Source organism: Ochotona curzoniae, unplaced genomic scaffold (genome assembly GCF_017591425.1).
Source record: "Ochotona curzoniae isolate NIBS_2020 unplaced genomic scaffold, NIBS_Ocur_1.0 contig_908, whole genome shotgun sequence".
NCBI lineage: Eukaryota > Metazoa > Chordata > Mammalia > Lagomorpha > Ochotonidae > Ochotona > Ochotona curzoniae.
Genome location: NW_024466607.1, coordinates 3,910,325 through 4,186,835, shown reverse-complemented (window position 1 = coordinate 4,186,835; position 276,511 = coordinate 3,910,325). Strand labels below are relative to the sequence as shown.

Genomic DNA, 276,511 nt, shown 5'->3' with positions numbered 1-276,511 from the left:
CTGGTTGTTTGTTTGTTGTTTTGTTTTAAGTATTGGGAAGGCGGATATACAGAGAGGAGGAGAGGCAGAGAGGAAGATCTTCCGAGTGATGATTCACTCCCCAAGTGAGTGACCACAACGGCCGGTACTGCACCGAACTAAAGCCAGGAGCCAGGAACCTCCTCCAGGTCTCCCACACGGGTGCAGGGTCCCAAGGCTTTGGGCCGTCCTCGACTACTTTCCCAGGCCACAAGCAGGGAGCTGGATGGGAAGCAGGGCTGCTGAGATTAGAACCGGTACCCATATGGGATCCGGGGCGCTTTCAAGGTGAGGACCGTAACTGCTAGGCCACCGCGCCAGGCCTTGGTTTTCTGTTTTTAAAGGTTTGTATGAAGGAGTTGGAGAGAGGGGTCTTTCATCTGCTGACTCGCCCCTCAGATGGCCACATTGATTAGGGCTGAGCCAGGCCCAGAGCCAGCAGCAGTGCAGGGACTCCACCACTTGGGCCGTCCTGTGCTTCCCCAGGCCATGCAACGGGGAGGGGGCGGGGCAGAATTGGAAGTGAAGCTGCTGGAATACCAACCAGCACCCATATGGCATATTGGCACGGCAGGCAGTGGCTTTTCTTGTTACACTACAACGCAGGCCCCTTCAATTCATTTTAAAAGTTTGTGTGTGTGTGGCCAGTGTTGTGCAGCTAGTTAAACCAGCCTCCTGCTAATGTGCAGACGATGCTTCAGTAATTTAGGTCCTCAACTCCCACGTGAACTGTAAGATGGAGCTTCTTGCCTCTGGCATCAGCATGCACACCCAGCAGTCGCAGCCTTTCAAAAAAATACATAAACAAAACAAATCCTTCGTTTCAGGGTCCAATGCCATCGGAACAACAGCCAGGAGCCCTGAGCGGTCTGTAGAAACAGAAGAACAGTAAACTCCCTTCGGGACTAGGGAGAGGAGCTTTCTCTGGTCCTTACTTAGTCCCAACTTTGGATTCCTACCCTCTCCTGCAATGACCATCAGGGTCACCCCGGAGCCCTCCCCCCAAAAGCAAAACAACAACAACAACAACAAAATTAGAATAGATAGAGAACAACAAGGAAAGCTTAGAACCAGACAGGAAACGGTCAGTGTGGACTCACATACCTTATTGGGTAGGACACGAAAATAAGTTACTCCTCACTGAGTATTGAAGATTTCTCTGCACACCCCTCCTAAAACTGCTCTGTGCCTCAACTGTTGACATATGCCTTTTTTAAAGTTATAAGCCAGTTTGGACTATCCTAAAAGCTGCCAAGTTCAGTAAAAATCATGCTTCAAAACAATAAACTGCTAAATACTAAAATGAAAATAAACACAAGACAGCTGAATAATGTCCTATAGCTATTTTAAGGTGGCTAGAAGCCGGTTGTATATAAACTAAAAATGAAATGTCAATGAAGTAGTCACAGGATGTGGTTAAGAACTTGCATTTTCTAACAAATCAGTCACTCAATACCATGTCAATTAACTCCATAATGTTTAAACTGTTGCTGATGTTATGTTATGGCTTTTAATTAGTAGGAACAATATTCTGCCAGCTCTGCTTTAGACCAGAGATGGTCTCCCCAAAAAACTGTTGAATTTATCTGGATAATAAGATGCTGGACTCTATGCATGGTACATGCTTACAATGTAAGAAGCATGACTGGATTTGAACTGGAATACTGCAATAAGGTGGAGTAATCCGTCAAGGAAGGAGGGTACAGGGAGGGGTTGGGGGAACCTCAGAGCCTATGAAACGATGTCATAAATGAAATGCAATTTTAAAAATTTAAAAAATCAAAAAACAAAGAAAAAAAGATTTTTTAATTTATGTTGGAGTGGTAGATTTACAACAAGAAGGGGAGACAAAGAGCTCTTCTAGCTGCTGGTTCACCCCTCAAGTGACCACAGGGGCCGAAGCTGAGCTGATCCAAAGCCAGGAGACTATTCCAGGTCTCCCACGTGGGTGCAGGGGCCCAAAGACTTGGGCTGTCTGCTACAGCTTTTAAAGGCCATAAGTGGGGTCTGGCGCGGTGGCCTAGCAACTGAAAGTCCTCGCATTGAAAATGCCAGGATCCCATATGGGCTCCAGTTCTAATCCCAGCAGCCCTGCTTCCCATCCAGCTCCCTGCTTGTGGCCTGGAAAAGCAGTCGAGGGCAGCCCAAAGCCTTAGGACCCTGCACCCACACAGAAGACCAAGAAGAAGCTCCTGGTTTCTGGCTACCTGTGTGGGACGCCAGGATGGAGTGTCCGGCTCCTGGCTTTGCCTTGGCCCAAGCCCAGTTGTTGGAAGCATTTTGAAGAGTGAATCAGTAGATGGAAGAACTCTGCTTTATTTTGTGTCACTTCCCTTGTCTGTTACCCTGCCTTTCAAACTCGTGAATAAATAAATACGTCTTTCAAAAAGTGACTGAAATAACACCAAAAGAAAATGATTACATCCTGTCAGATGCTGCTACCTCCAAAAGGCTTGCTAGGCTTGTTTGTTTGAGAGGGTTTAGAGTTCACATCCATTGACTTCGCCGTCAAGTGCTTACCATGGCCAAGGTTGGAAAGAGGAGCTGAGAAGGCTGTGCAGGTCTCCCAGATGGATAGCAGGAACCCAGTTACCCCAGCCCTAACTACTGCCTCGTAGGGACTGTCTTAGGCAAAGCAAACTAAGAATTAAACCCTGATGTGGGGTGTGGCCATTTTCACTGGTCCCTTCATGGCTAGAACTAGTAATGGCCTCTCATTATCCATTCATTAGTGATAAATTCTCAGGTGTTAGGGACAAGCTAGTGCTAAAGGAGATCTTAGCATTACAAGAAGGGCTGAGACATTCAAAGCGTTCTCTGGATCAGGTTCAGTGTTATGTAATGCATGCCTTCATGCTGTGTTCATGCAGGACATGATAGGCTTTATGATACAGCGAGAGGAGTCACCACGTGGGTCATCCACTTGTCGTGTCAGTGGCTGGGAAGCAGTGCTGCCTCTGCTTGCCGTGCAGCTCCCCTGGGAGGTAGCGGACAGCAGCTCAAGGGCTTAGGTCTCTGCCACATCTCTGGGAGATCCAGATGGAGCTCCTGGCTCCTGGCTCTACCTGAGCCACCCTAGGCTGTTGTGGGAACTTTGGGAGTAAGCCAATGGTTGGAAGACCTTTCTCTGCCTTTTTAAATAAAAGTAAACTTTAAAAAAAAAATCTGTATTGGGGGGCCCGGCGGTGTGGCCTAGCAGCTAATGTCCTCGCCTTGAGCGTGCACCGGCCATTGTGGTCACTTGAGGAGTGAATCATCAGACGGAAGATCTTCCTCTCCGTCTCTCCTCCTCTCTGTATATCTGACTTTCCAATACAGATTTTTAAAAAAGGTTTATTAAAAAAAAAAAGTAAACTTTTAAGTCATGTGTGATAAGCAGAGCTCACACTGGGGAAAGTGCTGCCCTGAGTAAGCAGAGGGGTGGTGTGGGCTCCTGGTGTGCCCTGTAGCTCAGCCTGCTCTGCCCAAGTACCCAGCTCAGGTGCGTTGCTTTGCATATCATTTGGCTTCTGTATTCTTGCTGTCGTTTAATTCCCAGAATCATGTTAGTACTGAGTAGGTAGAAATTCAGTTATGATATTTGGGTAGGGGGCCTTGATCGCTGAGAACACAGCCTTGGGAGGTGCTTCTGACCAGGTGCTTGGGTCTGAATGCTTGCCTGAGAGTTGGGCCTGACTTTTCCCTCCGTGTTTCCTGGCTCATCATTGTCCCTTCCTCCCTTGCACTCTCTGCTCTCGCCGTGTGATGCGCTGTGCTGTCCAAGACTCCAGAAGCAAGAGTGTCACTGTGGGGGCCATCACCGATTGTGGCCTGAATCTCCCAAACCGTGAGTGGAAATACGCTTTTCCTTCCTAAGTGCCTTCCCCGGAGGGCTGCCACAGCAGGCCAGGTGTCCGGGAAGGAGGGAGTAAAGAGGGGAGATGAGGTGGGGGAACGCACCGATAAACCCCAGTTCTCCAGAGAAGGGTCACTCAGAAGCTGCCTGCAGAGTGTGAAGAGGCAGGGACAGAGCAGTTCTACAGCCGTGTGCATTGTCCTGCTGAGAGTGGTACTGGATGTAGACACGGAGGTGGATGGCACAGGAATGAGAACTGTACAGTTCTGCAGTCTTCTGAGCAACAAGCTGTCTGTTCTGACTAGGTGGGAAAGAATCTGACTTTTGAGGGAGAGACCTGGCAGAATTGCTGGTCCAGCCTGTGCTCTGCCGCTGGATGAGCACAAGCTGGGCTGAAATGCCACAGGGAGGCAAACCTGGACACATCTGATCTTTGGGGTTTTGGCAGATTTAAAAAAATAATGTGGATAGCTATAGATATAAAACCAATGGTAAATTATAGTTGACATCAGAAAGATGACTAAAATGGGCTCTGGCTGGCACTTTGCGTGGAAGCTCAGGCCTGGGTCCTTTCTCAGCAGCAGCGACACAGTGAGGAAATGCAGTGGCCCTTGCACTTGGCAACCCAGACAACTGTTCTGCCCTCTGGCCTGTCTCACAGCCAGGGCGTGGCTGGGATGGCACACACCACGGCCACTCCCCTGCCCAACCCTTTGCTCTGCTCTTCCACCCACACAGGACTGTGTCACTTCTCCTTTTACTTTTTTCCTTCTTTTTTTTTTTTTTTTTTTAAACAAGGTATGCTTTCAGTACTTTTTTTTTAAAAGATTTATTTTTATTTGGAAAGTAGCGTTACAGAGAAAGCAGACAGAGAGGGGTATGTTCCATCTGCTGGTTCATTCCCCAAATGGCCATAGTAGCTGAAGCTGAGCTGACCTGAAACCAAGGAGCCAGGAGTTTCTTCTGAGTCTCCCATACAGGAGCAGGGGCCCACGGACGTGGGCCGTCCGTCGCTGTGTTCTCGTGTGCATTAGTAGGAAGCTGTGTCAGAGGTGGAGCAGCTGGGACTTGAACAGAAACTCCCGTGTGGATTGTGGGCAATTGCTTAAGCTGCAGCCCATAGAATCATGTTCTTCAAGGCCCAAGTCGTGTATGAGGCAAGTTGGAGAGCGCAGCGAGCATGTGCCTGCCTTTGAGGGGGACCCAGATGTGAATCCCAGCTTCGCCATATCCCATGTAGGGTCCCTTTGCTCTCTGCAGGGAACCAGGAGCCACCACGTCGTCTGTGTCTCCCGTGGTGGTAGCTGGGACCCATGTACCTGGGCCATTTTCTGCTGTCTTCCTGCGTGCATCAGAAATGAAGCAGCCAGGACTCCAAGTTGCATTCCAATATGAAATGCCTGTACCCTAAGCTACAGCTTAACTTGCTATGGGCCAGCCCAAGCTCAGCTCCTTTACTCCCGTTTCCACTTCTCCTGCTGGTACAGTTACAGCTCTTCACAGTTTGTGTCTCAACAGGTGATATATCATCAGCCTTGTGCTGTCTGTGTATACCAGCCTTTATCCCACACGCTGTGCAGTGAGGGTCTCTTTAGCACACGGCCTTCCCTGTTTCTGCCCTTCATTTGCTGCACCTCCTAGTCAGTTTTGTTTCAAGAGGATGCTACGTGCAGTTTTTTACTCAGTAACCTGCTGAAATTACATCTCCCCAAAGAACATTTTCTTTGGGGAGCTGGTGGGCAGAGGTGCCTGTAATCCTGGTACTGAGATGATAGCCTGTAACCTGTAACCCGTAGGACCTTTGTCCTGCTGGGCGTTCAGAACCCCAGCCCTCCCTAAACAAGCAGGGTTCTGTTTACTTTTCCCAGGCACTTGCCAGCTAGAGACTATGAAACTTTCTCAGTAACTGAAAACCCCATCTCACTCCAGGTGGAATTAGTGACATCACGGTGAGTCTTTAAGACACTATGAACTTGATTGTCCTCTTGGCTTACCTACTGATAAGAAAAGTGGTTTAAAAGCCTTGGAAAAGCACAAGTGTCTTTGTTGTAATGGAGATGGGAGGACAGGAAGAAGGTCATTAGCCTGATGGTGAGACACCCCTGCCACCTAGCGGTCATGCGGTGACACTAAAGCGCCTGTGGAGAACAGGACCTGAGTCTGAGAATCTCGCCATTTTCTCTCCCTGCTGTGTCATCAGAACTAAAGGAGCACCCACAAGGGGAGAGTATTGTGGGTGAGCACGGGGACTCAGGCAGGAAGTCAACACTCCAAGGCTGGGACAGCAGCCCTGCCCTGCCCAGGTGAAGCCGACTCCATGAGCCCCACAGCCTGGAGACTGGCTGCAGCAGCTGGATACTTAGTACAGCAGTACAGAGCTTACCTCCACGGAGCGTACCAAAATCCACACACACTGCCGTCCCTCACACAAACAGTGGCTTAGTATTTGCATGTCCTCTAGGCTCAGCGCCTGGTAGATGCCTTTGACTCTCACCTCTCAGTGACTTTTTAGAGAGCTGATATGATGTGGCGGCCTTGTAAAGGTTGCTGTGCCCTGTTGTTTGAGGAGTGATGACGAGAAGTCTGCACATGTTCAGGAGAGATGCGGGTGTTTTGTTCGTTTGCGTTGTTTTCTGTCAGCGGTTCCTTGCATTGCCAGCGTGGAGCCTTCCCATACAGAGGCCAGCGGTACTAGGCCCAGGGATCCGGGGCGAGGGGAACCCCATTATACACGTGATGAAGCTGATAGTATTGTCCCAGCCCTGCTGATATAATGGGTACTAGTCAGGGATTCGGTTAAGCAGCTGATTCACTTTTTTTCCCCAGTTTTTTTCCCCCCTTTTCTTTCACTGGAAGAGGCTGGGAGAAGAAGCAAGAGTCAGGTGTCGATATGAGCAGAGGTTATTCCAAGTCTGTCTTATTTCCTTATTTATTTATTTGGAAGGCAGAGTGGCAGACAGGGAGAACTAGAGAAGAAGCTGTCTTCTACTTTCCATCCACTGGCCGCAGCAGTTAGGGCCTTGCATTATGTCCTGGCCTCCCATGTGGAGTGAGAGCCCCAACGCCTTGGCCATCTTGTGTGCTGCTTTCCCAAGCGCGTTAGCAGGGAGCTGGATCAGAAGCAGAGTGAGCAGGACTTGAACCAGCACTGCAATGTGGCATTCGGCCTTGCAGCTTAACCCACTGTGCTGTAGTGCTGGCCCTTATCTCTTTATGGAAGTAGCAAATGGCATGGTCCGCCTCTGACTGGCTCCCTCTACTTGAGGTACCCTGGAAGGTTACTTTGTTAAACTATACTGGAGTCAGGCTGCTCACTAAGTCTGGGCCCCCTGAGCTAGGCAGGCGCAGCTCATTCTTTCAACCTAGCATCTCAAGACCCTGGGCTCACTGTGCCTTACCCCAGCCTTCCTTTCTTCTCTGCCCTTCCCTAAAGCCTCGATAGCCTCTCATATCCTTTCCCTTCCCTCCTTGCCTCTCTTCTCTCTTTAATGTGATGATTCAACAAGGTCTTCCCAGGGCCAATGCTGTGGCACAGCAGGTTAAGCCTGTGCAGGTCCCATTTTGAGTACCAGCTGTTCTACCTCCATCCAGATCCCTGCTAATGTGCCTGAGAAAGCGGCGGAAGATGGCCCTGCTGCCACACGTGACACCCAGAGCAAGCTCTTGGTGTCGATCTGACCCTGCTCTGGAATTTGTGGCCTTCTGGGGAGTGAACCAGTGAATGAAAGATCTCTGTCTCTCTTTCCCTCTCTCTCTCTTACAATTCTGCCTTTCAAATGAATAAATAAATCTGTAAAGCAAATAAATAAATGAGTAAGACTCTCCCAGCTGACAAGTAAGCTGTAATGAGGGAGTGCTGTTGGTTCAGGAAAGAAGGTATACAGTGTGTGTGTGCAGTGTGTGTGTGTGTGTGCAGTGTGTGTGTGTGCAGTGTGTGTGCAGTGTATTGTGCAGTGTGTGTGTGTGCAGTGTGTGTGTGCAGTGTGTGTGTGTGCAGTGTGTGTGTGTGCAGTGTGTGTGTGCAGTGAGTAAATGAAATGAGGTTTACAGAGCACTTTGCAATGTCCAGCATTTACCAGACGATGCTCAACAGACACAAGCCGTGCCAGCAGGGTCCGTGCCAGGCAGCACTGTTCACGTGTTGCTGGTAAAGTGTTTGATTGCTCTGTCTCTGTCCCTTTGCTTCCCCTTTGTCCCTCTGATCTTGTTCTTCCTTTGTCATCCCATGTTTTATTCCACCCTTCCTGTGGTCTGCCCGGCCAGGGAGCCTCATGGCTGTTATGGAGGACATGTAGAGAGAAGTCTTGGGTGGAATGGAGTTGTGTGTGATTCATAACCAACTTGGGAACTGCACGCAGGATCCTGGTGTGGATGGGAATACGATGCTGGTGCCCTGAAGGATTTCCCCGGGAGCCCGGATGAGTAAAAACGACAAGCTTGTTGGATTATGGCCCAGCATTGCCTGACCAGACATGTCTGTGAGTGTGGAGTGTGCCAGGCTGCTCCCGGCAGTAGATGTGTGAGCAGAGCCAGGTAGGGCAGACCTGGGCTGCGTGTTCTCTCCTGTTCTCAGCACCAAGGTGTGGGACCATCCCGTGACACAGCAGCCGTCCTTTCTCAGGCTGGCAAGTTACCGAATCCTTGCAGAAATGCAAGCTAAGTTGCTGGAAGACCCTCCGTGATTTACTGGGAGTAAATCCCTTGCTTTTCAGAAAGCGCAGCTTCCCAGAGCTGGCTGGGAAAACAAGCTGCTGCAAGCTGTCCCCAGAACCAGTCGGACAGCTGGCTCTGTTTCTGCGGCAGACGCTGGCGTGGGAAGCCCAGTCTCTTCTTTCCGGGGTGTCGCTCACATTCAGATGGGGCGTGCTGTGTTCTGCTGGCAGGCTGGTGGCTTGGTGCCTCGGCCCGGGCACAGCGGCGTCATTGCGCTCCTCTGCGTGGCCTTGCGTGGGCTTGGTTTCGGTTCACAGGCAGCTCGGGCCTTTTGGCCCTGTCGCTGTGTAGCCCAGTCCTGCCTCTGGCTGCACATGAGCCCTGCGTTTTAAGTGGGTGTTGGGAGGAGGAAGGCCCCTGGCCTCCCTGTCATTTTCCCTCGAGATTGTTCCTCTCTCTATAGTGTTCTCATTCCTTCCTTCACACATCTCATTCGCTTGTGGGTAATAATTTTCCAGCCTGGGGCCCAGCACGATAGCATAGTGGTTAAAGTCCTCGCCTTGCATGCGCCAGGATCCCATATGGGTGAGTGCCAGTTCTAATCCCGGTGGCCCCACTTCCCATCCAGCTTCCTGCTTGTGGTCTGGGAAAGCAGTCAAAGACGGCCCAAAGCCTTGGGATCCTGCACCCACGTGGGAGACCTGGAAGAAGCTCAGGGCTCCTGGCTTCAATTCGGCTCAGCTGCAGCCATTGCGGCCACTTGGAGAGTGAACCATTGGACAGAAGATCTTCCTTTCTGTCTCTCCTCTCTGTATATCCACCTTTCCAATAAAAATAAATAAATCTTTAAAAAAAGTTATTCCAGCCTGAAAGAGTAAATCTTCCTGTGTGAGACCCTGTGCTCACTCCAGATGTGATTCTGAGACACCCGCGCCATTCACGGGTTCGTTCTTCTTTAGAGATTTGTTTGCGTATGTGCAAGGTACGGTGACCCAGAGAGACAGAGACGCACAGAGAGACAGGGAGAGACAGAGACGCACAGAGAGACAGGGAGAGACAGAGATGCACAGAGACGGGGAGAGACAGAGACGCACAGAGAGACGGGGAGAGACAGAGACGCACAGAGGCGGGGAGAGACAGAGACGCACAGAGACGGGGAGAGACAGAGACGCACAGAGAGACGGGAGAGACAGAGACTCTGCGTTCACTGGTTCTCTTTCCAAATGCCTGTGCCATCTAGGCCAGGCTGAGTCCAGGGCCAGGGCTCCCCCGGGGCCTCTCCTGTGGGTGGCAGAGCCCAGGCACCCGGCTGATCCGGTGCTGCCCCCAGGCGCATCAGCAGAGAGCTGGACCGGGAGCACAACACAGCCCCAGCCTGAACTTGCCCTCTCGGCGGAATGCAGCAGCTTGGTGCCGACGCCAGACCATTCGCTCTTGAACCTTGTTCATTCACTAGGCCAGAAGCCCCCAAGAAACTACCGCGTTCATTCTACTTCCAACGGGGAAAATATGGTGATAATGAAGGTGAAAGCAGGTGAATGGAGCCAAACAGCAACCCAGCAACACCGTGGTGCTCAGGCCTCAGTGAACTGATGCAACAGAGACATACCCTGTTGTGTGGCACTTGAAGTGCCACATATGGCAAGGGCTAGAAATGAGGCTGAAAACACCATGAAGCATTAAAAAAAAAAAAAAAAAAAAAAACAAAACCTACCTGGAAGCTGTGGAAACTAGCCGCCTCTCCTCTCAAGTTGCACAGCAGGAAATGCACACCTATGCCAGAGTTTCTGTGGAAGCCGAAACTATTGGTAATTGGTAGTGCTGCAGTGTTTTGTTTGGTGAATAGAAAATTGTAATTATGGTTACTATTGAACGGAGGAAGCTATTAAATCCTTAGTAAAAACTAAAGTCCCTGACCTTTCAAGGCTTAGACATTTTCTCTAAGTCTTGAAGAAAGAACTGGCATTTCTGTGTGTTGTTTTAAAATATTTGATATAATTTGTTTGAAACGCAGAGGGAGAGACAGAGATCTCCCATCTCCTGGTTAACCCAACAATGCCTATGGGTAGGACCGGACCAGATCCACGCCTGGAGGCAGAAACTCAGCTTGATTATCTCCCACAGGAGTGGTGGTGACATCTGCTGTGTCTCTGTAGGAGTCCGGATGATAGCTGAGCTGGGCCTAGACTCAGGTACTTTGAAAGTGGATGTGGCCTTCCTAGGCAGTGTCATGGCCACTACACCAGACACTCGCCACAGGACTTTCAGGTCTGGGCCTGGCACAGTAGCCTAAGGGCTAATCCTCGCCTTCCACTGGGATCTCTTAGGGGCACTAGTTTGTACCCCAGCTACTCTACTTCCTTTGCTTGCTTGTGGCCTGGGAAAGCAGTAGAGAATGGCCCAAAGCCTTGGGACCCTGGACCTGCATAGGAGACCTGAAAGAAGCTCCTGGCTCCTGGCTTTGGATCAGCTCAACTCCAGCTGTTATGACCACCTGGGGAGTAAATGAGTGGACAGATCTTCCTCCTGTATCTCATTCTTTCTTTGTATATCTGCCTTTCCAATAAAAAAGTAAAATAAATCTTTAACTGTCCCCCTGTCATGTGATTTGTGCTTGTAAATGATCCCTCCACTGGCAGGAGTGTGATTGTTGATAAAGTCTTCTGGGGCAGTATTTGGTAACAGGATTCCAGTTTTAACAATGGATGTCCTTAGCAGCCTGGAAATTCCACTTCTAAAGGAAAAGCTACATATGTGCACAGAAAATGTGTGAACAAAGATATTCACTATAGTATGTATTTTTTGAAAATTAGCAAATATGAAAAGAAATCTAGGATCCCAATAATTGGTGATTGTTTCCCACAAATCATGGCATTTCCACCCAGACATTGTCTTCCACATCAGTCATGTTAACAAAGGGACTATTGACATAGAAAACTCATTCCTAGCGCGGATGTTTGAGAGTAGAATGAATGAGAGAAGTCCTGACAGGAGTCTTGGCATCTGCAGGTGTGTGCGCAGAGTGTGGCTGGAGAACATGCGAAGTCACAGTTGCAGTCTTCTCCACATTCAACACACGTGTACTGCTGCTGTGGAAACAAGAGGGTTTACACATGCTTGAGACCAGAGGTCTCTTTGGTGCAGTCAGAAAAAGAGGAATGAGCAAGAGATTTATGTCAGGGGTTCAGGCAAAGGATGTTGCAGGCGAGAGTTGAGGTCCTGGGGGCAAGGAGTGGTGGAGGAAGGACAAGGGGCAGCTCCTTTCCAGTGTGGCTGCAGTCCCAGAGGGCTGACACCTCACCTCACATCTTCTGTGCAGAAACGGACTTGCAAGGTGCTGTGACTCATCCATGCCATTGGAGGCCCATCCCAGACGCCCCTACAGGAGCTCTGAGCCAACTCTGATGATAGGATTAGGGCTTCAGTCTGGTCTAGCTGAGATAGTGGAGGTGTGGTTAACTGAGAAAGAGAGTGCAAGAGGAAGGAGGTCCTGGGCCCCGTGTTAGATGCTGCAGGCAGAGGAGCGTGTGGGGGCTGTACTAAGCTGTGATATGTGCTCTAGGCACAGATTGCATAGGAAGTCATCAGTAGGCTTGGAAGCTTTAAAAAGGGTGCATAGCAGTTAGACTGCCACTCCGGTGCTGGCTTTGCACATGGGCACTGGTTCAAGTCCTGGTTGCTCTACTTCCACTCCAGCTCCCTGATAATGTGCTTGGGAAAGCAGTGGAGAATGACTTAACTGGACATCCAGCCTCGCGTAGGAGACCTGGAAGAGGCTGCTAGCTCCTGGCCCAGCTGGCCCAGCCAGAACTGTCGCAGCACTTTGGAAAGTGAACCAGAAGATGGAAGAGCACTGTTTCTGTCTTTCCGTCTCTGTAACTCTGCCTGTCGAAAACAAACAAACAACAAAAAACTTTAAATAAAACAAACAAAAAAAGGGCATACAAAACTCTTGTCATCTTTTGGTTATGTGTTCCATGAGCTTTTTGAAGGCCCTGCTTGTAGGTGATTGTGTGTGTGTTTTAAGGTTTACGTATTTTTATTGCAAAATCAGAGGAGGAGAGACAGAGAGGAAAATCTTCTGTCCATTGATTCACTCCCCAAGTGACCACAATGGCCAGAGCTGCGCCAATCCGAAGCCAGGAGCCAGGAACTTCCTCCAGGTCTCCTATGCAGGTGCAGGATCCAGGCCACAAGCAGGAAGCTGGATGGGAAGCGGGGCTGTTGGGATTAGAACCAGTGCCCATATGGGATCCCAGCGCGTTCAAGGCGAGGACTTTAGTTGCTAGGCCACCGTGCTGGGCCCTGTAGGTAATTGTTAAGGCTGCCAAAGCGGGTGTGTAGGGAGATGGAGTGGGAGCGAGGCTGCAGCCAGAGATGGAAGGCAGAAGAGGAGGCGGCCTTGGCAGCCTGGGAGGAGCGGTGAGCTAGGCCAGCCTGGCAGGACTGACGAGCTGAGCAAGTTCATGGTTGTTTTCATTTCAGTCTCCTACGGATCTGCAGGCGAGCAATGAGAATGAAAGTGAATGAGTAGGCTCCAGAAGTTTCTCCAGCCTCTCTTGGAGTTGGCGTGAATTCCAGGGGTCCAGAGAGCCCCTCTCGGGTCTGCTCCTCAGTTCACTGAGCTTCACGTTGGGGATGTGGCATTTGGGAAGTTCTGCCACATTAGGCAATTCCCTGCCACCCGTCCACCCTCCCATGTCAGGTGCAGCCTCAGCCTGTCCAGAGTGGCCAGAAAGGGGCAGAGCAAAAGGGCAAACCAGGGAGGAATGTTAGAGAAGAAACAGTCAACAACATGGAACACATATGTGTCATTGACAGCTGCACCTCTATCCACAGTGAGCAGAAAGTCCAGCCCTTCTCTTGGGGGCTCTTTTCGCATCACTCCCCTAGGCACGATGGAGGAGAGGCATGGGAGGAGCTCAGATGAACCTTGGGCAGTAGCCAGCCTCAGGGACCATCTAAGTCATGGAATCCTCACTCACTCCCAAGCAGCATAATGAAAGAAACACTTTGAAGGGAGGACTGTGGGTCTGAAGCTCAGAATTTCGGGTCCTGGGTTTTACCAAGCAAGGGGTGGTGGTGGGCAGGGTGGATGTCAGAGTGAGCAAAGCCCATTTGTCCTGGAGAGGATACAGCAGCTCCATTCTTGTCTGTTAGGATAGCCTTATTCGGAGTACCAAACAGAAGGAATACGCCTATCTCATTTTTTCTTTTTGCATCTGTCACTGTTCATTATTGTTGAGTTTCCATCTGCACTGCTCCAAATCAGGAGGGGGAAGAGAGGGCAGGAGGTGTCACGAGCTCCTTAGAGGAATAGTGCTAGAGAGGAAATCCATCCGCAAAATAGACCGGAGGGGAAGGAGTGAGGCAGAGATGAAGGAAGCGAGCAAGTCTCAGGTTGGGAGATTGGTGGAAAGTGTCGAGCTGCGCTCTCCAGTCGGTGCTCAGTGCCACCCAGTCCCACTGGCATGAGCCAGTTACAGACCTGTGTGTTGTGTGTGCCCTACTGCTCTCCATTGAGTCCTGTTTTGTCTATTTATGTCTGGCCTGAGCCATCATTTACACAGAGCTGATGACCCGGGCTGGAATTTTTCTTTCCTCGTGGGGTGATGATCCTGTGGCTACAAGGTCCTGTCTGCAGTGGCATGTGGCAAGCATTAGGCTGACTGAGACAAACAAGGGACAGATGAGATGAGACTTGTCCTCCAGGGCCCCTCTGTCTCATTGCACCATGTCCCAGACAGGACAGAAGCTAGGGGTCGTCTGAAGGACCCATCTTCTCAGGGTCAGCTTGAAACAGAGGATGCAACCTATCAACCCATCCAGGGATCGAAAGCAATTGCCAAAATTTAAATATAGGAATATTTCCTGCTCCTCTCTTTGTGTTTGAAAGTCATGTTTATTTGAATGACCGAGTAACAGAGCAGGCACAAAGAGAGGGAGAGATTTCATCTGCTAGTATCTTCCAAATGGCTATAACAGGGTTGGACCAGGCCAAGGCCAGAGACTGAAACTCCATCTGGGTATCTCACATAGTTGGCAGAGGGTCCAGGTACCTGGACCATCAACCACTGCCTTCACAGATGTGTTTGCAGGAAGTTGGACTGGAAACCAAGCAAATAGTCCTCGAACCGGCACTGCCATATGGGATGCCAGCGTCCCATATGGTGGCTTAATTTGCTATTCTAGGTTAAGAAAGTGGAGAACACGGAGTCTGTGTCCAGGCTGGAGTCACTGGTGGGTGCTGTGAGGGTTTCTGCCCTTTGGTGAGCATGGGAATTCCTTAGGTAAGATTGCTGGGAGCTGGAGCTTCTTTAAGATCTCCCACATGATGCAGGAGCTCAGGGGCTTGATCCATCTTGCATTGCCTTCCCAGGTTATCACAGAGAGCTGGACCGGAAGTGGAGCAGTTGAGACTGAAACCAATGCCCATAGGGATATTGACATTGCAGGTAGTGGTTAGCCCCCCAGTTGTATTGATCTATATATACGTATTTATTTTTTGGAAAGGCAGAGTTACAGACTGAGAGAGGGAGAGATAGAGAGATCTTCCAGCTTCTGGTTCACTCCCCAAATGGCTGCAAGGGCCTAAACTCCCTCTGAGCTTCCCGTGTGTGGGCATGGCCCAGGTGCTTGAGTCATCATGCAGGTGCTTTCCAGGCACATCAAAAGGGAGCTGGATTAGAGGTGGAGCAGCTGGGACTTGAACCAGCGATCATGTAGGAAGCTGGCATTGCCTGTGGAGGGAGGCTGTGTCACGGTGCTGGTCTCTATCTCTTCAGAGACCTCTGTGGTTTTTCTTTCCTACTTTGTGCCAAGGCCTAAATAAACACCCACTTCTGCAAGGCAGTGACTCGCAGAGCACACAGCAATCCCAAAGGCCTCCAGGGCCACCTCAGCGACAGCTTCTGGGGCACCTATGGTTCTGGGGCTCAGCTGATACTGGGAGCCGGCGTGGGCTTTTCGTGGGTCCCAGACCCCACCTCCTGGAGCCTGCATCTGTAGAGCAAGGCTGGGGCCCAAGAACGTGCGTTTCTGACACATTCTCAGGTGGTACTGATGCTGCCTTCTTTGGCACCCCAGTTTCAGAAGCACAGGGACTCGGAGGAGATCCCAGTCGAGTCTGAAGGAAGGGACACAGAAATGAGGGCCAGCCAAGGGCAGTATTGCACTTGGAGGTTGCTAATTCATGGTCCAAACTCCAAAAATACAGTCCACAGATGTATTCTTAGGGTCCCTCAATGTTTTCATGAAAATTGAAGTTAGTAAACATGGGGCCAGCGCAATGGCTCAATGGGCTAATCTTCCTTTTGCAAATGTCAGAATCCCATATGGGGGGTCTATTCATGCCCCAGCTGTTCTGCTTCCCATTTAGCTTCCTGCTTATAGCCTGGGAAAGCAGAGGAGGATGGGCCAAAGCCTGGGGACCCTTGGAATGTGTGGCTCCTGGTTTTGGATTGGCTCAACACTGGTTGTTGTAGCCATTTGCGGAGTGAACCAGTAGATGAAAGATCTTTTGGTCTCTCCTTCTCTCTGTAAATCTCTGTAAATTTGCTTTTCAAATAAAAATAATGCTAAAATACAAGTAAACATTTAAAGATTAAACAGCTTCTCTCTGTGTGTCACACAATGCAGACACAGACACATCCCTTTTGAGTTTTAGCAGAAAGAGGCCCAGTTTCCTACATGGCAGCAGTTAGCATTAATCACCCAGCATTAGCTGTCCTCGCATTGCAAATGAGCCCAGATCCTAGCAGGCCCCTTCCAAAGAATGTAGCCACGTGAGTGAGAACCACCACTTCACAAACAGTGCAAAGCAATATACTGGGACTGGTGCTGGCGCTGCCACCTGCAGTGCCAGCATCCCATGTGGGCACTGCTTTGAGTTCCAGCAGCTGCACTTCTGATCCAGCTTCTTGGTAATGTGCCTGGGAAAGTAGTGGAGGATGGCCTAAGTGCTTGGAGCCGTCACCGGTGTGGGAGACCCAGAAAAAATTCGTGGTTTTGGCCTGGCCCAGCCTTGGCCATTGCAACCATTTGAGGATGAGAGACCTCTTTGTCTCTCCCTTTCTCTCTCACTGTGTAATTCTGTCTTTCCAATAAATAAAAATAGATCTTAAAAAAAGAGGAACAGCAGTAATAACTTTGCTAATTCGAGCCAATCATCATGGGGTGTGTTCTTTTGTGGTAGTTGCTAACTGCTAGGATGGCTGGTGTCTTCCTTAGCCTGCCTTGTGTCATCAGCCTTGTGTGATCAGCCTTGCCCTCTGCCGGTAGGTGAGTCTCCACCTGCGCTCTCCTGTGAGAGCCTCTGAAGCCACGTCTGCACTCATTGCCCCGTCAGCCTGGCAAGGTCAGACGGTAGCAAAGCTCCGTTGTGCAGATGACTGGCCCCAGGACCAGAAAGCCAGGGAGCCTCTGGAGTCACGTGGTCACAGAGCAGGGACAGAGCTGTCACTTCTCCCTTCTGGCTCAGGATACCTCCTCTCCCATCAACGCTCAGCCTCCCCAGGCTGGACTCTGTAAATGGGGCTGAAGGATGAGACCTGTCCGTCAAACGCCCCCCGCAGTGACTGGTGCACAGAGGGCCTTCAGGAGAGAGTGACTCCTGTTCCTGTCTGCTCTGTTCTTGAGGCACCCTGGATGCCCCTGCTGTGCCCCGGGCTGCTCTTGTCTCAGATACGGCGCAGCACGCATCACAGTGTGTGACATTCTCCACACATCTCTCTGCTCCCTCCAACCCACAGGGCTTCTGTTCCAGGATCACGGGTTTCTCACCTCTCTGGCCAGGACCCAGTAGTCACTGACCAAATGGAATAGAACTGCAATTGCTGCAGGGGCCGAAGCTGTGGTGCAGCATTAAATGTAAGTTCTAGCTGTTGGACTTCCGACTCAGCTCCCAGCTAATGGCCTGGGAAAGCACTGGCCTGTGCTTGGGCTGCTGGACCCACGTGGGAGACACAGGAGAAGCTCCTGGCCTTTGCTTGGCATGGCCCTGGCTATTGCACCCCTTTGAGGACTGAATCAGCAGATGGAAGATCTCTCTTTCTTCTTTTTTTTAATTTTTAGATTGATTTTATTTATTTTTATTGGAAAGGCCGATATACAGAGAGGAGAGACAGAGAGGAAGATCTTCCGTCCCAAGTGAGCACAATGGCCGATGCTATGCCGATCCAAAGCCAGGAGCCTCTTCTGGGTCTCCCACGCGGGTGCAGGGTCCCAAAGCTTTGGGCCGTCCTCGACTGCTTTCCCGGGCCACAGGCAGGGAGCTGGATGGGAAGCGGGGCTGCCATGATTAGAACTGGCGCCCATGTGGGATCCCGGGCATTCAAGGCGAGGACCTTAACCACTGCGCCATCGCGCCGGGCCCAAGATCTCTCTTTCGGGCCCGGCGCGGTGGCGCAAGTGGTTAAAAGGTCCTCGCCTTGCACGCCCGGGATCCCATATGGGTGCCAGTTCTAATCCTGCCAGCCCCGCTTCCCTTCCAGCTCCCTGCCTGTGGCCTGGGAAAGCAGTCGAGGACGGCCCAAAGCTTTGGGACCCTGCACCCGCGTGGGAGACCCAGAAGAGGCTCCTGGCTTCGGATCGGCATAGTATCGGCCCGTTGCGCTCACTTGGGGAGTGAATCATCGGACGGAAGATCTTCCTCTCTGTCTCTCCTCTCTGTATATCCGCCTTTCCAATGAAAAAATAATAAAAATAAATCTTAAAAAAAAAAAGATCTCTCTTTCTCCTCCTCTCTTTGCCTTCCAAATAAATAAATTCTGCAAAAAAAAAATATATATATATATCTCCATGCTGTTTTGAAAAAAAGTCCAATATAATCACATTGTAATGCTATGTTTAATTACATTACAATGGAAAAAAGCCCTGACTTTGAAATAATTGTAGATTGACAGGAAGTTGCAACAATAAAGGCTCAGTGACTTGAGAATGTCCTTACTGTTGGTGAGCCGTGGCTGCCCAGCTTCCCGTACAAAGGCTGCTTGCCATTCTCAGCCCTTCCGTATTCTTCCGACATGCTCTTCCTCTCCCTTCTCCCTGGAGGACTGGAGCCCTTCAGTTGAGCTCCCTCCCCAGCAAGAGGTATGGCAGCAGTGGACGCTCCCTAATGGCTGATCTGAATGTCTTTTCTGCTTACACATGATAGGGCTGTGGCTGGTGCCACAAATGCCAAGTTGCCTGTGATTAATTCTACATTTCTTTCTTGAAGTTAGCCTAAAGTACCCTCCCTCTTTTATCACAGAAAAGATTCTTGCTGGGGGAAGGGAGAGAGAGAGGGGTCTGAGGAAAAGGCCTGGGAAGTTGCTGAAATAACTGAAGCCCAGCTGAGACAGAACGCTTTTTTTGTGCCACTCCCAGGGAGACGCAGAGCAGGTGTGTGAGGGGCTGTCGGGTGTTCTGGGCGTCAGGTAAGGCAGAAGAGGAGAGTACTGAGGTTCAAGGCGAGGAGGAGTTGACCAGTGGCCAGGCGATGGAATTCAGCCAAGGGAACCAGCCAAGAAATATGAGAACCAGGGAGGAAGGTGAGGCTGATGTGGTGGTGTGGACAGCGGGTGAAACCTGATGTGGACTCGTGTCCCTGTGAGACTCCTGCCCTCCAGGGTGGTCATTGTCCCAGATGTTGAGGCCCAGTGGTGCCTGTCGTTGTCAGGAGCTGCGTGACTTCATGTCAGTGCTTCTGAGAGCTTTGTTGCTGCTGGGGTTCCATTACAGTGCAGTGGGCTAAGTTGTGGACAGCCTGCAAGGCCAGAATCCCATAAAGGTGCTGGATTGAGACCTGGGCATTCCACTTCTGATCCAACTCTCAGATTGTGGCCTGGAAAAGCAACAGGGGGAGGCTCAGGTCCTTGGGCCCCTGTGCCCATGTGGGAGACCTGGAAGAGGTGCCTTGTTCCTGGATTTGCTTCAGCTCAGCTCTGACCTTTGCAGCTACTTGGAGAGTGAACCAGTGGCTGGAAGATCTCTGTTTCCTTGCCTAACTATATCTTTTGAGTAGATAAAAATAAATCTTTAAGACAGGGAAAAAAACATTTAACAAAGTAGATAAAAAAAATGTAAGGATCTGACAACAATCTGGTAGTTTAAGAAACTCAACAATTCTGTCACTCCACAGGGCAGTGAGGGTGTTCCCTGCAGCCCCCTTCATGGTAGCTGATTTTGGTAGGGGAGCACCCACATGCAGGAGGTATCTCCTGCTCTTAGCGCCAGGTTTCGCATCATGTTTTGAGCTGAAATGCTCTTCTGGTCTGGAACCATTTGTATCTGAATAACGATGACAGCTCTGGTTACAATTTGTCACATTCCCAGTGCAGCAAGTTCCTGTGGCTGATGAGTCTGTGATTCCTGAAACTGTGCTAGCGCTTACTTATAGGTAAACGACCCTTGCCATCTGTCTTCGTTGGAACCCAGCCTGCCACAGTTAATATGTTTTATGAGTCAGTACATCTTGGAGGGGGGGGGGAAAACCAACTTAATGTGCTATGAAAGCCAAGGAACAAAATTTAATTGGTTTCAGCACACGTTCCCTTCTGCAAACAACTGCTTGTTTTCATGTACAAAGAACTCTCCTGACATTCCTTCTTGCATAATCTTCTGTGCTTTCTCACCACTATCTCTCGGTGGCAGACAACTTTTTTTGAGAAGAAGAAAGTTTCTGTTTGCTTGGAAGGGGGTGTAAGGTTAGAACCCCCTCTCTGAGCCGGCCCACTCTATGCTATCTCATGTAAGGGACTGTCTCATTGTGGGACCCGTGAGCCGTCCGTGGATCCTGAGTGACCCCCGTGTGCTGCGCTTGTGCTTCTGTGCGGACAGGCCTCCCGCTCTCCCTCTCAGAGGTCAAGGCAAGGTGCCATGGAATGAGACTTGGATTCAGGCTCATGGATTCCAAACCTGACACAACGTGACTTTAGGCAAGGCCATTTTCTTCTTCTCTTTCTGCACCCCAATGTTTCATCTATAAAATGGAAAGAAAAATATTTACTCTATGGGATTGCCTTGAAGATTAAGCAAAACACAAGTGTTCTAAGATAATAACTCAAAGATGCTAATGTATGTCTGTGTTTAAAATAAATGCATTTTATTCCCCTCTGAGCACCCCGCCCTCCTGTTTTGTGACTCCCCAGTTCATGTTGGGTGGCCATGCTGACTCGGAATGGAATGTCCCCACCAAAGAAACAAAGGGAGATCCCTGTGGCTCTGGGGTTGGGGTGAAGCATGAACAGCCCCAGGACAGGGCTGGGCAGGAAGACAGCAGACTGTGGGGGCCGGGGCCAGGGATGTGTCAGTGAGGAGTGAATACTGCCAGGGTGATGGTAGCAGGGACTAGGATGCGCACTTCTCCTCCCCCGCCCCTGCCGCCATTGGTCCTCCATGGACCCGGAAACTAGAGCCGTTTTTCTGAAAGCTGGAAGAAGACTTTGAACTGGCCAAGGGTGATGTTTTTCCACCCTGGTCAGATACAGTCTAGAAATGAAGCTGAGTGACAGCAGCAGGGTATCTTGTGCCCCGTTGTTGGGTAGATTGGGCCCCCTAACCAGTTCCCATAGAAAGCCTGCAGCTGGGGCTCTATGGCATGGCTCCCGCCACATGGCGTTTCCTGCACCTCAGTCGGGAAGGGGTTGAGCCTGGGAATTAAGTCTTATTTGATGTCAGGGACATTTACAGTTCTCCAGCGGTTCTCAAAGTGTGGCCTGTGGACCAGTGACACCAGCGTCCCTGGGCACCTCACTAGGAGTGCACACGCCGAGGCCCCAGTCCAGCACCGCTGAGCTGCGTCTCCTCAGCTGCTCTGAGAGCCACTGCTGCGCGTTTTCCTTCTCACCCTCCACTGCTGAGCGCAGACACAAGCGGTCAGGGCTGCTGCTTGACCGTTTTTTCCAGCTTTGCACAGCTGAGCTTGTCACAGGAAGAAAGGAGTACTCCTCCCGCCTCCACCTGCCCTGAGCTGTCCTCCTAAGCTAGGTTCGTGGAGGATCCAGTTTCCCGCAGGAAAAAGGGGGGTGGAGAGAAGAACCTTTGGTAAATAAATGGTGAGAAGGAATTGCAGGCAAACCTGATCTCAGACCTTTGCCAAGTCTCCAAGGAGCTGGCAAGCCTCGGAGGAATGATGCCGGGGCAGGCTGGCTCTGAGGGAAAGCTATGGATGGCTGCGCGGTTTCCCCGTTTCTGGGTCAGGAAGTGATAGCACACAGATGGAATTTACAATGGGCGCGTGAATGGGGTCGGCGCCATCCGCACAGAGTGAGCGCTCCCCAGGCGCTCGGAAGGACGTGGCTGCTGGCTGGCCCCGTCTCTTTTTCCTCGACTGCTTTGACTGCTTTCTCTTTCGCACCGAGGACCACCGCCCCCTTTGCGGTCCACTTGGGATTGGTGTGAGTCTTGATTTGGCAGGAGAAAGGAGGAGTACACGGTGGCCTACAAAACTGAATCGCTCTGCCTCCCTGGCCCCTGGCTTGAATAATAGGGCTTTGTGCCTTGAAAGGCAAGGGAGTTCCAATTTCTCAGGCTTAAAAAAAAAAAAAAAATCCTTCCTCTAACTGCCGCTAACTGCCTTAAGATGCTTAGCAGGGCGTACTGAGGGGGCAGAAGCACAACCCGATCAAATTTTTAATAATGATTCTGGAGATTGCCCGGGTAGCTAACTTCTAAGCAACTAGTTCTGATGGCATGTCTGCAGAAGAGCAAAAATACTGGTTCATCTGAAAATTCACTTTTTCAAAAGTCATACAGGACCCACTGCTCTATAAAATGATGATAGTGACAATAAAATCCCAACAGTTTCTGTCTCTGGCCTGTGACCCACTTGCAGGAAGTACTGGGTGGAGCAAAACTAAGGCACCGAAGGCGAATCCAAGCTGGGAGTTTGGGGACGTGGGTTTGGGGGAACAGACAAAAGTGAAGTCGTCTTGTGCCCCCCTTTCCCTAATTCTGCCCAGCTTCTTCTGTCATCTGAAGGCGGACAAGGACTCACTCTCTTCTCATTTCACTTTCCTGTGACTGGCTTGAAGCATCTCATAGGTTAACAGGATAGCTTTTTATTGCTTAACCTGGAAAGCAAATTATGTTGAAAAATTATTACTATTTTTTAAGTTCCAATCGTTTTCATTGGCTTTTGTATATATATTTTCTTTTGTTCTTGATTTTCATTTTACCACGAAAGCCAGGAAGTCACTCTTTGTTTTTGAATTTTGTCTTAAGATGAGCGTTCTTTGGTCAAGGACATTTTGATTATCTTCTGGGCTGAGTTGCTGCGGCTTGGGCTCTGGAAGCAGACACTTCCTGCCAGGGGCTGTGCTTGCCCTGCTCCTGGTGGCCATTCCTGTTTCTTCCAGCCTCAACACACACTTACACTGTCTTCTCTCAGCTCATGTGGCCTGTGTGCCTGAAACATGTGACCCTTACCGGTCACATATACCCAACACCCAACGCATGGGAAGACCACAGCGTTTGGCTTGGGCAATGGGCATATGACTCGGCTAGAGCCAATGAAAAAGCAGCAAGACTTCTTGGCTCAGAGAAGCAGATGTGCTTTGTCCTGCTCCCACCCTGCCCCTGGTGCTTCAGTGTAGGAAATGGTGGTATTGGTAGAATAGCAGCCCTCTTGCTACTCTGAGGTGAAGGCCTGGCATTACCAGATGACCAAAACTGAGAGCTGAGATGACTGTGTCGTGAGTGTACTGCACAGGAATCACTCACTCCCGCCATATTGGCATCAGCCAGTTCCAGGGGCAGTGCCAGTCATGACGGCAGTCAAACTGGCACATGTGTTTTGCAGGGGACATTCACGGCCTCTGTGTTCTCTTTTGAAGGCCTGAGAATGCACTTGCTCAGTGAGCCGTCTCCCTTGATGGATGGTTGTGCTCACACCTGCTTCCGGTGATCTGCTGGAGTTTGGCTCATGAAAGTTTGTTGAGTCAGGGTCAGAGTGCCTGGCTTGATCCAGAGACAGTCAGTGTCATGGCGTGACAGGTGTCAACAATCTAGTCCCTGGGAGCTGTCAGATTTTCAGGGTGGTGGAGGAGAGCTGTGGCTCCCAAGATCCATGTGTGCAGCCACACATATCATCATGGTCCTGGATTTTCAGTCCTGGGCCAGTCAAACTCTGTGTAGAAGGGGATGCATTAGCATGCCAAACATTTTAGAAGCAACAGAGAAGGTTGCAGCCACTCTCTGCTCCATGTGATGGTTGACACACAGAACAAGTTCCTGGCATTGCAGCCGGGGCGGGGGTGGGCTACGGCTGGACCGCGTGCTCCTCCTCTTCCCTCTATCTTCCCACCAAACCCAGCGTCATTCACTTCAGAAACACGGAGACCTGCAGGCCAGATCCAGCCTGTGGCCTGCTTTTTTACACGCTGCAGGCACAGAATGGTATTTACATTCATTCTTATTGGAAAAGCAGATCAGATTTTTGGAGAGAAGGAGAGACAGAGAGAAAGATCTTCCATCTGCTGCTTCACCCCCCAAATGGCTGCAATAGCCAGAACTGAGCCTACCCAAAGTCAGGAGCCAGGAGCTTCTTCCAGGTCTCCCATCTGGGTGGCCTGGTCCCAAGGCTTTGGGCCGTCCTTTACTGCCTTTCCAGGCCACAGGCAGGGAGCTGCATGGGAGGTGGAGCAGCCAGAACATGAACTGGTATACATATGGGATCCTGGCACTTGCAAAGTGAGGATTTAGCCATTGAAGCATTGTGCCAGGCCCAGCTTTTACATTCTTAAATTTGCTGTATAAAGGTCCAAGGAAGCATAATTTGTGTCTTGATAAAGCTATATAGAATCCAAACTTTAGTGTCTGTGAATAGTTTTGCTGGAACCTAACCACCCCCATTTGCTTCCATACAATAAGGTCACTTTGGTGCTTTACAGAGATGGCTAGTGGACTCCGCTGAGACAGTCAGGTTTCTTTGCTAGGTTGTCCTCAATGGCCTGCACTTTCGTGTGGACTGCTTTGCGCTTTCCACCGATTCAGGTTGACAGCCCCTTTCTCTCCACTTTACTAGGCACACAAGCTTTTGGGTGAGACGTTCTCACCTCTTTACTAGGCACGCCCTGACCACAAGCTTTGGGAAGTCCAGGCCCCTTTATCAACTCACAGGCGTCCCTGTTTGTGTCATCTTATTAGTTGCCAGTCACAGCAAGCCTGTTCAAGCAGATGAAATAATCCAAGGAATTGAAATCCCTGTGTTTAGAACTGAGAAACTCCGAGTTAGGGCTGTTATACCATGGGGGGAGGTGGAGTATGGACTTGCCTAATTCCCCCAAAAATGACAGCACACAAGTGGTGCTGGCTCTCCTGGGGTTTCAGGTCCGCCTCTGAGCCAATCAGTGGTCCAGCGTGAAACTTACTGTCTAGCTTAGGCCAACCAGGATTCACTTCTGCAGCTGGAGGCGGGTCTTGCCTCTGAGAAGACAAGAATGAAGGACACTGAGCCGGAGAGTGCAGGGATGGATGCTGGGGAAGAAGGCAATGCCTGGCACCAGCTTGGACCTTCTCTCTCTGCCTGGATGTTTACCCGTCTTCCCCAGACGGGCCTGTTTCTCTTCTGCCTGTTCTCTCCAATGAACAGGAAACCTGCTCCTGATTTGGCTTTGCTGCTAATTAGCTTAAAGAAACAACATTTCTGTTGCTCAGAAATGCAACAGTACAGAGAATTCTACCAGTTTGTGAACTGACACTCCACAGGGCGGCTCTCAGCACCTTCCACAGAGTGTCCTTGATGACTGCCCTGTGCGTGTGCTCGGAACAGAGTAGGTACTGAGCAAATGTTTGTTGCCCGAATGCACCTTCAGATGCCGACTCACTGCCGGTTCCTTATACTTTTATCTTCACTCTTTTCAAATGTAGGACAGGCATGGCCTCTCGTTTTGGAGGCTTGGTCTTTAGGGCAAGGCGACTTGCCGTGGCAGGTCATTGAGCAGGAAGGGGCATTGTTCTTCTGGCATCTGTAGTGTGTGGAGCAGAGGCTGACTTGGACACAGGACTCAGGGGGCTGTATCTGTATTTCCTGCTGCAGGTGTTCAGTAGCATAGCAAAAACTGGGAGCGTGAAACCATTTGCCACTTGTCACACTTCTTTGATATGGCCAAGCAGTTCTGCTTGTCTTCCCTGAGTCCCTGATGGAGCTATTCAGCCAGGGCCTAGAACCTTGTTTTTGTTGTTGCTAAAGATTAATTAATTTATTTAAAAGAGATAGAGAGATTGAGAAAGGTCTTATACTTGCTGGTTTATCCTCCAGATGGCTGCAATGCCTGGAACTGGGCCAGGCTGGAGCCAGGAGGCGGGAATTTCTTTTAAGTCTCCCACATGGGCCTAAGGATGTTGGTCCATCCTCTGCTGCTTTCCCAGGCCATTATCAGGGAGCTTGGTGGGAAGTGGGGCAGCTGGGACTCGAACTGTTGCCCATAAGGGTTGCTGGCGTCACGTGCCACGCCCCAAGGCTGGCCTCCAGGACCTGATTTCTTGAACTGTGACTTGGTATCTTCCTCTGTGTGCATTATCAGGAAGTCGGAATGGGGATCTGAGCTGGGACTTGAACCCCAGTTTTCTGATGCAGGACACAGGCATCCCAGATGGCGGCTTACCCCTCGGCCCAGTTCTCACTCCTATATGCTTTTTTTCTGGATTTTATTGATGACACGTGCCTGTCCCAGAACTTCCATATCATATAGACAAGTGTAGAGACAGAATTCCACCATCCAGAGGGAACCCTATTAAGATGGTAGGGAGCGTGCTTCCGTGAGTGTGTGAGCGGACTTCAAAAGGTCTGCGGCAAAGTGGACTTAAAATGTAAGTTTATTTTGGTGCAATTTAAAAAGTCCATGACTATTTTTTTTTCATAATATGCATGTTCTGTGAACATTTCTTGACTCCTTTTATGTGTCTGATTTTGCTGTGTTTTTTTTTAAGATTTATTATATTTATTGTTATTGCCAAGTCAGATATATAGATAGGAAGGGAGACAGAGAGGAACATCTTCCGTTTGATAATTCATTCCCCAAGCGGCCACAACAGCTGGTGCTGAGCCAATCCAATGCCAGGAGCCAGGAGTCTCTTCCGTGTCTCCCATGGGTGCAGGGTCCCAAGGCTTTGGGCCGTCCTTGACTGCTTTCCCAGACCACAAGCAGGGAGCTGGATGGGAAGTGGGGCTGCGGGAACACAAACCAGTGCCCATATAGGATCCTGGTGTGTGCAAGGCAAGGACTTCAGCCGCTAGGCTACCGTGCTGGGCCTGCGTGTTCTAATTTTTAAATTAACATCTTTAAACACTTATCTGAGAAGCAGATAGGTAGCTAGATGTTCCATTTACTGGTTCACCCCCCCAAACGCCCATCCCGGCCAGCAGGGAATTGGAACCAGCACCTCACTCCAGATCTGGAATGTGAGTGGCAGGGACTCAGTTACTGGGGCTATCACCACTGCCTCCCAGGGTTCTCATTGGTGAGAAACGAGGCAGAAGCCGGATCCTGGAGTCAGCCCAGGTGGTGTGTGTGGCAGGTGGCATCTTTCCTCTGGGCCAGAGGCCCACCATGAGCCTCATTTCATAAGTCCGTTCTGTGAATGTATACATTTGTTCATTCCCCTTTTGACAGATCCTTGGGTTACTTCTCACTTTGTGACTATGATTGTGTAATTTAAAACAATTCTTAATTTCAAGTGTTTTCTTGATGTTTTCCTGTTCTGGGTCCCATTTTTTTTTTCTGTGTAATTCACGTAGGCCCTCTTCTTTTGGGCTATTTTGATCAGAGTTGCACGTAAGAGGTGCTTATGAATTACTCTTAATCAATGTGTGATGGATAAAAGGCTCCTTTTAGTCCCTTCCTTCAGCCTGTATTTGGTTGACTTAGCCAAATGATCAGCTGTGGGGTGGGTTTCTGGGCCATATGGTGTGCAAACATTGTTACCAGGTTTTCTTCCTGTTCCCTGCCCAACACAAGGCTTGTGCCACACCATCAGCATTTCCCTGTGATCCCGGAGGGGCTGTGTGGCCAGGGGTTAAGCTCCCTCCCGAAGCTGGATGCTGTGGCTGGGGTGACAGGGCTCAGCTGGGCAGTGACAGCTTCTGACCCACTTCTTGGCACTCCTTGCACTGGGCATTTAATTTTGGACACTTACCATGCTGCGTGCCTGAGAGGCCCTTGCTTTTTTTTTTTTTCCTTTAAATATTTATTTATTTGAAAGCGAGAGGGTGAGAGAGAAAGAATATCTTCCACTGGCTGATGGAGGATGATAAAAAAGTAAGGTCTGCTCCCCAAATGGCTCCCCTAGCAGCGGCTAGGTCTGGGCCAGGCTGAAGCCAGAACTCAGGAACTGGTCTCCCACGTGGCTGGCAGGGGCTCAGCGACTTGGCTCATCTTGCACTTCCTTTCCAAGTGCATTAGCAGGAAGTTGAATGAGAAGCAAAGGAACGACTTAAATTGGTGCCCAACATGGGACTCCAGTGTCACAAGCAGTAAACAAGCCAGCCCAGGGAGGGCCATTTCTGACTGGTCTGTGTTCTTCAGGTGTATCTGGGACATGGTGAGGCAGCTATGATTTGTAGGGTGAAGGAGTGAATGAATGAAGGAGGGAGTGAATCCGTAGGAGATAGGGCCGTGATGTAATAGCCAGGCAGTGCTTGGGGGCTCAGTGGAGGGCAGGGGCGAGGCACAGGGCTTAGTGCATGGGCCTTGGAAGAGAACTGGGGTTCTAGGCCTGATGACTGTTTCCCAGCTGTACAGACTCAGGCCAGGTCCCGCATCTGCCTGTGTGAAACCCCTCCTGTCCGTCCAGGGGGACTGACGGCCACAGCTGATTGGTATGTTTGTCTTGGAGCGTGTGCTGTGGGCTGGGTCCTCTGGGGAGTCCTTTGTGGCCACCATGGGATGACCCTGCTCAGGTGGACTTGGGAGGGAGCCTCCTGTTAAAGGGGACGGTGAACTTCACTGCCTGCTGCTGTGCCGGCTGTGGTGCTGCTGCCACTTGTCACCAGTGACCATTCAGAGCATAGACCTCCCGAGCTGGCCCACTCCTCTGCCAATCAAAGTTAGCGAACATTCTGACCTCCTGTACTTGCCTCAGATGGCTATGGGTTAATGCAGAGCTCTGATTATTACTGTATTATTATTACTGTAATTCACGTACTATACACCCAAAAAATGTGAGCCAAGTCCATGCCTCATATTTCAGTTGTGCAAGAGGAATACATTCCAGAGATTCTGTTTGTAGTTAGCACTGTTATACTGTGTGCTTAAAAAACCTTGTAAGTGCGCAGGTCTGACTTGAGGTGTTCTTGGCGCAGCTGAACACAAACAAATGGGAGGAAAAAAAATATGGAGAACAGAGGCTTCGTTACCATTTATCTGCACCTGGAACCAGGGCTGCACCACTCCTAAAATGTATCCCTTACGTGGCTTTATCACCCGCTACTATTTCAAAATGAAATGGTAAGAAAATATGGGGGAGAAAGCCTTTGCTGCCTTTAGTATCACAGAGGGCCGCAGGGCTGCAGCAGCACTGGGAACCGGGTCATTGTGGGAACTGTTCACCAGGTGGCGCTCTTGCCCCGGCTTAGGCTCTGATCAAGTCCCGCCCAAGAGGCCACTCGAAGCTAGAACTGGCCAGGGTGTCATCTCGGGGGCAGAGAAGTAAGGCTACCAGCCGGTGCGTCTCTGAGCCTGGTGTCACCTGTGGACGCCAGGTGGTGCTGGGGCGGAGTTGCAGCGTACCCAACGTCACATCCCATTTATCTTCTGTGTGGCATCAGTTTTAAATATTTATTTATTCAAAGGAAAGTTGAGGAGAGGAGGAGGAGGAAGAGGAGGAGAGAGAGATTTTCAAACCAGTGTGCCTTCAAGAGGTAGCTGGGCTGTGCCAAAGCCAGGAGCCAAGAGCTCCACCCCAGTATCCCCTAAGGGGTAGCAGGCTCCTGGCTACTGGAGTCACCACGTTTGCAGGAGCTGGCAGTGGGGATGGGGTGGCTCTCTGGGAAGCAGAGGATGGAGAGAATCCATCTACTGGCTCACTGCCCAGATGGACACTCAGGGCTGAGCTAGGCTGAAGCCCACACTTCGCCTATCTTCCCTGTGTGAGGCACAGGCCCACGCAGGTGGGTCATCACCCACTGCCTCCCAGGATGCTTCAGTGTGAACCCACATCCAGAACTGGGGTGCCAGTACTTGAGTTGGTGGTCCGGGCTGTGCTGCGGGTGTCCCAGACGGCCATCCCAGCTGAGCACCATAGCGCCTGCCCCTTGGAGCTTTGCAGTTTTGTATGAATGATTTTGTTGTTGTTTTGACGTCTGTCCTTTTCCTCTCGTGTTTGAAGCTTCATGGCCGTTTTCCTCATTCAGTGGTGTACATGACACTGGCTGGACATTTTCCTCCGTGACGTCCTTCGCTTCAGTGTGGACTGAGTTTTCCTCCCCGCCACCTGCTACTCTGAGAGTGCACGCCCGTCGCTTGGCCCGTCGCTTGGCCCGTCGCTTGGCCCGTCGCTTGGCGTCGGTGTTACAGGACTTGCTTCCTGGCTCCCAGGTCTTGTCAGATTGGGGCGTGTCCGGCTGTGGTTGGCTGCAGAAGGAATGGGGGTAGCGTGATTTCGAGTCCTTGTCTTCCCCCGGCTCTCTCTGCGTCTGCGGTTTGGCTCTCCCATTCTAGATGTACAGGCTGCAGATTGTTGTCCCTCAAAGACATTGTCTGACTGTTTTTTAGCTTTCAGTGTCAGTTCTGAGCAGTCTGATGACCACGTTCTCATTCCTTTACACGTGACCTGTCTGTGTGGAAACTCGTGGCTTTCCTTCTCTCTGCCGGGTGTGCCAGTGCACGCTCCTTCACGTGCACTTCAGAGCGTCGTGCTTGCTAAGCTGCACACCAGTCTCCTTTCATCCGCTGCACTTTCAGAGACTCGCGTCCGTCTGTTTGGGACGCTCACCTTGATGTGCTTGGTCGTTTCCTGTTTGCTTAGTCGGACGTGGCGTTCTCTGGCTGTCTGAAGCCTCTCAATGCTCTGTTCCCTCCACTATTTCCCCATCATTTGGCCTTTTGATTACTTGGAACCTATCTATATATTTGTTACTTCTCTATTGTCCGTTCTTGAGGCCTCTTCTGATTCATAGCGTTCTGCTTTGTCTGATTCTTAACCAACGGACACAGCGCCTCGCTTAGCTAGCTGGGCTGTTCTGCAGTTCTTGTGTGAAGCGTCCTTCGGCTCCATCAGCCCCGGTCAGTTCTGTGTGCCCAGAAGGGGTTGTCTCTCTCGCTCTCTGTTTTATGATGGCGAGTTTCTCAAATGTGTGGTAATCCTTATTTACCTCTTTTGAATATTTAAAAATATTATCTAAGCAATGTATTTGTACTACAGCTAGTTCTGCTATCACTTAGGACACTGGCATTCCGTTTTGAGTGACTGCTTAAATGCCAGCTGCTGTACTTCTGCTGCTCCCTATTGATGCCTTCAGGAGGGCAGTGGAGGACGGGAGCCCTGACACCACGTGAGACCCAGGTGAAGTTCCAGACTCCTGGTTTAAGCCTGGCCCAACCTGGCTCTTGCCCCTTGGGAAGTGAATCAGTGGATAGAAGGTCTCTTTTCTCCATTTGTGTCACTCTGCCTTTCAGGCAAATGAATAAATTATTTAAAAAAATTTTTATTTGAGGGCCCGGTGCAGTAACCTAGTGGGTAAAGTCCTTGCCTTGCATGCACTGGAATCCCATATGGGCACCTGCTCTAATCCTGGTTGCCCCACTTCCCATCCAGCTCCCTGCTTGTGGCTGGGAAAGCAGTCAAGGATAGCCCAAAGCCTTGGAAACCCTGCACCCACATGGGAGACCTGGAGGAAGTTCCTGGCTCCCAGCTTCAGATCAGCTCAGCACTAGATGTTGTGGCCGCTTGGGGAATGAATCAACGGATGGAAGATTTTCCTCTCTGTCTCTCCTGCTCTCTGCATATCTGTCTTCCAATAAAAATGAATAAATACTTTTAAAAATTTAGTTTGAAAGATAAACAGAGAAGCAGATTGAGACAGAGATTTCCCACCCACTAGTTTATTTCCCTCATGCCTGTGATAACAGGGCTGGGCCAGCCAAAGCCGAGAGCTGGGGACTCGGTTCAGGTGTCTGACGCGGGTGACAGGGGCCCAATTCCTTGGGCCATCACCTGCTGCCTCCCCGGGGGGGCATTAGCAGGAGGCTTGGATCAGAAGCAGAGCTGGGACTGGAACCCCAGCACGCTGGTACGGAATGTGAGCGTCCCAAGCGATGTCTTAAATGCTGCGCCAAACGCCTGTACCGCCATTTCGTGCTCTCAGTAAGAGGTAGATCCTGATTGGAAACGCTGTGCGCATAGGCAGGGCTCATGGGACACAGCTCCCCCTGCTGGCCTGTCGGGGGAGCTCCAAGCGCCCCTATCTGGTTTCCTTCCACCCAGGACATTCCATGTCTCGCGGCGAGAACTCCCTGATTTCCTGCCAGCGAGTAACCCACGGTGGCCAGTGTCAGACTAAAGTTAGCGGCCTGGGGGCCCTACTGCTCCATGGGTGCCCCTCGTATTCCTCATTTCTGCTGGTCTTTGTGCTGCGGCACTGGCACACGGGGGCCTTGCTGGCTCGGATTGCCCGGTCAGACTCCTCTCCTGCCTGGGTGAGTAACAGCTTCTTGGCTGTGGGCATGGAAGATGTTCTTGGCCTTCCCCTCCCCTGTTCATCCTCTCACAGAAACCCGAGTCTTCGAGGGCTTTGTGGGGCACATCGGTCTCCTCGCCGTTTGTACCCACCCTGCTCCCATCCCTCTGTCTGCTTTCCATCTGAAACAAAACAAAACAAAACAAAAACAAATAAAAAAAAAAACCCGAAAAGCACATGGAATAAGTGTAGAGTGATCACAGGAAAAGGGGTCAACACCGCTAATCACTGGGGAGAGACAGACGGGAACCATCGTGTAATAGCGCGTTGCAGGGACTAGAGGCTAGGTGGTTGCAATGAGGACAAGCTTCCAAAGCAGTAACAGTGGTGTGGATGCGGTGAAATCGGAACCCTTGTGTGTTGCTGCAGGGAATGGAAAAGACACATCTACTGCAGAACACGACGTGGTGGCTCCTTAGGAAATTAAACGTGGAGTCATCGTTTTCACTGCTGGGTGCGTACAAGAAAGAACCGAAGCAAGGACTTGAACAAATATATAGAGATTTAAAAAAATTTATTTGAAAGACAGAATGACAGGAGAAACACAGAGAGAGACCTCCTATCTCCTAGTTTACTCCAGATGATTGCAGTAGCCACATCTTAGGCCAGAGCCAGGAGCCTAGAACAGATGGGAGGGTCTCTCATGTGGGTGGCAGGGGCCAAGTGTACGGGCTACCTTCTGCTTCTTTGCCATAACTAGGTGGGATCTAGATCAGAAGTGGAGCAGCTGGGACTCAAACCAGACTCCAGTATGAAATGCTAGCATTGCGAGTAGTAACTTACCCCACTGCACCAGCACGGCAGCCCCTTGGACAGATATGGAGGCGCTCATGTTCGCAGAAGCGTTATCACAAGGGCCCGAGGAGACACTGCCCACATGTCCGTTAGTAGATGGACGGAGAAGCAGAAGGCACCCAGCCTTGCTAGGGAGTGAAATTCTGAGCGCAGTACCACACTCCTGAGCCTCAAGGATGCTCTGCGGAAGGAAACAAACCAGGTGGACAGACAGATGGACCATGACTCCACTTCCCTGAGGCTCCTGGAGTGACCGAGTCGAGTCCATAGCAGAGAGCATGACGGTGGTTACATGGGCTGCGCAAGAGGAGGCGTGAAGGAGTGTTTCATGGGTACAGACTTTCAATTCCGGAAGCAAAAAAGTTCTAGAGAGAGAGGCTGGCAAGGGTTGTACTGCTCTCTGAATGAACTTCATGCCTTAGAATTATGCACCTTAAAATGGAAAAAGAGGGGGCAGATTTTATGTTTATACAACAAAAAAGAGCTCACGGAGAATACATGTCTCTTGGAGACAGGATTTCCCATTTTCCTTGTCTCTGTAAACATACTCCTTGTATGTGTCTTTGCCCGTCACTTTGGTGGGTGGAGTCTCAGGGGGCAGAATATATCAGATATGTGGGACCAGTCTGTGAGTTGCAGGAGCTTCCTCTAACATACATCTCTGGAGGCCTCTTACGGAGTTGACATCACGTTGGTGGTCATCTGTATGATCAGTTTCCATCCAGAAGCACCGTGCAATCACATGGCACTCAGCACTTCTCCGGCCTCCTGTGCTGTAAAACAGCACCTCCTCTGAGGTCACTCAAGCAGGCAGACACCGACCTTACGGGCGGATTGGATACATGTGCTGTCCTCTTGGGCTGGAGCCCTAAGTTGCCGTAGCAACAGAGCAGAGCGGGAACTTCCTGCAAGAGCTCCTTGGGTTTCTTTGTGTTATTCAGTCAGCCGTTGAATGATGGAGTTGGACCGTCGTGGGGCACCCAGACAGGGCTCTGCCCCGATTAGCTGTAGCATTAGCTCCCTCGTGCCCTTCTCTCGTGGCTTTTCCAGCACATCTGCAGCCACTCAGAGAAGTGTTCACGGTAGTATCAGAGCCACTCACCACTGAGAGCCGGGAAGGAGTGCCCCAGGTGCATGCGGCCTCACGGTTTACTTTGGTGTCTGCCTCTTGTGAGATGGTGCCTGGCTTAAGTGCATCACCAGCGAGGCTCATTACCCCATGACAATGAAGTTCTAGGTCTTGGTCACAAGTGGGTGGGAGAGGGATTCTTAGACACACACACGCACACCTGAAAATGCTTCAGGAGCAACCTGGATGCGCCACGCACTGTGTGCATTTTGCTAAGGAGATTTAGCAAAAGAATCTCTCTGGAATCCTCAGCCCAGGGCTGGCTCCACACGGATGCTGTGATTGGGTGATTCTGCCCCAGCTACAGCCTAGGAGAGTCAGACATGTAATTGAAGCACACAGGTTTTTTGCCTTTCCTTTTTTAGTTCTTTTCCCCCAGCAGTTGTGAAATCCAAAGCCTTGAGCAGGTACTGCGTGGTTTACAAAGAAGGGTCACGTGGTGCAGCCCCTTTGTGCTCTTTGGGGGAAGGACACGGGGGAGAGATGACCCAAAGAGAATGATGTACACCAGGTGGTCCCCACCTGCACTTTGCAGGCCCCGGGGGTCTCAGGGAGCAATGCTGGGAAGGCAGGCAGGGCCGTGGGCTGTTCTCACCACTTCACAAAAGACCAATCCCGAGAGCTGCCATTTATCAGAGGTTGGATGTACAGGCTAATTAAACGGACACATCAAGTCTTTGCTCAGGGCTAGAATTAGATCAACCCTCTATAGGAGCACCAGCTAACCCCACGCAGACCACAAGTTCTGATTGGCAGTTGCGCTGGCCTTTGATTAATAAAACATGAGAAAGTGAATTCATTATTGTTTGATATATGTGTTTTGTCTGAGAAACAAAAAGAGTCTCAAAGCCTGGGGCTTGTGAAGGGGGATAAGAGAATGTTTGGTTTGGGTAACAAGGTCGGGGAGTGTTCCTGAGATAGGCTAGAAGTCAGCAGGGTCAGAGTTCAGAGCGGATGGAGAGAGCAGAGCAGGCTATGAAGCCCTCACGGAGCGAAGGGTGCCAGAAAGTTCCTGGAAAATGCATCCCTTGTGGGAGAAAGGTGCATGGGTTTCAGGATTTTTTTTTGGTATTAAACTAGACCTATGTTTTAATTTCATTTCCCACCCCTTGGTTACCACTGCAGTGGTTCCCCAAGTGTCAGCATGACGTGGGAACGTGTTAGAAACCCAAACTCTGAGCTTGGCCCGCTCAGTTTGCCACCGAGAACGAGGTCCGAGCCTGGGGTTTCTGACAATGCCCAGGGCCCAGTCCCCGGCCACAAAACTAGGCCCATGTCTCCCAGAGTGGGAGGTGCTTGTGAGGCGCCAGCAGGCCCCGGTGCAGGAATCCCTTTCTGGGTCAATTCCTCCTCTCCCGTCCCTTGTGCCTTCTGACAGCATCATGGAGACTCAGCCCAGTCTACCGACAGGCCTTTAATAACAAGTAATCAACGCTCGCCCCCAACCAGAACAGGCAGCATAGGTTTCTGTGCCTTGGCAGGCAGCTGAAGCTGCCGGGAACGCGCGGGGTATCCTGGTTCTCCACCCTCCCTTCCTTTTCTACAGTTCTTTTTTGGTGAGCGATCCTCGCTTCCACTCACAATAGCATTATAAAATATTCATTATGAAAATTTTACTTCAGGGCTCGGTGCTGTGGCCTAGCGGCTAAAGTCCTCACCTTGCATGTGCCAGGATCCCATATGGGCGCTGGTTCTAATGCCAGTTGCTCCGCTTCCCATCCAGCTCCCTACTTATGGTCTAGGGAAGCATTCCAGATTGGCCCAAAGCCTTGGGACCCTGCACCCGCGTGGGAGACCCAGAAGAAACTCCTGGCTCTGGCTTTGGATCGGTGTAGCATGGGCCATTGCGGTCACTTGGGGAGTGAATCATCAGATGGAAGGTGTTTCTCTCTGTCTCTCCTCCTCCTCCTCTCTCTCTCTCTATATATATATCTGACTTTACAATAAAAATAAATCTTTAAAAAAATTTTACTTCAATGAAAATTTGTAACTGAACTGAAACAAGATAATAGTGCAAGTATGTGGGAATAGAAAACATATAAGAATAGAAGTTAGTAGAAAATGTAATTAAAATGTAAGCACAGGTTGGTGCAAAAATGCTTTTGAAATCCATGCATGTCTTTTTTAATTTCATAATAAACATTTGCCATGAACTTTTTGAAGAATATTATAGGTGTTACCTGCATGTTTGAAATGAGCAGTGTATTTAATACAGCACGTGTGTGTGTGCCCGTGTGTGTGTGTGGTGTTGACACATGAACTGATACACTTGAATTTATCTCTGCTTATCTGTTTTTCAACAGACGCATGCTTCATTACTCCAAGTTCAAGTGCAAAATGAAAATAGAATCCAAATAGCCAAAGATGTTCTGGGCTGGCCTGTGATGGGCCATGAGGGAGCCACAGGTGCTTGGGTGAGTTGTGCTGGGATTGTGTGCCCCATCATCCTCTTAAATGCAGAGCTGCCATGAGGAAATGAGACCTGGACACAGGTGTGGAAATGTCTGGAGGAAAATAAACAAGTAGTCCTTGAGGGGACGGCAGTCAGCAGTATAATAAACAAGTAGTCCTTGAGGGGGCGGCAGTCAGCAGTATAATAAACAAGTAGTCCTTGAGGGGACGGCAGTCAGCAGTATAATAAACAAGTAGTCCTTGGGGGGGCGGCAGTCAGCAGTATAATAAACAAGTAGTCCTTGGGGGGGCGGCAGTCAGCAGTATAATAAACAAGTAGTCCTTGAGGGGACGGCAGTCAGCAGTATAATAAACAAGTAGTCCTTGGGGGGGCGGCAGTCAGCAGTATAATAAACAAGTAGTCCTTGGGGGGGCGGCAGTCAGCAGTATAATAAACAAGTAGTCCTTGAGGGGACGGCAGTCAGCAGTATAATAAACAAGTAGTCCTTGAGGGGGCGGCAGTCAGCAGTATAATAAACAAGTAGTCCTTGAGGGGACGGCAGTCAGCAGTATAATAAACAAGTAGTCCTTGGGGGGCGGCAGTCAGCAGTATAATAAACAAGTAGTCCTTGAGGGGACGGCAGTCAGCAGTATAATAAACAAGAAGTCCTTGAGGGGGCGGCAGTCAGCAGTATAATAAACAAGTAGTCCTTGGGGGGGCGGCAGTCAGCAGTATAATAAACAAGTAGTCCTTGGGGGGCGGCAGTCAGCAGTATAATAAACAAGTAGTCCTTGGGGGGGCGGCAGTCAGCAGTATAATAAACAAGTAGTCCTTGAGGGGGCGGCAGTCAGCAGTATATTGTCTACAGTGGTGCTTTTGTCGCTTAGTTTTGAGCCAAGCAGTGCCCAAATCAATAATGTAGGCACACACAAGATATATGCATGTATGCCATGAGCAGAGTGCTTTCATGGGGGAACTTGAACTGTATTTGTATTCCTATCAACATTTTAATTATAAGGAAAGTCTGATGAAGAATAATAGAAAAGGGACTAGGATTGTGGCATAGCACGCAAAGCCATTGTCTGCAATGCCAGCATCTCACAGGGTGGCCAGTTTGCATCTTGGCTGCTCCACTTCTGATCTAGTTCTCAACTAACGCACTTGGGAAAGAAGCAGAGTATGACCCAAGTGCTTGGGCTTCTGCCCTCCATAGGAGAGACCCATATGGAGCTCTTGGCTCCTGGCTTCAGTCTGGGCCAGCCCTGGCATTTGATGCCAGGAGACAGGAGAGTAAACCAGCAGATGGAAGATCTCTCCCTCTCTAACTCTGCCTTTCAAATAAATCAATACATATTTTTAAAGTGGTAAGAGAAAGGGCATCCTTAAGGGCAGTACTGTTCTCTCTCTCTCTTTTTTAACTCACCTATGAAACATGTTCAGTGGCTTAGCACAGCACATCAGACATGGTCACACACTTTAACAGCAGGATACAGGTTTCAGTCAGTTATGCTCTGAGAGTTTTTATTCTAGTTCATTAAAAATCCAAATTTCCCAGTCTATTCCTGGCTGGCCAGTGGTCTGGATAGCACTGCTGTGGGTCTCACCTCTTAAACTCAGTGTACATGAGGTTCACCTGCAAGCTTATTGAAATTCTGATGCCCCCATTTTGGGAACATCTGCTTCTCGACCTTCCTCCCTTGGGGCTGCTGACTCAGAGGGGTATGGGCTCTAGCTTGGACCTTCAGAAAAGATGAAAGGGTCTTCCATCCCCTGATCCACTCCCCAGATGGCTACAATGGCCGGAACTGAGCTGATCTGAAGCCAGGAGCTTCTTTCCAGGTCTCCCACATGGGTGCAGGCGCCCAAGGGCTTGAGCCATCCTCTGCTGCCTTTCCAGGTCAAATAGGGAGCTGTATCAAAAGTGGAACAGCTGGGACCAGAGTCAGCTCCCATATGGGATGCCAGCATCGCAGGTGGAGGATTAGCTTGCTAGGCCATTGTGCCAGCCCTGGATGTGCAGGTTTTGATAAGCACTCTAGGAGCTTGTGATGTAGACCACATGTTTGAGAAACACTGCTTTAAATGGAAACAAGAATAGAATCCTAAATGTTGGTGTTTGAGAAACTTTGTGAATCTTGTGGCTCAAGTTCATCAGAAGTCCTTCCATTGCCAGCTGGCTAAAGTTCAAGTGCAGGATGGCACTCATGGACTTGCTTTGCAGGTGCAGCCTCTGACTCAGGCCTACTGTTTCCCTTCACTTCCAATCTATGAAACAGAACCACAGCCTCAGTCTGACATTCCTCTCTTGCCGTGCAGCCCAAGAGGCAAATCGACTAGTCTGTTGATCCCAGTTGCTGGGTGACCCAAAACGGCCATCAGCCAACAAGTTATTAAAAAAAGAAACCCCAGAAGCTGACAGTTAACACAGGTATGCCAAGTCTGCAGCTGGCATTTGCCTCACAAACACTTGCTGAACCAGGTGATTTTTGAGCTTTGGCTTTTCACAGTCTCGGTCACTGGGGAATGGGAGGTGAAACCAGAACCTGTTTAAGGTTAGGGTCTAGTAGGGCCCCTCCTGTGGAGGTCGGACTCAAACAGCCATCCTTCAGTGTGAAAGGGACATCATGTAATGGGGATCTGGAAGTAACCTCAACGGGGGGCGGGGCTCTGGCAAAGAGGCAAATCGGAGTCTGAGTTTAGCCACCTGCTCAGGCAGAGCCCGGCAGGCAGAGCCCGGCAGGCAGAGGTGACAGAGGTTGAGTTTTGGGTTCCTGCCTTCGATGGGCCTGCTTTGGCTGTTTAGGGAATTATGGGAATGAACCAGTGGGTGAAAGGTATCTCTGTCTTTATGCTTTTCAAATACATTTAAAAAGAAAAGAAATCTGGGGGATGGAAACCTTGACATCTGTGGTCTTGCACCCTGGGGCTGGGTGGATGGCCCATCTTCCTTGCGAAGCTGCGACCACAAGCAAACCTGTGAGGATTTGTAACATGATTTTTACAGCCCAGGTGCTGCTAGGCTAGCAGTGTTTCCAAGGAGCCTTGCAGAACCAAGGCTACGTCTTCCCCCTAGTCTCCAGGGATTCTTTGTGCTCAAGCTGTGAGAAATTTCAGCTTCTGCTCAAACTTAGTGCAGGGAAGCAAGGCAACAGAAGTACTGAGGCAACAGAAATAACGGACGACAGAATCAGACCCAAGGAAGTTGTAGAGAGTGGAATAACGTCCCAGGGGATGGGAGGTGAGGGATTTCAATGAACCTAAAGCAATGAATCAAATTATGAATGAACAGACTCTAAACATGGCAAAGTAGGATTCAGAAAGTAACATTTACAGGTGACAAATTACGGATTTAACAGTTAATTAGACATAACCAGGGAGAGAACTAGTGACCCAAGGGAGGATTGTGAAACAACGCAGAGGGTCGAAGAGGAAATGGGAAAGGAGAGTTAAGGGAGCTGGAAGGCGAGACAGCCTAACGGGTGTGTCCTAGCGTTCTGGAAGAGGAGAGAAGGAATGCCGTAGAAGCAACATTGGAACAGGGAGTGGTGGGAAATCTTGCATATTCAGGAAGCCACCCTAAATCAGAAGGGAACCCACAGCTGCACCCCCCACAGATACTGCTACAGAAGGTAAAGGCAAGGCCCGACGGCCAGAGGAGAGATGGGTGGCCCTGGAGAAGGAGAGTTGTCCTGGGCAGCTGTCTTCTCAACGGTAGTAGCAGAAACCTTCAGAATATCTCACATTGGCTTAGAGGGCTATGAGCCGAGGATTAGAAATTTATTTTGGAAGTTACAGGAAAATAGAAGACACTTCCAGGCAAAATCTGAGAGCATTCCGAGGTGGGCTGTGGACACAAGGAGGGTCTGCCGTGCAGACAGTCATGAGCATCCTGGGCAGTGCTAGGAGGTGGTCACAGCACACAGACATCACTTCTGCAAAGCAACACTGATGACTTGATTAAAAAATAGATAATGACAATAGTTCAGAATTGGGGAGGGGGAGTAAATGCAGTTAAGGGGGGCTTCACGCACTGCTTTGCTCCCTAAGTAGCTACAATGGCGATGGCAAAGAGCCCCAAGTTCCACGCGTCACCCATGTGTGTGGCAGGAATCCTTGGACCACTGTCTGCTACTTCCCAGGCTCATAACCCACGTAGGAAGCCCAGCAACAGGGTCTCAGACTGGCATATATGGGGTGCTGGCATCCAGAGCTACAACCGTGCCACAGGTGCCCACTCCTCTGCCTCTCAGAGAAAAAATAAAAGGAAAATGCAAGAACACAAGTCAACTTGCCAATTTTCATGCGTCCATTTAATGGAAATAACACAGTTGTAGAAAAAAATAACAAAATGTGGTATACCAGGTGAAGTTGCCGCCCATGGTGCTGGCATACCTTGTGAGTGTTGGTGCATGTCCTGACTGCTTCACTTCTGATTCAATTTCCTGTCTAGGAAGACAGTGGAGGAAGACAGTGGGGCCCAAGTGCCCATTGCCCGCGAGTGCCCTTACCACTGACTCAGGAGACCTGGATGAAGCTCTTGGCTCCTGGCTTCAGCCTGGCGCAGTCCTGGCTGATGTGGCCATTTTGGGGAGGAGCCAGCAATTGGGAGATCTCTCTCTTCCTCTCCCTCTGAGACTCTGGCTTTCAAATAGATACAAAAATCCTCTCCTTTTTAAAAAGGTGTTATCCAAGGGTAATACCCTGGGAGACCTTAGCAAGGCCTGTTTGTTCAGCTGCTTCTCTGGGTGGTCCTGTGACTTCAAGGATAAGGCCATTGTTTGGAAAGGGCTCCTCCCCAGCAAGGGTCTCTTCTGAGGTCAGGAGGGAATCTTCCTGCCACCTGAGGCAGGATTGCAATAAACTCTGAGAGCCTTCGACTTTTGCTGGTTTCTCAAAGACAGTGAGTTGCAGCCCACCAGTTGGAGCCCCATCTTTGTGGCTGAGTGAATACAGGGCTGTGCCCTGGAGGAGGAGGTCTGCCCACAATCTGGGGTGTGGGAGGACTTAGCACTGGCATTGCCTGGCTATGGCTCAAGGGTGCCGTTGGCTGACTCTGGCTCCTTGGGAATCGTTTCATGGCTCTGTGAACCTGATCTGCAGTGACAGCAGGCCCAGCCAGTCCTGCCCACAGACCTGCGGGTGATGCTGCCTGGCGGGGGACTTCCTCTTCCTACCAGTTCTGTGGTTCCAATCTGCTCTTATTCCTTGGGGATGTGTACTTCTTTGGCTTCTCTTGGAGTCAGTTAAAATGTCTGCCTGGTGTGCCCCTGGTGAGTTTAAAACACACATGCATACACATACATGTGTGCACACACACCCCATACCACACTAAACTTTAACATGTTCATTTCATGCCAGGATGAGTCATGATTTTTACCTTTGGAAGAATGTTATCCTGTTAACCGAGATTGTTGTTACTCTGGCTTGGGTAGAGAGTGTCTCAGAAGCCACTGAAATGGCTCACGAAGGAAAAGCATTGATAGCAAATGTGTTACTGAAGGTTACATTCAAGCTTCTGAGGGGCAGATCTCCTGTGTGAGTCTGGCAGGGTCCCACCCTTGCAGAGGGGTTCCCCGAAACCAGTGATGTGGTAGCAGTGTGAGAGTGGACGTGAGAGGTGACAGTGTTGGGACTGCTTTCTAGATGACCCAGGTATGATGTCACCAAACTATGCACAAGGGTAAGATCCACTCCAGGTGTGTGATGGGCCAGGGCGCAGTGCTGGGGCGTGGGGAGCTCTGGATACGCTTCCAGATTCCACATGTCAACTTGGCCAAGCTGTTCCCTGCCGAGTGTGGATGGCGCACCAAAGAAGAAAAGTCACAGTTATCTGAAAAGATTGTTGAAGCATCCCCTCCCCCTTGGGATGCCAAGTCTGTGTGAGTTCACACTTTCTTTGCTTTAATCAAATGACAGAGCAGAACAGCACAGATACAGAAGCAGGGGAGGAGTTCTGCTGCTTCTGTGAAGCCAGCTAATAAGGAAAATTGCATAAAACAGGGCTACTCTTCCCACTGAATACATCTCTTTTTTGTTGTTGTTGTTTTGGAAAGTAGTTACATTTTGTAAAAATATTTCATTGTTATTTACATGTAATAACTGCCTCATTTCAAAAACAAATCATTGAAGAGAGGGTAGGCATTTGGTGCAGCAGTTAAAGACCACTTGGGGCCTGATGTGCTGAATCAGGTGAAGCCATTGCCTGTGATGCCGACTTCCTATGTGGGCTCCAGTTTGTATCCCGGCTGCTCCACTGCTCTGTCTGCTTTATTTATTTATTTATTTTAAATATTTATATATTTTTATTGGGAAGGCAGATTTACAGAAAAGAGAGACAAAGATCTTCCATCCATTGATTCACTTCTCTAATAGCCACAATGGGCACAGCTACATTAAGCCAAAGCCAGGAGCCAGAAGCTTCTTCCAGGTCTCCCACATGGGAATAAGGGCCCAAGGACTTGAACCATCCTCCACTGATTTCCCAGTTAAGAAGCAGGGAGCTGGATTGGAAGTAGCCAGCTGGTCCATTTCTAATCCAGCTCCCTGCTAATGACCTGGAAAAAGCAGCAGAAGATGGTCCAAGTGCTTGGGTCCCTGGCACCCTTGCGGGAGACCTAGGGTGAGTTTCTAGGTCCTGGCTTCGGCCTGACCTCATCCTGGCTGTTGTGGTCATCTGAAGAGTAAACTAGAAGATGGAAGATTATTGCTGTCTCTGCTTTCAAATAAAATGAAAATAAATAAATAAATAAAAATTTTAAAAATGCAAGCTGTCCCAATGATTATATTTGGGAAGTAGGATGGTATGGAGACGTCTAGGGCTGTAGATGAAGATGGACTTGAATTCTGTCCTGCTCTGTGTAGGAGTCTTCCAGAAATTCAGAAGGTATTGCTTTGCCATTAGTCTACTATTATGTATTTAATACAATGTGGTTTACTCCACTTACCCTATAACAGCCTTTTATAATAGTGAAATTAAGAAAGTAAAGCTAAGAAATGAAATAATATGATGATTGACAATGATCAGTTTTAAATAATATATAATTATTAATATAGTGATAGATATTACTAATATAGAACTATTAATGTAAACATTGAACACTGTTATATAATCATGAGTATTAATAATAATAATTTGGGCTAGTATGTTGCGATATAAGGCTAAGCACCCCACTGTGGTACCAGCATCTCATATGGGCACCAGTTCTGGTCTTGGCTGCTTCACCTCTGGTCCAGCTCCCTGCCAATGGTCTGGGAAAGCAGCAGAGGACGGTCCAAGTGCTTGGGTCACTATGTCCAGAAGAATCTCCTGGTTTCCAGCTCCAGCCAGCTCAGCTCTGGCCATTGTAGTCATTTGGGGAGTGAACCAGCAGATGGAGGATCTTTCTGTCTCTTCTTCTAACTCTGTACATCTAAATAAATAAGTCTTAAAAATGATAATATTATCATCTCCAGTAAGCCCAGGTTCTAAGGGGCTGGTGTGCCTAGGGTCTAATGGCTGGGAGGCAAACCTTTCCTGTCCAGCTGCACAGTCAGAGCTGGAAGGCCCTGGTAATTGCTGATTCTTTTTTTTTTTTTTTTTTTTAAGATTTATTTTATTTTTATTGGAAAGGCGGATATACAGAGAGGAGAGACAGAGAGGAAAATCTTCCGTCCGATGATTCACTCCCCAGGCGGCCGCAACGGCTGGAGCTGAGCCAATCCGAAGCCAGGAGCCTCTTACAGGTCTTCCACGAGGGTGCAGGGTCCCAAAACTTTGGGCCGTCCTCGACTGCTTTCCCGGGCCACAGGCAGGGAGCTGGATGGGAAGCGGGGCTGCTGGGATTAGAACCGGCGCCCATATAGGATCCTGGGCGTGCAAGGTGAGGCCTTAACCACTGAGCCATCGCGCCGGGCCCTAATTGCTGATTCTGAGTGGCTGTGGCCCAGGGTCTTCATTTTCCTGGACCTCGGCTTCCTTATCTGTCAAGCTAATGGGCCAGGTCCTCAGTCCTGACTCCAGCCCAGAGCTGGCTCACTATCTGAGGGAGCAGAGGGTGACTTCGTGTCTCCAGGAGTCTCCTGTCTGCTGCTCCCTGCAGCCTGGCCAAACTACTGGAGTCTGGAGTCTTCATGACTCATGCTTTGTTTTGCAAAACTCCTGTTTATTGATTTGATTTTGAGCGAGAGGGGGAGTGAGCAGAGTGTGGGAGTGAGCAGAGAGGGGGAGTTTTCCTCCCTCTCTGGATTGCTCCCCCAAAATGTTGAGAGTGGCCGGTCCTGGGATTGTGGTCTCACAGGCACGGCAGGAACCCATCACTTGAGCCCTCCCGCTGCCTCTCAGGGTCTGAGCCATCAGGGAGTTGGAGTCACGAGGTGAACCTGGGAATCAAACCCGGGCACTCTGAGGTGCCTCCAGCCAGCATCTTAACACCCAGGTCAAACCCCACAACCCACCATGTGTTTTTGCTGTTTTAGTGGGGGTTGGGGTGGGTGAGATTGATTGATTCGAAAGGCAGAGAGACGGAGAGATCTGCATGTTGCTTCATTCCATGATGCCCACAGGTCTGCCCTCTGGACGAGACAGGAGCCCAGGTTCCTGAACCATCCTGCTGCCTCCGAGTCTCCTCAGCAGGAAGATGGTTGGAAGTGCAGTCGCAGGAACTGACCCAGATCAGGTACAGGATGTGGCTGCTGCAGGCAGCACCTCAGCTAGCGGGACCACAGTGCCTGCCCCGTCCCCTCGTTGGTCTTGCTGGGATTTGAATGGCTTTGTGTTGGGAGCCCTGCAGAATTGAAGTGGGGTGCTGGCTTCCTGGGGTGGGAGGAGGGGGCCACCGTGCAGCAGCTAATCTGCCTTGCCAGAGCCTGGAACTTCCCCTGGCCTCAATCCCTCACTTTCTCTGCTTTGTGAGCACCAGCCTGGCCAACGGCCGGAAATAATCTGTGCTCGTCTTCTTGGAGTGGCTTGCGTTGCCATAGTTACGCTTTGGGTTCCATGCACCTAACATTTCCAGTATTTTATCAGGCAGAAAGAGTTTACTGATTTTTCTTTTCTTGCCTCTGGAAAAAATCAGATTGGAGAGAGTGCCTTGGATTTTCTGTCCTATTGCGTGTGTGATTTGAGTGGACGCTGTCACGCCCAGCGTTGCAGAGCAACAGTTAATGCTCCAGCAGTGAAAGGCAGGCAGGCCCGTGGCCTTGAGAAATGGAGTTCTCAGCATCCTGCTGGGGACCCACAATCGCTGGCCCGTGATGGATGGGAGCACGATTGTGCAGCTCAGGAAATTGCGTTGGGCAGCTGGTTATTTACGATGGAGCAACCTGGGGCTGGGCAGCAGGTTTTCCAGTTGCTACTCTGTGCACGCGGTAACTCGCTCCCCCGCCAGCAGCCCCCCGAGTGCTGAGGACTAAGGAGATGGGACTGGAGGGTGGGAATGGGGGGTGAGTCTGCCTGGTGCGGCAGCACAGCAACAAAGGGAGTTGGCACTCCGTGCTTGTGAGCCCCCCAAGTGCAGCCCACGACGAGCCTGCCTTTGCAGCCATCACGTCTGTTTGTACTGCCTGTTTGTCTGTCTGGCTCTCACATATGAGACAGTGCATAGCAGTGGCCAGAAATAGTTCCCTTCGCCTGGTCGCCATGAGCCAGACTGGTCTTTATGTGGCTGTCTCCTAGGAGCCCGAAGCTATGCCACATGGCTGGAAGCTGTGTGTACAGGCGTTTCATCTGTCTTCCTTAACTTGTGGTTGCTATGGTTTCCTCAGCCTGCGGGGCTTGGCAGTCAAAGGGGGACAAGCTGGCCACTCAACCCAAAGCTGCTGGAGGCACACTGTCTCCCCCAGCAGCAGCCTTTTAGCCACAGCCTCCGCCATGCCCGAGGTACTGCCCTGATTTCATCCCTGCAGAGACTGCCCTTGAACTTGGCCCCACTGTGAGTCCAGGGCAGGGTTCTCACCTCTGATACCTGCTGCATTCGCCTTGGTCTGAGCCCCTTCTGCACCCCATTGCTCTGGTCATTTGTTAGCTGGGGACTGGTGCTGGGGTGGCCTCTGTCCTCAGATGGCACTGCCTTCAGCTGCCTTTGCTTGGGCTCCTTGCGCCTGAAGTGGTCGGCCTGTTCCTTGACGCTCTGTCCTGGCCCAGCCTCCACCCGCCTCCCTTTTAGGAAATCACACTTTTGATTTTGGGGATCCACTCCCCTCACCCCATTCTCAACATGTATGTTTCTGGCTATTCATCTTATCCCTCTTGTCTCAAGGTCCAGCCACTCAGAATATGACCTGTCATTAAAAAAAAAAGATTTAATGATTCATTTGAAAAGTGAAATTAGAAAGAGGGAGCGACAGAGAGAGAAGGATCTTCCATGTGCTGACTCACTCCCCAAATGGCCATGGTTGTACCAAGCCTAAGCCAGGCACCTGGAGCTTCCTCTAGGTCTCCCACATGGGTACAAGGGCTCTAGTACTTGGGCCATCTTCTGCTGCTTTTCCTGGCATGTTGGCAGGAGCCAGACGGGAAGTCGGCATCAGGACGGGAACCTGCGCCGTATGGTATGTGCAGGACTGCAGGAAGCAGCATCTTAGCCCTCTACGCCACAGGGCCAGCCCTGATCTCCCCATTTTAGATTTTATTTATTTATTTGATTTTTAAAGTTTCTTTTGGGAAGAGCGTATATACACAGAGACGGAAATACACAGAGAAAGATCTCCCGTCCATTGGTTCACTCCTCAAGGACCTGCAACAGCTGGAGCTGAGCTGATCTGAAGTCAGGAGCCATGAGCTTCTTCCAGGTCTCCCACACAGGTGTGGGGTCCCAAGGCTTTGGACCGTCCTTCACTGCCTTCCCAGGCCACAAGCAGGGAACTGGAAGGGAAGTGGAGCAGCTGGGATATGAACCAGTGCCTATATGGGATCTTGGTGCATGCAAGGTGAGGATTTAGCCACTAGGCTGTTGTGCCAGGTCCCCGATCTCCCAGTTTTAATGATTAGTTCAGGCACAGGCACACAGGCCAAGCCAAATCGGTGAGCAATAGTTCTGGAACTCGCATCACAAAGTTTTGCTCCTCAGACACGTATGCTCTGTGGCTGTTTAGGTGGTTGATGTACTCTTCAGGTAGGAGGGCAACCATCTAAAAGAGAACAGAGCTAATAGACCAAGAGAGCCAATGGGCTGGCGTTGCCTGGGTGCCTCCACGGCAGCTGGGAAAGCCGAGTCAGAAGACTTTCTGCTTTTCTGCAGATGCCTGTCTGCATGGACTGGGGTCTCCAAGGCTTGCAGTGAGAGGGGACCACCTGTGGTAGGGGGAGGGGTGCAAAGCTGGCAGTTGCGGTTTAAGCCCATTTCTCTTGATTTCGATGACCACGCTGCTGACTTTAGGACACATTTTGTAGCACAGCATGCACCGCTGCCCGAGGGCCCTCCCCGTGCAGGGCTGTTCTCATGACCATTAGCACTGCGTCCCAGTTCCTGTTTCCCAGGTGAGGTCATCCTGGACCGACCGCCCAGGGACTCAGTGAGGTGGGGCTGTGTTCTGCAAGCCTGGTTGAACAGTCACTCCGTCTCCCTACATTACCTTCTGGGTATGCCACACAGGGTCACTGCCCTAGCTGGTGGCTTCTGTGTGTTGCCTCCCCCCTGGGGAGTTGGGAACTGCATACCTGGGAAGTAACTGCCTCTGGAGGAGGTCTGGCGCACGGGGTCTGGGGATTCAGCAAGCCTGTGTTTAAATCTTGCTTCCACCACTTAGTGGCTCTGTGACTATCCTGGTCCATGCAGGATGGGGCTGGTGATGTGGCACAGCAGCTTAAGCTTCTGCTGGTGACAGCCTCCCACATGGGAGCACCGATCGAAATCTCAGTTGGTCTGTTTCCCACTTAGCTCCCTTATGAGGCACCTGGCCAGGCAGCTGAGGATGGCTCAAGCACTTGACTCCCTGCCACTCGTGTGGTTGGAGTTTCTGGGTCCTGGCTCCAGCCTGGCCCTGCCCTACCATTCATTGGGGAATGAACCAGCAGGTGGAAGACCTTTCTTTTGCATCTTCCTCTCTGTTGTTTTGCCTTTCAAACAACAAATAAACAAGTAAATATTTTAGTGTATTTCAGCCTGCTGTAGCAAATATTGAAGAGAAGGTCCCCTCTTTGGGTGCCTTACAGCCATCGAAACTTATTTTATTGAAAAGCAGAATTATAGAGAAACAGACAGGTCTTCCTTCTGCTAGTTTACTCCCCATGTGGTTGCAATGTCCAGGGCTGGGCCAGATAGAAGCCAAGAGCTTCTTATGGGTCTCCCCAGTAGGTGCAGGGGCCCAAGCACTTGGGGATCCTCTGCTGCTTTCCCAAGCACATTGGCAAAGAACTGGATCAGAAGAGGAACAGCCAGCATTAGGGGATCTTGCATCACAGGTGGCAGTTTTATCCGTGGTGCCATAGCACCGGATCCCACAAACAGAAACGCATCACCAGAGTTCTGGGGGCTGGAAATCTTAGATCAAGGTGCCTGCTTCCTGTTGCATGGGTTGTCTTTCCTAACCATATTTGTGTTTTGTTTTTTTTAAGATTTATTTTATTTTTATTGAAAAGTCAGATATACAGAGAGGAGAGACAGAGAAGAAGATCTTCTGTCTGATGATTCACTCCCCAAATGGCCTCTATGGCTGGAACTGAGCCAATCTGAAGCCAGGAGCCAGGAGCTCTTCCGGGTCTCCCACACAGGCGTGGGTGCAGGGTCCCAAAGCTTTGGGCTGTCTTCAACTGCTTTCCCAGGCCACAAGCAGGGAGCTGGATGGAAAGTGAAACAGCTGCTGGGATTAGAACTGGCATCCTTAAGTGATCCTGGTGTTCAAGGCGAGGACTTTAGCTGCTAGGCCACCGCATCGGACCCTAGAGTTCGTACATTTAGAGACAAGACAGAGGGGAAAAGAAGAGGAAAAATGAAGTGGCCAACAGTGGGTAAAGGACTTTGGAGCACAGATATTTGAGGACATGAGATGAGGTTTTGTTCTCTAGTGTGCAGGTGCAAGCTTCCCTTCCTGGCTCCCAAGTGTTCTTTGGTGGACAGGACAGTGTCGAGTTGTCCAAACAGGGCCTCGCCACTGCTGGGTCTCAGGGACACTGGGTCACGTTGGGCCAGCACTGGGGTCACGTTGGTAGCCAAGACGTGGTCTCTGTTCTCAAGCACCGAGCAGGAAACAGATTGGAGTATAACACCTGTGACCTTGGAGGGTGACCAGCAGAGTTCCTCTCAATGCCATTGCAACTCGCCACTCACATAGAGACACGTACAAGCCAGTGGTCCAAAGACTTAACTATAAAACCTAAAACTATAGAAGTCTTAGGAAAAAAACCAAACAAACCAGGGAGGGGTGGGAAAAGCTTCATGACACTTGATTTAACAATATTTCTTGAGTGTGATACTAAAAAACAACAAAGGACTACATGGATAAGCTGGACTACATAAAATTTGGAGGCTTTTGTGCATGAAGGAACACAATCACTAGAATGAAAAGGCAACTCATGAAATGGGAGAAAATATTTGTAAGTCATTGTTTGATAGTAGGTTAATATCCAGAATATATGAAAAACTCCTAGAATTTGACAGTAATGAACAAACAAAACTTAACCCAATTAAAAAGGTGATAAGATACTTGAATTGGGACCCTGCACGGTAGCCTAGCGGCTAAAGTCCTCGCCTTGCACGCACTGGGATCCCATGTAGGTGCCGGTTCTAATGCTGGTGGCCCCACTTCCCATCCAGCTCCGTTCTTGTGACCTGGGAAAGCAATGGAGGACAGCCCAAAGCCTTGGGACCCTGCACCCGTGTGGGAGACCCAGAAGAAGTTCCTGGCTCCTGGTGCCGGCTGTTGTGCTCACTTGGGGGGTGAATCATCAGACAGAAGATCTTCCTCTCTGTCTTTTCTTCTGTCTGTATATTTGACTTTCCAATGGAAATAAAATAAATCTTTAAAAAATTCTTGGATGGGTTTTTTTTTCAAAGAAGACCTTTGAAAGATAATCAGCATCAGAATCAATAGGGAAATGCCAACCCAAAGCACTGTGGGGTACCATTCACATCCATCAGGATGGCTGCTGTGAAGAAAGAACCCTACGACAGCAGGTGTCTGCAACGATGAGGAGAAACTGGAGCCTCCACATGAAGTTAGTGAAATGTAACTGGAATTAACAGTGTAGGAAAAGCAGTGTGGCAGGTCCTCAGGAAAAGGAAGCTTGAGATTATCATATGATCCAGCAATTTCATTTCTGAGTTTATACACAGAATAATTGAGAGCAGGAGCTCTGTCGGGTGTTCATACGTCAGAGCTCACAGCAGCATTGCTCACGGGAGCTAAGGTGAAAGCCCCTCCGGTGTCCACCAGCCACCGCTGGCCACAGCACATGGGGCACAGGCTGCAGAGTTTTCCTGGTTTGGAGTATTAATGGGAACTTTGTTGCAACTCCTGGTTCCTAAATCCCAAATCCCACAGTTGGGAGTTTCTGAGCACCTTATGATCCCACACATGAAATTTTGGAGTTTGGAATATTTCACATTTTACATTTTCAGGTTAGAGCTGTCCAATCTGCACACCAGAGTCTGTCTGTAACAGGATATTATTGAGACTTAGAGAGGAATGAAAATGCTTATCCAGACTACGTCCTGGATGAACCGCGAGACACTGAAATGCATTGGCAAGCAAAGGACAGATGCTGTGTAGTTCCTCTTGGGACAGACCGAGGACAGTCAGATTTGTAGAGTAAAATAGAGGGTACTAGGCCCTGAAGAGAATAGGAAGTTTCACAGTTTTTCCTTTATTTATTGTAGAGACTGAGACACACTCACACACGCACACAGCACACACACACATACACAGCACAGCACAAAGCACAGACACATGTACACAGCACACACACATGCACATACACATAACACACAATACATACACACAGCACACACACAACACAAACACATAGTGCACACACACATACACATACACAGCACACACAGCACACACACACTCCAGTCTGCTAGTTCACTCTCCAAATGCACAGCACTGGGCTAAACTGAAAGTGGGAGCTAGGAATTGAGTCCAGCATGGAGCAGCTATTGCTACTGCAGCCACCACCTGCTGCTTTGTAGAGTCCACACTGGCAAGAATTTAGAACATGAACTGGAGCCAGGAACTGAATCTAGGCAATCTGATCCAGGATGCTGGAGTTCCAGTCAGTGAGTTAACCATTAGTACTGAATACCCACCCTAGGATGGGAAGTTTTCATGAGTGGAGAGTCTGAGTGGGATAATGATGAAATAACTCCTGGAATGGATGGTGTTATTGATGGGTGCACAAAATATTTTGAGTGTATTTATGACACCCAACTATATGTTTAAAAATGATTAAGGTGGTCCCTTCCATAGATATTCTACTGTCATTTAAAAATATCTTTACAACAATTTAAAAGGTGTTCATTTACTCGAAAGTTCTACCACTCTAATAATGCCAAGCACTTGTTAATATTTTGCATTACAGTGCTGTGACCCAGTAACAGTTGGGTGAGTCGTGGCTGTCCAGTGAGGGCACACTGCAGTGGACAGTGGCCATGGTGACGCAGTGGACTTGTGGCAGCAGAAACTGGGACCAATGGTGGACATTGTCTGTATTGGCAGATCCTGATGACTTCAGTTTCATCTTTGACATTAAGTTTTCTGAACTCCAAAAAGACTATTCCAGCATGTAGCAGGTTTCAGATTGCCCATGCAAATAATCAGGCAGAGGTAAGTGTTGCTGGAGATAGCTGGGTGGAGTATACCTATTTACGTATTCATTCTTGAGATATCTTGTTTCTTTGGTTTAGTTTTTAGATTTATTTATTCGTTTGGAAGGCAGAGTTACAGAGGGAAAAGGGAGGGGATGAGAGGGAGGGAAGGGAAGGGAGCTCTTCCATCTGCTGGTTGATTCCCTAGTGGCTGGGCAGGATCAGTACACGCCAGGAGCCTAGAATGCCATGTGAGTCTCTCACATAGGTGGAAGGGGCCCAAGTGCTTGGAAAATGTTCAGCTGCTTTCCCAGGCACATTAGCAGGGATCTGGATTGGAATGGAGCAGCTCGTTCTTGAACCTGTGCACTGGAGGCATTTTCTATGGGGTTAATTTATTGCGGGATACGAGACAGAGAGGTAGGCTGAGTACTGGCTCTGCCTTGCTGCTCTGCCCTGCTGCTCTGCCCCGTGAGTTCTTTTGTGGCTGTCCTGCTCCGGCCGAGTGTGCCACTGACATAAAGCAAGAGCAGCCCTACTTCTGGGGGGCGTCATCTGGCAAGGGTTGGGTTCCCCTGGCAGTGGAGGATGGGGAGCAGCTTCAGCTCAGAGGTCTGTGTTGCAGGTCCATGGGACTGCTCTCGGCAGCAACACGCATGGTAGGGTGGGGACTCCGGAAGGTCCTGACTTTGGGGTGGTCCTCTCAGTCATCCAAAGTGAGTTAGGGAGTGGGTATTGGATGGCACAGTCAGCACTCAGGGTGAGGGGGGCCGTGGGCCAGAGGCACAGGTCACAGAAGAGCAGAGTGGAGGACCCCAGCAGGTGCATGTTGGGTCTCCTGCTTAGGACGTTTCCTGGGAAGGAAGCAGAGCTCCATCATCCTCAGCAACACCGGAGGCAGGTGAGGGTTTCTTGTGGCTTTTTGTGGGTTGGTTATCTCTTTCTCAAATAGTTTTCTAACAGCAGAAGTGGAAATCCAATGTTCCTGGGCTCTCTCCTCCCTTGCTGTGTCTTTGTGGGGAGCTTCCTCATGGCACTCCAGGCTGACAGTGGTTGTGATGATGGGCCTTGTTGGCTGTGTGGTGGCAGTATCTGCATTCTATGTAAGTATATGTAAATGAGCTGCTATTGATGATGACAGTGGATTTGTCAAGCTGAATTTCATACAGGGAAATGTACAGGACTCCAATGGGAGATCCCTTTCGTCCTAGTAAAAATGTGCTTCCGGGTGATCACCCCAGTCAAGGGAAACATTTTGGATGCCCCAAATATTTCTTTTGTGAGCCCTGCTAGCAACCCCATTCCCAGTAGACACTCACTCACCCAGAGCTCGGTTGCATCTGTTCTTGGAGTTTGTAGGAGAGAAGGCAGAGAGGACTGACTCATTATACATGGGTACTTGAGTACTTTTCTTCCTGTAACCTGAATTGTCTACCTTTCTAACTATAAAATGTTGACACATTTATGACTTCCACGCAGTAATACAGAATATCATACAGCATTGCCAAGAATTACCCCTAGACCTGCTGCCTAGAGTTAACCACTGAATCTTCTTGTTTCTCTTTCTAAAGATTCATGTATCATTTTGAAAGTCAGAGTTACAGAGAAAGAGAGAGAAAGAGATCTTGCACGTACTGGTTCACTCCCCAGATGGCTGCAGTAACCAGGGCTGGACCAGGCTGAAGCCAGGAGTTTAATTTGGCTCTCCCGGGTAGGGGTAGAAGCCCATGCACTTGGGCCACCTTGTTTGCTTTCCCATTGACCTGGTTTCTTACTGTGGTTCTCTAAGTCTGGTTCCCCACCCAGCTAGCGCAGCAGGAGCTGCAGCTGCACTCTTCTGCTGCATCTCACACGCAGAGTCAGAAACACACAGCATGTTTAAAGTCACCCAGGCATTTCTCAAAATTTGAGAACCATTTCCTTATGAAGTTTTTTCCCCCCTAGGGATTTGTTTTATTTATTTGGAAGACAAAGTTATATAGAGAGAGGAGAGACAGACTGAGAGTGAGAGAGCGATCTTCCATCTGTTGGTGATTTCCCCAAATGTCCACAAGGACTGGGGCTGAGGCAAGTCAAAGCCAGGGACTTCATCTGGAGTTCCTAAATGAGTGCAGAGGCCCAAGGACTTGAATTATCATCCTCTGCTGACTTCCCAGGCACATTAGCAGAAAGCTGGGTCAGAAATGGAACAGCCAGAATTTGAACCGCTTAATCAGCTGGGCTACAATGCTGGTTCCACATTGTAAGATTTTTCTTTCCTTCCCTGTCCCTCTCTCCTTGCCACCACCTTCCTGCTTTCCTAAAAACACAAACAGATAAGAGGTTGACTTTTGACACACTACTTGGGATGCCTACATATCCTTAGCAGCATGCGTGGGTTCAAGTCCCTACTCTCCTCCCTTCCTGTTGGTAGACACCCTGGAAGGCAAAAAATGGCTCTACCCATGTAGGAGACCTGGATTAAGTTCCCCGCTCCAGGCTTCAGTCTGGCCCACTCCTGGCTATTGCAGACATTTGGGGGGAGACTTGTCTATGTGTCTCAAATAAAATAAAAATTTAAAAAGATGAGGTCATAGAATAGCTGCATTTAAGCACTCAGCTTTTTCATGTGGACATTGTATCATCAGAAATGTTTCAGTGTCTTGACAGATAATTAATGAATTTCCCTGGATGAGATAAGTGGCTACCAGAAGTGAGTGCAGCTGAGAGGCACCACGTAGGCAGTTTGACTCCTTCCCTACCACACTTGGTGTGGCACGATGCTGCTGCCATCAAGCGTGCTTGGGAGGACTTGCAAATAGGCATCACGTCACGTGGGGTGAGTGAGTGGCACTTTACCCCAGCGTAGGGCACTGAGGGTTGACACACATGGTTTAGAAGTAAGGACCGGTCTCCAAGAAGTCTAGGCAGTGGTGCCAATGGCAAAGGAGGTGCCAAGGCAAGGTGGCTATGTGGTTCCCCTGACGCACGGTCTAGGCCCTTGGTTCTACTGAACCACACCCTTTCCTTTGGCTGCTGGGGAACATAGAGTGCATCAGTGGACTCTAGCTTGGCAGGCCTGGCCTTTCTCAACTTGGAAAATGCCCATGGTTTCTTCCTGCCTTGAGGTGCAGCTATGGAGGCTGCAGCTGGGAGGGCGAGGCTATCTCCTCATCTCATGAGATAGGGTCTTTCAGGAGATGACATGGCTGAGGCTCAGCTTCAATCCTGGGACTTGGACCGAGACTCTGCCTCCAGACTCCGCCCTCTGCCTGCTCCTTGGCATTTCCTCCTGGCTGGTGTGTGCTTGGTCCTGTCCCCAGCCCTGGCAGACTGGGCAGGGTCACACAGTCTAGGAGAGTAATAGATGTAGCTGACCAGACGCCAGAGATCTGGGGAAGGAGATGGAAGCCGACAGGAGCATGTTGTAACTCTGGGGCCAGGGCAACCTGAGGCCCTCCAGGCTTGTGGGTCTGTGCTAGTTACAAGGTGTGCCACAGTGAATGGCTCCAGATGGCTGGCTCTCACAAATCACGTGCGTGCTGTATCGGAGATCCTGTGGGCCAGGGGTCCAGGGCTCTCCCACTGTGTCCTCTGCCTCTGGGTCAATCAGGAGGCTGCTGTCAGTAGGTGGGGCTGAGGCCTCAGAGGAAGACTCAACCCGGCTGGGCTCCCCAGGCTGTTTTGTAAATACCAACGTTTGGGAGGGGGACAAGGTTGAAAGAGCAGACTGCGTTTGCTCACTGTTGTGAAGTGGCTGAGTTCTGGGGTGGTGAGAACAGGGTGCTGGTGAGAATGCTGTCTCTCTCTCTCTCTCTCTCTCTTTCCCCTGGCTTTCAAGTACTTGGTCTCCCACAGTTTCCTAACTGCTCCCACACCCACCAACACCTTCAGAACACTGACCCCATGACAAGGCATCACCCTTATGACCTTGGCTCACCTGGTCACTTCCTGAAGACTCGTCTCCATCCTCTAGGGGTTAGAGCTGCTGTTTGGGTGGGAGCTGTAGGGAATGGAATTCTGTCCACGGCAGACCTGACTGCCAGCAGGATCCAGTTCCTACTGGCTTATTGGTCTTGGGTCTTCCCATTCTGTTGGTCAGAGTCATCTTCAGCCTAGTGACTTAACCCCTTCCAGGTATCCATCCCTCGATTTTCATGAATTTTTAAAATTTGCTTTTCTTTTGCGTAAAGATTTATTTATTTGAAAGGCAGAATAACACACAGAGATGTTCCAAATACTGGCATCTTCCCAAATGACCACAGTCCCAGTCAGGAGTCTGGAACTTCATCCCATGTGGGTGGCAGGGGCCCAAGCACTTGGGTTATCTTCCACTATTTTCCCAGGCACATTAGAAGGGAGCTGATGGGAAGTAGAGCCATTGGGATTTGAACCGTCATACTGATATGGGATGCCAGTGCTTTGCATGCACTGCTTAACATGCTGCATCTCAACATGGGTCCCTCCTCTCTGCATTCACCCATAGGAAGTGGCGCCTGAACACCTATATCAATAGTTGTGGGAGCTCCCGCAGGTCAGCTAGAAAGTGGCTATGCATAGGAAACAGCACCTTGTGAGGCTCCCCAAGTGGCAGTGGTCACTGATTCTCCAGACAGTGTGTGGGTTCGTGTCCTTGTCTCCTGTGTTACCCAAGGTCAAGGACAGTTTCTAAGCAGGAGAAAAGGCAGAGTGCTTGCTGAAGTAGCTCAGACCCTGTGAGTGACTGATAGCTCTGGGCATTGCACCCTGGCTCTTGCTCACAGGCCTGCCTGGTAAGATCCTCACCAAGTCCCACGGAGCCTGCATCCCTGGAGCGCATCACCTTATGGCACCATTGTCGGTGACACGGATTCTCAAATAGATGGAGTCCCTTTGGTGTGGTCGCTGTCCATTGGTTCCCTCCCCAAAGTCGTCATCGCTGTCCTTATTCATGTGTGAGTCTCATGTTCTCCTGGTCTACTCCTTTCCCACTCAGTCCCGGGCATGATCAAAAAGGCTCCTGGAGGTCCTGGCAGCTTTGCCCACTTCAGCCAGCTGCATGAGGGCACAGCCTTGTCTTCCTGCCACGGGACAATGCAGGTGCCTGATCTTCGCTGGGCAGAAGTTAGACCGGATGGAACGTTCTTTCTCTGCGTCAGCACAGCCCAGGAAGTCTTCCTGATTTGAAAAAAAAAATACATTATTCAGCCATGGTGCTGATTTCATTTCCTATAAAGAGCCTGGGTCCAAATCGCACTGTAATTGGATTCAGGCTCTTGACCCAACACTGACTCGATTCTCTCTCCCTCCCTTTGTCCCCCACACATTAGACAGGAGGGGGAGGAGAAGAAATGGGAAAATGAAGCGATTCTCTTGGATTTATGGGCTGGGCCTCTTCCACGTTTCATGAAGCCCAGATACCCATTCAGGAAACAGCTGGAGTATTTATAAGGGCCCTGGTGAGGCCTCATTACCACAGCCACTGCCAGTGGGGCCCGATAGCCAAGTGCAGTGGAGGGCGTGATTGACTGCCCTTGCTGACACCTGGTTCCTGACAAATGGCCCAGGTCAGCACGGCTGGCCAGGAGGGGGGCCAGCAAGGGCAGAGAGCAGGGCTGAGAGGGGACACTGAAGGAGCCCAAGAGATGCTCATGAGAGTCTCTTGTGTGCCAGGCGCTGTGCTGTGGTTGCTGGTCTCTGCAGCCTCTGTGCGAACCTTCCTCCCACGTGTGGCCATTTAACCTGCAACTCCTTCCACGGAGTCCAGTTAGAACTTCATTCTTCAGCCATGCCTGCCACTGCCATGGGCTCGATGCACGTGTTGGGGTGGCATGGTGTGTGCCTGCAGTGTCTCCACCAGCACCCAAAGACTCAGCCACGCTGGTCCCATGGGGGTGGGATGTGTGGGGTTTGCCACCCTGGCTGCCGGCTCTTTGCTCCAGGTCTCCCGCATGGGTTGCAGAGGCCCAAGCACTGGGGCCATCCTCCACTGCTTTCCCAGCCCTTTAGCAGAGAGCTGGATTGGAAGTGGAGCAGCTGGGACATGAGGCAGTGCCCATGTGGGGTGCAGGCACTAGCTACTGTGGCATAGCACTGGCCCCCCTAGGAGGAATCCTGACTGTTGTGCCATGCACCTGCCCTGGCATGATGCCCTTGTATATAGCTCACTTACGCATGCTCTGACATGTGTCAGTACATCATCCCTTTATGATGGCCGAGTCATATTCCACTGTAAGCTGAGAACACATCTTTATCCATTTGTACGTTGGTGGGCATCTGGGACATTTCCAACTGTCAACACTGCAAACCCGTTTGACAGGTCGTGGTTTGAACTGTGTATTAGAGGAAGTAGTCCTTATTTATCTTTGTGCCCATGGAGCTTTTTTTGCCAGGCAGATTTGCAAAAAGAATTGTCATGTAGTTGACTTGTCAGGTGTTTCTAGCTTCTGTGACCCAAATAGAGAGGCCAGGCATAGGGTTTAGGTGGTAAAGTTTCTATTCCCTAGCTCATCTCCTTATCAGTAGAACAGGGATTAAAAGATGGTATGGTCCACCTCACCCCTCGCCACCTCCCTGGCATCATTTGTGGGCACCTAAGAAGGTGAAAAACTTGGAAGGGTGCTTGCAAGATGCATGTCTCAGTAGGTGCTCTGCTTGCTGGTGATGGCACTGCCAACTGAGTTCCATGCCTTCTTCCCCAGGCAGAGCTAAGAGGAGACAGAATGACAGGGTTGTTCATAGCGCCAACCAAGGATGCCATCGTGGGTAGCCGTCTGTGGAGGATGTTGCCCAATTAGTCATGGTGGGTTGGGGGAGGAGACAGAGATGCTTGAACTGAAAGCTCCTCTGGTTCTGGTCACTCTTGCTTCAAGTGAAGCTTTTTTTTTTCTTTCTTTCTTTTTCTTTTTTTTTTTTTTTTTTGCATTGTACCAGGAACGAAACTGGTTCAGTGAGTTTTCTATTATTTAGCTCTGTTTCTCGTGGAAGCCTCACCCCCAGTCATTTGCTACTTGTTTTTGTGATATTTTTAACTCCACATTCTCTGTTTTCAATGGAAAACTCCTGAGTTGAAGAGTGTTTTGAAACAAATTCAGAGAGTGACAAAATTAGGTTAATTCTGGGCAGGAATTCCTCCTCCGATGTCCCCCTGGGAATAAAGTCACTGCCTGAGTCCCTGGACCCTGTGCTTGGTCACAGCTCAGCCTCCAGCTTGCTGTGTGACCTGGGTGAGTGGTCTCAGCACCCCGGCCTTCTATCCCTCTAGGGGTGATGATGGCCCTTGGCCCCTGGCAATGGAGCAGGTAGGCAGGTGGCAGCTTGTGTGGGGGTCTTGGGGATTATACTTGGTACCGGGCATGGTGAACCTGTGGTCATGCAAGTTCTAGTGCAGCCGCTGAGGGTGTCATCACTAGACAGATCAGAAAACTGAGCCCCAGAGAGCCCTCGGAGTCTCTGTTCATGCCTTGCAGAGCCAGAGCACCCACCCAGCTCCCACTCGCCCTTGGTGGGTGCGGGCCTCTATACCAGGATCTGCTTCCATTCCTACGGCTCTTCTGAGATGTTTCTGTGGCTCAGTGCCCACCCTGTGAATCCCCCAAAAATGTCTGAACTTGAAAGTTTGGTTGTGGAGAAGAGAGCTGATGTCTGCAAAGCTCCTGCATTCTGGTGGGGTCACCTGCTTGAGAGCTCCCCAGTCCGAGGCCTGTGGTGCAGCCAGAAGAAGAATCCACACGGTTACGCCCCATGGTGCCCTCGGTCCACAGCCCACTTTCTGTGAAACCACAGGCTTAGCACCCTGCTACCAATCCCAGGGGATTCGTATGGCTTTGGCTGTTCTTGGCTTATCCAAGGGGAATGGCAGAGGCCCCTTGAGCAGGCCCTGGGAGTCTGCAGGGCCATGGCTTCAGGTTGTAAACCCTGTGACCTCCTGTGTTCCATGTAGACTTACCAGCTGGACTTCTAGCTCTGAACGCACCCTGCACTCTTGTGTCTGGGGGCCTTGGCCACATGCTCCATTGTCTAACCCAACCCCTTCTCATCCCTGCCTGGCGTGGCTGAGGACACCCCAGCAGCTGGCACTCCTCTTAGAACCCAGTAGCGACTGGCCTGGGTATCGGATTCATCTCCAAACCCAAGCAAATTCATGTGTTAACAGGAGTCCACACCTGTTTTGGGAAGTTTGTGACCATTTCTATCAGGGGGCTGTCAAGTGTTGCTGACCATCTAAATGGGTGACACTGCATGGTTGGCCACCCTCTGGTGCTTCACCCCAGTTTTGCAGCCTTGCTCTCTCCTGACAGGTGGGAGATTGGTGGCAATGCTGCTGGCTGTGGGCATGTCACGTGCTGGATCCAAGTCTCCAGTCCACCTGTAAAAGACCAGTACATACGCCCACAGTGGACTGTTCCACCTGACTTGTCTCCTAGGGGATGGGGATGACACAGCTGGAGACTCATAATTGCTGTCATTTGTTGAGTGCTTTCTCTGTGCTGGCTACTATGGGAAGCTTAGCTTTTCAGTCTTGCTTTTTAAAAAAATTTTTTTTGCAGTCTTGCTTTTTGTTGTTGTTGTTTTATTATTATTTTTATTGGAAAGGCGGATATACAGAGGGGAGAGACAGAGAGGAAGATCTTCCGTCCGATGATTCACTCCCCAGGTGGCCGCAACGGCTGGAGCTGAGCCAGTCTGAAGCCAGGAGCCTCTTACAGGTCTCCCATATGGGTGCAGGGTCCCAAAACTTTGGGCCATCCTCGACTGCTTTCCCGGGCCACAGGCAGGGAGCTGGATGGGAAGTGGAGCTGCTGGAATTAGAACTGGTGCCCATATGGGATCCTGGGCATGCAAGGTGAGGCCTTAACCACTGAGCCATCACGCCGGGCTCTTTGCAGTCTTGCTTTTAAAAAATTATTCATTTATATATTTAGGGGAGAGAGAGAGAGAGACAGACAGACAGGAGATATCTTCTACCTGCTGGTTTCCTTTCCAAATGGCTGCCGTAGCCAGGGCAGGATGAGGGTAAAGCCAAGAGCCAGGAACCCAGCCTGGTCTCCCACGTGGTGCCAGGGTTAGCACTGCTTTCCTGAGAGCCTCAGCAGGAGGTCATGTGAAGCACAGGAACCGGGCCTCGAACCCGTGCTGTGCCATGGGATGCTGATACTGCAGGCGGCAGCTTGGCTTTCTTCCTCCATCGTCCCAAGAGCGTCCCTCCTTCTGGACGGCCCCCACCCTGCAGTATTCTTTCCTCACTGCCCTTAGCTTTCCCTGCCCTGTTATATAATTGACCCATTATGTTGGTTTCTCGTCTTCTCTTCCCAGGGCCTCTTGCTTGGTTCAACTCCAGGAGCACCATTCAAACTGTGCTATGCTCAGGGCTGCTTTGCCGAGGACAGTCTGTGAATGGTGGTGGCCTTCCCGATCTGTGTGATATGCAGGCACAGGCCCTGGAGTCCAGGCGTTTTGTGTGTGTGTATGTACATATGTATGTGTGTCATTTTCTCGTTCCTGTGTGCACAATGGTGCCAAACCTAGACTCAGCTTTTAGTAAACATTTACTGCAATAATGAGTGGAAGAGCCCCTCCTCCTCTCTCCTCAAGGAGGAAAATGGGGCACAGTGAGTTCTGAGTTTGCCCAGAACCCCACAAGCCGCTGGCTTAGGTCCTCTTTGCAGAGCTGGTCTCAAAGACTTTGTGAAACTGTGAAACTCCAAATGCTGGCCATTGTCCCTGCACCAAGAGCTGGCTCAACGAATCACAGGGCTCTTCCCCGCATGGGTCAGGCCCTGCCCTGGACTCCGAGCCTGGGGCACGCCCTCCACGTACAGGCTGAATTGAATTGCACCTGGCCAAGAAAAGGGGGGTCTTTGGTGTTTGACAGAAAAATCCCCGCAGCGGCTCATGGCTGGAGTCAGCAGGAGCCTCCCGGGCCTTGCCAACCCAGTTCTTTCTGCTACTGCCTTTCCCTTTGTGAGCCTTGCAGTGATTGCTGCTGCTCTCCTGCAGGCTACAATGTGTCAGTTGTTATAAAATCCGGGAGGCGGAGCCTGGTGACGAGGCGAGGCGGTGGGGGAGAGCTCGGCTGCCGCCAGCCCTGTAGGGCGAGCAGCGAGCAGTCGGCCAGGTTCACGGAAGACGAGAGCGTTGCAGCGTGAAAACTTGCAGCTTGCTCTGCTGGCTTGGATCCTCGCTCGGCTGTCAGACCTGAGGCAACGGAGGGAGAGGGAGAATGCGAGATGACCGTCCCTTTGGCAACCTGACCATCTCCTTCACTGAGCCTTGGAGAGCGAGCCAGGAGCTGCCTGCAAGACCCAGGAGGCACCGCGCCTCTCTGTGGATGTGTGTGTGTGCGTGTGAGCGAGTAAGTGTGTTGTGTGCATGTGAGGGTGCGTGTGTGTGAGTGTAGATGTGTGTACACATGACTGTGTGTACGTGTGTCTGGGTGAGTGTGCATGCGTGAATGTGTGTGTGTGTGTGTGTGTGTGTGTGTGCCTGAGTGCTCTCAGCTATTATTTTTTTGGAAGAAAATTCTTGAAAATCTGGGGCAGGTTACCATGCTGCTAGGGTGGGTCTTCTTTTGCGAGAGGAGCTGACCAGAGCAGGCTCACTCCAGCTGTTTCCCTGTGAATAAGGAACATTTCCTCCCTGAAGGAGGTTGGGGCCCCTGCTTCGCAGCCCCAGGGCTGGGGAAAGAGGTTAGCTCCCCAAACCCCGGGGAAGCAGAGCCGTGTGATTATCGTTGCTCAAGAGAGAGGATACAAGAAGAAAAGGAGAAAGAAACCCAACAGCTTGTCGGTGCCTTCGGCCGCTTTGGAAGATGTCATCTCAAACTAAGTTCAAGAAAGACAAAGAGATCATCGCGGAGTACGAAGCTCAAATCAAAGGTGAGGCATGGGCTGGGGGTTTTGCCTCCTCCCCCTTTACTTGGCCCCAGCTCTGTCCCTGCCCGGCTTCCCTCCCTGCCATCGCCCAGTGCCGCTGTGCGTCTGTAATCACATTGTGGAGGGGCCCAGCTGCGGCAGCACAGGTCGGGCCCGCTTCAGCCGTGGGGAGCTCTGGGGCTGGTGTGCAGATCAGAACCCTGGGCATGCATTCTCTGCATTGCAGGTGCAAGGAGGGTCCTACGCCCGACTTTGGGAGTGTCGCGGCTACTCCATCATCTTAGCGCTGACATGTCACTCTCAGGCCATTTTGACAGTCACCATCATGGCAGAGGCCCCTCAAGGCTGATGCGTGTTCTTCCCACCCTGTGGCAGCTGCTGCCTGTGCCCCGTTTGATTTTTGTCTGTCGTGGTGGTTTTAGGTTTGCCTCTCCCTCTGGCTGGCATTCACATGGTGTGTGCACAGGCGCCGGCAGCATCGTTGGGTGGCACTTCTTTGTCGGCGCCTCTTGCTGGCCTGGGTGGCCATGGATTAACGGTTATGGGGTATATTGATCCAGGCTAATGCAGGCATTTAGGCGTAAGGAGGGAGCTTGGCTCGCACGGTGTGCTGCCCCGTGGCTGCCTGCACCAGCGTGCGGGGTCAGCAGCTCTCATTCAAAGCACCTCTGCGTGTGGCTTGGGGTTGGCAGGCGCCGCCCGGCTTTCTGGCTCCTCCACCCTGGAGAAGCCTGCCAGGAGGGTGGGATGCCCTCCGGGTGCCAGTTTCAGCTCCCCAAATCCATGTGAAGCAGGAGGAAGCAGGAGGGAAGGGTGCAGCTGCAGAGCTGCAGGCATGGTGTGTGTGTGTGAGTGTGTGTGGTGTCTTCTCCCGTTCACCAGGGCCTCGGGTCAGCTGGGGGGCTGTCCACCCTGCCCTCTGATAACCCTTTCCCCGAGGACGTGCTGCAAGCACAGCCTTGGCCCTTGCCCCACCATGTCTTTCTGTTTTCTGGCTGTGGCAATGCTTGGTGGGGCACAAGGGCGTGTCGTGGGCTCCGAGGGAAAGAGGGCATGCAGGACACCTCCTCTGTGGCTGTCAGGGCCCAGGCCTGCAGTAACCGGTGGACACCTGGGGCTCCGGTGAGCTGAGGTGGCCACGCCTGCTTTCAGGTGCTGCAGCCACTGGTCGGTTGCTCAGTGCCCCAGGCCTTAGCAGTGATGATGCCCTGCTCACTTTACCTGCTGGCATTCTTGGTGAGGGCAGTGGTCACCGGATGCGGGGCTCCTCAGCCCCCAGGTTTTGCCCACAGTCTTTGGCCGGTCAGTCTGGTGGAGACCAGCATGCTGGGGCTTAAGGAGCTGAGCACCCTCCTCTTCCCAGCCCCCCTCCTCCTTGGCTCGCAATGTGTTGGTGACTGACTAGTTCTCAGCCTTGCTGATGAGTGACCAAGAAACAAGCCCTTGACCAAGCAGCGTGCATGGCCCTAAAGCCAGTCCCCCGCCCCTGCCTCAGAAAATGCCCTTGGGGGCAAGTTAGTGTCGCTTCATACTCCTCTGGGGGTGATGCTGTGTGCAAGCAGAGGCTGGGGGAGGAATTGCAGCATTTGGGCCAGCCTGGGGTTTGGGGGTCGGGTTCATCTGGTTTCTTAAGGGGTCACGGCTGCCAGAGGCCCAGGGAACTCTACCTGGGGGCCAACCTCAGCATGGATGCCTCCGGCACATTCTTTGACTTCATGCCTTTCATCTTTATTTATGTTTATTTATTTTAAAACAACCTATCAACGTGCATTACCAGGTAAGGAATTTGGTCAGGAAATGGGTTGATCTGACCTCAACTTTTTCCCTGGACTTGGCATTTCTCAGTGTTCTGTTCCAGGGAGTTAGATTTCATGTCTGTGGAGTTGGCATGCGCTAGATGCGGCCCAGGCTACTGCTGCACCAGAAGCCCTCTGGGGCCTGGTGGCTTCCCGCTGTGCACCCAGCTCACTCCCATAGTACCCTCCACAGTGGACAGAGAAATTAATTCTTGAGGTGGGGAAACTGAGGCCAGTGTGAGTGAGCACCCCATCGAAGGTCATAAGGCCAGGCTTCTCCCAGGCCGGCCACTCCTGCATGCATTGTTGGCCCATGCTGCCCCTTGCAGAATTGATGGCTGGGGCAGATGGTGGTTCTGTGGCAACGACTGTGGTCTCCCGGTCGGGCCCATTGTTCGCCCTGTGAGCTCTGTCTTTGCCTTTGTTGCTCTGGTCTCTGAAGCCCATGGGGCCAAAAACCAGGAATAATGCCTAGTGCTTGGGACTTTCCTCCCTGGGCGCTGCCAGGTTGGGTGGGAGCAAATGACCCACCTCACCAGACGGATTTTTGCACCCTGTGGAGTCTGGTGGGAACTTAGATTTTAAATTTAACAACAGAACTGTGTGCTTTGTTGATTCAATTTCTTTGTATTTCTCTGTGAAGAATTTTCTGATCCAACAAAGGGAGTGTCTCCACAGGGTTCTTTTCTGTTGTGGAAATATTTAGACGCATGTCTTGTCTTGCATGATCAGACATGCAAGAGCCCCCTGATCATGCACCTGCTGGGTGGTCGTGAGCCATGCAGTGGCGCATTTCCAGTGATTGGAGCTCACCCAGCCAAGTCCTGTGTGTTCTGTCTTTGCACTGTCCTGACCTGTGCAAGCCTGTTTTTCATATGTTGCCCTGTTTGTCTTGCCCACCCATTGCCTGAATGGTTCCTACCTTTTGGGACTTCATGGATGGTGGCGCGCCTTCTTCCACAACCGCCCCATGGGTGCTTGGATCCCTCAGTGTCAGCCCCTGACTCCGATGAGCCTCGTTTGCTGATGTAAGCTGGTCCTCTCAGACACGGACTATCTCCAAAGTCCTTGGGGGCAGGTACATACTGGCATGCAGACTTCAGGGTCTTGGGGTACTTGGCAGAGAACCCTGCTTGGTGGGGGCGGTGGAGAGAGGGGAGGATGGTAGTGATCCCAGGAGACCTGCAAGCCCGCGTCCTGAATCAAGGGCAGCCCTAACCTAGGCTCCACCACGTGAAACCACTTAGGAATGGGGGCCAGCTGGCTCCTGCTTTCCAGTAGGTGCCAGGATTCTGGGTCAGAGCTTCCTGTCTTTGAAGAGGTCTTGCCAGAAGATCTTCTCAAAGGTGGTACCACTAGCACCCGGCCTGGAAAAAAGTGCTAAATTCTGAGTGTGAGTACTCGACAGGGTCGGGGAACGGGAACAGCCATCACCTCCTTTGTGCCATCTGTGCTTCTACCCTTAACCTTACCTCGGGGTCAGATTGGCCTCTTTGGCTGGTCCCTCTGGCTCCTTGCACTGCGTGTGTTCTGTCAGCTGTAGTCCTGCAGTCTCCTGGGCTAGGAGCCTTGTCATTGGGAGGGAATGGAGCAGGGCGTGCTGCCGTGGACACAGGTTCCTGCCCTGAGTGCACCTGAGTGGTTCTGCACCCTCTGTTTGGGAACCTTTCTCCAAACTGGAAGTGGCTAGCTTTGTCTCCTTTGAAATTCAGAGCATATGTTTCCTGGCTCTCACCCTGTCCTCAGAGAGCTCCAATAGCATTTGTGAGCCCTGGGTCTCCTAGGCTCCAGTATTTCCTGCCACCAGCCAAAGTGGTGGTTTGCATTTGTACAGAGTTCCTGGTTCCATCTTATCTTAGGAGAATATTGTAACAGGAACGCACAAGTGGACTTGAGTGCTTTATTTTTATTTTTATATTAGTAAGATCTACTTGATTTGTTTGAAAGGCAAAGTGACAGAAAGGGGGGGAGAAAGAGAGAGAGAGAGAGATATCTTCCGTCTGAGGTTCATTTTCTAGCTGGCTGCAGTACCCAAGCCAGGGCCGCATTGAAGCCAGGAGCAGGGATCTCCATCTGGGCCGTTCACGTTCACCTGGGGCGGGCAGTGGTTCTCTGCTTTCCCAGGTATGTCAACAGAGAGTTAGAACAAACTGGAGCAACCAGGGCTTGAATCAGCGTTCCACTTCAGGATGTGTGTGAGGTGGGCGGTGGCTTAATCCGCTGTGCCACTGTGTTTGACCTCTTGTTATATATCCATATTCAGTTCAGGCTGTCTTCGGAATAGCGCAAGGCTTGAGCTGAGGGAGGAAGGGGCAGAGGGCCATCCTGGAGGACCGTGTACTTACTCATCCACTCACACATTCACTCATGCGTTCATTTGGCAAACACTGATGACCTACTTTGTATTTGGTGCTGGGCCTTAGGGGAGATGCAAAGGGAAAGATACAGTTTCTTTGTTTTGCTTTTTAGGAGTTTTCTGGGAATATAATGATAAACAAAGAGAAGGAAATCAAGCATGTGCAACCTCCAGCTGGGTACCGGGCTGACCCAAGTCTGAAAGTGTGTGTGGCATTCGGTGGTTGAAACCTACTTAGGGCTCAGGACGATGGGAGAAGAGCTGGCCAAGCACAGAAGGCAGGTCAGGGAAGCAGAGTGGAGGGGACCGTGGTCCACTGTGGGGCCCACCTGGGGTATAGCTGCTGTGTGGCTCTGGCCTATCACTGCCTGTCAGGGTCATCCCTGGATGGTCAGTGCTTGAAGTGCTTTGGGGACATCTGGGCTTCTAAACCATCTCCTGGTTTTTAGATGCTGGCTCTATTTTTACAACACACTGTGTCACCCAGACTAGCCCATCGATGGGATAGGGTGGTGTGAGCCTGTTGGGTCCTCAGTTTGTAACACTTTGAATTCAAGCTGAGGCCCTTAAAAAGCCTGCGTGATGGGGCCGGGACTCCTGCCTTGGGTTCGATCATTGTCTCCATCAGGGACCCGTGCTCTTAGAGTCACACTGGGCCCTTCCATGCGATCCTCTGTATCCTCTTCCCATCTCACATTGTCCCCACCACTTGTGCCTGTGTTGGGCTTCCAATGCACAGCCAAGACCTGTCTTTGGGCCTGATGGCCCTTGAGCCAGCTGCAGCGAGGCCACCCCTGCTGGGTATAGTGACTGCAGATCCTTGGCTGCCCTTGTCCTCCAGAGTCCATCCTTTGTTGCACTGATGTGTGTCAGCTGTGGGCACTCGAAGGCAGACATGCTGGTGGAGGTCTGGCATGTGACCAGTTGAGAGAGTGGCTGGCAAGGTACTAAGTTTACTCTGGTGATTTCATTGGCTGAGCCCCTGGTTTCTTGCCACGCACCTTAGTTGGTTTGGGCTGCTGTAACAATGCCACGGACAGGGCACTTTCCAGTTGTTTCTCACAGCCTTGGAGGCCTGGCCGTTGAGGATCAAGGTGTTGGCAGTTTCAGCTCCCGGCATGGGCTGCTTCCGCTACGGGATAAGCTGCCTCTCTCGAAGTGTGCTTGTGACCTTCCAGAGTTCGTGTGTGTGTCTGAGAGAGAGAGAGAGAGAGAGAGAGAGAGAGAGAGAGAGCGAGAGAGCGAGAGAGCACTCTGTCTTCTTTTAAGGTCTGATTTGTTTTTAGTTTTTTTTTGAAAGGTGGTGAGACAGAGGCAGATCCTCCATCCTCTGCGACAGCTGGAGTCTGGATCCCAGGCCGGGTCTCCTGCTTGCATGGTGGGGCCTGGGCCATCACTGCTGTCTCCCAGGGTGCTCATGAGCTGGAAGCCAGCATTGGGTGCAGAACCGGCAGTCTGTCCCAGGCACTCTCACACACTTCCTCAACCTTTCCTCTTTGCTTCTGCCGATATGGAACTTGCAATTCCAGGGTCAGATTATTTTGGTGCAAAAGCATAAAACTGAAATCCCTGCTTAGGAGAGGGCTTCATAAATTTTACAGAAAATACACAACAGGGGGCCTGGCGGCGAGTCCTAGTGGTTAAAGTCCTCACCTCGAACGCGCCAGGATCCCATATGGGCACCAGTTCTAGTCCTGGCAGCTCTACTTCTCATTCAGCTCCCTGCTTGTGGCCTGGGAAAGCAGTTGAGGACGGCCCAATGCTTTGGGACCCTGCACCTGCATGGGAGACTCGGCAGAGGTTCCTGGTTCCCGGCTTCGGATCAGCACAGTACCGGCCGTTGCACTCATTTGGGGAGTGGATCATCAGATGAAAGATCTTCCTCTCTGTCTCTCCTCCTCTCTGGATATCTGACTTTGTAATAAAAATAAATAAATCTTAAAAAAAAAAAAAGAAAATACACAACAGGGAAAAATTTTAGGTGTGGATTTTGGAATTTGGGGGCACAAAAATGAATCTCTTTCAATTTCATTTTTTTCTTTTAAAGATTTATTTTTATTATTTTTTTATTGGAAAGGCGGATATACAGAGAGGAGAGACAGAGAGGAAGATCTTCCGTCCGATGATTCACTCCCCGAGTGAGCGTAACGGCCGATGCTGTGCCGGTCCGAAGCCAGGAGCCTCTTCCGGGTCTCCCACGTGGGTGCAGGATCCCAAAGCTTTGGGCCGTCCTCGACTGCTTTCCCGGGCCACAGGCAGGGAGCTGGAAGGGAAGCAGGGCTGCCGGGATAGAACCGGCGTCCATATGGGATCCCGGGCGTGCAAGGTGCACTTGCGCCACTGCGCCGGGCCCTAATTTCATTTTTTTCTAAAAAAGATTTATCTATTTTATTTGAAAGTCAGAATTTTACACACACATACAGATAGAGAGAGAGAGACGGTCTTCCATCCTCTGGTTTACTCCCTAAATGGCTGTTACCAGTAGAACTGGGCTGATGTGAAGCCAAGAGACAGGAGTTTCTTCCAGGTCTTCCATTTGAGTACAGAGTTCCAAGACTTTGGGCAATCCTCCACTGTTTTCCCAGGCCACAAGCAGGGAGCTGGATGGGAAGTGGAGCAGCTGGGACATGAACCTGTGCCCCTGTGGGGTGCTAATACCACAGTTGGAAGATTAGCCTGCATACCATCGTGCTGGGGGTGGGAACCCCCCAAACATTTTGAAGTCCATTCATAAGGTCACTAGTCCCAGCCAAAGAGCCTGCCCTCACGATCTTGTCTTGTCCCAGTCACCCCCACAGGCCCCCCGCTCCTGACCCCATCACACCAGGGGGAGTGGGTGGGTGACTGGGCGGGGGTGGGCACATACTCAGTACATGATGTCTTCCCTTATCTCTTTCATGGGAATGCAGATTTTTTTTGAAAGATGTGTTCTTTGTTGTGTGCTGAGTCTCCCCATCTGTCCTAGCTGGAGGAGATGCTTGCTGGGAGAGTTGGACCCTGTAGAGCCAGAAGCCCATGGTCACTCATGATGGGGAGGGAGTAGGCAAGTTGGGCCTACCATACCAGACCAGGGCATTTGAACACATCCCTGGAGTTTTAAACATTTTAATTTAATTTAAGATGAAGATTTATTTATTTATTTATTTGAAAGAGAGAGATAAAGGCAGAGAGATGGAGAGAGATCTTCCACCTGTTGTTTCACTCCCCAAGACGGCTGCAATGGCCAGTGCTGGGCCAGGCTAAAGCTTCCATGTCTTCCATGTGGGCGCAGGGACTCAAGCACTTGGGTCATCTTCCATTGCTTTTCCCAGGCATATTAGCAGGGAGCTGAATCAGAAGGGGAGCAGCTGGGACACAAACCAGCACCCATACGAGATGCTGCACTGCTGGCAGAGGCTTTACTTGTTGTGCCGAACACTGACCCCGGGAAGGTTATTAGTATTGTTATTTTTTAAACCACCAAAAATATGTGAGGACAGTCTTCCCTTTCCAGAAACTTCTACTTGTTCTTCACTCAGGGGCTGGGCTTCAGGCGGCCACTTCGTTTGGCTCCTGCAGGAGGTAATTAAGTTCCCTTTGGCTGCTGCAATCCTGGTAGTGTGTTCAAGCACTCGTTTTGTGACCCCTGGAGCTTTGGGCAGTAGTCGTTATTCTCATCTCACAGATTAAAAGCTGATGTCCATAGAAATCAAATCAGTGGCACTGCTGTGTGCTGCGAGGGGAGGCTGGGTGCAGATGCAGCAGTGGCCCAGGCTAAGGGGTGCATGAGGGCTGGGCGTTGGCCTAACCTTTGACACCTGCCCTTCCCCAGACCTCTGTCTCCTGCTGAGGCAGCCCTCCTCCTCCTCATCGGATGTCCCCTGGGCATGGCACAACCATGCACTGTCCTTTCATAGGTGCCCCCTGAACCTTCTGGTGTGGTTGCCTCACACCAGCCTGCAATGCGACTGCCCATAGGCATGGAGATGGATGCCAGAGAACCCCTCTGGCTTCCCAGTGCTTCCAGGCTCTGTCTGGCTCCAGGAGGATGGCGGGTGGTCTGCGTGGTGCCGCACCGGAGTCCAGAGCTTGCTATCCAGTCGGTGATCAATAAACATGACAGAATGGAGTCTGTGCCCAGTGCTGATGGCCTGGGAGGTGGTGCTGAGTGGTACCTTGGCTTGGAAGATGAGTAGTGGTGTCTAGCAGGGCAGGAGGCCTGTGTGCATGGGAGAAGAGGCCAGGCTGCTGCTTTTTAACGTTTTAAAAATTTATTTGAATAACAGAGTGAGAGAGAGAGATCTCTTATCTGTAATTTTATTCCTTTATGCCTGACCAGCCTCAGCCTGGGGCTCATTTGGGTCTCCTGTGTGGGTAACAGGGACCCCAGGACCTGAGGCATTACCTGCGGCCTCCTAGGATATTCCTCTGCAGGGAGCTGGAGTTGTAAGTGGAGTCAGAACTCAACCAGGCCTTCTGGCTTGGGGTACATGTGTCCCAAGTGATGTTTTAACAGCTGTGCCAAATGTGACCCCCATCCCAGGCTTGTTCTTGTAGCCCACTGTCTCTCTAGGTAAGGGAATAGGGCTACCTCTTTGAGGGGTGGGGCTTGTGACTGCCTCAGGAAGCAGGGTCTTGGGGCTCAGTCTCCCCAGGAAGTGATTCACGGCTAACTGCTTGTCAATGCTTATGAAATACCTGGGCTGGTAGGCGGGGTCCCTTGGCACCGTCCCCCAGTCGATCTCTGTGCCAGCCTGTGTGTGGGGTGGTGCTAGCCTGTGTGTGTTCTGTGAAATTAGAGATAGAGATGTGCTGGGTGGAAAAAACAGGTGTGCATTCTGATAGGCCTGTTCTAGGAGAAACCAAGGCCTGCTCCGCCAGGTCTGTTGTGGTCCACATCGGGCTACACCAGCTCCTTCCCTTGCCTCTCTTGCTAGTCCCCCTCAGCTTTTGCCTCTTTCTAGAGGGTACTTTGAGCAGGGAAGGGACCGAGTGACTGCAGGTCAGGGTCAGTTCAGCAGTGCCGCTGGCCTGGTGCTTTGTATGGGTCTCGGCCTGTCCAGTTCTGGAGAGCTCAGCTGTCCGTCTTGCTGTTGCTGGGAGATAGCACAGTCCTGAATGACATGTGCCTAGATGGGACTTCCAGGGTTGGGATCTCCCTCACCTCGTCCCTGTCTGACCACAGCCCTTTGTCGTCTTCGCTCCATATTGTCCCCTGCTGACCCCTTGTATTCTCCGGGTCTGTACCCACTTTGGGCCTTCACACTTGGCTTGTCCCACTGTTTGGAATGTTCCTTCCATAGAAGGCCATTCAGCTGACTCCTTGTTGGTGTCCAACTCTCAGCTGTTTTATCCCCTCTGCCCCTGCAGCCTCAGAAGCTGTGTGATTGCACTCTGTGGTAGACCAGCCAACTTGAATTCTCAGTGGCCTGCCTGTGGCTGCAGACCAGGGAGAAAGATGTAGAAAAACAGGCCTTTGGTTTGCTTATGCATTTGTGTTTTGCTAGCATCTGGGACAGGTCTAGGGTGTGATGGGTGCTCACAGTGTTTGCCAAACTTGAAATAGAGTTGGCATGTGTGAACAGGTGCAAAAGGAGGCAGATCTGGGCTTCCCCTGATCCCAGCTGGGGGCTCACTCAGGAAGATGAGGAATCCAGCAGAACCACCTGCTGGATGGCTGAGAAGGAAGTGACAAGGACAGGCAGGAATGCCGCAGGGAATCCAGAGGGGTCTGTTTACAGTGTTCCTAGTGTACATTTGAGACAGGAACACCAAAAAGGACAAAAAGAAGTCTTTCCCCTGTCCTTGAGGGACTCGAGGGTTCCCAGAATGACAGTTAAGTTACACAGCAGGCCAGTCAGTTATGGTACAGTGCGATAGATGCCAGAACAACGCCGGAAGCAGGAGGAATTTTTACAGAGAAAGGGTTTCTGAGTAGGGTTTGGAAGGGTGAGTAGAAGCTCACCGTATGGTGAAAGCCATTTCATGAAGAGAGAACAGCAGGCCCAGAAGAGCAGGAATAGGGGTGTGGGACATGGTGAGAGGTTTGATGTGGCCAAAACAGTGTGTCCCCCGTGGTGGGGGACAGGGACCCGAGTATTGGAGCCATCACTTGTACCTTCCAGAGCTCACAGTTAGCAGAGTGGCTGGAATGGGAACTGTAAGATGCTTTCCAGCAAGCTGGTGGCCGTCCTGAGGGGACCACTTGAGATGTGGGTCTCCTGAGTGGCAACAAAACTGCTGTGCCAAATGCCTGCTTCTATATTTCTGCAAATGTAAGCACAGCGTGAAACTTGCCAGTGTACCCATTTTTGGAGTGTGGAGTTCAGGCATGCTGACTCTGGTCATGTTGACCAGGTGTAGTGACCTTGTTCTTATCAAGCTGAGCCACTGTCCCCATGCTTTCTGCCTCCTTCCCTGGCAGCCACCACTCCGTGGTCTGTCTCTCTGGCTTTCCCTCTCAGCTCCTCACCTTAGTGGGATCGCACAGGGTCTGATTTTCTGTGCTGGCTCGTATCCCTCCCTGCAGTGGCCTCAGGGTTCATCCCTGTTGCCATGTGTGTCCGAACCTGCATTCCATCACATGGCTAGACCATAGTCCACCTATCATCCACCCGTCAGCAGTGGACACTTGGGCAGCAGCCCTGTTTGACCACTGGGAGCAGTGCTGCTGTGGACAGGAAACATGAGTCTCATCTTATAAAACCCTCTTTGATTGTGGGTGTGATGTTTACTCCTTAAACGGCTTAGAAAATTCAGGAAAATAAGAACATAGAAAGACTATTAAAGAATTGAGCCGTCACCACCTGAGATAACTACTGGAATAGGGTATTTCCTCCCAGACTTCCCCACTCCAGCAGGTGGAAGTGGAGTTCTATGCAGCATCTCTTTTATGCCTGCATACAACAAAAACAGGTGCTCATGACTTTGATGCAGCTATAGGAAGATAAAACTGACTGGTGAATACTTGGAGGTGCAGGGCTTAACATGGCCACGGTGGGGCTTGGAACCAAGCTTGCTGGGGCAGCAGGTCAGCAGGCATGACCCGTTGTCTGTTGTGACACTGGCCCCCTTCAGATGACCACGGCCATCGGCTTATTGGAAAGCATTCCACTGTAGCGGTTGGTGTGCACTGGTCCCCAGGACCCAGTTTTGCTGTAGATATGCATAAAAGTGTAGAACTCGACTCACCTCCAGCGACTTCCTCTGCCCCACATCCCCCCGGTTCTGCCAAACTTCCGCTTCCCTGTCGAGGCACATGTGGGAAGTGTTCAAGGGAGAGTTTTGTTTGGGGCAGAGAATTGAGTCCCAACAAAAGGTCCCCTCCCAGGGGCAGCTGCTTTTTTGTTCAGGGCCCACTGAAGGTGGCAGCTTGACCTCCCATTTCTGACAGCCAGGGAGGGTGCCTTCAATATGCTGTCCAGGGCAGATGAGCAAGGTTTCCAACTGCCCCCTGTACAGAAAGGCCTGGCTTGCTGCAGCTTGGGTTCTGTTCTCCCTGACAGATTTGACTGCAGCGGAATGAGGCAGCTGCATGCAGGCAGGGGGACCTGTATGCTTCACAGTGCCTTAGGGGAGAGAAAGAGAAAGACAGAAAGAGATGGACAGATGGGTGATGTAGGAGTAGAGGACTCTTTAAAGATTTATTTATGTATTTGAAAGGCAGAGTTACAGATTGAAAGAAAGGGAGAGTAAGAGAGATCTTGCATTTGCTGGTTCACTCCCCAAATGGCTGCAATGGTCAGAGCTGGGTCAGTCCAAAGCCAGGAGCCAGGAACTTCTTCTGGGTCGCCTACCCTAGTACAGGGACCCAAGCATTTGGTGCATCCAAGGTATGTTAACAGGGAGCCGGATCAGAAGTGGAGCAACTGGGACTTGAACAGGCATCCATATGGGATGTAGTGCTGTAGGTCGCAGCTTTACTTACCACTTTATGGTTCTGGTCTCAAGAAGAGGACTCAACTGATGTGATACCTAGCCACCTTTAAGGACACGAAGGAGCAGATGTGTTTTCATTTCTGTTAAAGAGTATGGCTGGGGCCCGGCGCGGTGGCGCAAGTGGTTAAGTCCTTGCCTTGCACGCCCAGGATCCCATATGGGCGCCGGTTCTAATCCCGGCAGCCCCGCTTCCCTTCCAGCTCCCTGCCTGTGGCCTGGGAAAGCAGTCGAGGATGGCCCAAAGCTTTGGGATCCTGCACCCGCGTGGGAGACCCGGAAGAGGCTCCTGGCTTCGGTTCGGCATAGCATCAACCATTGCGGCTCACTTGGGGAGTGAATCATCGGACGGAAGATCTTCCTCTCTGTCTCTCCTCTGTATATCCGCCTTTCCAATAAAAAATAATAAAAATAAATCTTTAAAAAAAAAAAGAGTATGGCTGAGAAGCAGGTTCTGCACCTGCTGTCTCATGGGATATTCACAATAGACTTGGCCAGTAAAATATCTTTGATCAGGGCTTCTCTGGATCGAAGCTCTTCTACAGGTGTATCACTTTGGGGAAATGGAGGCAGAACTGTGGTCACTCCCTGGCCCTTGACTTCTGAAAATGGATGCTTCTTTTGACTTCTGGCCCTGGCCTCCTGACACACCTTTTTTCTGGTTGTTGTATTTTGAGTTCATTTATGTCTTGACCCTCAACTAACATGGAACTCTGTCCTTGGCCCCATCTGCCCAGGTCAGGCCTCCCTCTTCTCTATGAGCAGCTTTACACCGCTTAACTTTGTCGCTGCATGGCCGTTGACGGTGTGCTTCGAAAATGGCCGAGGCCTGACTATTCTCTGCCAAAAGAATGGGATTACGTCACCTGGAATAATTTGGAAGAAATGCTAAGAATGTGCTGCTCCAGTTTGCTTAGATTGAGTTTGGCACATGTGAGTTCCTACTGTGTTCCTTGCAGAATGTGTAAATGTGTGGGAAGTCACTGTACAGCTCGTAGTTACAGAAGCGTCAGGTGTTGCGTAAGGACTGGTGCAGGGTGCCCAGAGAGCCTGAGGCAGATGGTCTGGGTGGCTGGAGAGACTGTCGGTGTCTCTGTGACATTGATCCGCAAAGCTGAGTCATGCTGGCAGCATTTATCTCACCGTTTTTGCTTCCTGTGCTCTTTAGCGCTGTCTGTCCACCGGTCAGAATAGGTTAGGAAGGTCAGTGCTGCTAAGAGTAAAAGATAAGCTTTGTTCTAGAGAAGGGAATTGCTGATAGTTATGCTCAAGATGCTTCATCTAGTTGCGGGATATGTTGCTTTTAAAGTTGGGGATCAACGGGAGGGTGTGAAAATCCAACTTGGTTGGATAGAATGAAGCTGAAGTCAGGGGCAGGTGTTTGGGACAGGGGTTAAGTGACACTGGGGACACCCACATCCCATTTTGGAATGTCTGGTTTGAGTCCCAGCACCACTTCTGACTGCAGCTTCCTGCTAATGTGTACTCTGGGAGGCGGCAGATGCTGGCTGAAATATTGAGTGCCTGCCGCCCACACAGTACACCTGGATTGAGATATAGGCTCCTGATTTTGGCCTGGCACAACCCTGGCTGTTGCAAGTATCTGGGAGAAATCAGCAAATGGAATTTGGATACCTTTTCCCCTGCTTCTCTGCTTTTTAAGTGAAAACAAACAAGCCTCCCACCCCCTAAACTAAGCCAAACCAAACAAAAACAAAATCATAAATGTAGATGGGCGGGGAGAAGGCCCTAAGGTGGACACCCTGCTGTGGAATCATGCAAACTTGGGTTTATGTAGCTCTTGGCCAATGACCTTGGCCAAGATAAGTCATTTAATGTGCTTGCCTTTGTAAAAAGGGTAATTATACTCTGTGTGTTTGTATGTGTGCGTGCTATAGCACAGGTTGGCTTGCCCAGCATAGTACTTGGCAAATAGTGGCACAGTCACTCCACAGTTAGGGGCCTTCAGGCTGCAGTGGTGACTCAGCCTCCAGGTGAGGCTGTTTGGAGAGGGCAGTAGGATGGAGGCAGTGGGAGTAGTTAGGCAGAGACCGTTCTAGTAAGTAGTGGGTAGGCTTCTTTGCTCATGGCAACCTGTCTCCCTGGATGGTTCCTGGACCACTGGCCTCAGCTTCACCTGGGAGGAGGGTGTAAGAACTTGGAGTCTGGGCTGTCCTGGATTCACCAAACCTGGGAGTTCTGGGAACCTGCACTGTAGAGGTGCCTGGGTTTCGTGAACTTGAGATATTTGTCCCTGGATGATTAGAACTACCGATTTTGTGTATCTTTCTTGAGGGCAAAAGAACAAGGAATGATTGGGCACGCTGCCACAGAGTGAGGGAAGAAGGGAACCCCTCAAGGTATATGTGTGCACATGTGTGTGTGTGTGCACATTACAGGGACATTCAATGGGAGGAAGCCTTGTGGTTGGTTGGCCTCTAGGATGAGCATGCACTGCTTTTCCAATTGAAGAACTTCCCAAGCTGATGGTGGGGTGGGGTTTTGGTGATATTCCTGTTGGGGGTATAGCTCAAACACCAGACACCTGAGGAAGAGAGTTGTGCTTCACTCATGTAGTGACATGGCATGCTGTGGGAGTAACTGCTGAGACAAAATATCCTCGTGTACCGGATTGTCTCGCATGTAGCCAGGACAGTGGTTTTCCATTTTCTTTAGAGATTTTAAATGATGGGACAGAGATGGAGATCAGGCCCAGTCATCTGCTGTCTGGGTGTGGATCCGTCCTGGTGCTCTGGCTGTAGCCTGGGAGCTGTCCCTTTGAGCAAGCCTCACACACGGGTTCTGCTCACCCTGCCTTCAGGGCTGGCTGCCGGAAGGATTGAGGGGGGTAGTGTGGGCGAGAGCGAGGACATGTGTTATCACCGTTGCTGTGTGCTTGTCTTGCCTCTGCCACTCCGAGAGCTCATTCCCAGGCTCTTGGGCTGGTTGCTTACCACACTGGAGGGGCTCCAAGCAAGTTCTGGAATAGCCATCACAGATAGGAAAATATGCACACCGTTTAGTCGAGGCCTAGGACAGCAGTGGCTGGCCTTCCTGACAGTCGGCCACAGTGAACAGAGAAGCTGCCTCCAGGCCCACAACCAAAGTGCTGGGAGCAGACTTGGAGCTTCGTTCAGGAACATTTCACTGCCCCGTTTTGAGGAAGCCGAGCCATGTTTTGTCCCCTCGTTACTGCCCAGCAAGTGACACGCATTTCCAAGGTGGGCAAGAGGAGTGCCAGGAGCTGGGGAGACAGACCCCAGCACTCCCAGTGCACGTCTCCAGGCAGCCAGAGTGCTGCCTGCTCTCTATTCCTCCCTCAAAGGCCCCTCGGTCTGCACTCCAGACCTTGGCCTGCAGCCCACCAACTCCTTTATTTCCCCTGAAAATAGCAAAACATTTCTTTCCAAACTGGAAAGATGATGTGGAACCCATTTGAGGGGTTTTGGGATGCCCAAAGCCCAGATGGTGGCCATTTCATTGGGTGGCCACGGGTGACCGGAGCCAAGTCTGGTGACAGAGCCTGGAGTTAGCCCAGCTGTGTGCAAAGAGCTACCAGTCTCAGCCTGGGCCTCTGTTCTATGCATGGCAGCGAACCTGTGTATTTCCCACTCTCCAGCTCCATCTCCCTAAGCACGGGCCAGCGCCCACTGACCGGGGCTGTTGCTTGAGCAATTGTCACTTCCTTCTCTTAGCTGGCATTGTCTGGGAGAAGTTCCCAGTGGCTGGCCAGGTGGATCTGCCCCGTTCAGCATTCTGAGTGCTTGGATAAGGACTCAAGCCAGCCTGTCCGGTGGGAGGATGGCAGGACACTTGCAAGGCAGTCGAGTGTAGGTGTTTGTCAGCTTGGAGCCCTGTTGAACCCATCCTGGTCACAGATATGTGAGCAGAAAATGCATTTAACATTCCCAGCCTACTAACATGCTTGCTTCATTGGTCCTACTGTGAATGGGATCATAACACTTAGGTTTGCCCAAAGGTAGGCAGCATCATCTCACACAAATCTTATGTGGTATAAGGAGAACCTTGGTCCAAACACATTGCAGGGCATCTGTGGTGTGCTGTGAAGTGTTCCTGTGTTCTCTTGTTGACCAGGAGGCTGCTATGGTCTCTTCCATTGCATCTCCAGGACCTCCACAGCCAGTGTGTGAGCTACTCTGGGGGAGGCAGAGGATGGGGAATCACTGGGATCCCGTCTGTGGCTCTGTGCTGCTCCCTGATGGGCCTACCTCATGGCCAGGAGCTGCAATACAAGGCTGCCTCTCTAATGTCTGCCCCTTTTTCTGGGTGCTGAAGACCTTTCAAACCAACTTCTCATCAAGTGGGTGACCTGGCTGTCCTGGGCACCTTCTTTCAGCATGTGATGCATCAGCCACCATCTGCAGATGAGGCAGAGAATGGGGCAAAGACTTGCCTATGGACTAGGAACAGTTGGGTTCTCCCTGGCCTCCCTCAGACCTCTCCTGTACTCAGCCTGCCTGCCAGTGTCTGCAGACCTTGGGCTTGCTGCTTTTGGAGTAGGCCAGGAACTTGGACTGTGTCTCAGCGTGGGATCCTCCTACTGGGTTGTCCAAAGACAGTGCCCTGGCAGCGTCACACATGCCTGTGATAAGAACAAACCTGACCCTATGAGAGAGACTTCCTGTCACTTTAGTTTTTACATTGTTTTATTTAAAAGAGAGAGAAGGAAAGACTAAGGGAAAGATCTTCCACCTGCTGATTCTCTTCCCAGATGGCCGCAACAGCCAGGGCTGAGCCTGGCTGAAACCAGGAGCTTCATCTGGGTCTCCTTTATGGGTGTAGAGGTACAAGCCCTTGAGCCATCTTCCGCTGCTTTCCCAAGTGCATTAACAGGGAGCTGGACGGGAAGTGCGGCTGCCGGGACTCGGACCGGCACCCATGTGGGATGCTAGTGCAGGCAGGCAGTAGCTTAATCCACTATGCCATGATGCCAGAAGGGAAGCAGAGCTTTCTTCCCTTCTCATGAAGGGATGGCCTTGAAGTTGGAGTTTAGGCCAGGATACCCAGCAAGAAGCAGTGTTGTGGGGTTTGTCTGACACCACTCTCCATGGCTATAGGGAGAAGCCCTCAAGCTGCTAGAGGCTGTGAAGGAATGGGGGTCATGGTGGGTCTGCCCGGTCTCTCTTCCTTTGGTTGTCACCGCAGTGCATCTGTAGCAGCTGAAAGCCTTGGGGCCAGCAGCTGGCCAGCAACCATCCTGTGCGGCATGTCTGAGGACGGGGTTCTGAGCTGTGAAGTCAGACCCAGGACTGCATAGCAGCTTCAGTTCCTGCAGAGTGTTTGGCCGTGGACAGACCGTGTCCCCTCTCCAAATCCTGACTTCTTCCTCCTGAGAGTGAGCTGCTGTGTCTCCCTCCCTGGCTTCTCCCCCAGCCCGGGGTGTGGGCTGCCCTCAGTCAGTGCACCCTGCTGTTATTCTTACCCAGCTTTGCAAGGGCTCAGTTCTGTCCAAGAGTGAAATTTAGAACATCCCCAGCAGGCCTGGCAGCTTGCAGAGTCAGGCCTGCTGGTGTGTGTCTGTGTGATTTGACCTTTGCAACTTTCACAAAGAACAATTCTGCAATTCTGATGTTTAAGAAAATTGGGAGGTTTTTTTTTTTTTCTTAAAAAGAAAAAAAAAAAAATTGAAGACTTCCACAAACCTGCAGACTTCTTGCAAAGGAGTAGGATCTGGGAGCATCCGACCTGCCTCCTCAGAGGCAGAGGTTAACATTTGGCTTCCAACTGAGGCTCTGTGTCCATGCTTGCTGGGTCTGTTGCTGCATGGTGCCTTTGGGTCCTGGGGGTTTTTGAGCTGGAGGAATGGCTTATCCTTGACACCTCCCTGTGCTTGTAGGCTGAGCTGTAGGTGGGCTTGGAAAGGGTGAGGGTCACTCAGGATGATTGTAGTAACGAAGGCCATTGGCTTCTGTAACTAGGGGGCGGGGACGGCAGGGATGGCCTCTTCGAAGAGTCAGGATGCTCTCGAAGATCCACGCCTATGAGCTGCTGGCCACCTCGTCACTGCCTGCAGGTGGGCTACAGCTTGACAAGGCAGAAGTGTGAAGACTTGCGCTTACGTTTGGAGCACCAGCTGGCTGAGTACAGGCCGGGGAGAGGCGTGCTTCTCACCACACTGGAAGAAGCACGTCTGGTCCTCGTTGACAGTGAATTCTGCAGTCAGTCCATGCGAGGCAGCTGCCAGTCCCGCTCAGACTGTGGGGCCATGTTTGGAGAGGATCATCTTGCTGCTGATTCATGATGTCCTGGAGGGACAGGCAGGCAGCCTTGGGCAGGCTCAGGGTCCCTGGCACTGGAGGGGTTTGAGGTTATCAGAGAGGGCGTTTAGGCACCAGAGGAAAGTCTGTTCTGGGGTTCTTACACATGGTTGTGGACATTGGAGTTAGATGAAGTTTAGGAGCAGATATTGAGTGGTTTTGATGCCTATTTCTCATGTTGAAAGTCTGGGGTGAAGTCCCACTTCCTTCTCCAGACTCTGGCTTCCTACTGGGACAAATCCTGGAGAGCAAACGTGATGGCTCAAGTAACTGGGTTCCTGCTTCCTATGTGGGAGACCTGGATTGAGTTCCTGGCTCCCAGTCCCAGCCATTGTGGATGCTTGGGGGACATGAACCAACAGGAGCTGTCTCTGCCTCTACCTTTCAAATTAAAAAAAAAAAAGTTTATTTTGGTACAAAGAATTTTTGAAATCCACATATAGTTCCTGCATAGCATGCACTTTCTTTGGGCTCTGTCGAAGCCCCCTCGCATCAGTCCTCTGCCAACCCTCAGCTTCTTTGCTTCCTGTAATTCAGGAGAAAATTTCCAGAGCAGAGTGGGATCCTGGCCTGTAGAGAGAGGAGGAAGGCAGATGCACTGACCAGGACGGTGCCACGGGAAGCAGTGGCCCATGCCCCTGCTCTCCTCAGCCCCCACCTTATTTCTCAGGGCTGGAGAGGGTCTGTTTTGCACATTACTGGTGATGTGTTTTTGAAGCTGAACTTGGATGCACAGTTCATGCAGACAACACTTGGGCCAAACCTGATTCTCAGATGTGCTTTGCTTGGCAGACACTGGGCCTTTTAAAAATGTGACTCGGAGGCCAACATGTGAAAAGGAGGCGACTTCCCCTCTGAGCTGGCCTCTGCAGCACTTTTCATAAAAGGCGGGTGTGGCATGCTGACTGTGGGCTTTTGCATGGTGGCGGCGCCAGCCTGGTGTGTTGATGGGGCCTAAGCACTTTCTTGGCACTGCCCTCGGTGCCCTCATGTCACCGGCTGGCCTGGGGGTAATCTGGTGATGCCCGTGGTCTGATGGTTTGTAGGAAGGACGTCTTCTGGATGCCCTGCTGGGCTCTGCTAGTTCTTCTCCCCAGCCTGACCTGGGCAGGGCAGCTGGGTGTGGGCACAAAGGGAGGGACACGTGCGTCTATTGCTGTTCTGCGGCTCCCTGTGGCTTTGCCTCCAGCCAGCCCCGCCTCTGTCATGCCTGTAGTCACACCCAGCTGTCATTTTGCATGATTCCCTGTAGCTTTCCTTAGGTGGACCCAGGTCCTCTTTGTCATTTGTGTGCTTTGGGTCCTGTTCCAGAGTTGTGTGGAGTTGTGGTTTCTGTCTCCAGAGAGGAGCCCTCCAGAGTCCTGCAGGAGGTCCCAGGACTGCTGGCCCACTGTGGACTGCTGGGAGTGGAAGGGAGCAGCACCCTCTGCAGGCCTGGGGCTGGCTTCTCCACTTTGGGACAGGTGTGGTTGAACTGCTACCCCACGTGCATCTGTCTGCTCTTAGGTCTTCAGGCTAAAATGGTCCAGTGCCTGCCTTCAAAGCCTTTGGCTCAAGCTCCACACACAGTTGGCCCCGTCCTGTGTGGGTTCCCCCATTTGTCACCTGGGAGGCACCTTTCTCACCCAGCTTTCTCCTGGCTACTCTTTGGCCTTTCCTTCCTCCTTAACCTTTCCCCAGTCCCCCTTACACATGCTGAAAAAGAAGAAGAAAAAAGAAAGTGTGTTTCTTGCCAGGGTCTTTCTTCCCCAGAGGTGGTGGAGGGTAGCTACTTAGTGGCAGTTTCTGGAAGGTCTGACTTTGGGATGCTCATGCTTGTCTGCTTCTCAGAGGCAGGAGGTGTAGCCTGACCTACTTGGAGGGTCCAGCTTGCAGGTGCAGCCATGAATGCTGTCTCCACGGGGCCACCTCCTTCCCTCTTTGTCCCACACTCCCTACTTGCTTTTTGAAGGAGGAAGTGGCAGGATTCCATCTGTGAAGGGATCTCCTCAGCTGACTTGCTTAGCCAGCCCTGAGGATCTCTTTGGGGCCAGGTCAGAAATGGAGATGTCTTGTATGGACTCGTTCTCCGTGAGAAGTGACCCTTGGGGACACAGCTCAGTAGCTGTAGGAGGGGCTGAGGATGGGGTGAGACAAGTGTGGGGCAGGAGGAGGAGTCTGGTGCAGGGCTGGGTGGGGAGGGGTTGGGGGCATCTGCTCCTTTAGAGAACAGGGCCCTGAGCCCACGCCACCCCCGCGTATGCTGGGGAACTGATGGCACTGGGGCAAGGTGGGAGGGTTCTCGAATGGAAGCAGCTGGTCTCAGCTCAGGCTGGCCCAGGAAGCACATGTGTGACTTCCTGCAAAGGCCGAGGCAGCCTCAGACTGCAGGTTCTTGGAAACAGTCCCCACTGGAAACCGTTCATGTCCATCCTAAGAGAGGCTTGGGGGCACAGAGAAATGAGGCCTTCGGGTGTCTAATGAGGGGCTGGGATGCAGGGGGGATTCTGGCTGGGATGTGAGATTCCACAGCATGCTTCCTCCCACCCCCAGTTGTTTGTGGTCACTATCACCTGCACTTTACAGGGGAGAGGGTCCTGTAGGTTACGACCCTCCCCTCCTCAACACTCCCTGAGAGATGAGGCTTGAGGTTCAGATTGGTGCAGAAGACACTGCTGCAGGTTCCCTCCTTAGGGTGTCACGGCTGCTCTGTGCATGTTTGGGCTCTGCAGAGTCACAGAGCAGGAATCAGCTGCTCATAGTTTGATGAGCTTTCTGGGCTGTGCCATAAGCCGTATCCTCTTGCAGATTTGCTCTTGGTATTCTGGACGCAGGACTTGTGCAGAGGGCTGCAGGGGAAGTGTCCTGGGCTTTGTGGGCCAGATGGTCATGGACCATGACCATGGTGTTGGTTCCACTGTCTGCAGCTGTGGAAAATAAAAGACATGAATGGTTAGTGCTTTGTTTACACATCCGAACTAGTGGGCCGGCTTTGACTTGGGTGCTGTGCTCTACCTATCCTTGTTCTGGAACAATCCTTCTCCAGTGCCTCCTTTGGGAAATGCAACTTTTAGTGTTTGGAGCATCACTGTCAGAGCTGACAGTGCTCAGAGGCGGGACACTTTGCTGAGGGAGGGTGTGTGACCGCTGAGACCTGTCCCAGAGGTGTCCCCTCTGGAGCACATGACCCAGGAGAGGGCCTGCTGTGTGCACTCAGGGTGACGTGCACGCAGGTGGGGCGTTTGTGTGTGTCTTGTGCTCAGTGTCGGGGTGACGTATGTGTCATTCAGCTTGAGTACAGCTGAGAGGCAAGTTACTCAGACAGAGGTGTTGGTTTCAGTCAAGCCAAGTGGAAGATTCCCTAGTGCCAAGGGGACCGCGGTTGGTGGTGGTGAATTAGAAGCAGATTTGGTCGGTGTGCAAGGAGTTACCGACCTCGTAGATGTGCCTTCACTGTCACCGAGGCCTTGGACTGCAGACGATGGAAGCCAGCTAGGCGGGCGGCAGCAAGAGTGGAACTTCTTGCATAGACGCATGGATGATCTGTACCACCCAGGTGGGAAACGCTCTTCGCCCCAGGGTGGCCTGAAGCTGGGAGCGGGAGGGTGAGGGGGTCTTGCTTCATTCTCTGCTTGGTGTCTGCCATCAGCTTCCTCCTCAGCACTCGGCTGTTTTGGTACTCGGACTGCATAACATTGGTTACTCATGGCTCCCTAGTTTCTCAGTAGTAGGCAAAAATAGAGAAAGGTCTGTCTCTTTTCTTCTCCCTTCTCCTTTTCTGCTGTCTGCACTTACCCATGGTGGGAGGAGAACTTGGTTGGCTCTGCCTCAGTTGCCCCTGTGTCATGTGACCCAAAGTTTGGGCTCACCTGTGCAGGTGGGACAGGAAGTTTTCAGGGGAAAGGGACTACCATAGTCCTGCCACGCCCAGTAGGTGCCAGTGGGCAAGGTGGAGGGGAAGCCTCCTAACACCTAATGCTGATAGACTTACTGGGAAGTCAGACATGTGGCCGTCAGTGGTAACAGTGTGAGATGGCCAGGTGACTTCATTCAACGGTGATCAGAAGGGTGCTAAGATGGGGACAGCTGGGCAGTGTAGACCTGCAGGCAGGAGGAGATGTGGCTGTGTGTGCTGATGTCATCAGGGAGGGCTTTTGTTTTTCATTTTCCTCTTACAATTTATCTTCCTCACAGCTGACAAATAGCAATTCATGCTTCTGGGCTGCCACATGATGTTTTGATGCATATGTGTGACGTGTGAGGCTTGGATCAGAGCAGTTTGCACAGCCTCCATCACCTCCAACAACTTCCACTTTTCAGAAATGCTCTGCCAGCTGTTTTGACACGCAGGCTGTGGTGGCAGACGTCTTGGGCACCCTGCATAGCAGAACACCGGATCCTGCTTTTCCTGCCTGGCTCACTCCTTGTGCCTGTGGGCCAGTCTCGCCCTGCTCCACCCTCCCCTCCGCTACCAGCCTTTTACTCTGTACTTCAGTGAGAAGGAGTTTTGAGGGGTGATTGTGTGGTCTTTGTGCCCGCTTTATTTCACTTAGCACAAGGTCCTCCAGGTTTTGATGATTGTGTGGTACTCCACTGTGTGCGCAGGTCACATGTTCTTCATCTGTCATTCCCTGAGGGACCTTGAGTTGATTCCGTATCTTGGCTACAGTGAGTGGGTGGGTGCAGATGCCTGGGCTGGGCTGACCGCCTTTCCCGGATAAATGCTGAGGGAAAGGCTTTCCGTGGCAAGTGCTTCTTCCCTTTGGGGGAGGTGGTGGTCGGGGAGAGTAGGAGCTTTAACCCTCGGGTGTGACACCAGAGTGGGCACGTTCACCTGCAGGGTTCCTCAGGGGGAGTGGAGCTCCAGGACCCTGTCCACAGCGGCAGGCTGGCAACCAAAAGTGCTCCCTGAGCAGGAGCAGTGAAGAGGGAGATCCCAGCTCTGTGGCAGAAAAGGAAGCCCAGGAGGCCTGGCCATGGCACTGAGGATAGAATCAACCTCTGTCACCAGCAGGCGAGGCGAGGCGAGGCAGCCGCAGCGCTGGCAGAGGGTATGGGGTCACCCCGTCTACTTTCCGTCCACACCTTTGCCCCACCCATACCATACCCTGTTTGCTGTGGATCCCACAGCCACCTGTGAGCCAGTGATGGGTGCAGTCACAAGTGCCACCCCTTTTTGTGTCGGTGTTGGAGTAGGAGCTTTCAGAGCAGAGTGGGTTTCTGGACACAGACGCCCAGTCCGCATGGCAGATGCTGCCTGTGCCCCTGAGTGGAGAATATCTGCGTTTGGGGCTGGCACCTGCACAAGATACCTACTGCCTGCCTGCAAGGGAGCTTGGGTGTAGCACTGCAGCTTGCTTTTGGCAGCAACTGCCAGATTATGCCTGGCATCATTGTCGTGGATCCTAGGCTCTGTGTGATGACCCGTGACCTTCAGAGAGGCCACGTCTGGCAGTTTGTGGCCCCTTGGAGAGGCAGGTAGAGGACCTGCAGGACAAAGTGGCGTAGTCTGGCTGTGAATTCTGATCCTCCGCTTCCTCACTGTGCCTGTGAATGGGGGTCGTGGCACCCCTGTGGTGACCCATGTGCTACTCCCTGCCACACGGAAGTGCTCCAGGCTTTGTGTTCTGCCTGTCCCTTAAGGCCACCTCCAAATCATGTTGCCCTTGTGTCCACCAACTGCTAGAATCCCTGGGAGCCCTGCGGCTTCCAAGAGAGCTGGGGGACACCTCCTTCTATGGGAGCCAGCTGGGAATCCCCCTAGCTGCTGACCTCTTGTTTGAGGACAGTATTCACACACTCCTAAGATAGAGCAGAATGTCGACTGTTGATGTGGAGGACTCTGTTGAGAAGGATGCTGAGGCTGAGTCTGGGTTGGCAGGAAAGTGGGTGCTGTCCTCCTTTGCCTCTGAATGATGCATGTATGTGAGCATTTGCATTCTCTGCTGATCATTCCCAGGCTTGGATCTGTCCATTGCACTCTGGGCAATTTCTTCTCTCCCTATCTCATGTCCTCTGACACTTCATTCATCAGGTGCACCCCGACCCCACATCATTCACTTCCAGGGTGTTTGACCAGTCTGGAGGACTGTTTGCTGGGAATCCTGCCATATAGAGGAGGACCCTCTGGGGTTTGCCATCTGCTGATAAGCTCTCTCCATAATCAGTGCCTCCTAAGTCTGGAGTGCCCTCTAAGCATTGTTGTGCCATGGTACCCAGGGAAGAGCCAGCGATACTTAGGACTCAGCCTGACTGCCACATGTGGTGCTATGCTGATCTCCCCTGGACTCTCCATGAGGGGATGATGCCCAGGCCACCTCCTTGCACCGTGACCAATCCCTCCTTGCCTCCCCTCTGTGGGAAAAAGGACAGACTTCAGCAGGGTCGGGCCCGCCCCACATCCTGCTTTCTGCTGCAGCGCTTTTTGCTTCCTGTCCCCTCCCTGCCTCCATGACTCAGTCTGGGGTTTGGCTCTAGCTCACATGGGGCCCCACAGTTGGTCTGCCCTGAAGGTGCCTGGTAGTGGGTCCCTGAGCGTTCCCCAGCTAGGAGCAACAGGAAAATGAGAGGACAGTGTAGGGATTCTCCCTTGGCTGGGTCCTTTGTCCCACACTGTGTTCTTCCCTCCCTGTGTGAGTATGCACATATGTTCAGTGTCCTTTCTTGTACTTTTATTTAAAAACATTTTATTAATATGAAAAGATTCCATGTATTCTTTAAGAACAATCCTAAGAAGATAGCCATGCTTCCTCCTTCCTTCCCTCTTTAAATTTAATTTTTGCAAATGCATAATTTCAGTCTGTTTCATAATCATAGGCTTAATGCATCACTAACTATAATATTCAACAAGTCGAAAAAATAGAAAGACCAGAGTTCCGCAGGAGTGTAAACAACAATAGAGTATAAACAAGCAGCTGAAACAACAAGCAGATGTCAGCATGCCCAGTTCACTCTGGTGCTTTTTTTTTTTTTAAAGTAATCTATAGTAACTACTATATATAGCAGAGAAAGCATATGACATTTTTCTTTTGGAGTCTGGCTTTGTTCACTAAGCACAATGGTTTCTAGTTGCATCCATTTTGTTGCAAAAGACAGTTTTTTTTAAGACACTCATTTTTATTGGAAAAGCAGATCAAATTTATGGAGAGGAGAGATGGACAGATCATCCATCCACTGGTTCACATCCCAAATGGCTGCAATGGCCAGAGCTGAGCTGATCTGAAGCCAGGAGCTGGGAACTTCCTCTAGGTCTCCCATGCATGTGTTGGGTATCCCTCACTGCTTTTCCAGGCCACAGTCAGGGAACTGGATGGGAAGTGCTGCAGCTGGGACAGGAAGTGAGGCCGTAAGAGATCCTGGCAAGATGAAGATCTATAGCCATTGAGTTATTGTGCTTTGCCCAGGATTTCATTCTTTTTTTTTTTTAATGGCTGAGTAGCATTCTATCATGTATTTATATCATGTTTTCTTTTTTCTAACTTCTTTAAATTTTTTTTTTTACTTTTGATGATATTTACATAGTTGAGAAGGATACATTCCAAAGTGGACCACCAATTAGAGTGGGGTAGAAATAGTTAACACCATTGTTTCCAATTTTCTTTTTCTTCTTCCTGTATCTGCAGGAAGGGGGAGAGAAGGGGAGAAGCTGCACCCTAACTGCATCAGCACCTGAGGATGAGGAATGGATAACTGATGTCATCCCAGGTCCCCGATCTGGAGCATGCTCCAAGGGTACTGCTCAGGTGGTTTCTATAGCTCTGAAATGCTGTTGATTTTATTGCTCCGAGGATGAGGAAATCCTTCCAAGGTTCATTGGCTGATATAGTCCACCTTAGAGCTCCCACTTGCGCAGACACTTGCTCTCAAAGCTTAGCTGGAAGGGTTGTTCAATTTGTTCTGCCTTCCACAATACAAGAAGTCTTCTGCAGGCCCCAGGGAACTGCCATATCCCCCCCACCCCGTGTGCATCTGGGCGTGCTGTCCTCTGTACTGTTTTCAGCAACTGAGGAGGCCTAGTTCTGACACATGCACTCCATGGTCAGACCACAGATCCTGTGATTTTTCTCATGGTTGGAATTTTGAAACCAGCGATCCAGTTGTGGGGGGTCTCCAAAGAAACTTCGCCAGAGATTACCTCAGACCTGTTTATGTATCAGCCAGTATGGAGTCTGGCTCAGTCCATCACCCACAGCAGCCTACACACACCTGTGGGTGCAGTCACCAGGTCAGTTCTGTCAACAGTTTCATCTTACACAAACCAATGGGGGCTGCAGCCCAGCCCAACCTGTCCACCACACACTCAGCCCCCTCATGTACACCAACAGGAATTGTAGCCTAGTCAGAGTGACCTCCAGCAACCCTCAGCATGTCTACCTCCAACCCTGGTTCTCATGCTCATTGGTGGGAGTTGCAGCCTATCAGAGGGGTGCCCACAGTTTCCCTACGAGGCCCACACCCAGCCCTGGATCTTGCACTTCTCAGGTGGTTCTGTAGTCTAGCTTGACAGGACTTGCCTTCATTCCTAGAACTTGCCAGCTGATGCTGTGGCAAAGTCCTACAGCCTGCCCTTGCTCTGGCTCATGCCTGCACCAGTGGATGCCTGCACCAGTCGGTTTAGTTCAGCCTGGCTCTTCCCAACCCAGTTCACATGCAGGTCAGCAAGTTTTGTAGCCCTGCCCAGCCTGTTCTGCCAAGGTCACCAGTGAGAGCAGTGGCCTAGCAGGAGAGCCCGCTGCTACTCCTATTACTAGACTTGCCCCTTCCTCCCACCCCCTGGTTTTATGGCCCAGTCTGGCATGGCCCACCTCACATCGGCATTTGCCAGTGGATGCTGCAGCCTGACTTGGCTTAGCCTGTTCTCAGTTCCAGCTCATGCTGGTAGGTGCTACAGCCTAGCCCAGCCTGGACTGCCCCCAGTCCTGACCCTAATGTGAATTGGCTGCTGTTGTGGCTCAATCTGGCCTGTCATGCACCCAGTCCTGGTTCTCATCTGCCAGTGGGTGCTAAGAACTGACCCAGGCTCGCCTGCTCCCAGACCTGAGCCACAAGTATGCTGGCAGGTATTGTAACCTGACCTGTTGCATTTTATCAAATACATTCTCTGTGTCTATTGAGATAATAAAATAGTTTTCCTTCTTCAACTTATTGATATAAGGTAGGACATTTATTGATTTGTATATGCTGAGCCAATCCTGGAATAAATCCCGCTTGATCTTGGTGAAGGATCTTCCTGAAATATTGTTGGTGTGATTTGTTGGGTTATTTATTTATTTTAGGATTTTTTGCGTCTGTGTCTGTTGGGGATAATGATGTAGTTCTTTTTGTTTTCTGGTCTTGGAGTTGAGAAGACACTGGTTTCATAGAAGGAGTGTGAGAGGATTCCCTCCTTTTCAATGGTTTTGAATGGTTTTAGAAGCATGGGAATTAGTTCTTGAAATGTTTGACAGAATTCATCAGTGAAGCCCTCTGGCTTCTGTTTGTCCCTTTGTGTCTGATTTCTCTTAGCCCAGTGTGTCCTGGTTCAGCCATGGGAAGATGTGTGTCAGAGTCTCCCTGGTGTGGTAGCATTGTGATGGATACTTGGATTGCATCCAGATTTTGGCTTTAATGAATAATGAAACTGCAGTAACTCAAAAAAGTTTGTGGCTAAAGGGAATCAAGAGTAGGTTTATTTTGATGTGAAAGTTGAGTTGATGCTAAAGTTTTTTTTTTTTTGAGAGATAATGCATGTTCTAAAAAGACTGCATGGAGTTAAAAATTGCTTTTGCACATAAGTAAACTCATGCCTTTGATTCTATTATTTCCATAAACTTTTGGAAATACTCCTATTCTGTGGGTTGGTGAAGTTTTAACCTAGGTTGGCTGTTTTAGTTTCCCCATTCATTCCATTAGAACACCTTTGCTTCCTAGCGCTCTTGTGAGAGTTTCTGGTAGGGACAGTGGATGACCCCCAAGGCTGCTGCGTGTTGCTCTTACCTGTCCATTTTCTGTTAATGACTCTGCTTTGTGTGCCAGGGCATTTCTTCTGCAGATGTGAGCTTTGCTGGCCTGTAGTAGGGTGGGGAATATAAGGGTTTCCAGCAGCCCCCAGTGGGGATGCATGGGGGGCATCCTGTGAGGTGTTGTGGGTGGGGTGGTTCTTCACCACTGGGACTGTTCTAGGTTGGCAGTCTTAGGCTCCCTAACCCCTGCCCACTCTCTCCAACTATTGTGATGACTAAAAGTACAGCCCACACACATCTCTCAGCCCCTTGGTGGGTGGTCCTGCCTCCCCTATGAGTGGGGGCTGTTCCTGCAGTACTGGGTTCTGGGAAGTCCCACTTCCACATGCTGGAGAATGGAGGAGCTAGCAGTGTTGCTCTGTCCAAGTTCGAAGGCTTGGGGAGTCACTGAAAGGGAGTCACTGGTGCAAGTGCCAGAGGTCTGTGGCTGCAGAAGCCAGAGTTCTGGGGTCCGGGGAGGAGGAGAAGGTGTGCCAGTCCTGGTGTGGGCAGATGAGGGGAAGGGGAGCTTGCCATTTCTGAACCTTCTTGTTCTGCCCTGTCCAGTCCTCAGATGTGGGCTGATGTCAGCCCACACTGAGTGGTGAGATGGGTCCTCCTCACAAAGGTCCACTGATTGGCATGCCGGCCTCTTCTGGTGACAGATATACTAGGGTATTGCTGAGCCCCATCAAGCTGACAGCCCCTGTTGTGGGGCCGCAAGGGGAAGACTCTCAGTTCTCTAGGTCCATGCAAGATGGGACTCACTCAGCCCAAAGCTCCAGGGTCTGAAGGCCAAGGGCTGGGCTCTCTCTTCATGGGCATAGGCACCCATGAAGAATGACCACATGGCTCTGGGCTGGGATGACCGGGCAGCCTGAACTGGCTCCCTATACCCCCTCACTCTTTGGTGGTTGGCTCCAGTTCAGTGCATCCTTGGACACATGGTGCTACTAAAGAGCCCAGAAAGCCCTGAAGATGCAGAGTGAGGAGGTAGTTCCCTTGTCCTGTCCTGTAACCCTCCCAGAAGTAGCTGACGCCTGCTGTGTCTGCATTTGGATAGAGAAACTAGCCTGGGCGTAAGGTCTCAAGGGTGAGAAATCTGATCTTCTTGCAGCATGCGTTGCTTTCCTACGATGCACTTTCTTCCTTAGTCACGATTTGTTTTTGCAGTTTTTCGATAAGAATGCTACAGTTTCCCCTCCTTTCCCCACCCCCAGAGTCCCTGTCATCCTGCATTTGAATTGGGCAATCCCGGAGCACAGACTGGAGAGGGGACTGGACCATGGTATGCCCCATAGCTTCTCCAGTGGAGGTCTGTCCGGGGCTTGTCTGTGTAACCGCCTATGTTGGCAGTTTTTCTTTTGGCTCCACAGTTTTGGGTTTTCTGCCACCTTTGGGCTTGATCTTGCTAGTGACTCCTCTGCTCCTCCCACAGTGTTGTGACATTTTTGCCCTCTGTTGGATACAAACAGCAAGAGAGGAACTGTGAGCTCAGTGGAAGTAAGCCTGAGTTTTCTCTCTTTCTCTGCCATCCTGCCTTTCAAGTAAATAAATAATAATTAAGAAATAGTGAGGCTAACTAATGCACAGGCTAAATTCAGATCATGGTAATCATTCCAAAGAATGGGGAGATAGAGGGTGAGTGTGGCCAGGGTGGCTTTTGACCAGACGCCAGGAAAAGCGGCTCCAGGCTGACACCAGACATCCGTCAGTGAAACGCTGGGTGTGAGTCCAGGATTGAGATGGAGCAGGTACGGGAACCCTGGGATAGGATCACCAAGCCTGGAGAATTAAAAACAAACAACAAAAAATGTAGAGGGGAGGCAGGAACCACAAGTACATAAGTGTGTCAGATGTGGCATGAGTCAGGGACAGGAGCCTGGAGGGGCTCATGGCTCTGGGGGGCTCACGTGTGCACTGTGCACAGCAGAGTGGTGATTTAGTCTGTTCCCTGCTTTGGAGAGACTCTTCATCTGGACGTGGTTGGTGGGCAAGGGGTAGCAATGAGGCCAGTGTGGGGCCCTGGGTGGTCACAGGGGCAGATGAATCTGGCACAATCAAAGCTGTCATGTTGGAAGGGGCTCCTCCGGCTCCTTCTTCCCATCATCCAGTTTGCTCTCTCAGGAGTGGAGGGAGTTGGAGGGAGCAGGGGAAGTCTGATGCCAGGTGTGGGGCTGTGTGCTCCTACAGTTGGTAAGTGAGTATTTTATGGACCCTAGGGGAGATTTCCCAGGACTTGGGTTTCTACTTGGGATCCTCCCTGCCTCGGGGGTGGGTCTGGCAGGGAAAGGCACCACAACTTGTCTTTCTTGTGGTGCCACACAGGGGCTCCTGGGTGGGGGTGGGCTGGCCTGCTTACCAGGGAGCCATGGGGGCAGGAGAAGTGTTGGTCTTTTCCTGTTTGGCCGTGGGAGCTGCTGGGGTCTGCAGCAGCCCTCCCCCCACCCTGGTTTCCCTTCTCTGTTGTGATGGCACACTGTTTATCTTAACTGGGGTTCATGAAGCCTGGGCTTCGAAGCCAGCACTGGGTCTGTGTGGATGGACAGATCTGCCCGTGCACTGCTGGCCCCATGGTCTAGAGGGATCACTCCATCTGTCCTTCCTTAGGGCCACAGGGAGCTGATGGCAGCCTTTGCTCTGTGAGCTGGGAGATGTTGCTCCTGATCGCAGGAGGAAGCCATGAACTTCACCTACAACACACACACACACACACATGCTCACACATGTGCATACACAATCATGCATATGCATAAGCACATACTCATGAACACACAGTGCACATACATGTATACACACAAATACATGCACAGAGCACACATGTATATTCACACATACACAATATATACACACATGTATACACAAACATGCATGAGTAGACACACATCTACATATACAAATAAACACATACACATGCATATATAAGCATACATACAAATACTTACACAGTATACTCACACACACACATACACTGATCCAGATTTTAGGAGGTGGGACTGGCACGGATTTTGGACTATTATTAGCTGAAGTCCTTACTTCACTTCTGCTTTGAGGAGAAAAATGCACACATATGTAAAAGTAGCACTGTGGTTTCCAGAAAAGAGCAATATTTGTCTCTAGGATGTAGAGCCTTTGTACAAATGCAATTGAAGACAGGTGTAGTGTTTGATGGGCCTCTGGTGCTTCCATACAAGGGCAAGCCAAGGCTACTTGCTAGGCACTATTAGGTTCTGAGCCCAGAGGACTCAAGGCAGGGAGGTGGGCTGGGCAGGCCATCAGCTGTCCTGGTGGGGTCCTCTGTGCCTTGGTTGAATGATCAGATGGTGTGCCAGCCTTTGAGGAAATGTCTATAAGACATAGCATTATAAAACTGGGATTTCCCTAGGCTGGTCAACACAGGGGCAGCCCACCACTGTCAGCTGCAAGGTGGCTGGGAGTTGGTCATTGTTTGTTTGGGGAGCTTGGAGTGCAAGGAAGATGCAGCTGGGCCTGGTGCCTTCTAGTCCCTGCTCCTGGCTGCAATGGAGCTGGAGTTGGGTCCCCACATCCGGTGTCCAGATGTGGGGTCTGTATCGGGCCCTGGGCAGTGTCAGCACAGCACCCAGCCCCAGCTGCTCCCATTCTTTCTTCTCCTTGCTTTAATGTTGGTTTACAGGGTGTTTGTACATATATTACAGGCGTCATATCCAAATATAGGATGATACCTAATTTTTAAAAATTAGAAAAAAAACACAAAAGAAGTGATAGGTCTCTTGACCCTACCTCCCCAGAGTATGTTTCTAATGTACCTACTGTTAGGGATGCTATAGCCACTAGGTAATATGTTATTTTTTGCTTCTTTAAAAAAAACTGTAATTGTAACTCATACACCATTATATGGAAGGGTTGATTGATTTACTTCATTCTGTTTTCAGGAACAAGTCTACCAAAGTGAATGAAGTGTGTGCTATAAAATGCACCTGTGCTAAGTGTACCAGTCAATGCCCATCCTGTAGCCCAACTTGAGATCATTCCCAAAGCCCCTGAAGACCCTCTGTGGCCTTCGGTGGCCTGGGTGTTGCTGGGAACCCTCTGGTTTTGGCTCCCTCTGAGTTTGCTTTTGGGAAGCAGGGCATGGACAGGGCTGTGTGTGTTGCAAATTCTTCTGTTGAAGCTTTCTCACGTGAGTGCGACATCCCCAAGGGTCATCCTCATCGTAGCCTGTGCCGGCCGCTGCTTCCTTTTCCTGGCTGTGTCTCATCTCCTTTAGGTTGAACCATTGCCTCAGTTAGCACATGGCAGGGCTGTTGCCATGGGGGGCTTTGTACTTGGACACCTCTTTGTGGGAATGTGGCTGCTGTTCTCTCCCAGAGCTTGAGTAAACCTGAACATTGAGGCCATACCATGGTACACTTGGCCAAACCTCACAGTGGTCAGTTACTTGGTTTTTTTGGCTGTACTAATAACATGAGTAACCCTATATCAGGCATCCTTGGGCATATGTCATTAGGGCTGTAAAATCATGCCTCTCCGTGTGTTCACATGCATACTTAGAGGAGGGGACGTTCTGAATCGACAGATCTAGGCCTTAGAAATTTCAGGAGCTGGGCTCAAGTTGTCATCCACCAGAAGTGGTCTCCGGTTTGTACCTACCAGCCATGGCTGCACACGAGAGTGGCTGTCCTTGCAAATCTGCCATTGCGGGCCCAAATGAATAGTAATGTTTTCTAAGTGGAAAAATCTTTCACTGTGACTTCTCCCATCGAGTTAGAGAGGCTGCTGGCTGTTTGTATGCTGCCGCCCTCTTCCTTTTCTATTTTCTTATGATTCTGTTGTTCTGTTTCTCTTCTCCCATGGCTTTGAAATAGCTGCGTGCTAGGAAGTTGGCTCTGAGCTTGTGAAATATGCTGTAAATATCTTCCTCCCCAGTTGCCGTTTCCCCCGCTCCACCCCCATCAAGCTCTGTGCACTAGACAGCTGTTTTACATTTTGGGGCAGTCCTATCTGTTAGGATGCATCATTATCCCTCGGCTGTGTATGATATCCCCAGAAGGAGGCGAGGAAGGTAGCGTGTTGTTGGGGAAGAGAGCTGAGCGTTCCATTCACACACACCTGGAGGAAGAGGCTCTTCCACTGCTCATTTAGCTGTTTTGTTGTCACTTCTGCCATGGTTGGGGTGAGGGTGTGAGGCCCGAATCCAGATGTATTTTGCCTCCTAGTCCCTTGCCAGTAGTCAGTCTGTTAGCTCACATTAATTGAATGCACATTTGGTTCAGACCTGGTTCTGTGAGATAGGGTCAGTCATTTCCCTGTGCAAAACACACACTGGGATTAGGAAGTGACTTGTATAAAACCTCCTAGCCTGTGAGGACTGTGGAGAGGTTCCAGCCCAGCCAGGCTTTCCTCCAGCTCTGCTTCATGGCCCCACACTGGCCAATTGAGGGACAATTCAACAGAGCCCCAGAATGGGATGAAGAACCTCAGGAGGCTGGCATGGGCTGAAACACAAATATTAGCCAGACTGGACATGGTCTGCAGGGTCTTCCAAATAGGACTGGGGATATAAGAAGCCTAGAAAGGATTTGGCCCAAATCTTTCATTCCTTGGAATTTGTGGTGTGGATGGGAGGACGCTTATATTTCCCTGCTTCATTGGCCACTCAAAGGGCCTGTAGTGCCAAGGTCCACCATGGGAGGGGCCGCCAAGGCACCAAATGGGGAGGGAAGGGGGTCTACAGTCAGACATGGCTGGGACTAAAGTTGCGGAAGAGAGTGAAGGGTGCCAATGATGTGTGAGACAGGGCAGCAGGAACCCAGACCCTGTGGCAGACTGTGAACCTGACCTGGAGTGATGTGCTCATGCAATAGCAGCAGCAGTGTTGCTGAGCACTTGTGGTGCATACACATGGTTGCTGTGGCTCACCCAGAATCACTACATGGCAGGCCAGGGGTTCAGCCTGAGCCAAGCTGTGCCCCAGCCCTGCCTTTCTGTGTTGCTGGGTATGCACTGCACAGTGGGCTGTAAAGTCCGGTGGTTCAACCCGATCCTGAATCTGTATGCAGAGGAGTGAAGTCTCCACCTTCAGGCACCTGCACACCATGTTTGCTGCCTCACTGTTCACAGCAGCCAAGATACAAAGTGCCGGTCTATTGGTTGAGGGGTTACCAGGGCCGATGTATGTGCAGCTGGAGTATGTGGCCTGGGATTGGGAGTATTTTTTAAAATTTTGTCTGTTCTGAACATGTATGAATTTCTGTCATGCTACTATTCCCTAGATGATACAGAATGCCAGCTATTCATACCATGTTGCTGCTATGTTAGATGCTACAAGTGATCTATGCATGGTTTAGTTTTTATATTTAAAATTTATTTGAAAATAAGAAGCTGACATTTATGGAAATGGAGAGAAGGACAAAGATCTCATCTGCTGATTTGCTTGCCAAATGTCTGCAACAATTAGGAATGGGTCAGGTGAAACCCAAGAGCCCAGGACTCAGCCCAGGTTTCCCACATCGATGGTACCTTTGTACTTGAATCTTTTAGCCATGTTAGCAGGTGGCTGGAACGAATGTGGGCTCGAACCTGGACCAGGAGTGTGGGCATCCCGAGGTGTCTTGGCTGCTGTGTCAAGGCCCTGCTCCCAGAGAGAATCTGACGTGTTTGGGAGAATGTGCACAGGTTATCTGTGCTACAAGGGACCTGCCTCTCTGGGGGTTTCAGTACCCACAGGGAGGTAGTCCTAGAATCGGCTCCTGTGGAGGATTGGGAACAACGGTGCGTATGAAGGACCAGTGACCACAGAGTGCTGGAATCCTGCCACCTGCCACAATGTGGGCGGCAAAGGACATTGGGAGAAGTGCCAGGCATGCAAGGACAAATATTAGATGATGTCAGGTCTGTGTATGTCTGAAACAGTCCCCTTTCCCTGCTAAGTTACAGCAGAGTAGGAGCATCAAGCCATGGTCTGGAGGAGCGGGAGTGGGGAGCAGGGTCTCATGGGCCAGCTGAGGACTCGAGCGAGTTGCATCGTGTTAGGGTTCTTTGTTGGGTGGAGCTTAGCTGCTCTTGTCACCACAGATTGACTGTGTTCACCTACCTTGCCACAGTAGCCAGTTTACTCTGGGTCCCTCACCTGTATCCCACAACCTTAGCTCCTCACATTCAAGTTCAATTTATTAGAGGGGAAAGAATGGTCTTGGCAGAAGCCAAGACTGTGGGCTCATGACTGCCACTCCTGTGCCTGGCACTGTGGTGGAAGTGCACTGAATACTGATGACACTCGTGAGTGACGCCAGCCAGCTCCAGTCAGGATTGCTGCTTTAGTGAGGGTGGCGCTGTGCTGTGCCAGGGATTCATGGTGAACAGCAAATGAATTTGTGGAAAAGAGCTCAGCTTGCTTGAAGAAGCCTTGGAGTTCTTTTGCTGATAGAGCCTCTCCCTTTGTTCCTGGAACTGAAGTGGGCACAGGAGTGCCACCCCACAGGTGGTCCTGGTCAGCTGGGCCTTTTTATGTCCAGCCCTGAGCTCCTCAGGTCTAAGAAGCTGCCTCTCACTCCCAACCAGAGCAGTGACAGTCGGCCTTCTTTGTGAGGATCAACTAAAGCAGTGGCTGGGGTCAGATGGGATCAGCCCATCAACAGGTGCTTGTTGACTGTCTCCTATGTGGGAGGTTCCGTTTTAGCACCAAGGGAACCAACAGTGAAAGTCCCTGCTATCTGGGAACTTCTGTTAGTGGGGTTTTGTCAGACAGTCACGGTGCCAGGCGAGGGTGGGTGTCAGGAAGGCAAACGAAGAGGACAAAGGACAGAGGGCCTGAGGAGCACCCTGTCCCAGAGAGTGAACAGGGAGGGCTTGAGTGTGGGCAGACGCTGGGGTGAGAAGAAGAGCGTGTGCCACAGGCCTGTATGTTCTTGGCAGGTTAAAGAAGGATGCAGGAGGCTGGCAAGGCAGGAGCGCTGTGAGCCACAGGGAGAAACGGAAGGGTGGGAATGGACCCCTTAAGACGCCCTGGTCACTTTCCCTGTGGAACACAGCCGATGGCAGGAGGCCCACCGCGAGAGTATGGTGCGGCTGTGCACACGGTGTAGCTCACGGCCAGCCATTACTTCCTGCAGCTGATTTTATCGTATTTTCTTGAGGTCATATTCACAATAAGATGGATTGTTCTCACCATCTTTAGGTGTTTAGCTCAATGGGAGTAAGTGTGCTTGCCTGGTTGTGCAGCCGTCATCAGCATTACTTCCTTTGTCTTCTAGAATCCAGACTACTCAATTTTTAAAAAGACACATTGAGACACTACACACACACATTTACTTACTTATTTATTGAGACTTTTTGGAGAAAATAACGAGTGAGGCAGCTCTCTGACCTGAAGCGGTTGGGGGTGGGACAGGACAGGACAGGCCAAGGGGCATTCTCAGGACGAATGGCAGAAGTAGAGTGAAGTAAGTGTTTGATTGGCTCTTCCCCAGTTGCTGGGCTTGATCTACACTGTTGGAAAAGCCCTGGTTACATAAGTGTGTTGGGTGCTTCTGGTTGGGTTGAACCCAAGTTGCAAAAGTTTGTCCTTAAGGTAGGTATCTGTAAGAAGGAGCTCAGTTGGGCTTTGCTTGTGTTTGCAGACCAACGGAGATCTAGGTCACTTGTGAGGGAAGCCTCCCTGGCTTTGCCTGCTTGGGGCTTCCCAGAGCCTGGTCTCTGTTCACATTTACTTGAACCCTGAACCCTGAGTCATGCTTCCTTCCAGTTCCCTGCCCCACGGGCCCTGGCAGCCAGCACTCCCTGCCTGTCTTGGAGCCTCATGTAGGGGTCGGGTCACACGCAGGACCTGGATTGGCTTTTGTGACTGACTGAACTCAGCACCTGTGCCCTGGAGGTCCCCACATGAGGTTGGGTGCATCAGAATGCATTTCCTTCTGAAGGCCGAGTCTGGTTCTACTGTGAGGAGGGACCCCACTTGCTTCTCTGTCCATCTGTTGCTGGACATGTGAGCTGTCCTCACCTCTTGGCTGTAGTGAACAGTGCGGCTCAGGGTGTGGGTTTGTGTCATGTTTACCCCGGTTTGTGTGAGTGTAGGGTACATGAGAGACTCCCAGCACTGGGCAATAGAGATCAGGTCTGGGTGGGGACACCTCACTTACTCCAGGCCAGCCTTAGCTCCTGAAGACCACAGTGCAAGATGTGGCTAGTGTCCCCTCAGACATGTTTAGCTGACCCAGCAGCCAGTTCAGCACAGCAGCCGCTGCTGCCTGTGGCCATTGCACATTTGAAATGTGGCTGTCCAACACAGGCCACGCCGAAGCTGTGGACATACTTCCAGAGTCTGAGACCCTCCATGCAGGGGCAAAATGAAGGCCAACTATCTCATGGGTAATTTTTTTTTAATATTGAGTGTATATTAAAGTAGTAGATTTGGATATGGTGGGTTACAGAAAATATAACATTCATGTTAATTTCAACTACTTTTAATGTGGACATCTAAAATTCCCCAGGTGACTTGCTACAACAGGGGGCCTTGAAAAATGTGTGGAATGTAAAGTTGTGCATGGAATTTAAAAAATATTTTTGGGGTCTGGTTTTCCTATGAGCTCCCTCATGTATATCACCCAAGTGGAGTGGGGCTGGGTCCCCACAGATCCTCATGTGGTTCTGTGACCCCCCTCATTCTGGCTGTGCTCTGCAAGGAGCCCACTCAAGATTCGCAGGGCAGGGCTGTTGCTGTCAGTGGGGCCCAGTGCTTGCGGTCAGAAGGAGCGTGGCGTGTGGGAGAGGGGTGCAGCTTCCTACAAAGGCGTTGCCAGTGGCACAGCATGGCTTGGCTGGAATTAGTGATTTACTGTCTGCTCCGCAGACATAATAGACTTCTTCGTATCAAAGCATGGCTCCAGGGAGGCCAGGGGTGGGTGCTGGGCGCTGGGCAGGCTGATGGTTCCCAGCTTCAGCCTCCGTGCCTTGTTGATTGTGTTATCCCAGTTTCCTTGTGGGAGAAGGGTACATTCATTTAGGACTTTAAAAAGGCACAGTGACCTTGGGGACAGGTAGAGCCCTGCAGCGCTTCCTGCTGGGGCTGGGGAGAGGGGAGTTGCCATGTTGCTGCTGCAGGAGAGATTTTGTGATCACGCCCCTCTCCTCCTCCCATTTTATCTCCCAGACAAGAGGACATTCAGGACACTGAGGCCTCCAGCGCAGAAGCGATAAAGCTAAGGGCTATGGCTGGTGGAAGCCAAGGCACATCTCATTCAGGTCCGAGTGTGAGCTGGGCAATGGGGGAAGCAGGTATGGGGTATGGGATGTGGCGGGTTGACCTCCAGGCTCCCAGCTCCCTGCCATTCTTGCCCCCAAGTGCCGCCAGCGTCCTGGCACCTGGTTTCCAGTGCTTTGGCCTCCCCCAGCTGTTCTGAGTGTCCCATAAGGCCCTGCTCCTTGGGGTTTGTGCCATGTAGGTGCTCTGACCTGGGGTCTAAGCCACTATCGGGAAGGGGCCTGATGCTTCCTGGCTGAGGATGAGGGATGGCCAGAGGGCAAGAGGGGCGATGTCTCCCTCATGCTGGAGAGGAGGTAGCCTGTAAGGGGTTGGTGGCTCAATCTGTAGGGGCATCTGGCTGTGGCACAGCCTGGTCTTGACATCACTGTTTTGTAGAGTCTATTGGGAAGAGGGAGAGTAGGTGCTGGCCTGCCTCCCATGCCAGTCACTGTGAGGGTCAAGTGACAGCCAGCTCTCTGAGGTTTTGGAACAGTGTAAACTGGAAACACAGGGTGTAGTCTTTGAAATGCTCACAGCACCTGGTTTCATTCCCTAATTTGTTGGTCTCTGTTAACTGTGTGAGCTTGTCCCATGGGTGAACAGCATGGGGAGAATGCAGGAAGTCCTGGGTCTGTGTTGGCACCACCATTGAGGAAGGTAGTGGTGAAGGTGAAGGGCCCCTTCTCAGGACAGGGGTGGGGTGTTTTTGCCCCCTCCTGGGGCTGGGGGCTCATGAGGGAATGAAGCAAGCAAGTGACCGGAGCAACTGTGACTTTACATGGTGCAGGCTGGGGGCCTGGCAAGGCGGAGAGGCTGCCCAGGGACATGAAGCCTCCAGGGTTCCCAGCCCAGCCTCCCTCTAGGACAAGGGCGGGTGAGCTCATGTGGCTGCCCCGCCCTCCCTTGCTGTTTCCATGGATACAGTCAGGCCTCCGTCTGGTCATCTTCAAAAGCATCAAAGGCAGCAGACCGTATCCGTGCATAATCTTTTGTGATGGACCCACAAATAGCTTTTGTCCTAGCCCTTCTTCCCCCTGCCCCACGCCATCCCGCTCCCATTCTCCAAAGCAAAAACTGGCGTCATCTGGCAGAACCCACTGTGCACACTTCTGGTGAGAGCTCGAAGCCCAGCCTGGTGCAGGGTGAAATGCAAAGAAGTCTGAGTTGGGGGGACAGAGGCAGCTTGGCCCAGGGTATCTATGGATGCCTTGTTCCTTTTCTCTTTGCTGATCAGCAGCTCACTTAGGAGTTGCCCCCCCTGGTGGCACCCCAGTCCTTGTACCTACACCTGGCATGCCTGCATTTTTCATGGTGAGGGATCCCTGCCCGATCTTCTTGATGCTCCCCAATGGCAGGACCTGGCAGGCAAGTGACCAGGCTCCCACTGGGCATGTATGGCATAGCTCCACCCTGAGCAGCCCACTCAGGAGGCTGAATGGACACCTGTCCAGTTTGGCTGGACATCTGCCTCACAGATGCCACTGGAGTTTAAACTTGAGGATGTGACACGGTGACCCGAGATGTCTGGCTGGCTGCAGACAGTTGACCCTCTGCCCTGAGGACTCAGTAGATTCATGCAGGAATGCAGGAGTCTGTATCTGGAGTGAGCAGGGCCGCGGTGATGCAGCCGTCCACTTGGAGCCCTGTCGTCCCAGGGTCTGGGAACAACAGCTCCTGCGAATGTGGCAACAAACAAGTACATGTACTCACATACCATGGATGAGGAATCTCAGGTACAGGGAAGCCTCAGCTGGGGGGGCCTATCTTGCTGCAGTCCAACTGGGAGAAGAAAGGCATTGTCTTCAGCTAGTCATGGCTCCGTGACGTGCCTATGGGCCTGGGGAAAGATTGGCATGGCTCAGATTCACCCAGGGCCCCGCGTGCTTCCCATGAATCATGTAATCTGGAAGGTGCTAGAAGAGGTGCAACCCTGCCACAGGAAGGCTTCATGGGATGGCATGGGAGTGAGGATCTGTCCTGATCCCCAGGCCACCCGAAAAGCATCTCAACACAAGTATACTGTTGAACGTGGTGGCAATATCAGAATAAGACCACTCTCACTAATTATAAACATATTCGTAAAGTGAAGTCACAACACAACCAAAACAGAAATTAACAATACATAACCCAACAACCCACACAATATTTACCAAAAACACCCCACAAAGTTGGGGACAATCGCATTTATATCAAATCCCTAATAGCATAGGGAGGGGGGTCCAGGGACCCGGGGGGGCGCATAGGGAAAGGGGGTGACCATGGGAGGGTTGGGGGACAGGCGGTTTGCTTGGGAAACATTCACCATTAACATATTTAATCTATTTCCAATTGACATACTACTCACTGGGCCCATGGTTTGTGGGCCCTACACATCCCATTACCCCTTGGCCAGTTGGTAGTATCTTTGCTGCTGTCCATCACAGCTACGGGCCTCCCATGAGGGCACCAGTACATAATTAGTCCTCCCGTTGGCGATCCCACTACAAAACAATGCCAGCAGCGCTCCACTAAATGGCACAGGACCGCCAGAGGAAGGTGGCAAGAGCATGGGGGTCCCAGCACACCTCAACACGGAAATACAAGACACGATCGGAGAGTAAGACTTTCCTGAGTTGGGCTTGCATTTTCTCTCCAAGTCCCAGAGGCATTACTCTAGCCAGTTGATGAATGAGCCAGCATTCGGCGAGTCATTTAGCACTCTTTCTTGTCAATATCACTCATACGCTAACATACTATCTCTCATCAACTCTTCTATAGTCCAATATCAAATAAACATCATAATGCATCATCTAATACCTTAAATAGGGCTGATACCTTTCTCGACAAAGTTCACCATCCCATGCTCTTCTGATCGGAGGCACACAGAAGATCACTGCAATAGCAGCTGCTAGTATTAGATATGCCTTGTCTTGTGGTTTTCATGTATTGGAAGTCTTTTCCGCTTGCGTGGGCTGCCCATAGGTCCGGCCTGCTAATTCTGGATAACTTGCATGATTCATAATCCTGAAGAGAAACTAGCACTTTGAAAGACTTGATCCTTTTTCTATGTAAACATGTGTAGCCCTTAATTAACTCCACGAGACTCAGCCTCTCATTTACTTTCCATTTCATTATGCTGTTTACGTTTGTTTTAAAGTAGCTGAGGGCGGGGGGGGGGGGGGATGAAAAATGGGGGGAGAGGCTTTGGAGAGGCTTTGCCTTCTGGCCGGGCTTCCAACAGACAGGAATCAGGTGTTTGTGTTTCCTTCTCTGGGTTTGGCACATGTGGTGGTCATTAGCCTGGGTGGTGTGCCTACCTTGTTGGCAAAGCAGCTGCCTGCCTGGAGCTGGGAGGGTCTCAGCCATTTGTTGACAGCACTCCTATGTGGGAACCTATGAAAGGATCTTAAAAAGCCTGAAGAAAAATGAAATCAAAAGTTAAGTTTATTTTGGCAGCATCAGTTTTGAAATCTGTGTATAGATTTTTTCCCGTAATGTGCATCTTTCATGACCCTTTCAGAGAGTGCTTTTGTGCTCATGTCCAATAGCAGGAGGGCAGCTCAGGCTGGAATGGCCAAGGCCATCTTATGGACTTGAAGGCAGCTGGAGGAATGTTAAGTCTCATGGCCGTGGAATAAATCAAACACAGAAGGGAACTAGAGACTTTGAGAACTGATGGGCAGTGGAGGAGGGGTGTGAAATAGCATTTCTCTCTCTTTTGTTTTTTTGTTTTTTTTTTTTTAAGATTTATTTTTTATTATTTTTTCATTGGAAAGGCAGATATACAGAGAGGAGAGACAGAGAGGAAGATCTTCCGTCCGATGATTCACTCCCCAAGTGAGCGCAACGGGCCGATACTTATGCTGATCCAAAGCCAGGAGCCTCTTCCGGGTCTCCCACACGGGTGCAGGGTCCCAAAGCTTTGGGCCGTCCTCGACTGCTTTCCCGGGCCACAGGCAGGGAGCTGGAAGGGAAGCGGGGCTGCCGGGATTAGAACCGGCGCCCATATGGGATCCCGGGCGTGCAAGGCGAGGACCTTTAACCACTTGCGCCACCGCGCCGGGCCCGTCTCTCTCTTTTGTTAATTGCCACCCCTGCTGCTTGGATATTTGAGTTATTGAAACACAAGAACTTCATGCTGGAACCCCCTCCCCCACTGCCCCACTGGTACATGCAGGCACTCCTGGGGGCTGGGAAGGTAAGAGGGCCCCTGGGCCCCCAGATGGCAGCCCTGTGAGTGAGGGGCTGTGGTGTGATGTAGAGGATTACCAGGCTGTAGGTGTTGGACATCCTTCCTGGAAATTATAAACTATTGTTTTTCTTCTTTTTTTTAAATTGATTACATTGCATTATGTGACACAGTTTTATAGGCACTGGGATTCCCCCCTCCCCTCCCTAACCTCGCCCCCCAATTATAAACTTTTGAGGCATCTGCAGCTGAGAGGTGCTGGACACGGAGCTAGAAAGAATAGGCAGGTGCAGGGTGGGGCCAGGAAGTGTGGCCAAGGTGCTCCCTCTGAGGAAGTTAATCCACACACCTTCCCATGTCACACAGGGACATCAGGTCTGAAGCATCATCTTGGCTAGTGCTCCTGCAGTGTGTTCAGCGGCTGCTGGAGATGCTGCTGACAGAGCCGGGAGCAGTGCTCTAGTGAGTGGTCCACCCTGGAGAGTGGGCCCACTAAGGCCGGGGGAGATGCAGGAGAGGGAGACCGGAGTCCCTCACCCAGGTAGTGGCAAAGGATGAGGTCTGGCCAGCTCAGTGTGTGCAGTCGCTTGCAGAACAGGGGACCTGGGACAGGCACGTCCTGCACAGCAGCCAGAGGTGGACACTGGCATCAAAACACCAGCTCAGCCTTCCTGTCCAGCGCTGACATCTAATGTCAGCAGGGTGATGAATCCAGAAGTGACAGCTATCTCCAGGATTGGGGTCCCTTCCAAATACCCTCCCCGAGGTGGACTTTAAAGAGAAGGTGGCCTTTTCTTGTCAAGAGCAGAAAGCAATCTGGCAGAGTCCCTGTTTGGGGTCCCCTGGGGGGACACAAGTTTGGGAGACTCAGTGTTCTGGGAAGAGGATGCATTGTTTTTCTCTTGCTTCCTTGAGGAGGAAGCTCACCAGAGTGGAAGACACATGAGGGCCAGAAGGCCTGGATTCTGATCCCACTTCTGCGAGTCACCAACCATGTCACCTCTAGGGCCTTCCTGTCTGTGTGAAGATTGGAACCCGGGCCGATGTCCTGTGTCACCTCAGGGCGCCCGCAGTCTACAGTGGTTTACAGACCCCCGAGGTTTCCCAAGGCAGAGGACGAATGTCTTGGCAGGTAGAGATGCTGCTTGCCCTGCTGTTCCTTCCGCATTCTGTCACATGCCAGCTGCATTGTTGTGATATGCTCTGTAAATAAGAGGTATCCCAGGAAGTTTGGGAAAGTGGATTTAGGAGTTGAACTTGGTCCCCCCAAATTAAAATCTGTGCATAGTATTTCTTTTTTTTTCAGACAATGCATTTTCCACAAGCTTTCTGAAGATCTATAGTGTGTGGGTTGCAGATTTTTTTATGCCGAAGTATGTTTATCTTTTACTTCTATTTTCCATGAACTTGTGAAGTTCATGTGCACAAACATCTGTCAATTTTAGAAAATTAAAAATGAGAGCATTGGCCTAGTTTGCAAACTTAAGAGTTTTTGTGTCCCACCCTTGTTATTTTTCATCATCTGTATCACATTCATAATTTTCTGCATATTTCCCCGAGTTTAAAGTAATCCATTCTGTACAAATTTATTTTGCTTTAAGTTTCTTTTTTGGGGGGGAACAAGATTTATTAATTATTTGAAAGAGTGACAGAGAGGGAGAGGAGGAGACAAAGACCCCTCCCTCTGCAGGTTCACGCCCCAGGTGCCTGCAAAAACCAGGCTTGGCTAGGCTGAAGCCAGGAGCTCCATGCTGGCCCCCCATGTGGGGCAGGACCCAAGCACTGGGACCGTCCTCTGATGCTTTCCCAGGTGCATTACTGGACAGCTGGATCAGAAGCACAGCTCCTGGGACTCAACGTGGCACTTTACTAAAGGATCCTGGTCCGCAAGCAATGTCTTAACCCATTGTGCCATAACGCCAGCCTCAACACAAGTAATTTTAAAGGGGAACGTTACAGATTTCAAAAATGAAGTGAGCAATTTATTATATATTAGAGATAATTTTAGAAACCAAAGAAAGACCAGGCCTGTTTTACCACAATTAAAAATACATAGCGTTGTGGCATAGTTGGTTAAGCCACCGCTTAATGGTGCTGGCATCCTATATCGGAGTGCCTAGTTTGAGTGCTGGCGGCTCCACTTCTAATCTATTTCCCTGTTAAGTCTGTCTTGGAAAGCAGTAGGAGATGGCTCAAGTAGAAGCTGTTGGCTTCGGCTGGCCTTGCACTGGCCTGAGGCCATTTAAGGAGTGAACCAGAGGATGAATCAGACATACACACACTCTCTCTCTCTCTCTCTCTTTCTTTCTTTGTCTGTCCACCCTCCCCCCACTTCTCTCTGTTGTTCTGCCTTCCAAGTGGATAAGTAAAACAAAGAAAAATGTAAAACCACCACCACCATCAACAACAAAAACAGAAGCAGTGATGATGTGTCTGTTAGAATGAACACGATGTCACTGGAGAGAGCCTGGAGCTGTCATCCCTGTGACGGCAGGTCAGCGGGATAGGACCCTTGGCTTCAGGGACCAGGGACCCTCGGTGTCTGTCATGCGAACAAGGATGCCTTCTGTCTCGATGGACCAGCACTTAGCTCTGTCCATTCCTCTGCAGCCATGGAAACACTCCCTCCTCCTTGGGCAGCCACTTGGTAGTTCCAGGACCTGTGCCTTGTAGGGAAGGACCTTCCGAGCCAGGAGGGGATGTTATCAGATGCGGTTGTTGGCTTCACCTGAACTCAGTACCCCTCTGTCTGGAGTGGATTCTTGCTTTTCTTTCTCAAACCTAAGTCCCACCCCTCCTCTGGTCGCCTTCCACCCATGTAGGAGACTTGGGATGAAGTTCCTGGTTCTGGGTTTTGGTCTGTCATTTAGAGAATAAAAGAAGAATAGAAGATCGACCAATCATGGATTGACATATCTGCTTGCCTGCCTAGCCATCTAGCTAATGCTTTGCCTTTCAAATAAATGAAAATAAATAAATCAAAGTTACAAGAGAGGCATATGAATACAATAGCACTCGCTGTATTTTAGACCTTGCTTTGCCTGATTGATATTCAGACACTTCAAAAAGTTTGTTAGGAAAATGGAATGAAAAGGTCCATTTATTTTGGCTCAAGAGCCAAGGAAATCTGCGTAGTTTGTTTTTAATCTTAATATACTTTCTCCATGAACTTCTGGAAGGTCCCTGTGTGTCAACCTATTGAAGTTGGGGTTCAAGTATTTATTCCTGTTTTACTGAGGAGATCGTCAAAAACAGCAAGTGCCTTGCCCACTGCTGTGCAGCAGGATGGGGCTTCCAGGCCCAGAGCCTCTTCACCGCTCCCCTCACTTTCCTGCATAGTCATTCTTAGGAGGTTCTCGCTCTGGGGGCAAGGGTTCCCCATTTGGAATCTCTGGACTTGCTGTCCCCTGGGCCGCTTAGTCCTTGGTCACTGTTGGGGAAGCCCATGAAGGAGGAGGCTGGCTGTGTCATCCAGCCTGAGCAGAGGTGAGAGGGGCGGTGAGGAAGGCTGGTGATGAACATGTCCAGTGATGGTGATGCCTCCCTCCACTGCTGCAGCTGTAGGAATTGTATTGTCCCCAGGGTGTTGCGGCCACCTTGGCATAGCCTACTGGCTTAGGGCTCACCTGGAGTCTCCTCCTGCCCTTGAACTTGGCTATTCTGGGCTGACTGTTGCAGCCTCACTCCAGCCACAGGAGCTGTGCAGGCCCAGGAGCAGCACTTCTACCCCCTGGATGGCTGACATCTGCTCACGCATCCATGCATGTTAGCAGGAGGCTGTATCCAAAGCAGGTGGGACTCAAGCCCAAGCGGTCTAGAACGGGATGCTTCACAGACACTGTACCAGGGGTGTGCCCGCCAAACTTACTGCACAGCCCAGCCAGCCCCTGGAGTGGGCATCCCCCTGCCTCTGTGCTTGTGTGGGCTGTTCCTTCTCCCTGGACCCCTCCCTAGCACCCCAGCCCCTGCCCTTGCCCTGATCCACCAGAAAAGCTCTCACTTGGCCCCTGGTTCCTCAGCGTCCATGCCTCCTGCAGCCCGTGGTTCTGTCAGCATTCAGTGGGTGTGTTGTGTTGTCAGGAATGCGCTGCATGTTGAACATGCCATTAAATGATGCTTGTGCTTTGAGAAGATGAAATCCATGCTCAGAGGAGTTGGGGCGGCGCACTCCTGTCCAGCAGTGGTTTTCCGGGTTTTCTATGAGCTGGGCCTGATGAGTTGGCATTTGGGAGGCTGAAGCCTCCTGTCGCCCAACTCCTCCCAAGGCTGTGAGACAGCCTGGCTCTGCACTTGTGCTTGTTCATGTGCTCCAGGGTTGTGTGACAGCAAGGAGGGCAGGGGCAAAGCCAGGAAAGACCTCTCTACAAAAGGCAACATCTGGGCGGTCTGCTTCAGGTGGTGGTGGGTGAATGGAAAGATAACACTTACCAGGCCATGGTCATGGCAGGAACCTGACGCGTGGGCACCCTGCCCCCAGGGCTCCTAGCCTGCAGATCCCCAGCAAGGCTGTCCCCAGGGGGCTACCTCCCCCGATAGCCACGAGGCATGCCTTGGCTTGGCTTGTGAGGCTTCTTTGGCTTGTGTTTCTTGTCACTTGGCTCTGGCTACATGAGAAACCCTTATTCAGATTTTAAGCAGCTGGCTGATGGAAAGCCAGCACAACTGAAGATGGGGGAGATGTGCATTAAACATAAAACACCTGGGAGCATTGGTGCGTACCAGCTCCAGGCCTGAAACACACAAGCAGGAGCCTCTGTCCCTTCTGGAACGGCAGGCCCTGGGGATTGGTGCAAGCCACGGCCACTGCTTTGCACCAAGCTTGCAGAATTTGAGGGGGTCATTGGAGCTAAGGGGCCCTGTAGGGAGCCAGCCCAGCACACTTGGCATTGTGGCATTTGTGCCGAGATTGCAGGGCCCTGCCAGAGTGGTGAAGTGTCACTCACTCGTGGTTGCCTGCTGTGGAAGTCCATGTGTCCTCCCAGTCTCCCCACATCCCATCGCTCTGTTACATTATGCCTCCTGGTAGTGGGGAGCAATGCCAGGCCCCAAGTCGGGGAGGAGCTGTTTCCAGCACGAGCTGCCTTTGTCTGAGGCACCTTGCCAGGGTTCATGGAAGGTGCAATAGAGAGCACATTTATTTGGGTGCAAAGTTTTGAAATCGTATATGTGAGGGATCTTCACAGAGTTCAAGGAAGTTTATGTTATGGAACAACAGTGCATTTTTTGGGAAAGATTTATTTTCATTGGAAAGGCAGATTTACAGAAAGATCTTCCATCCATTCGTTCACTTCCCAAGCAGCAACAGCTGGGGCTAAGCTGATTTGAAGCCAGGAGTCAGGAGGTGCTTCCGGCTCTCCCATGTGGATGCAGGGTCCCAAGGCTTTGGTTGTTCTCCACTGCCTTCCCAGGTGCATTAACAGGGAACTGGGTCAGAAGTGGAGCCACTTGGAATTGAACCAGGGATGCTGGCATTGCAGGTGGCAACTCATCCTGATAAGCCACAGCACTGGCATCAAATTAATGCATTTGAAAACACTTTGGGAATATATGGCAAATAGAATTAATAGATGAGTTTGTATTGGTGCAACAAATTGTTAAAATAACCTCATGCTTTGCCTTCACTTTTCCATGAACTCATATTCTCATAGGTCTTGGTTCAGGCAGGTATGGCTGGACTTGCTGACTGCCCTGGAGTAGTTTGTGATTTTGAAGGGAAGTTAGGCTGAGGCACAGAGACCAGTGAGAGACCACTCCCAGGCTACACATATGGGTGCCTTAGAGTTTGCGGAAGAGGAGGTTTCCAAGACACCATGCATTTTTGCTGTGTCCTGGCACCATCAGAGCTGAGGCTCAGGTGGGAACCCCTTGCCACCTTGTTTAGTTTCTGTTTAACGTTTTTGGTGGCAGACATAACTAATCAATCATGGCAGTGTTCACTAGGAAGCTCAGCTGCTGTCTGACAGCCCTCACTGGCAGCCACTGCCACAGGTCAGAGTCAGCACCTGAGGGAACCCATATGGTGTCCTGCATTGGTTACAATATGTGCAGTGGCGGCTGTGCCGAATCTCAAATTCCCAGCACAGCAGGACCTCACGTCAAGCTCTGTTTAAATTGGCAGGTTTTCTCCACATAGCCATCCAGGGACCCAAGCTTTTTCCATCAGGAGCTTGGCCCTTCCTCAGAGCCTGTCACATCTCTCCCATTCAGAGAGAGGAAGGCTGGTCCCATAGGAGGTACTATGGTGAAGTAGCTGGGACAGGTGTCTGGTTCTGGTTTCCCTGGAGAAGTCCCTAGGTGCCACTGAGGGCATCACATGGCAAAACATAGTGTGTGTGTGTGTGTGTGTGTGTGTGTGTGTGTGTGTGTGTGTGTGTACGCTTGCACCTGCACTCTCTCTGCTCTCACCTGCACTCTCTCTGCTCTAACCTCCACCATGAGCCCCTGCCCACGGCTGATCAAGCTGCTACCCTCCTGCTTTCTCACAGTGGGGCTGAATTTTAGCACTCAAGCCCTTTGGGGACTCCTACACCATAGCCAGCCACAGCAATGCCTGTGCACCAGGTGGGGGTCCCTGCCCACCGTATTCATCTAATATTGGGCAGAACTCAGGCACAGGGAGAGCTGGGAAATGTAGTTCAGGGGTGCCCTTCTGGAAAGAGGGGAGATGCGCATCTGTTGGCAGGTGCTCATGGCTTCTGCCATGTGCCCGGAAAATGGTCAGACATCCCCCAGAAGGGCAAAGGCTGAGAGCAGGCTTGGGGGGGGGGGGGCTCTGAAAGGCTGATGGGATTTGACCTCACCAAGGGTGAGTATGGTGTGGTGGGGCAGCAGCGGGAAAGCTGAAAGTGCAGAAAACAGAAAAGGCTGGCTAAACACAACTGAGGGTATGCGTGGAGAACATTCTGGGACCTTCCAGACTGTGACATGTCTGTCCCTGAGTTGCAGAATTCCCAACAAGCGCTCCTGTTTCCTGCAGAACTGTGCAGAGAGAAGCAGAGCCGCAGCACTCACCCAGTTGCTGGCTCTTGGTCCTCTCAGCCAGCAGAGGGAGGTGGGATGTGGGGGGCAGGGAGCCCCAGTGACTGGGCCAGTAACTGTCTGGACTAATTATTCCTAGAGTTCCCTGCCCTTTGTGAGTGTGCACTGATTCAGACTGCTGAAAGCAATCAAGCAGGGAATTGAGGCATCATTCATCAAAGGCAGAAAAGGCAGGCACCAACGAGGCACCAGGTGCTTCATGGTACCTAGTAGGGCATGCGTTGGTGAGTTTCCCCCTACCCAGGAAGTGACAGAAGACCCAGACGGGCTCTTCTAACCCTTTGGAGGGTTTGATCCACTCACTCGAGTCCTTATCTCGGTGGGCAAGAAGGTGAAGAATGTCCAGGTGGCAGATATCTGCCGGCCAGAGATGGAGTCTTCCCCGTTCTCAGCCTCGGCTTCCTTGTCCAGGAACCAGACAGGTGGAGGAGATGACCCCTCTAGGTCTGCCACTCTATCGAGTGTTTTGGGAAACTTCTCCCTGGTGGTGTCACAGAGTGGCCCCGAAACCCCTACTCAGTCTTCTCCCAGCGACTGTCAGCAGCATAAAGGGAGTAATATTTCTCTATCTTGCTCTGATCTCTGATTCTCCAGGGCACTTAATCTACTTGCGTCTTTCCCAGATGTTCAGCATTTGTTTGATTTGGGGTCTAGGCACAATACACTCAGAAAGGTTCATGCCTGGTAGGTGTGCAGCTTGGCTCTTATTTTTAATACATTTTTAAAAACCATTTATTTGTATTTGAAAGGCAGAGATACAGCAACACAGAGATCTTCCCTCCACTGGTTCGCATCCCACTTGTCCCCAAAAGCCAGCTCTGGGCCAGGAGCTCCATCTGGGTCTATCGTGTAGGTGGAAGGCACCTGCTACCTAGGTTGATGCTGCTGACTTCCAGCAGAAAGCTAGATTGGAAGTGGAGTGGGGACTCAAACCAGGCACTCTGATCTTGGGTTTGTGGTTAGGAGGCTGGCGAACACTCTGCTGCTTGGGAGGGGTGATGGGGAGGTGACACGAAGGGGGATGGTGGGAGGCCCTAAACACAAAGCTTGTGCACCAGCTGGTGTGCCTCCCCACTAATCACTGTCCCTCTGCCCTCAGTAACTGGGGAACAGTGATGAAGTCCCGCCCCTCTGCGACTGAGTGAATGCCCACCACAGTAGTCCTTACTCCTGAGGGACAAGGTGGCACCTGCTGGCTGCTCAAAGTGCCAGCCAGGCTGGTTGGGCTCAGGGCTGTCAGAGTAAGGCACTGCTACTCTGTCAGAGGGCAGTATCCAGGCTCTGGTTTCTGCTCCAGGACAGGGCTTCCTGTGGACAGACAGGCTCCGTCTGACCTGGGTCTCAGGAGCCGGAGGTGAACACCTACCCCAAGGAGCCCACATGATTAGTGCCGGGCATAGACGTGCTTGCTTGGCAAGAACTGGAGTTGAACTGTCCTGGCCGGTTCCTTCTTTGATCTCCTTGAGATTCTCTGACTGTGGATATTTCACCTGTCACCTGGCGAGTTATGGATGATGAAGTGGGATTTTTACAAAATCTGAAATCCTGAGCATTGTTAATACTCCCAGTCAGCATTTACGGAGGGTCCCAGGTGCTGTTCCAGGCTGAGCAATAATAGAACCCTAGTAATTAAGGAGTAGGCAGTGTGGCCGCAGGGATTCCTAATAGGAATCCATCATAAGACAGCATAGTAAATATTGTAATAGACAGGCACTCCAGCAGCTGTGGGAGCACAAAGCAAGTTTTGTCAGAGGTGGAGGCTTCCAAGTCAGACTTTGAAGACCAAGGACCAAAGCCCTGCCTGCTTTGGAGGCTGCAAGTACAGGAGCGGATGAGGAGGTTGGGGATGGAGGCGGCACTGTGGTGCCCTGGGAGATGTGTCAGTGGTGTTGTATGGCCCGAGTGGAGCCAGACCGGTGATTGCCTGTAAGTGTCCAGGCGTTCGAAGTGGGTGACAGGGTGGGGTTCCCCAACAATGTGCCCACCCCCTTCTCCATCAAATCCTTGCTTAAGTGTTTGGGGGTGAGGTCAAACTTAATACCTAGGACTCTAGTCTCCCCCTCAACATTTCCTTCCACAGTCATGTGCTCAGCAGCCACCCTGGCTAATAGGTGCCTGTGTGCCTGCTCTGCCTGTGGCTGGCCCAGGCAGCAGGGAACTGCCACTTCCTCTGCCCTCACTTGCACCATAGTGGGACTGGAATCTCCTCCAGGCCAGGTAGGCAGGAGAAGGAGAGGCTTAATGGAGAAGGTGCCTGGTGTCTTGTGCTCCGCTGGGCCAGGGGAGGCACAGGTGCAGTGGGGTGGAGTGCGGGGAGCCGCTCAGGACTCCACAGATATTCAGCAGGTGGGTGGGATACTGCCAAGGGAGAGGAGAGGAAGAGCAAGGGGCCCAGGCAGTTTGGCGATCCTGCTCCAGGGCTTGGAGACCAGGTGCGGTTTTGGCTGTGAGTCTGTGGAAGCTGCAGGGACGGTTCGGAAGCTGGAGAGAGGCTCCTAGGAGAATAGGTTCAAGTGTAGGGAGCTGGGAGGCCCCTCTTCCGGTAGCTCCCAGATAGAGTGACTTGTGAGCTTTTGGTTTTTGGTGGGACCGTTTGCCTCCAAAGGCCTTTTCTTCTCTTTTTAAGAATATGACAGAAGAACAGAGAGAGAGAAAGAGAGAGAATCTTCCATCCTCTAGTTTATTCCCTAAATGCCCAGGACCCAGGACCCAGGAGCCTCTTCTGGGTCTCCCATGTGGGTGACAGGGACCCAAGCACTTGGGCTATCCTCTGCTACTTTCCCAGCTGTGTTATCAGGGAGCCAAATTGAAAGTAGAACAGCTAGGACTTGAACTGGTGACAATCTGATATGGGATACCACTGTCATAAGTAGTAGCCTGACCTAAAACCTCATGCCTAGCCCCTGTGGCTAACAATTTAAATCCAGTATCCAGCCAGGGCTGTGCTGGCAAGCCCTGCATCTGCTTGGCAGCCGCGTTTCTGCTCCTTGGGCAGGTGTAGTACCTTTCCAGGCCCCTTACACTAAATTCACTGATGGACTGACTTGGGAGAGGTTGTAGGTAGGGGTCACCCTGGGACACCTGGCTTGGTACCCTCTGATTCTCTAAGCCCCTCTGGGGAGGGGACCACCGCGAGCAGATGGAAATGTGTACAGAGAGTGCTTTTCAAGCTGCCCCCTGAAAGCATTGTGCCTGGCAACAAAGAAGCTTTGGGAATGCAGCTCCCAGGGGAGGCTGAGAGTTGCTACCGCTGCTACATCTGGCTCCACAAAGCAGGCAAGACAAGGGGAGCAGGGTTCAGCTGGAAGGGCTGGGGGACGGGGTGGGGTGGGCACAGAAGAAGAGCGGGCAGTGTGAGAAGCCAATGTGCATCTTAACCTCATTCACACAGCCCTGCATAAGTATGTGTTAGTAAGTTTAACTGATTTTTCGGGAAGAAGTGCGGTTTTAATCCAGGGTGGCTTTACATAATGAAAGTGATGCATGCTTGTTCTAAAAACTCAACTCTTCCTGAGGCATGTTGGGTCCAGGTGGAAAACCCTTGGCCTCTGCTCTGGGGAGTCACTGCATGGACTGTGGGTGTCTTTGTGTGCACGTTTGGCACGGGTACCAGTGATTATAATCACAGATACCTGTGATTATAGCTGGGGTGTCAAGAAGATGAAACGTATGCCATGCTTGCTGCTAAGCGCCAACTAGGCTTTGCTTTCTGGACCCTGTTGAGTTCTTCCCTCTCTCTCTGCAGTCTTTTGGGGGGAGAGGATGAGTTGGGCAGGCACAGCTGTACCAGTGGGCATCAGGGCCAGTGCCCAAGCATTGGCCTCCTCCTTGGCTTCGCCTACAACTCGGTTTTTGCTCCTGCTCTGTCCCCTCTCCCTGGTTCCCAGGGTTGCTGTTCCCACAGGCTCCATGTGCACCATGAGTCTCCATACCAGCAGAGATTTAGCGAGGCATGTTTCTGGGCCAGAAGTCAGGAATCCAGGTGTGGGTGGGATGTGTTCTCTCATGGAGAAGCCCTCCTGGCTGCCTCCAGCCGCTGGTGTAAGAAGCCAGCCTTGGGCATTCCTCAGCTTGTGGCCACCTCCCTCCTGTCCCATGGCCACTCCTTCCCCTCATCTCCATGTTATCTGTCTTCTCTGTGGGGACGGTGTCCAGATAATTCCCTTTTTCTGGATGAATGCCAGTGCCGTTGGTTCATGATCCAGCCGATGTCGTGCACAGCACAGCCTGAGTCAGGCCAGGCTGAAGCCAGGAGCTCCATCTGGATCTGCCTCAGGCGTGGTGGGAACCTAAGCACTTGGGTCCTTATGTGCTGCTTCCTTGGCCCTAGCAGGAAGCTGGGTTGGCAGCAGAGGAGGTGGTGGCTTAATCACAGTACCTGTGCTTTGTTTTAAACGTCTTACCTCCAAAAGACCTTCACAGTTGGTTAAGTCACTCTCTGATTAAGGTCACACTTTCTGAGGGTTCAGACTTCAGTCTCTAGTTTTAAGCGAGGAAGCACAAATCAACACACACCAGTCCTGACACACAGGGGTGAGCCTCTCTGCCTCCTGTTGGACCACGTGAATCCTGAAAAGCCAAGGCGCTTTGGCTAGCTGGCAGTGGCAGAGTGGAGCAGGCGGGGAGTTGGGGAAAACAGTGGGCTGTGGCACAGAACAGCACTCTGCATCATCCCTGGGGTATTGGGGTGCTTTTGCGAAAGACGGGGAGAGGCCTGAGAAACTGAGGGTCAGGAACGGGGGGGAGAACCTGACAGGAGACTTAATTTGGGCACCTCTGCAATGGTCCCAGAATCTTCTGTTGAGGGCTCAGCCTGCCTGCTGGCTCCTGGGTTCCAGTCTTGGAAAACCTCAGCAGGGGAAGAACTGCCTGAATCAGCCCAGCTGCTGAGTCCAGCATGGTGAGATGGCCAGTTTACTGCAGGAAGTTGCTAAATCTGTGGAGACTGGTCCCAGCAGGAAGAGGAAATGCAAACAATTTCCTTCCCATTCAGCTATTTGTTTAAAGATTTGTTTGAAAAGCAGAATTACAGAGAGAAAGAGGGAGAGGCCTTCCATCTGCTGGTTCACTCCCCAGATGGCCATGACAGAGCCAGGACATTGGCCTATGTCCAGCTCTGTGAGGGACAGAGCCTGTCTCATGTGGGCGCAGGGGTCCAATCCCTGGGGGACATCTACCATTGCTTTTCCCAGGTCGTTGGTAGGGACCTGAATTGAAAATGGAGCATCCGAGCCTCAAATGGGAGCCCATATGGGATGCTGCCATCACAGACAGCAGCTTTACTTGCTAAACCACAGTGCCAGCTCCTTTGCTTCCCTTTCAGCAGCCTCTTCAAATCCCAAGTCAGAGACACAGCCAGTGCCAGGCATTTCCCGAGGCACAAGCCCACCGTGGCTACCTCCAGTGCTCTCTGGAGCCAAGCTGAGTGATGCTCCTGGTTCAAAGGGGAGGAGGCTGGGCCATCAGGCAGCAAGATGTTGGAGGCCTCACAGACCTGGACGTAGGCCAGTATCCTGCTTGCTGGCAGTGAGCTTTCTGCCACTTGCTTGTTCCCCACCCATTTCTCTTTGAGGAACAGTTGTGGCTGGACCTGGCTCTGTGGGGTCCCAGAGCACCTGTGACTGGCCGAAGCTCCTGTCCATGATCTCAGTGTTGCAGACAGATGAGAACCAGCTGGCTGGGCTGCCCTGGCTGGGCATGCCCTCACGGGATAGGCAAGGTCTGAGCTAAGATTCGAATAACAGCAAGGACATGGAGAGGAAGGCTGGATCTGGGCATTCTGTGTGATTGCAGGGTATGTCTCACCCACGCCTTCCGACTCCAGTGGCTTTGGGGAAACTTGCTGGCAGGAATCAGCTGGGCCCTGGAGTTTGCACAGCCCGCAGTCCCCAAAGTGCCTGCCCACCCCTGGCTCAACCCTCTTCCAAGTGCATCATGGTCCTGAGGGTACACAAGCAGCTGCCTGCTTCTGCAGCCATGTTCAAGGTGGGAGGAATGGTGTTAGGGTAAGAGAAATAGGCCAGGAGTCACTCCGCAGCTGGCCCCACTTCCTGTGCTTCCCTGCTCCTGTGCGGGCCCCGGCCCCTCCCCCCAACTCCTGCTACCTTACCTCTTAGCGGGGTGATGAGAATCTAAAGCCCTGTGCTAAGAAAAAAGAATAAAAAAGTGTTTGAGACAGAGAGAGAGAGCTCGCTCTCCCATCGACTGGTTCATTATCCAAATGGCTGCAGCAGCTGGGGCTGGGCCAGGAGCCAGAAATTTCCTTCAGGTCTCCCACATGGGTGGCAGGGACCCAACCACGGCAGCCACCCACATTACCAGGGAAGTGGAATGTAGAGCGGAGCTGGGATTCAAACCCTGGCACTCTGGTTCAGGAGGCATCAGGAGGTGTTCCAAGTGGCATTATACTGCCAGGCAAATGCCCTCATCCACTATGTCCTTGGAAGGCAGCTGTCTACCTGTTAAGGGCTTCTGAGTGCGTTCCACCTGTCCTACCCAGGCCTGGAGTGTCTCTGACCCATGTCTTGTCCCCTGCTTGGCTCAGGGGACCCTGCGTCTTCCCCAAGGTAGAACTCTCCTGGGAGGCATCAGGAGTGCCCACGGGCCTTGAGGCACTGCTCTGGGGGCTCTTCATGCACTGGGTGCCCATGCTGAGTCCCAGGAATGTCAACTGACCTGGTGGACAGTGTGGCTTCATGGAGAGGCTGAAATGTTGGTGGAATGTCTCACCTTGGGCGTGACCAAAGGTACACAGCAGCTTGGCAGCCCGCAGGTATATGCTGCTTGTTGGCCATTTGGCTGCTGGGATGGCCACGTGGCTTCTGTGTGTTTACCAACCTAGGAGTGTCACTCTGAGGCAGGTTGTAAATGACAGGGCTCTGAAGAGGGGATGCTAGGGGGTAGTAGCCCCTTGTCTGGCCCTTCTGTGGCCTTGTGGGATGGGCATGACAGGGTTAGGACACCTCCACCCTCTTGTGTGCCTGGGCTGGAGCCCCAGCTCTGCTTCCTGCTCCAGCTTTCCACTGGTGTGTACCCTAGGTGGTGGTGGGGGATGGCTCTGGGGCTTGGCTCTCCTAGCCACTTGCCTGGGAGACAAGGATGGAGTTCCAGGCTTTGACCTGGCTCACTTGGGCATTTGGGGGAATAAACCAGCAAATATGAGATCTCTCTCTTTGCCTTTCAAGACAAAATAAGAAGTTTAAAAGTTCAACTCCTTCTTCACCCTGGATGTGTGGCTGTAGCCAGAAGACATGCATTCGAGATAAGATCTGAGGTTTCCAACTGCTTCAATGTTAATAGCTAATGTTTGTCAGGTGCTTATTGAGGGCCAAGGGCCAAGTTCAGCCCTTTGATGCGCTGCACGAATCCCACTTTTTTGGCCAGCATGCATAGCCTTTAAGATCTCTTTTCCCGAGGAGGCAGAGCTAGGACTGACACTTGGCCACATCAGAGCCTGAACCAGCAACCCCTGAGGGCTGTCTGCTTCTCTGTCTGGAGCTCACCCTGACAGCCCACAGTGACCAAGAGGACAACTGGTCAGTAACCCCACCTCTGCCCTATGCGCTGCAGGGGTATGGGTGTGGCCAGGCAGCTGGTGCCCTGCAGTTCCTGAGTGGCTGAGTCTTGTCCCATGGGCAAGGGTTGATGTTTACCAGGGCAGTGCCTGGGTGACTGGGGCATGGGGGAGGAAGAGGTCTGAGTGGTAGGAGCCAAGGGCACTGAAGTGGCCAGGGCCTTGGGAGGCCTTGACCGCAGCCACGGCCTGAGGACAAGCCAAGCAGCCCTTGGGCCAGCCACGGAGGAATCGGGTGCCCAGAGGCGTTTCTGGCCAGGATTGAGAGGGGTTGGGGTTGGAGCAGTGTGTGTGTGGGAGGGATGGAGAGCAGAGACTGTGCAGGCCTATTGTTTGTCTGCTCTGGGGCCTTGAGGTTAGAAAAGCAGGGGCTGCCCGGGCCAAGGAGGGGAGGGCGAGGAGTAGTTGTCCAGGGCGTGGGAAGCTGCGGGGTGAGGAGGTCAGGTCTGCGGGCTGCTGGGCAGACTACAGTACTGGCTGAAAGTCCTGAGACCTACGTGCTGTAACATCGGGGGCTTGTCAGACCCCCTCCCAGCTGTGACTGGCTCCTAGATGTGCGGCTGAGGCAGGGTATGGTCTCCCCTGCCCCCTCCAGGCTCCAGCTGACCATCCTGGCTTCCCTGCTGTACCTGGATTTGCCCTAGGGAGGCCTTGAACTTGCTCTTCCTCTGGTGGAGATGCTGCCTCCACATGTCCTCACTGCAAACTCCTCTTTGATCCTGATTTCAACTGCTGGGTTTTTTTTAGATTAGAAAAGAATTTATTTGAAAGTTATTGAGAGGGAGGGACACACACACACACACACACACACACTCATAGATCTTTAGTTGGCTGGTTCACTCCCCAGATGGTCATGATGGCCAGTACAGGCCAGACCACAGCCAGGAGCCAGGAACTTCTGGATTTCCCATATGGGTATGGGGGCCCAAACACTTGGGCCATCTTCGGGTGCCTTCCTGGGCACATTGGCAGGGAGGTGGATCAGAAATGGAGCAGTGGGGACTTGAACTGGTGCACATAGGGGATGGTAGTATCACAGGCAGTGGTTATACATGCTGTGCCACAGTGCTGGTCTCCAACTGTAGTTTGAACTTTTCCATGTGTTTTGTCAATGAACCATCTCTCCTACCAGAAACACAGGGTCTGTACTAAAAGGAGTTGGTTTGCTTCCCCCACCCTGAGGTGCCCAGTACAAGGCCTGGAGCTCGGGGGAGGCAGGGCTGTAGATGGACATATGCATGCCACCAAGTACCTTGTCCCTGAGTTTTCAATGACATCCACCTCTGGAGGGGAGGGTCCATTTCCAAGCCTTGCGTCGAGTCTTAGAATAACAACAGTGGAAACCAAGGGGTTGGCTCTTGCAGTGCAGGGCAGTTTGGGTACCATTGACTCTTGTGAATGTCTCTGAACCAGAATCCCAATGGGTGACATGCCGTGATGACAGTTTTAAAGGCCCCAGATAGCCTCATGCATCCCCTTCTGAGATGCAGCAGGTATGACTCCTGAGTAACTTCACAGGTGTGTGGTCTGTGGCGTTGCTACCAGGTGCTGGGAGTTCCTTGCCAAGTCCTTCATGGTCCCCTCTATTCAGCCTGTGCGATATTGTCCTCACTTTGCCGTCCGACAGAGAAACATGTGATGGGAGAGGGTCAGGATCCCCAGTGACCTCTTAGCCAGCAGATTCGGGACCCACTGGCTGTGGGCTGTGTATCCAGGCTGCTTTGTTATCAAACGTGCAAGAAGCCCTGTCTCTGCTGATCCTGTTGACTGAGTGGTCACACTTCATTGGAGACCTGCTTGGGACAAGTTGGTTCAAGGTGACTGGGGCTGGCATAGACTAGTGCAGGCCTGGCACCCACCCAACCATACAAATCCCTTCTGAGCACACTCTGGACCTGGTGGGTGTGCCAAAAATGTGTGCACAAAGTCATACCCTTGTCCAGAGCCCAGCCTGGCCGTATAGCAGAGTGGACTTGTGGCTTGCAGGACAGGGAGCATCAGTATCCCTGAGTGCCTCTGGGACCTAAGGGGGTGCCAGAGCTCCCTTGGGCTGAGCCACCCAGACCATCATTGCTCTGTGCCCAGCATGCTGCCATCCACCGAGCCCATGGACAGGTTTCCAGGTGTCCAGGGTTGCCGTGACCCTCCTGGAACCCCAGGAACCAGCGTGTGTTTGCATATCTCTGTCCTGTCTCCACCAGTGTCAGGTGGGAGTCACGTGGCCTCCTGTTATCTTTCAGAGTTTTTATTCATCTGCACAGCAGGAGAGGCACAAAGAGATAGACAAAGAAAGGAACCTGCCACCTCAGGTTTACCCCCAAATGCGTGCGGGCCAGGCAGGAGCTGGGAGCCAGGAGCTTTACCAAATTCTGGGGGAGCCTGGACCCCAGGATTGGAGCCATCAGCTCCTGCCTCCAAGGTTGTGCATGAGCAGGAAGCAGGAATTTGATGGAGCCAGGCACTCAGCTATGGGATGCATGTATACTCAGCGCTGTTTCGTCTGATGTGCCAAACGCCTGCCCCTTAGGCGGTTCCCAGTGGCATTGAGCACTACCCTGTGTGCAGCCATCATCACGGTTCACCTCAACTGCCTTCATCTGGCAAAACTGCACCTTTGCCCATGCAACGGTGGCTCTTCCTCCTCCCCTGCCCTTGCCCCACACCGCTCCATCCTGCCCCAGCCCTCGCTGTTCCAGTTTCTGTCTTTGTTTTGTGTTCTCTAGGGCATCCACTTTGTAGACTGTGTCTGAACCCTCGTCCTGCAGATGGCGTAGTTTATATTATCTGTTCACCTCCCAGCAGACACCAGGTCTGCGTCCCCCTCTCCCTCCCCACTGCTGGATGGTGTGAGCCTGGTGCCCTGGGAGATGCTTCCTGAGTATTCTCATGTGCACACCAGAGTATTCTCTGGTGTGGTGCCGGTCCTACAGTGGGAGCGGAGCGTGGTGCTTGTATTTAGGCAGTGATTGAAAGCGACTGGCCCACAGCTGCCCCATGCACAGCTTTAACCCATGCCATGATGGTGAGGAGCCCAGCTGGGGAGAGGTGAGTGGCTGGGGGATGAGAAAGGGGTCTCAGGAAATGGCTGGAGAGATGGAAGTGGGGTGGGCTGGGCTCAGGGCAGTACCACATGTGGTAGCTTCCTGGAACCCCTGCAGCATCACTCACCAGACTTGGAAACATTGGATGTCTCCATTGCCATGTCCTCTAGGGGGCGTCCTGCTGCCCCCACCTGGGTGATTACTTCTTGGCGCTTATTCCAGCGCCTTCCAAGGATCCTTAGCCTAACGGTTTCTCCTCCTGGCTGGGGAACTGCTTGGACACAGCAGCTGATTTGTTGTGGGGCTGGTCCCTGTGTGTCTTGGGAGATGTCAGTGACCCACCCCTCCCTGAGGGAGGTCAGTCCCTTTGGCCGATCCTGGCTGAGTTGGGTGTGGGGCAGGCAGGAGGACCCTGGGGTCAAGCAGGGAGCCCTGGGCTGTGCTATGTCTGTGTGGTACATAAGACTGGCCATCACGGTGTGCCCTAAGCCTGTTTATTGAGTGCCCCTGTTCTGTGGCCCAGTCAGGCCTCCCACTCCTGACCGGGGAGCATTGCCCTGACTGGAGCCTCTTTGTCCCCTGCCACCCTTGTTTGCCTTGGTAGCTCCCCAGCTTCCTGTCACATGACTCCCGTCTCCACTTACTTCTCCCGCTGACCACCCTGCTTGTGGTGTCCCCAGGCCACCAAGAATGGAACCTGCAGCTCTGGGCACTGTGGCTCCTCCAGGTGCCCCCTGGAGGAGTACTTCTCCCCACACGCTGTCTTCAGGGAGCTTGCATGGCCTGCACCCCAAGGGCGGCTCCTGTGAACTCCTTCAGCCTCCTCCATAGAGTGCCCGGGAGAGCTGGGCTGGGCAGAAGCCAGGCAATGCCAAAAATCCAGGGCCAGCTCTGACCACGCCTTGGCCAAGGCTTCTGTTGTGGAAGTCTGTGGCTCTGTGTGTTGGCTGCCTCGGGAAGTAACGGCTGCATTCGGGTGTCTGTCCTGGAGTGTGGTCAGTGCGAGGTGAGGTGGTCAGTGCTTAATCTGTGCATGTGAACTATCGGCCCTCTGTGTCGTGTTTAGGTGTGTCACTCACACCTTATCGTAAGGCATCTGAGCAAAGATTTTAATAGTAATAACAACAACCTTCCAGTGGGATTCTAACAAAGATTTTATAAAACTTGAATGAAACTTTTTGACAGTCTTACACCTGCTGTAGAGCTGCATGAGGGCCAGGAAACGTAACCACCCACGTACAACTCCCTAGAAAGTGCCAGACCGCAGCAAAGGCTTTCTTATTTGCCATGAGGTTTGGACGGTACATGCTGAGTGCTCCTGCTCTGGAGAGGGCTGGGGTCACAGATGTCCCCTGCAGGTGTCGCAGATGGTGAAGTTGCATTTGAAAGCACCCTTACTTCTATCACAGGAGCAGTCCTGCGGTGCCAGGCCTGCTGAGCCTGATCAGGCCCTGAGGTGAACCTCGCTCTGCTAGAGTGAGGAGAAGGGGATACCTATCCCAGGGGACCCGTCCAGGGGGATCCTGGAGCTCCTCTTGTGGCACCCTGGGGTCAGCCACAGCAGGACATGGCAGGTGGGAACAGGCTTCGCGGGGGTGCTGCTCTCCTGCAGTGGGCCAAGGGGTGGCCACAGCTGTTCTCCAAGTGGCTGGGAGAGGACTCGCTTCCCCACCCACAGGCAGAAGGCTTTCGAGGGCAGAGCTGCCCCGTGGCTCCCCAAGCCCCAGCCTGGCTCAGCAGAGGCATGCAGGACAGTGCAGGGGCAGGACTGTGTACAGTGTCAGTCCCTGTGTCACCCGTGGTGCTGAGTCCCGAGCATGCCCAGGTCTGTGAGAAAGGCAGAGGCAGCCCTGGGGGGCTGGGAAGGAAAAGCTGTGCCTCTCTGGGCATGTCAGGGTGTGACCCACATTCCTTTGCAGCTTTTGGCGTCTTTGAGGGGGAAAACTCTTCTGGTTTCTATCACTGGAGTTTTTTTCATTCAGTTGCTCCCCACCCCTTCTCGCCACCGCCACTCAGTGCTTGTCATGTGAGCAAGCTGATTGTGTCTGAGGCTGCCGGAGTCAACCAGGCTGTCACAGCCCATGTGGCAGGGGCTTGCAGGCAGGGAGGAGAGGGGCTTCCTGCTGCCAACATCTGCCCGCATGTCCACGCACCCACCCTGTCTGGAGGGCACTAACTGAAGCCTCTGCTTTCCAGCTCTTCTCAGGCGTTCTGGGTCAGGTGCTTTCAGACACTGTGGTAGGTTTTGTTTGAACACAGGTTGGGGACATGATGGTGCCACAGGTTAAACTGCTGCTTGAGACACTCACATCCTGTTTTGTTGTGCCTGGTTCGAGTCCTGGCTAGTCCACACTTTTAACCTCATTTCCTGCTGATGGGAGGCACTGGTGGATGATGACGGCTCAATTACTTGGGTCCCTACCGCTGGCGAGGGAGACCCAGATGAGACTGTGGCTCCTGGTTTTGGCCTGGCCCAGGCCTGGCTGTTGTAGGCATTTGGGGAGTGAACCAAAAATTATTTCTTTATTTATTTGAAAGTCAGACTAACACACAGGGAGAGAATCTTCTATCCACTGACTCACAGGTGGTGAAGATGATACCTGTGAGGTTTCTCCCTTGCGGAGTTAATGAGCGAGAGTTCTTCGTTCTCATTAATTAATTAGCTTTCTGTGAAAGCTCCCTTAGCAAACTCTCACCCAGTAGTTTAGCAGCATGTTGGATTGAATGTTACTCCTCTCTAACTTGTTTGGCATTTTGCAAGGTGAAGGTTTTACCTCTTGTGTTTGTTTATTCATTCACTTGTTCATTCAAGGGTTGCTGTTTTATTTATTGGATTTTAATCTATAACAATGACTTATTTTGATGCTCATATTGGATCTACATTTTATTTTATTTAAAAATTTATTTACTTTTGTTGGAAAGCCAGATATAGACAGGAAAGATTTTCTGTCTGCTGATTCACTCCCCAAGTGGCCACAATGTTTGACTTCTGCTGGCCTTGTACTGCCTCCATTAGTGGTGGGAAGTACATGGGAAGCGAAAAATGCAGCAGGCAGCATGGGGTGCTGCTTTGTAGCCACCCGTGTCTGTGGTAGCTGCTCCACACTTGTGAGAGTGGGGTGTCTGTTTCTGTAGGAAAGACTTGAGTCCACTCCAGTGCTCCCTGCCAGAATCCCATTCCTGTGGGCCCTTACATGGGGAATTTGTGGGCGGGGTGGGGGTATCTTGCAAACCATACCAGCCTCATACTTGGAACGTTGGAATAGCCAAAGCACATGGACCTGGCTCTGAGCCACCGAGCCTGCCACTGTGACACTTTATGTCCCTTGGCACTCTGGTTTCTATCACATACTCAGGAAACATGTCCCCAAGTTGTCCTGCTGGGATGTGACTGGGGGACAGACGTGAAGTCAGTACGGGGTACCTGCAGGGGGAATGACTATGGGGCATACTCGATGGGGGTGGGTGGGGCCTGGGGGACCAGGCGGGATGGAGAGGACTGGGACACCTTGCACCTTACCCCTGGGAGCTGGTGGCTGGGCTCCTGAGTCCCGTTTCCTGTCTGACCCCATTGCCTGGGGTCTGTGGTCTTGAAGCAGGGAGCCCTTTGGGGTGTTGAGGCCACATGGGCCAGGGGAGCCCCTGGGGTTGCCTGGGTGGGTGTGTCAGAGGGACTGGGCTCTGGAAGGGGTTTTGCACTGTGGAGGCCAAGCCTTTCATCGGAGGCAGCCCAGCAGGCTGCAGGGCTGTGTTTTCTGTGAGTTGCACAGTGGCGTAGGTCCTGGACCTGGGGGTTAGTAAATAGCAGCTTGGCATGGGTCATGACTGACCTGGTTCCTTTGATGTGAATGTATGGAAGGGCTGTGGGGGGTGGTGGCTGAGGGAAGCCACAGCCTGAGTCAGGAGCCGGTGGCATGGCCCACTCTTGCTGTGAGCTCCTCTGGAGGCGGGGCTGCCTGGCAGGCTCGACACACCCCTGTGAGATGGGCCGGCAGGGGCGAGTGTGCGCAGGTGTCTCTGGGAACCTGGGGTAGCATGTATGTGTGTGTGTGTCTGTGCGTGAGTGCGCGCCTGTGTGATGCCTGAGGGATCCTGTCCTGACTGGCTCTTGGTATCATTTCCATTCCAATTTCTTGGGTTGTGCTCTCTCTCTCTTCACTTGGGTTAGGTTCAAATTAGTGCTGTCACAACTGTTACTTTGCTATGAGACCCTCAACACCAGAAATGAGTGTCTCCTAGTAGGATAAATGACCCCCTGAGACAATGGATAAGTCCTGCCCAGCTCAGACCAACAATTCTCTCTCTGATGTGTCTTCACTGAAGGAGCAGGCTAGAATGTGGTTAATGATGCAAATGTTGTGTTGGGAATATTGTGTCCATTTTGACCTTACTCCCGTGTGATGGAGCAATTCTGCAAAGGGAATGTCTCGGTTTTTGCTTTTGAATCTGTGAAATGGGACTAGAAGAGACTTGGACAAGGTAGGCAGTTAGGGAGTCCCTGTTGTTTGGGTACATGAGTGAACGGATGGCTGGCTGCTTCTCCTGTGGTGTCCTGTCTCCCTCCACTCTGCCTGGAGGTGAAGCACTTTTCCCCTGGCTGGCTGCCCTGGAATTGGGCTGAAGATTCTGGCAGGTGTCCTGGGCGTCTTGGGCATCCTGTGCCAGGCCCCATGGGAGGGACTTGGCTCAGTGGCAAGGGACCTTCACACTTGGACCCCTGACTCGAGTGCAGGGGCATCTGCTGCCACCCTCCCCAGCTGCACTCTGAAAATGGCTGGTGGCTTCTGCCCCCATTTTTCTCACTGTACATGCAGAACACTCCTGTTTTTCCTTTATGTCTTGGTTTGGCCTGGAAGGAAGAAATGGGGAAAGTCCCAGAGAGGTTTGGGTCCCTCTGGGACATCTCTTTCCTCTCCTTCCTTCTCATTTCTTGGGCTCCAGCCTGACCATTCCTGAGCTCATGAGGCCTTGGCCAGGCTTTGTCTTCTGGAATGTTCTCCTAGGCCCCTTACTTGGCTCCACAGGTCCTTCCCTGGACAGCTTGGATGTCTCTGTTCTCAGGGTCTCTCTTGGTGTCCCCCTGTTACTCCCCTGCCCCCAGTGCCTCCTACTGAATGCCAGTTGCTTGTGTCTGTGCCTCCTGGTCGATCTCCTTTTGGGGAAGGGTCTACCTTGCTCTTCACCTTCTCCCCAGGCTTGTGCAGGTGGACACTAGGCACACCCAAGCTGAGTGAGGGACCAGGACAGGGGCAGACAGCATGAGGCAGGTGCTTGGTGGCCTGGATCTGACAGCCACCACCATGGAGTTGTACGGGCTGCCCACAGAGCCCCTTGCATGCAGCAGTGAGCAGAGCAGTGAGCATTGCTCATGTGTCTGGAGGCGTGTGCAGGTGGGGGAGGCAGCTCTGTTGATATTGGCTCATACCCACAGGGAAGTTGACTATTTCTGGCTGAGGTGATAGGGCAGTGTGGCCTGCACCTCTCACCCTCTGCAGGTTATCTGTATGCTCCTGGCAAGAACAAGTGCAAAGTGAGTGGAGTCTCCCAGAGCCTCTCCAGTGGGGCCTGGCACGCCTCCTTCTGTAGGGCCATACCAGTCCCTGGGTGGGAGCTGGGAAGCAGCCTTGACCATCACTTTTAAAGTTACATTTTGACCCTTCTTCTATCCCAAGAAAACCACCTGCTGGCTGGGGACAGAGGCCTCTGGTATTGGCATTCCTGACTGGTCAGACTTGTCTAGCTGGGCTGCAGGCTTGGCATCAACTTTCTGACTTTGCTTTTTTTATTTTTCTTGAAAATCTAGAATATTGCAAAAGTGGAGAGATTGGGATGACAAGCCCCTTCCCCTGCCATCCCTGCAGCTGACCTTCTGTAGTAACTCAAGGCTGGTCCTTCTTTTGCTTAAAGCTGTCTGCTCTCCATCCGTTGACCCAGGATCATTAAGAAGCAAATTGTAGCATGTTTGTTTTCTCCCGTGGTCCTGGAACTTGCTCACGGTCATCTCCTGGGAACCCTGATGGATTCCAATTCCCTCTGGCTGTCTCATGATCCTGCAGACACCTCCTGCCCTCGGACTGTCTCCTCTCACACATGCAGATCCTTCGATGTTGCTTCTGGAAGGATGCTCATGAGCCTGGTACCTTGGCTGCCTTGGCAAGGGACACAAAGCGGCGATGGACAGGGGATGGGAGAAATCCTTTTCTGGCACCTTTGTGATATTCAGATGTTTATATCTAATTTTAAAATTCCTATATATCCTGTTTAGAAGTGTAAGCCTAAACTCCTCTAAAAAATGAAAACATTTTTGTGAAAAGGGTATTTCCCGTTTCCAGTGAGTTGAAAACGTATGTCCATGCACAAACCTGCCCACAGACGTCTATGACAGGTTGGTGTGTAATTTCCAATGACTAGGAGCACCCAGTGTGTCCTTAGCTTGTGGACACAAAGATTAGAGGTACTAAGGCCTGCAGAAGGACCTTGTTTGATGGTAAGAAGGAAGACTCCACCAGGTGGTACATGTTGCTTAGTGACAGAGGCCAGTCTGAAGGACTTCACATGGACTGAGTCCAACTGCATGACCTTCTAGAAAAGCCAGAACCAGGCCGATGGTAGAAGATGGGTGAGTGTCCGCCAGGGACTGGGGCAGTGTGGGAGACAAAAATGGAGGGGTGGATTGGAGGGGATGTTCCGTGCAATGGGGCCTGTACATGTGATGCTGCAGGGGGTGTAGATGTCAGGGCTGTGCCATGACAAGATGACAAGCCCGGAGGAAGAGTGGCTCCTAGGCAGCCTTGTGTCCATGTTGGCTGTTTGGCAGTGACCAGTGTGCCACAGTGGGGCAAGGCAGAGGACTTTGTACTCTGTGGTCGAGGGGCTATGGCTATGAGGCCCTGGCTGGGCCTGCATTTTGCTGTGGGGGCTGGGGATGCATGGTACAGGTGCAGGGTCTTAAACAGACGCTCCGAGAGTAAGCAGAGCAGCATGGAGGATGGGGCTCTGGATGTCCAGGGCGCCTTGGTCCTGGAAGCAGTGAGGAGTTAGGGAGAGTCCTATCAGGATAGTGACTTGTGCTCTGAGAGGCCTGGGTTGTTGTGTTTGCACTGCCCCATCTCTGGGCCTTGTGTCCTGTCTGTCTGCCCGAAGGCTGCACTGGGTCATCATTGAAGTGATCTCCAGTCATTTGGGTCTGAGATCAACACAAATGCCAACCTCCCAACCCCATTTCTGCTTGCCTTTCACTGCCACCATGCTGTGGCTGGAGCCACCATGGAAGGGGCTGTGGCTGAACAGAGCCTTTGCATTGGGAACAACTGCACTCCTTTGGGCTTCCTGCTCTCTCTTCCCCCACTCTCTTTCTCCCTCTCTCTCTCTTTCACTCTCTCTCTTTGTTACTCTGTGTGTGTGATTGTCCATGAGGAGCAGCATGTCTGTGTGGGCTCCTAGCAGCAGTGTGGAATGGAGTCAGCCAGTTCAGGGTCACGGCCGTGAGTACCCCTGCAGGGCCAGATCCTGGACCACGATCTGTTGCAGGCCTGGATCCTAGTGGCACTGGCTGCAGATCAGTGCCTTGTATGGGCAGGATTGGAATTGGATGCCGTCAGATAAAAGTTGTCTTTGTTTTAACATGGAAAGCAAGGCGAACGTTCTGCACACAGGCCATGCTTGAACTGGCGTCCACAGGGAATGCTGGATTTACCTGCTATGCCACAGCACCAGCTCAGTGAACCTAAAAACAAAACACAACAAAACAAAACAAAACAAAACAAAACAAAACAAAACAAAACAAAGAGTAACATACTTCTTGTGTGACGAGTTGGCTAGTGTGGCTAAAAGTCCAACTGGGCATCTTGTCAGAAAAGCAGATTTTGATCCTGAAGGCCGAGGCTAGGGCCTGAGAGGCAGGCAGGCGCAGAGTCCTTGTGCTGAAGCTTTGCTAGGCAAGGCTGGGTGGTGATGGCAGCAGGGCAGGGTGTTGTGTGGGCACTTGCATTGTAGGGCCCTGGCTAGTGGCCCTGCCGCCACAGCCTAACATGCTCCTTGCTTCTGCCCGCAGAGATCCGCACGCAGCTGGTGGAGCAGTTCAAATGCCTGGAGCAGCAGTCGGAGTCGCGGCTGCAGCTGCTACAGGATCTCCAAGAGTTCTTCCGCAGGAAGGCCGAGATCGAGTTGGAGTACTCCCGCAGCCTGGAGAAGCTGGCTGAACGCTTCTCCTCCAAGATCCGCAGCTCCCGGGAGCACCAGTTCAAGTGAGAAGGGGTGTGGTGGTGGGCAGAGCGGGGTTGGGCAGAGGAAGGCTGTGAGAGGAGGCTGGAGGGGCTCAGTGGGTGGGGAAGGAGTGAGCAGCAACAGCAGGGTGCTTGGTACACACAGTGAGTGCTCACTCAGTTGTCTTTGCTCTGACTGTGATCCTGCCCCACACGCCGAGCAGAGCCCTCCTCGATTTGGGGACTTACTGAACCTGTGCAGGGTGTCATCCTGGACGTCAGCCAGCTTGCCCCCTGCCTGCCCCTGGCAGCACCTGGACTATAGAGCTTCCTCTCTGTGGAGATGAAGCCTGAAGCCTCCTCTTCCTCACTCCCCCAGGAGCCTCAGCCAGGCCCCCTCCTGGTTCATTTCCAAGGATCAGCCCTCCTGCCCCTTACCCCCAGCCCACGTCCTGATTTCCCAGGGCCCCCATGCCAGCTCGGAGCTCTCTGAAGCTCAGTGCACTTGTTCCCTCTCTCCTAGCCCTCTCTCCTCCCCTGGGTCCTCCCTTCCCACTCTTCTGTGCTTTAAGAACTTTGTAATGAGATGCACACAACTTTGATCATCTTTTAAGTGTGGTCACATGACTGTGAAAGTGTCCCCACCCCATCTGTCTCCCAAACCCATATTCTCTCTTCCCTGCTTGCCACTCTGCCTTTGTGGCTAGGAGCGAGGCTCCTATTTCACCTAACTGGTGATGCATGGCTAGCAACTCTGCAGTGACTGGCTCATCCACATGACAGTGCCTCAGAGAACTGCCTTCCATCTGATTTTGCTGATTTGAGAGTCAGAGAGAGAGAGATATCATAAGCTCTCAATCTCCTTTGCTGGTTTGCTTCCTGATTGTCCCCCAACCCCATGGCCAGGACTGGGCCTGGCTGAGACTGGACTGGCACCAGACACTCAGTCCAGGTCTCCCATGCCAGTGGCCTGGTCACTGTTGCCTCCTAGGGCCTGTGTGAGCAGGAGTGGGTACTGGATACAGGCGCATATGGATACCTCGACGAGCATTGTGGCCTCTGGGCAAAGTGCCAGCCCCAGGCTTCCTTGTTTCTGTAGGCCAAATGTCCCTGTCGGGTCAGGGGGTCATGTCAGCAGCTGAAGGACACGCCCCTCCACAGTCAGAGATCCCTATGACTTTGGGTTCCATGTGGCCGGGGAGCTTCACTTCCTGTAAACTCCCCACACCCCTCAGCGATTTGGAGCATAGAACTGAGCGTTTCCTTGGGTGGTGTCCTGCCTTGGCACCAGGGACACGAAGTAGCCCAAGTTGCTGATGCTTCTTCCTGCTGCATCCTCTCGACCCGGACGAGGCCCTCCACGCACGCCGTCTCCTGTCTCTGATGTGTATGTGGGGTGAATCTGCACCTCTGCCAGCCATAGAGAAAACACCCAGAAAGTACAAAAACACAGGAGCGTGCTGTGTTGCCCGTCGTCCCACTGTCCAGAAGCACCTGTGGCCGATGCTCATTTGTTACTTAGCAACAATCGTAGCAGCCCTGACCTGTGAGTGGGATAACAGCACTTGCTTGTGCCAGGTGGGCATGGCGTGGAGACAGAGCTCCCGAGGAACAGCATGTAGAGCAGTCACTGGGAAGACCCAGAGCTCTTCTGCCCCATCCTGGGCTGAGAGAGGGAGCCAGGCCCCACCCTGAGACCACTGCCACAGAGGCTGGCGCAAGAACCTGGGGCCCTGGCCTAACCACATCCAGAACTGTTGGTAGCGACAGGCCTGTGCCTGCCTTCTTGCCTGGCCCCCACCTTCCACTTCGGGCGGTGTTTGTGTCACTGCTGGGGAGTAGAGGGTGGTGGAGGCTGGGGCTCTCCCCTCACTTGCCTGTCATGAGTGTGGTCAGCTTGTGACTTCATTAACCGAGTGTCTCAGACACAACAGGAGCCTCAGCTGGCATTCAGGTCCTGCAGGCTGCTGTGATGCCGTACAGGTCTAATTAAGGGTTGGTGCAGGCTAGTGCTGGCGGGACAGGCAGCCTGGACTTGCCCTTTGACCTCAGGACGATCTGGAAGCCCCAGCCTGCTGTCTTCACCCACGAGAGTTGGCCAGGCATTGTGAGCCGGTCCAGCTCCTGCCGGGCCTTTCTTACTGCAGGGGAGCCCATGAAGGCGAGTTCGAGGGGTGGGAGGGGGAGTGCAAGGAGGAAGAACAGTCTGGACTGTGTAAAGTCCACCCTGGCTGAGGGGTTTGGTTCAGAGACGGAGTCTTTTTGCCCAAGATCTCACAGCAAATTAATCCCCCTCCTCCGTGTCCAGTGCTTGTCCTATGGCTCTGTTCCTGCCACAGCCCAGCTATTGTCCCCTTTCTACCTGGGCAGCTGCCCGGGCGGTGAGAGGACTCACCTGGACTGAGTCCCACAGGGCACAGGAGTCATTCAGGCTCTGCTGGAGGCCCCAGAATCTTCTAGAAGTGAGAGATTATCGCAGCAGTTGCTAGAAGGCACTGGACCCCCAAGCTCTGCTTTGTATAGACTGTGTGGGGCACCCTGGCTTTGCAGCTTGTGATTTTCGTCCTGAGAACCCTTCTACACCCTCAGCAGCTGACCTATCATCCTGGGGCTAGGGCAGGGATCAGCCAGAACTGGGCAGCAGACAGGCCAAGCTGTGTTGGAGGACACAGTGAACTTGGAACCCCTGGGTCTCCACCGTCCAGCCACAGGGTCCGTGGTGCGCTTGAAATGCTTTCCTATCTCACCGCCTAGAGCGGCTCTTGTTGTTCAACTTGGCTCTGCACTGTAGACACAATAATAAAGGAGACACAGGTCTGTCGCTTAAAATGCGGTGATGTGGCAGGACTCCTGTGTGGCCTGGGACGGGCCCTTTGAGCCTCAGCCGTAGATGTTCACAGAGCACTTCCTCTGGAGACTTCCCTTGGCTCTGGGTTGAGGCCTCATTCTGTATGCCCACCCTGTGTCAGGCACTTGGTGTTTGCTTCATTAATTGCTGTTTATTCGCATTCATAAAAGGCAGAGTGGCTGGGAGAGGCAGAGAAAAGAGGTAGCTTCCATGTCCTGATTCACTTCCCACGAGGCTGCGAGAAAGCTCTGAACCAGGCCGAATCCAGGAACCTGAAACTCCATCCGGGTCTCCCTGGGTGACAGGCAGGTAAAGCGCTTGGGCCGTCACCTGCTGCTTTCCCAGGCATGTTAGCAGGGAACTGAATCAGAAGTGAACAGCCGGGACCCTAACTGGAGCTCCAACATGGAATGCCAGCATCACAAGTGGAAGCTTCGTCCTCTGTGCCACAGTGCTAGCTGCTCCACTTCCTATCCAGCTTCCTACTAGAGTGTCCGGGAAAAGAGCAAAAAGTGGCTCAAGTGCTTGGGCCTCTGCACTCAAATCAGGGATTTGGGAGGGATTCTGGGCTTTTATTCATGCCTAGCCTAGCCCTGGTTGTTGAGTCATTTGGGGAATTAAACCAGTGGGTAGAAGAGCACTCTCTGTCTCTCAGTCTACCTCTCTTTCACTGTAACTCTGACTTTGAAATAAAAGTAAATCTTATAAACAGGGAGCTGGAATTGGAAGGGAAACTGAAACCCAGGCAATATGGGATGCAGTTCCCCTGAGCGGCGTCCTAACTCCTGGTTTGTGCTGCCTGCCAGCTTCCAGAGGATGTCCCTGAAACGCACACCACATTCACAGAGTCCGTGCTGGTGGGACCACTCTGGCAGTGGGGAATGACTGGGAGGGAAAGCGATAAGAAATTGTCTTCCAATCTGTGTAAGGTTTTTGGGGGAAGTCAGAATTTGGAGAGAACTGGGAGGTGCTCAGCTGGTCCGGGAATGACATTCCGTGCGAGCATCTTGCATGAGGCCAGTTCCCAGCATCTCCCAGCCTCACAGAGCAGCTGGGAGGGAGGAGAGAGCAAGCAGTCCTGTTTCCAAGGGAACCCACTTCTTGGGGAAGAAACATCACAGTTTTTTCACACATGCAGCGATTCTCTAAAAAGGGGTTATAATTTAGACACCGCCTTCTAGGTTATTCTTAAACAGAGAAGCCTTTCTGAGGCATATAAATGGAGCACGTAGATGCTGCAGGGATTCGGGGCCTGGAGGAGTAGGGGTGCTGGAGGAAGCCTGCAGCTTCCTCCTGTATGGCTGTCCAGACCAGTACAGGGCTCCCCAAAATTCATAGAAAATGGAACTGAATGACAAATTTATTTTGGTGTCAAAAAAATCCATATATTCAGTGGGTCTTTGAAGAGTTCATGAAAATGCCTAATTTGAAAAAAAAACACATATATTGTTGTACAGATGGCAACAATATTTTGCACCAAAATAAACTTTGCTTATGTTTGTTTATTTAAAAGACAGAGAGTGAATAAGAGAGAGAAATTGACTCAATCTGTAACAGCCAGGACTGGGCAAGGCCAAACCAGAAATGAGGAACTACATTGGGTTCACATGGGTGGCTGGCCCTGGGCCCAAGTTCGCAGATCCTCATCCATTGCCTTCCCAGGTGCCTTAGCAGAGGCTGGATCAGGAGTAGGGTAGCTGGGGCTTGAACCTATGGGATACAATGGGTGAACTCATTAGACCGCAACACCAGTCCCTAAACTTACCTTTTAATTCTGTTTTTCCACTTGCTTTGTGGGGTGCCTTGGTGTTTCCCAGAGTTGAAGTTCTCCCAGTCGCTGTGCCAGCTGCACCGCCCTCGGTAGCCTGTTGGGTGCCCGTGCTGTGCAGGGTGGGTGATCTTGCAAGGTCCCTTGGTGCCCCATTCCCAGTCCCAGGTAGTCTGCTACACATCTCACATGCCCTCATCTCCTTGAACCTGCGTGGCCAACATGGTTTACAAGGCAAGTGCTAGCTTTGTCCTTGGGTAAACATCTGGACGTTTTAAACGTTGTGTGATTTGCCCAGAGGGACACAGCTGGGATGGAGGGGCTGGGATTTTTGTCATGTCTGAATTCCAAAACCTGAGCTTGCATTCAGCTGCAAGACTTGGGGGTGCAGGCCCTCATTTCTCCGGGCCCAGTGAGGTTTTCTGAGCATCTTCTTCCACCCAGGCCCCATTCTCTCTGTGTGGGTTTCTGGGAGTTGCTCCTGCTCACCCACAAATGGCAGCCTCAGGCTCCCTGTTTTTGCAAAGCCAGATGCTTTGTGGTTCATTTTTCCGGGGGCTGGGTCCATCTGGTCCCTCCAGTTCTCTCCTTTCTGTGTGCAATTGTTTAAAGGCAAGCCCTCTCGTCACCCTCCCTATCCCCCTAACCCCCCAGCCCCCAGCCCGGTCTTTCTGTAGCTCTTTTTTTTTTTTTTAAGATTTATTTATTTTTATTGCAAAGTCAGATATCCAGAGAGGAGGAGAGACAGAGAGGAAGATCTTCCGTCCGATGATTCACTCCCCAAGTGACCACAACGGCAGGTGCTGCACCAATCCAAAGCTGGGAACTAGGAACCTCTTCCAAGTCTCCCATGCAGGTGCAGGGTCCCAAAGCTTTGGGCCGTCCTAGACTGCTTTCCCAGGCTACAAGCAGGGAGCTGGATGGGAAGTGGAGCTGCCGGGATTACAACTGGTGCCCATATGGGATCCCAGTGCGTTCAAGGCGAGGACTTTAGCCACTAGGACACACCACCAGGCCTCCTTTCTGTAGCTCTTAAGCTCCCTAATGCATAGCTGTACTCTCAGAATTTTCAGACTGAACACAATGAGGTAGGACCTGGTACTTTCTTTAACCTGCATAGGGAAGGGGCTTTTCCTGCGTGTGCAAGGGGGACATAGGGGATGTCTGGGATGGAGACAGTATCTGCAGAGAAACAGGCTTCAGCTCATTCCAGAGAAGTGTCTGGCAGTGTGGACAGCCTGGGAAGGAAGGGGCTCCTGGCCACGTTGGGATAGTTCATGGAGGCCTGCTATTGGGAGCCGTTGCTTGGCTGGCCGTGGGGGCCGCAGTGAGTCAGGCCTGCTGATAACCCCTTCTGTGCTCTTGGCCATTGTCAGAGTCTTGAGCTCCCTTGTAGCCAACTGAGAAGTGACCTCAGGTGTCAGCACCTGCCTGGGTGCTGGGGCTCATGGTGCCACTATTTCCCTGAGTTGGCTTTTTCATCCACCATCTGGTTGTAGCAAGTTGGGCCACCTTTTCTTCTTGAGCTGAGGCTGGGGACAGCCATTTGCAAGTAAACGTAGTGCTATAGAAGGGGGGTTCAGGGTGTGGAGGGTGGTGCCAGGCTACCCTGGGGTGCCCTGCCCAATGAAGGAAGGTGTGGGGTGGCAGCTGGGCCTACAGTGTGACCTGAAGCTCCAGTGGCTCCTTAGTGGTTGCCCTGGGCCACCCTCTGCGGTTTTACCAGCAACTTCCGAAGCCTTCCCCAGGTCTGATCTGCTCACACGTGGCACGTGCACACGCATGGGCTTGTTGCCAATTCCTGTGCAATGTCAAGCCGATGATGTGTGAGGTGAGCATCAACTCTACTCAGCGGCAAACAAGGTGATGACCCAGACAGCTCAGGCCTTCCATTCTCATTGCACTGCCTTTACCTGGCCTGCAGCTGCCAAGTCCTCCCAGGAGCTCTGGAGGTAGAGGTTCCCTGGAAAGGTGTCGCCAAGCCTTGTGTGACAGGTAGGGATCCAGAGACCAGGCCAGGACTGGCCCAGGCTTTGGATCCACAGCCAAAAGGTGAAAGAATTAGCCAGAGGAGCTGTGGGTCAGGGCTCTGACCTGTTTAGTGCTGTATGCTTGCTGTGGTACGTCCATTTTGCAGGTAGCTAAATCAAGGCAAAGGGGCTTGCAGGGAAAAAGCACAGGCGCTGTTGGTGAGGATGCCAGCCATGTCAGCTGAGGCAATGCCAAGCCTTGGTCAATTTAGAGCACTCCCCCATACAGCTCACACACATACACACACTCACCCACACCCACATACACCGCCAACACATACCCCCCCACATGTCACACACTCATCAGACTCACGCCATACACACGTGCATACCACATGCAGCATACACACACACCACACATGCCACACACACACACACTCACCTATAACACATACTCACCTATACCACACTCACATTCACCCACATACACCACCCACACATACTCCGCCACATATCACACACCACACACGCGTACCATACAACACAGCACACATACCCCACACACACTTACACCCCCACATACAGACACACACACATATGACTCCCACTAAAGGTCATGTTCTGAGGCTTTAGGGCTCAGGACTTCAGCAGGAATAAGGGGGCAACATGCTTCCCTGCCCAGGTAGCTGCCCCAGTGTATAGGGGGGACCAAGGAGGGCTCCCTGCACACATGACAGGAATGATGGCTGAAGGGCCACCTGCACCCCAACTCTGCCCACAGGAACCCCCAGAGCCAGGGATGAGTCTTTGTACCTGTCCACTTCTTGTAGATAACATGTCTTAGGTGTTCCGAGGGAGTTCAAGGCCACCATTCTGAGCCTTTAGGGTGTGTGGCTGGAATTGATTAGTAGGGGGACTGGGGCTTAGGTGCTAGTGCACAGGGCTGGGAGTATCTGCAGGGGAGCCACCTGCATGCTGGAAGAAGCCAGGTCCCAAGGCTGAGGATCCAAACTTGTTCTGCAGTGAGGAGGCCTGCACATTTGGAAGTGGGTTCTGTTTGCTTAGCAGAATTTTCCGCACCCCCCCCCCTCCAGCCGAGAAGCTGGGGGAGCTGGCTCAGTGCTGATTGCATGTTCCTGTTGCAGCCGCTTGGCAAGGCTTGGCTCTGTGAGCTGCGGTGTTTGGATCCTGAGCCCCAGCTCCCCAAGCCAAAGAAAGAAAGCTGTGACTCAACAGTCACTGCTGGTTTCTGGCCACGGGGACCGGAAATACATGCACAGAAGGCTCCAGCGTTCTCTCTGAGCTGAGCGACTTCTGCCTGGTGGAGAGACACTCGGGTGCAAGGCTGGATGACAGAGAGGCTGCTCCCAGGGTGCCTCAGGCCAGACAGCACTGGCCCATTTTGTCACCTTTGAAGAATGAGGCTGGGGGCTGGTGTTGTGGCCTAGCCAGCATCTCATATGAGCGCCAGTCTGTGTCCCAGCTGTTGTACTTCCGAGCCAGCTCTCTGCTAATGCATCTGGGAGAGCAGCAGAGGACAGCCCGAGTGCTTGGGTCCCAGCACTCATGTGGAAGACTCATGAGAAACTCCTGGCTTTGGCTGAGCCAGCACTGCAGCTGGGGAGTGAACCAGTGATGGATGACCTCTTACTTGATCTCTCCCTCTCTCTAACTTTGCCTTTCTAATTATTAAACAAATCTTAACAATAGTGAGGCCGCCTCAGGCAAGGATGGCTGCTGGTGTGGGGAGCTGGAGCCTGGGCCTTGGCGTGCCACCATCAGGAGGGATAGGGATACCAAAGAGAAAGGAAGGGCCCTGAGGTGGGCATCTAACTTTGCTGGGTGTGGCCCGGGTGCTCTTTTCTGAGTCCTGTGCCTTCCGATGGCAACAGTGTGTGAAGGCATTGAGCTGAACTCCAAGATGGGCAGAGCCCTCACCCTCACCCTGCCTCCTCTGTCTGGAACCCCTTTCTGCTGCCCACCCTCCTGGTCTGCTTCCCCCTCACCCCCCACAGATCTTTCTTCAGAGCCCAGGCATTCAGACCCTACCCTTTTTTCAGGTCACTTCAGTGATCCTCACAATCAGGTCCTGGGCTTCCATGGTGCTGCACCACACCCCTCCCCACCTCTCCAGCACCTGCCCTCATATTTGTGGATGCCATGTGGGACCCATGCATGTCTCTCCCACCAAGCTGTGTGCCCCATGGAGGCAAGGCCCAAGCCCAGGACTAGATCCTGCTGAGTGTACAGTAGTGATGTGAGGGGTGGGTGAATGCCGTTGCATGACCAGGATTTCTTTATGGGTGTCCAGCCACAGGGGTCAGGATATAGTTTGAACTGCCAAGCCATGGGTTGCAGGTGACCTGAGTGAAGGCAGCCAGTGAGGCAAACAGGTGCCAAGTCTTCCTGTCTTGCCTATCCATTCACCCACCCACTCACCCAACCACTAATCCACCCATGTACCTACCCACTCATCCATTCACCCACACATACACTCATCTATCCACCCACTCTCCCAACCACTCATTCACGCATTCGCCCATCCACTGATCCATCCACCCACCCACTCATTCATGCACCCATTCACCAACCTGTCCATTCTCCTACCTGTCCACCCACCCACTCATCCATCCCCTGACTCACCCACCCATCCACCTACTCACCCATGTACCCACTCACCCACCTGTCTATTCTCTTACCCATTCATCTACCCACTCACCCAACCATCCTTCCAGGTATGCATTTCTTCACCCGTCTTCCTGTTCCTTTGTTGATCCATCCATCTGTGCATCTGTCCTGATTCTTTCTAAAACCAACATTGTTCACAGCACGCCTCTGCTTCCAGTGCCTTCCATGCTTCCCTGCTTCCTTGAACAGGCACCCTTGACTCAGGGTGCATTTAAACAAATAATTTATTTTTTTTTAAGATTTATTTTTATTATTTTTTTTATTGGAAAGGCGGATATACAGAGAGGAGAGACAGAGAGGAAGATCTTCCGTCCGATAATTCACTCCCCAAGTGAGCGCAATGGCTGATGCTATGCCGATCCAAAGCCAGGAACCTCTTCCGGGTCTCCCACGCGGGTGCAGGTTCCCAAAGCTTTGGGCCATCCTCGACTGCTTTCCCGGGCCACAGGCAGGGAGCTGGATGGGAAGCAGGGCTGCCGGGATACAACCGGCGCCCATATGGGATCCCGGGCGTGCAAGGCGAGGACCTTAACCACTTTGCGCCACCGCGCCGGGCCTTAAACAAAGAATTTAAACCCTAGCCTTGGGGCTTCTAACTGGTCAGGTGGGGCCTGGATAATGATGGTTTTTTTCACTCTTCAGGGAAAGCTAAAGACCATGAGATCTGGAAGATAAGTTCCCAGTTCCGTGTCCCAGTCTTCAATGCCTGGACACTTCACCCTCTTACTTGGCCTCATGCCCTCAGTCCTCCACTAATATACTCAGAATTCCAGCTTCCCTGGTCCTGCCTCTCCCTTTCCTCTGCCTCTACTTCCACTCTCCCTTGGTTTGGAAAACTCCCCCCCATCTTCTGAGACCCATCACAACTATGGCCTTTTGTCGTAGTGTCTCTTGTGTAGCACTTGTAGTTGTCAGGTGGAGGCAGAGTGGGGTGGGATGGGGTGGGGCCCTGGTGTGAACATGTGTGCCAACACACTGGAAGACTTACTGGGCCACAGATGCTGGGACCACTCCCTGGCATGACCCTGCAAACCAGATGGGCTTTTCCAGAAAGTTTCTCAGTGATGCCAGCACTGCTGGCCCAGGGGCAGGGCTTGGAGGGGTGTGGGATTGCAGGAAGGGAAGGAAGGAGGCTGTGAGTCCAGGGAGAACAGGGCAGAGGGACCCCAGGGCGGGGATCCTTGTGGCCAGAGCCTGGCACACAGGATGTGAGAGGAGCGCCGAGCCTGGGCTGCTGTTCCCACCAGCCAGCGTGGTGTTCAGCCAGCGTGGTGTTCAGCGTGGTTTGCCTCTACCTACCCTGCCTCCCCAGGGCTTTCTAGTGCAGGTGATTGAATCTTTCCTAGCACTGCAGGGAGTGGGATGAAGAGTTGCAAGGAGATGTCTGGTCAAGAGGTCGTGGTAGGTAAAGGGCTCAGAATCAGAGGCCCAGGTTCCTCCAGGGCCATTCTGTGACTTTGGGGGACCCTTCCACCTCTCACAGCCTTTGTCCCACCCGTCAGATGTGTGACAACCAAATCCAACTTGGGGAGGTACTACAAGGGTCTCAATAGCTGAAGTGAGGAGTGGGTGTTTGGCAGAGTGCTTAGGCTGCTGCCAGAGATGCTTGCGTCACTTATCTCTGCTTTGTTCAAATCACAGCTCTGCTCTCAGTTCTGACTTCCCACTAGGAAGGCAGCTGGGTAATCCTCCCTGGGAGGCAGCAGAGGAAGGCTTCAGCGTGTGGGGTCCCCACCAGCCACCAGCCACCACCCATGGGCTGGCCCAGCTTGAAGTCTGGACTTCTGGCTTTAGCTTGGCCCAGCCTTGGCTACTGAGGGCATTAGGGAGTCAACCAACAGATTGGCAATCTCTCCTTCCCTACTCCCTCTCTCCCTATCCCTGCTTTTCCCTTTCTCTGGCTTTCAAACAAATAAAAAACTTGAACATGGGATGGCACTGGTGGGTGACGACATGGTGCATTGTGGTGGACATGCCGATGAAGTTACCTGATGGGTCTTGTTCTGCAGGAAGGACCAGTACCTCCTGTCGCCTGTGAACTGCTGGTACCTGGTCCTGCACCAGACCCGGCGGGAGAGCCGAGACCACGCCACCCTCAACGACATCTTCATGAACAATGTCATTGTCCGCCTCTCCCAGATCAGCGAGGATGTCATCAGGCTGTTCAAGAAGGTGGGTGAGCCAGTCGTGCCCTGTCCCAGGGCTCCCAGTGGCAGGAAGGCAGGCAGGTTGAGGGGTTTAAGGAGCGCAAGGGGCTGAGGGCCAGCTGGGTGCTGCAGTCCTGGGCATGCCCTGAAAGACGCCCCTCTTGGCTGCCTCAGTACCTACCACTGCAAGGGTAGAGTCCTCCTCAGGGTCAGGTAGGAGGTGCCCAGACCCTGTAGGAGATCACATGCAAAAAATGTCATCACCGGAATCAACCTGTGGTCATGCATCATCACTTTATTGCTCTAGAAACTTCTTCCTGTGTGCAAATGCAAATATGGCTCCTATGTGTGCTTGTGTTACATGTTTTTCCCCACTGCATGCATGAAATTATTCCCTGCTGATGTCACCTCACACACTGTCACGTGATGGCGACATGTTCCACGTTGGTGGCTATGTCTGTGTGCCACATTCAGTGCTTACAGAGCCTCTGCCCTGTTGATGCACCCTGACTGACTGAATTCCACTCCCAGGGGACTCCTGTGACTCTCTCGAGCACATGCATTGCCCTGCCGTAGATTCAGCTCCAGGGCAGTGACTGGGGCTCATTTTTTGGCTTCTGAGGGGTACCTTTCTGTGGCTGCAAAGGTTAGCCCACCTGGGGGTCAGAGGTCACAGGTAAAGGGGATGCCCCTTGTTACGCCCCTAAGGTCTCTCTGTCTCCAGCTCCTTGCACTGTGCCTGGTGCATGTGAGGTGTCTCAGCAAACATAACCAGGTAGACAGACGCAGGCAACAAAAGGGTCCCTGAGTGCTGCCACGCAGGCCCCCCCAGAGCTGGATCAGGGCTGTCGGTGTGCCCTCTGTGCTTTGTCCTGAGCCTTCCCTGCCTGCTGTGCCTGTGGCTCTCTGAGTGAGCATGACTCTGAGAGATGCTCATCTCCTGGTTGACTGAGCCTGGGATGAACAAGATCCATCTTTCCCATGCACATCTCAGCTGCCAGTAGCCCGTTCTGTGATGGAACTTAACAGGGTGGGAAATAATGAAACAAACTGCAGCTGAGCTCCCTGCAGCCTTCTTCCAGGCTAGCACACAAAGGATCTGACTAGCCCCGTGGAGCTCCAGGAGAGCTGGCCAGAGCCTGGCTGGCCAGTACACTACAGCAGCCGCTTCCTGTGGCACCAGTGAGACGAGGTCAGCCTGGGAGTACAACCTGTCCTTGTTACCTGATGGCCTGCTGGGAACCTCAGCCCAACTGTGAGGGGTGGTCTCAGGTCCTCAGTCACCCTGTGTAGCTGCAGGGAGAGCCTAGACAGCTAGGACTCCTCTGGACCTCTGCGTTCTTGCCTGGCAAACAGAGAAGATAATGCTGGAGGTTGAGTGGCCAGAGCAGGTGCAGGTGATAGTGCTGCTTGAATGGTAGCTTGCCATTGATCCCTAGGAAGAGGACTGTGATGTCAGGAGAGCCTGTAGCAAGTGGAAGGGGTTTCCAGGCTGGTTGGGGTCATCCCTGCACCTGTCCTCTGATTCAGAAGTGGGGCGTCCGCTTGGCTTGCCTAATCTGCACTGAGGGAGGTGCTGAGGCCCTGCGGTTTGGTCTTCCCTGGGGGCCGAAGGCAGCACCCCATGTTCTGGAAGCTGTGCTGGTGGCCTTTGGTGGCCAGCTGGCACTCAGGGTCCCCTGGAGCAAACAGGTGACTGCAGGTGGCAGTAATGCAGTTGCACCTGCTGTGAGGCCGGGACCTCAACCTGCCAGCTCTTCAGACAGGAGCCTGGCTTTGGGTGCGGGGACTTCAGGGGTGCAAGGAATGTGACCAGAACTTCGTTTCTCTGCGTTCTGCCCCAATTTCCTCTTTTAGTGACTCCTGTGAGCCAGTGTCTCCTTGTGTGGTGACCTAGTGGCCCCAGCAGTCTAGGCTGCTTGCCCTGCCTCTGTGACCTCCTTTCCTGAGAATGGGGTCTTTGAGCTCTGACAGGCCTAGCACAGTTGCCATGAGGGCCACTGAGGTGCCCCTGTGGTCCAGGAGCTGCAGTCCCTCTGTGACCAGGCCTGACTTCTACAGCCCCACACTGCCCCCCAACCGGATTTCTAAGATATGGTGAGGGATAATTGCTTGAGAAAAAAAAAAATCCATGCAAAGGAGGGAGAAATCGAACCTTAAACTGCACTGGGCTCTCTGGGCTCTTTCTGCAGCTCTGTCCTCCACCCTGCCCCTTGCCCTGTCCCACATGTCCCTCAGAGCAGGACACTGTTACTGCTCCGGAGAGCCCATTCAGTGCACACAGGGACAGCTGTGAGCAGCACAGTGCTCTCCGTACTGAGCTCACAGGCCCAGCGGCATCACGTGGTCCACATAGAAACCAGATCCATTGCTGGAGATGCACGTTGTAGCTGTTCACTGAGGTCCTTCCTGCTGCTGCTGGGGAGGGCCCATGGTCCCTCTGGTCGCCTATGGCTTGGCTTTGCCTCTGTGCCCCATGATGGCAGCTCTGCCCGGGCCCTGCCCCAGGCCTTCTCTGGTAGGATACAGGATTCAGGAGCAAGCAGAGCCCTCGAGCAAGGTCTGACCAGCCACAGGGGAGCAGGACTATCTAGCCACGTTCCTTCTGTGGAAAAAAGATGCTTCTTTGAAAAGCTGTTGGTCACTCTCCAAATGCCTGCACCAGCCAGGGCTGGATTAGACTAAAGACAGGACCCAGAGCCGTTTTTGCGTCTCCCACATGACAGGGACCCAAGGACTGAGCTGTTACTACTGCCCCCCAGGGAGTGTGAGGGATTGGGGGGTGGGAAGCTGGGTAGACAGCAGAAGTGGAACTTGGGCCCCAACACTCAGTGGAACTGCCATGCCAACATGTCTGCCTCTGGCGTTTTATTTAGAATAACAAGAACCAGGAGGACATTGGCCTTTCTGAAGGGTGTCTTGCTCTGACATTGCCGAGAGTCTTTGCTGAACTATTTCTGAATCAGCCTGAGAATTGTGCATTGGTGTTTTGTCTTACTCTGTCTCCTTAAAACTTGCTTTGCCAGATTCTAGTCAGATGGGGTTAGGAGCCTTGCTTAAGGGACTTTTCCGGCATCTAGAAAGTTTGTTTTACAAGAAGCCCCACTTCTGCCTGTGTGTAAAGCGCCTGCTTGACCCCCTTCCCGTGTCATCCTTGTTCCTTTCTTCTTGGGTCATGTCTTCTCTGCAACCTGGGTGAGGGTGCCAGGCGAGGCAGAGGAGGAGCCTGAGGTGCAGGTAACCATGGTACGGGGTGGTGAAGGGCCATTGGGGCCTTGTGTTTCGCTTGTAAGATCAGAAGTTCTGACAGTGCTAGGCACCACCACTTTGGTTTATGCTTGGCGGGGTTTATCTGCAATATATTCTCCCCTGCTACACATCCCTGTTGTTGGCCAGTGTGTATGTGTGTATACACACAAAAAGTCCATCAGACAGTGGAATCAAAAGGTGAGTTATCAGGTGCAAAAGTTTGAAATCATTGCAGATTTTTCATTATATGCTTTCTGATGACCTCCAAACAAACAAAACAAACTTCTCTTTCACTTGTGTGAACTTTGAAGTACTTGTGTTGCGTCTGCTTGGCCCCTTGGTTTCCCTGATGCTGTCTGCGCCTGAATTTGTGTCCTGTGTTTCGGCACTGCCTCCTCTGCCTCCCCCTACCATCTCCATCAAGCTTTATATTAGAGTCCCCTAAAGGACGGGTTAAGCCCAGCTGGCCAGCCCCACCCGCATGGTTTCTGACTGGTTCAGTGTGTAGGGCAATATAGAGTCTGCATTGCTTACACATCCCCAGGAGCTGCTCAAGCTGCCCCCTACCCCTACCCTGCGGACAAGGGAGGCGGTACAGGCAGTAGTTGGTCCATCCTCCTTGGGGTACAGATGAGCAACTGAGACCTGCTGAGTCAGACATGGGAGTGGAACTGGGTCCATTTACCCACTGAGCCCAGCAGCTGGGTGCAGTGGGATCTGTGTACAGCCTCTTGCCCGATCCTCCCACTCCCTGAGACTGGACGACGAAACCCCTTCCATTTGTAGCCTTGCTCTGTCTTCCCTGTGCTGGACAATAGCGCCCAGCAGTCTGTGCTCTGATGCCTGCAGAATATAATTACTCGCCGGGCCGTGATGTGAATTTGATTGTGGGAAACCATGGTGTTGCAGGAGGAAGTGTTTTGGGGGAAGGGCTCTCAGCCGAGGACAGAGGGTGTGTGGTAGAGGGCTGACTTGTTTTTGAAAGCGGCCATTCACTGTGTGGTAACAAGGACTGGGTCTTGAGCGAGCTGCTTCGTCCCCGCCTCGAAGATGTTCATTGCATTTCATAAATAAATCAGGGCTTTTGTGTCCAATAATGGCTTTGCTTTGCAACAGAGATCAAAAGCACCCTCAGCCTTGGATTCAAAGCTCGGTTCATTCTTTTTGGTTGCAGGAGAGGGTGAGGGTGTGCCTGCTGGAGTGTCCAGCTTGGAGGCCTGTGTGGAGACACAGAGCGAGCAGAGTGGGCAGGCTGCCAAGGAGTGAGGCGTCTGCAGCCCAGACCCGACTGTGTCCCTGGGAGATGCCACCAGGAGGGACGCCTCCCCTGCACATTGGCAGGCCAGTCCAGCTCAGCCAACACACACACATAAGAGAGTTCAGAATATGAATGAAGAGTGGAATTGGAGGATAAGCTTATTGTGGAGCAAAGAACTATGAAATCCATGCATACGCAGGGTATTTTAAAAGTTCATGGAAAATGCTGTTATAAAAAAAAAAAAACTAAGGATAGACTTTACATATTTTTGGCACCAAAGTACGTTTTCTCTTAGTTCCATTTTCTGTAAGTCTTCTTTTTAAAGGATTTATCTATTGTTTTATCTAAAGAGTTAGAGAGAGGGAAAGTTAGAGAGAGCAAGGTTTATTCCCTAAATGATCACCACTTCCCCCAGGATCAGGCCAAAGTCAGGAGCCAAGAACCTGCTACTCTATCTGGGTCTCTCAATCACTTGGCCCATCCTCTCCTGCTTTCCCAGGCATCTTAGCAGAGAGCTGGGTCGGGAGTGGAGCAGCCAGGACTTGAACTGTCACTCACATAGGATGGCAGCATCACAGGCAGTGACTTAACCCTTTGTAACCACAATCCAGATCTGTCTGCAAGCTTTTTGGAGCTTCCTTGTGTGTTAATGTTGTGATGACACTACAAACAACTGCTGTCGACATGTGCCAGGTCCTGGGCCAGATGTTGTGTATACATCTCATTCTTCATTGTCCCATTTTATAGGTGAGAAGCCTGGGTGTGAGCTGAGACGGGCACTACTCTAGAACCCTTGCACATGTGGGACACAGGCAGGTGCCATGTCGAGAATCCAGCAGCGGGTCAGTTGCAGTGCCCCCTCTCTGGGGCCTCCCAGGGCAGCGGAAGCCACAGCAAGCACAGTTCTGAATTTCAGAAGGCTTCCAACTTCTGACCATTTCAGGACAAAAACTCTCAGCAATTTGGAGCAGATGGGAACTCACTCAATCTGACAAAGAGGACTGACCATGTGTCCTGCTGAGCAGGAGCCAGCAAGATGGCTGCTTACCGGGTTACTGGACCACAGTGAGGGAGGCCCTGTGAGCCAGCCTCATCCAATTAGAGAACGGCACCTAGGTGTGTGTCTGAGAAGGAGCGAAGACTCACGCTGCCATAGTCGCACAGTAGCTGCAGCCCAGAAGCTTGGAGAAGTGATGCTGTCATTGTCATTGAGATATAAATATTTCATACTTTCCATTGCTATGTATTTGTGGCTCATGAATTATTCAAGATCAGGTTTTCTCAGTTGTGAAGGTTTCTAAAGAGCTCTCAGCTTATTTTTCAATTTCCTACTCTGTTGCATGGCGAGCATAAGAGAATTTGGCCTGCCTAAAGGATGTGTTTTATATTTGTTAGAACATTGCCTCATCAGGTTTCTCAGCTTTCTCTGAAGTGATGCTCGTTAAACCAGGTAGTGCTAGGGGCTGGCACTATTGTGTGGCAGGTGAAGACACTGCCTGTGCTGTCACCGAGAGTCCCCCTAGGCAACTGTTTGAGTCCTACCCGCTCCACATCAGATCTGGCTCCCTGCTAATGCACCTGAAAAGGCAGTTTTTGGGCTCATGCACTCATATGGGATACCTGGACGAAGCTCTTGGCTCCTGGCTTCACCTGGCACAGCCCCAACCATTGCAGCCATTTGGGTAGTGAACTAGTGGATGGAAGACCTCTCTGTTGCTCCTTCCCTCTCCATAACTCTTGGAAATAAATAAGTAAACACCTTAAAAACAATAAAATAGAACAAAACAGCAGGTAGGGCTAGAGGTAGGCTAGACAGTCTTCTCTGTGGGACAGGGTGGGGTCCAGCAGCAATACCTTGTACATATACGTTGGCACCAGTACATGGCATTGTTACTGTCCAACTTGGGAGCAAAGGTGTAACCATTCATCTTTTTCTTATTACTTGTTAGAGCTGATTTGTATATGTATAACACACACACACACACACTCCTCCACAAAGAAGGAGTTTCAGCAAAGAAGTTTTCTGCAGTTGTGTTTAAAGGAGAAATAAAGAAAAATAGCCTGAGCATCCATTATAAAGTGAATGGTTTGATAATTATGGTTAAGAGTTAAGGTGAAGAAACCGGATCTACAGCTATCCCTGTCGATAACACTTGGAAGCAAAAATGCTGGCTGAGAAGAATACAAGTTGTGGTGTGATGTTGCCCTAAGATTCATAGTATTGTTCCTTGTTCATATTATTGGACAGGTGGTCGAGGTGAGGTTATGCAAATACAGGCCATGTAAAATGTACTGTCCAGCTTCGGAATAATAATTTAGGGGGAGGGAGGAAGGAGACCGAGAGCACCTCAGCTGTGTCTGTGCAAAGTAGATTTGATCTGGCGGGGTCAAGGTCGCAGGTCGCATCTGGTGAAGGTGCTGTTAATAGCATCATTGTGGAGTCCCGAGTCTGTGCAGGGTGTCACATGCTTGGGGAGCAGCGCCCACCCCGGGGTCCCCTCTGGGCCCCATCCCCTCCAGACATCCTCAGTGCGTGGCTTTGGAGATTACAGTTCAGTGGGCTTTGAGAACACAGATGCAAGGACCCTGTAGCAGACACAAAAGACGATGCTGGAATGACCTCTTCCTGACAGGTGAAAGGGGCTGGAGACACACCCTTTGCGAAAGTAGAACTTGTTCAATAAGCTTCCCAAAGCCCCCAAACCTCCAGCGAGGGTTCTCAGGGTTTTTCTTCCCAAGTGTGACTAGCTCTGTATTGACATCTAAATTGAGCCATACTTGGTGAGATGTTCATGGTCCAAGAATTGATTTCTCTCGGGAACTGTGTCAAGTCAGCAAAACTAAAACAATATTGCCAAATTATTTCTGGCAAATAAGTGTCCAAGGCATGGCTTCTCAGACTAGCTTCTCTCACTGCAGCTGCACTCCATGGGGTGCGGCCTCAGTGTGCTTGGAGCCCCTGCTGTGTGCAGGTCTTCCAGGGTGGCTTTGGTCCAGGGAACACTCTCAACAGTGGAGCTTGGCTGCTTGTTTGAAAATCAGACCTCAGGCAGCAACTGCTTCCCTCAGTGGCCCTTCTAACATCTTCACTCTAGCTTAAGCGCAAAGATTACAGTAGTGCTCATTGATTGGCTAAAAAGAACATGGTGCTGTGAACCAGAAAGTCCAGTGGTACATCTCATCCCAGCCACACTGGGACAACTGTGTGCTTCCCCTGTCATGGGCATGATGGCAACAGGCAGTGTGTGACCCCAGTGACCTCCCCTAGCAGCCCCAGGAGAAACCTGAGGGTGCAGTCAGTTCCCAGGCAAGGCCTGGGCTGCTGCCAGGCCAGGCCTGTGGCTGCTGGATGAGTTTATGCGACCAGGCTGGTCAGCACTGGTGCTCCCCCATGTCTTCTTCTGATAGAAGAGGGATGATGATAGTTCTCTGTTAATGAACCTGGGTCGAACAGCAAAAGATGGCCCAAATGCTTGGGGCCCCAAACCCATGTGGGAGACCCAAAAGATGCTCCTGGCTTCAGCTGGATGCCAAGTGGAGCAACTGGGACTTGAACCAACCCCCATGTGGGATGCCACTTCTGCAGGTGGTAGCTTAACCTGTTATGCTGTAACATCACCCTCCCTTTGTCCATTTTGTAATCAATTGTCTTGTTGCTGTTGAGTTTCCCAAGCTCCTTACAGCTCCTGGGTATTAATCTGTAATCAGATGCACAGGTTGCAAATATATTCTCCCATTCTGTCAGTTGCATCTTTGTTCTGTAATTTTCCTTTGTAGCCCAGAAGCCTCTTAGCGTGATGCCATCCCATTTGTCTTTGCTTGCTTTTATTGCCTATGCTTCTGTTTTTTTTTTCCAAGATGTCTGAGCCTATGCCGGTGTCTTACAGAGTTTCCTTGATGTTTTCCTCAAGTTGTTTGGTGTTTTCAACCCTTGGGTTTAGGTCTTTAATCCTCTGTGAGGTGGTTTTTACATGGAGGGACAAGGTCTTGTTTCACATGTCTGCAAGTTCATCCAGCTTTCATACCCAGGCTTCTGTGGTCCCAGAAGTCCTTGTGGGTGCCATGCTGTACCATGCCATGCCATGAGAAACGTTCTCACAGTTTCCATTTTTATTTTATAATACATTGGCTAAGGCTCAAAGGGGAAGTGACTCTCCCAGATCACATGACCAGTGGGTGACAGAGCAGAGGTGGGGACCCCAAGCTGTTCCATCTGTCTGTATGCACCTGCCACATGTCAGGACCAGGCAGGGGTAGGACCAGCCTGGGAGGGCAGACCACACTTTGAGTCCAAAGCGCTGCAGAAGGGCTCTGTGTCATAGGCTCTCAGGCCTGGACCAGGCTGCTGGACCCCAACCTGGATGAAGGTGAACCAATGTGAGGTGGGGTGGTAGGGAGGGGACTGACCCCAGGCTGTGGCTGTGTCCTTGGTGACCCAAGCACTACCATGGTCATTTTGCAGCCTGAGTTCTGAGGAGACCCCACTCTCCTGTGAAGTCAGTGAGTGCTGAACAGAGGGCTCACAGCCTCCTGGGATACACAGAGTTAGGCATCCAGGGTAAGCATCTGGCTCAGTGGTCAAGATGCTGCTTGGAACATGTGCATCCTCTGTCAGCTCAGCCCTAGGTTCTGTGAGCGTTTGAGGAGTGAGCTAGTGCATGGAATATTCACACACAGAGACGTAAAATGAACTTAAAAATGGAGAGGAAGACTGAGGGTGGCTTCTTTGGCTCTGACGCGTGAAGGCTGCTGTGAAGAGTCAGGGAAGCAGGCGTGGGCTTTGGGATCCCAGGGCAGATGCTTCTCTCTGCAGGCTTGTTTCACCAGCTTGGGTCTGAGTCATGGGTCGGCATGGTCAGTGTCAATGCCTGCCTCTCTCCTACCCAGACCCCAGCTCCTGCCCAACCAGTTCCCTGCCTGACACTTGTTCTTCTGTCTTCTAGAGCAAAGAGATTGGCCTGCAGATGCACGAGGAGCTCTTGAAGGTCACCAATGAACTCTACACGGTACGTCCTGCTTGGTGCTGGGCCTAGAGCCTCGGCCTGGGCTGACCCAGGGCCTTCATGCTGCATCTTCCACCAGAGCCACTGAGGGTCAGCCCCATGGGACAGAGCAGCTCACGTGCCAGCTGCCAGGTCTGTCCCTCTGGGCTGGGGCTGGGCACGAATGATTGACCCTGCAATGTTAGGTGTTACCCAGGACAGCTGCCAGTGCACGCAGCTATGGGATGGGAGGGCAGACATGGGCTTTTGCTGCTCACTTATTATGAACCATGGGTAGGCCCGAGGCTGTAGCTCTGAGGAGACCATTTGCATTGGGGGCCAGGGGTGTAGGTGTTGGGGAAGAAGGGCCAAACACTGCTAGCACCCCCTCTTCAATGTTACTGTTTTTTCTCAGTGTACAGCCTAGGGGACTGCAGCCTCTGCTTAGGGCTTTGCCCAAGGATCTGAGCCTTAGTCTGCCGCTCAAGAAAATTGGGGCAAGCATTCCCACACATTCTGTGATCACACTCAATGGCAGAACTTGACTTCGGACTCCAGTCTGCAACAGGGCCAACCTCTGCCTGGGCTGGGGTGTTGCTTCACGCAGACAGCAAGAGAGCCTGGCAGCCTCAAACCCCCGCCCTGATGTGCCATGTTCGGGTCCAAATCCTGTCGCTGTAGCCAGTAGTGTGATCACCCCTCAGGATGCCTGGGGACTGGGCCCAGCACCTACCAGGATACCAAACTCCACAGGTGCCCACACCTCATGTGGCTCTTCTCTCAGGCTCTCTCCCCAGCCCTGGGTGGCTTCCGACACCCAGCATGAAACAAGTGCTGGGTCAGGGGCTGATGACAGGCACACATCTGTCCGTGTCCTGCATGCAGGCGGGTTTCATTTGCTGGCTGTTTTCTCCCGTGGTTGGCTAGTCATGTGGATACGCAAGGCCTGGGGTGCACTGGCTGATTGCGGCACAAACAGGAGGTGCTGGCGTCCCCTCGGTTGTCTGTCACATTTACGGTTGGGCTGAAGTCAGCAGCTTCACCATGGTCTCTCAAATGGGTGGTGGGGCCAAGAACTTGGGCTGTCTTCTGTTGCTTTTCCCAGGCCATAAACAGGGAGCTGGATATTCCTATGGAGCAGTCTGGGTATAAAGCTGCTCCCCAGGGTGCATGCATCCTCTATCAGGGTGCTTGGTTCTTAAGCCTCAGCCATGTTAGCCATGATAATGATGGTGATGGTAGTGGGGGTCATGATAATGGCGGTGTTGGTGATAATGATGGTAGTGGAACTGATGCTCCTGCTGATGATATTACTGGTGATGATGACAATGATGGGGGTCATGATAGTGTAGTGGTGATGATGGTTTTGGTGGTGTTGGTGGTGACGGTGGTGGTGATATTGTTGGTATTGGTAATGGTGGTGGTAGTAGCAGTAGCATGTAGTGGTTACATGGATTTCCTATGGTCAAGGCAGTCTTCTTAGCTCTCCATGAACATTAGCACCTTTGGTATACACACCAAACCTGGGGTACTGGTGCTGTTATTCATCCTTCCATGTGGATGAGGAAGCAGAGGTCAGAGAGGTTGAGTACTTGCCTGAAGTCACACTGCTGTGAGCCAGAGGACCTGCACTGAGCCAGACACTGGGGCCCAAGTAGCGATTCTAAACCTGCTGTGCTTGGCAGGAGATGCCACACCAGTGCCTCCAGGCAGAGGGAACTTTCCGTGTAGCAGGTTGGTGATGCAATCAATACAAACAGCCTCAAGAGATTTCTTTGTCCTGGTAAGCTCACTCCACAGGGTCAGCATTTCTCTGAGTCCATCAAAGATGGGTTCTAGGACCCTCCCTTCTTCCACCCCACACCTGGCCCTAGGAAACCAAAACCCATGAAAATACTAAGAGAATGCTAAGAAAACACCAAGAGAAAAATTGTTACACTGCTTTCCGCAGGGACAAATGACCCCCAAAGTCTTCACATATTCAATGCTGATGTTGTATTTTGTTCCAAATAGTTTTACTTCAAGATTGGTTGTGTCTGAGGATGTAGAATTCCTGTGAATAGAGGGCTGCCTTCCTCCAGAAAAGGAAGAGGAAGGAGGTGGGGCTGGCTGGCCCTACCCTGTGACTTAAAGGCAGGTGGATGTCCCCTGGTGGGTGAATCTGCCCCCTCTGCAGCTGCCTGATAGCCCCAAACAAAGGCAACTCTTTTTTTTTTAAGATTTATTTTTATTATTTTTTCATTGGAAAGGCGGATATACAGAGAGGAGGAGAGACAGAGAGGAAGATCTTCCATCTGATGATTCACTCCCCAAGTGAGCGCAACGGGCCGATACTATGCCGATCCAAAGCCAGGAGCCTCTTCCGGGTCTCCCACGCGGGTGCAGGGTCCCAAAGCCTTGGGCCATCCTCGACTGCTTTCCCGGGCCACAGGCAGGGAGCTGGAAGGGAAGCGGGGCTGCCGGGATTAGAATCGGCGCCCATATGGGATCCCGGGCGTGCAAGGCGAGGACCTTTAACCACTTGCGCCACTGCGCCGGGCCCCAAAGGCAACTCTTGATCCAGCCCTGGCTCTGTGCTCTTGTGAGTGTCTGGGGAAGTGAACCATCAGATGGAAGACCTCTCCTGACTGCCTTCCAAATAAACAAATATTTTTTAAGTATTAAAAATAAAAGAACCTCTGACACATAAAACATCATGACTGAATCTCTCTCTCTCTCTCTCTCTCTCTCTCTCTCTCTCTCTCGGCCAAGTGGTAAAAGGAGACACAGAAGAGTTTGTGCTGGGCAATTCCATGTACTTGGGATTCTAGAACATGGACAATCCAAAGTACATCCTGATTGCTTGGGGCTGGAGTAGGGGTGGGCACAGGCTGCCAAGGGGCAGGACGAGAGACATGCTGTACCTCACTGGTTACAGGTGCATGGGAACTGGAGATCCTGAACTTATGTGTTGCCCTCTGGGCTTCCATGTCCCTTTTTATAGAGGTTGCTGAATTAGATGATGTCTAGGATTCTTTTTTTGTGGTTCAAAAAATCTCTCCTGTTATGATAATATCCATTTTAAAAATATTTAGTCACTTGTTTGAAAGTCACAATTACAAAGAGAGGGGAGAGAGAGAAGAAAAAGATTATCCATGTTGTGATTCACTCCCCATATGGCCACAACAGCCAGCATGGGCCAGGCCAAAGCCAGGAACCTTGCTTCATCCTGGTTTCCGATGTGGGCATAGAGGCCCAAGCAAGTAGGTGACCCTCCCCTGCTTTCCCAGACCATCAGTAGGATCTGAAGTGGAGCAGCCAGGACTCAAACCTGCTGGCTTTGCAGATTGTGGCGTCATCCGCTATACTACAAGGCCAGGCCCAGTGTCAAACTTTTTACATAGGAAGTAGAGTATTAGAAATCTGTTTTATAGGCAGGGATGAGTTTATTCTAGGAGTATAAAAACAGTTTTGTGGTTATTTCTTTTGGGGACAGAGGCAGAGGCACATTTTAGCTGAGAAAATGGTTCAAAAAGAACATTTTCCACAGAGGTGCTGTAACTGCGTAAGGAGGGACTTCCCAGTTATCCTGGGCATGGGAACAGGGCCTCGGGGCCACAGCTCATTCACTTAGCAAAATGTTTTCAGATTAGCCAAGAGGTTGCATGTCTTAGACTCTCTGTTTCAGTTTTCTGTATGTACTTGTTTACATTTAATTGAAACAGGTAGAAAGAAAGAACTCTTCTGTTCATTGGTTAATTCCCATATGACCATAATGGCCTGGGACTGAGCTGAGCCAAAGCCAGGAGCTATGAACTCAGTCCAGGTCCCCCATGTGGCAGTCAGGGACCCAAGTACCTGGGCCATCCCCTCCTGCCTCCCAGATGCACATTAGCAAGAATCTGGGTTCATAAGTGGAGCTGGGACTGAAACCTAGGCTCTATGTTAGAAGGTATAGCCAGCTCCAGGGGTACCTGAACCCCCATGCCAGTCACCAGCCAGCATTCCTCCTCATGGCACAGTAGTGGTCCCTTGTGGAGCTGTCTCATGCCGGCTGGTGTGTTCACGTGTTGCTAGTTGTTTGAGTTGCTTTCTAGTTGCTCCCCCTCTGAAAGCCTGGCTGGGTTCTGGGGTGGGAGCCCTCCCTGACCCCTGAGAGGCTGTTGACACATACCGTGCTGTGTCCCCAGGTCATGAAAACCTACCACATGTACCACGCGGAGAGCATCAGCGCCGAGAGCAAACTGAAGGAGGCAGAAAAGCAGGAGGAGAAGCAGTTCAACAAGTCGGGAGAGCTCAGCATGAACCTGCTGCGGCATGAGGACCGGCCCCAGCGCCGCAGCTCTGTGAAGAAGATCGAGAAGATGAAGGAGAAGGCAAGTGGGGGCCCTAGGCTGCCAGAGACTGGGAATGGTGGGCCCAGGAAGTAGGACCACACGCTCCACTGCAGCCTTGGCCTTCCCAGTGCTAGCCCCCCAACCCTGAGCCCAAGCATGGGTGAAGGCTGCACTTGGGGGCTGGCGAAGGGTGCAGTTCAAAACTACCACTGGGAAGCTTTATCTTCTAGCTGGGCTGGGGGACAGCTTCCAGCACTGGAGTCAGAAGAGCTGCAACAGCAGCTCAGTCCGCAGCCTCACAGGAGATCTAACAGGAGTTGTAAATAAGTCTCATGTTTCCTGCCAGCTGCTCCAAGTAAAGCGCTATCTGAGCTTAGTGATTCGTGATGCTCGGATCCTTTTGTGATGTCTGCCCTGGGCAGGGTACTTCCAGGGACAGGACATGTGCTGCCTTTGTGTCATCCTCAACTAAATGACCTTCCAAGTTTTCTTTTTTGAAGAGGCTATGATTTGTTGTTGTGGAATTCTCTGTGCATCCTCTTCACACAATCATGAATCGTTTGTTGGGTTTTCTTTGCCAACCATGGCCTCACAGGCTCACTAAGATTCCCCCTACAGGTCCTTTCTCTCCAAAAGCTAGAGGAGTTTGAGTGGGAACAAAACCCTAGATCTAGACAAGCTGGGAAAGTCACTGGAGGCAAGCACTATGGAACTCCAGTGTACACAGGCCAAGAAAAACACTCAGTTAAGAACTAGGCAAAGGAGGCATTTCCCCAGAGAAATGTGGCCAACGATGACATGAAAAGATGCCCAGCCTCATTAGTGAGGAAGGAAGAACAAACGAGAGCCAGGCTGAGATTCTGCTTTACACCCACAGTTGAAAAAGGCAGACAGCAGCGTGCATTGAAAGGGTGTGGGGCAGCTGCTGGGAGAGTGAGGCGTGGGTCTGTTGCTTCAGAATGCCTTGGTTCAGAAAGCCGTGGTGTTTGGCATTTCGTGTCTAGGGTACGTGCCTGGAGACAGTGGAACACAGGACCCTGCAAAGACCCACCCAGCTGAATATTCGTGGCAGCCCCCAGATGGAGCCAGCGGTCTGCTGGGGTGGATAGAGTCAGGGATGGGGAGTGAGGGTGGTGAAGAGGGGATGGCGGAAGCGTGGTCCCTATCCCTGGTGCTGAATCAAGATTTGGAGGTAGAGGAAAGGAAGAGCTCCACCTGTGGGGGGAGGAGGCCCCGGGGCGACTGCAGTTGCTGGAGGAAGGTGGTCTGGCGTCTGGGAGAGGCTGCAAAGGGGGTTGGGCTGTTGAGCCCAGTGCTGGGCTGGCTGTGGTCTGCTAGCAGCATCTTGGATGCCAGTGAGGTTTGTTGGGAAACCGGCCGGATGGCCTGGCTTTGTTTTAAGTGGGGTGTAGCAGGAACTTCTGTGCAACCAAGTGGACACAGAGCAATATTAGGCCGAGCTCTGAGAGGCCCAGTGTGCCATTTCTCAGGACGCAGCCCACTCAGCCTGGAACCCATGCCCTTGATACCTGTGGCTACTCACTCCCCTTCACCTCTTGTCCCAACAAAATTCTAGCTTGCAATTGGGTTGGCCTGGCCAGAGAAAGCCAGATGGCTTTGCCTCTGCAGCCAGACTGCTGAAGGCCCATTTCTATGATTCACAAGTGAGTCCTATTTAACTTTGTGAACACACACTTCAGTCCATTGCTTGGGCAAAGGAGAAGAGATACAGACCTAATCCAGCTGCATATCCAGACAGCTGAGTGTTGATCAGCTATAAAAAGGAATGCGGCTCTAACAGGGACTACAACAAGGATGAGACTTCAGCCCCAGGTAAAGGAAGATAGTCCCAAAGGATGGGGCAGCATGCCATGGCAGGTGGATGAAGGCTCCATGGTGGACCTGTTCACTGAGAGAGGAAGAGCTCAGAGCGGCCAAGGCAGGGAAGGGAATGGCCACTCATGGGTGTGGGGGCCGCTCATGGGTATGGGGGCTACTCACAGGAGTGGTGGCTGCTCGCGAATGTGGTGGCCGCTCATAGACTTGGTGGCCATTCATGGATATGGTGACTGCTCACAGGAGTGATGGCCACTCCCAGACATGATGTTTTATCCTGGGCTGATGATGTTCTAACCTTTGGCGACAGTGATGGCTGTACAATTCACAGGGTTCCCACGGCAGGGGCGGAAGGGTCAGAACTCTCTGTGAGGTAGGTGCACAGCCAGAGAGGAGGTCACTGCCATGGAACATGTACTCCTGGTAGTTCCCAGAGTGCAAGGACTTAGGAGGAAGTCAGGGGAGCCTCAGGAGGGTCCGGGGGACCCCAACAGGAAGTTGGAGCTCTACATGCTGGAAGACAGGTTTAGGGGGGCACTCTGAGGAAAGCTGACCTCTTGACCCCCTCTCCACACAGGACTCATTGGTCAGGGCTCTCCTGCCCTCTTCCACTTCTCTCCTCCCAGCCTGCCCAGGGAAGTTGAAATCAGGTTCAGGCTTGGGGCTGAGGTGCCTCTGGCTGGCCCCACTGCTGGCCCCACCCCCTCTGACAGCTGTCCTGCACATCCCTTCTGACCTCCCATCAGCAGCAGCTGCCCACACCTCCCATTCCCACCCTACGTGGGGCCTTGCAGGCTGCTGCAGTCCCACAGGGAGCAGGGCCCGCTGCAGCTGACTTCATGGAGTCTCCTCTCTGGTGGGGGCACTGGTGACCAGCAGTGGACTGGGAAGGGAAAGGCAGGTAATCCCAACAGGTGGAGGAGAGAGAGTAGAGCAGCTGCAAGACAAGACCTGGGCCTCCCCAGGGCATGGAGAAGGAACAGGTTATTTGGACAAAGCTGGCATGGCCATATAACTTCAGCTAAGTCCCTAAGTGGAAGGAAGGAGTGGACCATGGGGAAGGATGGACTGCCAGGCAGCAAAGAACTTGACCTCTTAAAGGATACATGAGGAGGCTGGGCAGTGGTCAGGGCGCCAGAGTGGTTAGACCCTGGCCTGTCCATGGGGGACTTCATGGGCCATGGCAGGCAGAGGAAGGGTGCTGAGTAGGGGTCTTGGTGATATCCCCCCTGGAGTGGGGGTGGGGAGGCTGTCCAAAGGCTGCTGCTGGTCTGTGTATTCCCTGAGGGGTGAGCCTTTGTTACTAGGTACCTACCTGGCAGCTTGCTTGCCTGCCTCAGGCCTGGGAGTGAATAGCATTCGGGAGGAGGGTGGCTAGTCCCCACTCCAGAGCTGGCTGGCACTGAGTCCACGTCCTTTTGCCCTCTAGAGGCAGGCAAAGTACTCGGAGAACAAGCTCAAGTGCACCAAAGCCCGCAACGACTACCTGCTGAACCTGGCAGCCGCCAATGCAGCCATCAGCAAGTACTACATCCATGACGTCTCGGACCTGATCGATGTGAGCCCCGGGGCAGAGGGGGGCTGCGTGCACAGGCATGTGGGGTGGCCAGAGCTCTTTGGAGCCCGTAAGCATGTGGCATGCTGAGTCCCGCGTGGGCCCCTGTGGTAAGGTGGGGGTTAATAGACTCAGCTGTCCATGTGATAGCAGGTAGGGAGCTGTACAAGGACACACATCAGCTCCCATGGAGGCAGTTGGGCCAGCTGGGAGGAGTCAGGCAGTATAAGCCAGGAAGGAGAAGCTGTTCTGGCTGTGCAGGACACGCTGGGGACAGCAGGGCCTGGAGAAGGAGTGCCGGGCTCTTGGCCAGGAGGGCGTCTCCGTCTCTCCTGCTTGCAGTCCCCCACCCCGAGTGCTTTGTCTGGGCTCTAGGCTGGCTGTGATGGCTCTGTGTCCACCAGCCCTGCGGTATGCTGTTGGAATGTCAGTCTCTGCCTTCCCCCTTCAGGAGACACACCTGACCCAAGAAGAGGGGCCGCAGCCTCCCAAGCTGCCTGAGGCCACTCCCCACCTCCTTCTGGATTTCTGCCTTTACACTTTCTACCCCACCCGAATGTTTGCTGAGTCATTGCCATGGGCAGGAGCTGGTGGCTCGGTCCTTAGGGGACTCATCCCTGTGGAGCACACTTTCACAGGCCACTGCAGTGCCAGGGGCCACAGAGTGGACAGTGGAGGACACCTGGCGCTCAGTGGTCACTCTTAGTGAGGAGGACATCAAAGAAAGCCTCCTGGAGAAAGTGGCCTCCAAACTGAATCCTGAAGGAGGAATATTCCAGGCATCCAGGCCGAGGGGACGCGTGTGGAACCCAGAAATCAGAAAGGCAATGAGGAATTTGGTGCTTCAGGCCACCTCACAGCCTCAGAGCTTTGGCAGGGTCTGGGGGAGCAGAGTTCAGCATGCATCGGGCCCGCAGGATGGTCAGCTCCGTGGCTGGGGCCCTCACGGGCATCCTCCTGTTGTCTCCTCTTCCCAAGTGCTGTGACCTGGGCTTCCATGCCAGCCTGGCCCGCACCTTCCGCACCTACCTCTCGGCGGAATATAACCTGGAGACGTCGCGCCATGAGGGCCTGGACACCATTGAGAGCGCCGTGGACAGCCTGGACTCCCGGAGCGACAAGCACACAGTGATGGACATGTGCAACCAGGTCTTCTGCCCACCACTCAAGTTCGAGTTCCAGCCCCACATGGGGGATGAGGTCGGTCTTGCAGGTGCAGTGCTTGAGGCCATGTCTTTGCTGTCCTCAGTCAAAACTAAATATCTGTAAGGGAAGGAGGGAGAGAGAGAGTGAGAGGAAGAGAGAGCATGAGTAAATGAGAAATTGAGTTAGTGCCTATCCATTGGTTCACTCCCCCAAAAATCCACACCAAGAACTGGAAGCTGGGAACTCAGTGTGGGTCTCCCTCACAGGTGGCAGGAACTGGGGATTTGAGGCCTCACCCTTGTCCCCCAGTTGTGCATCCACAGGAAGCTGGGCTTAGGGACTAGAGCCAGAAATCAAACCCATGTGCTGGGATGCGGCTGGCTTACACACTTGCATCCTTAAGCACCTGGGTCTTGCTTAGCCCTGACTGGAAGATTTACAAAGAGCAGCATTCCATTGGCTGCTGGTTCTGCAGTCTGCAGGCATGGTATTGCCTCCTCATCCCTACCCAACCCTCACTGAGGACCGAGGTACCTGTGGGCTCCTGCTCAGAACCTTGCTCCTTTCTGAAAATTGAAAAAGAGAGGCAGAGAGGACCCTTGCCCTTGGCCCTGATGCAGCTGCTGGCCACCACAGAGTCACCCAGAAGTGTCCCATAGGCTGCTCCTCCCATTGGGAGCAGGTGACCCAGGCCTGCCTCAGGGCTCCAGAGGGCTCAGCTTCCACCCTGGCCCTGGGCTTTGTCGACAGAGACCTCCTGTCCCTCAGCTTATTGCCCTGTTCCTGCTGGGGCATGGCTGGCAGCCCAGCCCTCCAGGGGTGATGGTACAGGCAGACCATCCGCTATCTCCCAGTGCCTGCAGGGTGCTGGCTTAGAACCCCCAAAGTCCACAGGAGCTCAAGCCCTTACCATCCCCATCCACACATCTTCTCAGTCCTCCAGGTTGCATCTGGTTGGCCTGTGACAGCTTGCATTGTGTATATACTGCGTGAGCAGACTTTACAGCCTATGGTTCAGGGAGTTGAGATAGCAAGTGCACAGACTGCCTGTCTGCACGTGTTTGGGCCTTATGCAATGGCTTGCCCTGCAGGAGTCTCGTCCACGTACCACTGGCCTTGTGGGTGTAGACTCTGTGGGTAAGGAGGGTCACGAGCCACCAGCTGCATCACCAACTAGGCTCGGGAGTGCCTGGCTGGGGTCCCTTTTGCCTCCTCTCCCCTGGGTTTCTTAGAACATTTAGCCCCTGATCAGAGCTACTTGCTTACAAGCCTAGGACTTAGTTCTGTCCCATGAGATGGCATCTGGACTCTCCATCAATCCCCGGGTGCCATCCATATGTGAAATGAGGCTGCTGGGAGACACGATCATGGGCACTGGGGTTCCCATGCGGCTGCATGGGCAATGTGCATGAGCCATGTGCTTAGCGCTGGTGGCTCTGCCTGTGCAATAGGTGTCAGCCCAAGCTGGGCTCCACATAGGTAAGGAGGCCCCGGCAAGCACAGGTGGTGGCTGTGTCTCTGCAGGTGTGCCAGGTCAGTGCCCAACAGCCCGTGCAGACAGAATTGCTCATGCGGCACCACCAGCTGCAGTCCAGACTGGCCACACTCAGGATTGAGAACGAGGAGGTGAGTGGATCCCACAGTGTCCACCTGGGCCTGTCCTGATTGTCACACACCCCAAGAGTCCTCAACAGCCTGGGGCAGCACTCAGGGGACACTAAGAGAAGGGAAAGTGCCCACCAAGGAAGAGGCAGGGCCTGTGACTTGTGCAAGTGCGTCCCAAGCCCAGAGGTAGCCTGGGGTCGCTGTCCCCAGTGCTAATCTGAACTCCCGGCTTAGAGGTGCTTTTCTGGATGCTTTGGTGCTTTTTTCTGTGGCAGTACATTTCTGTTCTTTTCCTCAGCAGTAATAGTGCTGGTGTTTTAAGTCACACCACAGAATAGAGAACCCGGGATTTAGCACTCTGGAAAGGGGGGTGAGTCTTCCTCAGCCCAACAGCCTCCCACCCAGCGGGGGGCCACAGAGGGCAATGACAGCCAAAGTAGTGGATGTTGCATTTTGGTATGCCCTGAAGAGGCCACCCAGGAGACCCCTGACTGCAGCCTGGGCATGGGGCTCTGGGGGATGCTGGCTCAGGCTGTGGGTAGCAAGGTGGTGCTGGGAAGTGAAGCCGTGTGGGAGGGCCCTGTCTTTGGCTCTCAGGAGGGGGCCTGGGCAATGAGGGCAAGCAACTGTGGCCCAGCCCAGGAATGGCCATAGGACACATATCACACATGTGCTTCAAGCCAGGCCAGAGACAGGAGATAACAGAGCCCTCTGCTGGTCCATGCACGCCTCTTCCAGAGGCTTTCAGGTTGCTTACATAGATACCAATGTGAATGGAGTTTCAAGTGGGAACCAGGATTGAACAAAAGAGAGTAGAGTCCATTTTCTCCATGTGGGCCCCTCATGGGACGGGAATACCCCTGACTGAACCCAGGTCAATCCGTGTTCAAAAGAACCAGTGTCCCCACCAGGTGTTGTGTCAGGTCGTATCCACCCGGGCATTTACAGAGTCCGTGTTACGGTCTCAGCCCTGGTCTGGATGGAGAGTAAATTGGGCAAACTTGGCAGTGCAGCACCTACTGCCGTGGAGTTGGTGTCCCAGGCATCAAGACAAGCCAGCCAATGGGTGACTGAGTGTGGGGGATGGGAGAGCTGCAGAAGGTTCACGAAAAGGAATTTGAAGATGAGTTGATCTGGGTGTGAAAAAGAAGAGGCCGATGTCGTCCATCCACCGCGTCACTCCCCAGTCCCTCAGGAGGCAGGAGCTCCATTCAGATCTCCCACATGGGGAACTAAGTGTTCTGGGAGAAAAATGTACGTGGTTTTCAAAAAATATTTTTCACCAAGATCAGTTTATCTTTTAATTTCATTTTTTTTTCCCCTGCAAAACGTTCTAGGCACTCTCCTATTAGACAGGGATAGACGCCAAGCTAAGATGTCAGCAGAGGCTGATGCCACCAAGAGGGGACGTTGAGGCTGAGGTTGGAGGGACTGAGAAAGAAACTTTGGGACCCAGTGTTTGCACAAACCTAGGTGCTGGAGCGACCCCAGCATGCAGGTTGCTGTGGAGAGGCAGCCCTGTGTGGGAGGGCAGTCAGGTTGCTGTGGCCTGCTCGTGTGATCACGGGGGTCCCACCTGGCTGCAGGAGAACTGGGTCCTGCTAGGGCAGTTGGTGCCCTCCTCTGCCACCACCACCTTCTCTGAGCTTCCCAGGGAAGGTTCCTGCACTTGTCAGCAGAAATCCCCCTATAGTGAGGACGCCACCTGCCCCAAGCTCTGCCCTTCTCTCTCCTGAAGTCTAGACCCAGGGTCTTGGGTCTAGGGCAAGGGGGAGGAGCCAGCATGGGCCAATGGAACCAGACCAAGGTAGCAAACTGAGAAACCTGCTTGCCTAGTTCAACACCTCCTTCTCTAAGGTTCTCTCTGGTAGATGCAAGACCCTAAAGTGACTGGTAGTTCAGGCCAGCTGGCTTCACTCTGGGCATCCTGGTGATCTGTGAGCCTCACAATGGTGAGGTGGGACCAGCCATACGTGCCCTGCCCATGCCCAGGCACATTGTGAAGGGGGTACATCCCAAGTGCTAGCAGAGTAAGGGCGGTGTCTCACCAGGTGAGGAAGACCCTGGACGCCACCATGCAGACCCTGCAGGACATGCTGACTGTGGAGGACTTCGACGTCTCTGACGCTTTCCAGCACAGCCGCTCCACCGAGTCCGTCAAGTCGGCCGCCTCCGAGACATACATGAGCAAGATCAACATCGCCAAGAGACGAGCCAACCAGCAGGAGACGGAGATGTTCTACTTCACGGTGAGGGATGGCCTGCCCAGCACCCACCAGCCACAGAGTCCCTGCCCCAGCCTGTGAGAGGGTGCTTGACCCCATGGTATTTCTCCAAAGTGCAGAAAGCAAGCTACCAGCAAGTGGCAATGGGCATTGAGCTTGGGTGGCACTTAAGGAGATTTTCCTGCTAGAGAAGAGAGAGAAAGAGAGAGAAAAAGAGAGAGCTTGCACTCAGCTGGGTGAGCAAACATGGCCACAGAGATTCAGGTGCAAGCCCCAAATAGCAATCCTAGGAGTATATTTTGGCTTTGAGCTTGAATTCCCTTAAATTTGGGTGTGGGCTTTAGAGACGATGCCTTTGGCAAACCAAGAAAATTCTCCCAACCCAGGGATGCACCCCTAAACACGCTCCAGGCACACAGGTGTTCTCTTTATCTCATGCTCTTACTGAAAAGGAGGAGAGATTGGTTTCCTATGATGGTCTGATCAGCTCAGAAAAGAACAGAATTATCACCGTTCTCCTGCTAAACACTTAACATCCAAAGCTCTCTCTCTCACACACACGCAAACACACCACAAGTGCATGTAAATGTATCAATTCAAAAGCTCCTGGAAAGTATGGATCATTAGAAAATTGTGTGCAGATTCCTGCACCAAAGTGAATGTATCTTTTGCTTAACCTTCCAGATGTTTTGGGACAGGCAGAGAAATGCCACAGAGCGCTCTCTCATCCACTGATCTGGCCCAGGCCCTGGCACCGGCTCCTCAACCTGCTGGCCATTGTGAAGCTGAGAGCTGGCCAGCTTCAGCCCAACCCTCCTAAACCTGCGGGGCTAGGGCCCATTTTCTGGCCCCAGCCCTCCCACCTCCCCAGAAGCTGTGAAGTTGGGAGAGGCCATGAGCAAATGCCCTGGCAGGGAACAGGGCTGGCGTGGTAGTGGGGAGAGCAGAGGTCTTTGATTCCATTTCCCCACACCCCTGCAGTGCCTCAATAGATGTGTTCCTTTGAAGGTTCATGAGCATCCATCAAGTTCTCTTCTCTGGGTGCAGCTGGAGAACACAGGTGCTGGGGAGGTCCCACATTCCTCATCAGGCAGGTTCTCTCACGTTGGAGGCCCCTAGTGGCTGCAAACCCTCAGAACCCAGCTTCACCTGCCTATGGGCACTGGGGCCTCAGCAGATTCAGGGGGCGTGACTTCCAGACTGAGTTCAATGAAGAAAACTAGCTATTGAGGCTGAGGCTGAAGACAGAGTTAGTAAAAATATGCAGCTGGACCAACGCTGATCGAGCTGTGGTCATTTAACTCACACACACACACACACACACACACACGTCCTGGTGTGTGTTAGCTTGTGACAGGGCTTGCCAGATCTCCCTGGGTCATCCTCTACTGCTTTCCCAGGTCACAGGCAGGGAGGTGGATGGAAAGTGGAGCAGCTGGGATACAAACTGGTTCTCATGTGAGATCCCGGTGTATGCAAGGTGAGAATTTTAACTACTGAGCCATCATGCCAGGCTCTGCTCTGGGACTTGGAGCGCTGCTGGATGTCTGTAGTCCTCCCTGGGGTGGGAGATAGATGGTAGTGCGGTGATTTGCATTCGGACAGCTCTCTCTGCTGGCTATGGGCCCCAGGTCCTCTGCCTTGCAGACACCCTGTGGGCTCAGCCTCAGCTGACAGAAATATCCAGTTATCCCTGGCACCCCAGAGTAGGTGCTGCAGCCCTGGGTTCATATCCATCAGGGCAGAGGCAGTGAGACACTGCTTCCTCATCTGCCAACCAAGACTGGGCCAGCCCGAGCCCTTATGTTTGTGAAGTGTGGAGTCCTCTGCCAATACAAAGTGGACAGGTAGGGATGGAGGAAGGTGCCTCAGCCTTTCTCCATCCTGGTCACGGCACCCATATCCTGCAGGTGGGCATGCACGAGGCCACCAGGTGTGACCTGTGCATGTGTCAGAGCCCCCTCACCACCGGACCTTTCCTGTGCTGCTGTCCCCAGCAGAGGTCCTTGTCACAGAGGGAATTGGGGTACCAGAGCCTCTAGGGCTGTCTCTCCTGCCCCTTCAGAGAGTGCTGGCCAGGCAGCCAGAAGACCCGTCTGAGACAGCAGCAGAGGCAGATGGGCAGCTGTGGCATGACTGTCTTCTTGGCCCATTCTCCTCGGCTTGCGATGTCCCTGCCCTCTGGGCCTCCACTCTGCAACCAGGCCTCCTTGGGCTCTCTGTCCCCTGGCCACGTTTAATCTTTGTCCATGGCATCCACTGGGTTTGGTTCTTGTTTCTCTCCCCATCTTGCCCCTAGAGAGTAGGAATCCTAGGAAATGTGCAGCTCCTGGGCCAGGCAGGAGGTGGGTGCAGATCCTGCTGCCCCTAGGCTCAGGACCCAAAGGGGTCATGCCCTGAGTGCCAGGTAACGAGGAAGGCTAGGACATACCCATGTGTAGGTGTGGTGGAGGCCTGGGGGCTGTATCTCTGTTCTGGATGTTTCTGTCCCAGGGTGCCCCGAGCTTGGTAAGGCTTGGCCAGGGTGTGTCGTGGCCTGCCAAGGCTGACTTCCCTGAGACTATGGGTTCACCATGACCCTGTGCCATCTTTCTCACTGGCACCAGGCAGGACCTCCTGTACTTGTCGCAGCCTGAGCTCTTCCAGTCCCACCCAGCTCCTCCCCTGCAGCGGGGCTGGGTGTAGCTCCTGACACACTGTGTCTCACAAGTGTCCCCTCTCTGTCCTCACAGCCCAGAGGCACAGGGAAAGCTGTGATGATGGAAGCAGCCCTTGCCTTTTCTCACCTGACAACATTCACGGCCCCCATTCTCTGGGCACCCTCAATGGTGAACTGCCCGCCTCTCCCCCGTGGGACTCCCTGACCCAGAGATTGATTACAGCTGCAGAGGTTCCAGCCTGTGGCCCCTGCGGTCCGTGACTTTGCTGCGCATTGTGTCTTACAGAAATTCAAGGAGTATGTGAATGGCAGTAATCTCATCACCAAGCTCCAAGCCAAGCATGACTTGCTCAAGCAGACGCTGGGTGAGGGTGAGTGTACGCAGCTACCGCACGCTGCTGCTCCAAACGGGCCGCTCAGGAGGGAAGCAAATGCTTGAGGAGGTTCCCGGTCTGGGACTGGGCAGCCTCTTTAGCCTGGTGTCTGATGAGAGCTGAGGGTGTGGGGGAGCTGCATGCAGAGGAGAGTGAGGCCTAATGCTGGAGGACTGCCCTTGTGAGGGGGCGGCTACTTGCACCTGTGCATTCCCGTACCCTGAATTGAGGAAACCAGATGTGTTTTATTTTTAAAAAATGATTTATTTTTATTTGATGACAGATTTTAATAGAGAGAGAGAGATCTTCCATTGGCTTGTTCACTCCCCAAATAGCTGCAATGGCCAGAGCTGGGCTGATTTAAAGCCAGGATCCAAGAGCCTTCTTCGGGTCCCAAGGAACCAGGCCATCCTCCATTGCCTCACTAGTCCACGAGCAGGGAGCTGGATTGGAAGTGGAGCAGCCAGGATACATATGGAATCCAGGCACCTGCAGGTGGAGGATTAGCCTGCAGGTTAAGCCATTGTTCTGGTTCCTAGAGAATTTTTAAAGTGAATTTTTAATTTTGTTATTTCCAGAGAAAATGGGAAAATAGGATCCCCAGATACTGGAGTCCCATGGTGCTCTGTTTGTAACGTGTCACACCGTTGTCCCAATGATTGCCCCAGTGATGACAATCAATGTTCTCTGTGAACTAGAGTGACAGGAAAATGGAAGCTGTGGAGACCTGGTACGGCCAGCCCCTGCCGTGTACCGCCTGCATTGGGGGCATCCTTGGGTGACTGTCCTTGTGTTAACATCACAGCTACTGGGCAGTGTGAAGGCTGGAGTGTGTGTGTGTGTGTGTGACTGAGCAGCCTGCTGTTCTTAGGCATGAGCGCTGTGGCACGGTGGTGATGCCACCACTGTGTGCCGCCACTGGAATGCCGCTTCTAGGGCCAGCTGTTCTGCTTCTGCTCCAGCTCCCTGCTAAGGCATCCTGGGAGGTCATGAAAGATGGCTCAAGGGCTTGGGCCCCTGCCACTCGTGGGGGAGACTGGAGCTTAGTCCTGGGCTTCTGGCTTTGGCCTGGCCTAGCTGTGGCTGCTGTGGGCATTTAGGGGTTTAACCAGTGGGTGGAAGCTCTCTGTTTCTTTTCTTTTAAAAAAAAATGTTTTATTTTATTTGAAAGCCAGAGTTACACAGAAAGAGAGAGATCTTCCATTGACTGGTGCACTCCCCAAATGGTGGCAACGGGCAGAGTTAGGCTGGTCCAAAGCTGAGATCCAGGAACTTCTGGATCTGCAACATGGGGGCAGAGGCCCATGCACTGGAGTCATCTTCTGCTGTCTTCCAATGGGAATGTGAACTGGCTGCTATATGAGATGCCAGCATTGCATGTGGAGGATTATCCTGATATGCCACTGCGCTGGTCCCCCACCCCTTACTCTTTCTGTCTCTAGCTCTGACTGATGCGTGTGACTGTCCTGGGCATAAGACTGTGGCTTAGATGGGCAAGAACATGGCTAGGGTAGGGAAGGGCAGGAAGAGCTACTGTGTGCTGGGTGGCCACAGAGGCCTGCTGGGAGGCTGAGCTGTGAGAAGGAGAACCTGGGTGTGGGTGGGGCAGGGAAGCGGCTCCGGCACAGGCTGGAGAGGTAGGGGCAGAGCCTGTGGGAGTGGACTCAACAGGAGACGGAGCAGGAAGTGATCCTGGACAGCACATCCCTCAAGCCCAGCAAATCGGCCATCCTGCCCAGCTTTCTCCCTTGGCTGCAGCCTAGCCCGCTGCATGACATGACCTCTGGCTGCCACCTGTGCCTTTGGTTCAGATGGACCCCAGGCGGCTGGCTCTCTGCCTCCCCTTGTTTCCCTCTTGCACCTCATTCTGCACAGAGCAACACATGTGTGCTCAGGTCTTTGTTTGAGAAGTTTGCTGGTGCCACTGCTGGGTGGGGCTGGGGTGCAGTGCTGAGCTGGGTGGGATGGAGGCCTTGGAACCCTGAAGCACGCAACAAGAGGTACAGAACAAACATCAGACCTCCCAGTTAAACTCAGACTATGTTGGGATGCACGTCCACAGGCTTGGCTGTCACATTTGAGTGTCACGCGTCTACCCCCTCACCAGGGTATGGCATCCCAAAGTCCAGACAGAGGGCAGCCATTCGAGGCCAAGCAGCACCAGTAGGGAGCCATTGAGTTGGAGGCAAGTCTGCCTGGGAATGGCCATCGCTCTTTAGTTCCTGTTTGTGTTGTTGGAATGGGCATCTCCCAGCCAAGGCCAGAGTGGAGTCAGCCTGTCTGGGATGGACTCTGCCCACTGCCCAAGCAGGGGCCGGGCAGCTCCCCTTCAGATCTGCTTACCTGGACTCACCTGGGCTCACAGGGTTGACACCCTTGTGCACCTGTCCCAGCATTTCCCATACTGTGGACCCCATCTACCTGGGGACTTGGAATCCTTAAATACTAAGCTGCTTCAAAGTGTGAACTTGCTCTTTACTTTATTCCTCCAGTAAGTGTGAATGCTGGGAAATAAGGAAAGAGTTTAGGAGGAAAGTGATGGAGACCTGGGCTATGGGACAGTGTTGTAATGAAGGGATACAGATTTAAGACATGCAGAAAGAAGTGCCAAGGAGGGTGCTGGGACTTCCAACTGGAGCATGTGGGTGGGTGGTGGCCCATTTACCAAGAGGTTGAAGACTTGGGTAGAGGTCAGCTTGGGAGCTTGGAAGGAAGGAGGCCTGGACATCACAGATGTTCAGTGAGACCAGTAGGACAGTAGGCAGGGAGTGATTGAGGAACAGAATCTGTTCTCATGGTGAAATATCACTCAGCCATGAAAAGAAACACAAGCAGACTCATGGGTGAGTCCCTAAGAGTGTCATGTCATGGAAAGGCAGCTAGGTGCAGCAGGGCACGAGCCAGATAATTCCAACCACAGGTGGTATGGCACTGAGGACAGAGGATGGAAATGTGGTCCTCTGGGGCAGGGGAGGCAGAAATGGGAGAGCCTGCCCCTCCATGTTGGGAGGTGAACTTTCCTGGCTCATGAGTTTAGACCCCTCTGTGACTCCCATGTCTGCTTTCCTTTGCAGGGGAGAGAGCGGAGTGCGGCACCACCAGGTGAGAGTGGGAGGAACCCAGACTCTGGGTCCTGCTGCCTGCTGTCAGGAGTGGGCTGGGGGTGGGGGAGCTGAGCACAGGGGAGCCAGAGGGCAAGGGGTACCCAGGAAGGCACAGATGCTCTTGTGCCTTCTTCGCTTTTCTTAGCACTCAATGGTAAAGCTACAGCCATCCCAGCTGGCAGGGTGGCCAGGAGCACCCTTTGGGGACTGCTGTGTGGCTGCAAGGCATTCTGCATTGGCAGTGGCCCTCACTGGGACAGGGGTTGGGCAGGCAGGAGAGGCCAGCAGTCGTGGGTGGGTGGGCTCTGGATCCCCAGCATGCGCACACAGTGAGCCCGGCCACCTGCTGCTGCACCCTGGCTTGGCCTGGCGGGTGTCCACTCCCTGGGCCCCTGCAGCTGAGCAAGCCCTGCTTTCTCCCCAGCGTGTCCCACACTGTCCCTTGTGCTTGTGCCTGAGCAGACCAGAGCCAGTGAACTTTCTCTGGGGTTGGGGCTGGCCGGCAGGCAGCTGCCTTCCTACCAGAGTATAGATTTCTTCGCAGCCTCAGGAGAGGTCCCTGAAGCCTGTCCGTTTTCAGTTCCTTCCCCCCAGCCCTTGGCCCTTGAGCTATGGTGGGGGCCCCAGGGTCACAGTCCAGTGTTCATTTGGGCCTCAATTTCTGGACTAGTTCTTGTCTTACTTGCACATCTTGCTGATGCCCCAGAACCCCTGGGAAGCCACTGCCTTGGTGAGGTCAAAGAGGACTGCTGGGCACTGCCCTGGCCTGGGGGCAGAGAAGGCAGGGCAGAGGTCCCAGGAGCTCAGAGAGGGGATTCTAGCTTAGGGCCCCCAGCAGAGGGAGACTGAGGTGTTCTACAAGTTTCCTCCAGTAGTCTGGGAACGTGAGAGTGACACACCAACCAGGTCTCTCACCACATAGGGCAGCACATGTGCATGGTTGCCATCAGAGAACCTCAGAGAACCTTCTAGAAATGAGCCTGTTATTGTTGTGATGTTTTGGGGCAAGAGAAAGCTAGCACAGTCTCGGGTCAACAGAAGCCCCATTTTATAGCAACCACTCCCCCACAAACCCCTACAACCCACTGATAGTGGAACACACAGTGGGGCGAAGGCTCCCAAGGCCCAGGACTCATGTGGGAGACTGTAAGCAGAGGAAGAAGTGGTGTCCCATCTCGGGGTCTTCCCAAGGCAGAAGTTGAGAGGTGCTTCTGGTTTGCTGAAGTGTTGCCCCCTACTCCCTCTTTGAGCCAGGGCCTGGGAAATCCAGGGGAAACTCCCCTCCCCACTGACTGAACCCCCTGCACTGTACCACAGGCCTCTTGGGGTACATGCTGACCTCTGGCCAAGGTCATGGGCCACTTTGTGATTAAGCTGAAAGTTTTTTGGGGGATGACCCCAAAAACATTGCTGAACCTGTGGAGCTCACTGCCAATTTGGTAGTGTGGCCAAGTGTCCGGAGTGTGCCTTAGTGTCCTGCCCGTGGGCACTGTCCTTTTGGCCATGCTTCTGTTGTCTCCAGCTGGATGGATCAGCATTTGCACATGGGCTGCAGTGTATGGGTTCTCTCTCATAATTCAGAACCTTCTAGAAAAGCACACACACTCAACTGCCCCATCAGTCTGTCCGGATGAGAGAGTGTCCTTCAAAATGGGGTCCCATAGAGAGAGCAAAGCAAGATACAGGTGCAGGTTTTGATGGGTGTGACCCAGACTCGGTTCTGACTCTCCCAACCCACACCGATTGGCCCTGTTGTCTGGGTCTGAGATAAAAATCTTGCAGATGTGGCCCACATGCAGCCTGACACTGCCTCCCCTGGGGACGCTGGGAGGAAGTGTGACCACACCCTTTCTGTCAGTGACTCTGAAGCCAGCTCCTGTGTTGCCCGTGCCGGGTCCTTCGGCAAAGGCTGAAAGGGGACATTGGTCTCTGGTTTCTCTTCCTCTCTGTGGCCTTGTCTGCACCTGTGTTCCCTCCCTCCCTTCCTCCCTCCGTCTCTCTTTCTCTCTCTGTTTCTCTTTTCCCTTCCACTCTGCAAACGAGCAGCAGAAGAGATGGAAGGCTTAGGCTGCCCCACTTCCCGTGGCTGAGCTGCCCCCCTGCTCCCTACCTTGTGCCCCACCCAGCTCTGCAGTAAGTCATTGTCGGTTTGCTGTCATGCACGGTTGGGATAGCTACGTTTCCTTGTCAGACCTTCCAGCCCACGCACAGAGACCACACAAACAAGTCCTGCCAGGGTGCCAGCTGTTCTGTGGCATCTGGAATGGGCAGGCAAGATGGGAAAAACACATCCTTGTTTTCCTTGATTCCTTGACTCTATTTTCCAAAATGTGCACACACACACACACACATACATACATATATATAATGTACATATGTGTATACACATGGATAGATAGATAGATAGATAGATCGATCCTTCGTGCTTCTAAGGAAACTCCCTGGTTGAGCACCCTTGATTTTGATTTTTTTTTTACGTGGGATATTCTACACCCGCTCTAGGAGTCTCCCTTCTTGCTGGCTGCGGCCAGTTAATAAGAGGATGTGTTGGGAGTTCTCTCGTAAAATCATTTTCCCAGTGGCACGCTCACACTGGAACCTCGAGTTGGCTGAGCAGAGTTCCGCCTGCGGCCTCAGTCACATGGCATGTGTAGGACACTGGGTGGGCCTCTTCTCCCCCAGGCTCAGCTGCCCTTGCATATGCCAGTTATTTGAATGACTTGTTGTGAGCCTGCCGTGCAGTGTGGGGAAAGTAGATGACCTGTTCATGAGAAACAGCCTGTGGCACAAGCAAAGCAAGGGGACCGTGACATACGGCCAGCCTCGAGTGACTTCTCAGCCCCGAGCTCACTCCTTGCCCCTGGTGTCCTCCTTGGCACTATATTTGGGAGTTTGCATTTGGAAATTCAAAAGCAGACTTGTTATCAGAAATACTCCCACTTCCCAGCACCACCACCAACCATCACCAGGTACACACATCCTAAAAAACAAGCAAACAAACAAACAAAAAACAGTAATTGTGCAACAGAAGTGACACGGACTTAGCTAACCGAATTGCGTGGAGCCAAGGTGCTCTGGAACTCATGCTGCCTGCTGTTTCCTTTCAGCTCTTGGTTTGTGCTGTCCCTTTGGTTCTGTGGTCCGGGTGGCATGATGTTTGAGTCCACGTGTGTCTTTGCCCATGTGCGTACTGGAGCCGGCAGCTTTGGCTCAGTGCTCAGGTTCCTAGCAGCTGCGGATTTGCACTCCCTACATAGCAGGTGCAGGCTCCATGACCCTGCTCTCGCTATGCTGTGGTGAAACCCATAGAATTTTGTGTCCCTTCACAGAAATCCAATTGAGACCTGGGGCCTGTGTGGCCATTGGTGTCTCCCGAATTTGGGGCCTGTATGGGTCAGGGGGGTCCTCCCCCTAACCTCAGAAAGCGGCAGCCCAGAGTCAGACCCATTTGGGTGGAGATAAGAGCAAAGCCGCCAGCCCAGGGACGTGCATGGTGAGCAGTGTGGACACGGGCCAGTGTCCGTGGCTGTCTCCCCTGCTCTTGGCAAACTGTAATGTGGTCCTCTTCTCGTCGGCACGAGTGGAGCCCAGTCAACTCAGAGCTCAGAGCAAGGCAAGACACTTCTGGCCTGAGTCTGGGACCTGAGCTCATAGCCTCTCTTGTGGCATCAGCTTCTTCATCTCTGGCATCAGAATGGCTCTGAGACCCACAAAATAAGCAGTGGTCCAGAGCATGGAAGCGCCCGGAGGTGCCAGGGAGAGCGCTGCCCTGGTGCTGTGGTCAGTAAGACAGGTGATGGATTGAAGCCATGATAATGACCATCTCCCTTCCCAGCCAGGACTGCGAGTCTCTTGCTTGCTCGGGCTCCTGATCCCACCTCCGTGCCTGGTCGCCCTGCATCTGGTCAGTTTTGTAGATGCACGGCCTCTGAGCGCTGCCTGCTCTGACTCACAACTCACCCTTGTGATGCCCTGAGTTGCTCCTGCTTGACCTGGGGTGTTAATTAAGACGCACCCCCCAGGATGCCCCGAGGCCATCAGGTGAAGCACCTGCAGGTGGTGTTAGGGCGCTGGGGGCTCCTGTGTGCCTGTGCCCCCTGCGGCAGGGGTGTTAAGAGCACCTTCTGCAGGTGGTTGTTTGCCTTGGTTACTTTCTTGATTTCTTGTGTTCCGTTTTCCCCTAGGCCCCCCTGCCTTCCCCCTAAACCACAGAAAATGAGGAGACCTAGGCCTCTCTCAGTGTATAGCCATAAGCTCTTTAACGGCAGTATGGAAGCGTTCATTAAGGTACTTGCTGGCGAGGCCGTGGATTCCGCGAACGCGCCCGATGTAATGGCAGCTTGTGTCCGCTGGGGGAGCACATCGCCCGTCCTTTTCTACTGCCCTTTGGAACTGGTCCCTGGCCGCACCTTGTGGCCAGCTTCAGGGAGGGTTCCTGACCTCGCTGCTTTGCCTTGGGCCAGTTAGCCTTAGGTACCTCTGGGGTGTCCTGGGAAGGACCGCCCCCACACGGGGAGGAGATGCCGCCACGTGCCACTGCAGGGACCCCAGTGGGGAAGGGCGCTGGGGGAGCGTGCTTTATACCAGAGAGAGTGTTCCCCCTTTGCCCCCAGCCCCCAGCGTGCAGGGAAAGATGTGTTTTTCATGTTTCTGAGGGGCTCACCAAGGGGCAGCGTTAGTGGATGTTTGGGAACCTGTCCCACCCCAAGGACAGTGCTTCCTTGGGGCTGATGTCAGGAAGAAGCCCAGGGATGTCCTGGTTGCCACAGAACAGGTGCTCACCAGACTGTCCCATGGTGGCAGAGCGCCAAGAGCTGCATCCTAGTGTGCAGCAGGCTTCCAGGTGGCTGAAAGCAAGGGGGAGAAGGGTCAGGCCAGGTCAGGGGTGGGGAGCCTCCAGAGGACTGGACAGAGAGGAGCTGGCTAGACACCTTCCTACATCTGCAGCCAGGGCTCTTGGGAGAAGCCACCGCCCTCTGACGTTGCTGGGCAATTAGAAGCTGGTCAGTGCACACAGAGGCTCCACGCACACTGTGGGACTCAGAAGGAATCCACCCGATTCCTCCTGACCCACGCATCACATCTTTCTCAACCCTGTCTATGTGTGTTGTCTTCACGGTGGCTGTCTTGGCAGCCACCTGCTGATTCTCCTTCTGTTGCCCCGGCTGGCAGCTGCCTTTTGGCCAGTCCTCTGTAGAACTTGTCGCGTGGCTTGCCTCTGTGTTACCAGAACCATGGGTGAGAAAGGACACGTTGGCATGGAGTAGATGCTCTATGGCAGCTGTGCCACACCCTTGCGGCTGCAGAGTACAGGAGGGAAGTGCCGCCCTCAGTGCAGCAGCTGGACAGCTGGAATTGTGGAGAAGGAGAGGAATGGCCCATGTCCCCAGAGGCCCCTGCAGGCACGGAGCTTCTTAAGCTCTCGTCTTTGTTTACGAGTCACATGCCACCAGGCCTTTGAGCTAGGCTGGCCTGACTCCAAGAGGGGCTTGCAACAAGCGAGCGAAGACAGTATCCTGGGAGCTTGGCCCTCCCACCTCACTCACACACAGCCTTGCTTTCCACACTCTCAGCTACCTGAGGCAGCTGTGGTCTGAAGATAGGAGATGGAGTGCTCCAGAAAGGAGCAGCTGGATGTCGCCTCAGTGTCCCAGGCTTCTGTTGGTTGTCATCTGTCTCTCATTGTCCTTTGTGTATAAATGGAGCCCCGGCATAGGAGCATGTAGGACAGGCCACAGAGCTGTATGCAGCTCCGGGTGCTGGTAGGACCCGTGGGCCACATCCTCCATGGGTGCGCTGTGGCCTTGGTAGACTGCCACACCTCTGGAATGTGTTTCAGTTCCAGTGCTTCATTCCACAGAGGTGCTGGCTTAAAGCCTGGGCAGGAGGGTACCCACCTGAGTCATGGCACCTGCTGCTGAGGCCACATTCACGCTTCACTCAGGCTCTGCCCCACTGAGCACTGTGGAAGTTCTGGGCTTGCTTCTAATTCCCCTCCCTCAGAAGGAGGTTCCACTGTGTGTCAGGTTGGAAGTCTGGGATGGCAGGAGAGGGTGTGCACTTGTGTCTGTGATGGGAGGGGGCGGCATCCACATGTGACTATGGGGTGGCAGTCAGACACACACTCAGTCATATACACACGCAGCCACGCACAGTAACAGCACACTCACACATATAGACACACACTCACACACATGCAGCCATACACAGTAACAACACCTACTCACACACATAGACACACACAGCCATGCGCAGTAACAACACACCCACACACATAGATACACAGACACTCACACGGTCACATACGCACTTGCAGCCATGCACAGTAACAACACCTACTCACACACATATACACACGCAGCCACATGCAGTAACAACACACTCACACACATGCAGCCATACACAGTAACAACACCTACTCACACACATAGACACACACAGCCATGCGCAGTAACAACACACCCACATACATACACACACACAGCCAGGCACAGTAACAACACACTCACACACATAGATACACAGACACTCACACGGTCACATACACACTTGCAGCCATACACAGTAACAACACATTCACATACAGACATACAGAGACTCAGTCACACAGCCACACAGTGACAAAGAACACTCATAAATATAGACACACAGCCACCTGCAGTAACAACACACACTCACATACATATCACACATCCACTCACACGCAGCCACACACTCTTTCATACACTCTCCTTCCCTCTCACACATTATCACACACACTCAATCTTTCAGTTTATACACACTCACCCTCTCACACACACACGTGTCAGGGAAGGACTGACGTGCTGCTGAGTGGGGTCCCCTTGTGCCTTTCCGGACAGTCCAGGCTGCAGTCCTGTTGCTGAGACCACAGGATGGCCCTCCTGCTGCCACAGGGCTCTTGGTGCCATCACAGCGGGATGAAAGGCACAGGGCACAGCGGAGGAAAGCCAGTGACCTCTGGGAAGAGGCCTCAGGTGTTGGAGGGCAAGGCTGGGGAGGAATTTGCTGCTAGGTGGGGTCCTGTGGGACCCTGCTCCGGGGTGACTGCCTGGTAAACATGCACTTAGCTAAGTTGAGTCTGGCAGACTTTGGGCTGAGAAGGTGGTAAGCTGAGCTGTGCCCAGGAACAGTTTCCACAAGGGGTCCTGGGTGGGCTCCCTTCGGTTCAGGGAGGGGTAGAGTGCTGCTAAGGACAGGAGAGGTGGCTGGAGCAGCTGGGAGGGCAGGCTGGCTGGCCGGCTGGGGCAGCTCCTGCAGCCCTGCGGCCTGAGGTGCGGGGTGGGGGTGGGGTTCCCGGGCACTGCCCCCAGGACCCCCGGCTGCCATTGCATCCCCGCGTTCGCGGACTCTGCTGGACCCATGTGCTCTAACCCATCTTCCTCCTTTGTAACTTCTTCTTTTTCCTCCTGCTCTGCTGCCTTTTTTTTTTTTTTTTTTTTTGGCTATCAGAGGAAGAAGAAATGCTCGAACCAGGACCCAGGTATTTACTAGAAAGGCCCAGCAGCCCTCCCCTCCCCCATGCCCATAGAGTTACTGCCAGAGTAGGCGGTGCCCAGCTTGCCAACAGCTCAGGGAATTGGAGTGGGGTGGATTAGGGATCACTCTTGCTGTGGGCTCCCAGCTGCAGTGGAGCAAGGACAGTTTGCAGGCGGGGTGCGCAGGAACCCAGTGTCCCTGCCTTCCACGTAGCTTGTCACCAAGGGTGGCCTTTTTTTAAAAGAAAGCCATCCTATTTCATGTTGAAGTGAACTGGAATAGCAGAGAGGTCAGCCGTTTCTGAAGTCCGGAGGGAAATGGTCCCTTGCCTGGCCGTCTCTGGTCATAGACTGTCCAGGACGCCGTCACCACTCCCGCGGCCACTCCCCGATGCACCTGCACCTCCCTCAGCACTGCGGACCCAGGTTGGCCACTTGTTGGCCAGTACCTGACCCTCACTGCTGCCAGCCCTTCTCCTTGCTGTTCAGCAAAGCAAGTGGCTGGGTGCTCAGCTTATGTCACCATAAGTAGACTGGCAATCGCTACTTGGCACCTCAGTCCCCGTGGGGCCCAGCCCTGCTTTCCCCATAGTAGGTTCTTAGAAACCCTCACCTCAGTGACCTCAGACCCCAGGAGGAGGCCTGCCTCTCTGTCCCTGCATCCTGGGAAAACAGCATGGGAGGCAGAGACCCCCTCTGAAGCTGAACTTCAGCCCCCAGGCTTCAGCCCTGAGATGTGCCCATCCCCACCCCATGAGTCCGTGTCCCTGGCCCACAGGGGAAGTAGAGCATTTCTTTTTAAAGCCATCACAGCCACAGCTTCTGTGCACAGAACTCAAGGCTTGCTGTTGTAACTGTCTGTTCAGACTTGAGGACGAGCTGTTTCTTGTTTTCCTACTAATCTGATGGCACTAACCCTCTGGCTTGAATCTGGCGTCTGCGTTGTGGAGGTTTTGCCCATGGGGGTTGCCAAGCCCAATGCAAAGCCCCGTTTCTTTCCCCTCCTAAGGACTCAGGCCAAGCCATACCGCTCGTGGTGGAGAGCTGCATCCGATACATCAACCTGTATGGTAAGTGCTACCCCAGGACCCTGTGGCCTCTGTCCTGGCATTCTGGGCGGGGATGGGCAACAGAAAGTATTAGGAGAACCCAGGACCAGCTGGGCAGCTGAAAGTTGAGGTGCAGGGGAGTGGTACTACCCTCTGCCCAACTTGCCCATCCAGCCCTAGTGTGCTGTGTTGTGAGCGCCAAGTCCATTCCAGGCAGTGTGAGCTACAGGCAGGAACAGGATCTCGGCTGTGTTAGCCGCAATGTTGTCAGAGATGGAACCTGCACTGGCCCACGGCTGCATTGCAGGTGCCACTGTGCGTTGCGGGAATCCAGGGGTGGCCCCGCCCAGTGTCGCCAACATGCCCAACCGAAAGACAACAACCCTGTGAGACCTGTCCTTTCCGCTGGTCAGCCAGCGCTGGGGCTGGGGTAGTGAGGCCTCCCACAGGGTAAGGCTTGAATCGAGTGCCCAGGGAGCAGCATACCCAGGCGACAGGGACGGCGCTCACCACCGTGTCTGTCTTCTAGGACTGCAGCAGCAGGGCATCTTCCGGGTGCCCGGGTCTCAGGTCGAGGTCAACGACATCAAAAACTCTTTTGAGAGAGGTAGGTGCGGGGAGACGGCAAGAGCGCCCAGGGTGGGAGCCACTGTGTGGGGCCAGTCGACTGTGTGCTTCTCTTGTCAGCATCACATCCTGGGGCTTCACCCGTGGCCGGCGTGTTCACCCCTGCAGAAGGGGCATGCACTGCGCCCTCCCGCCCCTCCCAAATTCACGCCCCACCCTGGTACAGCCACTCATTCATGCGAGATGCTGCCAGGTCTGAAACTTGCTGAGCAGGGCCCTGGCTCTGCAGGTGGGAGGTGTTGTACCTGGCTGCCTGTGTCACCACGGTCACACAAAGCAATTAAACGTAGAAGGTGTACGTGGAACAGAAATCAATTCCATGCATAGTCTTAGGCCCCGTTGCCTAGGTATCTTGTGATATAGGCCCATATTCCAAAATTTTAGAGGGAAAACAATCAGAAATGTGTGACCAAAACTTTGGAGCAAAACTTGCTCAGCTTCCAGCACAGCAGCTGGAGGTGGCTTTTTGTAGTAGATGAAGTGATGCTTGCTTAGGACCAAACCTCAGAACGAGCTTGGGAACCTCTGCATGTACCTGTAACAGGTGCTGCGTTTGGGATAAGTTAGAAGAATCCAAAACACACTAGCTTTCAGAATGCCCTGCATGTCATTATTTCTGCAGGGCCGTTTAGCAGGCCACACACTGGGCTAAACCACCCCCTCCCAGAGAGGGTACCTAGTGCCCACCCACCTACATGCCCCACACAGAACCCCATGCCATCTCTTTTCCACCTGGCTGTTCCCTGTCTAGCCCTGCCTTACTCTCTGGATGAGTTGGACTTGGAGGTTGCTGGGAAAGACTCAGTCCCTCCCCTGATTCCTTGCTGTCCCTTACATTCAGTTGTGCCTGGCTTCCGCACAGCACACTTCTTCCCTTCCTCCCCCTGCAGGGCTGCCTTCAGAGCAAGTTCTCAGCCTCCCATGGACTCTGTGTCAGTCTGAGGTCTAACTCCCCATCCCAGAGTGGAGCCTGTACCCCAGATCCCAAGCACTGACCTTGGAGCAGGACTGGTCAGATGTGCTCAGCTCTGTCCTGGGGTCCCGGGTCCTGACCTCCACTCCAAGCAGCTGTGTGTCCCCTCATCTCCCTGCTCCCAGGGTTTCCCTGGGTATTCATTCATTCCCTTGACACTAGTGAACCAAGGTCATGTCCTAGGGCCTTGAAAGGTTGTGAGAGAAAACCACAGCTACTCCTGTCAGGGAGCCCATTGGGCAGCAGGCAGAGTGAGGCAGATGGGGCCACAATAGAAGAAGCCCTGGGTGGGACGAGAACTGCCAGCCCAGCTGGGATTGGAAGGAGATGGAGCAGTCCCGGAGTGGCAGAAGGAGTCAGGACCAGGTCTGCGAGGGGGCGGCGGGGGGAGGGAGACAGGACATGGAAGGGCCTTGCGAGGCCAGGCCACAGCTGGTGCAGGGCCTCTGCTGTCAGCGGCCCTCCTGAAGGTGTCCTTCGTTGCTGCCCTGAGCTTCGATGCCCGAGTTTTCTTCACCCACTCGGCTCTCTGTTGTTTGTACATGAACAGAAGCAAGGCCTGGAGCCTTTTCGGGCAAATTCCACGATGGCTGCCTTGAACGTGGGGGTCCTCCTACAGAAAGGGCAGCAAATGTTACAGATGCTGTAAGGTCTGACTTGCAGGGAAGGGAGTGGCTGCAGCAGGGTAGGGTTCTGAAGCTGAAGATACCCCGAGAAGGGTGCCACACTCTCTAGACCTGCCCTGTCTGAGCTCTGTTTGCTGCCTCAGCAGGAGGGGTGTGACCAGCTGGGACTCACCTGGTCAGGTGGTCAGCTTGAGAAGCCTGGGTGGCCCTCTGGCCACAGGCAGCTGCCCTGGTGACGGAGGCTTCCTCTACCTTCCAGCCATGGGTTCTCCCTGGGCCCTGTAGGGTCTGTGTTAGCAGGAAGCTGGGATTGGGAGCAGAGTCAAGACTTGAACCCAGGCACATGAATGTCCCAACCAGTGTCTCAGCCACCAGGCTAAATGCTCACCCTAAAAAAAATGCCTTTAAATGGAGAGACATGGCAGCTACCACCTTCACCCAGTGATCCAGTTATTGTCATTGGTAGCAGGGCAGCCAACACCCCCTGCCTCCTGGAGGGACGAGTCTGGTGTCCACAATGCTGCACGTGGAGTGTTATTGCCGAAACATAATGAACCTGTATCTAATGGTGAGGGAGCAGCCAGAGAGTGGCAGAATGGGAAGACGTCCAACAAGACATGTGGCCTGTCCGCTCCGGAAGGAGGCAGTGTTCGAGAAAACAGGAAGATGGACCAGGCTGTGTTACACCAGGAGAACGACCCACACTGAAGGAGTCGCATCCATGTAGCACCCATCTTGGATTTTGTGAAAGTGCTAGAACAGGCATGGTGGAACAGTTGGGGGCAGTGTTTGAACTGTGGGCTGGATGTGAGCAGTTGCTTTGTTGTGGAATGTGAGAGAGATCTCACTGAACCCACGTACGGAGTGTTAAGAGGAGTCTTTATTTCCCAAGCTTGGTGACAGCAGCTCCCGCTGCACTCCAGGAGCCGCTGCACCAAGTGCCAAAGTCAGGGATTTTTAAGCTCTCACCCCGAGAGCCACGCAGTACGAAGTGTCCACATGCAGGAGGCAGGAAGGGAGTTTTCCTGTAGTTACCCTAATCTAGCCCCGTAGGAGGCAGGAGGGGCCAGGTGGGTGTGTGGAGCCTCTGGAGTAATTTCTGTGCTGTTAGTTGTTCTGAATGATGTGAAGGCTAGAGGGGTGGGGTGTGATTTTCTCGCCTTCAATTCACTTGAATGGCACAAGAGCAGGCAGGAAGGGTGGGGTGGGAAACTCCGTTTCCGCGCTCTGTCCTTTGTGAAGTAAGCCGACAAGTGGGTGTGAGCCATCAATGGTCACACTGCGTCACAGCTTCGGAAATGATTGGTTATTGTTGGTCATCATCGTGTCATCATCGTTATGCCCTCCCTCAGGTCAACACGCCCTGTCCAGGGCATCGCTTCTGCTTTGGGCACACTCCCTGCCTCTTCCTGATCTGGTTTGCTCCCACAGGTGAAGACCCCCTGGTGGACGACCAGAACGAGCGTGATATCAACTCTGTCGCCGGCGTTTTAAAACTGTATTTCCGAGGACTGGAAAACCCACTCTTTCCTAAGGAAAGGTTTCAGGATTTGATATCCACTATTAGTAAGTATCTCCTCCTGGAACACTTCTCCTGAACTCATCCTTGTGGTGTCCTGCATGTTTATGGGTCCTGGATACCAGTTGTCAACAGTGCCCTCTGGGCCCTGTGCCCACCCAGAGGCTGCCCCCTGGGCTTCCAGGCACCCAGACCATCGGCACCACCACCTTTGGGAAGCAAGGCTCCAGCTTAGCTTTTGAGGCTTTGGGCAGGGCAGCAGCTGGGACATGAGGCTGCAGGTTTATCATGAGGGATGAGGGCGAGAAGTGGGGAGCAGTCATGGGTTCAAGAAGGGATAAGCCCACAGGACACAGAGGTAGATGGTGAGCCGGGGAGAGAAGGTGCCCCCTTGTGGGAGGTCAGCCCTGCCCCTGTGGGCCAGCTCAGAGCTCTGGAGTGCCCCGTCTCCTTGGCATCACTTTCCCTGCTATTTCCAGCTCCTGTCTCAGCCCTGTTGACTGGTCCCACCTCTGGCCTGAGCAATGCAAACACCCATGGAGAGCTGAGCTGGGAGCAGGGGTCGGGGTGGACCCCAGGCGTACCCCGGCTCTTTGGCCAGTATGTGACTGTGTGCTCAGCATGTGTTTCCTGGGCGTTTGCTGTGAGCCTGGTCCTGTTCCGCAACTGGTGTTATAAAGGGTTAATAACACCTGGTCCCCACCTGGGCTTGCCGGCACTGCTTAAAACGGGAGAGCGGAAGTCATGCCCTGCCATGCCCCCACGGAGTCCAGGCCCTGCCAATCTGACGCACTAACACGGCATCCACAAGAACCTGTCCCGCTCCATCTGCATGCCAGTATCTCCCACAGACACTGCCCTCCTCCCGGCAGCCCCCACCCTCTTCCTCTCCCTGCTGGTTACTTCAACCCCAAGTCCCAAAGGTGGACCCTGGGGGGATGGGAGGCTCTGATTGGCCAGGCCAGATTCCCTCGCAGATCTAGCTGAGCCTAGGTGCTAGCTATGCAGTGGCAGTCCAGGAGGCAGACCCTCTCTGAGGAGCCCCCTGAAAGGGCCCTTGTGTTCCAGAACTGGAGACCCCGGCGGAGAGGGTGCACCAGATCCAGCAGATCCTTGTCACCCTGCCCCGCGTGGTCATCGTGGTCATGAGATACCTCTTCGCCTTCCTCAACCAGTGAGTATCCGACCCTGGCAGCCACCAGGGGCTTTTGCAGGCACTGGGGGTTTAAAAAAATTCTTTTCAAAATTTATTTGAGAAGCCAATGTTGTGGTTCAACAAGCTAATCCTTTATCTTCAAGAGCCAGGATCCCATATGGGACCAATGCGTGTCCCAGCCACCTCACTTTGATCCAACTCTCTAACAGCCTGGGAAAGCAGCAGATCATGGCCCAAAGCCTTGGGACCCTGCGCCTGCATGAAAGACTCAGAAAAAGTTTCTGGCTCCCGGTTTTGGATCATCTCAGCTCCAGCTGTTGCAGCCATTTGGGGTGTAAACCAGCAGATGAAAAATCTTTCTCTTTTTTACTTCTGTCTCTCCTTTTTTCTGTAAATCTACCTTTCCAATATAAATGAATAAATATTAAAACAACAACAACAACTTTTGTTTCAAAGACATAGAGACAGAGGCCCTCCATCTTCTGCCAGTTTTCTCCAAATGGTTGCAGTGGCCAGGGCTGCACAAGACTGAAGCCAGGAGCCTGGAGTTCCATCTGGGCTCCAGGGGTTGCAGGGGCTTAGTTGTGGGGTTGCCGGGGCTCAATTACTGGGGCCGTCTCCCAGTCTTCCCTGGGAAGTAGATCAGACCTGGTAGGAGATACTGGTATTACAGGCAGTGGTCTGAATACTGTGTACAGCGGTGGCCCGGCTGCTATAGTGCTGAGAGCAGGACCTAGAGCCATCCTGGAGGGAGGACTTACTTGTCCTGGCCTCTCTCCCAGCCTCTCCCAGTACAGCGACGAGAACATGATGGATCCCTACAACCTGGCCATCTGCTTCGGGCCCACTCTCATGCACATCCCCGATGGGCAGGACCCCGTGTCCTGCCAGGCCCACGTGAACGAAGTCATCAAGACCATCATCATCCATCATGAAGCCATCTTCCCCAGCCCTCGGGAGCTGGAGGGCCCTGTGTATGAGAAGTGCATGGCCGGAGGCGAGGAGTACTGGTAAGAGGCTGCACCTCCCACTGCTGACCTTGTGCAGGCGAGGCCCAGAAGAAGCCCGCATGGCTCAGTCTGTCCTTCCAGCTCCGTCCTCTCTTGTTGTGGCAACTGTATGCGAGGGATGGGTGCACGGGCCTCAAGGGACAGAGACACAGCCAGGGAGCACTTTACTAATTTTCTTGAGTAAGAAGCCTGGGGAGATGGGTTCAGGTGTAGCTGGATCCGGAGATCTGGCTGTGATCTTTAGGACTTGGTCCCACCGCCTACACTCCTCGGTGGGCACTGCTTTCTGCTGCATGGGTGCTGGTGTCAGGTGTAAGAGGCAGATCCACAACCCCCTCCCTCTAGGTCCTCAGCTCTGGCTTTCCGGAATGTCCCCACACAAGGTCAAGACCAACAGGGAGGCGGGGAAGGGATGATAGACCCCAGCCTTAATCTCTCCTACCTGCCATTTCAGGCCAAGTAAGCTCAATTCTGTCTCCTGTTAGGTCTGCAGTCAGAAGGGGATGCCTCTGTGTTTACCCAGCGCCTAGGAGGAGGGCTCTGGAAGGTTCTTGAAGGTTCCACCAGACTAAGGCAGAAACAGGAAGGATTTTAAAAAATGTGATGAGCTAGAAAATCCAGCAGCTACCGCAGGAGACCTGTGAGAAGGCTGCTGCCATCACTGCTCCTGATCTGGCACCAGTGCGCAGCATCCACAGGTGGTGGATGCCTGTCAAATGCCTGAGTGTGCTGCTTTTGATTTTTTTGTTTGTTTTTATGCTCAAGAGTTCCTGGGCCTGGAGGGGGGCGGGGTTTTGCCTTACTTCTCTGGGCAACACTTCCCGGGAAGGAGTTCCTGCCACACGGAACCCCAGGGCCAAAGCACAATTAACTCCTGGTGATTTGAGAGCTAATTTCAAAGCCATAGAGGGAGATTTGACTCCATGGTCTCAGCCCAGTGCAGTCTGTTCATTCCCTCAGCAGCTGGTCACCATGCATCTGTTGTGGCCTCGGCAGGGGCTGGAAGGCAGAAGTATAACCCTGGGGGAAGCTCCAGGACAGTGGAAAATAGAATGTTCCAGAAGCAAGGCTCCCCACACTGGGCTGGGGAAATCTGGGAAGGCTTTCTGGAGGAAGTACAGACTGAGCTGAGACTGCCAGGTCAACTGGAGCTGGCCCAGCGTGAGGACTGGGCAAGGAATGTTCCAGACCTGGAGCTCTGGGTGAACTGAAGCATGCCACGAGGGAAGGAGGAGGGAGAGGTGGAGCTTGCTGAGACCCTGTAGAGCAGATTATAGAAAATCTTGAAACTCTGCCGGACGCTCTCTCAGCCTGCAGGTGTTTCCATTACTGACCAGAGCATCAATAGGGAGGACTAGGCAGAGGGCTCCATGGGAAACCCTATCAACTACCTAGACCATACCCCCATATTAGTAAGTCAGCGTCACAGGCCTGGAGCACGAGGTGTGAGCCCAGGCCCTCTTCCTCGGCTCAGCAAGGTTCTGCTTGTGGCCATGCTGGCACTGCCTCACAGCGTGCCGAGCTGAGTGAGGGTCCCCGGAACTGCTTTTTGTGAGCTGCCCTGCGGCCATGCGAGGACACTAGGGCCTTGCCACTGCCGTCTGTGTCATCCAGAGTGCTTGAGCTCTGTCTACATCTGTTTCCTGTTGCTGATATAGGCTTCTGAAACTGGCTCATTGATCAGGGACCGCGATGTATTCTGGAAGCCACAAGGCCAGGCAGCGTGGCGCTAGCACCTGCCCACGGCCTACGTGTGGCATCACCCACACTGGGAGGCAGGTGATCAGGTGATGCTGGAGGAGTGGGGGCTGCGTGGGGGTCCGCAGCTCCATTATCTCCCCTGTGGTGTCTCCCTACAGTGACAGCCCTCACAGCGAGCCGGGCACCATTGACGAAGTTGACCATGACAATGGCACTGAGCCGCATACCAGCGATGAAGGTGAGTGAGGGGCCGGCCATTGCAGGCTGAGGTAGGGGGACCGCTTCTGCTGGTTTGTGCTGACCTTGACACCGGCCCTCCGCCTGCATTCCCCTCTCTGCAGCTCTGCATGTGGGCATTGCATTCGTCTTACAAGGTTCCTCACGCACTGAGTGCTCCATGCCCCTGACATAGCCCCTGCGCTCACACCGTGCGTTCTGCCTGCCTGACCCAGCACAGACCCCAGCAGCAGGAGTCTGAGTTAGGAAGCTGCTGGCGTCCGGCCCCTCTCAGCTGGCATGCACGGGGGCCAGGCCTGAACCAGCTCCATCCTGGGCCTCAGCGCTTGGCTCCAGGAAATGTCCTGGGGTGAGGGTTTGCTAGCTGGCCTTGGGATAGGACCCAGGCATGAACCAGTCACCGGGGCCCAGCTGGTGGGTCTGGCCTAGGTCAAAGAGGAGGGAAAAGCATCGTGTGTGCAGCTGAGCTCCCCCAGAGTCCCTGGCAGTGGCAGTGACCCTCAACCCGCAACCTTGGTTTGCCGGCGTGAGGTGCCACCTGCTGCTGTGCACTGCCCTTGGCTCAGCTCCTTGCTCTCCCTCCCCCTGCCTTTCTGAACGGCAGCTCTTGACCTTGCCATCTGTTGCTGTTCTTGCTTCTAGACACCTCTCTCCCCTGATTATTCTTCTCAGACTTGTGTCTTTCACTCCCTCTTCTCCCCTCCCCTTCTTCCCCCAGGGAAAAAGGCTTGTGTTGCAAGTCCTGGACTGACCTCTCAGAGCTGAGAGCCGTAGGGGCTGCAGGAGAGGACAGCTGTGCCCCAGCCTCCCTACCCCTCCATCATGCAGTGCCTGGTGCAGTGCTTGCCCCCTGCTGGACCCTCCATGGCTCCTTCCATCTGGCTGACAGAAGGCTGCCATGGGCAGCAGGAGTGGGGATAGAGAGGAGAGGGCTACTGGTCTACCAAGGAGCAGCTATATGGCATCCCTGGGCAGGAGACACTGCCTCCCCATCTCAGGACAGAGGCTCACAGTGGGCCCAACCTGGGAAGTCCACCTCCATCTGCCCCTTGGTATCCAAGATTCAGAAGGAAACCGTGGTTGGACTGGTGACCCCTGATTGCCAGAATCCAGCCAGATGCAGGATTGCCATCCCTGGCACTGCTGTTCATCGGAAGGTTGAGGAGGATAATGGGGTTGCCAGGTGGTGACCTTGGGGCAGCTCGTGGTGAGCTGGTGTCCATGGGGCAGCTCGAGACCCCACTGGAGCCCGGCCAGGATCTCTAGGCAACCATAGAGGGTTGGCAGCTACCAACAACCCCGGCAGAGTGCTGGTGACCAGCCCAGGTCAAGGGCTGGCTGCTCTGACTCCCAGGCCTATGGCAGCCCAGAGTCAGAGCTCTGGTCTAAGGATGGGTGCCAGCGCCATGCTGTGCTGGTGCTTCACGTATCCAGCTCCCTGCGTGACTTCCCCAAGCAGCCGACTGTGCCATGGATGTTTGGAGTACCTGCATCTGACGGGATAGCTTTAGTGTGATGGGTTTCCATTTTAAACTGATGCAACTGTTACACCTGTTAGACGCAGTGGCGAACCAGAACTTCACCAACGTCTCTATTAGGGAAGAGTTAGCACAAAGTACGGGGCATGAAAGGGGGTCCCCAGGGCCAAAAGGAGTTGTATCCCTTAACCTGGGTGGTAATTAAGGGTTCGCATTAAACCTCTGTGGTTTCTTTTACCTGCTGTCTGACAATAAAGACAGACGTCTCCCCCAGTTCGGGCACTTGCCAGCTGATTCTGCAGCAAAGCCCAACGAGCCTGCACTTACTCTGGCTCATGCCTGAATCACATGCTTACCAGTGAGACCTATGCCCCACCCAAGATTAAGCTATGGAGAAATCCCCAGGCTCGCTCCTCCTGCCTGGACATGAGCCCCCAGGTCAGGTCCCTGCATGCCGTTGCCAGCACCATCCTCCAGGGCCCCTGCAAGCCCACACCCCCAGCCCCCATGAGCCCACCACCCTGCGGCCGGAGCAAATGACCAGAGCATGATTTTAAGGTTCGTCTCTGCCGTGGCATGTGTCTGGAGTTCCTTCATCCTCTGGGTTGCATGCTGAACCATGCTGTGTGGATCCGTCCCTGAGCTGAGAGACACATGGTGGTTTGCACAGCACCTGCTGTAGATGCTGCCACCATGAACATTTCCACGTGTCTGTGCATACTTGGCTTTTTGTTTCTCTTGGGAACAAAGGGGTGTGGCATTAGCAGAAGTGAGGTGTGGAAGTCTCTGCTTTTTACCTTTCAACTCTCGCCTCCTCCCTTGTTGCTGGCAAGTTTGCCCTGTGTATTCCGCCCTTGTCCTGCATGGGGCGTCCTGTGAGGACATTGTCCTGGGTCACAGCCTGACTGTTCTTGCCTGGTCATGGTCGTTTTTTTGGGTGATAGTTTCTGCCTTAGCTTTTTTGACCTTAGGATCACCCTAGAGGCTTGAAATAGCTTTCTTCCTCCTCTTGCTCCCCCTCGGCACCCGGCCTCCAAGCCACCTTCTCCTTGCTCCCTTCTCGGGTTTCCTGGGAGAGGTTAGCGTGAGGCTCCTGGGCCGTCCCACCTGCTGCTGCCACCACCCTCCTGGACACTTATACCATCACTCTCCTTCCAGAAGTGGAGCAGATTGAGGCCATTGCCAAGTTTGACTACGTGGGCCGGTCCCCACGGGAGCTGTCTTTCAAGAAGGGGGCCTCGCTGCTGCTATACCACCGTGCATCCGAGGACTGGTGGGAGGGCCGGCACAACGGTGTCGACGGGCTCATCCCGCACCAGTACATCGTGGTACAGGACATGTGAGTGGTGGCCCAGCCCCTGCTAGGCCTGAGGTAGGAGGCTGGTTCTCAACATCCAAGAAATGTATAACAGCCAGCCTCAGGGCAGCCCATCCACGCCCAAAGCCATCATGGACTCGACGGCCCAGGAGAGACCCGAAGCCTGTGCTTGGAGGGGACCAAGCAAAGCATGAGAGGCAGACCAGCAATCGAGGGCCCTTGTCACGCCATTAGGGTCTCCAGCCCCTCCAGGCAGGGTCAGGCCAGTGGCAGGGCACCCTAGGGGGTGCAGCCCTGTCCCACTTATCTCATGCATTGGATGGTGCTGAGAGATGTGGGGACTTCTCCATACTTTGAGCACGGGGCTCCAGCTGGGAGACTGCTTGGCATTTAGCAGGTCCCCCTGGAGCGGCCTGGGAGACAAGTGGGCGAGGAGGTAGGGACGCAGGTGGGAGTGGGGCTTTGGGCAGAGAAGTGGGACCTGCTGGAGAAGCTGACTACATAAGGGCTGTGTGTGGGGTTGGGTGGGGAGATGGCTCCTCTGCAGCTATGGGCAGAGAGGTGAGTGTTGGTTCTGCCCCTCAGACAGGTGTTTGGGAGCCCTACGGCAGTGCTAGAGTCCTGGGCTCTGTAGAGCCAGCCAGCCGGCAGGCACCTCCAGCTCATGCATGTCTTCTCCCCAGGGACGATGCCTTCTCCGACAGCCTGAGCCAGAAAGCAGACAGCGAGGCAAGCAGCGGGCCCTTGCTGGACGACAAGGCCTCCTCTAAGAACGACCTGCAATCTCCGACAGAACACATCTCTGACTATGGCTTTGGTGGTGTAATGGGCCGGTAGGAGACACAGGGGTCATCTCTGCCCACTCGCGCTATGTCGTCCCTGGGAGGCCAGAGGGGGCAGGGACGCGGGCCAGGCAGGGGAGGCTATTGCTGCCACTTGTCCCCACATGACATCACCGAGCAGAAAATGGCTTGAGAATGCCGAGACGGAGACCACTGAGTCTGGGGCTTAAAGGAGGGGGAACATAAGCTAGCACAACAGAGAGAGAGAGAGAGAGACTCCAGTCCCCACCTCTTCCTGACCCTGTGGGAGACCTCGGTGCTTCACCCAGGAGCTGAAGGCTCCTCCCCCACCCTGGACACAGGGCACAGACAGAAAGCTCACACCCATCATATGCTGGTGATTGAGGCGGGGACAGCTCTTGACTCTGTCCACTCCGTGAGGGCTCGTGGGCCAGTCCCCCGCCCTCCCTAGGACATGCATCCATGTCCATGACGTTTGTGCAAGGCAAGGGGCTGACTGCAAAGATGTGGCCCTAAGAAAAGTAACTCAGAGAGAGAAGTGAGGCAGACACGGCCTGCCTTGCCCGCTGGCCCTTTGGATGTCCTGTTCAGCGGGAGAGGTGCATTCGGCTGCCCTTTCTGGGCCAGGATTCACAGACAGAGCCACAGCACCCATGGATTTGTTTCCTACTGAGTGCCAGTGCCCACTTGGCTGGTAAACATCAGAGCCCTGAAGGACGGGAGGTATGGGGGCTGGGGCGGGCGATGGACAAGTCCCCAAACCCCAGCTTCTGGGAGGACCAGATCTCCTCTCTTCTCCTCTCCCTCTGCCTGCCTCACCTGCTCTCTTGGGCTCCCTCTGATGCTGTGCTTGGGGCCTGCTTGGCTTGGCACACCATGGGGTGCAAATACATCCCTGGAACAGTCAGCTCCCAGTGCCCACCCTTAGTCCTCCCACACCCAGTCCCCTTCCCAGCTCCCCACCGGAAGGGCCCGAGCATCCAGGATGACTCCTAGGCAACCCAGCAGTGTCCTTTCTATAGAACCTCTGTCCTTGAAGATGCTCTCAAGTTCCTGCAGAGCTGGGCCATTCCACAGCTTAGTAAGATGCATCTCCAAGATGACACCTGCCTGATTCTCACCACACAGCAGCTCTGCCCCCTGCCCCAGCCCATCTGAGTGGGCACAGCAGATGGTCCTCGTGGTGTCGGGTGGACCTGTGAGTGGTGGGATCTGCAGAAGTCCTCCAGAAATGGCCCTTTCCTAGGGAGCAGAGGGAGGGGTGACCCTGTCAGGCTGAGGTGCTGGGGGCCGTCTGAGCTCACCAGGGGCTGGTGTGCAGCCTATCAAGTCTTGATGCCTCTGGCCTGTTAGGAACCCCCTGGCATCTCACCGGCGCCTGCTTCAGAAGGCAGCCCCGGTTAGAAAGGTGTGCTGATGGGGCTAGCTGGTGGGAACTTCCAAAATGCTGGCCAGGGTTGACCTCTGCCCCGTGCCCTTCCTCCCCCACCCCACCCCCTGGCTCCTTTGCAGGGTGCGGTTACGATCCGATGGAGCGGCCATCCCCAGGCGTAGAAGCGGGGGCGACACACATAGCCCACCCCGCGGCCTGGGCCCCAGCATAGACACGCCACCCCGGGCCGCCGCCTGCCCCAGCAGCCCCCACAAGCTCCCCCTCACCCGGGGGAGGATCGAGAGCCCCGAGAAGCGGCGGATGGCGACATTTGGGAGCGCTGGCAGCATCAACTACCCCGACAAGAAGGCGCTGTCCGAAGGGCACTCCGTGAGGTCGACCTGCGGCTCCACGCGGCACAGCAGCCTGGGGGACCACAGGTCCCTGGAGGCTGAGGCCCTGGCAGAAGTAAGGGCCTATGGGAAGGTGGCTGGGCCGGCCAGGACCCCCAGAGTAAGGGCCTGTGGGAAGGTGGCTGGGCCGGCCAGGACCCCCAGAGTAAGGGCCTGTGGGAAGGTGGCTGGGCCAGCCAGGACCCCCAGAAGGGAGAGTGGGAGTCTGCCCAGTGTGCTGGGGAAGCCTCGGCCTGTGCCAGGTTTAGGGTCGAGCAGAAGCCCATTAAACAAGCTGGATTTTCCTCCTCTGCTGGTCGGGCAGAGCTGCTGGCTAGGGATTCTCTGTGGCCCTGGGGCAGCATAGCATGTTCCATTTATCCATCCATTCACTCATGTGTCCATCCATCCACCTGGTCATCTGTCCACTCATTTGTCCATCTATGAACAGTGCCATTTTCTATGAAAATTGGAAGTACCCTCCTATTTCTGGAAGTTTCTATGTTTCCCTCCCTGGGATTTGGCTGGCTCCTGCTGAGGAGGCAGGTGCATTGGTGGTTCTCATCCTTAACAGTTGGCCTCTACCAGATACTGCCCCCTGCCGACAGGCTCTTCCAGGTAACAGGTTGTCTGGCAGCTGGCCCTGAGCCCTGGTCCTGAAGGGGCAAATGCAATCTAGAACTCTGTTTCTGAGATTAGGCCCCTGGGCAGGCTCCTTCCAGGGGGTGCACCCGGGAGGGGGGACGATAAGGTATTCTCTGAGCTGTGACGTGTGGAGATCCCAGGTGGTCTGAGTTGGCAGGCTTTCCTGGAAGACCTGGTAGGACCTGGAAATAGGCTGACATGGGTGCTGCAAATCCCCAGAGCAAAGGTCAGGGTCCAGGCCAGCTCCCTGACCCCTCTGACCTCCACCTGAAGAACGAATGGCCATGCCCCTCCCTGCAGCAGCAGGCCCCCACGACTTTGGCAGCTTATGGGGCAAGTGTTTCCTTCTCCCGTGGGAACCAACTGGAGCCCAGAGCAGTGCCTGGGGTGTGGGATGGGGGCAACCTACAGCTCAGTCAGATCACCTCTGTGCAGCACGTGAGCTGTGGAGCTGTCTCAGGCCATGGACAGCATCACCTGCCAATCTCTAGCCCCATGGTGTCCTCATCCCACCCACATAGAGCGGCCCCTCCGGGCTTACACACTGCCTTCTGCGGGAAGTGGCACCTGCCCTCTCAGTCCCTCCGTCCCCAGCGCCCCCTGCAGCCCATTCTGGAGACAGCATTCCCTCAGACTAACGCAGGGCTGCAGCCTAAACAGCTTGGCTCCTCTTCCTCCTCCTCTGGGCTTCCTGTCTGTACTGCTCACCCTCTGCTAGGGGTGGGAGATGCCGAGTGACAGTGATGCTGGCTGCTCAATGTCTCACCTGTCAGTGAATGGAGAGAGCAGTGAGGGCAACAAGGGGTGTTGTCCCCACTGACAAGGGTGCTGCCAGGGCAGGGCTGCAGCCACCATGAGGTCAGGGCAGGGGGGAGGCTTCTGAGACAGGGAAGGTCGGGCAGCCTCAGCAGGATGGCACAGCTGTGCCCGGCTCCCACAGCAGTGTTCTGGGCAGCAGCTGCCCGCCTGCCTGTGGGAGAAGGGTGCCTCGGAACAGTCATGGGGCCCAGCAGCCCGGCCCCTGCCTGGCAACTGATGGGGCTTCCTCATGACCCTAGTTCCATTCTGTCTTCATAGACCACCTGTGGGCTCTTGGCAGAGGATGGGCCGGGGTGCAGGGGGCTGAGACTGGCCTGCAAGTGGCCGCGGGGTCTGCGCTGAAGGTCAGGCCCTTTGCCAGCTCCCTAGGCTGCTGCGCTGGAGGGGTGGGGGGCGGGGGCTGAGTCCAGGTGGGCTGGCTGTGTGGTCACTTCTGCTGATAAGCATGTAGCACACCTTCCTGGGAGTGATATATGCAGGCATGCATTTTTGTTAATTTTTCAAGATTTCCATTAAAAAAATGGGGGTGGGCAGCATCTTGGTCTAGCAAGCTAAGCTTCCACCTTTGGCACTGGCATCCCAGATGTGGGTGCTGGTGCAAGTCCCAGCTGCTCCACTTCCAATCCAGTTCCCTGCTAATGGTCTGGGAAAGCAACAGAGGGTGGTCCAAAGCACCCGCCCACATGGGAGACCTGGAAGAAGCTCCTGGCTCCTGGCTTTGGGTCAGCTCAGCTCTAGCCATTGTGGCTATTTGGGGAGAGAACAGCAGATGAAAGGCCTCTCTCTTTTTTATCCTTTCTGTCTCACTCTCTGTTTCTCCTCTTCCTTTAAAGAAAAAAACTAGAAAAAAAAATTCAAAAAGCAGAGACAGTGACACAGAATTTCTATGTTTACTCTGTAAGTTACAAGAGCCAAGGCTGGACCAGGTGAGAGCCAGGAACCAAATCTGGGCCTCCCACAGGGATGGCAGGGCCTTGGCTGCTGGCATCTGCTGCCTCTTGGATGCGTGGTAGCAGAAAGCTGGAGTAAGAAGCGGAGCAGCTGAGATTTGAACCAAGGTGCCATGGCAGGGGGCCCAGGCGCCTCAAGCGGCAGCCACAGCACAGACCTGGCCGTCCCCTCGTCACTGCTGTCACCCGCAGGTGGTCTCCTCAGAATTCACAGACTCGGAGTGTCAGCCCTGGATTTTGACAACGTTTTGCACCAACGTTTCATTCTTCATTCCCATTTTCCCATGCTCCTTTCTCAAGTACTCTGGGAGTCCTGCCGTTCCAGGGTGAACGCTGGGAACACTGTAACATAGGGACAGGCTCAGGCCATTTCAATGGGAAAGAGACAAGTTAACTGACCGTAGGTGTAGGCCGTGCAGCCAGCCTGCCAGGGTCAAGCAGAGGCCATGCTACTCATTAGCCACATGACGGTAGGCCATGTACCCAGCCAGACTGCCCTGGCGAGCCCTCCCGTGTGAGCTGAGTGTGTGCCAACCTGCCCTGGCGAGCCCTCCGGTGTGAGCTGAGTGTATGCGAGGCTGGCCTGGTGCTGGGTGCTGCTGGGATGTCACCCATGTTTCCGAGTGCCGCCCACGCACCAGGGTAGCTGTTTGCAGGAGTTCCATCATGTCCCGCATTCATCAGCACCTTCACCCCCACCTTCCAGGGCCCAGAGAGATAAGGCTGCCTGCCCAAAGTCACACAGCACGCGAGGGACACATTCAGGATTTACACCTGTGTCCGTCGTCTGACTCCAGGCACCTGACGTGGGAGTGTGCCTACCTTCCCTTCCCACCTAGGCACAGGACGCCCTAGGGGTTGCATGTGAGCCCTGCTGGCCCTAGGGGAGAATCCGGTGTGGCTGGCACGGAAGAAGAGCTAGCTTGCAGGCCCGCGTCCCGCCCAGGGGCTGACCAGCATATGCTCTCGTCCCTAGGACATCGAGAAGACCATGAGCACGGCCCTGCATGAGCTGCGGGAGCTGGAGCGGCAGAACACGGTGAAGCAGGCGCCCGACGTGGTGCTGGACACCCTGGAGCCCCTGAAGAACCCCCCGGGGCCCGTCAGCTCGGAGCCCGCCAGCCCGCTGCACACCATCGTCATCCGGGACCCCGACGCCGCCATGCGCCGCAGCAGCAGCAGCTCCTCCACCGAGATGATGACCACCTTCAAGCCGGCGCTGTCCAGCCGCCTGGCCGGCGCGCAGCTGCGCCCGCCGCCTGTGCGGCCCGTGCGGCCCGCCGTGCAGCACCGCTCCAGCAGCAGCAGCAGCTCGGGAGTCAGCAGCCCCGCCGTGACGCCCACCGAGAAGATGTTCCCCAACAGCTCCGCCACCACGGACAAGTCCGGCACCATGTGACCCGCGGCGGGGGCGGGGCAGGGGGCGGGCCCCGTTCTGGCCTGCCGGGAGTGTCATCCCGGGGGTCTGCCTGGAGTGGGGGTCCCCCCCGCGCGCGGCAGCTGCATGGCCCACTCAGATGTGGGAATCCCGTGGGCCTGTGCCGCGTGAGCAGACACCCTGGGGTGGGGGGCACAACGGAGCAGCTGCTCCCCTGCTTCTGTGCGTGTTGTCACTGGAAACCCACTCCCCTAACGTTCTGCATACGTGTGTGAGTGAGTGTGCGTGTGCAGGTGGACGGATGTGCGTAGGTGTGTGTACATATATATATTTATGCATCTCTATACATATACTAGGTCGGGACACACACATACTAAATGTATATAGCCTCCCCTTTTTCTTTTTATGAAACTTAGAGTTACCTCAGAGCCGTGCCACCAAACACCCCCGGGGGAGTTACTGGTGGGATTTGCAGGGACTTTTCCTGGGAGAACCCCTTGGCCCACAGTGAACTGTGAACGAAGCAATACGCCACTCAGCTGCAAGAGAAACTGCAGCCACGTGGCCTTCCAGAGCAGCTGCCCCTAGAGGGGCAGGGGGAGAGGGAGAGGCCGGGCAGGCGGTACCCTGAGCTCCTGGCCGTGGGGACCCTCCGTCACCCTGCCCTTCTGCACCCAGAGGCTGCCCGGACCCCAACATGGCAGGGGAAGATGAGGAGCACCCCCCGAGCACAGGTGCTTGTGTTGTAGGTAGGAGCACAGGACGGCTCGAGCCTCAGCCCCACTTGGGCAGGGAGGAACCTGAAGCCCGTTGGTGTGGAATCCTTCCGTCCGCCGGAGCACTGCGAGAATAAACCCGCACTGCCCGTAGACACCTGACTTCTCACATTCCCCAAACATCTGCTTCCTTGCCTTGTCCTGCCAGCGGCCCTGTGTCCGATTTGGAAGGCAGCTGGCCAGGAAGCTTTGTGACACGTTCAGCGCCAGGGCTGTGGGGAGGTTGAGTTTGTGCAGGGAAGCGGCTTCTCTGTTCCTGCCTCCCCTTGCCCGGCCCTGCGCCCTCCTGGGCGGCTAGCCTGGCAGGGAGCACCCAGCTGGGGTGGTGTGGTGCAGTCCTTGTGAGCTCCGCTGCACCTCTCTGCTTGGCAGAACCCTGGCTGGTTGAGGGCCCGTGGCTTTAGTGAGGTGGTTGCATGCCAGGCCAAGGCTTCCCTCCCATTGCTCCCAGGCTCCTGTCTTGCTCACCCCTTGCCTCACTTGGAAGCCAGAGTGGGTATAGCCTCTGTCTTGCATGGCTCTGTGGGGCCTCATGTTCTGCTCCACTGGATAGAGATGAGCCACAGATGGGCAATGGTGTCCCCTGGCACACGCTGTGCCAGCACGATGGCCTCCCGCTGTAGGCCTTGGTGAGCCAGGTCTTCTACACCCCAAAGCTCCCGGTGGCATTTGAGAAGTGATTTCCTGTGGCATGGTCCCAGAGATGTCCCAGCACTGACCCGTCCCTCCCTCTCTGGTCCTCTGTCATGGCTGAGCGGACCCCAGGGCAAGGCACCCAGGCAGGTGGGCGTGGCCAGCTCTTCCACCTGCTGTAACGCTCTGGCCCCAGAGCCCACAGGTAGAGGACAGCGCCAGGACTGGACATGGTCAGGAAAGCCAGGGGGGCCGGTGACAGACGTGGCCACGTCTTGTTTTGCCTGCAGCTGCTACCCCTCTGTGTTTGGCTCCTGGACGTGGAAGGGCCTGTGTCTCACAGCACATAAGGATGTCCCTGTGTGATTGCCAGGGCTGTGTGCACCTGCGTGCGAGGCGACAGGTGACGGGCGAGTAGGGGCTCCACTGGGATCCACGCATCCTTCCTCTGCAGACCACCCCAGTGAGACCCCCAGATTGAATCCAGAAGTCCTTGTTCTCAGTCATGCCTCAGTCCTTACGCCAGCCACACCCTAGGGTTTCTCTTCCTGAAAGCGGGCCCTGCCTTGCCCCGATTTCCACAGAAGCAGAGTGTCCACCGAGTCCTTTAAGGCACCTGCCCCTCCCAACCCTCGCCCACACCGGAAATGGTTGATGAGCTGATATTGAGGGAAGCACACACAAGAAGACAGGTGTGTCCCCAGTGCGTTCAGCTTTCCTTCTGAGCCTCGAGGCAAAACCAAGTAGAAAAATGCCGCCCTGTTCCCTCGCCCCTCCCCTGCCACCACACTCCCCGCCACTCACTCCCACATGGCTGGCTCCTCCCGCTTCCTGCCTGCTCCTAGTCCACTTATAGATTGCTGTGTTTGCCTCAGCGCCAGGGAGTCCCGTTACCCTGTGCCACTGTCATGTTTACCAAGGTGACGATGAAACTGTAGCCAATGCCACTCACCCTCGCGCCCAGTAGATAGATCCGTGTACAAATACCAGAAACCCAGCTGTACAGTGAGTGTCGGGGAAACATAGTAACCTAGTTAGTCCTCAGTATAACCAGTCGTCCTCCCGGAAGTGATGTCTCCCTCCCTCTTCACCACCAGTTTAGCTGCAAACAGGCATTTTGTTATTTTATTTGATTGGTTTTTAATTCAGCCTCACAGAATGATTTGTTTTTCCGTAACCTTTGACTTGCACTGAGGTCAAGGCCTCTTGTCAGTCCACCTTGGGAATAAACCAGCAAGACATGCGTTTACAACTGACCAAAGACAAGGAATTCCCCGGGCCGGTCTCCCGGAGGTGGCCATGTGAAGACCTTCCTGGGATGAAATGGAAAACAAAAGCCGAGCTCCCTCCCCGCGTCCCCGCCTTCCCTCTCTAGAGCTGCTCTGGCTTGCGGTGTCCTGGAACCACATCTTGCCTTTCCTCTTCTCAGTGCTAAGGATTCGTCACCTCCAAGCGCCTTCTGAATGCCCGGACAGAATGCACAGGCGGAGGCAGCGGCGGGTTTGTGCAGGACGCCTGGGAGTCTTTTCCTCTGAGGTCACTGGGCCAGTGCTCCCGAGAGAAAGGGCTGCCCCAGGGATGGGGGCTCCTGCTCTGCCAAGACTTGGCACTGGGCAGAGACCCCAGCCTTACAAACTCCTCCAGCTGCTGGCTGGCACCCAGGGGGCGGCCAGAGCGGTGCAGTCCCTGGGAGTGCCTTGTGGGTGCGCCTGCTTTGTGATAGCGGGCACAGAGACAGAGGCCTCTTCCGGGCCTGGTGGCGCCCTGGTGCTCTGTGCACCTGCAGGGACCCCTGAAGACCCCACCCCCCAGGACTGACACGGTTCCTCCTTTCATGCTTTCTGCTCCTGACTGCCCGCGGCCAGCCAGCTCTAGGAGGAGCAAATGTCGCCTTCTCCTGAGAAACCAACTCATGGGGAACCCCCCCACACACACCAGCCACAGTGGGCAGGGGTGTGGGGCTGGGAGAGGTGCCGGTGGTGGGGAGGGGCTAGCCATGGTGATGCTAGCCTTTTTCTGCTATGCAGAGCTGACGCCCACATTTCCCGTCCGCTTCGCCAGTCCTCAGGGTCCTCTTCTCTCCTAAGCAGCCATGTAGAGGATTTCCACACATGCCCAGAGCTGCCCAGGGAAGCAGAGAAGCAGGGCTTGGTGCCAGGCCGTGGGTCTCCTGAGGGCACGCTGCCCGTGTCCCACTGGCCCAGCCCTGGGGACTGGCCCATGGCCTTTGCTGCCCTTGGCTGCTGACACCTGTTCCTGTGTAAACTGCCCCCTCCCTGCCCTGCCCCGCCCTGCCCTGGCAGATGACAGAGCTATTCCTCGAACCAGGATGGTCGAGGTGTACCTGTCCCGCCTCGGATGGGAGTGGCTCTTGGCTGGGGCCCTGCTCAGGCCCGCGTCCCAGCAGTGCACCTGTTGACAAGGTCTAGCAATTGGCATGGTTCTGGTTGGTTCTGGTTGCTTCCGAGTGGCTGATCTGTTGTGTTTCCTTTTGGTATCCTTCCTCCCCAAATGGCGATGGGAATAGCCACCCCGAAACCGCCCCAGGAACCTGCTGGTGGCCTGTCCCCAAGTGACAAAGTGTTGCCCTCTTCCGGAAATCGTGTCTCTCTTGAAGACCCATCGCCCGTCCTGTGGAGTGACTGGACCCGCTGTCGTGTATTCTGATGGTGCCTGCTGGTTTGACGTGGAGCTATCCTGTGAAATAAAACAGCTTAACTTTTCTCAGATATGCGTTGGTGGTTTGTGAAGGGGTGGGGTGGCATGGCATGGGGCGTGGGCAAACACAACCCATGCTATCTGCCTGCCTCTCCCCTCCCCTGCTTACCACCTCCGCAAGTTTCGCTAGCTCAAACCCAGCCAGGACAAGGGCTGAGTCAGCCAGGGGCTTCCTTCCCCCTGCTGTCAGAACTCAAGGAAGAAGGCAACTACTGGTTGAAGACCGGAAATGGACATGTCAGAGTCAAGGCCATGGGCAGCTCGCAGCTGTCTGCAGGAAGTGTCTGTCTCCATCGGCCACGGGCACCCTCTTTCCCAATGCCCTAGGAAAGAAACGTATGTGCCATTTTCAAGACAGGTGGAGCAGGAACTGTGTGTGTGTGGATGATGTATCTCCTACTCAGTTCTGCTGCCTGGTCTTGATTAAACCCTTGGCATGCAAGTTCATGTTGAAGTCTGCCAACAGTCTCAGAAGGTCAATGTGACGGTCATCCCCCTTCCTGGCACACAAGGACACCAAGGTCAGTTCAGGGACGGAGAGGCCAGGACTTGAACTTGACTGGGCTCATTCCAAAGCCTGGAGCTCCATGCACAGCCCTTCCTCCTGGGTGTCTGTGCCACCAGAGCTGGGGCAATGAAGGAGGCTCCCAAGGCTGGCCCCTGCCGAACCCTCGGAGGTCTTACCCAATGTTGCCATTGTGTCTGTGAGACTGTGTCGCTGCTCACACCATGGCACTTGCTTGTAGCCCCGCATGGGTGCCTGGGAGCGTCTGGGTGTGCACCTCGTGCTGGGGCAGCTGCTGGGTCCCTGGAGGCTGACATCTCATTCCAGCCCTCCGGTGCTCAAGCCATGCACAACCCATTGTGCAAGGCAATGACTTTGGGGCTTTGTGCAAGCTCCCAAGAGTCTGCTGTTACAGAGATGCCAAGCAAAAATTCCTGCTGCCTGTCTTCTCACCAGGTGCCAGCCTGTGGCTTGTTCATGACCTGGCACTGGTTGTCATGACAACCACCTCAGGAGCAGGGACTCTCCTGGGCCTGCCCTGGGAGCTCAGCTATCTGTCACTCTCCTCCATGGTTGCTGAATCCTTGCATTGTCTTCCTTAGCTCTGTAAGCACTTCCTGGTTTCTTGTTATGCACCCCAGCCTTGCCAATAAGAAGCCTAAGCTTTGCTGTCAGGTGTCCCCTTGGCTTCCAAGTCCCAGGACCCAGTAGAGGAGGACCGGACACTCTGGCTGCCTGGGCCTCTCTGGCCCAAGCTGCCTCAGCCCTAGTCTCCCCACCCCACCGCACATGTGCGTGCATACACACACACACACACACACACTCGTCGCCCAGAAGCAGAAGAGGCAGAAGAGGAGCCGGAGCAAGCACCCAGCGACTCCTGGTGCACAGCGAGTGACCATCTTGTACCTCCTGCATGGGCTGTGGTGGGAGGGGCCGTCTTCCCCCTAAGTCCCTGAGAAAAGCATCCTGGGAAAGGGGGCGGGGATGGTTCTGATTGACAAACTGCATAGAATTACCTGGGGCAGGGCTTGTGGGCTGCCTGGACTTGCAGCTCTGCTCGTCCACCCAACTGCCTGCTTGTTCCCTACCGGAGAGCCCACTGGGGCCCAGGCAGAGGTGCTGACCCTGTTTGTGACCCTACAGGCTGAGCTAAGGATCCCAAGAGCCAGCATCCCACAAAGGTGCTGGTTCGTGTCCCAGCTGCTCCACTGCTCTCCTGCTAATGGCCCGGGAAAGCAGTGCAAGATGGAGTGAGTGTTTGGGCCTCTGTGCCCATATGGGAGACCCCAGGTGAAGCTCCTGGCTCTTGACTTTGCATTGGCTCAGGGCTGGCTACTGCAGCCATCTGAGGAGTGAGCCAACAGAAGGAAGACCCCCTCCCCCCTCTAATTCTGCCTTTCGAAATAAAGAGATCTTTTAATGAGCCAAAAGCATCCAAGTAACTCACCCTGTGCTGGCCTTGGGCACACTGGCCTGGCACTCTCACCAAGGAACATTCCATGTTACCTTACTCCCAAGAGAAAGGAGCTGTGGGGGGTCTGGGCAAAGTCCGTGAGGAGCACCTGCCTGTCATTCCCACCCCAGGCAGAAAGGTCTAGAATCGTTCCCCCCCACCCCCGCCTCTGTGTAGGGCAGTGGGGGCAGGGGGAGGGACTCCCCTGGGCGTTGAACAGAGGCTCTGTGGAAACCGAGGGATACAAGCTGGTATCCAGCCAAGCTGTGACATCTGCATCCCACAGAGGAGCACCTGGGCGGATACCCAGCTCCGCCTTGCGACTTAGCCCCCTGCTAATGCAGACCCTGGGAGGCAGCAAGGACATAGGGGAGAGCTGGTTTGTAGTGCCAGCTGTGTGGGCACTGTCAGGTGCTGAGACATGTGCACGTGGCAGGTGGGGAAGAGTTGGGCTGGGCGGGCCCTGAGCCAGTCTGAGAGCCCTGAGAAGCCCTTGAACCTGACACCTTGCGGTCATCAGACTGTGTGAGGAGCCCTGGCCTTTGTTGGCCTGGGGCCTGGAGAGGGAGGAGCGGCAAGCGCCACTGTGGTCGATGATGCTATGATCGTTATTAACGGATGTGGCGGACCTGCAGCTGAGTGCTAACCAGGCCGAATCCGCGCCCGGCGCATGGTGCCTTCAGCATCCCGCTAGGCGTGGGGCCGCACTGCGGGCTGTGTCCTCCCGCGCAACCCAGAAGTGAGCTTTACCTCTTCCGCCTGCCGCTGCGCGCCACAAAACCCGCGCTGGCGCCCTGTGTCCGCGTGAAGTAGGACTGGTTGGCTCAGACTGCAGGTGCTCTTGGTGCAGCACCATCCCGCCCACCTCCAGCCTTATTTCTCTCCCAGGTGCCCAGGTCTCCAAAGACCACCGCGCGCGCACACACACACACCAGTGTCTGCATGGACTGAGCAGGACATGGCCTCCCCGTGAAGGCCCCATCCAGGCCACCAGAAGGTGGGAAGGCGGAGTGCATTGCTCCACACCTCTGTCCGCTGCACCCCGGCTCTGGATCCCGCAGGTGGCCGTGCGCAGAAGAGTCATAAGCGAATGACACCGGTAGGGGGCGCCGGCCTTCTGCGCGTCCTCCCGGAACCCGAGCCTGCTGCCAGCGCGGTCTCTGTCGCCCCCGTGTGGTTGTTAGTGAGATGGCAGCGAACACAGAGGAGAGCAAGTGGTTTCCCTTTTCATAAATCCAAATGAAGCCTACGTGATGACATCTCATCTATCTCGCAACATTCATTGCAGGACGGTGTGAGTGGGACTGTAAGGGACGTGAGAGTCCTTTGCAGCGTTCCCGCCATCCATACAGGGAACCTGCCTCTTTAGGGCCGGGAGGAGGGGGCGGGGCGAGACCCTGCGCGTGCGCGCAGTGCGAGCGACGCCGACGGCGCTCGGCCCGCCGACTACAACTCCCGGCAGGCTCCGCGCGCGCCGAGGGCGCGTCGCGGTCTGTGACGTAGCTCAGTAGCGCGGGGAATTTCGAGTGGCAGGCGGGCGCGCGAGGCCCGTGGGTGGAGGACCCCCCAGCAGCCTCGGCAGTGACCATGGACTCCGTGGCCGAGCCGCGCTGGCCTCCGGGCCTGGCCGTCTTGAAGGTGAGCGCCTGTCAGTCGGCCCCGCGGGCCTGGCGACCCCACCGTGGGCGGCCTGGCCGTGGGCTGCCGCCTTCCGCCGCTCCCGTCCCCTGCGGCCATTGTCCCCGCCCGATTCCCGTTTGTTACTGCTGGACCTGAGTTGTCCCCGCCGAAGGCGCCCTGGGACCCCAAAGGGAAATGCGGCTGGCGGGGTTGGTTAAATCAGCCGGTGGCTGGGTGTGGGGGCCGGTCCTGCCAGGCCGGGTTTCCGGACCCTTGGGGTTTGCAGAGTGGTCAGCCCGGGGTGGAGGAGGCTCCAGCGGGGCTGGTGTTGGAAGATCAGTTCCTCTAGTGTTCCAACGCTCCGTGTGACAGCTCTGCCCCCTTGCCAGCCGGGTCTTGCTTGGCGTGCCTCAGGGACAGGGCACCAGCCGCCGTTCTCCCCAGTGCTGGAGAGAAATGAAGCTTGGGAGTTCTAGTTCCCAACCGGGGGCGCCTGGGGTCGTGGTTTTCACCCACTGTGCTACGTGGATCTGGTTGTCCTCTTCTGTAGTTGCGGAGTGTTCCTGCCTTCACCTGCTGTGACCTGGAGCTGCCTGGGACGCCTGCTGGCCGGGGTTGTTGTGGTTGAAGCCCACGCGGGGTGCAGGGTGCTGGCCAGCAGTGGCGTGATGAGGGCCACCCCAGCTCTGCTGCCTCACTTCCCCATGCCAGCCTTGCAGCTGGGGACTGAGGACCCTGGACAGGACCTGGACTGAGACAGGCAGAGGAGCTGGGGGATAGGAGGTCGCTCTCCAGCGGGGGTAGTGGAAAATTCCAGTAATGTAGTGTTGTTTCCCTTGTGTCAATGTAGTCAACGTTTTTCTGTTGTTGTTGGCTCATGTTGAAGATGTGTCCACATCAGGACAGATAGGAATTCGCAGTATCCCAGAAGAGCCCTGGAATCTTACTTGGTCTTCCTGGCAGAGAAAGCCATTGCTAGTGGCTTTGGCTTTTAGGTGTTGGAGATCCGGGCTCATGTTGGCTGGGTTTCTGCTCGGGAGCTCGGGAGGCGTCGGCTTTGACTCGGCGCTGCTGCTGAGGGTGCCGAAGCCGTGGGGTCGTGGTGGCTAGGTGGTGGTGTTGCTTTCTTTTCCTGATCAAGTATGGGCCCTGTCCTTGTGTGTTCATTATCTGTTGAAACAGATTCCGTAGTGGCTACATAGGATTTCATCGCCTGAGCTGCTGGTGAGCTCAGTCCTTTTATTGAATGGGTCATCAAATCCCAAACAGAAGCCAGAATCTCCCAGCCTGTGGCTGACTGCTCAGGGAGCTGACCACCCCAGGGACTGTTACTTATAACTTCCTTGCCAGTTTCTCCAGAAATTCCTTTTATGCATGCACAGTGAACACTGTTCAGCCGTCTCTCCTTAGCGAAGGTCCCACTCCTCTTGCCCTGGTTGTCTTCCATTTTTCAATGACCCTTGCCCTGCTTTCCTCAGCAGGGCAGCTCCCCTTGCAGGCTGTGTTTGCCCAGTGTTTGCTGACATGGTTTAGGGATTTTTGGTTATGAGAACAGCTGCTGTCCTGTTTAGGTGGTGCCCCAGGTGGACAGTGTCCATCCCTCTGACCCCCCAAGGCATTCCTTCACTTCCTCCCCTTGTCACTGTCCCAGCTCTGACGATAAGCCAGGGAGCTAGAGTGAGAGGCAGGAGCCCATGGCACGGGGAGCCACTGCAAAGGGCCGGCGGATCAGGAGTGTGTGCAGGGCCCTCCTGTGTGTGTCGGAGCAGGCCGCGTAACTGGAGATCTGAGTGTGTGAGAGGTGTCTGGGGGAGGCTGGCTGATTGTCAAGGATGCCTGACTAGGCCGGCTTCATTGCGTAGTGGATTAAGCCACCCCCTGCAATGTTGGGCTTCTCACATAGACACTGGTTTGAGTTTCGGCTGCTTTGCTTGCAGTCCAGCTCCCTGCTATGGTTCACTTGTTTGGGCCCCTGCAAACCATCTTGGAAACTGGCCAAAGCTGCCAGCTTCAGCCTGGTCCAGCCCTTGCCGCTGAGGCCATCTGGGGAATGAACCAGCAGGTGGAAGATCTCTCTGTGTAACTTTGACTTTTAAGTAAATAAACAAATAAAACTCTAAAAGGGATGTGGCAGAGCAAGCTGAGCTTCTCTTACAATGCCTGCATCCCACATATGTCCCTGGTTGGAGTCCCGGCTGCTCCACTTCTGATCCAGCTTCCTGCCAGCGCATCTGGGAGAGCAGCAGCGGACGGCCCAAGCTGCTCCCACCTGGGGACCTGGAGTGCTTGGGCTCCCGGCTTCAGCCTGACGCGGCCCTGGCTGTTGCGGCCATCTGGGGAGTGAGCCGTTGGGTAGAAAGTCCCACCTGTTCTCCACACACATGCATCTGTGTTTAGGAGCAGCCCTTGTGTGCGTCCTGACCGGGAGGTGTTCTTGAATTGTGCTGCTAGGGATGAAGATGAAGTTGTGTGGTCAGTGATCCGGTCTTGGTGTCCCCCTGATGTAACTGTGTGTATGTTTTGCATTTCAGCCAGTAGATGATTTGCTGCGATGTGGAATTTGCTTTGAATACTTCAACATTGCAATGATGATTCCTCAGTGTTCACATAACTGTAAGTATGGTTCTTTTCTGTGAATTAGTCAGGAAAAAGTGAGATTTTCACCTTGATGCCGAAGATAAGAATGCCTGTTCCTCTTTTTCTCGTCTCTATCTTGAAGTTTTCAGGTCTTTTTCATCTCCCACTGCTTCAGTTTTGGCTTTTTTTTTAATCTCAGGTCCTGTATTTTCTGCCGCCTCCTCCTGGCATAGTTTTATGGTTTTTATGTAATTTGTGGCAATAAAGGTTTGGGTCACAGTGTGCCAGTCTTTATTTTCCAAGCACTTTTAGATGTTGAGTTTTAGAATGGTTCTTTTTGACAGGGTGACGCGTGGTTCAGTCAATAGTGCCGGATACAGAACTTGAGTGTTAGCCATCTGGAGCAGATGGAATGCCCAGGCCCCTCCTTTCCATGGGAGGTGTTCCATTAAACCCATAGATTGAGGCTGTGCGCCATGGGCAGCCTAGCTTAGCAACATGGGACCTGAAAAGGCCTGCTGTTTACCTTCTCCAGGGCAGCCGCTGCAGCCTGGCAGCCCAAGAGGGCCTCACTGTGTGGGGCTGACCCTAGGGAGGTCAAAGGTCGGAGTTCGAAGCCTGGTCTCCACGAAATGCCACGTGCTCTCACCAGCTCGGAGTCATTGGTGGAGTCGCTTGGCATCCAGTCGGGCTCTGTCTACCCTGCATAGCCCTGCCACGTGAGACCCTGACAGTCTTGCTGTTGAGTCGCTCGGCCTTGCTGCTTTAGCTTTTGTTAGGTCGTGGTGTCTCAGCATCAGGTTGTCAGGTTGCGCAGGGCAGCCTGCTGGCTGTTCACTGGGTTGGCATCTTACTATGGGTAGTGGTATGCAGTTAAAGAGTGACTGAAATGATGTGTTTGCAAAATTAAAGAAAAAAATGGAAGCAGGGCATTATGGTAATCAGAATTGGCTTTAGGAAATACACGTAATCTGTTCTCTTTATATTAATAAAAAAAAAAAAGTTTCATTAAAAATATTAACGTCTTAGGGCCTGGTGAGGTGGCCTAGCAGCTAAAATCCTCACCTTGAACACTCCAGGATCCCATATGGGTGATGGTTCTAATCCTGGTGGCCCTGCTTCCCATGCAGCTCCCTGCTGTATCCTGCGAAAGCAGTCAAGGACGGCCCAAAGCCTTGGGACCCTGCACCCGTGTGGCAGACCCAAAAGAAGCTCCTGGCTCCTGACTTCAGATCAGCTCAGCTCCAGGCATTGTGGCCACTTGGGGAGTGACTCAATGGACGGCAGATCTTCCCCTCTGTCTCTCCTCTGTGTGTCTGCCTTCTTAGGAGCAGCAGTGGGATGCTGGCTTGCAAGCAGAGCAGCTGGGCTCCACTTACATCGCTTGGGCTGTGCCCACAGAAATTTGATTTTATCTTGACCATGCTGAATTCTTTGACTTATTTTAAAGCTATTGACGTTGTATTTAAATTAGTTTTTTATAGACAGTGTATATTTGTGTCTTATCCTTTAATCCTGTTGAACCATATCTATTTTTCCATGGAATATAATATTTAGACTTTCACTGTTTCAGAAGATGTTAGTAACATGTGGTGGCTGTTTACATTTCAATTAAATTTTATTACAGATAAATCAGGTTTCAGTTCCCTAATTGGATAGCCATATTTCAAGTGCGGTTAAGGTGCATGTCTACTGTGGCACAAAGTGAATGTAATTGTTGGTGAGGGTGAGTTTAAATGATCCATGGTGCGTCTCAGAAACAGAAGCACAGTTAGACACACAGTGAGATGTTTGCAGAGGGCTCCCAGTGCTGCCTCATTGCCCAGATGCTACCTGTGACCAGGGCCGGGCTGGGGCCAGAGCCAGGTGCCAGGGATGCAGTGGCACCTGAGCTGTCGCCACTGCCCCGGGGTCGGCACAGCTGGCCGCCTGGTCAGGAGCAGAGGCAGTTCCTGAGCCCGGTCCCTGGACGTGGAATGTGGGTGCCTCACCCACCAGGACGGATGCCTGCTCCCTGCCACCTCGCCTTTTGTTTGCAGTTGGCTCATCTGTTCTTTCCCATGTTGACATTTTACAAAGCACAGTTAGAAGGATGTTCTTCACAGCTGATTTATTAGCTGCAGTTTTTGTTTTACTCATCAGTGGTGCTTCAGACACGTGTCCTGGACTCAACTCCAGCCTCCAACTGGTGGTGTTAAGGGTCTGAGTGGTGTGAGCTGCCCTAGCTGTGTCCCTCCAGCCTTCCTCACTGTCGCGATCCAGTGCGGATCCAAGTCTCCTGTTCCTTTTGTACATTCTCTCTCTCTTTTTAAAATATTTATTTGTTTTTATTGGTTGGCAGGTCAGATTTGCAGAGAGGAGAAACAGAGAGAAAGCTTTTGCATCTGCTGGTTCACTTCCCAAATGACAGCAGTGCTGCGGCTGAGCAGATCCAAAGCCAGGAGCTTCTTATGAGTCTCCCGCATGGGTGTAGAGTCCCAAGGCTTTGGGCCGTCCTCGACTGCTTTCCCAGGCCACAAGCAGGGAGCTGTTTGGGAAGTGGAGCAGGCAGGACATGAACTGGTGCCCATGTGGGATCTCAGCGCTTTAAGGGAGAGGATTAGTCCATTGAGACATTGCGCCGGGCCCTTCCTTCTGCTCTTGATTCCTGCTTTCATTCCACTGTGGTTGGAAAGACATGGGTGATTTCTGCTGACGGTCCAGAGGCTGACTCCTACTTGACTGTCACCTGCATCCGATGGAGTTGCTATGGAGATGAGATGTCCGACTTCAACATTGGCTCTAAGACAAGTGAACGCTTTGGGGCTGTTAGTATGAGGTGAATGTTTTGTGCACGTGAGGACAAGATGAATTTCGGGCTGGAGCGGCTGACTTGAGCTGTCCCCCTGAATTCCCGTGCTGTCTGCGCCCTCGGTGTGCTGGGGTTTGGACGGGACACCCTCAGGAGAGAGTGAGGCTCAGATGAAGTCCTGGCGAGGGCTTCATGATGAGCCTGGGGCCTGGAGAGACTTCGGTCTCCACCCACCCCAGAGGACACAGTGTGGCTTCCTGACCCTGGGCTTCTGGCCCCCAGAACTGGGAGGAGGTGAGTCTTGTTCTTTAGGCCATCTGGTGTGTGATGGCAGTTCCAGTAGACCAGGTGCCTCCTCTCCACCTTGCACTGATGGGGAGCTGCTGGGAGATGGAGCAGCTGGGACTTGAGCCCGTGCCTGCATGTTGGCGTTGCTGGTGGTGACTTTGCGTGCTACACTACAGCACTGCTCCTCCAACCCCCTTAGGTTGATAAGGAAAATGAAGCTAGCTTTCACAGATACTCTTCCCCCCGGGCTCTTGCTCTTTTTTCCTTTACACAGATTGGGTTTCTGACCTAAGTAATTTCGCTGTGTGTGAAGAATGTCTTCAGCCCTTCTCTGGAGGCCTGTGTATCCCTCGGTTTCCATGGCTGTGATGAAGCACCCGAGGCCGGTTGCTTGCTGAGCTCAGTGGTGGAGGCTGGGAGTCGGGCAGCGTGGTGTGGGGCGTGCGCTGCCCAGCTGCCCTGGCTGCAGCATGGCATGGTGTGTGGCCTCGAGCTCCTGGCCATCCTGGAAGCCAGAGAGGTACTCGTTCTTTGAGAACTGACGTGAGGACAAGTTTAGCACCCCCAGCATGCAGTCACTGGGAATCTGGCCTCTCTTCTTCATGGTCCGCGTCCATCACAGAACCCTGTTCCAGGCAAGCCGGGGCAAGCTGCGTCCAGACCACAGCAGTGGTGGTGGAGGGGGCAATAGATATGGTCTTTCCCCCACTTGTTAACCCTCCAGATGGCTGCAGTTGCAGTGGGGTGTGGGGGTGTGGTCAGCTCTGTGTGGCCGTGCCCCATGGCTGTGGTCAGCTCTGTGTGGCTGTGCCCATGGCAGTGAATTCACACGCATCAGGATGGGGTGGTGGCAGTTTTGCACGTTGCCTGGGCCCTGACGGCCTTGCAGTGGGCGGGCTCTGCTTACGTGGTTTCTTGCCACACAGTTGCTTTGCCCCTCCCCTGACCACATTGACCAGGGAGTTCTCCAGTGTTTGCCGTGAGAACCTGGCAGGACAGCTGGAGTTGGTGTTCAGGGCCGCCCAAGGCAGGGTGGCCTGGAGGTTGAGGCTGTAGGGTGCATCCGGGCTGGGTGACCAGCACTTTGATTGCAGTGCTGGGTTTCCTGCTGTGCCTCTGCTCCGTTGTGGTTCTCTGTCCACCTGTCCCTCAGTTTTGGGGGCAGCAGCGTACCCTGTGACCATGTGTCTGCCGGGTCTAGGGAGAGCTGCGTCTCTGCTCTTTAGCTGTTGGGGTTTCTGGGGCCCTCCAAGCCCGACATGCCCAGGCAGCACCTCTTGTCTTTGCGTCCCAGAACTTGACCTCCGCCTGTTTCATCCTTGTTGGGTTCTTTTGAGGCTGGCAGGACGTGCTTGCTTCCTGGGTATCTGCCACTCACACCGTCCTGTCTTCTCAGTGACTTCTCTGTGACCAGGCTTCAGCCCAGCCGTTGGGGCTACTAGTGAGAGTTGCTTGGTGACCCTTGTCCTTAGTCACGTGGGCGTTTTCTTTGCCTGGAAGAGCGTTTTTACACCATCCAGAGTGGTGCGTTTGATTCCTGCCTGTTTGCTGTGTGGCTCGAGCGGGCTTGCACGCTGTCTGCCCTGCCCTGCGCTGCCTGCCCTGCGCTGCATGCTGCCTGCCCTGTGCTGCGTGCTGCCTGCCCTGCGCTGTCTGCCCTGCCCTGCGTTGCCTGCCCTGCCCTGCGCTGCCCTGCCCTGCGAGCACTGCCCTGCCCTGCACTGCCCTGCCCTGCGTGCAATGCCCTGCGCTGCGCGCTGCCTGCCCTGTGCTGCCCTGTGCTGCACTGCCCTGCGCTGTGCGCTGCCTGCCCTGCACTGCCTGCCCTGTGCTGCACTGCCCTGCGCTGTGCGCTGCCTGCCCTGTGCTGCACTGCCCTGTGCTGCCCTGCGCTGTATGCACTGCCCTGCGCTGTGCACTGCCTGCCCTGTGCTGCCTGCCCTGTGCTGCACTGCCCTGCACTGCCTGCCCTGCGCTGCTTGCCCTGTGCTGCACTGCCCTGCGCTGCCTGCCCTGTGCTGCCTGCCCTGCACTGCCTGCCCTGTGCTGCGTGCACTGCCCTGCGCTGCCTGCCCTGTGCTGCGTGCACTGCCCTGCGCTGCCTGCCCTGTGCTGTGTGCACTGCCCTGCGCTGCACTGCCCTGTGCTGCGTGCTGCCTGCCCTGCGCTGCCTGCCCTGTGCTGCGTGCACTGCCCTGCGCTGCACTGCCTGCCTGGTGCTTTGAGGCTCTTCAGCTCTTAGGGCCTGCGTGTGGAGTGTGGGAAACAGCTGTCATCTGTGGGTTTAGGACATACAAGTCCCTCCTTTGATAACCCTGGGGTTCTTATTTCCTCACATGTGTAAATATCTTGTTTGAAAAGGTGCAGAGAATGCTGGCGTGTTTGTGCAGCACCCAGCTGTGGTCTTACCGCTGCCGTACTGCATAGAGGATGTGTGTGATGCTTGCAGAGTGCAAGGTGCGTTCTGCTGCAGCTCACTGGAAATGCTGAGTGTGATGGTGTGCCACTGTGCACACACGTAAAGGTGCTAAAATGGGAGATGATAATGACAGCTTTTTAAATGATGATGTAAGTGCTTTGTTGTCATTCCTGTGTTACCTGTATTGTTTAATTTATCCAGTTGCATTTTGTGTTTTTGCAGATTGTTCTCTATGTATAAGAAAATTTCTGTCTTACAAAACTCAGTGTCCAACTTGCTGTGTGGTGAGTTTTTTTGACTTACTGATTTACACAGATATTTCTGCTTCATTTATGTGCAGTGGCTCTTGGGAAGAAACGCAGTTACCGAATTAAACTTTGTAAAAGGCATCTTCAGGAAGGACCTTTCTGATAACCTGTATTTGAGGAAGTAAAAACAAATTGTAAGATAAGGATGTAGCTCTCTCTAATTCTTTATTTTTATTTTTTAAAAGATTATTTGAGAGGTAGACTTACAGAGAGAAAAGGGGAGGAAAGGAGGGAGGGAAGATGGGGGGGGGAGAGAGAGAGAGAGAGAGAGAGAGAGAGAGAGAGAGAGAGAGAGAGAGAGAGAGAGAGAGAGAGAGAGAGCTCTTCCTTCTGCTGGCTGACTCTCTGAATGGCTGCGGTGGCCAAGCTGAGCAGTCTGAAGCCAGGAGCCAGAAGATCCTCCCAGGCCTCCCACGTGGGTGCAGGGTCCCAAGGATCTGAGCCATTCTCTACTCTTTCCCAGGAGCTGGGTGAGAAGTGTAGCAGCTGGGACTCGACCTGGCACCTGTATGGGATCCTGGCCCTGCAAACGGAGGATAAGCATGATAAGCCACCATGCCAGCCCCAACTCTTTAATTCTATGGCATGTGATTTTATGGGCCTTAGTTTTGTTGTTAATTTCTCGCTTTAGGGAGAAATCTGGTGGCGGGATTACACAGTTACCAAGGATTGCGGTCAGGGTTTGGGCAGAAGGCAGATGTGTGCAGCCATGGGCCGTCACCAGCCTCACCAGTCCCCAGTCTATGCCGGGCCAGATGGTCAGGGAAACACCAGGCAGTTTATTATTGTAGTTTGACAAACTGTCCAAGTAGTGGGGATGGGTGGAGGGCGAGAGTGAAAGGGAGATTGGACATAGAGGGAGGTGGGTGTTGAGAGAGCAAGAGTCCGGTCAGAGTGCGGGGCTGTGGATGGGTGGGCCCGTTCGGCCGCTCGGGGAGGAGCATTGTGTGGCAATGTCACTGAGCATGTCAGGGCTGTCCCCTGAGTCAGAAATGGTGCCGTGGGGCTCCCAGGCCTCAGAGCTGCCCGGGTCTGCTTGCCAGGGACGGGGACCACTCACACAAGTCCTCCAGTTGGCTGCTTCCTTTGGCCTTCCTGAAAGCTGAGCTTGTGTTTGCACTCTGAATGCTTGGAGTTCCTCCCAATGTTATTACTTAACAGAGCATCACTCTTCTGTTTGTTGGGAGAAGTTTTTGGAAAGCTGAGTGCTGACATTTTGAAGAAAGGTTCTTGCTCATACTCGGTTCTACCTTAACGAGCACCAGGTCCTAATGTGTGCTTTAGCAGGTGCTTGGGGAGCCTTTCTCAGCCTTCAGCAGGTCCCGAGTCACTGTTGTAAGATCCCGTGGAGGCCGAGCTAACTGAGCTTTACCCGGAGGTTTTCCTGGAAGGCCAGAGGGGTGGAGCGCTGCAGGCGGCTGCTTGGACGTCTTCAGAATCGTGCTTGTAATGAATAAATTACTGCTTTTGACCTTTCTCCGTCTGTTGTTTTTCTTTTCTAGACTGTCACAGAGCCGGACCTGAAAAATAACCGTGTGTTAGATGAACTGGTAAAAAGCTTGAATTTTGCACGGTATGATGTGATTTTGTGACTAACTTCTAACTGCTCCGTCTGTTCTGGGTGCTCGATCTCTTCTGCGTACACTTCTCAGAGAGGGAATGTGGGAGAAAGAAAGGACGTGATTAGACTGTGTGTTCACACGTGGATGCCATTTTGTTCCTTTACCTAGCAGACATTCTCCCGTGGTGAAGAACTCTTGGGAAGGTGCTGCTGGCGGACTTGGCTGCCATTACGTGCTGTGACCATGCTCCCGCGGCAGCCTGTGATTCTGGTGGCCTGGCCTTAGATGCAGCTGTTTATCTCAGGAGTCCTGGTTCCTTTCACTGGGGAAGAACTTTCTGGAGACCTGAACCTGGTGCTGGCAGCACTTGTTGCCCCAGGGGCGCCGATGCTGCCTGGGCCTCTCAGTGGAGTTAGACGTGTGCAGACCGGCCCGTGGACACATGTCTGTAATTGCTTTTCTCTGTTGTCCATTAATCCATTAAGTCTTAATCTGCCTTGTTCTGCATGTGAAAAATGACGTGCCTTGTGTAGCACGAGTTGCTTGTGTTGTCTGAAACTCGGATGTGTCGCTTTGCTTCTTAGCTCTCTGTGCGAGAATGTGTGACATGATCTGATCTCCCAAGTGAACCAGAAAGCTGTGCTTTATATAACAGTGCTTTGAACTGTCCTGAGTTTTAATCACAGAAGTTGAGAAAGGCTTTTTATTAAGGATACACTTGTTTTAGTCATGGCTGGGCGTGACTCCCGGGGCTCCCACACTCCCGGGGCTCCGAGTCTTAAGGTTGTTGGGATGTTCTGGGAGTCACACTGCCCCATTGCAGGTGGATTTCCTGCAGTAGGGTCGTGTGTGTCTTTGGTGGTTTGTATCCCAAACTTGATTAAGTTTAGTGCTCATGTTTAGAACTCATGAGCGCTATGATCAGGTCCTAAAGCAATGGCAGACTTGTGTAGGTTAAAAAACTCTGAAAAAGAAAAAACCTGAGATTTTCTGATTCTCATAACTAAAGTGACTGCTTTTCTTACTTTAAAACACTTCACTTGTTGATTGGTATTTTGAATGAAATTTTTATTGGTTTGAAGGGGTCAGGAGACAGAGAGAGACAAGAGAGGGCGAGTGAGAGCGAGTGTGCACCATCCTGTCCTCTGGTTTGCTTCCCAAATGCTAGCAACATCGCTTCTCGGCCTTTTGGCTAAGATCCAGTGTAGTACCAAATGCTAGCAGCATCCAGGCTGGCAGGAAGCTGAGAGTCTAATTCAGGTCTCCCCGTTAGGGGCACAACCCAGCTTCCCAGCTTCCTGTGCGGAGCGGCTGCAGTAGCAGGCAGCTGGGTTCAGGCGCAGCAGGGCTTGGCCTGTAACTGGCATGTGCCCACTGAGCTCACTGTCTTGTCCCCCCCCAACAGCCCCCCCATTACTTTTCAGAGTGTGTAAGAGAGCTTGGGGCCATGCCTTTCTGAGGGATTTTATTGTCCAGAGAAAGTCTGATTTCCTCTAAGCCAGCTCCATTGTGTCTTGAAGCTTCTCGTTTTTTCTAACCCCTCCCCCCGCTGGAAGTACACAGCACCTCCTTGCTAGGCCAAGGCAGGAATCGCCTTGTCTGGCTGGAACGGGGTCTGTATTTTTAGGGCCGTAGAGTGGACAGTTGAGCTCTCTGTCCACGAGGAATGGGCTGAGTGTGGTTGGGAGTGTGCTGGATGGCAGCCTTTCACGGCATGCTTTTGCTCTTGCTGGCTTTCTTGGAGTTGCTCTGCTTCCAGCAGCGTCCTCGTGGGGACCGTCCTGGATGTCTGCTGTGCAGGGCAGACTTGCTGTGGCGCTTGGTCTGCACAGGAGCGAGCCTGGAATTCATGCTAACTGGTTTGTTGCTTGTCTAAACTCTGGCTTAGGATTGACAAGGGAGGAAATTTAATCCTGGGACTAAAATTTGTAACATACCTACTTCTTGATTGGTTTTATTTGTTTTTGTTTTTCCATCTGCCAGTGTACACTACGAATGTAATTTTTATGATTTTTTTTCCAAAATATGATATCCTAAGTTGGATAATAAGGTGTTGGAAATAACTTCAGATATACAGCTCGTATATTTTCTTCTGACCTTTCCTTTATTTTCAAAATCACGTTTTCTTTTTTCTTGGTTCGGTTTAATTTAAGGTTCTTAAGAATCTGTTGTGTGGAACAAAATCAAATTAGAACATGCAGTTTATCTAACATGCAGTTTCAAGGCACTGGTGCTGTGGAGTAGGTGGTGGTGCTGTTGACTGCAGTGTTGGCATCCCTCATGGGCTCTGGCTCGAGTCCTGGCCTTTCCACATCTGGTCCAGCTCCCTGCTAACACAGCTGGGAAGGTACTGGAAGGTGGCCCAAGTACTTGGGCTCCTGCCCTCACGTGGGAGACCCGGAAGAAGCTCCTGGCTTCAGACCAGCCCAGCTCTGGCCACAGCACCCTTTGGAGACTGAAGCAGCAGGTGGAAGGTTTCTCAGTTTCTCCCTCTCTTTCTCTGCCTTTCTGCTATTCAGATAAATAAATACATCTTCAAAAAAATATATATAGCAAAATAAAGAAGTCAAGAAAAGAAAAAGAGAGAAAGAAAAGCAAAGCTTCCCTGAGTTTCGCTCTTGACCTCAGGAAGGCAGCTGCTCCCTGCGTGTGCGCAGCCGCACCCCGTCTGTGGCGGTGTTAACATTTGGGAGTGTGGAGCATCACTCAGTTCTGTCGGGGCAGAGCTTCTGCAGATGCTTCATGTTGTGCAGGAAATGCCCACAGCACCCCCTGCAGAGGCTGCAGGGCCTGCTCCACCATCCCAGGTAGTGCCCTGGCAAGCTTTAGGCTCTGGATTTGGGCAAAGCTGGACTCCATTTGGGCTCCTGCCGGTTCTGATGAGATCACAACCAACATACTAAGCTCTTTGGCCTCTTTCCTCATCTGGGAAACGGAAATAATGTTGTTGATGCCCTGAAGGATTCCTGGGGGGGTCAGACCTGAAATGTGTAGTGGAAGATAAGCCAGCCTGATCCCTGGAACAAAGGCGTGGATAAGAAGATTCTCATTAATGTCATCATGCATTTTGCCAGTTTCACAAAGATAGTTCCCTGAAGTGCCAACAAGGAGTTGTGCTTGAATGGACCTCTGCCCCTTTAAGCAAGTGTTTGCACATTGCAGAGCAGAGCAAGCTCTGCAGGGGCTGGAGCTGTACTGAGGTCCCCGGTGTGGATTGTAGGGACTTAGGGCCGTCTGGGTTTGCCCACTGCTTGTCTCACTTTGATTCTTACCTGCAGTCTGGGTGAGTGCGATGATTCTGTAGTAAGAAATGGGCAGATAATTGCATGCTTTCCTGAGTTGTGTGTTTACACAGGCAGAAACCTTGGGAAAGAAGGTTTCTTGGCCTGCGTGCCTGGGTGTTTGACGTCTAATGTGCGGTGGCCTGAGTTTATTCACCCATCTGTAAGATAAGCATGTTGCCTTCTCTTGAGCATCTTCCCAGCTCTGACAGCGGTTGACCCCCTGGAGTCTGAGTGCCCGTGGGGAATGCGGTTGAGCTTTGCCCACTCCATGGCTCAGACCCTGAGCTCAGCTCGTTTGTGTAGCTGTTCACCTGGGTTGAGTGCACTCTGCTTCAAGTCTTACTTGCTTGAAATGTGAAATATCAGAGAGAGAAAGGAGACAGAGGCAGAAATCTTGCAGCTGTTGGTTCACTTTCCAACGGCTCCAGGAGCCAGGGCCAGGTCAGACTGAAGTCTGGAACCAGGAATTCCATCCAGCTGTTCCCATGGATGGCGGGGGCTCGGGCAGTTGGGTCATCGTCTGCCGCCTTCTCAGGCACCTTGGCAGGAGACTGGATTAGAAACAGAGCAGCAAGCACTCAGATATGGGATGTCACCATCACAAGTGGTGACTTACCATGCTCCACAGTGCCGTCCCCTCCAATTCACCTTGATAGAAATTCATAGAGGTGGCGAGAATTAAGGGAAAACTATTGGGTTAGGTTAACTCAGCATCAATTTTGGAATTAATATTTTAACTTTGGTTTTTATTGTAAATGATCTTGTGGTTTTAATGTCCGTTTTTGTAGTCATGGCATGCAGATTTCTAGCTTTAGCTGAATCTCTTTCCCCTTGACCTTGGAGCTGCTCTTGCCCAGGATGTCCCAAATGACTCTCACTTCCTGTGCTGCTCCCTCAGCCTTCCACAGCTCAGTAAATACGGGGTCAGCCTCACTTGTCCCGGCGCCGGACCCCTGAGTCCCCCTGGTCCCCTTGGTCACGCTGCTTCATTTGTTGGGCCCACCTCAGCTCCTGCTGACTCTGCCTTCGGGACACTGGCTGGGATGTGCTGTTCCTCTCCCTCTGGTGCTGCGCCGGTCGCAGCCAGTGTCCGCCTGCATTGTTGACATCACTTCTCAAGGTCTTCATTCTGTGTGTGTCCTCTTCCGGAGGACAGCCCCCAGAGTGGCCCCTGCTTCAGACCGCCCTGTGCTGCGTCCCCACAGTGCCACTCCCCTCTTCTCTGAGTGGGCCTGCCCGCTCTGGGACCTTGTCCCATACCCTGGTTCTTGTTTATTCTGGCCACCCGGCCTTCCTGCCGGCTCTGCCTTGCTGACCTCACTCTGACCCTGAAGACTTTGGAACTTGCTGTTACTTCACTGTGAGTCAGGGTGGCCACGTGGCCTGGTTCTCCTGGATCCTGTCCTCGAGAGGATCGGGCCCAGCTCCTCTTAGCACCTTCCGTGCCTAGTAGAGCTGTGCCATGTGTCTGTCCCTCACCGAGGTGTCAGCTTGACGAGGACAGAGATGTCACGTGGCACTCATTCGATTTCTCTGCCAAGGATAGCTGACACTGGAATGCGTTTATGCATTTTAATTTTAGCACAGGGAGTAGTTACATCGTGGTGATGGTGGTCTCATCTGCACTGAGGTGAGGCGCAGTCTGACTGAAGTGTCTTTGCAGGCGGGGTCTGTCTGGTCAGTGCAGGAGCCTCGGGCCGTGGGCCTTGCTCGCACAGCTCGTCCTAGCGAGACGGACGCTTTGCTCAGCACCTCTGCCACAGGAGGGCGGGTGTTACAGCGGCCAGTCTGTTCTTGTCTTTTATTTCATCTCAAAGACCAGGATTTTAAAGTCTTTTTTTTAAAATTTTTCTCCTTCTATAGCTGTTATTTATCAAATTATGTTCATTTGAAAGATGTTAAGTTCTGTTCTGGCAAAAGACAATAGGCCCGCTGTTCACTAGGTCAAGTTCAATTCTGCTCACGTTTCCCCAGTGGGGTCCTTTCCTTAGGATGTAGCCCACGTGGCGTTGCCCCTCAGTGTCCTTCCTGTTTACCGTGTCCTCTCGGCTTCGGGCTCGGCCACCAGCAGACTCTGGTGCCCACAGCTGCCTAGGCTCCGGTGCTCGCATCTCGTACCAATGCAGTGCTGGACGTGCGGGGAAGGATGCGTCCCCCTCCCGCTGCTTAATCCATGTGTCTGTTCTCCTGGGGCCCAGAACCTCATGCTAGGGCAGCCCAGTTTTTGGTTTGTTTTGTCCTTTAAAGATTTATTTATTTTTATTGGAAAGGCAGATATACAGAGAGACAGAGACACAGAGAGAAAGATCTTCCATCTGCTGGTTCATTCCCCAAGCAACTGTAGTGGCTGGAGCTGAGCTGATCCAAAGCCAGCAGCCAGGAGTCAGGAGCCTCCTCTGGGTCTCCCATGCGGGTGCAGGGTCCCAAGGCCTTGGGCTGTCCTCAGCTGCTTTCCCAGGCTACAAGCAGGGAGCTGGATGGGAAGTGGAGCAGCTGGGATTAGAACCATCACCCATACAGGATACTGGCATGTGCAAGGCGAGGACCCCAGCCACTAGGCTACCATGACGGGCCCCCAGTTTTCTGTTTTGCCCAACTTCGATTGTTAGAGAATATGTCTCACGTCGGCTCTTCTCTGTGACCAGAACCTGACTGCCTTCCACTTGCTTCCGTACGAGTTAGCCGTCTTCTGAGTCACCTTGTGTTTTATTCCACAAGAAGTGCGTTGGCATGGTTATTATTACGGCATAAGATCTGTACCCCAGGAAGAACACAGCTCATGTTATTAATCGGCTAAGTACCGTTCCGTGTCTTGATCTTCTGTTGTGTTTTAAGTTGTACTTTGTTATCTGGTAGGAAAGTCTGTTACTGTCTCCATGCTTGCAGGGATCATCTGTTGCGGCTGGCTTTGGAGTCGCCGCCCATGTCTCCCGTTTCCTCCTCTGCCAAGAGACTTGCCGTCAGAGCCCCTACTTCCGTGGCATCCAGGCCTCCTGCAAAGCAGGCAAGCAGGCTGATGGACAGTTTCCTGATCAGAGAGGGCGCCAGTCCCGGCCCGGAGCTGTTGTCAAGCGAAAAGGAGAACACGCTCACCCCGCAGAACGATGTGAGCAGCTCGGCTGAGTCCACGGGGACGTGGCTCTCAGAGGTGACGACTCCCAGCTCCTCCGAGGCCAGGCGCCCGGACACCCCTTCAACGTCCACTTTGAAACACGTCACCAAAGGTAGGAACTTGTTTTCACACTCAGTGGTCATCTTCTCAGCTGGGTGACCTCTGTAGGACAGGCCGTGCTCCGAGCACCTGCTTTCTTGGAGAGCATTTTGTAGCATCTGTTTGCTCAGCTTGCTCAGCCTCTGTGTCTCTCCCAGCCAGTGACACCGAGAGCAGTCTGCGACATGGTGGGAACCCGTGCGTGCACCGTGCTGGCCTCTGTCAGTGTTGTTAAACTCGGGTTGGAATCTGTGTGCTAGTTACTCACGTGTTTACAGTCTTGGTGACTTTCTAGCATACATCTCCTCCTGGATAGATAGCTCTTAATTAGCATTTTTAGCTTGGCAATTTTTTTCTTTCTTAACCTCTAGCAAAATCTGCTTTCTAATGGAATGCTTCCAGCAAACCATGGCATAGGGTAGATGAAATTGTCCCTGATTTGGTGAGGTGGGAGTGGAGGGCTGGACTCGGTGCTGTTCTGGCTGCCCTTTGCCTTGGGCAGAGCTGCCTGTTGATGCACACGGCCCGGGGGCTGCCCGGATCCCTGCCTCTCCCTGAGCTTGCAGGGCAGGACTCGCTGTGCTGACATTCTAAGGGGAATTAGAGATGAAAGCTAAAGTAGCCAGTTCGTACCCAGTGACAAACCGAATAGTAGTGGGCCCAGCTCCGGACCCTGAACGCGCGCGCTGCTTCTGAACTGTCCTGCTGTGGGCCAGGCCCGTGCTCCTCGGTTCTTCCACTCTGTCTGTGTTACGTATGGAGGCCTGCTTGTGCTTGGGCAGTCCTAGGATTGGCTTTGTAGTTTGGCTCTACCTTGGTAGAGGAGACTAACCAGAGCATTTGCTAGTTGGTTACTTAGCAAGCGTACGCGCAGCCTTGCACCAGGCTGGAGGCTGCGTGTGAGTCCACACGAGCGCTTCTCATTCCGGTGCCTGGATGGGTGGTTCCTTTTTTTTTTTTTTCTTATTGCATATTTGGTTGAGATTTTGCTTTTTATCCTAATTGCTATAAGATACTGGCTTTTTTTTTCCCCTGCAAGTAATAAAGTCTTTTTCTCTTTTTGGAAAATGCAGTGGATTGTCCTGTCTGTGGGGTCAGCATCCCAGAGAATCACATTAATAAGCACCTCGACAGCTGTTTATCACGGGAAGAGAAGAAGGAGAGCCTCAGAAGGTAAGGAAGTCGAGCAGTTTTCTCTCTTCTAGGATTTCTTTCTTTCTTTGAAAGGCAGAGTTACAGGGAGATGGACAAACAGCCAGGACTGGGCTGGACTGAAGCCAGGAGCCTGGACCTCCATCTGCTCAAGTCCTTGGGCCGTCTGCTGCTTCCTGCCCAGGCGCATGAACTGAGAGCTGGCTCACGAGTGGAACGTGTGGGATGCCGTGTTGAAGTGGTGTCTTCACCAGCTCCGTCGTGACTCGGCTCCCCGCGGCTTTTGAGCCGTTTCTCTGAGCGTCTCCTGCAGCTGTTGTGCTAGGCCTCTTGTCTGGCCCAGGCCCTCTTCAGTCCCTTCTCCTTTGACCCTGCCGCTGCTTCCCGCTCCCTGTCGGCTTGTTCTTTCCTCCCTCCCACTGGGCCAGAATAATCAGCTGTACTGGAGTGTGCACTGCTAGAACAATTTTAAAAATTAGTTTTCAATTCTTCCTAAACTCATGTTTGGGAAAATAGGTGTTGTTTTTGTAGAATAGAGCTTTGCTAAGCCTTCCACTCTCCCCAGGGAAAGAGCAGATGATAAATGGGATAGACTGGGGAGCAAAAGAGTTAAAAGTTTATAGGAAAAGAAGATTCAGAAAGGAGACAGAGGCTGAAGAAACGAATGGGGTCTGGGGCGTGGGCGGGGGCAGGATGACTGGCTCTTCATTTTCGTTTGGATTTAGAAGAGCTGTTTCTAAAAACCATGCTAAAGTTATGGTATGTACGAAAGATGGCAGGACCATCTTACTGTTTCTGTGATTAAAAATAGATATGGCTTGATTTTTTTTTTTTTTAAAGATTTATTTTTATTATTTTTTATTGGAAAGGCAGATATACAGAGAGGAGAGACAGAGAGGAAGAGCTTCCGTCCGATGATTCACTCCCCAAGTGAGCGCAACGGGCCGATACTATGCCGATCCAAAGCCAGGATCCAGGAACTTCTTCAGGTCTCCCACGCGGGTGCAGGTTCCCAAAGCTTTGGGCCATCCTCGACTGCTTTCCCGGGCCACAGGCAGGGAGCTGGAAGGGAAGCGGGGCTGCCGGGATTAGAACTGGCGCCCATATGGGATCCCGGGCGTGCAAGGCAAGGACCTTAACCACTTGCGCCACCGCGCCGGGCCCATGGCTTGATTTTTGAATGCATTTTGAGGGTCTCTAGGTTCTGAAGAAGAGACACGTCACGGCGACCTGGAAGTTAACCAATTAACACCACCTGCCATGTTATTTCTTGGCAGGGTAGGCACACACAGCACTCCTACCTACCGGGTGAATGTAGAAGAGAAAGCAGGGTTTCAGATGGCTTGGTTGCAAGAGTTTGGGATGAACGGATCTGAATGGTCCCCAGCCTGCTATTTGTCCAAGCGTCTCTTCCTTTAGGATGAGTTGGGAATGTAGAGGCCGAGTGTTTTCTCCAGTGAAGGTTGAAGTGAGCAATGAAGTGAGCAATGAGGATCTTGTTTTCCTTAGATACATGTGTCATGTTTTTGTGAACAGGTTTAGTGCAAAGACATACGTCTCCATAAATTACTGCCTTCCATAAGTCATTCCAAGTCTTGCACCACAAAATGCTGTGGTCCAGCTCATGCTGCTGCGTGCGGCTCGGGCACACCACCTGCTGCTCGCCCTCTTCATGTGAGGGAGGCTCTGCAAAGCCCTGCCCTAAAAGTAAACCTCGTTTTTGTTCACTTGTTATTGGAAAGGTGGGTCAGGCTGATGGACAGAAGGAGAGACAGAGAAAGCTCTTCCATTCTCAGGCTCACTCCCCAAATGAGCATAATAGCCAGAGCTGAGCTGATCCGAAGCCAGGAGCCAAGAGTCTCTTCAGCTGTCTTACGCCGGTACAGGGTTCCAAGGCTTTGAGCCATCTTCCACTGCTTTTCTAGGCCACAGCAGGAAACTGGATGGAAAATGGAGCAGCCAGGACACGGATGGCACCCAAATAGGATGCCAGTGCTTCAGGGAGGAAGATTAGCCTGTTAAACCACACTACTGGACCCTGTTTTGCTTTTCGGTTTGGTTTTGTTTGTTTGTTTAAGCCCAGTAATTCCTAAGTTTATTGATCTCCAACCCTATTTGTATTTCTAACTTTAATCTTGTAAAAGTGTTGTTCATGAAGACACGTCCTGGGAGCCAGGATCCTCATCTCTGTTTAGTGATATCCTGGTGCTGGGTTTGCTCACACGGAGGAGTGTCTGCCGACGTTCCCTTAGCATGCCCTTCTGCACAGCGTGCTGCCAAGCTTTCTGCTGACGGTGCCGGCGGCCTCTTCCTGTCCTGGAGTTGGCTCAGAGTGCGCCCTCTGCAGGTGCCTTCAGGTTCTGAGCCCCTTCCATGCACTTTACACAGCTCCACATTTCATCTTGGGAAATTTCTCATTGTAAGTGGTGGGAAATAGTATAGTCCTTTAGAATTTCACGGTTGTAAGTTTAATCTTGTCTCCTTTTGGAAATAAATGAGTTAGATACAGAACTGATAAATTGTTCTCCCATGTGCTTGTGTAAATGCCTTCAGAGTTGTTCAGCTGTTGCTGCATACCATGGGTTTGTTTTGCAGTCATTTTATCAATCTCTTTAGAATTCACTGGACTGTCATTATAGGACGAGCAATTTTCAGAAAAATGTAATCTGTTGAGAGCTTACGGGTCTTTTAATAGTCCAGCAGTTATTTCTGGCTTTTAGACTGTTGAGCAGAAAACAACTGAGATGGCTTGGCACTGCTGGTTAGGAGGGAAATGGTTGGTGCTCAGCTGTGATGTGTCTGTAAGTGCCACCTGGGAGCCAGTGGCTTCCGGTTAACTCCAGGGAACCTGTGAAGAATACAGAGTTTAGATCCTGCTTGGTGGGTGGAGTGAACATGGGCCTAACCATCTGCATTTCAAACCTACCAGGGGTCCTGGGGCCCAGGAGCAGTCCTGTATGAACTGGTGGTTTCCAGAGCCTTTGTAAGGTCTAGGTTTCCAAACAGACCTGTTGCTTGTGGCCACAAGTGAGGCTGGGCTGTGCACTAGGGCATCCTGCTGTCATCAGACAAACATTGACTCAAGTCATTGAAGCTTTTAGGTAGTTTGAATTCTAGTTCATTTTAAGAACCAGTATTTATTAAGGCTTTTTATTGGGGAATAGAAGAAATCTCACACAGCTTTTTTGTTTAAAATTATGGTTTAGCCCTTATAGCAGTTAAGTGTGTAAATAAAATGAAGGGCCAGGTGGTGATTTTGCTGGTGCAGTTCTTGAAATGCCCTACCCTATTCACCAGCGGGAACAGTCACAGTTGGAGATAACGGAGCTCGGCAGTGATTTCCGCTGGATGATGCCACATTCTCTACTCATCAACTTCCCGAAATGCTTCTGCTTGGTGGTGAGGAGTTAGGCAACACCAACTGTCCCAGCAGGGCTTCTCTGCAGACTTACTGTGCTGGGTTTGGGGGGTGTTTCTACCTGCGGATTAGAGTTTTATCTACACAGGCCATCTGTGATGATGATCTGAAAATCCTTAGCCTTGCCTTCAGTAGCGTTTTTAGTATATCATGAGAAACAAATGAGTTCTACGGGGAGTTGGCTCCTGAACCGTAGGCAGCTTCAAGGGAAAGCTCTTCCGCTTCTGCGTTAGCGGTGTGGAGAGTGGAGTGGACCTGTGCGCGCGCGGCCACACGCCTTCCCCACAAGCCCTCCATGCTGCAGGCCTGTACCCTGTCTGGAGTTGGTGTCTCACTCTGCTGTCCCTAGACCCTTCTGCCCGATGTGCCCTCTGACATTTGATTATTCTCAGTAATACTCAGAGATGTATTTTCTCCATTTCAGTTCTGTTCACAAAAGGAAGCCACTGCCTAAAACCGTGTACAACTTGCTCTCCGATCGTGATTTGAAGAAAAAGCTGAAACAGCATGGATTGTCTATTCAAGGAAGTAAACAACAGCTTATTAAAAGACACCAAGAATTCGTGCATATGTACAATGCCCAGTGTGACGCTCTGCACCCTAAATCAGGTAAAATAAGAAAAGATGGGGAGTACAGTGTTGTACCTCAGAGGTTATAGAACCATACAAACCAGTTCTGACACATTTAGAAGTGGACAAGACATGCAAAAGCGTTCTTCTCAGGGTGGCTGGAGGATGAGGCATCCCTTCTCGGCCTGGCTTCCGGGACCCAGAGTCTGCTCAGAGCCTCTCAGTGGCTGTTGCCTCTTTTTTAGGGATTATTGTAGCTGGTGGTTGTGAAGCGTAGATCCAGGGAGCCTGGGCAACGTTCCAGTGTCCCTGTCATGGATGTGTGGCCTTGCACAAGTTGATAGGGGCACAGTAATGCCTGCTTCATCATGATTTTGAGAGGAAGCAGGAATAAATTGGGTGCAAAGAGCTTGAGCTGCTTTTTCCCGGCACTGTGCAAGGTACAGGGTGTGGAGCTGTGTCTGTGGACACGGCAGCTCTCCCCTCCGGCCTCCCCACGCTGCTGTGCCTCCTGCTGTACTCGCAGGCTCTGTGGTCTCTCACCTGCCTTTCTCTGCTCTTGTGAAGGAGGCTTGTTGTGGCTGCCGTTTTTCTCTGCCTTGCCATCAGCTGCTGGTAGATGGCCACGCTGTGTCTCAGTTGAAACTCTTATGAATGTGGTTTCTTGGTCTATTTTATGTTGCTGCGACAATTCCCTTGATTTGTTAGTTCATAATCAGGTGTGTTTGACTCATGGATCCGATTCTGGAGGCTGTCAAGTACAAGGTGGAGATGCTGGCCTCTGGCCAGGTCCTCATGCTGTGCCACCTGTTGGCAGCAAGCTGAAGAGCAACAGAGGAGAGAGAACAGGATGGACCTTCTTTTGTTTCTGCAACAGATCATTCTTGATATTTACTCAGTCCTGCGGGAATGACGTTAACCCGTGAGGGCAGATCCTCCACCTTCTCACTGTCACGTTGGCTGTTGGGTTTCTTTCTTTATTTTCCCCCGGCACATTAGCTTTACAAGCGTGTTTGAAGTGTTTTCATTTCTCTTGGATAAGTACCCCAGGAGTGGAGTTACTAGGTCCGTAGAACAAATTCTTAAGAAACTGTTTCCAAAGAACTATGTTATGTTGTATGAGAATTCACTTGGCCACATTCTTGTCAATCTTTTTTGAATTTTAGCTCTTCTGATGGTGAAATAGAACCTCTGGGTGGTTTTAATTAATAGTAGCATCTCATAAAGGTTTTGATTTTTTTTTTTTTTTTGCAACACATGGTTTATGTTTTTTTGTTTGTTTGATTGAATCTCAGTCTTCTGTTACTCCCTTCTTCTGTTTATTGCACATTTAATTTGGTCTTCTTTTTCTGACTTACTATGAAATCACTTGAGATAATGAATTTCAGATTCTTCCAATGTCAGCAAAACTGTGGGTTTTCCTCTAGGCCTTATTTATTTGTTGATCGTGGGCTGAATGGAAGTGTTACTTCATTTTCTCTTATCTGCAGTGCTTCAGGCCAGAGGTGTTTTGTACTGTGAATTTTTTGAGCTTTGGGAGTGTTTGCTAGTACGCATGCGTGGTGTCTGAGAGATGGGATTCAGGTCTGAGCACAGGGTGCACGTGTCAGGTGTGCTTCATACACAAGCCTCAAGCTAATCTGATGCAGTATTCCTGCTGTAAGCTGTCAGTTTTCTTTTAAGGAAAATGAAAAATTGGGAAAAAATGGCTGCCGCCCCACATGCTGATCACTTCTCGCTGCTCTCTGGGGGAGCGGATTCCGCTCTTGGACCTGGATGAGCTCGTCCGGTGCTTCTTGCAGTATGGGTCTGAGGGCAGTCCTGGTTTTGCATTCTTTTTAAAAGATAAATCTAGAAAGAATTTCATACTTTGAAGAAGATGGAAGAACTGTCCCAGGAGTGTGAGTGCACGCTTCACACAGGCCCGTGGCCTCGCACCTGCAGGAAGAGTTCCCGCTCCTTCTCCGGCTGTTTGTGTCCGTATGTGTGCTGTCGCGCCTACAGCCGTGTGGAGACAGCGGTGGTCTTGTCACTTGCTCTCTTCTCTCATCGTGGAGCAGGGACAGTCTTTCAAAAGATTATTTAATTTTATTCTAATACTTATTACAAAGGTCAGGGGGTTACAGGCGCATATGAGCGTCTAGTTAGCATGGAGGTGGTCAGGGTAGCTGGCGGAGAGGGTGAGAGAAAAGGTTCAGCTTTTGCTGCTGTCCATGGCAGGAGACAGCGCAGTGCTCCTGCTGCCGTGCTGTGTCCCTGCCCGCAGAGGGAGAGTCAGTGGGTTGGCATCCTGTCTAAGCCCCATCCAACCTTGTTGAATGCTTCCGCTCTCTCATCTGTGTACTGGTTTGTTAGGGACTCATTAGTGCCCGTTTCAGGCCTTGATCCAGTTTAGGATCACACCTGCAGTTTAGTTAGATCATCTTTTCAGTCTGGAACAATTCCTCAGCCTCTGTCTTCTATGACATCGTGTGTGTGTCATGCAAATGTCAGTGCATACGTGGCATTCATGTGTGTCATGTTTGTGTGTGTGTGATGTGTGTGTACATGTATAGAAGCAGAGTGTTGACGCGTCCGTGTAAGCCTTTTTTTGCTCTCGGAGCGTCCCGGCCCATGCGGGCAGTTGACCTCTGTGCATCTTGCTTTGCCCAGGCCTGATCCCCTGATGAGTCTCTATTGTCCACGCAGTACGTGTCCCCCTTGCTGCAAAAGAGAAACCTATGAGTTGGCCCTCTGGACCATGCGTGACTTCTCTGTATCTTGGCAGAGCCTTGGCCTTTTTCCATCCTGTTCGGCTCTATTCAGTGCTGCTCGGCCCTGTTCAGCCAGGGCCCTATTTGGTTCTGCTCAGCCCTGTTTCATCTTGTTCAGCATTGTTCAGTCTGGGCCCTGTTTGACTCTGTCTGCCCTGTCCCATCTCGGCCCTGTTCTACCCTGTCTGCCCTGTCCCATCTCGGCCCTGTTCAACACTGTGCTGCCCTGTCCCATCTTGGCCCTGTTCGGCCCTGTCTGCCCTGTGCTGCCCTGTTCCATCTCGGCCCTGTTCGGCCCTGTCTGCCCTGTTCCATCTCGGCCCTGTTCGACCCTGTCTGCCCTCTTCCATCTCGGCCCTGTTCGGCCCTGTCTGCCCTGTTCCATCTCGGCCCTGTTCAGCCCTGTCTGCCCTGTTCCATCTCGGCCCTGTTCGGCCCTGTCTGCCCTGTCCTGCCCTGTTCCATCTCGGCCCTGCACCTTTGGTCCTTCTGCCTACGCTCTCCTTTCTGGCCCTTGTGGAGAGCAGTACACAGGGTCCCTTTCCCATTGCAGGGTTGTGAGTCAGTGTGAAAAGGCCGTGCTGCCAGCTCTTCAGGCTCACAGAGATTGCTTATTTTATTTCTGCCAGCTTTACAATATTCGAGAGATCAAAGCCCCTCTCAGTGCTTGGAAAACATAAACTTCAGGTTGAGGCATTTGCATTGTTAAGGTCTGTGGAATTTTAAACAAATGGTGATTGTTTCAGACATTCGTAGGAGTAGAGAAAATAGTATATATGGATCCCCCCCCCCATGCGTGCTATCTAACTGAGGCAGCTGAGACCCTGTCTTCATACTGTGTCACCATTTAGACCTCTTCTTCCGTGGACTGTTTAATGAATGTGCCACGTGTGTGAGGCATCGTGCATTCTTAGTTGGCGTCATATGTGCCGTAGGTTTGATGGATGGCTTTCTGTGCTGTCTGCATTCAGAGGCAAGGGCACATCCCTGCAGCGTAGGACTCTGTCCTTGAGGAGCAGCTGGTGTCCTTAAACACCAGATTCGGGGCACACATCCCCGAGCACTGAACTCACTAGCAAACTGCTTCTCAGGTTCCATCGAGACAGCGTGTAGCTGTCCAAAGGACAAAGCCGAATTATTTCACTTTTCTAGTTGTAGCTTGTACTGCATGCGCATGAGTTCCATGCTGTACCTCCATGTTCTTATGTTTTGTAATTTTTATGTTTTAAAATTATATTAGACTTGCAGAAAAGCTGTAAAAGTAGGACAGAAAGTTCACATGCAGTATCACCTGTCTTGTAATGTTAACACTTTTGTGGTCACTGTACAGTGATCAGATGGTGTAATTAATAGTGATTATATGTTCTTATTTTAACAGCTGCAGAAATAGTTCAAGAACTCGAAAATATGGAGAAGACCAGGATGCGCTTTGAAGCTAGTAAACTCAACGAAAGCGTACGTTGATGGGCTGTTTCAGCGTCTGGGCAGAAATGAAAGGGGAAAAGCACTAAATAGTCTAGTGACACTAAAGCAAACTGTGATCACGCCTGCTCCCTGGGAAGTGTACCAGAACGCATTTCGCTTAGTAGATTATGGCTTGCTTGTGGCTCATCTTCGGCACATTATCTGATCGTATTAAATGTTCTCCTGGCACCAAATACAGCCCAGAATGGCATTTGCTTGTGAGCTGGCGGCTGGTAGAAAATGCCTCTGCCCGCCTGGGTCAGACTCCTAGAGAGGCCCATTGTCTGGTGGCTGTGGCGGGTGAGCTGCTGGTTTAGTTCTGTGGCACTGAGGGACTGAACCCGCAGGCCTCCTTTTCCAGCCCTGCCATTCTGCATCCCTGTGATTTCCTTGCAGAGGTGTTAAGTGTCGGAAGTTTGTGAGGGTGGGGTGTTCTGGTGGGCTGTGGGAGGCAGTGCAGATGCAATGGTTCTTGCTGCTGCCTTCCTCTGACTCCATGGCTCAATGCTCGAGGAAAGAATGCCAGAGGAGAGGTGCCCATGACATTGGAGCAGGTGTTTGGGACTCTCCCAAGTATACCTTTTTTTTTTCCTAGACCATTCGTGTTTTTGAGAAAAACAATAATCTTAGGGAAGCAAGTTTATAACCAGAGAGCAGTAAAACATGAGGTTTATGTTGACTTGTTAGCCTTGTGTGAACTGTATAGTGGGAACTGTAAGAAGTTCTGAGTAGGATTTTTATTTTTTTAAAGATTTGTTGATTTGAAAGAGAGTGGCAGAGAGAGGGAAGACAGAGAAAGTGAGAGACATCTTCCATCTGCTGGTTTATTCCCCAAATGGCTACAACAGCTGGGGCTGGGCCAGGACAAAACCAAAAGCCAGTAACTCCATTCTGGTCTCCCATAGGAATGGCAGAGCCCCAGCTACTGGGCCGTCATCTGCTGCCTTGTCAGGTGCAGCAGCAGAGAGCTGGATCAGAAGCAGAACTGACACTCCAGTATGGGATGCTCAGCTCACTAGGCCAGTGTGCCAGTGCTGCTTTCTGGTCTTTGAAGCCTGAGATTCAATGGGACTAGAAACCCAGCACACCTAGTCTTTTGGTCCTGCATTGTCTCCCTTGCAGTCAGGGCCAACTGAGGAGAAGGCAAGCAGGGCTGATGAAGATCAGCTCAGGGCCTTATTCCCGCATTTCCACTAGTCCCTTCGGCTTTAATGAACGTGGGAAATCAAACACAGAAAACAGAGGAATTCATTCATCCTTTTGGTAGTGGTTCATCTGTTATTATAGAGGCAGTGTTTATAGTATACACACAAACACACACATATACACACATAGTTTATAGTATAGAGGCCATTTGCTGTTTACAGGAGAAGTAGGGCCAGCATTGTAGGGCTGGTTCATACAGTGCTGGTTGCTCATTTTTGACCCAACTCCATGCTTGATGTGCCTGGGAAAGCAGTGAAAGATGGCCTGTGTGCTCAGGCCCCTCCACACGGGAGAACAGGGGGAGCTCCTGGCTTCACCCTGGCCCAGTGGTCCTGTCTGGGGGGTGAACCAGTGGTTGGAAATTTTCTCTCTGTCTCTTCCTTTTTCTTTCTCTATAACTGTCTTTGAAATAAATCAGTCTCTCAGAAAAATGGAAGTAGTGAGTAAAATGTCTCTTGTTCATGGTATTTTTGGGAATTATGCAGAAGTTGCTTTTCTAGGTCTCTCTGCAATAGTCTTAAGGAATCCTTTTTCTCTGTTATAAATGCTTGTATTTGAGACTTTGAAGTTTGTAGTATGAATTTCCATTTTGGTTATTTCAGAGGGAGAGGATTCTTATTAAGATTTTTCTTTAATATTTTAGGTAATGGTTTTTACAAAGGACCAGACAGAAGAAGAAATAGATGAAATCCACAGTAAATATCGTAAGTTTGTAACATTTACTTTTTTGTAAAGAACTTGGGTTGCTTTTTCTTTGGTCATAAGTAATTTTTTAAGTAATGCTTTTTATAAATGTTTAATAGCAACCTTTGTTAATATTAGTAATAGAGTGAGAGGTGGTTACTTTACGTGCCTGCCTTTGGTTTCTGTCTGACGCTCTGCTCTGAGCTTAGTTGTTCAGAAAGCATTGCTGTGGGAAGATGGAGATGGAAGCGTGTTCGCAGCCCTGTCTGGCCGCTCAGCACCGGTGCGTCTGATCCGTCTTTGAACGCTTCGGTGTCTTGCAAATTCCCAGGTTGATCGTTTCCTTTTCTTTGAATGACCTGCGCCTGTTTCTTCTGCAGGGCTGACTGAAGGCTGTTGCTTGATTGGTTTTCAGTTTAAACTTGACCAACAATAAATGCTTGTTGAGTGGCTGTTCCCAGTCCTGATACTCCTGTGATGTGTAACGGAATTTCTTCTTTCTCCGTGTTTGTATCTTAGAGGGGGCAGGTGCAGTAGTGGTGCTGGAGGGAGGGGTGGCGATGCGGGTGTGAGGGCAGAGCAGCCAGCCAGGCGTGCGTGGACAGTGGGCTGAGCGGCTGCTGCTGCAAAGACGCTGGTGATGGCTGGCTCTTAGGGGTCAGAGTGATTTTCCTTTTGATGTTTATATGTTTTACTTAATTGTTTTCATTTTGTATTTGAAAGGCAGAGGGAGGAAAAAGAGACAGAGAGGTTTCATCTGGCGGCCGACTCCCCAGTGTCTGCCGCGGACAGGGTTAGACCGTGCAGAAGCCAGGTGGAGCCTCCCGTGTGTGAGGCAGGGATGCAGATGCTCCAAGAGCGCAATCCGCAGGAAGGTGGTATAAACAAGGAGCTTCGGGAGCTTGCGTTGTGGCACGGCTGGTTATAAGCCTTTCTGGGTGCCGGTATGAGTCCGAGCTGCTCTGCCTCTGATCCAGCTCCTTGTTCATGGCCTGGGAAAAGCCACTGAAGACCACACAAGTGCTTGGACCTGCTCCCCATGTGGGCTACCCAGACGAAGCTCCTGGTCCCTGCTTCACCCTGCCCACTGCTTCCCGTTGCAGCCGTCTGGGGAGTGAGCCAGTGGGTAGGCCTCTCTTGCTCTCTGCTCTCTTCTCTCTCTCCAAATTTCAAATAAACAGATCAAGATCAATCATAAAAAATCGAAGGTCTGGGACTCAAAACTCAGGCACTCCTATGAGATGGGGGTGGGTCAGGTGACCTCTTACATGCTGTGCCAAAGTGGCACCTGAGATGTCAAATGATCACTGAATTTTCAAAAGTTAAGCCTGTAAAGTGAAGAAAATAGGAAAGTTTCACTGAGAAGAAGTAATTGAGTTCCAAATGCTGGCCTGTTTTATTTATATTCTACCGTATTTTAAAGAGCATTTCTTGCTATCACCTCTGATGTCACGGGAGAAGTTAAGCAAAGCTTCCGGTGGTGGATGCAGGTTGCCCAAGGTTCTGAGTTTCACTTGAGGGCCGTCATTTTTATCTTTGGCAGGAAGTACTGTTAGCTTTCTTGACATGACATATTCAATCATGCTTGAGAAAATGAGTGCCAGATATCCAAGTCTGAATTCCCCACACTTTTCCCATCTGTCCTTTCTGTTAAAAATAGTATCCCTTGACAAAGTTGTTCCTTTTACTCTAAACTGGAACAAGCATGGCTTCCCGCTAACATGCCAGCAGTTGTCTCCATTACTGTTCACTGTCAAGTGCACATGTCAGGGTACAGAGGTGCACGTGACGGTGGGCTTGACCTCCTCTGCCCTCTGACAGAGCAGACGCTGGGAGAGACAGAAGGCTGCATGACCCCAGTGATCATGGGGCTGGAGGAAAGCTCGGTGACCCCAGGAGGCTTTTCTGCAGGAAAGGAGGCCCTGCGGAAGCAGCCCTGGACCTGTTGCCTGTGGCTGTGAGAGGTTGCTTAAGGGACAGAAGACACCTGTGGGTTTCACAGCTCTAAGGCCACAGCCTTAGTTTTGTCCGAGGGTAGCCATCCATCAGAAGCAGTTGGAGTTGATTGGCTCCAAGTTAGAGGTGAGGACTGTTAGGGCAGCCAGTTGTTTCGGGGCGTTATGTCAGGGGAGAGTTTTGATAGATTGAATTGGTTTTCAAATTCAGTGGCTTTTAAGAACTTTCAACATATACTAAGAAGTACAAGTTATATCATCACTGATTATGTACACAGAGATTACTGAAGTCAAAGATTTTCAAAATGATTGTTTGCTTCTGTAATGGATTATGGTATTGGTTGTTACTCATTATTATTTCATGAAGGAAAAGTTGTGGCCTGGGCCTCCTGACTCGCGTCCACATTCCGTACTCTGGGTTTCAGATGCCTGGTCCACGTGTGCGAGGCCTTCGTGGTGGACGTTACCAGGTCAGTTAGGGGCTGGCCTACATCGCAGCCAGGACGGTGGGTTCGTGGTGGTGAAGCAGACTCGGGGCCTGCAGGCAAGGAGCGAGGATGGATGGGAGGACACAGACGTGCTGTGAGAATGGCGCTCTGCTCCAAAGCTGGAAGCTGACCACAAGGGAGCAGTGAATGGAGCAGCAGGGGTCTGAATAAAGGGGGAGTGTCAGATAGCCATCTGGGGGCCAAGTAAGCAACTCTGCTAGGGAAACAGAGGAAATTGCACAGCAGTGTTGAGTGTGCGTTTGGGATTTGTCAGGCGCCACATAGGGTGGGGAGAAGTTAGGTTTGGTCTTATGCCTCACTGGGACATGGCCAGCTTGAGACATCGGTTCTGAAGAGCTGAGGAAGCTGGCCAGGGAGGGAACGGATTTGCTTGGCACGCAACAAGGCAGAAGGGTGGGTGGATTCAGGATTAAACTCTTGAAGATTGTGAGCTGGTTAACTGTGGAGTTGGTCCTCAGCTCCCAGAGCCTACAGCCCACAGCCAGCAGGGTGACTGAAACCTCACCAGAGATCACTTCAGGACATAGAACATGCAGAGTTGAGATTCACCATGCTAGAGCACTCCTTGTCAGATGGAAGACCTGAAACACAGTGCGCGGAGGAGTGGGAACAGTTTTATTGGTCATAATTAGTTGACGCATTATTGGGCTTTTTAGAATTCTAACCTAGTTGTGGGGTAGATTATAAAAAGAAAAAGAGAATCTCTTAAATCTAAATTTTACTACTCTGGATGATAAACTCATTACGCCTTCTTGACTGTTAATATGGTTACTTTAACAAGTTTATTTGGATATCATCTTTTAAAAAAAAGATTGATTGGTTTGAAAGTCAGAGTTATTGGAGAGGAAGCGGCAGAGAGATATTCCATGTGCTGGTTCACACCCCAGATGGCCACAGCGGCCAGAGCTGGGCATGTCCAGAACTGGGATGGGAAGGCTTCAGGATCTCAGAGGCCGACGCGCTGGGACCAGCTTCTGCTGCTTTCCCAGGCATGTTAGTAGGGAGCTGGATAGGAAGTGGAACAGCCAGAATTGGAATTATGCTCATTTGAGATGCTAGCATAAGCTGCCAACTTTACGTGCTATACTGCAATGCCTGTTCCTAGTCAGTTATCTTAAATCCACAATCTATAGGTGTTTCTTGGAGCTTCACTAGGAAATGTCTTACATAGATTCCATGGTCCAGAGTGGTTCCCCTGCCTGGCAGAAATTACCTGATGATGGTGGTGGGTGTTCTGAGGAGTGGAAGGAGTGCAAGACAGTTCATCTCAAACGCACCAGCAGTGCTTGAGGCACAGCACCTTGCTGTGTTCTTGTAGTTTGTATCTCTGTTTTTTACCAGCTACTTTATCTGATAACCTTTCTGACCAGCTCATATGTATTTAGCTGAAGCTTTAGTCTTCTATTATACAGTGTAGCCCATTTCTTTCAATGGTAGTTTGCATATTCATGACATGCACCTGTGTGGTCTCCCCATGTCTCTGTCTCACTGTCACTCTCCCTAAAGAGGAAATCAATCTCTGTCTTTGTTGTGGCATTTCATCATTGAGTGCTTGCTTCCGTTATGTTAAGGATAATTTTCCTGAACAAAATCATTGCACTCATTTGGGCAGAAAATCAACATGTTTTGCTAAAGGCTTTGTAGAACTCAGTCTTAGAGAGGGGACTGCTGAGATCCCAGGTATTCAAAGACAGCTGGAGACTAAAGACTGGCAACAGGTGTATGTCCCAAACACCGAGGTGAACGTGCCAGTGGGCATCTGGGAGGGACGGCAGCAAGCCTCCTGCACCTGACAGATTTGTCTATCTCTGAGGACCCTTCAGAAGGTCCAGCAAAGATGGAATGAAAGGGAAAATGGTTTTTGAAATCCTTTGTAGTTTTTTTAATAATGTACATTTTCCCTTAGGTTTTTGAAGGCCTCATGGACGTGAGGATGTCAAGGGTTTTTGCATAAACAAACATTTTTTATTCCATTTTCTGTGGAATGTTGGAAGTATCCTTGTACAGTTACTTTTCATCGCTATCAGTTGTCTACATCTGTTTTCATTTTTTATTTACTTGAAGACTATGGATTATTGAATAAAAAAATTTTCAGAACTTTTAAAAAGCTACTTCTAGTATAATTCTTCCTAAAACAGTTTTACAGAATTTGTGATACTTCTTCGAACCAAGGCCGAAGCATTTAAGGTTGCTCAATACATGAATTATTTGACAGTGGTTCAAAATCACAGATTGATTTCCTGAAGTATATACTCAGATGGTGACTGGGTATCTTTGATTAATGGGTTCTAGATATTTTTAATCAGTGGCGGTGACCTTGAGGTCAGTGTTAATGGCATCATGTCCAGAGATATTAAAGGAGTACAATAGGCCTGGGGCAAGGCCATTGACTGTACAGAATCCTGCTGCCAAGCTGACAAGTGTGGAGTGAGGGCGGGAGGCTGGCTGCCTGGGGTGCCCCGCTGCAGCCCGGCCTCCCCAGGGATGCTGCTCTTCTCAGGCCTCGTGCATCTTGAAAACAGTGGCTGAGGCTGACGCTCCACACTCCCCTCGCTGCCCTCTGGACCACTCCTGGTCCTGGCTCTACTGAGAAGGCCTTTTGAATTTCAGGAAAGAAACATCACAGTGAATTTCAGCTTCTGGTGGACCAGGCCAAAAAGGGATACAAGAAGGCTGTGGGGATGGCCAACATCAAAGGACCAAGGGAAGAAGACGAGCCCCCTGGAAAGTCGCCGTCCCCGTGCGTGGGTAAGAGACCGAAGACAAGCAGGAAAAATGGTGACTCGATATTTTTATTATGGAAAGAAAAAGCCAAAGTCATTTGCTTTGGCATTATGAGGTATTTGATACCGGAAAGAGTTCTTTTATATGAACTTCATGTTGTGGCTGTTGCATGTGAATTGGCTTGCATTGCTCTGGGAGAAGGTTGGAAGAACAGCCTGAAGAAGTTGTCTCTGCAGCCGCCCTTTCAGCCAATGGTAAATCACAGGAGCTTCGTGGTTCCGGCTTAAGGATATTTTCTGGGTCTAGGAGTTATTGCTGCGATTCCTGAGATATCCTTCAGAAAGAATGAATAATTTTTGTTTCTTTTTGAAAGAAATATCCTGCAGCCATCAGAAGCTGCTCTCCTACCGGCAGCCCGTGGCGCATTGCTTCAGTGTTGATTGTTGCTATGTGGAGATTAATGTTATTCTCTCTGCCTTCTCCCCCTTCCATATACTGTGTATTCAAAAATATTCTACAAGAATTTTATTAAATTCAAAAGATTTATTATTTTTTAAAAATTTATTTGTTATTACTTGAAAGGCGGATTTGCAGAGGAGGAGAGACAGGGAAAGGCCTTCCATCTGCTGGTTCATTCCCCGTGTGGGTGCAGTGGCCAGAGCTGAGCTGATCCAGAGCCAGGAGCCAGGAGTTTCTTCCGAGTCTCCCACGTGGATGAAGGGGCCCAAGGACTTAGACCATCCTCCACTGCTTTTCCAGGCCACAAGCAGGGAGTTGGATCAAAAGTGGAGCATCTGGGACAAGAATTGGCACCCATGTGGGATGCTAGTGCTTAAAGATGGATGATTAGCCTGTTGAGCCATCAGCCCGGCCTCTGCAAGAAATTTTTGTTTTTATTTTTTACTTATCTGAGAAGCAGAGAGACAGAAAGAGACCTTCCATCTGGTCTGCTGTCATACGCCTTCAGCCTCCTGGGCTGGGCCAGGGCAAAGTCTGCATGCAGGGTCTTCTGGGCCTCCCATGTGGGTTACAGGGACCCAAGTACTTGGCCGTGACCTCCTGGTTTGCTGGAGTCTACCTTGTAGGAGGAAGGTGCGATTAGAATCAGCATTCTGATGGGAGAGGCACAAATCCCAAGAAATGTCCCACCCACCATGTCATAAGCCTGTCCTATAGGGATTTTTATTTATTTTATTTTATTTTTCGTGACAATTTTAGAAATTTTATAGTTTTCAGTATGTAAGTTTTTCTTGTATAGATTTATTGCTAAGTATTTGTTCTTTTAGATGCTATTGTGGTCTTTTTTTCTTTTTAAGATTTATTTATTTTTATTGGAAAGGGAGATTTAACACCACAATGAGAGTCAACTGTTGATTCACTGCCCAGATGGCCACAATGGCCAGAGCTGGTCTGGAGCCAGGAACTTCTTTCTTTCTTTATTTTTATTTATTTTTCTTTATTTATTTTTTAAAGATGCGAGTGCAGGATCCCAGAGCTTTGGGCCGTCCCCACTGCTTTCCCAGGACATAAACGGGACTGGATGGGAAGCAGGGCTGCTGGGACATGGTGCCCATCTGGCATGTCAGTGCCTGCAGGTGAGAAGTGAACCTGCTGAGCCATTGCACTGGCCTCATTGGTGCCTTTTAGTAGCTGGATCCTTGGTGTATACCCCTTGGTCTTTGAACAAGTGGTATGTTTTCATACAATTATTGAACAAAATTTCTGGAAACCTGCCTAGCTCTTGAGAAAATTTGTCTTCACGTTTCCCACCAGAAAAAAAAAAAATGTTTTCCGTTAGTTGGATCTCAGTGACTGAGGGCTCCTGGGTGGTTTTCTGTATGTTGGCACCTCAGTGGCACCCTCTGTGGGCTTTAAAGAGGATTGCGCCTGTGAGGTTGCTGTGCAAGAGGGCCCTGTGGCGGGGTGGTGCAGAAGACAGGCACGCAGATGCAGGCGGGTGCAAAGGTGGGTTTTCTGATGCACCATGAACCTGCATGACTGCTGTTTTTTAGAGTCAACATTGGAGAGGTGTTTAGGTGGCTGAGATGTGTGTTCTCTCGAGTGAAAGCTTAGCCTGCTTTGTTGCTTGTCCAAGCCCCACTCTCGGGGCTGTCGTTGAGGCCGACCTACAGCTGGGACAGGTAACCAACTTACAGTGCCTGTGGAGTCTAGGAATGGGGTTGTCCCAGAGAGGAGAACTATCTTGTGGAAGCTTACAGAAAGAAGAGTGCTGATTTGCAGAAATGAAAGCTTGTATTTGCTGAACCCTGGACCCTACCTGGCCAGCTTTATTGCTTTCTTCAAGCCCGGAGCCCTGAGATTCCAGGGTGACTGGCACTTAATCCTGAGGCTGGTGTCTGCACAGGAGACCCACGGGTTCTGGTGGTCGCCTTTGTCGCTGCTCCTCCTCCTTGCCAGATGCACGCCCCGCAGGGCTTTTCTGTTGACAACCATAGCTTATTGCCCATCAGACAGAATTAGACATTTATTTGGGAAATTACACCCACTCGATGGATGTTCTGCTCATGTTGTAACCAAAGTTTAGAACTCTTTCGGGACTGTCTGATCTTGGAAAGGCTTTCTTTTGTTATTTATTTATTTTATTATTATTTTTAAAATTTTTATTGAAAAGTCAGATATACAGAAAGGAGGAGAGACAGAGAGGAAGATTTTCCATCCTCTGTTTCATTCCCCAAGTGACCACCCAAGTGTCTGCCATGGCCGGTGCTGCGCAGGAGTCAGGAACTTCCTCCAGGTCTCCCACAGGTGCAGGGTCCCAAGGCTTTGGGCCGTCCTTGACTGCTTTCCCAGGCCACAAGCAGGGAGCTGGATGGGAAATGGGGCCATGAGATTGGAACCGATGCACCTATGGGATCCCGGTGTGTGCAAGGCAAGGACTTAAGCCACTAGACTACCATGCTGGGCTTCTGGAAAGGCTTTTTGAAGAAGCTGTCAGTTATTTTCATGAGTTTTCTCTGTGTAACAAGACCTTACCAGTCCTTTTTTGTGTCCTGTGAGAAAGATGGCGTGGCTGGACAGGCACGCTTGTCTGTTTCTCTCCAGCAATGCAGCGGGTACAGCGTCTGCTCAGCTCCTGGTTCTAGGCCAGAGCCCTGGTGCCCTGTGAGAGGGGTTCCCTCGGGTGGAGTTCTTCACACTGATGCTCGCAGGGCCCTGACTGCGTCACATTGCTTTGTGCACGCTGACCACGCCCTGTGGCTAGGCACTTGGTCCTCATTTGGTCATGTCTGATAGCTGTCCTGCTCTGTGGTGAATAGCTAGGTAATACTCAGCAGGTTTAGATAAAGGATGTTGGGGGGCTGACCTTGGGACCCCACAGGTTAAGCTGCTGCTTGTGGTGCTGGCATCCGCAGTGGCGTGCCGGCTAGAGTCACAGCTGCTCCGCTTCGATCTGGCTTCCCTGATGTGTCTGGGAAGGCGGTAGGTGGTCACCCGTGCATTCGGGCGTCTGCCTTGCAGCTGGGAGACCACGGTTGTGTTCCTGGCTCTGATTTTGGCCTGACTCAGGTACTGCTGATGTGACCGCTCGGGGAGAGACGCAGTGGATGGGAGATTCTCTGATGCTTCTACTTCTTTTTGTCACTTTGCCTTTTAAATAAATAAATCTTTCAAAAAAAAAATGTTCAGGTAAGTTTACTGACACATAATGATGGCTAATATTGGGATTCTGTTAGTTGTACCCGACCTAGTCTTGACATCCTAATTGATGTTTGTTTGTTGGTTTTTTCTGATATGTGAAATAGGCAAAGATTCTTTAGTAATCTGTAAGTGAAAACCAGTAGAATTATAGGGTTTTCCCATTTCTGCTTTGAAAGTAAGTTTTGTTTTTAAGATCATGAATCTTGGAGGAAAAGCAGCGGGTAGGCAGTACAATAACCTGTGCCTGGCGTGCCGAGGCTGTTCTCTGTGCTGGCGTTTTGGAATTGGTGTTCTAGAGAATCCGTCGCATAGAATTCAGCTAGCAGCAGTAAATGCTTGCAGGGACGCTGGGCGAATGGAGGGCATAGATTGTAAGGCACTCAGACTTGCCCCTTTTATTTCCTTTTTAGGAGAAGAAGTTGATGAAATGGAATTCTCGGGGATAACGCCGGTGGCAGCCCGTTTCTCTCCATCAAAGCTGAGCTCCCCAGGGAAGCAGGGCCCAGGTGATTCTTCCCATTACGCCGATGCCCCAGAAGCAACTCTGCTTTCGTCAGAGTCTGGTTCCTGCAATAGGTAAGAAACAGCAGTGGGCAGCTCCTGGATGGACCGTGTGCAGTCCCAGATGGCTGGGGGCTGTGTGGACCAGCCCGCTCACTGAGTCAGTCATGAAGGGCTGTCATTTTTTATAGTATACACAGAAATGCCAGAGGGCAGTATCTACGAGCAAGTTTGAAGACACTGGTTATGTTTAAGTTCAACATTCTCAGTGAAGAGGAAGGCAGTGTATTGCAGCTCAGTTTTCAACTTTTTCTCTCAGTAGCACAAAATAATGTTTCATCTTGCTGTCCGTGTTGTCTTAGATTTTTTTTAAATGATTCCTTACATTTTCAGAATATAGCTCACATGGTAAGCATGATGTTTATAATCTAGTTAGAAACTTGTTAGTAGCTTTTTACTAGTTAGTAGTAGCTTGACAAAGGCTGTTATAACACTGGTGGGTGGCCAGTGTGGTGGCTTCTCAGGTTAATAGCCTGTGCTGCTGGCATCCCATGTGGGCACTGGACCAACTCCTGGCTGCTCCATTTCTGGTCCAGCTCACTGCCGATGCACCTGGGAAAGCAGCAGCCCAAGTGCGTGGACCCCTGCAGCCGTGTGGGAGACCTGGGAGAAGCTTCTGGCTCCTGACCCCCAGCTTTGGATGAGCCCAGCTGGTATTGCAGCTATTTGAGGGTTGAACCGTGGATGGAAGATCTCTCGTTCTCCTTCTCTTCTTCCTTTTGTGTAAATCTGTCTCTCCAATAAAAATCAGTAAATCTTGAAAAAGAAGGAAAAAAAAGCCCTCAGGGCTGACATAGTGGCTAAATGGGCTTATCTTCTGTCCACTGGTGCTGACATTTTGGGTCCTGGCTGTTCCACTTCCAGTCTAGCTCTCTACTTGTGGCCTGGGGAAGCCAGGGTGAATGACTGTTGGCCCTGGGACCTTTGCACCTACATTGGAGACCTGGAGGAATCTTCTGCTCTCAGCTAAGCTCTGGGAATGAATTAGCAAATGGAAGACCTTCTTTTCCTGTCTTTCCTCTCTGTAAAATCTACCTTTCAAATAAAAATAATAAGTCCTAGAAACAAAGCAAAAAAAACTGGCGAGTGGCACAGTGGTGGGAACCTCGGTCTATGGTGCCGGCAGCCCACATGGGCCCTGGGTCAAGTCCAGGCTGCCCAACTTCTGCACTAACTGCCTGCTAATGCACCTGAAAAAGCAGTAACAGACAGTCCAAGTTCTTGGCCCTTGGACCCACGTGTAGCACCCGGCGAGAGTTCCAGGTTCCTGGCTTGGGCCTGGCCCGGTGGCAGCATTGCAGCCTTGTGGGAGGTTAGCCAGTCAGTGGATGAAGTCTCTCTGACTTTCAAATAAATAAATACATCTCAGAGTAGAAAAGAGCTGCCCATCTGACTATTACCAGAGCTTTCAGGGAAAGAAGTCAGGAAGGTACCAGCCCAAGCCAAGTGCCTCTAAATCCTCAGGGACTTTGATCTCTATCTGCTTTCTGTGACACCGACAGGGGCAGGAGACGAGTGGGACACGACGCCGAGCGTTTGCTGAGCTTTTGTTCAGCAAGCAGTTTCTCAAATCCTGTTTTATAATGATTGTTCCTTTACCACTTGTCTGTTACAAGTTGTAAATCAACCTTGTGGAATTTTCTTCCTTATATGGGCAAATGTGGTTGTCTTTTTTTCCTTTCATTTTTATCATCAGTTTTTTTTTGGGTTTTGTGTGATAATTTTCTTGTTTTTATTGTAAAGCTTTTGATTTTTCTAAAGAACTTTAAAATAAAAAGATTTATTTTTATTTGAAAAGCAGAGAGAGGAGAGACAAAGATCTTCCATCCACTGGCTCACTCCCCATGTGGCCACAGTGGCTGGAGCTGTGCTGATCCAAAGCCAGGAGTCTGGGGCTTCCTGTGCGTCTCCCACGTGGCTGCAGGTCCACTGCTTTCCCAGGCCACAGGCAAGGAGTGGAATGGGAAGTGGGCAGCCAGGACATGGACTAGTTCGCAGATGGAATGCTGGCACATGCAAGCAGAGGATTAGCCTGTTAAGCCACCATGCTGACCCCTAAAGAACCTTAAAACAGACAAACAAAAAGGACTTATTTATGTATTTAAAAGATGGAGTTATTGGGCCCGGTGCGATGGCGCAGTGGTTAAGGTCCTCACCTAGCACGCCCGGGATCCCATATGGGCGCCGGTTCTAATCCCGGCAGCCCCGCTTCCCTTCCAGCTCCCTGCCTGTGGCCCGGGAAAGCAGTCGAGGACGGCCCAAGGCTTTGGGACCCTGCAACCCGCGTGGGAGACCCGGAAGAGGCTCCTGGCTTCGGATCGGCATAGTATCGGCCGTTGCGCTCACTTGGGGAGTGAATCATCGGATGGAAGATCTTCCTCTCTGTCTCTCCTCTCTGTATATCTGCCTTTCCAATAAACAAATAATAAAAATAAATCTAAAAAAAAAAAAAGATGGAGTTATGCAGGAAGAGACAGAGGAAAACAGACATCTTCCATCTGCTGCTTAACTCCATGTATGGCTGCACCAGCTAGACTGGGCCAGGCTGGAGTTTAGAGCCTAGAACTCCAGCTAGGTCTCCCCTGTGAGTGCCATGACCCAGAGATTGAAACTGTCTGCTGCTTTCCCAGGAGCATCAGCAGGAAGCTGGATCAGAAGTAGAGCTGCCAGGCCTTGAACTGGTACTCTTAGAGGATGCTGGCACCACAGGCAGAGCCTTAGTTCACTGTGCCACAGCCAGCTACTAAGATACCTTTATAGTTAGTTGCTCTTCTTGTGAAAAATGGAAAATTTGAATAAAAAGAATAAAATGTCATGGTTTTATCAGCCAGAAATATCTTCCTGCTAGCACTTTAATGCATTTATCCTTCCAAAGATAGAAATGTAGATGGTCAGATAGAGGAACATAATTGCATAATTTTAAACATGCTTTTATTTGGGTGTTTGAATGATTCATTTATGTGAAATTCATTTAAGAGAGAGAGGGAGAGATAAAGAGAAAAATCTTCCAGCTGGTAGTTCCCTTCCCACATTGCCAGGGCTAGGCCAGGCTGAATCTAGGTGCCACGAGCTTGTCCAGGTCTTTTGTGTGGGTGGCAGGGACCCGAGGACATCGGCTGTCATCTACTCGTCTGCTTTTCCCAGGCCCTTAGCAGAGTGTCACATGGGAAATGCAGCAGCTGGGATGGAGTATCACAGGTGGTTGCTTTACCGGCTCTGCCACAACAAGCTCCCAGATCCTCTTCTTTGTAAGAGAACAGCCATGCTGCTTAGATCTATCACATGTTCACATGTGTAGCAGTTTGTATTGACACCCATAGTTATGCCATAATGCAGAATACGGAACTTGCTCTTATGCTATTGGATAAGGGCTTTGGCCTCAGTCTAATGTTCAAACATAAGACTTGGCAGATGGAAAACTAATAATCCTCTTGTTTTAAGAATCAGTAGATCTGTGCAGTTCTGGTATATTGGTGGACCATTTTTGTTGCTGACTTAATTCTATTAGCTAAGTCCGTTCTGTAGCATTTTAAGTGTTAGGATTGTGGTTTTTTTTCTAAGCTAACCTGAAGACCAGTGACAAACACATTGATGAAAATTTGAAATTTTTGTGTGACTTCTTTGCTAGATGGTTCCCGATAGTTCAAGAGCCTTGTCCAAGTTTCTGTAAATTAGCTTATTGTTTTTCTCAGTCCAGAAGAGAGAGCTTTTGTTTCCCATGCCTTGGCAAGCTGAAGACCCTGCATTTTTGCTGAGGGTGTCCAGGAAGAAGGAGTGCTGCTGGTTATGAGCTTGGCGGGCAAGCATGGCAGCCATGCTCGCCCTGGGCACAACCTGTAGGTCTATACAAAGAAGTTATAAAGAGTCGGTCTCTTGGCTTGACTGGGATAGGACACTGCTCTCTGGGTTAGATGATGTTGCAGCATATTCAGTTTCCTATTTTGGGGAATTTTATGTGAGTGAGTATGGTTGTTCCCAAGAAGGGCCCACTGGCAGGTGGGCAAGATGCTGGCTGCCCTCTCCTGTGGGCCGTCAAGAAGTGATGTGTTTTATGTCCAGCCTGTGAGAAATTACCAAGAGAGTGAGAGAAAGCAAATACGAAAATGTTGGCCATGGGAAAATCTGGATGACAGGGCCATTTTCTAATAGTTTTGAAGTTGAAAGTTTAAAAATTTCTGAAGAAGTATTCATCATGGAAGCTCCTGGCTTATCTTATAAGCTAGAGGAATGGCTAGCTGACTTCCTGCATCTTCAGAGTTTCTGAAAGGAAAGATTTACGCTCGCCATTTGTTATTGAGTATGACAGTGGCAAAAAGCAGCAGCCCGAGCTGCCCTTGGCCTGCTGAGTGGAGCTCTCACTCGTCCCAGCCAACCCAACGTGGATGCTTCAGGTCTGAAGAGGTAGAGAGATGAGCTGGTGACGTGGCTGGCCCAGCACACACCGAGAGCGGCTCGGCCAGGGCTTTGTGACCAGGTTTGTTAGTGCTAACCTGGCTGGGCTTCTGGCTGGGCTGGTTACACACGAACCTGAGTCTGCTCAGGTATAACTAGTATATTTGAACTTCTAGTTCCCAGAAAAAGTGGTCATCTCTTCTCAGATACTGAGCTGATGGCCGCCTCTTGTGAGAAGTTCCCCACAAACAGGAAGCGCTCAAGCTGAGCAGCTATTGGCAATGGGGCTGATAGGTTTACTGCGACTTCCTTCACCTTTCCGACATTTCTAAGAGATCTGTCCAGAATTATTAAGGAATAGAGAGGAAAAGCAAGAACAAAACATGTGCAGAAGTCCATTTTTGATATCTCAGCTTTGAGAGGCAGAATGTGTGGTCCCATCCTCTGGTTTTCTACCCATTTGGCCACAGTGACCAGAGCTGGGCTGGGGTCAAGGCTAGGGGCAGTCCAGAGCTATCCCATGGGCACCAGGGACACAGTGACTTAGCCATTGCCACTGACCGCAGGGGTTTCACGGGGAAGCAGCTGGAACCAGGTGTTGGAGCCAGGCCTTGGTCGGGTACCCCCATGTAGGTGGGTGCATTTTAGTCCCTAGGCCAGATAGTTAAAGTGCAGCACCCCTGAGTCCCTGGAAGGTGGTAGAGGTACTCTCCTGCTTTGGGGGCATTGCTCTAAGGGCTGTGGCTTGGACACTGGCACCCTCAGGTGTTTGATGCGGTCTGGGGGATGGGCTGGGCAGGCACTGGCACTGTGGTCAGAGAAGCCTCTCGTGGAGGGGAGGGCGGAGTTGGAAGAGAGACCGAGAATTTCAGGTTTGATTTCAGGCGGGCTTTTTCTTGCAGATCGTGGTTAGTATTGGGTGCTTGTTCTAGGTGGGTGTGTCAGGGCAGATGCTGGAGTGAGGAGCTCCGAGTCCTGGGCACGTGTGCTTGGTTAGTATTGGGTGCTTATTCTAGGTGGGTGTGTCAGGGCAGATGCTGTAGTGAGGAGCTCCGAGTCCTGGGCACGTGTGCTTGCTGCTTTCTGCTGACCAGGAAGCTGTTGGACTCAGCCATGGTTATCGGTAACTTTGATCTTCCTGGGCCACAGTCTCCTGGAGTTTGTATTGATCGACACAGCGAAACATGCAGTGAGCCGTGTGGCTTCTCCTGGCACAGATCCAGCCTAGAGGTGTGGCACTGGAAGGCCGGAGGCGTCTGGCTGGCTTAGGGGTGTTCAGGTCGTGTGTGGTGAGGCCATGTTCTGACTGGCAGACTGCTGTGGCCAAGAGCCTCACGAGCGGAAGCAGGCAGTTTGAAATGGCTAAAGTGGCGTGGTGCCACCACAAGAGAGAGGGGGCGGTGCTGCTTCATTTGGAAGGTAAGACAGCATTTCAGGGCCAGGTGTCCAGGTAAGGGCCCCTGGATCCAGCTGAAGTGGGATCTTCCAGGGATCCTGGGAACTGGGTTAGAACTCACCCAGGTCACCCCGCCCCTGCTCAAGGGGCAAGGGCACTGCTGTGAGCCATTCCTGGGGGCTGAGCGTGGTGCGTCCCGCCTTCCATGCTGTGTACAGTACAGGCCTTACTGTGAGGGTCACCCTTAGGCCAAGGTGCTGGTGCCGGAAGTCCAGCCTGGGACACCTAGAGGGCAGGACACCAACATGGTTTCAAGTGCAGGTTGTGGCTGCTCATAGGGTGCTATGTCTAGCCCAGGATAATACAGCAATGCCCAGGGGGCTGCACAGAGCATGTGTCTGCCCAGCACACCAGCCCTTTGCTGCCAGGAGAAGTAAGAGAATAGTGCGTGTTGGAGAAGCACAAATATTCTTGAAAGTTCCTGGCTGAATAAGCCCCCAAACTAAGGGGGGAAGCGGTGTTTGCTGTGAGCAAAGGTTTATGGTTTCATTTTAAGTGATAATAAACTCCAGTGCAAAGTCATCTGTCACCAAGCTGAAGTTCATTGACACACTGAATAAAAACCTGGGCCGTCCGTGCCGCAGCCAGAGCTCCCGGGTGTCCGGGCACCTCCCTTCTCATCCTGCTCTGCGCCTGCCTGGCTCGGGGCATCTTCAGCCCCCAGGAGGGTGCACAGGGCTCTTTTGATGGGCTCTGTGGGCTGTGGCAGCAAAGCCTGCTGGCGTGGTCCTTTGAAAGGCTTTAAATGCGCCCCGAGAGGTATGTGCTGTGAGGTCTTGACCCTGTTGGATGTCTTTTGGAAGCCAACCTTCTGTTTGGCACATTTTATAACCATTTTTAATATGTTTTTATGTATAGTTACTTTCTGCCTAATGTGAACGCAGTACTTTTGAAGTATGCTTGTCTGTACTATTTCTTTACATTGAAGAGTGTTGCGTTTTCCTTGACTTGCTGTTTTGTAGCTCACTTGAAGTCTTTCCTGCTGTGTTGTTTTGTGTTCATGTCTGTAAGTGGGTGGGATTTATTGGGAGCTGTGTTTCTCAAGGTGGAGGCTGCACAGCAGCAAGGCTAAAACTGGCTTTGAATTGGAAACGTTAATACGAACTCATGTTTTGCTTGAGCTGGCTTGGAGTGGTCGTCTACAATGTGTGTGCATTTGGGTGGTCAGTGAGCTAATATCATGCCTGTGCCTTATTCTGTCAGCTTGAGGACCACGAAGCATTCATTCTGGAGCTGGCACTGGAGCATGAAACATGATCCTGAAGCATTTTCAGTACCAGAAAGTAAACAGGAGAGAAAGGAAAGAACAGGTAGGGGAAGGGAGGGGGGAGAAGAAATACAAAGGGAGGGAACACATGGACAATAATTGGGACTTATCAAAGGGACCCAGGAGGATGAGTTCCTGGTGTCCCATTCTAGAAGGATTTCAGCAATAGTATAAATAAAGTTGGATTAGATTGACTTAAAGTGGAAAAAAAATCCCGAGTTCATTCTGATACAAATGTAATGCGGAATAGACAGTTCTGGGGCTGATGTTGTGGCATAGCAGGTAAAACCGCCCCCTGCAGTGCCGACATCCCCAGGGCCCAGTTCCTGTCTCAGCTGCTCCACTTCCCATACAGCTCCCTACTAATGTGCCCAGGAAAGCTTTTGAAGATGGCCCAAAGTACCCACGTGCAAGACCCAAAAGAGGCTCCTAGTTCGTTGATTTGGTCGGGCCTAGTCATGGTTGTGTGGCCATTTGTGGAATGAACTCTAGGAGATGGAAGATTCTGTTTCTGTCTCTTTGTGTAACTGCCTTTCAGATACATAGAGTTAAATCCAGGGGCGAGGGGGGGATGCTTCTGAGTAGAGGAATTTCAAATAATTCATGTTAATTCTTTCCCTTCACGGAAGTGCGACATAGACCCCCTACTCCGTGAGGTGATTTCTGAGAAGGAAGGGGTGCTGGCCAAGGCCGGCAGCAGGGCCAGCGCACACAGTGTGGGCCCTGGGCGAGGACCCTGAGCGTCACACTGCACCCCTGCGGTCTCCCTCCCCACAGCTCAGGTTCTCAGACTCCTGGCACTTCAGTGAGTATTCCTCAGAGCTGCCAGGGTCTTCAGAAAGGAGGAGCCGAGCAGCCTGAGGCCTGGTGGCATGGAGCACCCCGAGTGGGGACCTGGGAGGGAGAGGGGACAGCAGGGATGAGGAAGTGGGGTGCAGTGTAGACTTGAGTGCTGAAAATGTGTTTGTATCGCTTTGTTAGCAGTAATTAATGTATCACAGTAACAGAATGCTGGTTGTGGAGAGGATGGAGTGCAGGGTGCACAACTTTCTGAAGTGCCTTTGACGTTTTCCGTAAATGTTAAATGGGCTTAGCATTGTGTGCGTTCTTTGAGACGTGACTTGGGACCCCTGCGTCGCATACCGGAGTGCCCGTGTCTGAGTCCTCGCTGTCCACTGGGGCTTGTGCTGCTGCATACTGTGAGAGGCAGCAGGCGGTGCTCCACCCTTGGGGGACCCTGCATTGGGGGACCCCTGCATTGGGGTCCCAGCTGCCGGCCTCTGCTTGGTGAGCCTCAACTCTTACGGGCGCTGGGAGAGTGAACCCAAACTTGGTGGGGTCTCTCTCTCTCTCTCTCTCTCTCTCTCTCGCAAATACAAGCATTAATAAGTAAGTCAAATGATATTGGTATGAAAGTATTGAGAATGTATTGAATGCATTTCAAAACCAAAGTTACCAAATCTGTTCTTTAGCAGAAAATCAGATGCTGCTGAATTATAGCAAGTTTAACTATGAAGTTTCATGATTATTAAACTATTCTTCCTTTCCATTTAATATTACACATTACATTTAGCCATAACTATTCATTAGCAAAACCCTCCTTTAATGTTCCTTGTAAAAGTTTAATTTGTAAATGCAGCATAGAGAAGAACTTAATTTTCTTCCTCAGTTTTACTCTTTTTTTCTTGCACTACTATTTGACAATGTAGTCTCACTTCCTAGGGGGTGTGGTCCTCATTGCCTTTGCATCCCGAGAGAAGATGGCATGGCTTTCTAGCTGTCTCACCTTCGTCACTTTATTCACCTTCTTCCTCCTGCTCGTCTTCTTCCTTCTTTGCTAATGTGAAAGGCAGAGTTACAGAAAGGGAGAGGCCAAGAGGGATCTTCAGTCCACTGGCTAACTCCTCAAGTAACTGGGCTGGCCGGGGCTTGACTGGGGTACAGCCGGGAGCTTTATCTGGGTCCCCCGTGTGGTTGCCGGAGCCCAGGTACTTGGGCCATCTTGTGATCCTTTCCCAGGCGCATTAGGGAGCTGGGACGGAAGTGGAGCAGCCAGGATTCGTGGGATGGTGGCGCTGGGACACAAGTGATCCCAGTGTGCGGGCGGCAGCGTGACACGCTGAGCCACAGCGCCAGTCCCTGCCCTCCTCTGTTACCAGGTTTTTATTGGTGAATCTGTACTTGTGAGGGTGAATTGAACAGTAGTTCATTTTGTTTTCTTATTCTCAAGCAGTTCATGTTCGTACCTTTTATATTTCTTTTTTTAATTATGCATTTCACTGGATAATCTGATGGGCTCCTTTATAATAGCCTTTGTGACTGTTCTGTAATTCTTAAATCATCAGCTTTCCAAGTCAGACCTGAGTAGCACTCATTTTTGTTTTTAGCATAGTCACCAGCAGCCTTGATACAGCGACCCATCTGGAGATTTGAGATGCTGCAGAAAGCTTGTACACCTGAGTGTTTATAGAAGGGGCCAGCATTGTGACATAGTGAATCCGGCCAGTACCTGCAATGTTGGCATCGCATTGGGGTACTGGTTTCTGTCCCTTCCAAATCTACCTCTGTACTCATGGGCCTGGGAAAGCAGCTGAAGATGACCTAAGGTTTTGGGCCCTTGCTGCCAATGTGGGAGCCCCAAATGAGGCTCCTTGCTCCTGGCTTCACCCTGGCTCAACAACCCAGGGTTGTGTCCATCTAAGCAGTAAAATAGTGGATCTCTGTCTCTCTTTCACTGTAACTCTGAGTTTCAGATGAATAAACTAATCTTCAAATGTTGTTAGAAATCAGCAGTTCTTTCCAGGTCCTGCACTTAACAAATGATGCCTTCGGTGTTGTGCCATGTAGATGTGCTAAGCCATCGCCCACATGGGATGGCTGTGATGTTGAAAGGTTTGGTTGGCGTGATGTCTTGATACTTGCATAAGATTGTTTTATTAGAAAAAAAAATGTGAAAATCAAAAGAGAGGGAGGAAAAAAGGAAAAGCCTTCCATCTGCTAGTTCACCCTGTGTGGTGACAGTGACCAGGGTCAGGCCACATCAAAGCTAGGAGCCCAGGTAGCAGGGGCCTAGACCACTAGCAGGAAGCTGGGTCGGAAGTGGAGCAGCCAGGACATGAACTGCTGCCATGTGGGGGTGCCAGCGCTGCAGGTGGCAGCTCAGCTGTACACACTGTGCCACGCCAGCCCCAAGGTTGGCTTTTTAAAAGTGTTTCTCTTGAATTTTTCAGACATCAAGTGGACTTTATAGGAATCTTTATTTTGTGCTTCTTGCTTATGTTTGCCTTGATGCATAAAGGTGATAGATGGACTGGTACCAACAAAATTCAATAAAAGGAAAGAACAGCTGAGAGTGTACTTTCAGCATGCTTTGGGAAGACTAACCCTGAAGCCTTGAAGGAATTGCTAGTCCCTTATAAATGTTGAACACACGTCAATAATTATTTTTTCAGTATTTTCAGACCCTCAAATAGTTTTCACTAGCTTTAAGGTTAAAGTAAAAACTGGACTTTGTTCTAATGATTGAAATTTGGTGAGTTAATATGTAATTCACAGTTATGCTCCCTGGAACTTTGTGTTTTTAGTCCCTTGGTCAAGTTTTAATTTGTTCCAGCCACCTTGAATGTGGTTTTTCCTCTTTTCTCCTCTGACTCTTTTTTTACATCAAAGCAACCACGTTGTGAGTCTCCTTGGAGACCCTCAGAATCTATGGAGGAGGGGCCTTGGGGCCCACGCAGGAAGGCACACTGACAAGTCACCAATGTGGCACAAATATTTTCATGTATTTTCACAAGTCACAAATATGTCACAAATATTTTCTTCATAGAGAAGGAAACAGAGGTGCCGAAGGTGGCTTACCCACCTAAAGTGAATCCTGAAGTTACCTTAAGCTCAAGGGCAGCTGAACCCAGTCATTTCCAGCCCAGTTGTCTTCCCATTTAGTGCCTCATTCGCGATGCAGTTGGATCCTTGGTTAGGGGAGTTTAATTAGACGTGGAAGGATCAGGGGTGCTCTGGCTTTCCTGAGGCAGGCTGCTTGCACATCTTGTCCCGTTGGTGTCCTGATGACTGGCACACAGTGCAGGCTGTCAGGGGCAGGCAGTGTTAACATGCACACCTCTACTCTCTCCCACACAAAGACGTCCTGGACATCAGTACATAGTGAATTGCTGATCTAGCTTTCTCTTATTGATTTTGCCACCTAAGTGGTGCATATTGTTCCAGTAGCTTAGAGGAACTCAAGTGTTCAGGGGAAATAGGTTGGCCTAAGTGGTACAGGCTTGTTTTCAAAAAATTTTTTAGCTAATTCTGCAAAAGCCAATTATAGAAGCATCCAAGATTTCATTATTACGTAGCGTAGTGTACTTGACTGTGCTGGGTGACACATCATTGGGCTGCCGAGCTGGTGGGGGACATGTGGACAGCAGGGTCCGACTGCTCCCGGGGCAGGAAAAGCAGCAGCTATGTCGGGGACGGGCGAGATACTGGGTGAAGGGCCTGCTGTCAGGATCTTCTGAGTCAAGCTTGGTTTTTCTGTTCCCTAGTTCTTACAGAGGCCTCAAGTCCATAGTAATAGTTTTTTCTTTGGTAAGGTGGAATTGATTAACAGATGAAGTACAAACAAAAAGTGTATGCAGTTCCCCCAGTTGATTATTTTCATGCAATGTTAGAATTTTAGATGATGAGGCACATAATGAAACAACAATGCAGCTCAGTACTATATTTTAGAATGTTATCATGTTTTTAAAGTGAAAATGATATATTTTTAATATCAGACTTTCAGGTTATATATGTGTATGTATGGATGGATATAAAATCTTTTCTTCCCAAAGTAAGAGTGCTGAGTAGCCCCTGGGTAGGCAGCTTAGCCCTGGGGAATTTTGAGCTCTGAAACAAAGCATGCCCAGTTGGAGTTGCAGGGTCTTGAAGCAGTCCTGGGCACAGCAACGCTTTGGGGCAGTCAGGTGAGAGGACAGTCGGGTCTGTGGCGGGAGAGGACTTTCTCAGATTGATCTTTAGGAGGAGATCTTGGTAGTTTTCAAATCAGTGTTTCAGCTGGGCTGCCAAACCCCAAAACAGCTCTTGCTCTAGAAGTGAAAGAAAGAATGTAAGGGCCTGGCACACCAGATCAGTGGTGAGATCCTCTCCCTTGCACCCACTGGGCTCCCATGTGGGTGCTGGTTCTTGTCCCAGCTGCTCCACTTTCCAGCTCCCTGCTTGTGGCCTGGGAAAGCAGTCAAGGACGGCCCAAAGCCTTGGGACCCTGTATGTGGGAGACCCAGAGGAGGCTCCTGGCTTCAGATCGGCTCAGCTCTGGCTGTTGCAGTAACTTGGGGAATGAACCAGCAGATGGAAGATCTTTCTGTCTTTCCTTCTCTGAGTATTTGCCTTTCCAAGAAAATAAATAAATACATTTATATTTTAAAAAGGGTGGAATGTAAATGCCTTTTTTTTTCAAGGCATATGTAGAGAGTGAATCGAATCTTTAAAAAATATTCAAGGATATTCTTGGACCCAGCGCGATAGTATAGTGGGTAAAGTCCTCGCTTTGAATGCTGGGATCCCATGAGGTCGCCAGTTCTAATCCCGGCGGCCCTACTTCCCATCCAGCTCCCTGCTTGTGGTCTGGGAAAGCAGTCGAGGACGGCCCAAAGCCTTAGGACCCTGCACCGTGTGGGAGACCTGGAGGAGGCTCCTGGCTCCTGGCTTTGGATTGGCTCAGCTCTGGCTGTTGCGGCCACTTGGGGAGTGAACCGTCGGACGGAAGATCTTCCTCTCTGTGTCTCCTCCTCTCTGGTATATCTACCTTTCCAATAAAAATAAATAAATCTTAAAAAAAAAGAGGAATAAATATTCTTTTTGAGCATCTAGAGATTTAAAGGATCCCACATACCCAGTGGGAAAGTTAGACCAACGTCATAGTTGACCCACAGAGAAATGCACGTTGATGTCTTTGGCATGTGAGGCTGGCCACTGCCCTCACGGCTGGCGCTGCAGGGTGCTCACTTCTGACGGAGTCCCTGGAGGGAGAAGGTGGTGGGCGTCTTATCCTCACTCCACACATACACAAAACACCCATTTTCTTTATAATAAAATGAGACTGCCAGCCACTCCCATTCACTCGTGCAGACTGCCTCTTGCTAACCTAGGGCGCTCTGAAGTACCTGTGATTACTGCAAAGGGGAGATCTGTCAGGTTGGGACAGGGACGTTCCCAGGGGATGTTGAGAATCGAAAAGGTTGGCACTCGCTGTGGCATTTTTAGCAGGCTGTTTCTTTTCTAAGTGGGGAAGCAGTATACACTTACATTGTTTGTCTTTTTCATAAGGCTCATAAATAAATAACCTAATGAAGAAGATTATATTTGGAGACAGGATGGAGTTTTAGGGAGGGAGGGGCAGAAAATTTGTCAGTGTACATTTGATGTCTTTGATTTTGAACTATGTAAAATATATTAATTTAAAATAAAGTACAAGTTTGTTAAAATTTGCAGTCATTATCTCGGTTTTATCTTAAATCAGTGGTTTCATGACGTAAATGTAAGGAAATAGTAAATAAAGTTGTATAATTTAGGTGCTAGGGACATATTTGTTTCTCATAAAATTAGGAGAAAACACTGTCTAAAGAACCATTTCAAAGTAACTTACTGGCATGAAGCCGTGTCTTGCTATCAGTTAAGGAGAACTTAATCCTTTTGAGCTGTTACTAGTATGTGTTGAGAGAGACAGACTCCTCTGTTGGTCCACACCCCACATGCCCACAGCAGCGAGAAGATGCAGACTCCGTGTGGAGTCAGGAACCTGGCTGCTTGGGCTCTCCTTGCTGCCCTGGGTGTGTGTTGGAGGAAGACATGGTCGGGAGCAGAGCTGCTGTGGAACCCAGCCAGCCTGGTCTGGGACCAGGCAGCTTACCTGCGAGGCCAGGTGCTGACCCAAGTGCTGACTATATTTTTAAGGCTTCATAATTAGAAGATCTGACATTATTTTAAAAGACAAACTTAAGAATATGACATTTAATGTTGCCACAAAATCTGTTTCTGCCAATACATGCTATCGTTTTGTACTTTATCACATTTCTTTTTCTCTTGGAGTGTTTTTCAACTTTGTTACAAGTTACTAGAAAAGAATATTAAAGCTTGAGATAGTTGTGGGTTTTGTTTTGTTTGCGTTTTTGAAAGGACCAGGGGCGTTGTGTGGGCCGGTTTGGGACAAACTGGACGTTTGTTTTGGGGACTGCAACTTTGCTCAAGATTCTGTGAGATCCCTCCTTGAAACTGCTGGAGCTCAGCTCTGTGTCCCTGGCAGGTCCCTCTTCACATCTCTCACGGGTGATGGTGGGGAGGGTGCCGCTGTGTCCCTGAGCTGGGCCTGCCTCGGCTCTCTGCCCTGCTCCCCTGCCTGCGGGATCGAAGCAAGTGAGGTGACAACACATGTCACTGCTTTGTGAGTTGAACATAAAGGGAGTTACTGCTGCTTCATCTCATTTCTTATTGAAGATCTTGCTTTGTTTTCTTTGACAAATCATTTTTTAAATATTTTCCTCTTGTCTGAAGCTTTTTTCGTCTCTCTCTGGATCCAGTGGAGAGCAGGGATGCTTGGCCTTGCTTCATCCCAGCCTCGGTGGTGCTTACGCTGGTCAAGCCCTAATTGGTAGTAGGGCATTTCACCCGTGTCAGGGAATAGCAGAGCTGGTAGGACTCGGTTCTTCTCCTGCAGTGTTGGTGAGGAAGACGACGAGCTTAGTCCCTGCTGTACCTGTTGTTTGATGCCTTTGACAAATGGGGAGAAACCTGGGTGCCTCTCGGTTACAGGTGTGTGAAGCGATCGCCATGCTGCGTGCAGGGAGTCGCTCCGAGGAACAGCCACGTGTCACTGTCATTAGTGATCAATGCTTCGTTCCTGGGGTGTTTATTTTCTGTCGTCGTCTTATGTCAGCTACTGAAGTATTTGCCATACGAGCCGTGGCTGGTCCTATGGAGTGCAGTCTTGCAGCCAGGGCTGGAGGAAGGACCTGTGGTGGCCAGCAGCATTCCCTCAGCCCCGTGGTCTGGACCCTGGGAGTCCCCTCCTCGTCCCAGCTGTGTCCTGCACCACTTATTTATGCTGCCAAGTTGAAGATGCCCAAACTGAGGTTGCGGAGAAGAGATAGGAAAATTCCACCTAGAAGAGCCTGTGGGTCCCCAGGACCTTTGTAACAGATGTCTGCATCTTCTCCACCCCACTGCACGTCTGTGCCTACTGTGCTGAGTAACTCACAGGTTGGGATGAATTTGTGCCCTGGTATAGAGACGGCAGGCATCCAGAATTAAAACAGAGCCAGTGGTGGTTGGTCTCCTAGGCAGATGGAGGGTTAGTGTGTAAGTAATTACTTGGATAATTCTGACCCGAACCTGTTGTATGAAGATGGGATGGATTTAATTGAAGACTTACAGTGTGCCATGCCCCGTGCTGAACATTCTGCTTGTTCTACGGACTAATCTTAGAGTTCTCCGAGGATGCACAGAAGGGGAGGGAAGCAGGACTGTGCCTTGGCTGTATCTGAAGCGGAACAGGTATGCTGCAGGGCTTGGCATCGTGCGATCTGTGTGCTATTCACTCCAGCCCAGAGGCACTGGGAACTCTGCCACAGAGGAGCTGCGGCTGCCGTGCGTTGACCTCATGTTCTCCGGTTTCTGAACCTTGGTCTTCCAGAATGTTCCTAACCCCAGTAGTAGAAAAGCTAAAATTTTTACTCTGAGTAGTTTCCTTATTTCAGACTTTAAAACTAGAGTTGTAGGCTTGTATATGCCCTTAAACCAGTTATGCCAGAGTCAGTAATTCATTTTCTTCTGTGGAGGATTTTTTTTTTTAATGTCATGAAAGCATAGTAAAGGAATTTTGATCTTCAAGGCATAGTAGATGACTAATACTTCAAAAAATATTGTTTCTATCCACAAGGAAGAGATCTAAGAGATAATTTTAGTAACTCTTGCCTATTTTTAATTCTCTTTGTAAAATCCCATATGTGAAATTGTATGTTTAAGTTTAAAAGTGTGAATCAGGGTAGACTGTAGTAAGTGCATTGTTGTAAAAGGGAATTAACAGGTCTTTCAGCTGCGTTACTTATGTTTGTATTAACTCTCAGGATTATTGGTGACTGGAGTTGCACAGTAGATTTAACTGATTTTCTGAGAGTCCATTTCAGATGAACTCTAAACTTGGGTCCATTTGGTGGTGTCATCTTGTCTCACGTGGGCTGGGCGGGGGTGGGAGGAGGGCTGGCTTGCGAGATGTGTGTTTTGTAAAGCCCCTCTACCATCTGCTTTCCGTGAGCAGCACAGCAAAACCTCTTAGGCTTGTGTTGTTAATGCACTACAAATATTTTCCTTTAACAAAGCATTGATTTGTGCCGTTGGTTTGAAAGCCTCTGGTACATTGATCGCAGACTCTCCTGGACTGGTTGGCAGGCTTGGTCAGCCTCGCCTGTTCACGTTGCTGGAACAGTGGGGATGCTCTGTATCCTTCCTATTTGAAAACTTTGAGAGAGAGAGTGCGCGTGTGCCCTTATTAGATCATGGCTTGCTAGCAAAAATGGTATGCTGGGAGGAGGAAACAAAAATTTGGCTCTTTTCATGATACATAAACAGACCTTGCATTTGTGCTATTGAGATGACAGTGGGTCAGGAAAACTCTGAAAGAGTGGGCAGAGCTTGAGAACCCTGCCTTTGGCGCTGCTCTCCAAGGGGACAGGAATGGATGGTTTTGGCGTAGGAAAAAAATTGGTGGTTTAGATAAACAGCTTTGGATGTTTTTTATACACGGACTATTTATCTCCAAAACAAAGATTCATAAGGATTGGGGTCTTGTGGTCGGGAGGGTCAGAGTGGTGTCGGAGGGGATGGGCTGCAGTGGGTCTCTTGGGTCAGAAGAGTTTGCCAAGATCACTTTAATGCCTTTGGAAACTCATGCTTCTTCCTTCTTTCCTTTAGGGAGCTGTGGAAAGAGGAAGCCAGCTTAGCGTGGCGATGACTGTTGTTCAATCCATGTGTTACTCTGTGTGCGCATGCGCGGGAACTGAAGGCATTGGGCTATTGGTGTTGTTTCCTTACAGGCTAGTCCCTTGTAGGCTCGGTGTTCTGACATGCGCTTGAACCGTTGAACGGGGTGTGCTAGTGGGCAGTGTGCTTACAGGAAGGGCCATTCCTCTGTGGGAGTCCCAGCTCAGTGAGCGCCGCATGCCACGCTGAGTCCCGGCTCAGTGAATGCTGCGTGCCAAGCTGAGAGTCCTGGCTCAGTGAGCGCCGCGTGCCACGCTGACAGTCCCGGCTCATGAATGCTGCGTGCCACGCTGAGAGTCCCAGCAAGGGGGCCTTCAGTCCTTGGCTGAGTGCTTGGTACAGAATGGTGGTTGGTGACCAGCAGGCGTCAGAGGCCAGCGTTGCTACAGTGCAATTTGAGAATGACTCATGTGCACTTAAGATCTTCATGATCTTTGCACTTTTATTTATAGATTGTCATTAGAAATATGACCAGAATTAGCATTTGCAAGCCTGTTGTTTCTTAGCATTTCTGAGGGGTTGTGATCCTTTGTGTCGACCTGCATTAGTGACATCTGTCCAGAGCCGCCCTTCAGTGCCCGTGGGGTCCACGTCTTGGGTGTGTAAGGGAATGCTGGTTTTCATACTGCTGTACACCTGTCCTTTCTAAAGCGTTTGCATCTTTATTTGAGTAAGAGGAAAGTAGGATAACCTTGACAAGCTTTCTCTTTAATAATGCATGTCTCTCTGACCTTCTACCCTCACCCCTGTCCAGATAGACCAAAGATACACTGCTCTATACTGTATTGCATCACATCAGATTTCATCATTGGCACAATTGAAATAATCAAATTTACTTCCCTACAGGTATAAGGGCTCCTAGGAATTTGTTATTTCCTGTGACTCTTAGTAGCAAAATAGAGTTGATATAATAGAAAGATGATTTGATCTTTACTTGATGTGGGAAATTGAAGTCTTAAGACTATTCTGATTACATACGGTTGTGGGAATTTATTTATTTATTTATTTATTTTTTTGCCCAGTTAAGTCTGTCTTAATGAGTTCTGATATGTGTGTACAGCCATGAAGTTCTGTCACTGTCCCCACACACTGGTCCTCCGGTCCATTTCCTGTCACTGCAGACTGGTCTCTGCTCCATAGAATGCTGGGTGGTGGCACTGACCCGTGCCTTCCTGGTGCTCCTTGCTGGCCTCCCCCCACTGTCCTGTCCCCACACACTGTACTGTCCCTGTACTGGTCTCTGCTGGGTGGTGGCACTGACCCGTGCCTTCCTGGTGCCCCTTGCTGTCCTCCCCTCACTGTCCTGTCCCCACACGCTGCACTGTCCCTGTACTGGTCTCTGCTGGGTGGTGGCACTGACCCTTGTTGCCGGGTGGTGATACTGATGGCCTTGTCCTTTCAGTTCCAGTTCAGACATCATCAGAGATCTCCTGGAGGAAGAGGAAGCCTGGGAAGCCGCCCATAAGTGAGTTCTCGTACACGGGGATGTACTTGGGCTTTGAGAAACTATGATTCTGTGGAGCTGCTTTTCCTGCAAAACAGTGTTTGCAGTTTCTGATTGAATTAAGAAAGTGGTGGTCCATACTCAAGGCAATGACTTCCAACTCACTGCCGAGTTCTAGGTATTTCTGCCTGAAATGGAATCCTGCTGTAATCGTTCTAGTTCTTTACCGGAAGTTGTTTTGTCTCTAAGGACAAACTGTTTCTGTGGGCTCATAATAGCTTTCCTTTCAGCATTGGCTCACAGGCTTTAGAAAACAGGGAACCCCTGAAGAAGGGGCATGTCCAGTGGGAGTCCCCGTCTCTCCTGTGCCACACGTGTAAGTTTGCCTGCGTCTGCGCCCTTCTGTTCGTGCTGTCACCTTCCTATAGTGTGATGTCCCTCCTTCAGACTGAAGCCTTCTTTCTCCCCCCTCATTCCTGTCCTCTTGACAGAAACTTTATCAGGGCCAGCCTTGTGATAGAAGGGGTTAAATCGCCACCTGCGAGGCTGGCATCCCGTTTGAGCATCTGCTAAAGTCCCATTGCTCTGCTTCTGATGTCACTCCCTGCTGATGTGCCTGTGAGAGCAGCAGGTAGTGTGAGTGCTCGACTGCCCGCGCCACGTGCAAGGCCTCAACAGCGTTTATGAAGGTTTCTGTTTTGGCTAAGTGTTCCTTAACTTTGACTTTTGGAAGAGGAAGCCATCCTGTGACTGCTTCCTTCTGAATCTGCTCATGCTGAACTAAACCCTGGCTGTCCTGGCTGTGAGAAGCGGAAGCGCCCAATTCCCGAGTCTGAGCCCTGTCAGAAAGCCCTGCTGCTCAGTGCTCACAGACCCGAGATGTGGGAGCCTCTGCAGAGGAAGCCAACAAGTCAGAGGCCTCAGCTGGTTAGTGGACAGAGCCCAGGCTTCTGAGTTAGCCTAATCGGCCATGGTTTCTGTCTGGGACACCCTTGGGCTGGATGTCACTTTCTCGGCTGAATCCGGAAACGTATCCATGGCTTTGGCCTTCCCTTCCTGCAGGTGTCCAACGGAAAACTGCTGGGCACGTTGGTGGGGCCACAGGTAGCGTATTTCAGATGTTGATCCCAGCAGCTGCTGTTTTAGTCCCAACACGTCGTCCTAAGTCCATGAGCGATGTAGCTGTTTTGTTAGCAACATGTGACTCCAGAGAAAGTATTTTCCTGAGCAATAGACAAGCTTTCCTCATACTAGTCTTGGGTTCTTTTGTGTGTAAATTAGGGTCCACCTCAGTGTTCTGTGCTACGTTGTGTTCTTGTATGAGAGGGCCAGTGTGGTGTGGCCATCCAGGAAGCGACTTGAATGATGTTCACTGTCGCCATGGCAGAGGCAGGGCACACCCTCCCAGGGCGCTGTGAGCGCCGACGTGAGGGAGAGCGTCCCCCAGAGCCCTCCTGGGTGTCTGAGAACGTAAGGCAGGACAGGGGAGCAGTTTCGGACTGACTGTTTGAGGGATGACTCTTGCTTTCCTGGTCCCTGACCCCTGGCCCTGGGATGATTAAGACTGCCCTGAGCATGGGGCCACAAAGAGGAGGTATGGCTCCGGCCTGGAATTCTGGCCAGGTCCTTGCCACCTGAGAGGGTTGGCTGGCCTCAACCCCCATCGTAGGCAGTTTCTCACAGCCTTGCTTGGTCTACAATCTGCTTCCCACTTCCTGCAGAGAACACATGCGTTAAGCTTCACATTCCAGCACCCAGTACAGTACCCAGGGGACCTGTGGCTGTCACAGTCAGATGTGTATGAACGAGTGTGGCTGCCAGCCATTCCCAGTCACACCTGCAGAGTAGTACTGGGGCTTACGTGGGGACCGGGACTTGAGGTGTGACGTCTGTGCTGAGAAGAAATTGGGACACAGGGGATGCAAAGGCAATATAAACCGAAGCACACTTTATTGAATTATATTGGGCAACTTACACCATAATTTTGGCAGAGCAAGCAGGCAGGAAACAGTTACAGCATTCCAGATGAGCTGCTGCCTGCACCTAGAGCCAGCTTGTCAAGCAGGCCGCTCAGAGCCCTGCCTGGATCTGTGACTCTGCAAATACATGGTGCTGTTCATTTGTGCCTCCTAAACTGAGAATAACTGAAACAGACACTAAACAGAAACCGTTGTGTTTTGTTTTGTTTTGTTTTGTTTTAAGGCAGCAAAAGTCAGAGAAAGGAGTCTCCAAACCATTGTTTTTTTCACTCTCTAAATACGCACAGTAGATGAGGCAGGGCAAGGCTGAAACCAAGTATTCAGTACTCAACCTGCTCTTCCGTGTGGGGGACAGCAACTCAAGTACTCAAGCCTCCCACAGTGGACGTGAGCAAGAAGCTGGGAGTTGAACTTGGGCGCTCCGTAATGGCGGTATCTTCGTCTGTGTGCTTGACCAGGATGGGGACTCTCCCTCCTTCCTGTGGTCTTGGCAGCTGCTATCCTCCATATGCCAAGTGCGTGGTCCAGGAGATCTTAGCGGGACAGAAGAGCGGGGTCCCTGTGCCTCTTGCCAGTTTATTCCCTCTCAGCTCCAAATACAAGCCCTTCTTGCTACTTTGTGTAGGCTGATCTGGCCAGTATAGGTCTCCTTGTCCAGCTCTCCCGATGTCAAGCTGGTCAGCAAAGGGAGCCAATTACAGGGTTTTCTGTGTGCTCGCTCTCCAGGCCCCTGCATCGCCCACACCACGGCTAGTGCTTGGCTTGTCATTTGTTTCCATTTTTCCTGCGTGTTGAGCAGCTTCCTTGGAGAGCACTGAGAATGTTAACCACTGTGGGGTGCGACCCTGGTGTGAGGGCTGCGCTGAGGCCTGCTCTGCCTGCCAGCTGCCTTTCTCTGGACTGCCTTGTTTTTGCTTCTTTGTTTCTTGGATATTTTGGTGGCATGCTGGACATGCTGTGAAGAACCACAGGGACTGAGGTCGGGGGTGTTTGTCCCTGTGAACGGGCAGACTTCTTCGAGCCAGCTTACTTACGTGGCGGCTGAGCCGGGCAGTTCCAGAGGTGACCCTCGCTGCCTCAGGGCCTCTCATCCTGTGCAGGGCAGTGCCTTTACCCGTGCTGAGTGAGGACTCTGCCCACTGGTGCCGCTGCCTGCCTTCCAGCGTCTCTGCAGGCCTGCCCTTTGGGAACACCTGCATGGGCTGGGCTGGCCTGGCCATTTCTACTCCTGCTTGTTAGTGGATGCCTGGCTCACGGTGGGGCAGCTAGGTGCCCTCAACGTCTCAGCTTCAGTCTTAGGGAGACCCTGGACCCCCAGGACTTCCAGGTGGAGCTCTCAGCCTTCCTCCTCCTCCTCCTATTCCCTTGACTGGATGATCCTCCTCCCTCACAGTGAACAGTGAGCTTACTGTGGGGCTGGGGTCCTCAGCCCCTCCCCCAGGCAGAGCTTTTCCTAGCTGCCCTTTGCCCTTTGCCAGTGCTGCTACTGTTGGCCCGTTTCGCCTCTGCTCCCAGCGCCCTGGCCCAGGGAGTCTCTGGTCCTTCGCTCAGAAGTTTCAAGCTTTTGCTTCAGGCAGGGGCACCTGGTGGAGGCAGCTGGGGAAGAGCATGAGGACCTGCGCCCCTTGGGTCGGGCCCCGAGGGTGAGCCCAGCTTCAGAACGCACCAAGGCTCAGCAGTTGCTTCTGACCCGTTTGTGCCATGGCCGTCAGTGCCCCCACGGCTCCACCAGAGAGAGAACGCCCGTGTCCTCCCCGCAGGGCCGTCTTCCCTGGGGTGGGGGTGGGGGTGTTTTCTTAAGCCCTCTGGTGGGAACAAGGTTGGGTTTGGGTAGATGCCACCTCTCCTGTTTGTTGCTGTAGGGAGGTCCCCACCTCTGCCTGGCCCAGCTCCCTTCAGGCGAAGCAGAAGTCATAGCTGCAGGTGTACATCCAGGAGTGACGCGAAATCTCCGCGAGGGAATGTTTCCCCAGGCGACAGGAGGGCTGTTGGGGCGTTTAATGGAATAATCCTGAATAAGCTCTTACAGATGGAAGCTGCTGTGGAATAGTGAGCACCTTCTAAGATGCCTTTTTTTTTTCCCCTGCATTTCTTCAGAAACCATCTTCAAGACACGGACTTTAGTACCAGACAAAGTCGCCGTGCAAGAGTCGCAGGGAACGCCGAGGTCGAACCAAGGAACAAGCGTAATAGGAATTAGCGTGGCTTTCACACCTTCTCAGGCAGAACGTGCTGCTGCTTGTTGCCCTGCTCAGATCTCATGCTTATAAACTCCCGAGAGGACGCTGAATTGTAAACACTGCAGTCGGCTGTTTTCATTCTTTTCTGCCATTCTGGAAATGAGCTGCACAGTTATCTTCCAGGGTCTGTTGCTTTCTTCCTCTAGGACCCCCCCCCCCTCGCGCTGGCCTCCGCGTCCTCAAGCTTGGGGGAGGGGTGGCAACCTCTTTGCCAAGGGGCTTGTTGGATTGCCAGTTTCCAGAATGTTCTAGCACTGTTCTCTGCCGTGGAGGGTGCGGCTTCAGGAAAGGATCCTCTCTGACCTCTCCCCACAGATGCAGTTGAATGAAGAGTACCATGTGGTGGGGCCGGCAGGATGGGGTCATCTGTGCAGCGGGCACTGCCGGTGACCAGCCTGCCCGTGCAGTTGGCACAGAACACTGTTACCTGAGATCATTTGTCCAGTGGGCACTGCCGGTGACCAACCTGCCTGTGCAGCTAACACAGGAAACTGTTGCCTGGGGTCATCTGTGCAGCGGGCACTGCCGGTGACCAGCCAGCCTGTGCAGCTAACACAGGACACTGTTACCTGGGGTCATCTGTGCAGCGGGCATTGCTGGTGACCAGCCTGCCCGTGCAGCTGGCACAAAAGGCTGCCCACGTGGTTGCTGGTAAAACTACTATTAATGTTTTAAGTCAGAGTCACGAAGTCAAACTTCGAAACATTGGGGCTGTCCTGAAATGGCACTTTAAGAAGACTGCTGTGGTATTTTCTCACTTGGGTGGAATGTCAGCTACTAAACAAAAAGTATACAATAAATGAATTTTAGAAATGAACAGTCTCTTTACCAGTCGAAAATAATTCCTTGTGGCAGGAGTTTAGGCCAGTGGTTGAGATGCCCACGTCAGGGGACCTGAATGCAGCACCGGACTCAGGTCCTGGCTCCGGCCAGCGGGAGACAGTGGCTGAGTTCCGTGTGGGAGTCCTGGACTGCGTTCCCCGTTCTGGCTTCCGCCTTGGCTGTGGCCGCAGCAGGAGGCTGGAGGCGCAGACCAGCAGGTAGGAGCTGTTTCTGTGCTTCATGCCGTGCACTTCTGTGCATGCAAGTGTACTGACATGCAACAAGATAACATCCTGAAACCAGTGTCCGGGGAGTCGAGTCCTGGCTGCACATCGCTGGGATGGGTGGTCAGGCGCCCAGCCCAAGCACCAGTGTTAGCACAGCCGGCTCACAGATGTTCCGGTCCAGCGTTTTAGATGTCTCCCTTGGTGCTGGCTGCTTGGTGTGCTTGGGGTACCTGATAATGCGTGGAGTCTGACTATGACTCAAGTTTGGCCCTTTGATTCTGAATCACAGCCTTCTGTTTTCTTCATCAGTTTCCTGATGTGAGAAATTAGCCCACCAGAGCCACCTGTCCATGAGAGGCTGACTGAGGCAAGAAGTGAGCGAGAGCCAGGCTAACAGCCCCGCCAGGTGGGTAGCCAGCCACGCATTCAGGCGCGCAGGTCCCTGCCTTCTCCGTTGGCGGGGTAGCCAGGGGTTGCAGTGTCATGGGTGGCGCCCCAGGCAGGGCAGAAGGTGATGTCTGCATGTTACTGAGAACAGGGCAGGGTAGGAGTTGGTTGAAATGGAAGGTTCCGCCCTTTCCCTTTCTCGCCTGTGGGAGGCCGACTTTGGTGGAAGCAGCAGGTGTGTTCGCCCCGCCCCTCTTCTGTTCACTCAGGGATGCTATTTTAAACTTGGCAGCAGGGGAGGGGTTGCCACAAGAGCATCCTGCAGCTGCTTGTCCATGGCCTTGCTAGGAGTGAGAGTCCTACACCCCACACATTCCTAGAGTGCTTGGATGTGTGGATGTGCACTGGCTGGGTCCCCCGCTGAGGGGCTGTGTGAGTGTTTGTCATCACAATGTCTCAGGCTTCAAGTCATGAGCAGCGCGCTACGGAAGCTCCAGGCAAGCTCTCAGGCAGCTGGGCCAAGGGATCTGCCAGGAGGTGCCCCCAGCTAGGTCAGACCAAGAGAGGTTAATGTCCCTGCATTGCTGGAAGTTACGTCAAAGTGAAAGGGGCTTTGTTCCATCCACACGGTGCAGCCTGGCATAGGTTAAACGGGGAGTCATGGGTGCTTTAAGTGCCGGCTGGGAGTTTGTGGGGTAGTGAGACCTGGGGAGGTACTAAGCTCGGGCCTCTGCGGGTATCTCCTTAGCCACCTGTGAGCACACCGGCAACCACAGTGGCTCTTAAGAGCAGGAAGGAAGCTGATCGTCTCAGGGCCATGTGGCAGGGTGAGGCGGCAGCTGCGTCCTAAGCAGAGGTGAAGTGTGGACGGTGCCACCTGGACCAGGAGAAAGTGGGAGCTGCTGACCCCACAGGTCAGCAGGTCGGTCCCCAGACCCCACTGCAGCGGAAGTGCACTCTCACGGGTCTGCAGGCCTGTATCTCCCTGGACTCCAGGCGCTGCCTTGCCATTGTGCAGCCATGGCCCTGGCCTAGCCTCGTGTTGGATCAGGATCTGCCCATGTGACCTCACTGCGTCCCAATTACCTCTTCAAAACCCTGCTGCTAAACACAGCCACATCCCGAGATGCCGGAGACGTCAAGACCTTGACAGGCACCTGTTCGCTCCCTCCCGTACAGATCATCTGGTCTGCGGTGCCAGGGTCGTCCACCTGATCAATTCGGCATCTGCGACCTTGAGCCCTCCGCCTTAGCCCTCAGCCTTCCCTAATGCTCACGCTGGAGGAAGGGTATTTTTATATCTGTCAGAGGAACTTAAGGTGTGTTGATCCAGAACTGAATTGAAACCACTAAGCTTTGAAGTCTGAGTCAGCTGTCCGTGACCATGCAATCTTCACCGAGCTTGCAACTGTTCCTGCCTATTTGCTCCCTTCTTCCCTCCCCCATCTCCAGACAGTCTGCCTCTCTGTGGCAGGAGGGGGTGCAGAAGCGTCATGTGGAATCAACCCGCGTGTCAGAGGCAGCGGATAGGCTAGGGGAGGGTCCCTTGTTTATGTGGCCCTCGGCCCTGCAGGATGAGCAGGCAGCTTGAGTCAGCACTGCAGTCCCGCAGTCCCTGTGGTAGAGCCGAGCTGGGCCTCACACCCCTCAGAACTGGGCAGAAGGCAGATGGCTAGCTCTTCCCACGATTAGCCTCCAACAGAGACAGAGCAGTCCTGTGCCCTGGAGGAGGAAGCACAGCTAGTAAGTTGCCGGCCGTTTCCGTCAGCCCTCTCTTTTGGTCTCGGCGTGTTTCACGTCTGTATGCAAGCATCTGAGGCCATGTGTGCTAGCATGTGTGTCATAGGCCGTTTCCGCTTCCTTCCCCAGGGCTTCCAGCTGTTGTCGGCCCTCAGGCCATTCACAAAAGAGACAAATCTGTACCTTTGCTACTCCCCCGACAGCCTCCTGCCTGCCATCTCCTCCCCTGCCTCTGGCAGGCCACGTTGGCCCTGCTCCAGGGGCCTGCTGACCTGTGTGCTGTCTCGTGCCCGTGTGTGTTCTGGTGGGATTGGGGATGGCTCCTGGCAGTGTTTGGACACCTGGACCCAGGCCTCCCTCAGCATTGTGCCTCTTCCTTCCTCTCTCCCTCCATCAACACGGAGATCCTGCCCTGGTGGCTCTTGTAGGGGAGACAGCCAGTGATGAGAGATGCCCTGGAGTCTTCCTGGGACAGGCAAAGGAGAGGTGCATGCCGGCAGGGTTGGGCTTTTGCCATCGGCTGTAGCTGGGGGAAGTGTGGGGTAGTGCCAGCATCAGATGTCACTTACCATGCTGTCTCCGAGTCCAGTGCAACCCCATCTCGGTGTGTGATCTAGTGACCTCCCCTACAATTCACATTGCTATTCAAGTGTTGGTGCCTGCCGGCCACTGGGGCAGTACAGAGTCCCACAGACTGGCCCCCTGCTGCAATCAGGGCCTTCCCAAAGGCATGGGGGAGAAGCAGAGCCCTGCCTTGCTGCTTCCCACCAGGTGACCTCAGCAGTGAGGCGCCGGCCTGGGAGCTGAGAGCAGCCTGCAGCCACCCTGGGCATGCCCGTGTCTGGGCTGGGAGTGAAGTGTCTGTTCCTGACTGTCCGCTTTTGTTGTCCGAGATGCACATGTTATGTGCGTGAGACAGAGAGAAGAAGCCTCTCAGCTCCTGGGTTACTTCCCAGAGGCCTGCCCGGGACTGAGCGGGTCTGAAGGTGGAAGCCGGGCCCATAGTGTCATAACCTATGTCCTGGCTGTGACTACCTGCCATGCTGTGCAGTTTTTTTCCTCTTGGACAGTTTTTTTTTTTTTTTAATATAAGTCATTTTGAAGTAGCGGCATTGTAGTACATAGAGGTTTTCCCATATTTGTGACTACTTTTTAAGATTTATTTATTTTTATTGGAAAGGAAGATATACAGAGAGGAGGAGAGACAGAGGAAGATCTTCCGTCCGATGATTCACTCCCCAAGTGGCTGCAACAGCTGGAACTGAGCCGATCCGAAGCCAGGAGCCTCTTCCAGGTCTCCCACCCAGGTGCAGGTTCCCAAGGCTTTGGGCCGTCCTCGACTGCTTTCCCAGGCCACAAGCAGGGAGCTGGATGGGAAGTGGAGCCTCCAGGATTAGAACCGGCGCCATATGAGATCCCAGCGTGTCCAAGGTGAGGATTTTAACTGCTATTGCACCAGGTCCAATATGTGACTGCATTCTTAGATTAGGTTCCCAGAGATGAAATTACTGGCACATATCAACTTTTAGTAGAACGTATGGTCAGATTTGAAAAACAGTAGACATATAAGTGTTAAATTTTAGAGGGAATCTTGTTCTGTGAGTCTTGAGGGGTCAGTCTTTGGCTTGGTGGTTAAGATGCCCACCTCCCATATGTGCTTGGGTTCAACATGCAGTGCCACCGGGGGGGGGGGCGTCTCGGGAGATTGTGCTTTCGTCTGTGCCGTCACAGGCGTTGGGGGTGTAACCGCAGGATTGGCACGTTCGTTCTTTTTTTCTCAATCCTCTGCCTCCCATGACCTTCCATGCCTCATGATGCGGCCTCATCTGCCAAGGTAACCACAGATATGAGGCATTTGAATCCGAAAGACCATCTGCCCAAACCATTTGTTGTTGTTTCTGAAAGTATGGCCTGTAAATTACATAGGACACATATTTTATTTTATTTTTAGCATGTGGTACTAAGTTGCTCGGGTTGAAACCTTAAAGAAGAGGGAGTTGGGCTGATTGGATCCTCTGGTAGAGTAACCCAAGGCTGGCATCCCATCTAAAGGGTATAAAAATGCAGATTTGACCGTGTGTCCAGCTGCGTCTCAGGATTACACAGTTGGAACTGTTGTTAATTCCATCCAGAAGGAAGCGCTTTTCTGTTTTTACTTTTCTAGCAAAGTAGAAGAATCTTGTGGTACTGGACTGTGGAATGGGTGTGTTGGAACTGGTCCTTTTGTCGGGAGAATAGGCTGAGAAATCCAGACCTTCCCTTTAGGGTGCTTGTCAGAAGCACCAAGAGAGAGCAGTGAGACGCAAGAGGCGGTTGTGAGCCAAGGAAATGATTCTAAGCTCTTAATTGTGGGCAGGTTGTACATCTGCGTAGACCGTGGTGGTGGAGTGGAGACGGGAATGGAGCTGTGGGGGAGGGGTGTGGGAAAGGAAGGCCCTGCTGCTGTTCTAGGGGCACTGGCCTCCCCACACCCTGCAGCAGGGAGTCCCTGCTAACCAGGAGACACAATGTGATGTTCCCCTTGCCAGAAAATGGGATTGAAGAAAACTTGATGAGGCCACTGTGAGGCAGAAGAGGTTAGAAAATCAACTAAAGAGAAGCAGAGAAGGCGCAGAACAAGATAAGCCCAAATATGTCACTACTGACCTGAATGTACAGCTAGCTGATTGCATTCAGCCCTGCCCTGGCTAACATTTGTTCAGGGTGTGGCTCCCAGCAGGCTGTGGGCTCTGTCCCTGTTGACTCATTGATTGATCAGAGCAGCCTTGTGTAGAACAGATAAGGAGACCAGGACAGAAGTTAGGAGAGGCCCACAACCCCGCTACCTCACCCCAGTGTGGGTGACAGGGCCACATCCATTTTTGGGAGGTGAGCAGGCTAGTTTTGGGAGATCACAAGAAATAGCACCATGGAAGCTGCAGAAAGAGCTGGGGAAAGCTGCCAGAGCTCGTTAAGCGTAGCGTGAGTATGACAGAGCAGGTGGACATACTGTCCAGAGTGTGGACAGGGGACGCAGTTAGCATCCATTGTGTCCTCGTTCACCCATTCACACATCTGGGTCCAAATCCCAAGTCATGCGCTGCTGAGCAAACACCTGAGTTTAATTAGTAACTGTTTTATCTACTCATATCTCTTGAAAATGTATTCAGTGGGTCCCCTATCTATGGGTAAAAATTCCTGTGGTTCTGTGACTTTTGTAATCATCATTAAGAAAAATAATATGTATGTAATTCAAAGTTAAACCCCTTGAACTTGATATAAAGTTAAGTATTTTCCCTGCACCGGCTGGGGCTGCTGTCTTTGGCTTCCCACACTGGACGTGGAGGAAGGCACAGTCCCTGTGGACCACTGTCCCTGTCTTGCTGGTCCAAGATGTGGGGAGAGGTGGCAGCAGGCAGGGCTTGGGGCGCCCCATCCCACCCAGGGTGGGAGACTGGGTAGCACTTGCCCAAAATGGTCAGGGCCACACGTGTTTTAGATTTCAGATTTTGCAGTCCTGGCATCTCTTTAAGGAGGTATCTGGGGAGGGTACATTTATGCTTCGTTGCTGCCCCACACCACAGCCTGGTGGTAATTTTACACAATATTTGTCATAGTCCTGCCCTTGAACATTTGATGGTATGGAACTGTCCACTTGCAGCATTGTGTCTGCACTCAGAAATGTCAGAGAGAGAGAACACGGACTGAGGGCTTCTCACGAGGCGGGAAGCAGGGTGCGTCTGTGGCACCCCCTCCTCCACTGGCTTGGCAGGGGTGCCGCGGTGCAGGTCCCCGGCCCCAACAGGGGGAGCCCTGAGTTGCCCCACTAAGGCCAGAGCTGGAGCGGCAGGATGGCCAAGTTGGAGTGGCACGGCAGCTGGTGGGGTTTGGAGCATTTGCGGGTTAGAGGTTGTGGGTGCACTGCCCCAAGATGGGCACCATTAGACCTGGCTGATGAAGGTGGATCTGACGGGAGCACGAAGATCCCTAGGCAAGCTAAGGCACAGGCATTTCCTCCCCATGGCAGCTGTCTGCCAACTTCTTTGGTTTTTTGTGGTCTCAGGAATCCCATCCGCCACTTCCCTGAAGAGCTCTCACCACGAGGGACACATCCATTGATGACGCATGAGGGGCATGAGTCCCTCATCGATTCTTCTCCCTGAGGACAATGGATCACAGGCCCGCCCACACAGTAGCTGTCATTTACTGTGGTGCTGAAGCACCCAGCCAGCTTGTCCTTCTAGGCCAGCAGGGTCCAGGGATTTTCTGTGCAGGTGGAACTATTCCCCCATCCGAGCCATCCACAGGGCAACCACCTGCTGCACGTTGAAGGCTGGAGTTCCGGTGCCCCTGAGGAACTGAGGCTGCGTTCCCAGTCCTGTGTAAGTGCCCATGCAGCCTAGCAGCCACACAGGATCTGGGCGTTATGGAGCAGTCCTGGGTTCCAGGCCCGTGAGCTGGACAGTGTCCGTAGTGTCCCTCGCTGTGGCAAATGGGTGCTGAGCTGCTGCGTGCTCCTGCTGAGCCTCAACATTGTTAGGAGTGGAGGGGCAGGCTCCCTACTCCCTGCTCCGAAAATGGAGGACCACGGGATGCTCGATAAAGTTCATTCCAAAAGAGCCCCCCTCGTACTGTCAGAAGCATTTATTGTTTGGCCAATTTTGAGCAACATAGATTCTGAGAGTTCTACTTGGAGAACTACTTCACAGGTTAGATATTTACTGACCATCTTCAGCCAGAACATTTGCATATATTTGCATCCGTGGATTTGGCCCTTTGGACACCTCATACAAGACAAGGCTGAGATGTCCTCCTGATTTCCCTTTAGTATAGTGGCCTCAGGGCCCCTCCCCACTGCAGCAGGTGCTCACTGCCCTTTCTGTGTAACGCTGAGGAGTGTTCCGATTTATGTCTAAGACAGTATTTTCTTGAGCCATCTGTCCATCCACAGACCCTTGGCCTAACTCGACCTCTTGGCTCTTACGCTGCAGTAAGATGAGTGTATGGGCATCTAAGATCCTTTTCAGTGATTCTGACCATGTGTCCTGATGTGGCATGTGTGTCATTTGGTCATCTTACATTTTTCCTATTCCCTGACGGTTTTTGTTGGGCCATCCTCATGGGTAGTGAGACCATCCAGGCCTGCTGAGGTCTCGCACACCTTCAGGTGGGCAGCACAAGCATTGCCACCCATTTCCTAACTGATTAAGAAACCACCAATGGGAAACATCTCACCTGTAGGTTCCTGCCCAACAAGGAGGAGTCGGGGAAGGTTTAAAACCCCGGGATCCTTCCAAAGACCCCTTTGGGTGTCTCTCTCCACTTTCCAGAGGCCCCCCACCTCCTGGCCTTCTCTGGGGAGATGCTTTTCCCTTCCCTCTCCCTTCCCTGCTCATCTGGTCCCTTTGCAAACCCTTTTCTGGCTGCAACAGATTTCTGGCTTCTTATTTCTGTAATAAATTGAGGAAAGAGCTCACCGGGCTTTTCTGGTAACAGGTAGGAGATGATATCTTCCTGTGGTTTAATTTGCCTTTTATTGAGAGTAGGAGCACCAGCCATCTAGTGCTTTGATGCTTGTTGGCCATTTGTATGTTTTCCTCAAAGTAATATCTTACCCAGTCCTTTGCCAATTTTAAATTGATTTTCTGGTTGCTGTTTCCAAACTCTTTGATCTTGGCTCTCCCCATATCATCACCCTGCACAGTTGATCCTTTATCCACTCATCTGACTCGGTGTGGAGGGGTGGGGTGGGAGGATGGAGAGAACCTCTCTTATGTGCTCCATGCTCTGCGCAGCCCCTGAGCTCAGGACAGGAGCCTTCAGTCCAAGTGGGGTGAGTGCTTGGTAAGAAGACACATCACAGCTCAGAGGGGTGCTGGTGCTGTGGACACAAATAAAGGGGCTCTGTGAAAAGGTGAATAGGATGGGACCAGGGAGACAGAGCCCTTGCACTGAGTCTGCAGGGAGTCCAACATGGTCAGAGTCTAGTTGGAATTTATCATGACACAGCAAGCGCACATTGGCCACCATGTAGGGAATGTGACAGCATGCAGATATCTTCAAACTGGCCCTGCTGAAACGAAGATTGTGGGTCACTTTGAAGGAGAGCGGCATGTCTGGGAATAGAAAGAGGGTGTGCATACAGAGATCGGGGCTGCTCAGGGCTGCCGCAGTCCCTCAGTGACCCTCTGCAGAGTCAGACTGACCTGGTGGGCAGTGGGTGGTGGGTGTGAGCAGCAGGTGCCAGCCAGGACACTCCTCTCCCAGGCTCAGGTCCTTCTGTTGCAAGTTGTGTAGGGGCGGTTTGTAAAGAGCTGGTTCCTCTGTTCTTCAATTTCTGTTTACTCTTCCACTGACCCGGAAATGCTTGGTTCCGCTGGTATTCCACGAATTACATCCCTGGTGTGACCTCCTTCCTACTGGATTCCACAGCCTCAGGGACAGAGTGCCTTCCCCCTCGGGTGTGTGGTAATCATCCCCGCAGGCTGACCAGGTCACAGCATTGTGTGTGTTTCCATGTCTATGAATTGGAAGGTGTTAGGAATGTGGTCTATAAGGGCCTAGGCTGGGAAAAGTAGTTCCTGTGATGTGTCACCTGTGGTCCTACTTTGAACCTGAACTTACTGAGAAGCCCCTGTTGCTGTGTGCCATTGCTTGCTTTGGCCTTCCAGGGCCTTGTTAATAGCTTTTGCTTTTTGCTGAGGAGATGATCCTTTCATATTGAAATGCTGGGCCCTGGTGTCCTCTCTCAGAATGGAAGCTTTTGTTAGTCCTGGGCAGGCTGTGTCTTCCCTCCCACCAGGGGACTGTCTGAGGGATTAGGACAGACTCTCCCTGAGAGAGGGAGGCCTGTGGTCCTGTCTGGGCTTCCTTGATCTTATTCAAGCTGTCAGAAAATGCTGCTGGAGGTGGAATCAGCCCTAAAGCCTCAGTTATTTTATGGCTGAGAATTCAGAGGAAGAAGTGAGTCTCAGAGCCACAGTTGAGATACACAGAGGTAAAGCTGATGCTACATCTGTGTTAGGTTGGAAGCTAGAAATGAGCCTTTGTGGGTGGGAGGGGCCTAAGGACAACAGGGCATCTGGGGAAGCTTGGATGCTCATCTGGGCAGAGGCCAGGACTGTGCACTGCCCAGGGGGTCCCAGCCTCTGCCCAGTGCTCTGTGGGCTCCCCAGTGTGATGGCACTTGAGCACTGAAACCCAGCAAGCCCTGTGTCCTGGGGAAGGAGAAATGGCTGGAAGAACTGGATCCCATTCCATTGTAAGCCCCAATCTGAATACAGGCTGAGCTTATTCCTGGGCCGCCTGGCCTGCCAGATGTGCTGTCTCCGTTAAACCACCTTGCTGTCTACCGTGTGAATGATCGGGCACCATCTCAGAGTCTGTCCTGAGAGATAACTGTTCATTACGACAGATGCCCTGCCCCATGAAACCTTGCTGACCAGTCTGCCTGTGCCATGTCTGAATCCTTTCCTGCATGAAAACAAGAACCTCCACCCATCTCTAACATCTGGGCCCAGGGAGCAGCAGCCCAGGTCTGTTTCTTACCTGAATGATGGTCCAATTCCTTCTTTCCTGCTCTGCAGGACAAAGTCTAGATGGGCATTAGGGTTAGCGTCAGCTGGGTTATATTCAGTGTCTGGTGGTACATGGGTAAGATAACGATATCCTGACTATGTAATCTAAGTGGTTTCCCTACACTGCCTGAGGTTTTCTCGGCCACAGGGCAGGGCCAGAGCACAGATAACCCCCTGGCTGTTGGAAGCCTCGAGTCACTGGAACTCCTCGGCCACGCCTGTTCTCTTCTGTCATCCTAGAGGAGACGAACAAGCAGCCTAGGAAGCCATGCTGTGTGGGGACCAGCTAACAAGTGTAACTGAGGCAGGCACAGGGAGTGGGTTGCAAGAGGTGCTGGGCTGCTGAAGACTTCGAGGGGCATTTTGTCCTCCAGGCTGAGAGCTCATGGGGACAAGTGTTCTCAGAGGAGGACCCTCCCTGGAGGGCCCCGTCCTTCCCAGTGGACACGGCTTGAGCGTTTACTGCCTTTGGACAGTAGGGCTGTTGAGTGTTCGGCAGGATAGCCGCAGCAGTCTGTGGGCTGCCTGGCGCTTGTCTGGCTCTGCAAACGGAAAGGTAAATGACAATTCGTTCTTGTCCTTCCCAAGCTCACAGTGGTTTGTAAAGTGCTGGTTATTGTCACTGCTGCTCAGGATCTGGGGATCTCAGCCTACTTGTCCCCCTAAGGGGTCAGGGGCTGGAACCTTGTCTGCAGGGCAACATGGGCAAAGTCCTTGTTTACATAGAAACTGACTGGATCTGTAATATGTGAAAGCTGTGGCCATGGCATGACGTAAGACAGGGCTCTGCAGAACACAGCACTGGGCTGTATACTGAGACCAGGTCTGCCACGTGTGGGCCCAGCATGGAGGGTACCTGAAGTTCCATGTCTTGGGGGCTTTGGGTTTCCAGAATGTTCTCAGAGACATCAACATTTCTGGGAAGGGAACCAAACATACACTTCGGACTAGTTTCCATTCATGTTCATTCACTCCTTCAGTCATCTTTCAACTGATCCTTATTGAACCACTTATAAAACAGCCTCCCTTTCCCCACCCCCTACACAGCATGAGAGGCAGACAGCCAATGGCTGGGCCCCCAGGAGTAAGGGGGCAATGGGGTGTCCACACTGCTGGAACCAGCTCTTGTACTGAGTCAGGTGTGAATGCTGTTGCCTTGAGGTTGGCGGGGTGTGATGGTGGGGGTTGGAGGCACTCAGGGGCACCTTGGGACCAAGAGACCAAGAAGGAAGAGGAAGAATGGAACAAAGGATGCCCCACTCCCCCCCGCCAACCACCACTGCTGCAACTGAGCCCCTCCCT

The 276,511-nt window shown here is 52.2% G+C and overlaps 2 protein-coding genes across 3 annotated transcripts; both read left to right on the top strand.

The window, feature by feature from the left end:
• Positions 1–62,907: 62,907 nt before the first annotated feature.
• SRGAP3 (SLIT-ROBO Rho GTPase activating protein 3) lies at positions 62,908–196,881 on the top strand. 2 transcript variants are annotated; one of them, XM_040994885.1, is made up of 22 exons: positions 62,908–63,035; positions 131,431–131,623; positions 142,865–143,027; positions 152,453–152,515; positions 156,661–156,846; positions 160,073–160,201; positions 161,177–161,398; positions 162,869–162,970; positions 165,001–165,198; positions 168,120–168,204; positions 171,282–171,309; positions 178,782–178,812; positions 179,817–179,877; positions 180,386–180,463; positions 183,514–183,648; positions 184,670–184,775; positions 185,540–185,767; positions 187,627–187,706; positions 190,342–190,522; positions 191,185–191,334; positions 192,817–193,144; positions 196,459–196,881. In XM_040994885.1, the coding sequence occupies exons 1-22, from the start codon at positions 62,969–62,971 to the stop codon at positions 196,879–196,881; spliced, it is 3,237 nt and encodes a 1,078-aa protein (XP_040850819.1). In that variant the 5' UTR covers positions 62,908–62,968. The 2 variants fall into 2 exon arrangements, with proteins under 2 accessions (XP_040850819.1, XP_040850818.1); XM_040994884.1 differs by lacking the exon at positions 178,782–178,812 and adding an exon at positions 175,496–175,598.
• Positions 196,882–204,497: 7,616 nt separating this feature from the next.
• RAD18 (RAD18 E3 ubiquitin protein ligase) lies at positions 204,498–265,924 on the top strand. The gene is made up of 13 exons (XM_040995109.1): positions 204,498–204,586; positions 207,100–207,181; positions 212,866–212,927; positions 214,454–214,524; positions 220,684–221,021; positions 222,082–222,181; positions 226,003–226,187; positions 230,280–230,356; positions 232,215–232,275; positions 237,330–237,467; positions 241,514–241,679; positions 260,217–260,279; positions 264,335–265,924. The coding sequence occupies exons 1-13, from the start codon at positions 204,536–204,538 to the stop codon at positions 264,435–264,437; spliced, it is 1,497 nt and encodes a 498-aa protein (XP_040851043.1). The 5' UTR covers positions 204,498–204,535; the 3' UTR covers positions 264,438–265,924.
• Positions 265,925–276,511: the final 10,587 nt, after the last annotated feature.

Bases quoted from the DNA above. Each gene is read 5' to 3' on its own strand.
- SRGAP3 (XM_040994884.1), top strand. From the start codon at position 62,969: ATGTCATCTCAAACTAAGTTCAAGAAAGACAAAGAGATCATCGCGGAG. The intron at 131,624-142,864 runs GTGAGAAGGGGT...CTTGTTCTGCAG, and splicing joins TCCCGGGAGCACCAGTTCAA to GAAGGACCAGTACCTCCTGT. The intron at 191,335-192,816 runs GTAGGAGACACA...GCTCCTTTGCAG, and splicing joins TTTGGTGGTGTAATGGGCCG to GGTGCGGTTACGATCCGATG.
- RAD18 (XM_040995109.1), top strand. From the start codon at position 204,536: ATGGACTCCGTGGCCGAGCCGCGCTGGCCTCCGGGCCTGGCCGTCTTG. The intron at 230,357-232,214 runs GTACGTTGATGG...TTAATATTTTAG, and splicing joins CTAGTAAACTCAACGAAAGC to GTAATGGTTTTTACAAAGGA. The intron at 237,468-241,513 runs GTAAGAGACCGA...TTTCCTTTTTAG, and splicing joins GTCGCCGTCCCCGTGCGTGG to GAGAAGAAGTTGATGAAATG.